General features: G+C 45.1%; 3 protein-coding genes and 1 pseudogene across 10 annotated transcripts in view; 3 read left to right on the top strand and 1 right to left on the bottom strand.

Moving 5' to 3' along the window:
• The first annotated feature begins 7,827 nt into the window (after nt 1-7,827).
• LOC135915479 (uncharacterized) lies at nt 7,828-51,396 on the top strand. 6 transcript variants are annotated; one of them, XM_070531303.1, is made up of 6 exons: nt 7,828-8,088; nt 10,593-10,877; nt 12,447-13,483; nt 19,950-20,099; nt 21,473-21,761; nt 47,297-51,396. In XM_070531303.1, the coding sequence occupies exons 1-6, from the start codon at nt 7,944-7,946 to the stop codon at nt 47,632-47,634; spliced, it is 2,244 nt and encodes a 747-aa protein (XP_070387404.1). In that variant the 5' UTR covers nt 7,828-7,943; the 3' UTR covers nt 47,635-51,396. The 6 variants fall into 6 exon arrangements, with proteins under 6 accessions (XP_070387404.1, XP_070387406.1, XP_070387407.1 ...); XM_065448573.1 differs by having other exon boundaries at nt 7,956-8,088; nt 12,467-13,483; XM_070531304.1 differs by having other exon boundaries at nt 7,956-8,128.
• Nucleotides 37,098-37,240, bottom strand: LOC135916538 (U2 spliceosomal RNA; annotated as a pseudogene).
• Nucleotides 51,397-93,537: 42,141 nt separating the features above from the next.
• Nucleotides 93,538-222,413, top strand: dsd (attractin-like protein dsd). The gene is made up of 24 exons (XM_065448562.1): nt 93,538-93,843; nt 96,955-97,155; nt 102,657-102,782; nt 103,719-103,894; nt 105,166-105,325; nt 122,899-122,992; nt 130,202-130,448; nt 136,953-137,133; nt 141,601-141,755; nt 142,650-142,737; nt 144,349-144,413; nt 144,522-144,668; nt 154,025-154,146; nt 154,374-154,533; nt 158,179-158,382; nt 160,264-160,464; nt 183,232-183,306; nt 188,588-188,747; nt 188,842-188,900; nt 190,730-190,888; nt 196,248-196,476; nt 202,599-202,677; nt 205,358-205,471; nt 214,229-222,413. Exons 1-24 carry the CDS (start codon nt 93,590-93,592, stop codon nt 214,460-214,462), a joined length of 3,690 nt encoding a protein of 1,229 aa, XP_065304634.1. The 5' UTR covers nt 93,538-93,589; the 3' UTR covers nt 214,463-222,413.
• A 15,370-nt stretch (nt 222,414-237,783) lies between these two features.
• Nucleotides 237,784-246,148, top strand: part of LOC135915454 (pseudouridylate synthase TRUB1-like) — a 25,214-nt gene continuing 16,849 nt past the window's right edge. The window contains exons 1-5 of one of the 3 annotated variants that reach the window (XM_065448536.1): nt 237,784-238,128; nt 239,414-239,494; nt 240,107-240,162; nt 245,279-245,335; nt 245,857-245,938. In XM_065448536.1, the coding sequence (XP_065304608.1) occupies nt 237,990-238,128; nt 239,414-239,494; nt 240,107-240,162; nt 245,279-245,335; nt 245,857-245,938 (415 nt within the window). In that variant the 5' untranslated portion in view covers nt 237,784-237,989. The remainder of the gene's footprint in view (nt 238,129-239,413; nt 239,495-240,106; nt 240,163-245,278; nt 245,336-245,856; nt 245,939-246,148) is intronic. The other 2 variants (XM_065448552.1, XM_065448544.1) reach the window with 2 other exon arrangements.

The following is a 246,148-nucleotide window of genomic DNA, read 5'->3' as shown; positions in this document are numbered from 1 at the left end:
TATGATGAGTCATCTATAAATAGCCAGCGCCCTTGACTAGCACGTTCCGACAACCGACGACTCGTCGCTTTCGTTGTGCTTTGTGTGTTTGATTTGCTTGAGCACAAGTTCGCTCAAATAAGGAGTTCAATTCTTAAGTAGAGTTTTGGCAGTTTTATTCTTCACCATCAAGACGACGTGACAATATCACATTGCGAGGGGACGGCAGGCGCAAATTAACCTTGAGTCAAGCTGCACAAAAGAACTAGTTCTTTTTTTTTTAAATCTGTAACACTCCTTGCAGCTTGTTTATGCTTAACAGTGGTTAGCGTGCGCGCGCGTGTTCGTGTGTGCAAGAGCGAGCGTGTGAATGTCCTTTGGCTGTATCTGTGTTCCTGTCTAATGTAGTGCTCTAAAGTAAAAAAAAAATTCAGTTTTGCGGTTCTAGTGCCAAAACCACGATGTGATTATGAGGCACGCCGTATTGTGGGGGGCTCCGGATTAATTTTGATCACCCGGGTTTTTGTCACGTGCACTCAGTGCACAGTACACGTATGTTGTTGTATCGCGCCCCCACCGGAATGCGGTCGGCACGGCCGGGATCGAAGCCGTGATTTAAGCTACTCAACAAACTAACCCGCCTCGCCGTACAGCTGAAAGATTTACACTATGACGCTTCGCCTAAGTAAGGGGCTTTATGAAGAATGACATTACGGAGGCACAAAGTGCCTCTGAATGGAGCGTACAAATATGGTTGGTATTGTTTCCAAATACAGTTACGGAAACAACTGTATACACAGATACTGAGAAGTGTACACGGAAAGTACACATAGTTGAAAGACGTCAATAGTAAGGGAACGCAGAGCTACTCGTGCTTGTTCTCGAGGTAACCTCATGAGTACTGCTACCGGACAGGAACATGCGTCTGTCGTCCGTGCATATGTTACACTGGTCATAGTGGTGCAATAGAGCAGTGAGAAAAGTACACTTCCCTATATTGAACGCCCAGGTACACCGTTCTTGGCGTACTTAACGTTGCGTCAAACCACACTTGAATTCTTCGCCGCGAAAGGTGCATTCCTACGAAAAGGTGGGTTTCGAATTGTCCGCTTGGACAAAAATTGGAGGACGCTTAAGCTTCGCCTTCAAGAGTGGAACGCGACAGCGTTCCCATCGACCCGCCAAGGGGTGTAAGACAATGCGCTACGGCGCAGGGATCACTTACGAGGTGCCCCGCATCGGACTTTGCGCCCACCTATCACACGGAGAGCGTCGAGCAACGCAGCGTTCGGCGCGGCAACGAAACGTGCGCCTGAGCAAACGGAACGAACCAAAGAACTCGGTGTCTCGGAGGGGGAAACGATCTACGCCAGCCAAACGTCGTGATCGGCACGGGCAGAGAGATAGATAGATAGTAATCTAAAGAAAGGAACGGCGCTTGATTCTGCAACCCGCGTGGGAGCACGGCGAAGCGTCGTCAGGGGAGAGGGAGTCGGGGGAGAGGGAACCGGACCGCGCACAGCCCCAATGCGCGTATGGCGCGCCACCTGTCGGGGCAGCGCCGTACATTGAGAGGAGGGGGTCTTCTGTGTTTGCCGCAAGAAGGCTCTGCGTGTGCGGTAAGCGCAGAAGAAATGTAGCGGAAACGTACTTCGCTATCGTGTAAATGCGACTTCTGTAAGTTACAGGCTCATAATTACCGATATACACCGCAGTATAACTTTCCACGGCTCGTTTCGAAGGCAACACCGCATTCACTAGAGGCGCGTTTGCACCGCTTGGAAGCATCGAACTCGTGGCTGAGTGGTAGAGTCTCCGTCTCACACTCCGGAGACCCTGGTTCGATTCCCACCCAGCCCATCTCGAAAGTTGCTTTTTATTTATGAAGTGCCTGCCGTGATTAATCGCTCACGGCCAACGCCGCGGACACCGACACTGGCTTTTCTGCGACACGAGCTCCTTAACGCTATCGCGTTAAAAGGAAAGATTTCATTATGATGGCAGCGCAAATGAGCGACGGCGACACACGGGAAACGAGGTATACGCAGGACAATGCGCTAAACTAACTACTAATTAACTGAAGCAAAAAAAAGCCCCACCTACGAGCGCAGGTGCCGGGGCTTACCCCGGAATACTGTTTCGAAAATAAAAGTTTATTCCACCTCCCACCTACGAGCGCACCCCTTACGGCGATCAATGTCGCAGGCAAGCGGTAGGATAGAAGGAACCAAAATGCATGTTATAATTTTTAGTTAAATTAAATTGTGGTGTTTAAGGTTCCGAAAGTGGGCACAGATGTTTATGACGGGCGCCGTAGGCGAGGGCTCCGAATTTTGACCTCCTGGGGTTCTTTAAGTTGTAGGGGTTGAAGGCGGACTTCGGGATGAAAACCAAACTTGGGAGGTTTTATTTTACATTATATACAGAGAGGTGAGACTCAAGTAACAGTCATTACGGGCCAGCAGCAACTCGGACGCTGCGGCCCGCGGCAAGAAGTTCGAGAGAGGTCAATCAAGGAATCAGGGAATGCTCTGGTCTCTCTGGAATGCTTCTTTTAAACCCTTCGAGGACAGGAAGTCGCGTCATGTTCGACCAATGGGAGAGTCCGCTCAGATGACGCCATTTTCAGCCAATGGTTGGCGCCCGTATCGCGTTGTCACACCCGGCGGCTCTCTGCGGTCTTGCCTCGCAGACTTGCAATGCGCTTCTTCAAAGGAGGAGAAGTGAGGGCGCTCATGCTCCATTGTCCGAGGGCCCACCTGCTCCCGGTGCTACGGCCCCGCAGCGGTAGCAAATGTCTTCTTCAAAGGCGATGAAGAGGGACGATTGGGCTCCATTGTCCGAGGGCTCCTCTAGTCCCGGGTACGGCTCCGCTGTGGTAGCAAATGCCTTCTTCAAAGGCGAAGAAGGGTGACGATTGGGCTCCATTGTCCGAGGGCCCCTTCTAATCCCGGCGGCGTACGAACTTGTTGGCACGTGAACTTGTTGGCTCGTGCGCTCCTCTGGAATGTGCTGCGATTCGATGTGGTCCTGGGGAACTCGAAGTAGGCGCAGGAAACAGCTCCATGTCTAACAAAGTGCACCTAAGCCTACGTACACGAGCGTTTTTTGCATTTCATCCCCAGCGAAAAGCGGGCGCCGTGGCTGGGAACTGAACCTGCGACCTCGTGCTCAGGAGCACAAAGCCGCGGTCGCCGATGCGGGTAAGTCCTGATTTTTTTTCTGTTGTAAATGTCCTCGATGATTTCGGGTGCCTCTTGATCCCTGTACCTGATTGAGTTTTGTTCTTTCAAAGAAAGGCTCGTAGCCACATGAACGACAGCATGCCCGAAAGATGTGTGAAGACATGCCTTTTGAATTGTTCTGGCGTGAGATCTCATTAAAGCGAACACCAGTCTCACCAATGTGCATTTTTACAAAAAAAAAGAAAAGAAAAAAAGTGAACGTTGCACACTAAGCCACTCACGTGCGGCTCTTGTTCTTGTGCGTGAAGGCACAACACCGGAAGGATATTGTCGTTGCACCCAACAACTTGGTGGATATGATCATCCTTGGATATGATCATCCTTGGATATGATCATTCTTGGATATGATCATGCTATGGATATGATGTGTGCTTCGTCGACTCGCGGGTTGTTGTTTCTGTGTCCTCAACGCATGGAACATACGAGGCTCATATAGACCAGAACACGCTAGTCTCGCACCCAGACTAACCGAACGCATACTCTCGCACCCGGGTTGCCCGGTCGACCGGCGCTATTTTGTACTGGGCTGCCAAAGTGTGTTCGCCGGCGACCAGTAGACATGGCAAGCGCCAGCTCTAGGGCTCCAAAGTGCGGAAATGTGCCCGTTCACATGGATCCAAAGTAGAAGAAGTCATCTGGGCATCATTGCGTCGTGTTTGGATGCCAAAACAACCAGCGGAAAAGGAGCAGGTTGCTTAGCGCTGTTTGCGAAGAGCACAACACACGTAGGGAATCGTGCCAGTGCGGTGTTTTCAGCCTGCGCCGATTTCCATCCGCAACGAAGAATGCCAAGCTGCGCCACCGGTGGATAGCTGCAGTGAATAGGAAGAACTACCAACCCAGTGAAAATGCACGAGTGAGTATTCGATCTGTGTATATTTTGGTGCCACGTTCAACTTTGCGCCCTACAAACGTAATACGCAGGTTTGCTCCGAGCACTTTCTGGGCAACAAGCCTACAGAGCAGAATCCCGCGCCGGTGCTTCGCCTTGGCTATAACAAAAAGGCAAGCCTTTTCGTGTTTTCATTCAGGCAGAGCTCCCGACGGTTAAGCGGAACAGTTGAATTTGCGGTTAGCGATACTTGCAGCTGGTGCACGGAATGACCATTAAGCGTGAACGACAAGTTGTAGGCGTTGCTGGTGAGCGTTATTGCTAATGAAAGTAAACCGAAGTCTGCTCGTCACGTAGCATGCGTCCACAAAAACGTAAACGACGACTACTCGTCGCCGAAGGTGTTCTTGCAGCGCACCTACCTTTACGAGCTGCTGTTGCAGGTGTCATTCGTAACGAATTCATTTGAGCTTCCTGAGCTCTAAACTGCGTGCGGGCTGTTATGCGGGGCAAAGTGCAAAATATTTCCGTTCATATGGCGAGGAAAATAAGGTGCTTAATTATTCTTGTATGTTGTAACAAAATTTTGAACGTTCTCACTAGTTTTTTTTACTGTTTTCTTTTCTAAGGGAACGCCAACAATCCGATGGCCTCGCACAAGCGAAACAGGTCCGGTACCAGGTAGCTGCAGTTGCAGGTAGCTGCAGCTTTAAGTAGGGATGGTAATTTTACGTGCCCTGTCATGGTTTGTGCAACTGTACAACACCTGCATCTGTCATGCTCGCCCTGTTATACGGGCTTTGACTGCACATGTAGTTGAACATTGTAACTACTGTAGTACCTCATTTTCCAATGAGTGCAGGTTTAGCATCATATGCTTCTTGTTCGAGTGCTGTAGGCTTTTGTTCTGAATGTTGTACTCTTAGGTGGTTGCACGATACAATTGGCCTGGTGTATTTACTATTTCATTTTGAGAGGACTTTATATCTTCGCAAAAGTGATGGCATGGGAAAGAACTACAGCCCTTCTTACTATAACATCTATTTTGTTTTCAGTGTGCAGGTGGTGAAGGGCAGGCGTCTGCTAACCAGGCAGTCAAACGACCTCGCCAGTTGGTTGCCAAGCGCGGCCAACCCTGTAGAGACCATTACAAACAAGACCAAACTGAAAGTGCAGATGACAGTGTTCTGCGTGCTTTAATAATATATGGCACCAACACAGTGCTGTAAATTCCTTCACAGGTTACGTGCCAAAAAGCTCACAGGTGTTCTAGCATATAGCGCGTGGTTTGTACAAACGTAATAGCGTACCTACCCGATGTATTCGCTTCTGCAGTCTGCACAGCACTCAGTGTGTCCATTGTGGACTTGCACGAGGTCTTGAAGTTTGATACAATCCAGACAGCGAAAATGACAGGTTAGAAAAAACGCGAAACACGCCTTCTGCCCAGCTAAAAAGCCCAAGTTTCGCTTTCGCGCCGGGTCGCATCTCCCGGCGTGGCAGCCCAGGCCTGCTACTTCGCGGCGCTTGGGATAGATGGCGCGACCGGCGCTCATCAATATGGCGGCGCCCTTTGAATTCACGGTGTTCTGGTGTATAGGTGATAAGTATGGACGGACGGACGCGCGGACGGGACACCACCTTCGCCGATCGAATAACAGACAGGTAAGTAGTCGGAGTAGAAAAACAAAATATTTACTTACACAGTAATGATAAAATGAGTTCTCATAGTGCAAAAAAAAAGAAAAAATTATCAACCCTTTCCCTAGCGGAAAGTGGGGGTAAGCGAAGCTTGTCCTGCGTGCACCTGACCTTCGTCATGGTTAAGTAACCCACAGGTAATGGCGCCAGATTGATTACGCCTCCCGTTCCCTCAGCTCAGGATCTTCTTTTCGGTGCTGTCGCATTGCCTGGGCTCGGGCGTCCTACTTAAAAGCGCGTTTATAATCTTATGTTATCGGCGCGCGGGCGCGCGTCGGAGCGCGTTGGCTGCGCCAGTGCATCGAACCATCGGTCGGACTATAGATGCTGTTGTTCTCGTCAACGTGACGTAACGTGCGCGCGCGCTCATGCTACGCCAGACTATATTTAACTCTTAACGGCTGGATCGGCGCGCTGACGGTGAGCCCTTTCACAGGCGAGTTCTCGCCGCCGCTCGTCGAAGGCTGTCAGTTCCTCGGGGGAACGCACAACGCGTGCCCGTCCCATCCGTATTCCGAGACTGAACTGAACGGAAACGAAATCGGCGCAGCGCGCGCGAAACCTTTTTCGACCCTTTCCCTCCCCGGCGGAAGCGAAACGGCTCTGATTGGTTGCGCGCGTGGCGTGAGCGCGCAACCAATCAAACCGCTGTATATTGTATGCGCTTTCCCGCAGCTGCTCCGCTCTGGGAGCAAATGTTTTTTTTTTTTTTTTGCGTGACATCGAAACTTGTGAGCCAATACGAGCTTCGCTTGAAAAGGTGCACCAGGAACCGCACTTCATTTGTGCAAAGCAGATGGGTTGATTGATGAAGGTAAACTCTGTTGTCTTGTTCGGCGTGCCAAGTGTTCTTTTTTTTCCTCTTTTGTATCAGCAGTTAGAAAACTGATCCCCCGCCTATCTTGTCAAAGAGCGAATGGTTTCTACGTGTTTATCGTTTCAATGTTCGTCACCGCTCTGCTCGACAGGGCCACATGACAAGGACGGTTGAAGCAGCTCATCCGACTAGAAATATAGCATTTGATGTTTGGAGCAGTGTGTACAAAAACTGTAAGTGAGCTGTATATAGAGAATATTAGAGACAGAAACCTATAATTTGAATGTGCATTGTATTTGAAAGTGTATTGTCTCTTTTTCTATCATACTTGTTACTCGTCAGAAGCCAACAAACGCCGACGCCAAGGACAACATAATAAAATACTAAACAACGTCTAAAATAATAAAAATCGGGCCCCTCGGTTAACACCCTTTCTTCTCGTTTATACTTATTACTAGTTGTTCTTTGTTAGTTGGTGCGCATATCGCCCCTGCAGCAAATAATATTTTTCTGGTTATTGGTACTATTTTCCGCCACTTCTGCTATCCGCAACTCTGTATTTTAGAGGTAACTTAATACGTTTTCGCATTGAGCGCCAATAGAAAGAGACATTGTGAAGGTCGCTTGATACATTATCTTTCGGGGTCCCCTATTCTTGGCTTCAGATACAAAACGTACACACTGGCATTTATATCTTTCTCCGTTACACAGCACTACTGCCGTGTTAACATTACGAAAATCTCAATTTGCTGATTCTCAGAACATCTTAATGTTCTCGAAATCGCTTTAATGCCTGTAAGTTTTCTGCGAAAACATAACTGGCTATTCATACGACTCTTATTGTAGTGTGTTTTAAAGCGAATATATATATATATATATATATATATATTTGCCGCTTTCGCCGGTTTTTGTGGTTGGTCGATGGTCGGTCTCCGCAAGGAAAACGTTCGCTCCCTCGTTCGCTCGCTCTTTCGTTCGTTTGTTCGTTCGTTCGTTCGTTTACATTGACAATCATCTTCGATGGTTTCTGCACAACTTTTAATGCGCAGCATTCTTCTTCGAGTCCAGTCACTTTTTTTGCGGGCGAGCCTATCTAGCTGTTTTCGTGAGCTCACCGTTGTCGTGGGTCAACGAGGAGTTTTATGTTTGTTTGTTAGTTATATCGTTTTTAATGTTTCGATCGCTGCTGGCGCCCGCTTCATGGTCTGCCTTGCCATAGTGGGTAACTGCCACTGTTTGGGACAAACACCAGCGTTACGAATAAGAACAAGAACAAGGAATGGGCAGGGTTTCGAGCCCTTTCTGAGCCACGGCGCTGCGTACGCCTCTGGAGCGCTCGTGGTTGGCAGAATATGCCCTGCGACCGTCCATGAACCGATGGCACAGCTGTTCCTTCCCTGGCTGGTACAACCCCAGACTGCGATCGATGTCCTCACACGCCGACAGAACCGCGACAGGGACGTCTCCGGGCCACAGACACCCACGCGGCCCGGCTGAGCGCCACCATGAGCGAGGTAGCTACTGCTCCCCGCGGCTACGCTTCGAACCTGAGCGGTATGCGAGCATCACTGATCCTGGCAGCAGCCACAGAGTTGCGCGCCTGAGGAAGAACAAAAGCAGGGGTGGTGGGTGTGAAGGCCTTAAAGCAGACTTGAGGGTAGCACTCGCTTTGCACTGAGTACGTAAGCAAGAGCCACGACAAGGGGGCGTGCCACAAGAGCAGCGCTTATCGGCCGATGAAGAGAGACCGCTGATCAAAAAAGCCCGATTTAGGGGGTATTGGGGTTTAGCATCTGGTTGGTTGCGAATATTTTTACAGCGAAGCTGTACATGGCTAGCTTATTTGCCCGTCCGAACATCTGCCGCGTGTACACCGGAAAGTCCTCCGGCACAACCCCATGTGCACGCGCGAAAAAAGAAAAAACGAGGAGATGCTGTTCTCCGTCGCAGCCGAGCGGGCGCGCAGCAGTTTCCCTCCGGCTCCGAAACGGATAGGCCACGCGTCATGTGTACTCCTGCGGAGCAGGCAGCTTTCGACCAGCAACGCCGCGAGCAAAACTGGGAACGAGCTCGTCTACGCCGTGCCGATGCTGCTGCCCGGGCACAAGAACAAGCTCGTGCAGCCGATCGCAAGCAGTAACTGCGCGTTCTGAGGATGCGGCAGCCTACCAAGCCATCGTTTAATGAGCCGTCGGGATTAACCCGCTGATAAACACCGGGACCGCACGTTTCAGCTTCGCTGGTTAACTATCTGTACGGAGTGCATCGGCAGTGATTTTTTTCTATATGTCTGGACATAACTCTACTGTCAGCAAATTTTGGAATACATTTGCAATCGCGACAGTGCATCGAAAGGTTGGGCGGTGCTCCTCCGATTAGTGATCGTTTATGCTCAATTAATCTCTCATTGATCCAACGGCCTGTCTGTCCTACATAAAACCGACGCAGCTAAAATCTATTAAACGCAGACAATTACTTGGTATTACTTGGGCAGAAGATGGAACCTGGGCTTGCGGTACACAGAAGTTGGTAAAGTAGGTAGTCGATACGGGGTCAACATGGGGGCGAAATGCGAAAACACCCGTGTGCTTAGATTTAGGTACACGTTAAAGAACCCCAGGTTGTCCAAATTTCCGGAGTCCCCCATTACGGCGTGCCCCATAATCAGACAGTGGTATACGTAAAGCCCCAGAAGTTTTTTTTCTTTAATACGCGGTCAACGTGTTTACAGCTGGCAATAAGTTTAGCAAGATATGCGCCGCCGTGCAGAATAAGAAAGGACAGACGAACGGGAAAAAAAGAGAGAAAAGAAAGGGACCGGGCAGGTGTAATGTAAAGCATACTAACAAGTTAGACGAATGCAGCATAGGCGTATATTATAATGTTGCTTTTAGCTGCGGTCGCATTTATGCAGGGCTAACAGTCTCTTGCAATAATCACAAATTAAATGAACATAAACTATTGTTTACAGGTGGAACGTCGTCTAATCCTTCGTTGTTCTGTTGTGATTTCAAAGGTACTCCAAAATTAATGGACAGTAAAGTTCCATCGAGACATAAGAACGAAGAAGTGCGCCTTATGATCGATGGAGGCGTGGCATATCATTATTAGCGCTAGCGCGTGCTTAAGTAAACGATAGATTACCTTCCATAAAGAGGAATGTTATATATCGTTACCTTTCGCAGTGGCCCTCGCGCATCCGTGACTGACGGGCTGGCACTGCCTTTTTTTGTGTATGCGCTAATAGGTTTTGTCTTTTACATCTCTTACGTTACTGTGATACCTTTCAGTTGATAATCAGCGTATGTACTGACCTTGTTCTTCTAACCGTGTTTTGCACGCCTTCCTTTTCCGTATCGTGAATCCATACCAACATGCTCAGCTTTCTGCCATTCGAAGTATAGTCTTGCTGAGATGTGTTTGCTGCATATTCACTCTTCAAGGCTTTGTGACCTGTTTGAGGTTTGTTGCAGTCTGAGCAGTTGTGCGCATCAAACTGTTCATTCCGTGGCCATTATCAAATTCACTGGCTTACGATGAGAATGTTTTTCCTAAAATCGAGAGACTCACAAAATTTGGTTTCGTGAAATCTGCTTTCAACTAAATAAATTAAATTTGGGAGGGGCTTAAGGGGGGGGGGGGTATCGAACGTTCCCAAAATACACAGTCGGTTTTGAGGGACACCGTATTGGAGTGCACCGGATTAATTTCGACCACGTGGAGTTCATTAACATGCACCCAAAGCGTGAGTGTTTTTTCTTCTCTTTTTTTTTTGCGTTGCGCCCACATCGGATTGCGACCACTGCGGCAGGGAAGTGAATCCGGTACCATGTGCTCAGCAGCGCAGCACCATAGCCACTGAGCCCCCACCGAGGCGGGTTGTCAAGTGTATTGAGCTATAGGTACTTTGGACACCATACTTACGAAAAACATGGTGCAGCACCTTGAGACATTAAGATGGTCGATACGTAGACGCAGCCCGCCGAGTGAGTGTCCCACGTGACCACCACTGTTGCAGCCTGGCGTAGGAGTGAACAGAGGCCCGAGCGACCAGACAACCGTTCGCGCGACGGCCGCGAAGCGCCACGGCGCTCTGGTGGCCGCGGTCTTGTGCGGCGTCGCCATTTTGGTGTGGTTCTGTGTGCGCCTCGCGTCCGAGGCAGATGCCGGCCGCTGCGGATCGCCCGAGTGCGACCGTTATGCGGCCATGCTGCACAACAGCTCTGCTCCAGCCGCCGATCCTTGCGAGGACTTCTACGAGTACGTGTGCGCTCGGTGGTCGGGCTCTCAAGACTCCGTTCAGGTGAGCGCGTTGCCACGCTCACGTCTCATCTCTTAACTTACAGCTCCACATGCGAAGATGAGAGGAGTGCGCTTCGGACAGTTTTGGGGCACTTCTAGATGACAGGCCCTTTACAGAGAAAATCTTGGGCCCGTGGCCTCTTGCGTCTGTCATGCAAGGCTACAAAGGCACTGCTACGTTTTCTTGAAATTCACCAGTCTGTATGACCGCCTTTGACTAATTCAGCAATGAACGCTTGCCTGTGTAACTGTGAAAAGCGTGAGCTTTTCTCTTCCTTCTGCTTCTTCAATTCCCTTTCCCCCTCCCCCGGGGCAGGGTAGCCTACCGGGCTCGGCCTGGTTAACGTCCCTGTCTTTTCTTTATGACCTCTCTCTCTCTCTCTCTCTCTCTCTCTCTCTCTGTAGTCGAGATGCATTTAACTGTGGGAAGTACAACTTCGACAGAGTTTCTCGAAGTAGCGTCGTAGACTGGCCGATAATATCGTTAAAGCCTTGAATGTTGACGAATGTAGCAACTATGCCGTCAAATTGTTTGGTACGTCCTAGCGTATACCGCAGCTGCTGCCACGGCTTATCATCGGACGCTGACACTTCGCTGAATTCTGAGCTGACTTTCAGTAGCAGCCAGGCAAGAAGACCCCTCTGGGACCCACATGCACATCATGATGGCACCATTTTAAGTTGTTTTATCTGTTGTCCAATATACTCAAGAAGAGTTGATTGATAGGCTATTATAGTTGGTTTTCCATAATTCAAGTAGTAACTTAGCGCGATAAAAATCACAGAGACAAGAAAGGTGGACAAGGATAAGTGCTAGTAGTAGGGCTTCTTTTTGTCCACCTTTCTTGTCTCTGTAATTTTTATCGTGCAAGTTACTTCTTCAATATACTCAACTTCGACTTGTTTTCAAGAGTAGCTGTGAATTGGTAACGATTCATTCCAAATGAACCGCTGTGTTCATTACTTAAATCGTCATTGCCTGTGGCGCAGTGCCAAATTACAAGTAGTAAATTTACAAGGCAGCACGGGCTGATATATGTCACGAAAATTGAAGTATGATAGCTTCTAACTTATCCGATTTTCCAGTGAACAAACTTCCACAGCCCAGATATAATCAATAAAATATCAGTGAAAAACGTTTTATTCGCCATCTGAGAAATATTTTGAAAAGACAGCACTTATTCAGGAGACTGCGGTCTCTTCTTCATATCTTTCTATTGAGGAAGGGCTACAGTTTACGTTCGGCTGACTATCGATCGCCCATAAACTAACATCGCATGCACGTCGCACTTTTTCTATATCTTATGCGATGCAGAAGTAGACCTACGTAACTGTCAAGGTTTGCTCTAACAATTGTAATATTTTACTTCGGGGTGGAGGCACGCCTCTCTTTCTGGATCATTTCAATGGAGGACACAGAACAGTAAGATTGCTCTCTATATTGCCTCCTTTCTCCCCGTAGGACCGTCGTAAGTGTTGGTCCCGAAGTATATATATATATATATATATATATATGCTTGTATCGCTTCGTGATGTCAGCATATGCAACTATATAACAGACAACGCACAGGGCTCTCCATTCCGTTGCAGCACGCCCTTCAGGCAGAAGTGGTGCGCGAATCCTTCACTCTGCTGTTGAAGCTAGACGTTCCCGCCAGCAACCAACGGGCATCGCACAAAGCTGCAAAGCTGTTGCAAACTTGCCTGGCCGTAGCTCAGACCAGCCGGAGCCCGGCCGAGCCGCTCATTCGCTTCCTGCGTCACGTCGGCCTCCTGTGGCCTCTTCCGTCGCCCGTTGTCGTGCTCGACCTGGTGGTCGAAATGTCCCTCTACTGGGGCATTCCAGTGTGGGCCGCCTTTCGCGTGGACACTTTCAACCGAGACATCCGTCACAGGCCACTCCTTGTGTTCGGCGAAGCGCGGGAGTTCGACGAGTGGCTCGAACGGAAGCGCGCCATGCTGCAAACGGCGCAGTACGAACTGTACTTGTCTTCCTACTTGCGCGCATTTGGTCTACCTGCCGACCGCGTGAACGACACCATGGTAGCTATCGCGTACGCCGACGGCGTGGTCGAACATAGCCTGGTGCCGTTTCGGGCCGGCGAAGCCGGCGACGACCTCATAATTATGGCCAGCTTGATGGGGGGCTCAAACCTGACGGACACTTTGAACCGGGTAGCCTACTGGATCAAAGAGAACTACACAGCAGACGACATTCTCCGCGTGCATAACATTCAGCTCTTATTGGCGATGTTGCGGCTCACGACGATGACACCGGCGGGCGTGCTCTCATTGAGCTTTGGATGGAGCGTGGCTCGACAGCTGGGCCAGTACGTGTCTCGCGACCTGGCCATGGTGCAGTACTTCGCATTCGAGGCGGCAGAGGAGAGCCTGCAGCAGGACTGCTTAGATTTCGTCTGGTCTTTCATGACTATCAGCGTGGGCGCACCCTACGTGGCGCGCAGTACCTCTACGGAACTCCGTCAAAGTGTGGCCTCCCTCATCGGGCAGCTTCGGGACAGCTTCGAAAGCATCGTCCGTGACAGTGCTGTGCTGACACGAGGCCACCAGCAGAATGCCAGTTTTCGGCTGCACAGCATGAAAACGGTACGACCTTCCTTTTTTCTCTTCCTGCCAGTTGTCAGAACTACAGCGTCACCACTGAATCAGTGATATGCGTGCACGTAACTAATGAAGTTATCATGTGTACGCCCAGGTAAACATTAATGTGACTAGCAGTGCAATAGTACCAGTTAACGGTTACGTAGTTGGTTACATAATCTGAAACTTACCACTTTATTAAGCGATCGTACAGTCAGTCATCTATATACAAACGTTACTCGCATGTAGGCCATTCACGTTAATGTGGATGACTGGCATTTGTAAAACTGAAATACACCTAAGGGATTGACTTCGCCTTGTGCCAGCGAGCGGAGTGCTCTGCAGCAGGCCAAAGACACCGTGACGGGCGGCGCTTATTTCGTGAATCACGCAGCGACGCTAGTGAAACAATGCAGGCGTATCTCCCGGCTTCATTGCCCCTGCGTCAGCGCTTTCGCCTACTTTCGCAGCAGCCGCCACTCACCGTCGTATCTTCACTTTTCCCACAAAGGAACGAACCCAAAAGTGCTGGCATGCTCTGCAGCCAAAGTGTACAGGGCGCTCAGCACGCACAAAGGACACGACATAGGTGCTGTTAGATGTGTGGCTTACTTTTGCGCTGTGAAAGTGCGTCGCCGTACTAACTTGTGCAACTGTAATCATGGCTTCAAAGTATACAGGTGAGGTACAACTCATCCGAGTAAGGAATTTGACCGTTAATTAGGGTGCGTCAGGATAAAAATTTCACGTTTAGGTTTTAACCGAAGAACGTTGAAACCATTCGCAGGTTAAACAGAAGAAAAAAAAAGGGGGGGGGGTGCAGTGGTGAAACTAAAACAACATCAACGCGATTCTGCTCTATAATCCTTTTGGAATTCAAATACTTCATTCTAATGACCGCATTGCAGCGTTGCCACACGACCGCTGTGTATTTCAATGCAGAAAAGCGACGAATATCTCTCCTCTCATGTTACACCTGTTTACACAGCAGGCTGCACCTGTTTCCTCTCTAATCGACACCACTTTCTTCCTGTCTCTTAACGCAACGCGTAACATTTTCTCCCCATATGCTAGTACCGGTAAAAATTCAAAGACTGCACACTTTTATTTTCACGGATTACGGTAAGAAGCCGGTCATGGCTTAAGAGTACCTGCCATATGTGCTCCGTAACCATTTTATTCTTCTAAATGTCTTCCTCATCATCCTGGTTTCCTATGACTAAGTGTTCTAAGTGAATGTACTTCTGCGCAGCTTGTGGAGGCAGACTACCAGTGATGAACCCTTGTTATACCGTCATGCTCTCGAACACTATCTTTCTGCACAATATTACTCAGCGCTAACCTTAGACTCTGCCAATTAAAACATTCAATGATTAGTTGTAAACCATCTTCAGCGTTACCCGCCGTGGTAGCTCAGTGGCTATGGTGTTGGGCTGCTGAGCACGAGGTCGCGGGATCGAATCCCGGCCACGGCGGCCGCATTTCGATGGGGGCGAAATGCGAAAACACCCGTGTGCTTAGATTTAGGTGCACGTTAAAGAACCCCAGGTGGTCGAAATTTCCGGAGTCCTCCACTACGGCGTGCCTCATAATCAGAAAATGGCTTTGGCACGTAAAACTCCATAATTTAATTTCATCTTCAGCGTTGCTGAACAGGACGAAATTATTCTGCAAATTGCACTTTGATCAATTGTTCTTCGTTGATCCTTACACACATATAGTCGTTGTTTAACTGTTTGAATATTTCTTCCAGTCATGAAGCGAATAGCGCTGGAGAGATTGTGCCTCCTTGCCTGACACCCTTCTTAGTCGGTATTTTTATGTTTTCATTGTGAAAACATTATGGTAGCTGTCGAATCTCGGTAGATATTTCCTAAGATATGTAGACGTATGCTTCCTCGATATCTTGAACATACGTAGGTTCTTTCATTTTTTAGTTTAGTTTTATTATATTATTTAGTTTTTTAGTTTAGTTTTATATTATATATTATTTTATAAATGCCGGTTTTCGCATGAGTGTTATGGAAAAACGAGGCATATACCACATTGGTATTAATGATATTAATAATATATTGACCACTTGCTCATAAAAAGTCCGCAGCATTCATTAGTTTCGTAACCCTAGCATTTATTATTATACTTTACGAAAGAGCCAACTTCGGGCAGAAATTGAGTTTAACCTGATCTTCAGAAATTTTGTTCGGGGTGCAAAAATCGGATATTGTCAGGTTTCACTCGAAAACGAAGGAACCTAAATATTTGCAATGCCTTAGTGATTGCCATTATCTGTCTTGAATCGAGGCCATTTAGTAATCTCTGTAGGCCGTATCAAGATGTTAATTATATTCCGCGGGCTTCTCAATTACCCGGTCGACGACATGAACGCGATTTATTGCAGAATATCCCTTTCTAAAGCTAACATGTTGTATGGAGTGATTGAAGTGTTGCCCTGATTCTATTCAAAGTTACCTTGGTGAATATTTTGTACATTAACGAGACAAGCTGATGGACCTGTAGTTCATTTCTTAACGTCTCCCTTATTGGGAATTAATATTTTGGCATCCTTTGAAGTCTATGGTACGCATGAAGTCGTGAAGGGCATTGTGCATAAAACGGTCGCAAGCTTTTCGAGTACAATGCCCCGCCATCTTTTATCAGATCGACTGTTATTCTATTTTTTCTTGCCACTTTTACCTTCAACATACCTTGCAATACCCTCCTAACTTCATCCCTAGTTACTTCGGAGTGTCTGTTTCTTCTTTACAGTTACGTCTAATCGTTGTCGCGTGGCTGTTTTTGGTATTGCACTGTCATAGTATGTCTCTGCTGCCCTTATTATATCACAGACATTTCTGATGGCATTGCCCCGCTCGTCTTTTGTTGAATACATCTTATTTCTTTCAATATCAAGTTTCCTTCTTGCTGATTTCATGATTCGCCCATTCTTCGGTGTTTTTTTTCCATCTTTCTAATGTTATTATTTCGAATGTTACTTGGTTTCCTTTCGCTGATATTTCAATAGTTCAACAGTTCGATCTGGCCTCTCGGGTCGGTCACTTTCATGCTCTATCATTTCCTTATAAGAGTCTGTTACTTGGCAGATGTTGCCTGTTTTATGTCTTGATGCCGCGCACCTGATTGCGATCGCAGCCTCTGCAAATTATTCTATTTCATCTCTTATTACTTCTGTGCAATACTTATCTTCATCTTCAAAAGCCTCATATTTGTTCTCCAGCACCAGCATGAATTCATCCGCCTTTGCCCTGACTGCTACAAGGTTGGCATGTATTCCTTTCTAACTTTCCCTTTTCTTTCTTCAAATGGAGGGCAATCCTGAACCTTAATAACCTGTATTCACTCTCCTTTGAAACATGTCTCAAGAAATGTACGCCTCGTGTTAATGTCATTTGAACATTTAGCAATCTTCATGAATACGATATTCTTGGACTTATCATTCTTTATTTCACTACCATCGGAATAGTGCATAAGCATGCGCGGCTTGACCAGCAGGACCCGCCATGGTAGCCCAGTGACTACGGCGATATGCTACTGAGCTCGATGTCATGGCTTCGATCCTGACCGCGGCGGCCGAATTTCGGTGGGGGCAAAATGCGAAAACGCCCGTGTTGTTAGATTTAGGAGCACGTTAAAGAGCCCCAGACGGTCAAAATTAATCCAGAGTACCCCACTACGGCGTACCTCACAATCAAACCTAGGCTTTGGCGCATAAATCCCCAGAATTAAGTTAAAAACCAAGTACACGCTCAGCTTTTGTCAAAAGAAAGAACGCATGGCCGCAGATGACTCCAGGAGGACTAGTCATCCTTTTGTCGAACCTTCTTAAAAAATGGCTGTGGCTTAGCTAAGGTTAAGCCCAGGATGCGAAGCATACTAGCCTTTATTTTAACGCGACAGCGTTAAGGAGGTCGTGTCGCAGAAAAGCCGGTGTCGTCGGGGTCGGCTCAGGCGTGCGGCGCTTGCTCAGGCGCACATTTCGTTGTCGCGCCGAACGCTGCGTTGCTCGACGCTCACCGCGTCCGGTGCGGGGCGCGTAGTCGCTGCGGCGTAGCAAAGCCACCTAGAAACAGTCTCTGTAGCACGCCGCAACCTTCGCTTCTCATTCCAACGAGCAGCTCTGTCTCCAGGAGGCATCTCACCTCGTGAGTGTCTAGCAGAGGCAAGCGCAGCTGCTTATATACCGCCGCGACGCCGCGAGCGACGGCGCGAGTTGGAGCCCCGTTTCTCCTCTGTCGTGACGTCATGGTGTCACGTGGTATTGAAGGCGACACCGCCGCGCCTGAGGAGATGGGTTAAGCTCTAGTAATATGCTTCGCATAAAAATCACCGCCCAAGCACTCCGTACAGATGGTTAACCAGTGAAGCTTAAACATGCGGCCCCGGTGTGTATCAATAAACGACGTCTTGGTAGGCTGCCGGATCCTCGGTACGCAGTTGCTGCTTGCGCTCGGCTGCATGGGCCTGTTGTTGTGCCCGGGCTGCAGCATCCGCACGGCGTAGACGAGCTCGTTCCCGGTTCTGTTCGCGACGTTGCTGATCGAAAGCTGCCTTCTCCTCAGGAGTACGTGTGACGCGTGGCGTACCATTTCGGAGCCGGAGAGAAACTGCTTCGCGCGCGCTCGGCTGCGACGGAGAGCAACGACGTCACTACTGGCGCAGCCAATCGCCCGCCCCCCTTTCTCTCTTTTTTTTTTCATGCATGCGCATGGGGTTGTGCCAGAGGAGTTTTCCGCGTGCAGTTTTCTTTTTGACAGACGGCCGGACGGACGAATCGGCTAGCCACATACAGCTTCGCTGTGAAAAGCTCTAGGGAAGCCCTTGTCCTCACCATTGAGAATCTTCTAGGGCTGGCAGTTCCGCGGTTGCACTCCGACATAGTCAACAAGACGTGAAAAATACTTATGTAGGTTAATAACTGATTTTTTTCTTTCCACAAAAATGCGAATATCAGGGCCCGTATTGACAAAACCGTTCTGTGGTCACTTGTATGTGCGTTTGCAATTAGCCACTGCCACTGTGGCATCGTTATCACGCCGGTACTTATCATGAGTGGAGGTCCCCGAACATCGTCCAATCACGAAACGTTGGTACGTAAGCCAAGTTTTCTGAGTACGGACCCAGTTTATGAACAGGACGCTGTTATCCTCTTTTGTACTTTCATCCAGCATACCGTTATTTGTGGAAGGCTCTCGTGGCCGCTAAACTACACGTGGAAGACCAGTGCGAGCAAAAACAGCATGCCCATGGTTACTTAGCCCATTAGACCATAAAAATGTTGTGTTTCTTTCAGGCAGTTAAAAACTGACTTGCCAACTCACATACTATCGGTAGACAAACTTCAGTGTTAAACATCCACTATTTCATATGATAAATGATTCACCCGATTCACATCGCTGGTTTCTTTCACACATTTATATGTCTACCTGCTCGGCACATGGACAGTCTTTGTCAAAAGTATATAGGCTACTTCGCGCCTTCACCATATGTCTTGCGGCTGTGTGATACGGTTCCAGTGGCACTCCTCGCACTCGAACTTACGGCATACCACAGGAATTCCCTTAAATAGCCCGTATAGACAACCTGGTGGTCGCCAGCAACATAGCCCGTATACTTTCGACAAAGAATGTACAGTGCTCAGCGATTGAAATGCGATTCTCGGGCAACATGACGGCCGGTGCTTTCTTGCGCCGCCGGTGGACGCTGGTGACACTGAGATGACGCATTTTTGGGCCACATGGAAGCGAGAATCTTTTTGATGCAGCGTGACTGCATTCGGCCTCCTCGGCGATCACCCAGCGATCACCGGTCCAGTGACGCAAAAAGTGCCGGCCGCCATGTTGTCTGAGAGTATGGCGTTTCAATCGCCGAGCACTGCACATGTTTCCTTACACTTATCCAATACATTTACAGTGGAGTCATCTTTCACGAAGGTGTGTTTTTCATTGTTCACACTAATCAAAAGTGCACTTCATTAATTACGCTATGCGCTAGTTGTAATGTTGCTGGTCCGTCTTATCATCAGATTCTTTTGTCGAGTTCAGGTGAAATAAAGATACAAAACCATCGTTACAGGAGACTTGAGGATTGGATGCTTTACGAGGTCTGAGCTCCCCCGCACGAGAGGCGCAGCCTGCAGCGGTAAATTGGGCGGAATATTTGTTACAGAAAATAGGGTAAAGAAGTTAAAGATACGCAGAACAGATGCTACTATATTAAAATAGTGCAAGTGCATGAGATGAGCCATAAAAAAAAAACACAACTATTGTGAAAAACAACGTTCAATTAATACTGCAGTTGCAACAAAGACACTATAACCGAAAAAAAAAGATACAGGAAATATAAAAATATCGTAAGCGTGCCTGGCAACAGCTCAGTATGCGCGTTGAGTGTGGGTAATTCAAGAAAGTCACGCGCCATTCTGGTCCTCGCTGCGCTGTTGCTTATCTGACTGCAGGTGCTCTTCTGGCCCGAAGGCGTCCGGGGCGAACGTGACGTGAACAGGCTTTTCGGAGACCTGCCCGATTTGCGGATGCCTGCGTTTCTGGACAACTGGTTCCTGGCCCGTCAAGCGATGCGGAACTTCACCTTGTCCGCCATGGCGGAGGTGTACACCTTCCCACGAAAAACTCTATGGCCGGCGCCATGTTCGCGACAGAGCTGTAGGAGCAGGTGATGGTAGAACTGAAGAGTTGAAACACGGCGAGGAGCCCACACGAGCCCGAAAACTGCGCTGACGTTTCACTTCAGCCGCTCATGCTAACGAGCATGCCACATGCATTGCGACATCTCCAGAGATTTCATATAGACGGTAGTCTGACAGCACAAACTTATTTATTCTACGTCATCAAAAGCAACTTGGACGACGGGAGTACACACGCACCGCTGTCTTCTATGCTGTTTCGTGCATGAATTTTTCACCACGCTCTATCGTTACCTACATCTGTGATTTAAGACAGAACTTTACCACAGGAGCTGCTATCTAAATACGTCTGAATGGAGAAATGGTTTTGCTTGGCATCAACTGCATCGAATTTGATTAGATATGTTGAATTTAAAAGAAAAAAATGAAATCTACTGACTGTAGGGAGTAAATTTCTAATTTAGGGCATCACTTTTAAGAACATATTCGTAAAAGAAGAATCATTCCTTCTTGAATCATTATTTCATCGTACTTTAAGAAAAACTCAAGCATCAAGTTTCCACTTCTTTAAACTTCACCTGATAATTAAAGCATGTAAAGTGCATAAAATTAATGTTTTATACACTTCGTAATATACTACTGATTGATGAGCAGGACTTTTGCAAAACCCTTGTAAACATAGTAATAACACTGAAGCGTTCAACTCTTACATCTCTTTTGTGTGGACGCTTTAACAGATGTGGTTTACAAAATTGTGATATATGTTTTTGGTACTGGGTTAAGGATTTGTAAACTTCGTGCTCCAGTTCTTAAGTTATTGTGGGCGATCTTGTGCAAATATACTGAGTCCCTAAATGGGAATTTCGCCTGCTACAGTCGACAGAATTAAGCATTTTCTCTTAGACGAAAGACATTTTATTGCAATAACTTCAGCGTTTGTCTAATGAGAGCATTTCGGCCTTCATATCTACTTGAATAGGGAAATTTATCCTGGACGTAAAACTTCATCTTAGCTTTGGTTCTACTAGTAGACGAAAAAAAAAAAGCAGGTCGGTGAGTCGATAAGCGCACATTACAACAGCTCAAAAGAAACGGATGCAACAAGGACAGGGACAAGAACGCCTTGTCTTGTGCTTGTTGCATTTGTTTCTTCCCCGAACATTCTTTGCGCAACACTTATTTTAGAACGAATAATTATGTCGCTTTTTTTCTTGTAGACGATTGTCATAGTTTCCGCGCACTCGCGGCACTCGTCGACAGGCTATGCAGCGACGCTTGTTCACACGTATCGACGGGACTGGCCGCAAGCCACAACGCGCGTACGACGACCCGCACAGGTGTACCACTTCCCGTTGCTGAGCACCGCGCCGCTCTACGACGCCGGTAACAACGTGCTCGCGGTGCCAGTGGGCGCCACCGCGTTCCCCATGTACTCGCCGGCGCTCGTGCCGGCCGCCAACTTCGGTGGCCTGGCGCGCACCCTGTCTGCCGCGCTGGCCAGTGCCCTCTTCTGGGAGCGCCACCACTGGGTGCAGGGCGCCGCGCTGTCGCTGTACCGCCGCCGGCTGGACTGCCTCGTGGCCATGTACCACACGTTCCAGGGACACGCCCCCGTGACAGCACAAGGCAAGCCGCCGAATCCTTGCCGCTTACAGCAGCGCCCATGGCCCACGCTATCGCGGCACGCTGTGTCTTGCTGCCAGGTGCGAAGTATACTGTACGCATGCAGCTAGGCGCTGTTCCAAGTACTCGTTCTTGGAGCGCTTACAAATGCTGAAAGACCTCATACGTCTTGTCAGCTGCCATTATACCCGCGTGGCATTTATCTGTTCCATTTTTTTTTTTGCACCGTTGTAGATATGTGCTCTGCCATATGACCAACTTGAACCTCCTGTCCGGTATCTCGATGAGCTCGTCGCTCATAGCCGGGAGTAAGTCGCAAAATTCGCGGACAATTTTTTCGGGCAACGAAGGGAAATCTACTGGCGCGGAACTTCTGCACGTATGCTACGGCGCCAAATGGTCCGGTGGAACGTCTGACAGCGCATTTGGTTGCTTGTCAAAGATAATGGGGGGATTAGCGTAGCTTCCAGGATTGAAGGTTTCGCATTTGCCCTACAAAGCAAAAAGAAAATAATAATAAACGTCAACTTTAACACTCAGTGGTCCACTTAGTATTTATCTGCTTATTCTAAATAAGATGCTTATGTTTTCTCTTCCCCAGCTTAAACGAACGCGAATGAGAATGTCGGACTATCTTCATGAGCGCCCTTGTGCGCGAATTCTGTAGCTTTCTCTTCATCGCGACGGAAATTTGTCCACGCGTATAGGCCTCGAGCTCTGGTTACGCGGCGCCACTGTACCGGTACATGCAGCGCCACATGCGGCCATCCTCGGAGATTTCAGGTTGGGGGCACTACTGTTTACGGCCGCGCCGCGCACTGCGCTATGGGTGGAGATGGCGTTGACGAGTGATCGGCGTGTGTTGTTTTGCGGCTTTCTAAAGATAGAAAATATCGATGGCTACTTCAAGAAGAGCTGCTTACGCATGGGTGCGAGGTTGTACTATAGCAGGCACGTTTACGCAGTAAGAGGAGAATCGGTGAACGCAAGAGGCCCGTCGGACATCGTCGGCAAATGTGTCGCCCAGATGAAAAGCGTGGACTACGATGTGCGTCTTGAGGTGAACCAATCCTTTCTTCAAAAAAATAATAATAATAAGTGCCTCAATATTGCTAACCGCTTCATTTTTTTTCTTTTTTAGTTGTCAGAAAATTGCAGAAATATTTTGCACGCAAGCTGTACATGCAAAGCTGGCTGCGGAGGCTGGTGCAAGCACGCCGCGGCCATGGCGATATTCGTAAATGAATACGAATATACATCGTGCACGGATGTTCCATGCGCATGGAAGAAACCATCATCGCGTCCCAACGTCGATGTCAAAAAATCAATCAAGGAAGTCTTTTCCCGTACGGGAAGTTCGTTTTCTACTTTTTTTTGTGTGTGATGCGACTTTGCCGCTGATTGACGCAATCAATTTTGCAAGTCGACCTTCGCGAAAACCAATTCTGCAGATGGTGAACCCTGCAGCTCTTTTCTCGCAGTTTGCAGGTGTAAATTGTGCCATTAAGGAGCTTGAGGAGCGCAGGGACATGATCGAGGTGCCGTCGACGGCACATCTAGCAGACGACAGCTTCGACAGAGAGTTGCTAAAAAAAAAAAAAAAACTAGATAAGGAGGGCAGCATACACAGTGCGCTAAGGGTCACTTCGACCTCACCTTTTATTCTGAAAAGTGAAAACATGGTCTGGGGCAAGGCGGCATCACTCTTTTTGTAGCAAGGTGGAAATATTGTTGGAATGTACGCTGGGTGCTGAGCGATGTTGCTTCTCTCGTTTCCCACGAAGTGAGAACTGAATATTCGCGTTTCATTCCTTTTCGGTTGCCACAGCTCTCCCTCTGAGCTGTTAGAAAGCAAGAAGATAACGTGTCTGAATACATAAGGCGCACAGACTGGCATTATAAAGGCAAAAGGCGCAGCTCATCAGAAACAGGTCAAAAGAACACAGACGACACACACATTTGGCGCTTTGGTGTGTGTTGTCTGTGTTCTTTTGTTCTGTTTTTGATGCGCAACTACTTTGCCTCCATCATGATATACCAAGAAGACCAATGTGCAACATTATCCTGGCATTAATCGATAGTAAGACACGTTTACCTTGCTTGGCGGACAGCTGCGATCTACCTCTGTCTTCTTTCAGTCTCATACGATTTCCAAGGAAAACGGTAGAATTTGATCGGCGGCAATTTTCCAGCAGTGTTCCTGTAGCGGTTGTGACAGCCATAAACGCAGCAATACGGCGAATTGCCTTTGCTGGACCCGGTTTTCACAACCACGCAACGAGGCGCCATGCTCCCCTACGTTGTCAACGCGTCCACTTCGCATTCACCCCCAACCTATTATCGCCGTCACCCGCGACAGAGGGCGCTACGTGCGCGGCTTGAAGCTGCAGTGCACGAGGCCTATAGTCGCTATGCCCCTGCCTTTCAATGGCAGTGTGCAGGAATTATGAGCGCGAATCTTTGGTCAATGCACATGCACCGACGTCGACATCGCCAGTGCTACACGAGCGCGCGGAATCGGTGCGATTGACCATCTAAACAACAGGGCCCGCATTCACGAGGCTTTCCTTGCGTAAGTTTGCTTTTTGCCGTTGGTCGTCTGCATTGTCGAGCATCAGGATTCTCTAAAATTTTGTCTTACGAACAATCCTAGCGTAAGAACTTTTTTTGAATACCGGCCTCTACCTAGTTGGGCGCTTCATTTCAACGCTCTCGTTAAGAAAAGAACAAATTGGGCGTCACCCATCATGCAATGCACATTTATTGCATGCTGTATACCATCAGCGTTCCCTCGAGGCATCCGCGAAGCGCAAGCGTAGCGGTTTGGGTGGGTTGATACTGCACGATTTAGTGTACCTGGCACGTGAAAAACAATGACAAAAGGGAGACACATCGTATATAGCGCTACGTGAGTCCCTCCCTCTTGTCCTTGGTTTTCGTGCTCTACCTACTCCAAACCGTCAAGCATCGACGGACGCTTTTTATGCCGCCTTTCCCGCTGTGGAAAAGAACAGCATCTCGCTGCACTGCGCAGGGCGCTCCCACGCCATCGATGGCGTGGACGAGTCGGCGGTGTTCGCCGCCGCTTGGAGCCTGGCGCCGTTGCACCGCGCGTACCGCGCTGCCGCCGCGCACTCGCCACGCAACACCCTGGGCCGAGAGCGCGACGCGGACCAGCTGTTCTTCGCGAGTTTCTGCTACTCGCAGTGCTCGCGCGATGACTCGCTCGACAGCCGGCTCCAGTGCAACGTGCCTCTGCGAAACTTCCCGGCCTTCGCCAGCGCCTTCCGCTGCTCCGCGAACTCCTACATGAATCCGCACCACCGCTGCCTCACGTGGTAGACTACGGAAGGCCGGCCCGTTGCGATTCTTCGCGACACTGTTTTCCCCCACTCTTAATGCCACGTTTAGTAGAAGCGCACATGCCTAGATATCGCAGAAAGGCGGGAAATCTCTCGCGGAATCATATATTCGCTTGCATTTATTGCCTTAATACGGTTAGACTTGGGCCATGCGTCGGGCTATGCATTGTTTTTTTAAGCAGATAAGCGGTTCTCTTTTTGTTTTAATTATAATTTGTTACAGTTTTTGAAAGCAAAACATGAATGACCAGCTTCGTTGGTGATTTCTTGATGTGACGAAGCGCACACTATCACGAGGAAAGAGTTTTATGGAAATATATTTATGCTCCTATTTCCTTCTCCTTCAGTACAATAAGGTGCTTTATTCCCGATCCTGTTGCATCACTAGTGCATTTAAATCATGGAACCACTAGATGTTTGTGCCTTCAGCATGACAGCAGCAGGGAATCAGGTGAACGCATCTGGCCCCTTGCCAATCCAGCACAGTTCCATGTGCACTGACGATGGTCCGGTTTCTGGATCGCCTCGCTTAGAGAATACAACTTGTATTTTAATATAGGAAGATTTCACTCGCCAAAATAATTATACACTGTTGGCGTCAGTCATAGTTTGGTTCCACTCACTGCCACATAACTTCACCGTTTTCACGTTTTCAAGATTTCACGTTTCGTGCTACAGTTAAGCCCCGCTAGCATCATTCGCTGGTACATTTCAGACACGTCTTGCCTACTCAAGAATGCTCACTGTCTATTCAGCGGCACATTATCTTGGGAAGAAGGTTACGGCGTTAAAGGCGAACAATTAGCCCCCTTTTCCGAGTTGCGTCTGCATGGCGATATAAATAGCGTGCGTAGGAGAAACAACTCTACGCTACACGTCTTAGCTGGCAGACCTTACAGATAAGCTTGGGGCTGGACGCGATAACCGAGCTTCGCAATTTTTATTGCTTCCTGTCCGGATGAAGGCTGAGAAGTTCGCGTGAAATGTGCATTTATCATTCCACGCTGCTTGTAAATTCCGGGTCGTCGGTCCTCATCATGAAAAATCTTTCGTTTCTCTTGCCTTAGCTGGCGTTTATCGCCGAGTCTATTTTAGTGCATATGTGAAGGCAGAAGTACGGAAAAACAGGCGGAAGCTTGACATTTCAATTTCGATTGATCGAAAAGCCTAGAGAGGGCGTACCCATGCCGATAAAACAACGGCGTCAGCTGTCGTGAATGTCCGACAGGCATGCATGGATGAAAAAGGAACAAGTGGACGGTTTTCTCGTGTATGGCCAACGGAGACACTGTATTGCAACGCTTCACTGTTCCCTGACTGTCAATCTCCTTGCATTTTATCATGACTAAACTACAGAGGAAACATAGTGTGTGGTCTTTTCATTTGAGCGTGAACGCGGTGAGTATCATGCAATCTCAGCACACAAAAGCTCTACCGTGTAAAATGAAACTCTCAGTACTGCCAACTAGGCGCTTATTTTATCACTTGAATGCCGACTTTCTCATCGGGGCTGTTTCTCCCCTTCACACTTTCCGTTGACACTCGAGCCGACCTTCTGTAAAAATTTCGGAGCTCACTCAGCGTGCCTACTCGTGGCCATGCAGTGAATTTCGGAAACAGCGCTCCAAAGCCGATGTTGGTAAGCAAATATTTCGTTCTGCAACTGTTCTGAAGTGGTACAATAGAAGATAGACTACATGAAGTGCGATTGTGACATTCTTGGTATGTAAGTTCCTGCAGTGAGAGTACTGAAATGTGTCTGCGGGCAGGCTTCTAGGTCCGCCGGCTACCGCGTTGTCATGAAAGGCAAAAGACATCGTGCAGTGTAACGGAAGAGAACACTGATTTAATAGACCGGCGTGCCGCCAATGCATTAGCGCGCGAAAGCAGTTTATGAGGAGCAAAGGACGATGAGTGGCCTTAAATGTACTTCCAACAGGGTCTGTGTGGTAGCGCATACGCAGGGACAGTTACCCCAAAGCGTTGCTGCTGCCATGCGGAACACATTAATCGCGCACGGCCAACAAGTGTGATTAGCACTCTTACAAGCTAGCAGTAAATACGAATACTAAGCAGGACACATGCACGACTCGGAAGGTAGACATGAGCGCCGGTTGGCAAATTCTTGGTCGCCATGAAAAACCATTTCTTAACGCCTTTATTTCTGCATTTAGTTGGTAAGACCTTGCGGCAGAACAGAGGTGCTCTATGGGGGTGGGGGAGGGGGATCGGTGTTCTCTTGTTCCTCGAGGTGGAGTGGTTGCGAGGTCGGCTCTGCAAAGAGGCGGCCCGGCCCTTCGTTTTCTCTGAAATAGTCCGGAAACGCACGCCAAAGCCGGAGTGAGTCCTTGGGCCCAATGTGCGATGGCGGATCGATGCACTCTTGGAGGGTGCCAGGTCTGTACCCGCCCAGGGAGTGAAGTGTCATTTCTCGGATCGTGACAAACCTTGGGCTTCCAAGCTACAACAACACGAACCAAAGAAACCTGCCCGATACCTCGTCACGTCAAGGACAGGCATCAAGTTGCCCCCATACCACGCGACATGGACCCTAACCTACACTCCGGCAAAAAGAGAGCGAGGGACCAGTATATGGAGAAAACATTCAAGTTCCTTACCACGGCCCGTTTTACGTGCGCCACCACGTACGGGACGAAGAACAAGGGTGTAGTGACTGGTCTGCTACCGCCAAGGCCACATTACCTCCAGTGCATCAACCTGCCCCTGCACGATCATGGAAGCCGATGAGCTGGCCGTCGTGTCAGCCATCCACGAAACCCAACACGCAAACAAACGACTGACGATCCTCACGGATTCCCAGCAGGCCTGTCGCAACTTCCTACAGGGAAGAATCGGAAGACCCGCTACACAAGTACTAGCCAAAATACTCAAGGAGGACACTGAGGACATCACCACCCAAACCATCATCTACATACGGGGCCACACTAGCATCACGGGTAAACTGCACGCCGACAGAGCAGCTCGAGGTTTCCTGCATAACCGAGCACTCATCACGCCGACCCTGTCGATCTCGAGTATGCAGCCATCGTGAACTACCACAGAGGGAGTCGCTGTCATAATATATCGTACGCGGGAGTGGAAGCATAAACATACGAAGACAGTGTGCCGTGCGGAGGCGAAGAGGACAGTGAATCTTGGCAAATACCCGCAAGAGAGTCATCATCATCATCGACGCCGACTTGGGAGCGTCGGCAGTGGCGCCTCAAAAAGCGTGGCGCGAGAGTGTGGCCCGTGGCCCGTGGCGTGAGCAATGCGCGAGGTTCGGCGGTCGACGGAAAGCAGCGTCCTCGCTGGGCGTCTGGCCCATAGGAGCTATCGCCGCCCGCGCCAATACGCCACCCCCGAAACAACGCTGTCGCCCGCTGGGAGGTTCCCTCGCCCCGCTCTTCCGCTGGGCACTGGTCCAGGAGGGCTGGCGGTCCGGAACCGGGGCGCTCGAGCGTTCGGGTGAGCGGCCACAGGGCTACCCCGCCAGCTGTGGACGCGACCCGGTGACTGCGACCGGCTACCTGAGCGCCGCGAGGCGGTCCGAGCCGACCGTCCGACCCAGCTGTCCGACCCGGCCGTCCAACCCGGCTGTCCGACCCAGCCTACCGTCCCGGCCGTCCGTCCCCGCTGGTCACGGCTGTCCGACCCGCCGGCCGACACTGTTGTCCGACCCCGCTGGCCGGCATCGGTTCAACGAGGTCTAAGACACGGCGACACAAGCTGCCGCCGGAACTGTAGGCCAATCGTAATCCACCGATCCATAGATATAGTGCATGTCGCCTATGAGGCATTTTGGGACATTATCACGTGTGTGTGCCGTTATCTGTGTTGTGTACCTCAATATATGTCTGATGTGTGTTTTTTGCTTTTGCGTGCTGCTTCTCCCTTTTTCTGGAGTGATCCGGCCCAATAACATCACAGTCGCTTGCGATATCCACCGCCCCATCGAAAACTAAAGACAGAGGATGGCTGACGTAGGCTCCAGACAAGCATTTACACGAATCTACACATATTACATTGCATACACCCCACAGCCGACAGGGATGAAAGCCCCTGGTGCGGGGCCACACCAACCCTATTCCACATTACGTGGAAGTGCACGCTACACAGCATAGAACACAATGACGCGAACATCACGAGGGAGCAATGGGAGGCACTGCTGTCCAACTCGGCCCTCGACGACCAGCTCAAGATGATCCAGAAAGCTGAGAAGATAGCAAGAGCCAGCGGAGCCCTGGGCTATAGGGGCCCCGACCATTAGCGCTTATTCTGAATATTCTTTCAATAAAGTTTATCAGTCCTATCAAAGGCAGATCAACTCCACAGAAGATGTTCGACCGTACCTTTGGACGAGCATGCCGGGCACTTAGGGCTCGGGTGTAAGTGCCGGTTTATGAGGTGTGGCCTTGCTGGTGGCAGAAGCTGGCCGGTCTGGGCTCGGCGAAGAAGAACCGCCTCTATCCTTCGGCGAAAAACGTTTATTCGTCGCCGCCTTAGCACGTAGTCAGATATCGAGGCAGGCACGCGGAAGTATGACGACATTCGTCGATTGTGCGCCCTGTTGGCGTTTTTTTTTAGAGCGCAGCTCTTTGGCGTCCGTTCCTGGGTTTCGCGTCGTCGTCGGCGTTGTCGTCGGCGTTGTCGGCGTTGTCGTCGGCCTCGTAACCAGCTCGCCGACGAATCTGCTGCTCCGCCGCCGCGCATGCGCGCTGTCGGCTCTCCGGGCGAGGGAGGATGATGGAAGGGAGGAGGAGAGACTGTGGAGGAGGGCTGGCTACACAAATGGCTCTTTGGCGTCCGTTCCTGGGTTTCGCGTCGTCGTCGGCCTCGTAACCAGCTCGCCGACGAATCTGCTCCGCCGCCGCGCATGCGCGCTGTCGGCTCTCCGGGCGAGGGAGGATGATGGAAGGGAGGAGGAGAGACTGTGGAGGAGGGCTGGCTACAAAAATGGCTCTTTGGCGTCCGTTCCTGGGTTTCGCGTCGGCGTTGTCGTCGGCCTCGTAACCAGCTCCGCCCCCCTTTCATCCCCCCAGCGCTAGCAGCGACCGACTGATAACGCTTTCGTGAGTCCGCTACCGCACTCACGAAAGACGTCGTGCACTTCCTGCAACTCGCATTAACCGTCCATCGATCCACACCGATGTTAGTAGTGGGGGACTTTAATGTTGACATAAAGACAAACAGCAATTTCCTAACACTTATGCGGGAGAACATCCCGTTCCTCTCGCTCGTAACGCGTCCCACGGCTGTGACAACCTCGCGAGGCACTTGTATAGATCTCGTCTTTGAGAATCAAGCATTGGTGTACCAAGTCGAACATATATCAGTCTATTTCTCCGACCACAAAGCTTCCTTCATGACTGTCAAGAACTGTTAGTGGAGTCTTTGTTAAAGGAATACGTGTGAAAAAGTAAAAAAAAATTCTGTGATAGCGCATACATGTGTTGCTCGATTTCTTTGCCTCAATCTATCGAAAAGGTGAAACAGCTTATTTGCTGCGCTCAAATTTCGCATTAGGAAGTAACGTAATCGTCGGTAATTTTTTATTCCTCAATTCCCCGTTCCGAAGGCTTAGGGGGACGGGTGTACGTAATTTTAGCCTATTCTTGCACTTTCAGCACCTTTGTTGTACAAAAGATAGGACAATAAGGAAGCGAAGAGACAGCGAGGGTTACAACACGTTTCTAAGCTATTAGCCCCGAGAAAGAGGAATGGCGCCCTCTTGCGAGTGACGTCACGGCCAGGACGCCGCTCGCTCCGGCTCGCTCGGCTGCCGCGCGCGCTCGTTCCCTTCGTGTATGCTTGGGGTATGGGTGGCTCGAGCCGTACGTATTGAAGAATAAGTCGGCTTCTTTCAGCTGCAATACCTTAACCACAGTTTCTTCTTCAAAAGCGTGTGAGTCGAGAAACTTTGCGACTTGGATATCGCAAGCTAAGTAGCGTTAAAGGGGTCTACAAGTTTTTGCAATGCATATATGCGCCGTGTCTATCGGTAAATTTTGACTAAAAAAAGAATATCTGCAAATTCAACGCGCGAAGTTGTGTATGATGCTTCGCTAAACACTTAACATTCCTTTAGTATTTAGCTATGAGAGGTATTGCATTTTACGTGGAAGAAAAATTTGGTAATTGGCGTCAACATGTTATCCGATGTTAGAAAGACACTGCCCAGCGAAGCTGTCATCATGATTCCTATTACTCTGGTGTGTTGTTCTATTCAAATATGGCTATTCATTAATGCGTAAAAGAATAGTTAGGCGCGCATTTCTTATGAAAATGTTTGCTGCTACTTTCATCCCCCTCTGAAACAGGCCTCCAAAAAACGAATTGCTCATGGCTGCTAACACGACGGTGTGTCATGTAGAGTATTTACATAGTTAATTCACAAACACCATAGTAGCAATCACCTGAGAGAAAAGTTTCGTTGTTTAGATCGACAGCCACTCAATTGAAAGTGATGAAATGTATCATAGTGGCCCTCAGTAGCCATTATCGACAATATGGCACACCCCTGATCACGTGACGGTAGCAATCGACTGTCCGTATGGCGAGGCACGCTATGTTCGCGAAACCCATCACTTCACTTCAACTTCAAATTAAAACCATAAAGCATTTTTTTTACAGTGCCAACTGGAATGGCTAAAGTATTCTCGAGCTACTACTACGCAGCTTAGATTGCCTACAAAAGGAAAATTCAAGCACCTTTTGTCTCACCATGTCTCGATCCAGCGTTATTTAATTATACAAACGGATAACTATTCGCTTCGTCGGTACTTAAAAGAGAACCTTGCAGGCTAATTTAAGTTTGCTCCAATCCAATCGCAAACATTCATAAAGAAAGCACCACAAGCCTTGCATATACTTTCACTTGATTTCTGACCCTCCACAGGGGGAATTTCGATATCTTCAATATGTCCCATACTACTAGTCATTGACGCTTCCACTGCTTTCTGGCTGCAGCTATGTGGTCCAGCAGGCATACTTCACTAAAAAAATTGGGCCGAGCAGCCTGTGTCAGTTTGCCAAACAGATTCGTCATGTATATTCCTCAAGCAACAAGCACCAGTAAATTTCTCAAGTGAGTTTGATTTGATTTGATTGATTAATTTCCATTTACACACACACATGTACAGAGGAGTGGTAAATGGAGGTGGATGAGGGAAAAAAGCCGCACAGACGCGGCTTGAGGTAATCTCACCCTCTTAGGTACAATATGGCTGCATGGGGTAACACATCAAGCGCCATATAAATTACATCTATATAGTGGCCATAAAACATTGCAGTTATACAATGTATGAAAGCACAGTGAAATATTTCCACGATAACAATGCAAAACACACTGCGGCATTGAAATAAATAAACGATATACACTTGGTAACATAGACAAAAAAAGAGGAACATAACATGCATTATTAATCATTAACAAACGCGCTCTAAAGAGGTGAGTTGAACGTATAGCACGGAAAAGGGAATATATATTGGTACATTTCTATTTGTACTCTGTAAATAGCTGTAAGCCTTCATTAACTTTACTTCAAATTTCCGCCGCTTAAAAAAAATAAACACGTGAAGAACCGCCTAATGTTGACAAGCAGTTAAAGAAGCAAGTGAGGCGTGTAGAATCTAAGCTCCAGTATTAGTTAAGTCACCGTGCTACTGCCGAGCGTTTCTGTGAGGAAATGCAAAAATTCGATATTATACCATGAACTACTCGTCGTGAACAAACCTGTTTTAGCGGAATAAAATCAACGTAACTGCAGTAGAAGTCATATATAGCCAGCTTTCTGACATACTTGTTGCACCGCGGCAGGTATGGTATCATAACTGGATTCCTATAGGCTATGCTTTGGCGAATGTCTATCCGCGTATGAAAAACCCGCAATGGGCTGGTCTGCGTCGCTTCGGCTGGCACTGTAGCGTTGCCTTCGAGAGCTGCATTGTTGTCTAAGAAATTAGCTCTTTGAATAAATGTTCGCAAAGGAAGACGTCATAAAAATATATTTGAGATGACCACCATAAGTATACAAGCAGAGAGAACCAGGGCGAACAAACGAAAACACCGCAGAAAGCGCCCGTACAACGCACGAACTGTAGCAGACGACAGGCGCGAGTCCGTGCCCTGACGTCACGCGAGCGGCGCTCGCAGCGCCGCTCGTGTTCGTTCTCGGGGCTAATAAGCCTTAGAAATGTACTGGGCCTCTCGCGCTTTTCATTCCCAGCTTGGCAGAAGTGATACTGCGGAATATATTACGAAGTGGGTTCCTCGTGTAGATTCTAGAAGAGGAAGCAGAAGCACCTCCTCCTACACTTTTTAGCTAGTGTTAACAGGGGTCCTTAAGACTGCGCTTCTTTGTTATGCAAAAAGTATGCTTGAATTATTGGTGACATAGTGTGCACGATACACCGCAAATTAACGTCGCGTCATCCTTCACTGCATTGTGCGGCTGCATGCCTTTCACAAACTCTGAGGAGTACGAGTATATACGTATGCACCATACAACGTACTTCACATGTCAGTTTGATGCTGACGTGGCGGATTACCTCGGAAAACGCGAGCGAAAGAATAAATAAATAAGGAAGTCGACAAGGCTAGCGCTCGTCCTGTCGACGTCTTCGTTGCGTCCGTGTTTTCACTGGGTAGACATTTATTATGCTGCCTATAACAAACCTAGCCAACTTTCCATGCCTGTGAAATTAAGGCATAACGACTCGAAGAATCGCCGCAAGAGTTAACAACAATCGTAACATTGTCGACAGCGTCAACGCTCGCCTCCTCGTTTCGATTGTATACGGCAACGACTCTCGAAACCTCAGTCCACCAAGCGTACATATGCAGAAAATCGACAAATGTGTCCTTTAGAGCGAATTGCCGATATGCACGTGGAAGGAGCGGTTATTTCGCGCACTGATCATTTTGCCCAGGCGCCAGGAAGTGGTCGACATTTGACGTGAGATCGCTCCGCACGTGACCACGACCGTTCCGCGCGAGAGGTTGCTGTCAATCAATTCGATTCCGATATGAGCGCAAGTGAAAACATAGACAAAACACCAGGTTGTCAGTGGGGGAGCGAGAGCGAGGCCTCTTGTTTTACGTGAGGATGCCACTCGAGCCGCGAGATAGCCCGCGTCTCGCTTATTGTTCCCTTATCGAGCCTGAAAGCGCTCGTTAAAGAAGAGACTCTATCGACGCCGGTGGGCTTGGCTTCACGCCCCGAAATAAGCCTTCATAAAGCATAATCTGGGAAGGGGTTGTCGCTCGCGGCACATCGCTCGGGCCGCGGCGCCGATGGGACGGTGCGTACTGGCCATGGAAGGATGGGGCCTCTCGACCGCCCTCGGGCAGCGCGTCCCTGCGGAGGACGTGGTCTTCTGGAGGCCCTTCGCGCCAGCCGTCGTCGACCTGCACGGCGGCGCGGATTCGCGCCTCGAGGGAAGCGCCGTCGACGAGGCGCCGCGGCCGCCTGACGCTTGCCGCCCGCCTGTGGGCCTGGCTCCGTCGCCCAATTCGGCCTTCCGTCCGGTCAGGGTCAAGCGCCTCCAGTGCTCCTACTGTGGCGTCTCCTTCCTCAGCAACGGGGAGCTCGTGGGCCACCTCCGGGTGCACACAGGTACCCGCGCAGACGGCGCTATAGCAGTGCTTACGCGCGTGCTGGACGAATGTGTCGACGATTTTGTCGCCTATACAAGTGATCCTGCGTTAGCCTCCAGCTCGCCACAGCAGCCTCATCGCGACCAAGCGTTCAGGCACGCGCTTGTGACGTGAGCACATGGTTCTTGTCGATAACGCCAAACTAGTCTCGAAACGTGTCGCTTCCCAAGCTTTGGCGGGGCGCCAGAACGTGTGCCTGCTGCGTCGGTCGCGCACGCGCTCGGCGACCATGCGCCATGCACTCGCCGGCACGACCTCCATTTCTGCACTTGCGTGCAGCGCGATCGCAGGAGTGAGGGTGAGGTGTACGTGACTTGTCCGTCGTGTAACATGAGTGTCTTAATCGTAACAGTGGAGATCACTCAAGCTTTGCACTCAAGCTCACTCAAACCGACGTTATAGTTCATTTCAAAAGCTGTCACTATAACACATAGCCATAGGGCGGTTATTTTGAGCTATACGCGAGCGTTTAGAAAAAAAAAACGGCGTTCTCGGCTAGCTTGCATTTGGTTATAGGCGTGTATATCACGCAGGATGAGAAGTGTGCACGATGTACACTGAACATCGAGTACACCTTTGTTTATATAATGTAATTTTGGTCAATGTCGCACGCTTGTCTTCTGTACGAGAGTACACCATGGTAAATCTAAGCCCATTGTTCAGGCACGAAATTCACGTTTCAATGTATTTACAAGTCATTTCTACAGTAGTCTGGATGCACAGTATTTAAAAAGTTCGCGCATGGCGTGTTCAAGCGAGTCAGAAGACATTCCCGCTTACTCTCTGCACACATAGTCAGTACAAACTGATCCGGAATGCAACACCTTAGAGAGCTGAACGGCATATCTGCGGTTATTGCCTCAAATACGACTGAGCGAAAACAATGCTTTCTTTCCCAGTTATTTTCCCATACGTCACCTTCCGGCATCTGAAGAATGTTGGTTAAAAATATGAGTGTAATGCGGTTTGAGCCGAATATAATGCACAAATATCACAATGCCCAGATAATGACGCAAACCGAACACGCAGCCATATTAGCAGAGATGGCAGAACTAAGGATTTTAACCTTGCTAGTAAACAGTTTTAATGCGCCATGTATTCTACAGGTACCTACGAACCGTGACAAGTGTCCTACTAAGTCCTTGTCATAACTGCACACAATGCAGCACATTTGAAGAAATATTTTTTTTTGAAATTGCCGTATTTGAGGGACAATAAAAAGTTGTAATTTCTGCATAAATGGTGATACGAATAAGGGAACGCCAGAGCTTAAAGATGTTCTTACAGTTAGAGCGATTCAAACCCACGCCTATAGATTGCGTGGAAACTCAATATTTTAACTACTATATATAGGCCGTCATATTGACGAGAGGCATGTGGGGGGCGGGTTAGTGTCCCAAAGCAACACACAGGCTGTGGACGACGCCGTATAGGGAGAAATGCGGCCGTGGCAGATGGGAATCGAACTCGCCACCACGCGTAGAACACCGCCGATACGCGTAGAGCACCGCCTACAGAGGTGCCACTGATAGCCACCTAGCGGCGGCCTCCAAATTTACACTCGGGACGTAGTAGGAGACAACTCTTCGCAAAAACGATGGCTAAAGTTCGCGGCTGCGATTCCCACTTTGTTCGGGTGCCAGACCGCTTCTTGAGCGGGGACAGCTGCAGGAAAGGCGCAGGCCTCTATAGGAGCAGACATATACACGATGTTACCGGAGTTTGGGACAAACCAGTCTGCATACGTGTCGGGTGCGTCCAGCAGACAGGCGCCACGAAGCCCAGTTATACGAAGCGGAGCTCGTGTTAAGTAACCACTTCGTTTTGTTGAAGAATGGGATATAGCAATCGACATTTTTATTTAAATTCTACCCTTGCTGTAGTACTGCTTCTATACCTCAATAATAGGCACACATCATTGGCACAGGCATATATGTCTCAAACGACTCCGTACGGTATGATGCCGGCACACATTGTATTTATCTTGCTGCCGATTAATACACATGACATCGCCGAATAAGTGCCGTCAAAGTCGCCTCACGAAGAGAAATTATGAATTTGTTTATGCAAACGCGTACACTAGTCAACGAAGTCGCTAAAGGCACCGGCGAATAAAAGCGCGAGCTAGCGCTGCGCCGCCGATCGGCACTTCCGCTGAGTACGTCGACGAACTGTCCTTCCCGCTGCAGTTCTCGCAATCTGAAATTCGTTTAGTGACCTGCTACTAAAGCCTTACCAACCTAATAGTATCTTACAGCGACGCTGTATATGGCTAGGGTTCCATGTATTTTTCGTGTCCGTACGTACGTCAACAATAAAAAAGCGTGGGCCGATCCCGGAGATAGTGCACTACCGGGCCGACCCGCGGCGGAGGTGAAGTAGGCTTCAAGCACTCCTCCCCCAATAATAATAATAATAATAATAATAATAATAATAATAATAATAATAATAATAATAATAATAATAATAATAATAATAATAATAATAATAATAATAATAATAATAATAATAATAATCAAGATTTCCATGTATTTTTCGTGTTTGTGTGTCAACAATAAGAAAGGTGAGCGTGGGCCGATCCCGGAGATAGTGGAAACTGGGCCGACCCGTGGTGGAGGTGAAGAAAGCTTCAAGCACTTCGCCCCCAATAATAGTAATAATAAATAATCATAAATGAACTAAATAAATCAAGATGCATTGGTTCAAGTCGATGGGCATGCTGCAGTCGTTTGTGAACAGCACATGGACTCACGAGCAGGCGGCGTTGCCATACACGCAAAGGACCTTAACGTATGTACACCCTTGACTCACAAGAGGAGGATGCCACCGACCGTGGGGCTGTCTGTACGGTACAAACGAAAGACGGCATTGAGATATCCACTGTGTATATATATCCAGGCACATCCAAGTGGGATATCGAGAAGTTCATGACTACGCACTTTGCATGGGTTATCCATGATGACACTACCCTGTGATCATCGTTGGAGACTATCATGTGGACATTTCAAAACCAGGCAAGAAATGGTTCACTCAGTTTGTGCTAGAAGAGTTTTGTTTGAAGTGCCACATGCACCAATACAAGTCACTCAACTACTCAACAACGGTCGCGTATAGATTTAACTTTGGCCAAGAATCTGTCTAATTTTGTAACCGAACCAATCAGTGTACGTCACAGTAATCATAAAGCTATCGTCACTGCCATTACTAAATGATGGAAATAAACACATGTACCCTTGTATAACCCTGTGTGGTGCGCTACAGCTTCGTTGGTCATCCACCTCCACAGAGTGGAATGGCGGCTCATATTTTTTCAATTGTTACGGAAGAAAGAAGCCACCCGACATATTTGAAGCATTTAAAGACGAAGCAGCGTGGTCACGGTAGATAGATGGGCACTATTCACAAGGCCGGGTTCAGTCCTTTGCGGCGTAGGCATTGCACTCTTACACCTCAAAAGAGGCGTACGAGTGCAAAATGCACACGCAGAAAGGCATTCTGCGTGCTAAGTCTGCTCAGACAGTGTCAAGGTGTAACGACTTCGCAAACATGGCGCAAAATTTTCAGCGAAAATCGAACAGTAATATCATATGCAGCAGCTAGCAGCAATCCTCGCTCTGAGCTACGTCTTTTCTAACACATTCTCTAAGCAAGAATATGTCCCTGGGCAAAAGAAATAAATCTGCTAAAGGAGCAGATTTAAAACACGGCGTGATTTAAGTCCCTAACAAGCGAGGAGAAGCGAAAACCTTGTATTTACACTTATCAACAACCATGTTGCATGAAGCAACAAGCAGCAGTACAACAACAATGTTGCATGAAGCAACTACCAACAGTACAACATGCGCGAAGCCACGCATAAAATAGATCCAAAAATTAAAACTGCGTGACAGGTGGTGAGACGATTTAATGGGTCGCATAAAACCAACAAAATCAATCCTTGCAGGCCTCAGCAGCTCAAACACACAACACGATGCACTTGTACAGTCGTGTGCCCTAGTAGAAGCAACACGCAAAGAAGCGGCAAACGGTAAAGGCGGCAAGCGGTATCCAGAGCATAAACGAAATGCCTTGAACCCGCATGCTGCACTGAGGACAAACCTAACCAAACATGGGTAGGCCGTGATCAACTTCATCCCACCCGTGCAAACATGATCAAGTGCAAAAAACAACGAGATGACAAAAGAAAGCGTGATAAGAAACTTCCCGCCGAACGGAGGTGATCCATTACTTCCATTGCTCCCGCTCAAGAGGCCTTGCGAGAATGACTAAGTGGTCAAGGCAGAAAGCTGGGCTAGTTGCTGTGACATCATTATTCAAAAGACTAGCGCAAATGACAGGGACACAGACGGAGGAAGCGACAGGACGTGCGCTAGTCGTCCTGTCGCTTCCTCCGTCTGTGTCCCTGTTATTTGCGCTAGTCTTTTGAATGACTAGAATCGCGTCGTTGTTCTTTTTATTGTTCCCTAGTGAAATGGTGCAACCCACTGCAGGGGGATCGGCCATGAATCGGGCGGCGAAGTTATCAGCGGTGAATTGTTATCAATTATTTTTAATAAATTAGGGTGAAATGAAATAAGTATCTTGCAGATTAGATTGCCTCAAAACATGGCTCGCACCCACAGGAGGGATTGGCCACACTGGATTACTTCAAGAGTGCACCCAACAAGATACCAAAATCGGGGAAGGCAAACATTCAAAACGAAGCATTAGGCACCTAAATGGAAACACAAATTTTAAGAGGGCCTATACATAACTTAGGAAAAAAAGATAATGTGCCCCACGGTCGGTACCCTAGCAGAGTAACTTTCCAGACGCTTCAGTGAACTTGTGTAAAGCAGTAATCATCGACCCATGACTTGTACCATGGACACCAAAGGACAAAATGTTTGGTGCTGTAAGTGCTAAACCCAGATAGTCAACTGGAAATATGAGGAACATTCTGCGGAGGGAGGAGAAGCACCGGCAAGAAAGAAAGAAATGGTCCATAGCTTCTGGTTCATTACAAAAAGAATTGCAAAAGAATCGCGTGGCCGGCAAGTTTTTTTTTGCGGGTATTTGAGCACCCCACTACGTAAACATAGTTTTTCGACATGCCTTAAAGCTTCGGCCACTAGACATACGCAACGGGTGTTGTTTATTTCGCTCCGAAAACGTGAATCAAACAGAGGTGGACGAGCAACGATGCAGAAAATTACGGCGGCTGCGTTCATTCGTACTCAAACAAAATCTATTGCCTTTGCTGTCCATTCTGTGTAAGTCAATGCACCCCCTAAAAAGTTGTCCTTTTATTGTTACCTTTTCTTTTTTTCTCTTTGCGCGAGGGTTCGTTTTATTTCCCCACAAGACTAAATATGGACGACAGAAAGCTGATCTAGTTGGTAAGGATTCATAATGGAAAAAAAAAAGAGGTAAGGCGCGCAGACACGGACACAAGAGAAGTGGACAACACTAACGCCGACTATCAACTGAAGGATGCACTGAGACGAAAAAAAGAAATAAGACACAAAATTCATCTGCGCATGCTCTGCAATGCGCAGAATATGCGCAGATGAGTTTTGTGTATTTTTCTTTCTTTTTTTCGCCTCAGTGCATCCATCAGTTGATAGTCGGCGTTCGTGTTGTCCACTTCTCTTGTGTCCGTGTCTGCGCGCCTTACCTTTTTTTTTTGCATTACTAAATATGTTCGCGAAAAAGCAAAAATGGGTGGTCACATTGTCGTGACCTAATTCGCTAATAATATCCCAGCCGACGAAAAAGACGGCGAAAAGGACGCAACGGCGAATAAATAAACAAGTGGTGGAAGACCGTACTTGTCGGACGACGGGCTCTCACTATAACGTCCTCCGTGCTTGCGGACCTAACCAGTGCGCTGGATTACACTGAGGCGATGTCGTGCGCGTGACTCGTTATACGGGCCAGCATTAGTTGGCATTTTACAAATGTTCGGTCTATTCTCGGCCGCCCCCTCTCATTACCGAAAGCAGAGCCAACGATCGCGTCACACGTTGTTATTAAGTAACATCGTCGCGGTGTTGGTGTTTTCTGCCCGTGTAATGATTCCCTTAAAACTATTCAACAATGCATGCTAGGAAACTTTATATTTCCTACAGGTAATGTTCTCCGTGGTGCCATGCTTTTCCTTGCGCTTTACCTTCTCAGTGCATGCATAATGTACGTATATCGGGTGTCCCACGTAACTTGAGCCAAATTTTAAAAACATTCACATTCCACGTAGCTGGACAGAACCAAGGTAATCTTGTTTGCCGTCGCTTGGAAATATTCAGATTATTTTTTGCACTCTGCCTAATTACATAATTATACCTAATTAATTAATAAACTTCTATAATATTATAATTAGATGAAAAGTTTCAATGAGAGAATTGTAGAGCAACATGAATAACTCCCGATACCGCTTTCTGTTACTCAGTACGTGCTACAGAAATGTGTTTTTCCGAGCATGAAAGAAGCCCGCAATTGCACGCAAAATTGCTGCGCGACTGCCCGTTCGACGCACTTTGCGTGTATTCGCGAAAATCTTCTCGTTTCTAATTTCTCGTTCTAAGTTGCCGGAAAACTTGCGGCAAGCTCCTGTGCTGACTTCATTTCATCAACAGTGTGGTAGTACGCCGACCGCTATGGACACCGGACGAAGCACTGACGTTGCCCTGGTTCCCCACGAGGGGAGACTCCCCAAAAAACTGAGTCTCACCAAAAAAAAAAAATCATTTAGAAAAAAAATCGCCTACCTCCCTTCAAAATAATTCCTATTGGTATCGGTACATATGTCCGAACTGAGAGGCTAAATACCACGTTGCCGACAAAGCAGTGGGAGCTGCCTGGTGCTCTGTCGTTGCGGAGAAACCAGCTGTGCGCACTCCACAGTCTTGCGCGTTGACCTCGCACATTTCCTCCCAGCAATATCTCAAATCAAAATTACTGATTGACAATCTGTTCAGGAGAAACACATTCCCGCTGCACAATTCCACAACCACCGATGAAAAAAAAAGAATAAGAAAAGAGAGGAATGGTGGCCATCGTTTTCAGATCAGCGCCCTTATCGCTTTTTTTTTTTTAATCTTGGTGAAGAAGGTGTTTTCAATTAGTTCGAAACCTGTTTGGTTTCAGAGTCATACTGCTAACACCAGCTTTCGTCTGTGATGATTTTAGAAAGAAGGTTTGGTATATCTTCGGATGTATTTTTTCCATATCCTGACACAAAATTAGGCAAGTGTTCCTCGTCTCTCTCTCTCTCTCTCTCTCTCTCTTCTTTTTGACTTATGTAAGCACGCAGGGAACAATGTCCGTGGCAACTCCGAGGTCAACACTCAAAATTCAAGTCATACCAGTAGCTTCTCAACTCTTGTCACTTGCGTAGCGACTACTCTCGTTGATATTTTGCCGAACATTTTCGACTGTATCGTATATGTACGACTTGTTCAAGGTCGGCCAAGATGAGCATGCACGGTCTGCCACGCTCCTTTCTCCCCAGGGAACCACTCGAGAGAGAAAGAGAAAACAAGCGGTAAAGGACAAATAAGTATAACCAGATTAACTGCCCGGTAGGCTACTCTGGACCGGGGGATGGGTTAAGGGCAGAAACGACGAGGAGAAAAGAACACTGAAATACTTGCGTGCGGCGCAGTGACTCCTCAACAAACGTCGTTCGAAGAATTTCAAGTGTTTCTGAGGTCGTTCTTTTTAAGGAGGAATCAAAATCTCAAGGAGATATGCACCGTCAGTTACGAGCAGAGGCCATGATTTCGATATATATCTTGACAGCAGCTGGAACAACGGTCACCACAGACCCTGAAGACATTTTACGGTGGCGTCAGTTTGGCTACTGACTTGTGAAGTGTCTACGCACACCCACCTAGCCAGGGAACACAGCAACACAATAATGAACTCCATGAAACCAGTCGCCGTTTTTTTTTTCTTTTTTCGGAGGGGGTATATTGTGTCAGTCGCGTTATATTGCCCCAGTGAAAGTTCTGCCAAATAGCATCGGTCTCCATGAGACGAAGCAAGTGCCCATTAATTACATCGTCGAATCTTGTCACGAACTTCTTCCTGTTATTTTGTGCTTTGTACGTGGTATTTAACACATTTTTCATGCTAGCCATTGAAATTTGCGATGTTGATTTTGTAGTTGCATGGTAACATCTTAATTTTAGTCTTTATTATTTGTTCGCTGTAATAGATTTTAACGCATTACCCACCTACGGCTTGTAACCTTGGGACCTTCTTCTGTATATTCTCGTAATTACTACAACTGCTGTATTCATAACAAGTATTGATTGATTCAAATAAATAAATTGGATTAGAAAGACCTCACTGCCCGTTTAAGACACCAAGCTCAAGCTCTTGAACGTAGCTATGAATGTATTTCAACTGTTAGCTATGGGACCCTGTTTTTCATTTATCCGTAACTGGCTCTCGTGAAATGCCTTGTTGGTCGGATTCATCGGATACGGTTTTCGTCATTGCACCAGCTCGCCTTCAATTCATTGAATATGTGCCTGTTTTGCGTGGAAACGCTCGTCACAGTGACGAGACTTCATAATTGCCCAATTCAAATTATTGACAACACACACACACGCGCACGCACGCACGCACGCACACACACACACACATACACACACGCACACACACACACGCACGCGCACACACACACAGACACGCACACACACACACACAGACACACACATACACACACGCACACACACGCACGCACATACACACACACACGCACGCACATACACACACGCACGCACGCACACACACACACACACACACACACACACACACACACAGTTTTTTTTTTAGCTGCACCAATTTTTAAAAAAATTGCCCTTGGCAGATAGCACAATTCTAACCTTTGATCTTGATCTAAATTACTCGATGGGGCGGCCATTACTTCTACGAGAAATTAAAATGCTTAAGTGAATAATTAGCACAATTACGCTAATGAAATTTTCTATTGAATATTCTACGGCACATATTTTAATCTACGAATATTGTAGGTAGTGAGTTCGCAAGGCGTATCCACTTGGAACGCATTCTCAGGACTGGAGCAGTCCGTGTACCGTGGACGTTAAGGAAGCCCAGGTGGTGGTAATGAATGAGGAGTCCCCCACCGATCTTGTAGTTTCTTTTTCATTCTTTCTTTGTTTCTTTCTTATTTTTTTCTGCCTTTTTCTTTGTGTTTGTGTGTATGTGTGTTCGACAGAGAGCAGTGAACCCTGCCAAATTTTCTTGGCTCCAAGGTTATTTGCGGGCACGAAACTGCCACGCTGGCTTTGCGAGTCCTTCGCGTTTTTGAATATCTTTCGATGTCATCGTTCCTTCTCGGCGTATCTCTTTCTGCTGGTGACGTCGCGCAGCCTGCATTCCCTCGGAAGCAGCGCGTTTGCCTTGGCGCGTGCAGACAACAGCGCCGGCTCGAATCGCCGCTCGTGTCAACGCAGCAGGGCCCACCTGTTGGCGTTGTCTGCCGCGGTTAGGCACTCGACACACGTTCTGCTACCGTATTGTGAACGCGCATCGAGGCGATCAATAAGGCCGTGGGCTCCATTTTACTCCCATGCTGATAGGCATTTGCGGGTGCACGAGGCGAGAGAGTTGGAGACCGCGCGTCGTTGTTTGCCTTGATCAGGGCTATAGCTGATATGATTTACTGATTGTCAAGGACGTAGAAAAAAAAGGGGGGGACCTTGTCTTTTAACTTCTGTCTCTTAGTTTTTTTCTTTTCTTTTTTGTCATCTCAGTGATGCTATGACGGAGGCTTTCAGCTGCAGAGGTATGAGCAGAAGGAGCCTCGAGACGATCGGTTGGAGCAGTGGCATCTTCCAATGAACGCGAAAATAAGTTCAGTGAGAAAAACACATTTTTTTTTTGCTTCTACAGTGTAATGGTCGACATTTCGCTGGACGCTTAGCAAACGTTAAAAGCTGTGCTTAAATTTACAATCCTGAAGGCATCTTTACGTATTATCATGGATGAACATGTTTAACGACCACGTTGTCACGATAAAAATGAAACACTGCTGAGATGTAGGCGCACGGCCTAAAATAGGGAGGTGCCATGCTTTGAGATACTCGGAGAAATTCAGGCCGCGACTATCAACTTCGAGCTGCGTCGCTAGGTTGCGTTTATTTGTTTTCGTGGCAGCCATGACCCAAAAACTTCTGTCCGCGGCAGGACACGGCGCCTATAGCAATTTCTGTGTCGTCGCTTTTGGATATCAGCCAGCAAGCGCGGTACTACGCGCACGATTTTTGACTATGTTGCACGGAACATCCGAAAATATTTTGCACTCTCCTGTATTTACTTTTACCGCAACTACGCTTCGTTGACACGGATTCCACCAATTATCTCCTGTCTGAACTTTCTCACCTCCGTACCCATTTCCCGACATTATCCGGCGTCTGTTATTACTTTTGCCCTGTCTTTCTAAGTGCGAACTAATTAAGCCTTGCTCTTTCGAGGATTGCGTTCTTGACCTTTTCCAACTAACTGCCTTGCTCATAATATTTTGTGTAGTGCGACCATCATGAAAGTCCCTTTTCTATTAAGGCGCACTTCAATGACTTATATTTTAGCAGTAGCGGCAACACCTCCACCAATGGTGGCTTCTGATATACTTGAATGGGCTTAGAATTACGTGACATCTCCATGTATCCGCATACGATGGGATCTGATAGCTCAGCCCGCATCGAGAAAAGCCAGAACGCAGTATGAATTGTAGGCACGAAGTATAACCTAAATGAGTATACAATGGACACCGAAAGGACGCTAACGCACTGCAGCTTGTATCTCTCGCTTTCCAACGCTCATTTACTCCTCGTCAACTCAGTGACGGTGAGCAGCTCCACATATGTTGTTAATCTAATCTCATCGATTGTTAAAACCGAAACTGGAGAGTAGCCACGGCGATGTTATCTGGGTCCGGCAATCGGCGGCGCGTTGGAGAGGAGGTGCGTACCCCGAACGTCGAGGTCGTTCGTGCAGAAATAAGAATTGAAAAAAAAAATTAAACAAGAATAAATATGTTTGGGCGAGAAGGTGCGTCTGCCATTGCTTACGCGGAAATTCAGAGCACTCTCATCGTGGTGGCGAGCGATAATATTGTGCAGCTCACTTCCTTATCAACCGCGACAAAGCGGGTGACGCGAAGCCTCTCTCGCCTTCGCTGCCGGTCTTTTTTTTATTCGAGTCCTCTTCAGCCTATCTCTGCCATCCCAACGCTTTCACTGCGGCCTTCGTGCTCAGCTGTTTGGAAGTGCTTATCGCGTGCTGTGCCGACTGTAACTGAACAGCCTCTAGGTTTTACGCGCAATTTCATCAGCGCCAAATAAAATATAAAACATCACATCGTACACTCTTCAGCAAAATTACACCCCTTTTGCCACACACTCTAAAAACAGTTTGCACCCTTTGGGGTGTATATTTGTCCCACAACAATAATCTTCATCTGCCTTGCTTGCGTTTCCTTTCTTGAAAACTCGGCGCTCGCTACTTTCCTGTCGAGAATGCTGCGTCACACTGATAACGCGCATGCCGTTCGTGACTGGGAAGTACCGGGCTCGCAGCGTTAAAGAAAGGAAACGCGGGCAAGACAGATGACGATTATTGTTGTGGGACAAATATACACCCCAAAGGGTGCAACTGTTTTTAGAGTGACACAACTGTATCTTGTTCGCATTTTCTTTCTTTAACGTGGCGATCCCGGTACTTCCAAGTCACGAACGGCATGCCAGTTATCAGCATGTACTCCTAGAAAAATTTACACCCTTCGGGGCGTATCTTGTCCCACAACAATAATCGTCATCTGTCTTGCCCGCGTTTCCATTCTTTAAGGCTGCGAGTCCGGTACTTCCCAGTCACGAACGGCATGCACGTTATCAGTGTGACGCAGCATTCTCGAAAGGAAAGTAGCCAGAGCCGAGTTTTCAAGAAAGGAAACGCAAGCAAGGCAGATGACGATTATTGTTCAGTTCTGTAACGTACAATCGAAGTGTAAACACATGGGCGTTATTGCATTGCAGCAGGTGTAACACAAAGTTGGAGGGCGATTCAACCTATAGTTCACGTCGATCAAAGACATTGTCTTCCTTAGAGACTTGTGGGTGAGAACGTTGTGGAGTAACTGCGCACATCACTCGCTCGCGGCACCCCTCATGTGATCGAGAGGCGGCAGTAGGAGGAGCGTAGGGCTGCTTAAATTTTTCGATTGCACAACATTCGGGATCGGCCCGCATTTTTAGGCTGCACTAACTCCTCGTTCTGTCCGCGAAAGAGGCTAGAAGCACAGATATCCTGTACAGAAAAGTGAGGGTTACTCGCTAAGTCTCTAAATGTTCCCGTTTGACAGGCAGTCACGCACATTCGATACGGAGTATACATCCACGAATGCTGCAATATCGCCAGACAATCCAGAACCACAATACGCCACTCCAGTCTTATAGCGCACGAGTGGTGGAAAAGAGGCTCAACGAGTGCCTCTGCCTTCTCCCCTGCAGGCGAGCGGCCGTACAAGTGCGAGGCGTGCGAGCGGGCGTTCGCGCGCAACGAGGAGCTGACTCGTCACCGGCGCATCCACAGCGGCGACAAGCCGCACGCGTGCGATGTGTGCGCCAAGCGGTTTGCGCGCAAGGACCACCTCAACAAGCATCGCAAGACGCACCTGGACGAAGCGCACAAGCGTGTGCACGTCTGCAGCCAGCCCGGCTGCGGCCACCGCTACACGCGCACCGACGCGCTCGCCCGGCATCAGTGGACTGCGCACGCCATTCGCCGTTGCAACCGCTGGCCGCCAGAGGCCGCGGGACAACCCGTGATCTCAATGCACTCTCTGTGACCTTTGGTGTACATGCCCAAATGCAAGGGGACGAAAATGCTCAAGCTTTCTTTCATGTTCCGTTGTGAGACATACCCATAAGCCAACCGGTCATGTCTGTCTGTTCTGGCACTGTTTGTCTTTTATTATTTTTAGAGCACAGCTCTTAGGCGCCCGTTCCAGCGTTTAGCGTCGGCGTCGTCCCTCGGCGTAACCGAGCGAACGAGCTCAGCGAAGGATGAAAGAGCGAACGCGGAGCGCAGCGGCGCATGAAAGTCGACGCCTGGGAAGAGAGCGCAAGGAGGAAATCGGAGAAGGAGGGTATGGCGAAAGCGTGGGAAAAAAGCGTAGTGCCGCGCAAAACGGGCTCTGCGGTGACGACCGCTAGGAGATGGCGCCAGAGTAGCGCGCCGTCACGTGCTCACTGATGGCATGCGGTGAGCGCGTCCACCGATACCACATATGGAAACAAAGCGCTATATGAGCTGAGGTCTGTCTGCGGCGGCTACTGTGAATCACGCCCGTGCGTCACCCACGCGCTGCCTCTCGCGATCCCCCGATTAGCGAGGCAGTCGCGCCGCACTTCGCTGCGTTTACAATGTGCCGCACAAGACAGATTGTCCGCGCCAGCCAATATATCGCGAAGTGAAAACATGTATAGAGCTGCGTTCACGTTTCGCATTCGGAGTATCGTAATCGTCGGTGATCTTTTTTTTTGTCTGGTGAAAAAGAATGTATGGTTTACAGTCAGAAGGAGGTAGGTTTTCCAGGTATGTTGCGTTGTACATTTCGTCTGTGTTCTCGCTGGTTTTGTTCAGCATCCTCCTTGCTGCACATAATGACACTGACCTCAGGATGTAGAAGCAGCTGAAAAACGTTACACTCTTAAAAAAGTTTACACCACTTGGGTCGTATTTTGTCCTAGAACGATAATCGTCACCTGTCTTGACCGCATTTCCTTTCTTTAACGCTGCGAGCCCGGTACTTCCAAGTCACGAACGGCTTGCGCTTTATCAGCCTGACAAAGCATTCTCGACAGGAAAGTAGCGAGCGTCGAGTTTTCAAGAAAGGAAACGCAAGCAAGGCAGATGACGATTATCGTTGTTGGACAAGATAAGCCCCTAAGAGTGTAAACTTTTTAAGAGTGTATGGTTGACGTAATCCCCAGTTTACACCGGTGACCTTAGTAAAATGAACTATTGGATGAGTTAATGCATTCCAAATTTTGATTTATTCTGTAACGGATTTACCGGCACTACGTTTCTCTATAATGGAGATTCATCCAAGAGGTCTTGCATTTTCTTCGCGTCGTATATGTACGGCGTCAACTGGAAAGACCGTTATGTGCAACAAGTGAAGCCCTCGCTGGACTGTATTCCCAGATATGAATGCTCAACCAAATAGAAAATTTCTCCCAGAAGAGCTACGTGTGTGTGTGTGTGTGTGTGCGTGCGCGTACGTGCGTGCGTGCGTGCGTGTGTGTGTGTGTGTGTGTGTGTGTGTGTGCGTGCGTGCGTGCGTGCGTGTGTGTGTGTGTGTGTGTGTGTGTGTGTGTGTGTGTGTGTGTGTGTGTGTGTGTGCACCCTCTGTGGCAGGGGGGTCGGTACTCCATAGGATGTGCGGTTTTGTTGTTTTTCCGTGTTGAATAGTGTGCCCTGTATATCTATGACTAATCGAATCCTATCTATCTTGTGCCTCCTTGTCTTTCAGACCTTTCTTTCTTTGTTCTCTTCTCATCTTTTTTCTTTTTCTTGCGCGTGCTGGTACGCTTCGTAATGTAGTACTAAACCTGTCCAATAATTACGGTCCCTGTTTGTCTTTGCGTGAGTATACCTCTGGTTTTACGAGAGGACAGTATCGAAATCTCGACGGCTTGTGGCCGAGCATGCATCACCTTGTTGCTCACACTGGGATCATCAGGCATATGGCAGAGAGGAAGATTGTTATCCTATAGCCCGTGGTTTCAAATCTGCACGGAAATGTTTTCTAGAACTACATGCTGTCTGTTCGCGCAATATTTCTTAATAAATTTATGTTACTTAATTGGTGTTAGTTACATTGTCATGGCATGTTTGCTTAGCGATCCAGAAACATTTCACCGTGGTAATTCAAGACACTTCTGCGGGTTCTGTGAGAGACAGGCCGGCAGGATCTGTACAGATCTTTGGCAGGAACTGTGAATCGTTGTTTTTAAACAAAGTTGTTATTCAGTAATGTGGGGACTGCCATTACACGATACTTTCTCGCAAAGGTACGCTAGGTTTGGTGCACTGTTATCCGATTTGTTAAAACCTAACGTAATACCTACTAATCGTAAGTAACTAACCATAAGTAATACCTACTAATCGCATTAGGTCACGTGTTATTTGATCACCGAGACTGTACATTCAGTATCCACTGTAACTACAGGTAATCACGAAATAAGGTCATATGCTGCCTAAATACTTTACAGAAGAGTTTTTAAAAATTAAAATCCCATTACACGGGTTTGAAGTAACCGTATTAATATGCGTCGAACTGGAGCGTTGCATTACATGCTGATTTCCCGTGTACAGCGAGATCAAAGAGGCACGAACGTGGTCTTGTATTTCGCCCTACCGATGTCTACTCTACATGGGTCTGATTTTTTCAAGTTTTTTCGAGTACTTATGTGAATTATACCACCGCCCCAGAACGTCTCAAACTAATTTTGGTGCAATCGGGACTGCGTCGGTAGATCTAAAGTGAAGATGGGGGCCAACAGATGGAAACACGCTGTGGTATAAAAAGTTGAATAAACGGGGGTAAAGTGCCTCAAACATGCTGGCCAACGTTTCGATAGGTGAACCTATCTTTGTCAAAGGCAGCTTTGTCATCCTTGGCGCGTTAGTTTTAACGGATTAGCTGCCGCCGATAACAGTCACGCGTGACGTCACTCTAGTAACCAGTTAAAGCTAACACCTAAAGGATCACAAGGCCATCCTTTGACATAGATAAGTCCGTTTATCGAAACGTCGGCCGGCCTGCCTGAGTCATTTGACTTCTGTTCATCCAACTTTCATCCGGCATTTGTAGAGTAACGCCGGGCCTGCGCCCAGTGCATATTCATTCGCTGTGTAAAAAGCTCTGCACTGGCTGCTTCTTGCTGTTGAAATGTCGCAAGTTATTTGTTGTGTTGTCTTTAAGAACTACCACTCTCTTCTTTATAGTGAGATATCGCATTGTATAAAATAATAAGTCTATACATATGATTTCTATATTTGAAGCAACTTGTTCTGCAAAACTAAGCCATTAGTTTTTTGTCGAGTTTGAATTATGCGGCCCCTAGTAAGCTTCTCTTTACTACCTTATTATGGCATCTGCTATTAAGCTCTACAACTTCGATGATGGTGTACAACTGTAAGACTAATAATTATTCACTTAACTATTCAGTATTTGTCTTTCCTCTTCAGAACACGAATCTGCAAATTCCTTGACTTCTTGCAGCCACTATAGTAAAAAATGTTTATGAATATTGGAAAACACGGCTATGTAGTGTGAATAGTATTTTGTGCAACAATCTTTCTCTTCGGGTAAAACAACAAAAACCTTACATAAGGCCAACATAAATAACATAAATAATTGTATTAATTTCTGCAATTTATTGAACTTTTGTGCTGCATATAATACAAGGTGTCTTCTGCCATGTATGAAAAAAAGAGAAAGTAATATTGTCTTTCATTTATGCATGTACTAGTTTTTGTTTGTATTCAATGTATGTATTCATACTAACATGATGGTAAGGTACCATATTTTTCTCAAGTGTTTCCTGTACATGCTTTAGCTCAGTGCGTAATAAAGTTCAGTTCAAAATTTAAAAAATTCCACCTGCGCCGGCACAAGCACTGAAAGATTACTTATTTGGCAGGCTATGATCACCAATTTGATCATAGCTTACGCAAATATGATCACATTGTTCATTATATGCATTGGCGATTTGCGGGCATTTTTGTTAACTTGTACTGATACAGCCCCATAGGTTCTTGTAATGATACACTGTTTTTGCTGTGCTTATCCATGATTCTGGTACATGCGGCGCTTGTTCTACGTCCGCAAAAAAGAGCATTTCCGGCGTCTAATTTTGTATTAGTTTTGATTTAGGAGTAAGTTTAGGACTCGTAAAGAAGAATCCACGCGTCCCCTTACGTTATAGTCGTATAGTCGCTTGCATTTTAATTGTTCATTGAGTACTTGACTTGCCTGCTAATGGTTTAGAGGCTACAAAATCGTGTATTCGGACTTCCGCACCGAATTACCGATTCTTGTGTGCGTGCGGGTGCGCGCGCGCGCGTGTGTGGGAGTGTGTGTGTTTAAATACCCAAGAAATACACATAAATACCAAAGAATGCGGACGTTGACACAGCTGCTGCCATAGAACAGTTGGTAGTGCATGGCGCGTGTAGTGCGAATGTTGTGGGTTCGGCTTCCGCCTGCAGCAAGTTGTGTTTTGTCCACTTTCATTTCCCTTTATCATTTCTTACACTTCAATTAATGCTACAAATGACTTCCCCTATGCTTTCCTTGGCTTCATTATCTGTTGGATTCATATGGTTGTCATAACCAAAAATCGGGTCCCTTGGTTCACCTTGTTCTCGTTCACATAGCAAGCGAGAGAGAGAAAGACGATGCAACGGAAACAGCTTTTTCCCAGCCCAAGTGGTACTATGAATCAAGGACAATTTTAGTTATAGAGGCGGCCAGCACCCAGACAAAGGGAACAGGGATCGCCCCTACTTCTTTTCAAGGACGGCGACTGCTTATTTTTTCCTTCTTTTATTTATTTCTTCCTTCTTACGGGTAGAATTCATCGTAAGAGTTAGAAAAAAAATTATATACATTACAAAAATATCAGTGATGATTCTTTATCGTAACGCCTAGACCGAAACAACGAAGTACAGGCTCCGCAAGGGCACGCATAGAGACCAGAACAGGCCGACTGTCAGGGCCACTGCCCCGAAACTTGAGCCATTGCTCCAGTGAATGAGTAGGTCCACAATACAGTCCGAATGTGTACAGCTGGGGAAGCCGAAAGGGCTAAGTAAATGACGTTTGAGGGGATCTAATTTTCCGCGTGAGTCATGCACCCGTTCGCGGGGTCGTACGAAGCCCCGGCTGTCGCCCGGTGATGTGGACGCGCGGGCAGCGTGGGCGTGGCACAGCTGTTGCCCACGGCACGCAGAGGCAGGCACCCATCAACTCAACATCGCTGCATTATGTTCGCTGCAAGCGCGGTGCCGCAGCCCTGCACCACGTGTGCGGGCACCAGGACCTCGTGCGACGACTCACACGTGCCGCAGACGTGCACTGAAAGAAAAAATACTGAGCACCTCCTGGGTCCTCTGAGTGCGTGGTTCGGCGGGGCGCCTTTTCTTTATTTACAGCAACGTGTATTTGCCCATGCTTAATCCCATACTACACATTAAGTCCAAGCGTGACGCGCGTGTAAATGAGGCGGGTATGACGTTTCAAGCACCTCGTGACAGAAAATAAGAGTGACATTCCTTCATGTAAGCATGAGGACAAGGCTACGCAGCATGGTTCGGTCTTGTGCGAGCGTGTGCGAGTCGCGTACGCGTGAGAATCGCAAATCACATGCTGTTGTAGCTGCCACTAATTGTCACCGGGATGGGGTTTCGGCGCCTTTCAACAGCGTCGGTTTGGAGCTCGAACCAGGTCGACCATCCGAGAGGGTTCGGCAGGGAAAACGAGATGATGTAAAAAAAATAACAGAATTTTAATACATCATTACGGGTGAGCAGTGCGCTCCAAGACAAAATAAATAAATACAGAAACGTTCGGCCTGCGTGCTCCTTCACGCAAGGACATGCAGAGAACATCTCTACTTGGCCTGTCGCTGGCCTTATTATACCCTACACCATCCGGGCAACCTCATTCTCTCTTGCTCCCTGGTAGATGGCCTTGTCAGCACACTGGTCAGCCCACAAAGAGGAATACGTAGAGAAACCACTCTCTCGAGTAGAGGGGGTGAACGTAGGACAGAGGAGAGTAGGATATGCACTGGTGCATAATCCCGTCGCACACACCCGACGGACAAGTCTTTTCATGTTGACGAGCGTGAGGATTAGGCACGTTGTGTTTCAAGCGTTTGGCATCCGTTCCATTCACTGCCGTACGAAGTGAATCGTAACAACGCTTAACATCCCGCGGAGTGCTCGCACGGAAAATTTCAATCACGCATACACAAATCCTAATAGGGGAGTCGTGTTATATCACGTGATCTGCGTGGAGTGCGGGCGAGGTAAAACAACGCTCTGTGCCCTCTCTTCTTCTCACCGCCATGCGGGGAATACGAAACTTTGTGGTGTTTTTCAAGACTGCTGTCCGCCATTTTTAGTGTGGATTCTCCGGCGGACCATTACGACGATCGTTCATTGCAGAACATAGCTTTCGGTCTAATTGTCGGTGTTGGTGTGTATCCCCATGTTCAATTCTACTGACATTCTTGGTGCGCAACGCGGGCTGTGCAGGCACCGCATACAGAGTGCGACTGTGCCGAGTTAATGAGGGAATATACACCACGGCCTGACGGCTCGGAATCAGCATTTCTATATGGATGATGCATATATTGCAGCAACCTACTTGACGCGTTCGTGGACGATGGAATATACAGGGTGTCCCAGCTAGCTTTAGCTGCAGTTTAAAAATATGCGAATGTCATCTAGCTGGACAGAACGAATGTAATGTTGTATATGTCTTTGTTTAATGTTTTAATGCGAAGCATTCATTGTCAAAAGCACGTGTTTGTGCCTGCTTCATGCTTTGGAGTATCTATAGCACGATTCGCCAGTCTGGTAGAAGGCGACATGTGTAGGCAATGGGAGGCGATCTTTCCAGTACATGCCACCTGGGCCTATTCTGCGTATGCTTCGCCCAGTCACGAACATGAATCACTATAACAACCAATTAAATATTTTACAAAAAAATCAACGTGGCATTGACAGAATAAATAAAAGAACGTGTCATTATTCATTGGTATGCGGTCGCTAAAGCAGCATTTACTTCCCCCTTCCCTCTCTCACCCTTCCCAACCCTACCCGCGCTGCATGCTGGGTCGCTCCGCTACCATTGGCAGGATCCCTTTGAGTCAGGCTTTTTGGTGAGGCATACGAAAAAGGAACATGTGCTGCAGAAGTCAAAGGGAAATTGATATTGATATCATATGGGCTTGCCTGTATTTATAGTCTATTTCTTTTTCTTCTCGATATCGATTATCTGGAGCTTGCCTTTCCCCATTGCGTTAGCTCACGTCACCAAACAAGTGACTCAGTTTTACATATTGATTCAAGATCACTTAACCACAAAAAAGATGATGTCGCAGTTCTTCTTGAACAATTTCAGTTAACCTTTAGCGCTATCATGTTGACGGAAACTTGGGAAGAAATGATGATCAGGCATTCAATTTGGACGGTTACAATTTCTTTTCCCTAAATCATCCAAACAAACGAGGCGGGGGAGTGGCCCTGCTCATTACAATAAAAAAGAATTGCCATATTGTCCCTCAATTTACTGTAGTAACGGATGATTATGAAATACTAACAATTCAATGTAAGCTTGAGCTGTTTTCTGTACTGTATGGACCTCCAGGTGGAAGTATTGCCAGTTTCTTGCTGTTCTTTGAAACTTTTTTGGAATATATGTTTGCAATAACAGCTTACACCTGGTTTTTGCAGGAGATTTCAATATTAATATGATGGAAGAAAGCAATGTCACCCGCGAACTAAACACCCTGTTAGATTCCATTGGATTTACTAACTTAATTACGACGCCCGCTCGTATTACATGCTCCACAGCATCGGCTTTAGATCTTATCGTGACAAATATTGACACTATTGTCTACAGCGCAGGTACTATCATATCTGATATTAGTTACCACTGTCTTGTCTTTCTAAATTACCATGACTAACCACCAGATAGAAATTTACGACAGGATCGATCAGCTCATTATTCAACAAATAACAGCTCAAAGTATTGAATTATTCAAAAACGACATAATGAATCAAAGCTGGTCCTCTGTAAACGAGAAGAAAACTGCAAATGACGCTTACGATGACTTCATTAAAATTTTTATTCGTATCTACGCGAAACATTTTCCTTTCAAAACTTTCAAACCTGTAAAAAAGTCTAAAAAACCTTGGGTCACCCGTGAGCATCTGAAAATGATAAAAAGTAAAAATGTCTGTTATCATTCAGTCTTGCGTACACGCTCTATGGAAGAATTTAAGAAACTTCGAAATCGACTAAATGCAGAGCTTAAACGTGCTAAAGAAGCCTAGACGTCGTATTTTTGAAAATGCTAGTCGACAACGATGTAACGCCACTTGGAAGCTCATCAATAATATGCTTGGGCGCGAAAATAAAAATGCCCTGCCTGAATCCTTAACACTTGGCGGCCGAGATTTAACTGGCACATCACTCGCAAATCACTTCAACGACCACTTCTTAAACGCAGTTACTCCATGTAATGAACATGTGGAATTGGTTGCAGGACGCGGTAATATGAAGCAGAGCATCTTTCTTGATCGAACAGATAAAAATGAAGTGTATCACACCTTTATGTGCTTAAATAATACTAAATCACTCGATGCCGATAATTTGCAGATCTCTCCAATAAAACATGTTATACACTTCATCACAGAAGTTCTTGCATATATCTTTAACCTAATTATTGAATCTGGATTTTTTCGAGAAGCTATGAAAAGAGCTAGAGTATCAGTCATTTTTAAAGGCGGAGATCGCAACATAGAAAGTAATTACAGACCTATTTCTGTCCTTCCTGTATTCTTTAAGTGCGTAGAAAAAATTATCTTTGTTCGAATTACGTGGTTTTTCAATAAATTTAATCTTCTAACAGACGCACAGTTTGACTTTCGAAGCGGCAGGTCTACTGAAACTGCACTGCTGACATTGAAAGACGATATAGTTAATCGCATTGAAAAAAACAAATTCACACTCGGTATTTTTTTAGATTTCAGCAAGGCCTTTGATTCCCTCGACCGCAGTATTTTTTTGCACAAACTAGAATCAAATGGCATTCGTGGTAATTTCTTATCTTTACTTGAATCATATCGTCAAAATAGATTCCATAATGTACACATCAATAAAAGTAACTCGTCGTTCTTACCTATCACTTGCGGTGTACCGGAAGGGAGTATTCTGGGTCCCCTGATGTTCAATGTTTATATAGACGATATCGTGAACATGGGCGCAACAGTTAAGTACGTATATACACACATTAACCTGCATCATTTAATATCCAGAGCTAACGACGTGCTTTCGGATATTTCCTCGTGGTCAAAAATGAATAGACTTAAGATCAATCCAAATAAAACTAAATTGTTATATTTCGTACTAAATATAAAATAGTGCCTACTCACCAGCCCTTAATTCTTCATTCACAGCGAATGGATATTGTTGATACGCATAAAATACTTGGGGTTTACGTTAACTACCTATGTAGGAAAATCTCGTCTGTAACAGGAATTGTGTCTCACTGCCGTATTCTGCTGCCGCTCAAGGCGAAGCTTTATATATACCACGCGTTGCGTTGTTTAACTCGCATTTAAATTACTGTACGTTGATATGGGGCACAATAACAAAAACAAAAATAAAATCCTTGTTCGCTACATTTTTCGCTACATAATTCGCTACATTGGAAACATTGAACGTCTAGGAACCACTTGCAAATCGTTTGAAAGGTTCAGTATAGTTCGGGTTGACAACATTTACTCATATCGTTTGTTGAACGCACTCAACTTTTCAAACAGAGAACTCTCGGACTTTATTACAGCCTTATCATGTCTAGAGCGTCGGGTTATTACAGTACCTACAAGAAACACTCATATATGGTCTGTACCTATATATTTCGTACAACTTATTTGTATCAAACTTTGGCATACAACGTCCGAACAACACTAAACACATATGAAAACACAACCAGTTGCAGTAAAAGACACTTACCTTCTTTCTTTCGTTTTATTGTTTGCTAGTAAAAGATTCAGTATCTATATGTTCGGCTGTATCTACTATTCGGCTTTACGCTGACGACTGCGTTCTCAACAATGTCATTTCTACACCTAACGATCATAACACTCTGAATCAATTTTTTATAAGTTTTTGTGAAAGTAGCGAACTCTGGCAAATGAACATTAACTTTAAAAAAACAGTCGCCATGTCCTTTCACAAGCATGCCAATTGCTCATATTTCAATTACTCCTATAAATCCACTTTTCTGCAGCGCGCATATGAAGTATTTAGGCCTCCTTTTCACTCCAAGGTTATCCTGTTCAGAACATATTCTAACAACTTGCAACAAAGCACTAAAAAAACTTGGTTACCTAACCCGAACCCTACGTGCTGCCCCCAAAGAAACTAAACTCATTGCGTACAGAACACTTGTAAGACTTATTTATTCTTGAATATGCGGCTACCATATGTAACCCTTACAAAATTTCGGACATCCACAAAATTGAATCTGCTCAGAAAAAGGCGGTTCGTTTCATATACTGCCGTTATGACAATGTTTTCACCGTCATCTCATCTGCATATGCTCGGTTTAACCCCTCTTTCCCACCGTCGTCATATTAATTCTCTGAAACTTCTACATTCTCTATTTTACTCTCTACATTATGCTTCCCCTAACACATATCTGACCCGTGCAAAGCCCCTAATCACGAGAAATAGCAATGACTTAAGCTTATCTGCCTTTTTTGGTCGCACCAACACTTTTAAATACATTTTTTTCCTAGGACATTTGAACTCTGGAATGACCTGCCTAGTTCCATCCGTTGTTTACCACATGGCGAATTTAGCGATGCTATTGAGTGCTCCCCTTAGCCATGTTACTCACATATGCTTCTTTTGTATGGTGATTTGTGTTTTCCACATTTTGTAATCATCCACTCCTGCAATAGCCCTTCTGGGCTGCAGTATTTGTAAATAAATAAATAAATAAATAAATAAAAATCTACTATATATATATATATATATATATATATATATATATATATATATATATATATATATATATATATATATATATATATATATATATATATATATATATATTGTCACAAGGTGGGGTTTCAGCCACATTTGACGTGGTTCGCTCGGCTCCCGCTTTCTGCCAACATTTTCGTATGTTTTTCAAGTGTGTACCCCTGAACTTTCTACATTTTCGGATCCGTGAAGTCAAGAGGAACACGCTGATACCCGACTTTTGTGGGTGGGTGGACTTTTGTGACATTTCTTGCCGTTTTTCTTTCGACTACGCCATGACTGTGTGCTGAGCCTAACCGTGTTAGGGTTCGCGAGGCAAGGCATCGCTAGCCCACCTCTTCTCGGCGGAGGCTTTTTCCACGGACTTTGTGATGGAGTGTGAGGTGGAAGGGGAGTTTTTATCCCCCGAGGACTTCACTAAAGACTCAGGGTGGCAGCTCGTTGCCGCCAGACGTTCTTCAAGGAGCACGAGAAACGCGGCCAATGCCAGTGCGGCCGACGTTCAGCATAACACCAGTTCCCACGCTCGGCGTAGCGCCGACCTCGCGGGCATTAAAGGCAAGATAATTCGAGGAGCCAGGATGCCTCCGATGCCCAAGGAAGAGGCAAAGATCGTCGTGCGGCCCAGGGGAGGCCTGTGTATCAGCAAGTGCGGACCTACCGCAGTCGCCGACGCCATATGGCAGGCTGTCGGGCTCGATTCGGCGTCGCGGGACACCGACACGATGTGTCCTAACTTTCAACAAAACATAATGGTGATCAGCACACCAAACAGGGACAACGCTGCACGCTACGTCGGCGTCGAGGGCATCTCCGTCGCCGGTCAACGTTTCGAGGTGAGCGCTTACGAGGCCGCCCCCCACTACACGTGCAAGGGCGTCATCCGAGGCGTCTCCCTTAGCGACGGGCCCGCGGTGATCGACAAAAAACTTGTAAACCCGAGAAATCCCACGGCGCTGGGCGCCAAAAGAATCAAGAACACCGGCACCGTGGTGGTCCTGTTCGAGGGGTACCGAGTGCCAAATTTTGTCTCCTACGGCGGCACTATTGTCAGGTGCACTTTATTTCGCAAGCAAATGGACGTGTGTTATAGCTGCGGCAGGCTCGGGCACCGCTCCGACGTCTGCCCTTCGCCGAACGACGCCATCTGCAGAGGATGCGGAGAAGCAAACCCCGACGCTCAGCATAGCTGCGATCCCAAATGCAAGCTGTGCGGTGGCGACCACCTTACCGCCGCCAAGGAGTGCAAGCGACGATTTCAGACGCCATATCTCGTCAGACGCAGACGGGGGGAACGCTCCCGCGCCCTCGACGCCGAACATTTCCCGCCCATGGAAGGCGCGAATCAAGCCCGGCAAGCATCGCGTGAACGCCAACACGGTCGCAGCCGCTCCCGGTCCAGGGGGAGATCCAGGTCTCGTGGCCGCTCCAGGGGTCACATCAGGAGCCGCTCCGCCTCCAGGGCCAGGTCGATGTCAAGATGCCGAGTCCGATCCAGATCCAGATCCGGTTCCAGGGGCGGCCCGGGTTGCAGAACCCAGCCAGCATCTGGACCTCAGCCCGCCTCCACATATTTGGGGAAGCAGCCGACCCTCCTTTGGGCCAATCTGGCACGTCCCAAGCCCGGTGCCAATGTAGAAGCTGTTCAGGCACCTCGTAACGACCAACACCCAGAGCGAGCTAGGGACGCGGAAGTCACTCGCTTACGCAAAGAGAACGACGATCTCAAGAGCACGATCAAGAGGCTAGTTAACGAAATGGCAGAGATTCGGAAACTCGTTTCGAATGTGTCGGATAACGGTGCGCCAGGCAGGGCCACAGAGACTCCAATCCCAGCCCCAGTAGACGGTACTGCGACGTCCACCAAACGCAGAGCAGTAGCAAAACAAACAGGTGAATCGGGAGCGTTGTCCGCAGAAGTCAGCGAGATTAAGCAAACTCTCATTGGGCTGGCAGATGGCCTCAGACAGGTCACTGCTAGCGTCAGTTGTCTCACCGATAACGTTCGTCAAATTCAGGTTGCACTCGGAGACCCCAACAGGGGCCTCGGAGCTCTCACTGATCGCATAGATGCCATTGAGGCGCGAATGGCTTCATCCGCCTCCGTCGTCCAACCGCTCACCGTTCCCGCCATACTAAAGGAAGCTAGACTTCAATATCCAACCAGGGCGGCGACAGGAGGCCCCAGTCTTTGCACAGCCCTAACTGCCCCATTAGGTGGTAGTCTATCCGGTCCGCCATAATGGATAGGTCCAAAGAGAGTTTTCGCATTTGGCAATGGAACTGCAGGGGGTATTCTAACAAAAAAGCCCCTCTGCAGCAGTTCTTCAGGTCTTTCGCTGTCAAACCTCAAATCATTGCTCTCCAGGAAACATTAGTCTCCGCCGCCTCGCTCCAGGGCTACAGGGCCGTGTCGGGCCTGCCCGGGGGGCGAGGGATTTGCACCTTGATTGATAAAAGGCTGACTCATCTCACCCACGACCTCAAGCTGGCAAGTGGTAGAATTGAATACGTCATGGTTGAGATCCTGCTCAACGTACCACAGCAGAATCAGCGCAGAAACAGCGTGTTCGTCCTCAATATCTACAGCAGCCCCAGGGACTCGCGCCAGCAGTTCAAGACCATCCTCAAGAAAGCGACCGACTTGGCCGGCCCTCGACCCTTAGTAGTCGTCGGTGACTTCAACGCACCGTACGGCATCTGAGGTTACGTCTATGACACTACCAAGGGGCGCAACCTGTGGCAAGACGCCAACGAGATGGACCTCACTCTGGTCACTGACAAGAATTTTCCTACGCGCATCGGCAACTCCGTCACCCGGGACTCGACACCCGACCTCTCGTTCGTCAGGAACGTTGAGGACGTGGGCTGGGAGAACACCGCCATGGAGTTCGGTAGCGACCACTACATTCTCGAGACCAACTTCAAGGTGTCTCGGAGTAGGATCAAGGAATTCACGTTCATCGATTGGGACCGCTTTCGCAAGATTCGCGAAGAACCCGGCAAAGACAGGGCACCCGCCACCCTCGAAGAATGGTGCGAAGGCGTCCGGAACGACGCTTCCGCGGCTACCAAGAAAGTAGAAACCGATCTCGACGTCGAGCGGATGGACAGCAGACTTGCCCACCTGATCGAGGCCAAAAACGCCCTGCTCCGCCGATGGAAGGGCCAAAGGCTCAATCGCAGACTCCGAAAAAAGATCTCAGAGCTCAATAAGGTCATCGATGAACACTGCAAGGCGCTATGCCAGCAGCAGTGGGACGAGCTCTGCGAATCCGTCGACGGACAGATGCGCAACGGCAAATCCTGGGGTATGCTGAAGCACCTTCTCGACGAAAGCGGTTCAAAGTCAAATCAGCGGCATACGTTGGCCCGGGCCCTTCACGAAGCCACCAGGTCTCACACGGTTGATGAGCTCGTCTCAAAACTCGTACAGAAGTACTTGCCCGTCTGTCGCGATGGAGATCCAGTGACCCAACTCCCGGACTACCGAGGCCCTCCACGCCCCGAGCTCGACGAAGACTTCTCCGTTGCTGAGGTCAGACAGACCATCTTCGCACTCAACCGCAAGTCTGCGCCTGGTCCAGACGGAGTCACCAACAGAATGTTGAGAAACCTCGAGGACACGTCGATCGTCTTCCTGACCGACAAAATCAACGAGTGCTGGAATAGCGGCGTTGTTCCTGCGGAGTGGAAGATGGCCTGTACGGTGCTCATTCCCAAGCCCGGCAAGGCCCCGAACATCGAGAACCTCAGGCCGATTTCTCTAACCTCCTGCGTCGGCAAGGTCATGGAGCGCGTCGTCCTCAACAGGGTCAACGGGTACCTCGAAGACAACGAGGTTTACACCTACAACATGATCGGCTTCCGCGCCGGACTCTCGACGCAGGATGCAATGAAGCTAATAAAGCATCAGATTGTGGATGGCCGTTCCAGAGACGTCAAGGCTTTGCTCGGTCTGGACCTCGAGAAAGCTTTCGACAACGTGCTCCACAGCTTCATCGTAAAGACCATTTCAGACCTGGGTCTCGGTTACAGATTCCATAGCTACGTCAGCTCTTTCCTAACGGACAGGAAGGCCAAGCTTCGCATTGGGGACTTCCGCTCCAACGATGTGCCCCTCGGAGGGCGGGGCACTCCTCAGGGCGCCGTCATCTCACCCACCCTGTTCAACATCTGTATGATTGGTCTTTCCGAGAGGTTGGCACGCGTAGAGGGCGTCAAGCACACCATATACGCCGACGACATCACCTTATGGTGCCCCGGCGGCTGCGAGGGCAGAGTCGAAGAATCCATGCAGGAGGCGATCGATGTGATCGAGGAGTATCTCCGCCCCACCGGACTTCGATGCTCCCCCGCCAAGTCGGAGCTTCTGCTTTACAGAAAAGAGAAGGGAGGCAGACCCAAAGATTGGAAGCCAGTTTCCGAAAGCAGCATCAGTCTTCGTACTTGTGACGGGGGGGTGATACCCAGGGTCGACGTTATTCGGGTCCTCGGCATGTTTGTCGAATTCAACGGCGGGAACGGAACGGCTCTCCGCAAGATCATCGCAAAGACGGACAACGCTTTCCGCCTCGTTCGCAGAATAGCAAACCGGCACCGAGGAATGAAGGAAAACAATCTCCTCAGGCTTATCAATGCCTTCGTGCTATGTCACTTTACGTACACAATTTCTATGCACAACTGGCTCAGAGCGGAGCGAGACAAGCTCAACGCTCTCATCCGTAAAGTGGTCAAGAGGGCTCTCGGGCTACCCATCAGGACCCATACCGAGGATCTCCTCAAGCTGGGGGTGCATAACACTGCCGAGGAGATTGCCGAGGCCCAAGAACGTGCGCAACTCACTCGCCTGAGCACCACAGCGGCAGGTAAACACATCCTCGAAGAGTTGGGTTACCACCCTGCGGGATTCCCGATGGTCAGTACCCCGATCCCTAGGTGCATTCGAGACAAGTTCGAAGTGGCCCCTGTGCCCCGAAACGTCCATCCCTTCCATAACGAGGGCAGACGCAAGGCCAGAGCAGCAGCCATCCTCAAACAGATAAAGCAACGAGACATTAGAGCAAGCTTCGTCGACGCCGCGGAGTACAGCGATGGGAAGACCTTTGCCATCGTTGTGGTCGACTCCAGCGGCAAGATTTCTAATTGCGCCTCCATTCGCACTTCAGACCCCGGAGTCGCCGAGCAAGCCGCCATCGCCCTCGCCCTGCTAGACGGTCGTGGGTCCGAGATATATAGCGATTCCAAAACGGCAGTTAGGGCTTTTCAGAAGGGTTGCATCGCCAAGCAAGCTGCTCGTCTTCTTAGCAACTCGAATTGATATGCTCTCACGCATCATTCAATCCACTGGTTTCCAGCTCACGTAGGGTCGGTCGAGGGTGCCCCCCAGAACCTGAATGAGTCTGCTCACGAGGCTGCGCGTGACCTCACCGACCGCGTTTCCTCTGCAAGAAGCACCGACTCCCCTCCTCCCTACGGCCACAGGGATGCTCCCGCTACTCATAACGAGATTATTAAATTCTTCTACATGTCTAGAAGGGTCTTTCCACCCCCTCACCCCAGGTTGAATAGGGCGCAAGCCGTTTCTCTTAGGCTTCTGCAGACTAGTACGTATCCGTGTCTGTCCGTTCTCCACGAGGCTTACCCGGATGTGTATCGCGACGACGCCTGCGCCTCATGCGGGCAGACCTCTACTCTAGCGCACATGCTGTGGGAGTGCGGGTCAACATACCCTAAGTTCATCAAGGAGGAGTGGGACTCGCTTCTGCGTAGCCCCGCTCTGGAACAGCAAATCCTGGCTGTCCGGCGTGCCCGCGACCGGGCCGGTGGGCTAGACCTGCCGGTCCCGACGTGGGACTAGCCGGGTGCGCGACGAGTTCGCGTCCTCGCCGGACCTACAATAAATGTTTCTTCACTCACTCACTCACAAGGTGTCATGAACCAGGCCTGCCACGCAGACAACCAGAGGAAAGAAAGAAGAGGACGACGTTAGCCACGCTGCCGCGAGACCGCTTTTCAACAACCGCGCCTATCAACCAGATTCATCTGGTTCTGCATTAAACACCTCGTGTGTAACAATATATATATATATATATATATATATATATATATATTGACACGTGTATTTATATTTATCGGGCGACCAGGTTTCACCGCCTAACAAATCTTATCGCGCAGCGCGGGACGCGCTTGCATGTATCCGAAGTTTCTGGAAAGTTATCGATGCTTCTATCCGCATGTCTGTTGTCGCCGAACCTTGTGTTATCAGATTTCATCGCGTGACATGAATGGTGTAGAACTTTGTGGAAGACAGAGAGAGAGAAACAACTTTATTTTGCCACTGCAGGGTAGGAAGTTAGGGCAGGTAGGCCTAGTGTGGCTCCCAGGTGGGGGCGACGTCTTGGGCCCACGAAACGAGTGCGAGTTGCGTTTTCTTGTCTTGCCTTGTCAGCAGCTGGTTCCAACCCTCTTCGGAGGGAACTGGCAGTAATGATCATGGGGGAGGGTTACCCTCGCATCCCCAGAGAATGTGTGCCCGAGTGGCGAACACTCCATGGTCGCACTTAGTGCAGACGGGGTCATAATCCCCTCCAGTGATTAAATAAAGTCTAGAATGACTGAGTATTGAATCGGTCTGCAGTCTGCGAAGCATGGTGGCTTGCGCTCGTTCGAGGTCGGGGTGGGGAGGCGGGTACACGCGTCTCGTCTCCTTATAGAAGTTTGTAATTTCAGCGTAGGATTTGGGGGCCTCTGCGAGCGCATCTGGGTTCGAGGGGCCGGCCGCCCGGTTAGTTAGGCCTCGGGCTAAACGGTCGACCCCTTCGTTCCCAGAGTTCCCAGCGTGAGCAGGTACCCACACTAAGCTTATAGTTCTGTCGAGAGTGCAACCGCGGAGGATGTGTGCGGCGGGGAGACAGAGTGAGTTTTTTGAGAAATTTTGGATGGCTTGTTTAGAGTCACTGAGAACCGTGCTTGTGCGGGGATCCGCGATGGCTAGCGCGATCGCAACCTCTTCGGCAGCGGTGGAGGAGTGTGTGCGCACTGTAGCGGCACTGATGAGAGTGGTGGTTGGCGTCGCTACGCAGGCTACGTATGTGTTACAGTCGCATTTCGCCGCGTCCACGTACATGGCATGTTCGTCGGCGGAGTAGGTGACGTCTAAGGCTTGTGCCTTCAGTTGGCGGCGCCTATCGTGACGGCCGGGTAGCATGTTCTTGGCCATGGGTCTGATGACTAGCCGACTGAAGACTCCAGTCGGGAGGGGAGCAGTGGGGTGGATGTCACCTGTAGGGTTGATATTAAGACGATTAAGAATGTAACGACCGTGTTCGGCGCGAGAAAGACGGTGTACCTGTGCAGTCTTGTGTGCCTCTATCAGCTCTGTGAGGGTGTTGTATACTCCAAGCTGAAGGAGACGCTGTGTGCTGGCGGACTGGGGCAGTCCCATTGCCGCCTTGTACGCCGAGCGGATGATGCTATTTACTGCCTCTTCGTCTTTGCGGCGGAGGTGGTAATAAGGGTATGTGTAGACAATCCTACTAATGAGGTAGGCTTGTGTGAGGCGGCAGAGGTCGGTCTCCCGCATTCCCCTGCGGCGAGTGGCAATGCGGCGGATTAGGCCGTTGATTTGGTGGGCTGTGGTTCGGAGGCGTTGGATGGCTTCCGAGTTCTGCGTGTTGTTCTGAACCAGCATGCCTAACACGCGGATGGTCTGTACGGGGTCTATGGGGTGGGTGGCAATGTGAAGCGTGATTGGCTCTTGAGGGTCGGGGACGGGTCGGCGAACACGTCTGTCTCGTATAACTAACAGTTCAGACTTCGTGGGCGAACAAACGAGACCGTTTGCCTGTACGTAAGTGTGGACGGTGTCGATTGCCTGTTGAAGTGAATCTTGTATCTCCCCGTCCGAGCCAGTGTTTGTCCAGAGGGTAATATCGTCGGCGTATATTGAGTGCTTAATGTGGGGTATGGTGTCGAGAAGTGTGGGAAGGCCCCGCATAGTAATGTTGAATAGGAACGGGGACAAAACAGCTCCCTGTGGTGTTCCCCGGGTGCCCATGGTGACTTTGTCACTGCAGAGGTCTCCAATGTGGAGTTCAGCAGTGCGGTTGTAAAGAAAGTTGGCAATGTAGTTGTAGGTGCGAGTGCCTACATTCATCTGTGAGAGGTTGGTCAGTATAGAAGCGTGCGACACGTTGTCGAACGCTTTACTGACGTCGAGGCCGAGAATGGTGCGTGTCGCCCGGATGGGACCTGGGTCGAGTATGTCGTGTTGTATCTGCCACATGATGTCTTGGGCAGAGAGTCCAGCCCGGAACCCAAACATCGTGGGGGGGAGGAGATTCTCCTTGTCTGCGTGAGTGTGGAGTCTGTTCAGAACTACGTGCTCCATAACCTTCCCCAGGCAAGACGTGAGCGAGATGGGCCGCAGGTTGCCCATATCGAGTCGTTTGCCTGGTTTGGGTATGAAGATTACCTTGGCATGCTTCCAGGAGTCTGGAAGGCGACCTTCATGCCAGTGGTGGTTGAAAAGGTCCGCAAGTGCTGCGACCGACTGGTCGTCCAGGTTGCGGAGCATTTTGTTGGTAATATGGTCATCGCCGGCGGCCGCAGTGGTCTTGATGCGGTTGAGAGCGGCGCGGACTTCCGACGCCGTGATGTCTCTGTCCATGTCTGGGTTCTGGGAGCCTTTGTAATTTAAGGGGGTGGGAATGTCGGTGGAGGTGTTTATGTATTTGTCTTTCAAGGTAGCGAGGAGTTCCTGGTTCGTGCCTGGAAACGCGTGTATGACGCGGTTGAGATTCTTTTGTGATGCTGACTTGGTGTGGGTCGGATCAAGCAAGTGCTTGAGCAGAAACCATGTGTTCTTGCATCCCAACTGCCCATCGAGTCGGTCGCAAGTCTGATACCACTGTTCCTGACTAAGTTTGGTGGATTAGGCTTCGATCTCTCGTTCTAGGCGAGCGAGGCGAAGCTTGAGAGGGCGGTTGTGTTTGCGTCGGAGCCAGCGAGCGTGGAGGCTGCGCTGGGCCTCCCACATATGCATGAGTTTAGCATCTGGGGTGGGGCCACCCTCCTCCTGCGTGACTGTGGAGGTGGCGTTGGCTGCGTCGCGGAGCAGAGTATCTGTCCATGTGTTGAGGTCGTCTATGGGGCTTTGCGGACGCTGAGTTCGTACGTACCGGAAAGCATCCCAGTTGGTGTGTCTGAATGTGCGGCGAGGGCCCTTGCTGTGTGTGGCTGTGAACGTAGTGCTGAGAACATAGTGATCGCTACCTATGTTCATACCGAGATTGTCCCAGCGCGCATCTGGGATGTTGCGGGCGAAAGTGAGGTCGGGGCAGCTGTCTTTCGTGATGCTGTTACCGCAACGGGTGGGCCGTTCGGGGTCGAGGAGGAGCGTCAGAGCCAGTGTCTGGGCAGTGTCCCAAACCTTGGCTCCTTTACGACCGCAGGCTCTGCTGGGGTAGCCCCACTCGGCGTGTGGTGCGTTAAAGTCACCCACTATAAGTAGCATCTCGTTCCGCGCGATCGCACACGCCTTGCGGAGGAGAGTGGCTACATTAGTGCTCTTGTCACTTGGGGGGCTGTACACGTTTAAGATGTTGAGTGGGGATTCGGTTCGGCTGTTTGGAAGGACCTGCACGAAAGTGTGTGGGACTTCGGGGTAGTCAAGATCGAGTTGATTGGCGGTGAGGTTGCGGTGTACAAGGATGGCGGTGCTCGGGCGGAGATCCGGCGCCACCGATTGGTTGTAAGCAGTATAGCTGGCGAGTTTTGTGTCGGTGTATGTTTCCTGAAGGGCTATAATGTGGGGTGTAAATGGCTGGGCCTGCAGGGTATACTCCAAGGCTCTCCGCTTTGCCTTGAAGCCCCTGCAGTTCCACTGCCATACTGTGATGGGCGCGCTAGCCATCGCGTTTCCTGTAGGGTTCGGGACGCTGCGGAAACGCTACGTCGGTTTTGATAATACCGCCAGCAGACGCACGCGCGGCTGCACTCTCGGTAGAGGGAAGCGCACCAGGCGACTGAGTGGGCTTTGATGTCGTGAGGGCGTCAGTTTGCGGAGGGCCCGCGAGGTGGTCGAGGCGTGCGGTTAGGGTTTGAATATTGGTTGCCATTTTAGTGCAGCCTTCAATGAGCTGGTCGATAGTGGGGGTCAGCCGTTTTAGGACGTCCTCTATTTTAGATAAGCGGGCGTCAAAAGTTTCGAATTTTGCGTCAAGGTCAGAGGTAGAGGAGGGGGGAGGTGCCTTGCGCTTATTGCACTTGGGCTGGTCGGTGTCCATGTTGGGGTCATTGGTGGAGTCGGAGGTGGGAGCGCGAGCCACCTGCTGCGGCCGCGGTTGTGGGTGCGCCTGTGCAGACTCAAGGCTATGAATTTTAGCATTTGCCTGTGCTAACTGTAGCTGTAGTTGCTTAACCATTTCTGCCAGTTCCCTTACCTGGGGGTCGGGCAGTTGGCTTGTGGCTGGTGGAGGGCTCTTCCACGCGACCTGTTTGGTGGACTTGGTATCCGGCCCGACCTGGGAGGTTGCCCGGGAGTCCCGAGAGCGCGATGGGGAGCGGCTAGGGCTGTTGTGACTGGAGCCGCTGCTTCGCAGTGGTGGGAAAGCGTCATTTCCTGGGGGTCGTTGTTGGCGGTCGCGGCTCCGAGAGCGAGACTGATGGCCACGTGACAAGGTGCCGGGGTCAGTTTCAGTGTCCGTGGAGGATTTGGAAGATTTAGCTCGGCTGGTTGGCACGAAACGGTATTTACAGCTTCTACTGCCGGTGGGATGTGGGCCTTTGCATACGATGCACGTGGCTTGACAAGTGGGTGGTTGGCCGACTGGTTGAGGTTCGTGGGCCACACCGCAGCGGCGGCAAATGGGTTGGCGCGGTTGTGGGCACACATCTGTTCTGTGACCTAGCTTGCGACAGTTGAAACAAGCCTCCGGGCGCCCCTTGTAAGGGAAGACCTCGAAAGTGAAGCCCAAATACCGCATGTATCGGGGCAGCTTGGTGTTGGCAAACGTGACGACAAAGTGTCGTGTCTGGCCCATACGCCGCGCAGCAACGATAGGGATGTCGGGATTGCGAGCCCGAAGCTCGGCGAAGATTTCGGCGTCGCTTTCATAGCTGTAAGCCCGGTACAGAATCCCTCGCACGGAGTTGTCTGGGGCTGGGGCGTAGGCGGCAACAGGGACTTCTGTGGTGTCGATGGTGATGGCGCGGACCTTGGCGTATGACACTGCACGAGCACTGTCAGGCGTGCTCACTGTCACTGTGTTGTTAGTGGAGTGCATTCTAACCTGGTCGGCAGTAACTGCCAGGCGTTGGTCGACGTTGGCTGCTGCGTAAATGGCAACAGCCAGCCGGGCGGGGCCGACGGTGTGGAGGTTGAGTGTGCCCTGCGGGCGAAGGACTATCTTGAGGTCGTCCGAGGGCAGGCGGGGAAGCGGGCGCTTTCTGGTCGGCGGTGGAGGGCGGCCGCGTTGCCGCGCATTCGGGGCAGACAGCGTCGTGGCCGGCGTCTGGGCTCCGGCAGGTTGTTGTTCAGGCGGAGATGGGCGTCGGTAGCGGCGTTGCATCTCGAACGCCGTCCATGTGCCGTCGGATAACTCCGCGGCGGTGATATCGGAGCCTTCTACGGTGTAAGGCATCTTCCATGCGGCGTTGGGCGCGGCAGGATGCGGCGTCACCACCGCAGCTTGGTATGGGAGAGTCCGCTTCAAAAAGGTGGTCGGTGGGAAACGGCGAGAAGGCCGCTTCCCATATCTTGTGGAAGACACGCGGGTCCCATCAGGTAATCTGGAACATTCGACGACTGATCTATAAAAGCCGACGCGCTTGACCCGCTGATCAGTTTTTTCCGACGATCGCCGACCGTGTTCGCCGCTATCGTTGTGCTATAAGTGTAGCCTGCTTTTGTGGGCACAGGTTCGCCCAATAAAAGTTAGTTTTCTCGTTCACAGTATTGCTACTGTGTTATAGCTTCTTTCTTCACCGTCACTACCACGTGACATCTGGTGGAGGTGCTTTTTCGTCCATGTACAGGACGCCCCCGACAAGCCGTGATCCCAGCCCAGACCGCGAACAGAACACCAACGTAATCCCGGACCACCGAGCAAGCCGCCGTCTTCAACAGCTGCCCCCGGAGCACGGACTTCTACCTGAGAAGACCAAGAAGATTGTGGCCAAGGCAACCGCAATGGCAGCCCCAGCGTCCCCCATCGTCCTGCAGCAGCCCAGGGAACCACCGACGTTCCGCGGTTCCACATTTGAGGACCCGGAAACCTGGCTGGAAACGTATGAGAGGGTCGCTACGTTTAACAACTGGGCAAGCGACGACAAGCTACGACATGTCTATTTCGCATTGGAGGACGCCGCCAAGACGTGGTTCGAGAATCGAGAAGCCACCTTGACGACGTGGGACCTCTTCCGAAGCGGCTTCCTGAAAACATTTCAAAGCGTCGTGCGAAAAGAACGAGCCCAAGCTCTACTGGAGACAAGAGCGCAGCTGCCGAATGAGACGATCGCGATTTTCACTGAGGAAATGAGCCGTCTGTTCCGCCACGCCGACCCAGAAATGTCCGAGGAGAAGAAAGTACGTCTACTGATGCGTGGCGTAAAGGAGGAACTTTTCGCCGGTATGGTAAGAAGTCCACCGAAGACCGTCGACGAGTTTCTTCGTGAGGCGACGAGCATCGAGAAGACACTGGAATTGCGGAACCGGCAATTTGACCGACGCACCAAGCCAACAAGCTACTCCGGAATTCAATCACTGGCCACGGACGATTTATGCGAGACCATCAGGGCCATCGTGCGCGAAGAACTGCGCAAGGTCTTGCCATCGTCGCAGCCTCAAGTAGCCTCGATCGCCGACGTTGTGAAAGAAGAGGTGCACCGATCGCTAGGAGTTCCTGAGGTGCAACCACAATTACCGCAGCCCCAGCCAGAAGCGATGACTTACGCCGCCGTCGCACGCCGTCAAGCTCCCCCTCCGCGACAACGCCAGGTCCCTGTAACGCCGCAATTCCGTCGTCCACCGCCGCCGCCGCCAGCACGCCCACCCGTCGCCCAGCGCACCTACGCGAGGAAGACGGACATTTGGCGCGCCCCCGACCACCGCCCGCTCTGCTACCACTGCGGCGAAGCCGGGCACGTGTACCGCCGATGCCCATACCGCGACCTGGGATTGCGAGGCTTCGCCGTGAACGCACAGCGCCCGAGGGAAGGTGAACGCCCTCGTGACATCGCCGATTACCTCGCCGCTACTCAGTGGAGCCCTCGACGACCGTCCCGTTCGCCGTCACCAGGCCGCTACCTGTCGCCGCAGCACCGACCATACACCGGCCCAGCCCGGGGCCGCTCTGCGAGCCCATATCCGGAAAACTAAAAGCAGCAACCGATGGAGGTGCGGTTGCTGTTCGTCGAATTGACGAAGATCCTCCGCCGCCGACGAAGACGACGAAGAAACCGTCTCGACGACCTAATGACGACACGCCGCCGTCCCGACGAAGTCAGGAAGCCAAGACTACACCGACGAAAGACGACTTGACGAAGCGACGTTCCAGCTTCAGTTCAACACGACGCAGCCGTGATCCGACGCCACGACCTAACTGCAACGCCAGACAAAGAACCACCGACCTTGACGTGCTTCTCGACGGCCACGCAGTCACTGCCTTAGTCGACACAGGGGCCGATTACTCCGTAATGAGTGGACGCATCGCCGCCCAGTTGAAGAAGGTTAAGACTGCATGGGAGGGCCCCCAAATTCGGACCGCTGGAGGGCACCTCATTACGCCGACTGGAATCTGCACGGCAAGAATTACCATTCATGACCGGACTTACCCTGCCACCTTCGTTATCCTGCAACAGTGTTCACGAGACGTCATTCTCGGCATGGACTTCCTGAACCAACACGGCGCCATCATCGACCTGAAGTCGCAGTCAATAACGCTGTCGGAAGATCAAGCGATACCATCGGAGCGCCCTTGTAGCCACCACGCCTTGAGTGTGCTCGAAGATCAAGTGAGCATCCCGCCTCGCTCCAGCATCGTTATTTCGGTCGGCACCGAAACACCCGCTGACGTAGAAGGCGTCATCGAAGGCGACCAACGTCTACTACTCGACCGTGAAATTTGCGTCGCAAGAGGGATCGCTCGACTGCACGGAGGAAACACGAGAGTGTTGCTGACAAACTTCAGCCAGGAGTTCAAGCACATCAACAAGGGCACGACGATCGCATTCATCGAGGAAATACAGGAAACCAGCGATGCCTTCGTCCTCTCGGATTCTGTTGCATCTACCCCGACGACCGTAGTTCCCGAGCCAGACTTCAACATAAATCCAAGTCTCCCCGTGATTAAGCAGCAACAGCTCAGAAGTCTGCTTCGACGATACAAAGACTGCTTTTCGACGTCATCAAGGATTCGACAAACACCAGTCGCAAAGCATCGCATAATCACCGAAGAGAGCGCTCGACCACTACGCCAGAGCCCTTACCGAGTTTCGACGCGAGAACGCGAAGCTATAAGACAACAAGTCGACGAAATGCTGCGCGACGACATCATCCAGCCGTCGAAAAGCCCGTGGGCGTCTCCAGTTGTTTTAGTGAAGAAAAAGGACGGAACCCTACGTTTCTGCGTCGATTATCGTCGATTGAACAAAATCACGAAGAAAGACGTATACCCCCTCCCACGGATAGACGACGCATTGGATCGGCTCTGCAATGCTAAATACTTCTCATCGATGGACCTCAAGTCTGGCTACTGGCAAATAGAAGTCGACGAAAGGGATCGCGAAAAGACCGCCTTCATCACGCCAGACGGCCTCTATGAATTCAAAGTTATGCCGTTTGGACTGTGCTCGGCGCCTGCAACGTTCCAGCGCGTGATGGACACGGTTTTAGCAGGATTGAAGTGGCAGACCTGTCTTGTTTACTTGGATGACGTCGTCGTCTTCGCCGGAAATTTCGACGATCACCTTAAGCGGCTTGCGACAGTATTAGAGGCCATCAAGTCATCAGGGCTCACCCTGAAGCCGGAAAAGTGTCACTTCGCTTACGATGAGCTTCTATTCCTAGGCCATGTCATCAGCAAATCTGGAGTACGCCCCGACCCGCAGAAGACAGCTGCCATCGCAAAGTTCCCGCAGCCAATCGACAAGAAGGCAGTGCGCAGATTCCTTGGCATGTGTGCCTACTATAGGCGCTTTGTCAAGAACTTTTCACGCATCGCTGAGCCGCTGACGCAGCTAACTAAATGCGACGTCGAGTTCAAGTGGGAAACGCCGCAGGCCGAGGCATTTCAAGAACTCAAACGACGCATGCAGTCGCCGCCCGTACTTGCGCACTTCGACGAACACGCCGATACCGAAATCCACACTGACGCCAGTAGCCTAGGCCTCGGCGCCGTCCTGGTCCAGAGAAAAGATGGACATGAACACGTGATAGCTTACGCTAGCCGGTCGTTGTCAAAAGCGGAAGGCAATTATTCTACAACCGAAAAGGAATGCCTCGCCATCGTTTGGGCTACAGCGAAATTTCGCCCTTACCTATATGGCAGGCCATTCAAAGTCGTCAGCGACCATCACGCCTTGTGTTGGCTAGCGAATTTAAAGGATCCCTCAGGACGGCTGGCACGGTGGAGCCTCAGACTACAAGAATACGACATCACCGTAACATACAAGTCCGGACGAAAACACTCAGACGCCGATTGCCTATCCCGCGCCCCCATTGACCCGCCGCCGCAAGATGACGAGGATGACGACGCCTTCCTTGGAATAATACGCGCGGAAGACTTCGCCGAACAACAACGAGCGGACCCGGAACTTAAAGACCTGGTCGATTATTTGGAAGGGCACACCGACGTTGTCCCCAGGGCGTTTAAGCGCGGATTATCTTCCTTCACGCTTCAAGACAGTCTACTCGTGAAGAAGAACTTCTCGCCAGTCCGCGCCAATTACCTTCTTGTTGTCCCGTCAGGACTTCGTCCAGAAGTATTGCATGCCCTACATGACGATCCGACCGCTGGACACCTCGGATTTTCCCGGACACTATCAAGGATACAAGAAAAGTATTATTGGCCGCGCCTGACCGCCGACGTCGCCCGTTATGTCAGAACATGCCGAGACTGTCAGCGACGCAAGACACCGCCGACAAGGCCAGCCGGATTACTACAGCCAATCGAGCCTCCTTGCCGACCATTCCAGCAGATCGGGATGGACTTGCTGGGACCCTTTCCGACGTCAATAACCGGAAATAAGTGGATCGTCGTGGCGACGGACTACCTCACCCGCTTCGCTGAAACAAAAGCACTGCCGAAAGGTAGCGCAGCCGAAGTGGCGAAATTCTTTATCGAAAACATCCTGCTGCGACATGGCGCCCCAGAAGTCCTCATCACCGACCGAGGAACGGCCTTTACAGCGGAGCTCACCCAAGCCATACTGAAATATAGTCAGACAAGGCACAGGAGGACAACGGCTTACCACCCGCAGACGAATGGTCTAATAAGACCCTCGCCGACATGCTAGCGATGTACGTCGACGTCGAACACAAGACCTGGGATGCCGTCCTGCCGTACGTAACATTCGCTTATAACACGGCGGTGCAAGAAACAACACAGATCACGCCGTTCAAGTTGGTTTACGGCAGGAACCCGACGACGACGCTCGACGCCATGCTGCCGCACGTAACGGACGAAGAGAATCTTGACGTCGCTACCTATCTCCAGCGCGCCGAAGAAGCCCGACAGCTCGCCCGCCTGCGAATCAAGAACCAGCAGAGGACCGACAGCCGACACTACAATCTCCGACGACGCTTCGTCGAGTACCAGCCCGGCGACCGTGTCTGGGTATGGACCCCTATACGCCGACGAGGACTGAGCGAGAAGCTTTTGCGTCGCTATTTTGGACCGTACAAGATCATCCGACGTATAGGTGCACTGGACTACGAGGTCGTGCCAGACGGCATTTCGCTGTCACAGCGGCGCCGCTCACGACCTGAAATTGTCCACGTTGTGCGGCTCAAGCCGTACCACCAGCGTTGACGAACTTGGGGACTTCGCGTAACTGACCTTTGGACTTTATTTCTTTTCGTTGTTTTGTTACTTATGTTTAATAAGTGTCCCTTTGTGTTTCGCTCTCTTTGTAGCATCGGGACGATGCTTTTTAAGAGGGGGGTATTGACACGTGTATTTATATTTATCGGGCGACCAGGTTTCACCGCCTAACAAATCTTATCGCGCAGCGCGGGACGCGCTTGCATGTATCCGAAGTTTCTGGAAAGTTATCGATGCTTCTATCCGCATGTCTGTTGTCGCCGAACCTTGTGTTATCAGATTTCATCGCGTGACATGAATGGTGTAGAACTTTGTGGAAGACACGCGGGTCCCATCAGGTAATCTGGAACATTCGACGACTGATCTATAAAAGCCGACGCGCTTGACCCGCTGATCAGTTTTTTCCGACGATCGCCGACCGTGTTCGCCGCTATCGTTGTGCTATAAGTGTAGCCTGCTTTTGTGGGCACAGGTTCGCCCAATAAAAGTTAGTTTTCTCGTTCACAGTATTGCTACTGTGTTATAGCTTCTTTCTTCACCGTCACTACCACGTGACAATATATACATACATACACACACTGCTTGCAAATCAGTCATTAAAAGCATTAAATTGTTTTGTAGCATTTCCAGTGTATTTGTGTGATTTATGAATATGTTATATTATGCATTGTAGTCAGCATGTTTTTCATTTTTGCCTTTGTCACGGCGTATCTTAGTTTCTGTATGTGCACCTTGTATTGCCGCTACCATGTAAAGGTCGCCTGGCCCCATCAAGCCGTTTTCACTGCTTTTGGCCCAGCGAACCTTCCAGCATACTGTCTGGTAAATAAACTTGAATTTGAATTTGAAGTTTACAGCAATGCAGCTTCTGTTATTGGAATGGCATGCCTGAGCTGAGCGATGAGAACCAAGTGTTACCACTGCACCACGACAGTCACTTTTTATTGCACTGAAATAAGTAAACCGTGATAAAACAAAAACATTAAAAGTTATGGCATAGTAATGCAGTCTGAACTTGTCTGTAATCCGTTAGCCCTCATTAAAAACGCTTTATATATCACTGAAGCTCACAATGCACTAGATCTACGTAATATATTGAATGCAAATACAATGTGTTACCAGGACAGGTTTCTGTGTGGGTAGTCTTCATGTGATTTATGATTATGTACATACGATTTTGCATAGTCCTTACTTGACGTCTTTCAAACCTAAATGAATAAATACCTGCTTTTATAAAGTAAGTGCACTGTTTCGTCGTAGAAGTACTTTGTATTTTGCCGAGAGGCTGCAATATTTGATTTATTGAACAGACACAGGCTTCACAGATCTCATTCAAAGCTTGGCTGACGAAGGACCCTCGACCAGCGGCCATGACATCGAAAGTCAACATCGCAACAGAAGTGCACATTCTAGTGATTCCCAGGGAGAAGACGCAATCACGCCCTGACATGAAAACTAACCGGTCAACCACTGAAGTTGCCTTGCATGTCATATTACACTTACTGAGCCAGTTAAAAGCACTGATGAAGGCAGCTTCTTGAAGTACTTATGCAAATGTTGTTGCTCTAGGTTCTTTTCGCTCTGTTGCAGTGAATTAAATTTATCAAGATTTTTATATTTCTTTTTAGACAGTTCCTTATTTATCATTTCTTTCAATTATAAATCAGTTATATATCCTATAGCCAGCAACAAGGAACGAAATTTGAATGAATTTCTTCGCCGCGTTGCACATTTAACAAGCGCACATAATGACTTCGCTCTCTCAGTGATTTGAAAATGTTTTATCTCTGTAAGTTTTGCTTTTAAACATCAACGTTTCATTGTATCCTATTTTCTGGGAATGAATACTATGAATAAAAGGTTTACACCACGGAAGAAATATGTTTGTCGTATTTGTTTCGCTACTTAGGACATTTGCCTATATCTTAAAAAACGAAGCCAATAAGTAATAATTTGATCAGCTTTTTTCGGCCAACAAACGAACAAAGAGTGCAGTAGCATCAGGATTTTAATGGGGGCTAATGCTGTCCTGACGTCCCTATGCTGCACACGGCACGCTACCTTAGAACGCGCGTCGACGCAGGGCACGGATGAGAGGGCATTCGTTCTGTTCCGCAAGGAGATACCGAGGTGCTTGATTACCTTTTACATTCCTTGGCGTCGTTGAAATGTGCAAGGGCTTAGCAAAGCTTCTTCTTAGTGGATTAGTTTCCGTGTCAACAGCGGGCGTGTCTTGCGCAATCTCCCTGCATCCACTGCCATAGCGTCAGCCTGCTGCCACTGCCATAGCGTCTTGGTCCGTCCTACTCTGCGCCGGCGAGGCAGAAGGTAAAGAGGACTGCAAAGACCTTGGTGAGCAAAGCTCGCTTCGGAGAAGCGAACCGAGCCGACAAGGACCAACACCCTCTAGGAGGACCGGTGGTTCACCGTTGCGTCCCTATAAGCATGCGGAGAAGGGGGGGAGGGGAAACGGCGCCCCCCCCCCCTTCGGGCGCCGTTCCTCAGGCACCGTTTCTAAGCGTGGAGAGTGGTCACGCCATAGCGTGTGAACAGGGATCACGCCTGCTATCACGCCTGCTAAGCGTGAAGACGGGTTGCTAACCACACCTCGTGGGCGAGACCAGTAAGCGTGGAGAAACATCACGGTTAGGTTAGGCGTGTAAAAAATCTGCAAACTCGTAGCAGTGCCTTCGTCGCATTCTTCTGCGATGACTTATGAGGTCGGGATTCCAAAATAGTCTGCAGAGAGAGAGATAGAGAGAGAGAGAGAAACGCATATACGACGCACATATTGGAATCTATGTGGCGAAACTTTCCGAATTGGGTAATCAAATCATGCCTATTTCATTCCCGCGTAACCTGACGTGCGCGCGCGTGATATTACGCAATGCAACACACGCGGCGATCATCTGAAAGGAGCTAGTTGGCGTGGCCAACGATACAAGTGTATACGTGTGACTGTGGCCTAATAATGGGCCAGTAAGATAGAGGAAATGGTTTTCAAGTTCAGCTTCCTCGGTATGTTGATTTGCGCTGAACAGTGCTCTGTAGTACTTCTCAAATTGTATCATTATACCGTCTGTAATCGTTACAAATGTGCCATTAGGGTATATTTCGGAATTTTTTTCGACTTTGCTTGGCAATGCTTATCTATATGAAAACCTGATGGGTTGATTTCTCTAAATTTATTGCACGACTGTTGCGCGAGCGAATGCGGGCACCCCTGTGGCGTTCTGCATCGTGTTTTTAGAGCTGACATTTAACGTTGGCCCTTTTACTCTGCAAGAGGTTGAACTTGCCATAGACAAACTGGCGTTGTAAAAAACACCAAGTCTTGAAGGATTTCAGGTGAATAGTGTAATGCATTTAAGGATCGTCTTTGCCCCTTCTAATGAGAATTTTCACCGAGGGCTTCTAGAGCGAGACATATCCACAGTATTTCACCAAAAATCAAACGATTTTGATTCCAAAAAAGTACTGATCGAGAAAAATTACGTCATGCTGAGGGCTACAAGCCCACAACGTTATGCAATGTTGAAATTTTGCCTTATGGATTACAATTTGTAATGTCAATCCTAATTGGACTTCGCCAGATATGTGGACTAAAGGGCCGTTCTGTACAAACTAACATCCATATCACTTGTACTATTCTCGATTATTGTTCAAACTCATATGTGCAACTCGCATTACTTCAAGCTGATCTCGCAAAAAAACATTTGATCTTGTTTCCCATGCACTTCTCTTTTCTCTTCTACAACAAGCTAATGTTGGTTTTACGTAGTTAAAATGGGTGCAACTTTGTCACAAACATTATTCTACCCGCTTGATTGTGAATGGTCATCTCTCAGAGCCTAAATCCATTCAATCTTCTGTCAAGCAAGCCTGTCTTATGTCGCCTCCCTTGTTTTCTCTTTACTTAGAGTCGCTGTGCTCGAGCATTCTTCAATCTGACAGCAGGAGGTTAAATTGCTAGCGTATGCAGGCGATATGGCTTTTTTCTGCAAAGACAAGTCATGCATTGAACAATTTGTAGGTACCGTGGAGCGATTCGGTATTGTTTCAGGCGCACAGATGAACTATACAAAAAGTGCGAGTCAGTAGTTTGGGTCATGGTGGTCTACACCTACTCCGTTCGCTGGAACAGAGTGGTCTGTGGTGCTCTCAAAATACCTCGGTGTCGCATTAAATGCACACAAGTTTAGTGCACACTACTGGAAATAGAGAGTATACAGCACTCGAATGTTACGGTAAATCCTTTGTACCGGACAACCTTTTAATTTTCAGTAAATCTGAGACATGCAGCATATTCTTGGCAACGAAAGGTTTCTGTGTGCTACAAGTACTATGCTGTGCTAGATCGAATAAATTGAAAGTTTTCACCACGTAATTGCGACTTTCATATGGTCTTCAGGTTATGAAGCTATGAGACGAGATCATCTTTTCAGGCCGGTTAGAGGCCTGTTAAATTTCCATTGCCAAGCCCGGCGTGACGAAAGCGGTGACGTCAAAATCACCGCGGCTTACTCGGGAGCGTCGCCATTTGATTCTATGGCAGTCGAGCAAAGTAGAATGACGTCACGGATCGAAGTGCACCTGCCTTGGGCTATCTAGAAGGCGTTGGCCGAGCGTTTTAACGCGCTCGCTTGCACGCGAGTTCATAACTCGAACGACCGCTCAGCGGCGTTCAATTGGACATTAATGCTTTCGCATTCAGAACTCATAAGAAGTGCTTAGGTGTTCTCGGATGTTTCTCTTAAAAATTACATTGAAATCTTGCCCGTCAAGACTTGGCCACGTTCAAGAGACATTTTCGTGACGTCCATTAATTGTCGCTTGTGTGACGTACCTGAAACAATTGAACTTCATTTTATATGCTGCAGGAATGGGGGGGGGGCGCTATTTAATTTTGAGATGTGCTTGAACGAACTCTTCACAAAGACTTTGATTTAAATCCTCATTCCGTGCAATAGCTGGTGCTAACTCGTTGTGACGATGTGCCCTTTGATATGTTTCTATTCGTTGGAATGCATAGCCTATGGAAAACACGCATGTTGGATCGAAATGCCGAAGCTATAATTTCATAAGCAACTCATATCATTCAAATGATCGTCCACCTGAAAGATGTACGAACAAATCTAATTTCGCGCAGATTGGTGTTCAGTATTGATAAGGTGCTTATCCATTTTAATGTTTCTTGTGAAGACTGACCGCAATCTGAGTAGCGCGTTTCAAGAATGAAGAGGAACTGGATGGTGCTCTGTGTAAGAGGCGAGCTAAGAAGAGGCTTCTTAACTCGTTTGTCTGTTTTCCACAGGAGTCATGCGTGCCCGAAATAAACACCATGAAAGAAAAGAAAAATAAATATTGTGACCTAATGGTTAGAGCACCGTGCTGCAGTGCTGGGGGACAGAGGTTCGATTCCGCCATCGGGCTCGTAATTCCCTTATTTTCAAGCCGGAGATATTTGTCACGACAGCAGCACCCAACAGGATCTGCACGGCCAGGAAAAGTCCGGGAGGATTCGCATAGACATTTTCACCTTAAATGCAGTCCAATGCTGTGGCGGGCGCTTTGCTGGTCTGAAGGCCGTTATGAACAGTTTAGAAGCCGAGATAACGTAACGATTTCATGCCATTTGGTATTCTTTTAAAGTGTAAGCTTTTCTTAGCTCGTTGCTCGGCTTTCGTCCGGTATCGCCGTCGTAGGGGTAGGCCGATTCCAGAGATAGTGCAATCTATACAGTTCCCATTGGTATGTGCCGCTGGGTATGGGCCGTCGTCGTCGTGCAGTCGTCGTCGTGCCGTGACGCAGTCGTCGTCACGCTGCCGTTATTATACTATCTTCATAATTTCAGAATCGTCATCCCATTCAGCATGCATGCCGTTCTCGTCATGGTGCCTTCGGCTGCACCAGCGTATGCTTATAGAAAGCCGGTGAATGCTGGGGCACTGGGGAGGAGCATATTAGTTTAAACGAGAACGCTATAAAACATCCTTTTGCACTGAAACGCCATAAAAGAAGTGGGCCCTTCAGACCCCGAAGTGATTCGGCGCGCTCGAGACCGGAAGCGAGAACGCCTATAGCACAACAGCTCAGCCTAACGCTCAAGCATTCGCGATACACACTCGTAACCGTCCTGCGAGTTTTGTTTCGCGCTTCGAGAAGGGTCCGAGCGGAAGTCGTACCACGTGATCACTGATCGGCTGGTCGGGAGCGGGGGAATACAAGGCATTTCTTACATTGTACCAGCCTAGAGCATCTCAGCGAGAAGGGCTCACACTTTCTTGCGCGTCGGAGGGGCTTTCAAAGGTGACAGCGTAGCGCCGCATTCACTTCATACTCCTTGCGACATGAGGGAGAAAACGAACTTTCGGTCTAAACTACCACTTTATTTATATGTAAATAAATCAATCAATAAAAAGATTTACTGCCATCCACACCGTGCAGGTTGCTGAAATTAGTTGTCCAGGTAACTTTGGTATTAGATTTAGGTTCACGTTAAAGAACCCCAGGCGGTCGAAATTTCCGGAGTCCTCCACTGCGGCGTGCCTCATAATCAGAAAGTGGTTTTGGCACGTAAAACCCCATAATAGAGATAGATAACTTTGGTATGAGTCTTGGACGAAAACACCACCTTTTCAGGGCTAAAAGTAATATCGGACATTATTGCTGGTGAACACACTATGATGGCAGAAATCTAATTTTTGCGCATGTTTTGAAGTATAAGTGCGCTCGCTGAGCAGTGGACCTTCACCGTTCGCTTTCTGGCTAAAAAATAAAATAAAATAAATCTCAGTGGAAGACAGGAGGAGAAGACGCTCGTTTCTTCACGCGAGTCCAAGTTTTTAATACACGTGTAAACTATGCATCGTAAATTGCGAATATGCTGTGAATGGCCACCCCTGTAAAACAGCTCGAGTGTTCTGATCTCGGTGAGCGATCTCGGTCGCCGAAGCAGGGCTGTTTTTCATTTCATCTGCAAAGGTTAACATTGCAATGCACTGCTTCGCAATATCTATACATGCATTACCAGGCTCGACATACGCTACGGTTTATCATGCACGCGCACGGAAGAGAAACGAGAAGTGGACGGCTAACACAGCGTATAACCTTCTGCCAAGATAAGATAGCTTTCAGCAACCTTGCTTATCGGCTTACTTACGCCACGTTTCAGTAACCCGCATCAAAAGCTGACTACTCTATTATGCATTATCAGTGACTTCCGGGAAGGGGTTCCTGGAAGGCTGAATCCGTTCAACTTCGCGACGTTGCAGTTTTCACTGTTTTAACGCTTATCGTTGTATGTTATGATGTGTCTTTCTGTCTTATTCTTTTATTTTGAGTATACATCAGTTTTGTAGATACTGGCGGATAAATGGGTGTATTTCCACCTAGATCACAGATGTGTTATTTCATAAAATATCAGTTAAGTGTTTGCTTTTTCTCTATATTTCCCCCTTTACTGAAAGATTTTGGCGTCCCAGAAGAATACCAGACCTATGAGAGACGTTCTAATGGAGGGTCCCAAATTAGTTTTCTCTGCGTATGGTCTTGTACGCCTTTATCTACTTACGTGCTGCTGATCATCGTAATGTAACCGTGTCGGACGGTATGCGAACCTGCTACTTCGTGCTCAGGGACAGAACGCCACAGGCAATGAACGCACCTAACGAGAATAACCAAATGGTACTCACGTTTTCTCTATTTGATGAGCATTGCTTTTTAGTGTTCGCAATGCATTCTGTGTCTAACACACTACAGCTTCCTGCATTCATTATATAGCGAGGCCTCGAATCCGGCAGCATTGATGCCTTAAGGTAGCATGTGTGGGTTTATTAAACAGCTGCATTCACCCAAAAAGATCACGTACACGTGACGCCTGTGGCAGAAAGGATGTTCTACATCCGCCGTGAAGGCCGTGAGTGGTGGCGCTGGCTAACACTCCCAGGTTTAGTTCTAGCAGATAAACATAAATACCTCAGAAAGTGGATGGGGAAACGGCGCCGCGGTAGCTCAATTGGTAAGAGCATAGCACGCGTAATGCGATAACGAGGGTTCGCGCCCCACCTGCGGCCAGGTTTTCCATCCGCATTAATTTCCATGAATTCATGATTTTTTTAATTCAGTTAATATAAGCAAAAGCAATTTACCCTATGCTGTCCTTGGTGTCCTTGTCGGCTTCTTATGATCTAGCTTCCTCAAGTGTAACAAAGCGTTGGCAATCAACCCGTTGTCAGAAAAGTTCCAGTACTGATTTTTGCAGCGAAGCTGTTAAGGGCTACTTTCCCCACTATTGTGTCCGCGTGTAGAAAAAAGTAGCGAAGATAGTGCAATGCCGGGCCAACTCGCAGCGGAGGTGACGCAGGCGTAAGCACTCTCCATACGTGGGCCGATCGCGAAGATAGTGAAATGCCGGGCCGACCAGCGGCGGAGGTACGGTTCGCCATTAAGGGGCCCGCATACACAGCTTCGCTGGAAATCCTTTTCACAAATGGAAGGGCACTGAGTTTATTTATTTTTCTTATCCCCCCTACAAAGGCTCATCTTGCCCCGAGCTAGATAACCCCTTCAAGGCATGCGAAGTAAGGGAAGCTCTTCAGCATCTAAATGGCAGGTCGACCCCTGGTCCTGATGGCGTCCCCGACCGGGCCCTCAGAAACCTGGACGACTGCTCTATAGAATGGTTGACACAGGAGATTAATTGAATATGGGAACGAGGGGTTGTCCCGGAGTTTTGGAAAATGGCCTCGGTCATCCTCATTCCAAAGCCTGGAAGGCCCCCGAGTCTTTCAAACCTCAGACCCATTTCCCTCACGTCCTGCGTGGGGAAAGTAGCGGAACATGTCGTACACAATCGAATTTTTAAGCACATCAAGAAAAAAGGATTGTTTCCGTACAACATGATCGGCTTTCGTCCGGCCCTGTCAACGCAAGACGAGATGAAGCTCATCAAGTGTCAAATTGTTGACAACACGACAAGAGATAAGAGGCATCCTAGGCTTAGACCTGGAGAAGGCCTTTGACAATGTATCCCTTGCTCACATTCTGAACTGAAATGAAGAAAGACAAAGAAATATAAGAGTTGCCACTCTGCGTAACATGGGAGCTGTTAGGAATGGCCGTACGGGGTGACAACGTGCCAGCTATTTCAGCCCGCTGCACGTGTTCCAATCCAACCGGGACGGGGCGCACTTCAGAGAACTGCGGATAACCGGCAGCCACGTGGCGCAGGGTCAGCTCAGGGGAGTTCCCGAGGGGAGGTTATTGGCGGAACCTCCCCATGAGCTTTTCGAGACACCAGACAATGTGCTACCCGGCCGCGCCACCCGGGACGGCTCAGAGTTCTACGAAGCCCCTCTGACGTCGGCTCCGGACCTTTACACCTGTGTGTGTGTGCGGCACGTGTATGTTAGCCCTCATCCTCCTCCAAAAGGGCGGGTCATCTTCAATGACGTCGAGCGGAGAGCTTATAAGCAGCGATTGTCGGCTGCTAGGGTGCTCGTCGTCGTGCTCGTTGTCGTGCTAGAAATGTACTCGTGAGCTGCGTGCTCGTTGTCGTGCTTGAAATGTACTCGTGAGCTGCGTGCTCGTAAGCTGTTTGCTGTATGTTTAGTCTTGCGGACTCCATTTGGGAGTCATGCTAGACTCGATGTATGTCTTGTCTATAATGTAAATAATGTAAATAAATCCTGTTCACCTAGTTCCTCCCAAGTTCATCCCTACAGCTACGACTGCCAAATCTTGCATCTGAATGGCAGCGGTTAGATCGGCCTACAGCTCGTAGATTGTCCGACAACTCTAGAACAAATGGAGGCAGCGGCGAGATCGTCCGACGACTCAGTGCGCGAAAGCACATGCGCACGCGCCAGTTTCCTTTACGCCAGAGACGCAGAAATTGAATGGGCAAATTTATACAAAAAAAGAATTAAATTATGGGGTTTAACGTGCCAAAACCACTTTCTGATTATGAGGCACGCCGTAGTGGGGGACTCCGGAAATTTCGACCACCTGGGGGTTCTTTAAAGTGCACCTAAATCTAAGTACACGGGTGTTTTCGCATTTCACCCCCATCGAAATGCGGCCGCCGCGGCCGGGATTCGATCCCGCGACCTCGTACTCAGCAGCCCAACATCACAGCCACTGAGCAACCACGGCGGGTGGCAAATTTATAGCATCTCATTAGCCGCTTCACGAAAGCATCGGTTCACATATATTCCAAAGTGTGCATTCGATCCTGCATATTTCTTTGTTTCATTTTTCTTTTTGTTTTGCTTTGACTCGGTCAGTGACAGCACTTTCTTCATCAAGCTACCTGCAGCCAGACGAATTTTCGTCGAACCCCTGACTACGTCGACTGCTTCTGTGGGTTGACCTCCAGCTCCCGGTGTCTTATGCCCGTGTCACACGAGACACTTTCAATCGTGATCGAGCCCGATCCGGATGAAATTGATCGATTGCGATTGGCTCCTTTGCACAAGTTGCGGAAAAGGGCCAATCACGGTGAAGAAAGTCGATCCTGACCAGGCTCGATTGCGATCGAAAATGCTTCTGTGGCACCCGTGTAAGTTTATAAGTTAGTATAGAACTGGTAAAATATAGTGATTATATGCTTCGTTTTGCTCCAACCCATTTTTATTCTGAGAATTTCCTTCTAGAGATTCGGGTGACCGGTCACTATTTGGCCTAAGTAAAATAACCTACATATGCCCTTTCACTACCTAAAACATCCGATTACCAATCACGAACTCATGTTACCTTTCCAGGTTGCTGGACATTTTTTTTTTTTGCATGTTAATATTCACTCTGACTCTGCCGATTGAGGTCTTAAATTAGTTGTAAGTCACACCCAGAGTTGTGGAACAAGGCTACGTCATCTGCAAGCCGCTTGTTACTGAGCTATTCCGCGTTAACTCTTACTTCTAACCTACACCTAAACTAGCAGTTTAGGCAGGTAGTTTAAATGCTTCTTGCAGCCCTGCGATTTTGCTTTCTTCACTTTCTCGTTAAGAAATGTTGTAGCTTTAATATCTCCAAGTGGGCATTTCACAGGGTATCCTCTCCCTTGCCTCATACATGGCGCTCTCGACCGCATTACTGCAGCTGGATGTTACAGAATGTAACCCCAAGATGTGATGTCAAAGCATATACAGGAAGCCATCGAATCTTGCAAAGCAAAATGACAGGATGTGACCTCTGAGAAGAAGCCCCGTGTTAGACGTCATGCGTGGGAGTGCGCGTTACATGTTCCTCCTCCGCATTCCACCCGACGCGCTTGGGACGATGACGGGCCGACGCCAGGCCGTTCCGTGCAGGTTTTCCGGAAAAGCCGCCACCTGCCGCACGCTCCGGTGACGGCAACGCGCTACTCCGTTTTCCAGCCCGACCGGGCTCTTCCCGGTGCCGCGCGCGACTGCGGTGCGCGACGTCGAGGGACCCGGTTTGCCTTTCGTTCGCGCCCTCTTTATTAGAATTACTTTTTTTTTTTTACCCTTGGCCAAGTTGTATTTTCGTGCAGGAGGAAACGGAAAGGCACGGTTACCTCCAACGAGAATGCCGTCATGCTTTTGTATATGTCTGCCGCTTGCTGATCGTTCGCTGAGCGTACCCCTCTCTGGTCTCTCCTGCGCAGCATACGCGGGGGCAGCGCACGGTGATTCGGCCTACCGGACCGTTTCCGGATATAATTCTGTTAGCAGCCTTTCGGTGGCGTGCCGCTCTTTGAAGGAATCCTCACAGTAGGCTGCTTCGACGGACGCAGTTTTGCCGATTCACCCCCTGACTCGCGCCCTTCTTCCTCCGTGCGACGCCAACGGAACGGCAGCTTCACGGAAGGATTATCAGCGCACAGTGGGCGATGCGCCTTGCAGCACGTAGTGATGCAAGGCGCATCACTACGTGCTACGGTAGTGATGCAGACTGTCCTGTCACTTTTTAAGCGGCAGCACATGTACCAAGCTAAATGAGCTTTTTTTCATACACGACACGTTTAAGAGCACTGATAAGTCACGTGCTTTTTTTAAAATCATATATCTTGCGGGCTTTCTTTACGACAAAAAAATTACATTTAATAAAACAATAGGTAGATAGACTCTACTAATGAGATGCTTGCTAGAATACTCTACACCTCTTTCATCGAAAGTTGATAGATGACAAAAAGTAGCATGCATTTGGTCGCGTGCGTACTAGCTCCTACAGTGCATCAGCATATGTTTAAACCTCCTGAAGTTAGCTGGACACGCCTTTATATGCTGCTTGGGAATTGTGCAGCAATATTCCTTATTTCTGTGAAGTCACTTTAATAATTACGCAAGATATGTACGCTTGAGCTGCGGAACTGCTATAGAGTTCAGAAGCTACACTATGCTACACTCTTTAAAGAGTTTGCAGCCTTTGGGCCTTGTCCCACAACGATAATCGTCATGTCTTGCCCGCATTTACTTTGGCGCTGCGAGCCGGGCCGTATACCTCCAAGTCACGAACGGCATGCGCGTTATCAGCGTGACGTAGCATTCTCAAAAGGAAAGTAGCTAGCGCTATTTTATCTTAAGAAAGGAAACGCAGGCAAGGCACATGACGATTAACATGGGAATTTTTTTTAGTTACACATCGTGCAGGCTTGTGTAGACGAGTGTAGTGCCGGGCATAGGCTATGACGTCGTGTGCTGCATTTGGCTGGCTGGGCTGTAGCCAATCAGAGCAGTCAGCGCGTCGTCTTTCGCATCAGCAGGCGAAAAGCGCCTGCATGACTCTGCATCTAGACAAACGGCAGCGAAATACACCGACAATGCGCAGTTCACGAAGACAACTTCTCAATGCGTATGATAAAGCGTGTAGTCTGAAACGGCCTTAACCATCGGTGAGTAAGCAAAACTTTATCTTCTTGGAAGATTAGCTAACCTTTCTCTGTGACAATGGTCACGCCAGCACTTCGCTACTGTCCATGCCGCGTTATAGTCACTATCGTCGCTTTATCAGCGCGTGAAAGGATTTTCAAGAATGGAAGCTCAAGCAAGGCAGATAACAATCATTGTTGTGGGACAAGCTCCAAAGGGTGCAACTGTTTTAAGAGTGTAAGCGACAAAGGGTGTAAAGTTTTTTAAAGAGTGTACACTCTTAAAAAGTTTACAGCCTTTGAGGCTTATCTTGTCCCACAACGATAATCGTCATCTGCCATGCTTGCGTTTCCTTTCTTGAAAACTCGACGCTCGTTACTTTCCTGTCGAGAATGCTGTGTCACACTGATAACGCGCAATTCGTTCGTGACTGGGAAGTACCGGGCTCGCAGCGTTATAGAAAGGAAACGCGGGCAAGACAAATGACGATTATCGTTGTGGGACCAGATAAGCGCCAAAGAGTGTAATTATTTTAAGAATGAAGTAGCGAGCGCTGAGTTTTCAAGAAAGGGAACGCGAGCAAAGGAGATGGCGATTATTGTTGTGAACTCTTTAAAAAATATACATCATATGGGGCTTACCTTGTCGCACAACACACTCTAAGAAAAGTTTACACCTTTTGGGTTGCATCAAAACGGCAAGTTGGGCCAGTTAGTTGGGATTCATAGTGGTTCGTTACAGCGCAATACAAGACAAGGACACAAGAAGGTATAAAAACGACGACTCGGTTGGGTTTTGGGTTGTATTTTGTCCCCAAACAAATACCGTCGTCTGTCTTGTCCGCATTTACTTTCTTTAACGGTGCGAGCCCGGTACTTCCTAGTCACGAACGGCTTGCGCGTTATCAGCTTCACACAGCATTCTCGACAGGAAAGTAGCCAGCGCAGCGTTTTCAAGAAAGAAAACGCAAGCAAGGCAGATGACGATTATCGTTGTGTGGCAGATATACACCCCAAAGGGTGCAAACGTTTTTTAGAGCGTAGTTGTGGGACAAACCCCAAATGGTGTAACATTTTCTAAGAGTGTAAACAACTTTATTGAGATACGCCTCAAAGTGTGCAAACAATTTAAGAGTGTACTCTTAAAACAGTTGCACCCTTTGAGGTTTATATTGGCCTCACAACGACACTCTTAAACAAATGTACACCCTTTGGGGTGTATTTTTTGCCGCACAACAATAATCGTAATCTGCCTTGTCCGCATTTACTTTCTTTAACGGTGCGAGCCCGGTACTTCCTAGTCACGAACGGCTTGCGCGTTGTCAGCTTGACACAGCATTCTCGACAGGAAAGTAGCGAGCGCAGCGTTTTCAAGAAAGAAAACGCAAGCAAGGCAGATGACGATTATCGTTATGTGGCAGATATACACCCCAAAGGGTGCAAATTTTTTTAAAGCGTACACTCTTAGAAACATTTACACCCTTTGGGGTTTATCTTGTCCCACAACAATAATCGTCATCTGGGGTGCGATCTTGTAGGCGTTCCAAAATAGAACGGAGGCGGTTCGTTCCAGCGAGCCAAATACGATTCGTCAATTTGAACCGTGCCGAATGCCATGACGTCAATTGTGACGTAATATCTGCTGTCAATAATTCCGTGTCATCTGCTATCGGGCGAACGGAACGGAACATACCGCCTATTTCGTGACGTAAAGAACGAACCGCCTCCGTTCTATTTTGGAACGCGTACAAGATCGCACCCCTGTTTTGCCCGCGTTTCCTTCCTTTAACGCTGCGAGCCCGGTACTTCCCAGTCACGAACGGCATGCGCGTTATCAGCGTGACGCATCATTCTCGACAGGAAAGTAGCCAGCGCCGAGTTTTCAGGAAAGAAACGCAAGCAAGCCAGATGACGATTATTGTTGTCGGACAAATGTACACCCCAAAGGGTGCAACCGTTTTAAGCGTACACTCTTCGAAAAATTTACACCCTTTGGGGCGTATCTTGTCCCACAACAATAATCGTCATCCGTGTTGCCCGCGTTTCCTTTCTTTAACGCTGCGAGCCCGGCACTTTCCAGTCACGAACGGCGTGCGCCTTATCAGTGTGACGCAGCATTCTCGACAGGAAGGTAGCGAGCGCCGAGTTTTCAGGAAAGGAAACGCAAGCAAGGCAGATGACGATTATTGTTGTGGGACAAGTATACACCCCAAAGGGTGCAACCATTTTAAGAGTGTAAACAACTTTATTGAGATACGCTCCAAAGGGTGTAAGCAATTTAAGAGCAAGCAAGGCAGATGACGATTATTGTTGTGGGACAAGTATACACCCCAAAGGGTGTAACATTTTCTAAGAGTGTAAACAACTTTATTGAGATACGCTCCAAAGGGTGTAAGCAATTTAAGAGTGCACTCTTAAAACAGTTGCACCCTTTGAGGTTTATATTGGCCTCACAACGACACTCTTAAACAAATGTACACCCTTTGGGGTGTATTTTTTGCCACACAACAATAATCGTAATCTGTCTTGCCCGCATTTCCTTTCTTTAACGCTGCGAACCCGGTACTTCATGGCATGACAGAGCATTCTCGGCAGGAAAGTAACGAGCGCAGCGTTTTCCTGAAAGGAAATGCGGGCAAGACAGATAATGGTTATTGTTGTATGGCAAATATACACCCCAAAGGGTTCAACTGTTTTTAGAGTGTAAGAGTGGATAATCATCCGTCTTGCTTGCGTTTCCTTTCTTGAAAACGCTGCGCTTGTTACTTCCCTGTAGAGAATGCTATGTCATGCTGATAACGCCCATGCCGTTCGTAACTTGGATGTACCGGGCTCGCAGCGTTAAAGAAAGGAAATGTGACCAAGACAAATGACGATTATATTGTTGTGTGACAGGATAAGCCCCCAAAAGGGTGTAATTTTTTGCAAGTGTTGCGTGGCAAATATACACCCTAAAGGGTGCTACTGTTTCTAGAGTGCACTCTAAAAAAAGTTTACACCCATTGGATTGTATTTTGTCCCTAAACAATAATCGTCATCTGTCTTGCCCGCATTTCTTTAACGCTGCGAGCCCGGTACTTTCTACACTCCTAGGCAAAGTTACACCTTTTGGAGTGCCCCTTCTGCCACACAACAATAATCGTTATCTGCCTTGATGCGTTTCCTTTCTTGAAAACGCCGCACCCGCTACTTTCCTGTCGGGAATGCTATCATGCCGATAACGCGCATGCCGTTCGTTACTGGAAAGTACCGGGCTCGCAGCGTTAAAGAAAGGAAACGCATCAAGACAGATGACGTTTATCGTTGTGTGGCAAGATACGACCCAAAGGGCGTAATCTTGTTTTAGAGTGTAGCGACCGCCGAGTTTTCAAAAGAGGAAACACAAGCAAGGCAGATGACGGTTATTAAATGGTGTAAACTTTTTTAGAGTGTGTGCGCGCAGTGCACAGAAGCGGTAGTGGGCCGGCCCCCCAATATTTTCGCCAGGCTCGCCTCCGTTCCCCCCGATTCTTCAATCACCTCCCTCACTCTAAGAACAGTTTACACCCTTTGGCTTGCCCCTTCTGCCACACAAAAATAATCGTCATCTGCCTTGATGCGTTTCCTTTCTTTATCGCTGCGAGCCCGGAACTTTCCAGTAACGAACGGCACGCGCGTTATCAGCATAGAACAGTTCACACCCTTTGGAGTGCCTCTTCTGATAACGCGCGTGCCGTTCGTCACTGGAAAGTTCCGGGCTTGCAGCGATAAAGAAAGGAAACGCATCAAGGCAGATGACGATTATTTTTGTGTGGCAGAAGGGGCAAGCCAAAGGGTGTAAACTGTTCTTAGAGTGCTCGTACCATCATGGAGTACTTATACGCACATCTCCTCTGCTTGTACCGATTGTCTATGCTGTACATCAGTAATTACTTTAAAGAAAAGAAGTAAAAGAAATAAAGTGGAATCTGCCTGTGTCTGCGCACATTCAAGAATTATGATATACTTGCCCATGCAGTGTCTCTGCAGATATTAAGTTACATTATGGAGTTTTACGTGCCAAAACCGCATCTTGATTATGAGGCACGCCGTACTGGGGGACTCCGGAAATTTCGACCAACTTGCACATAGATCTAAGTACACGGGTGTTTTTCGCCCCCATCGAAATGCGGCCGCCGTGGCCGGCGATTCGATCCCGCGACCTTTTGCTCAGCAGCCTAACACCACAGCCACTAAGCAACCATGGCGGGTCTGTAGATGTTAACATGATGGATATTTTAGTGATGCTAACTGCAATAAGCATTCTCTGAAAGATATTTGCTCCGCGGTCGTAAACGTTACTTTTTTGTAGCAAACTTGCACCATCAGCTGCAAGTGTGCAGCTGGTGATTTTTTTCTTTAAATGTTAATAATAATTGTGGGGTTTTACGTGCCAAAACCACTTTCTGATTATGAGGCACGCCGTAGTGGAGGACTCCGGAAATTTTGACCACCTGGGGTTCTTTAACGTGCACCTAAATCTAAGTACACGGGTGTTTTCGCATTTCGCCCCCATCGAAATGCGGCCGCCGTGGCCGGGATTCGATCCCGCGACCTCGTGCTCAGCAGCCCAACACCATAGCCACTGAGCAACCACGGCGGGTTTCTTCTTTAAATGTTGTTGAACACTCTTTCCCCCTCTAACTTTGTTGTTGTAATCATTTAGTTGCCTAATGCTTCGTTTTGAATGTTTGCCTTTACCAGTTTTCGTATTTTGTTGAGTGTACTTTGCAGTTGATCCAGCGTGGCCAATCCCTCTCGTGAGTACGAGCCATGTTTTGAAGCAGCAACGACCATCAGCTGCTGCTCTCTTTAAAAATGGCGCCACTCTAGAAATTATGCCATTGAATTTTGTATCAAGCAGCCATCAGCGCACACATTTAGTTCGGTATAAGTTTTATTCGTTCAATATGTAAGAACTTGCAGCTAAATGAGCGAAATCATAATTTTAAAGCCCCCCAAACTACCCCTACTGATGCAGACGACAACGGCGACCCTGGCGGTGCTTTCCGACGTCCGCCCAAATATCCGAGGACATGGCACTCCGATGATGGAATTTGTTATCTGCTTTTGTATGGTTAGAAAGAAGTCTAGAAGAAAACGGCTACATCTATTCGATCCACGATGCTGGCTGATGATACTCTTCGTGCTTTTACTGTGCGCATGGCAGCTTTCCGACGCCCAAAGGACGTTATGCGGTGATACTGAGTGCTGGCACGGGAACTGCACGGGGGACGGACGTTGTTTATGTTACCCTGGCTGGCAGGGTCCTGGGTGTCAACGGTGTGGTGGTCGAGTGAGGTAAAACGATATTTCTGCTCGTTCATTTGCGCAGTGCTGCTGTCAAGCGGTAATCCGTCACGAGGAAACCGCCGGGTGCTGTGCGAAGCGTCGTCCGTGCGCCATGCCTTCGTGGTGGTCTTGGCCGATGCCCTCTTTTCTGGTGTTTTCAAGTCGATTCCAAAGCATTGCTTTTAATGCTCGTACGCGTGGCGTTGACATAGCCAGTGCAAGTTTCGAGTTAAGTGTTAAACAAGAGCGCTCTCTCAGCCAAAACGGGGTGTGGTGGGCTGGCGAGACAGCTAGAACTTAACCTAGTACAACCGCTTCTGTTTGTTCTGACATCGCACAGTTTCGCCCGCGGCATATTGATTGTAATCCCAAATCTGCGATCTGCACTGAGTGGCTCACGTGCAGGTCGGAGCTTTGTATTCACTGACAGCCCCTATACTGCAGTGGAGACGAGTAACAGGTGGCGGTCGGATGCTGCGAGTGATGCTAACGGATCTGCGCTTGTGAGCATCCGTCATGCTAAAAGTTGAGCCCTCTAAGCAGCATGTGTAAAATTGAAATATAACCTTTGGAGTACTAATGCGATAAACAGAACACGCACTTACTGAAGTGAGAATAGATGACGTTGTTTCTGTGGTCGTAGGCCTGCAGCGATCGGGTGCGACCCGATCCCTTCCTTTGTAGGTGCCGTTTTCATTTGCAAATTAGCTCAGTACGTTTCTTGCCAATTGTGAGCCGTCGTGCACGTTTATTGCTGAGCGAAATATATTGTTGGCTTCTATGGTGGTTTCTATCGCGTTTTAGTTGATTGCATTGCTCAAACCAGTGCTGATAAAGTTTAGCTAACTAAAGACTCATTATCAGCCACAGGAATCAAAACCAGACGCAGCACAACACGTCCTCTGTTAAATGGTGCAATGCCTTTGGAAGCTTTGGGGTGTAACTTATAATTCTAGGATGTTTGTAAAGACTCGTTAACCATCAGTATTAGCCCCTTTCATGGCGTTATAACATTTTTTACTGCATGTGCAAAAAAAAAAAAATGTTCTTTAATGGTGCAAAAGTTGTGGCAATGTGATTGTTTTTGCCATTATGTAGCTACAGCTGCATCAAGAATATTTTTTTTGGTTTTTTTTTGGGGGGGGGGGGCATCTCTAGAACATGTGTGAAGTTTTGGCTTTGGATCATTCCTGATATTTTGGGGAACAGGCATTACGTGTAGTTTTTAAGGCAGGAGTGAAGAAACCAATGTTGGGCCCGTTTTAATTGTCTTGCTAACAATAATATGTTGCAGAAGAATGCACCACTTCAACATGCAAGAATAATTTGAATAGCATTTGGCTGCATTGTTATTGCTGCTTCCAGTGTTTTTTTATTTTTTAAAGATGGTAAGAGAGGTTGTTATAGGCACCCTACACTTCAACCCCTATGCTGGCAGAAGTGTCTCTAGCAGAGGTATGCCTGCCTGTCAGTCGAGTGGGAAGCCCATTACAGTGCAGGGAGAATTTGCTATGCACGAGTTGTACTTGTGTGCTCTGTTGTGCTCTCATCTTGCAAGCATTGTTTTATGCATGTTACTACTGCTTCAGTAGTCCTAGATGGGAGTGGGGGGTGTGTTATTCTGCAAGTGTTCACTTCATCTGCTGCTAAAGTGCTGGTTGGCTGGGTGCACCTGTATCCTTCTCACACGTACCCCAGCCAATTAGAACTTCAGCAACCGATGAAATGGACATGTTCATTAGGTGGACACTTACAGAATACCCCCTTTCCCCTGGTCTTGGCACAACATAATTGTGCAGTCAAAAGCAGTATGCTGTTATATTGAAAGTAAATAATACAAACCAAGCATCAACAAATTTAACAAATTGCTCTGTGATTGCCTCTTGTCTTAATTGCTTGGTCACTTTTGAGCTCCTTGGGTACTCCTTTTTCCCCCATTGTCACACAACCATTTCCCCATTGGTTGGCTTGTCATACCCGCTATCAGATTGCTGCTGGTGCACAGCTACCATTGTTTCATGTTTGCATTTAATGGCATTGCCTGATCGGAAGTCAATAGTTGCATTAACAATGCATTAAGATGGCTTGAACACAATAAAGGATATTGATTGATGTAGGTGTGCTGATTATATGTTCCTACATCAGCTTGATGGTCTTGGATGAAGGTTTTAAGCACGTCTGGGGGAAACATAGTGCAGTCACTTTGATTCCATTGTGAGACTCAGCTTCTTTTACATTGTGCACACATCCAGCTTCAAATAAACTTCCTTTTGCAATATTTGCCACTCCTGGAGTAATTTGATGCCTAGAATCCTTGGGAAATTCACTTCTAGTTCCAGGGGCACATGTGAAGACATCTCTTGAAGGGAGTGGCGATGTAACAGAATGATAAAAAGACAAAACAAGCACTCGTAAAGTGACAGTTTATTTTGCAAACAGCAAAGTGTGCCATGCGAGAGTGGAAGAAAACATGCAAAGCAGGTAGAAGTAGAGGGATAATAAAAATGTTTGTAAATTCCCGACTTTCGCATTGGCTACATGTGCCACAATCCAATGATACCCACAAAAGCAGGAAGATCACAAGAAATATCTTGCTAAGCGGTAGTGGCAGAATTGGCAAACAAATTATTTTGCAAAAGTAATACGACAGAGAGGTAGCAAGGGAAAAATGGGAAACAAAATTATAGGATTCTCAACAAACCTATACAGGAAACGGCCAGTGGAGGGCAGATATTAAGTACTGGTGTGTCTTTTAAAAAAATTGTCAAACAAGTTGATAGCAGAACACACATGGGGTGATGCTGCAACAGAAACGCACTGAAATTATGTTACACATGGCTGTTGCTTCATTGTAGAGCAAGGTGCTCGCGATGTCCTGCTGGTGCAGGAGTCATAGTTTCACCTGTTGTTTTGCACATGTGGTGTATCCTATTAATTTCTTTGCATTCTTCAGGAGTGGTTATTTTCTTAAGCATGGGTGTGTATCATACAGATCAAGACCTAATGACATATTGTTTACTATAATCTGTCTTTAGAAGTTCAGATTCAATCACGCTTTCTTATGTTGTTTTGACTGTTGAAGGAGCATAGCATTAAAATAATTCTTTCTTTGTCTTTCAGGGTGACAGAGCCAAATGGTGTAATTACCAATGGGATAGGAAACTACAGCAAGGATATGAAGTGTACATGGCTCATTGAAAGTGGCATCCATAATGCCACTATTAGGTTCGAGTTTACACATTTTGAGACTGAGTGTGGCTGGGACCATCTGTATGTGTATGATGGCGACTCCATGTTTGCTCCCATGGTGGCAGCATACAGGCAAGCAGCAATCATCACCTGTTCCGTTTTAAAATCTGGTGCATCTTCTGTATGGAGCATCAAGTTCTTGCAGTGAAGTCTCATCTCCCTGTTCATAAAAACCTCACTTACTTTCCTTGCACTGAGTGATTCCTTAATCAGTAGGGCTGTAGTTACAGCCACCCTTGTTCAGTCGTGAGAAATTGCATGAAAAAAAACAAGTACAAAAAGAGAAAAAGACATTGCAATTATTTCAAACTTTTGTGATGTGTGTTTTAGTGCAGGACTTCTAATGTGGAGCATGTAAATAGATTGTCATTTGTATTTGGGTAGATTAATAATTATGCAGTGTCTTTATGGACGCAAAATGCCGTTTACACAATGTGCACCATTTGGTGGCCATTATTGGATGTATTCTTAAAATGTGTTTGTTGTTATCATTATTTTAGATACGTTGCACTTTCATCAAATAAGGGAGAGGAACGATGCCTACTTGATTTTTAGATTAATGCTGTGCATGAATGACTTGCTAATATGTAATAAACGAGAAGAAAGGGGGATAACCGAGGGTTCCGATTTTTATTAGTCATATCATAAGAAGCCAACAAACACTGGTGTCAAACACTGGTGTCAGTGTTTGTTGGCTTCTTATGATATTGCTAATATGTAAACAGTTTAATTTGTTTGGAAACCAATCTTTGTAGCAGTTTTTTTTTAAATTCTGAGATTGGGGTAGCCGTGGACTCAGTTATGGGAGTATTGCCATGAGAATGTATGGTGTTATTAAGGTACTCTGGCTGACCAAATGCCACTTGCTAGCCATGTTTTCTGTGTTAGGTGCTCTCTGGAGCTAAGCTGGCATTGTTTCTGTAATGCTGGCGGTAAGAATCACTTAGATTTGGTACTTGCATAGTTAGCAGTGAACTTCCATAGATAGCTACCATCAATATGCAAGCAGATGGAACATTGAAAATTCGCATACAGGCAGGCTAGCTGGCTGCACACAATGAGCTACACTTGGCACAGTCTTACTAAATAGCAGTGTAATATTGCCTATAGATAGTTTTTATTGAGATTTACTTTTGCTTGCATGCAAGGTAACAGTGGCAAAATGGCCTCTAGCAACTTGTGGGGGTGGTAGTCCTTGTGGGTATCAGAAGGTGGGCATCACAAGTTATGCGGGAAAATGGGCTTTGCTGTGCTGTTTACTAGTACTTCTGGTTAATCAGGACAAGCAGTTGCCCTGGCGAATACAAGTCCCCTTATTGAAATGTTTGCTTCTGCAACATTCCTTGTTCTACCACAGTTAATCACTTCAAGCCTTCATCTTTGTGTGAACTTCTGTCTTGGTTAGTTGTGGGTTTAAAACATGGTCAGATGTAACTGTTAAATTTGTTTATTTATTTGTTTGTATTAGTTCAGCCTTAATAAGTGTCTGGTAAAGCCATATTATCTGCTCTTTTCTATTAGTCTATTGTGAGTTGAAATGATATGTGAACAACCTGGAATGACCTCTGAAATGTCTTTTATCCACTGTGGTGTTTATTATTTTTTTTGCTGTGCCTGATGTTTCTTTACGGTGAGCATCATTCACAACGTTAACAGTTTGTATTTTACATTTAAATTGACTGCACATTGAAGATCTCCAAATGGCGAAAATTAATCTGCAGTCCCCCACTGTGGTATAATCTCATCTTGGTTTTGGCACGTAAAACTCTATAATTTTTTTTTCTTACATCTAACACACTGATGAACCTGCATTTAATAAAATGCACCATGTGTAAATATTTGCTAGACATATCTAGTAGTTCAATATATTTACATTTTCATTTAATAACTTTTGGTAATTACTCATCATGCACAAATTTGTCATTGAAAAAAAAATCAAAAACAAAAAGTGACTCAATTTTTGCTCATTATAGAGAATAATTGCTAGGAGTATGACTGCTATACAAGTAAGTCATACTGTCTTGCGTTTTTAGCTGTTTCTTTATAGCCTTTGGAGGCTGCAGAACTATTGGAACAGTAGATTGAAACTTGTACCCTTTTTATTTGTTCCAGGTCATGCATATTGCCTAATTCAGAAAACAGGTTCCCTCATGTGAACACAATTGAAAATGTTCTTAGGGAATTCATTCACGAAGTTATTTTCACAAAGAGTAATCGAAGGAATTGCATTTGCCTTTTGTGTGGCATTCAACAATTTTTACCAACTAGTAAAAAATGTAGGTTCATTTGTAAAGCCTAATTTTCTTTATCCAAGCTTGTAATAATTGGCACTTTGCATGCTTCCTTCTCTGCCTTGATGGTGGCTGCTGCGATGCTCTGCACAGCTTCTGTCCTGATGACCGCCTGTGAAGTGCAGGACAATCATGCTTGTGGGCATGAAATGTTTTGTCTTTCTGACATAAGAGCATGGGAATCTCAAAGAAGTCTTTCTATTCAATGTTTTGCAACCTTTTGTACAGGGGTGTTGTCTTATTCAGTTGGAAAGCACTTTATATGTTGACCATAGTTGCTAAGTTGCAATTTTAAACCTTGTTTTGTTGCAGTGATTTGTGGTTCCTGTAACACCAGGTGGTTACAGGATTCAAAATGTGGTTAATACTCATAGCAGCATATGTCCAGTGTTACAGGAGCACTAGACATTTGCCGCTTGGTTGCAAAGTGTAAGATTCTCAACCCCTTGAAGGGGGTACTAACACAAGATTTAGGTCTTAAACTTAGATCTTAATCTTGATCTCGACAGTGCCAAGATGTCACGAGCTGCCTACTAACCACAGTAAACATGGGTTGGCCTCGCATGTTACCATGAACCACTTATACACACTCATGAGCAAGAATTTGGAGGCTGATGAAGTACATGGCAGAATGGGATGGAAAGCAGACAATGGAGCAGTTGAGCACAAGATGACTACAAAGCTGAAACATAAAAGATTTGTGCAGTGCAAGAAATAAAAGCAAGGTCACTTGTAAGAGCTCGAGCGAACAGCACTCGAGCAACCTTGATCGAATACCGCTGAACCGGGTGGGCATGACCAGGCCCACATGCAGTTCCGAACCTGCAGCTATGCGCCAAGTTCTATGGACTTTCCTGTTCTAGACTGACTGCTCGTCTACAGGGCAGCAAGTGCCTCAGAGTGTCACCAGCAGCGTAACATCAGAGCAGATGACAGCTAGTCCTCTGTTAAGCCTGTTGCTGTCTTCCAAGCCTGTTGCCATCCTTCATTCCTGCTCCAGTCTTCTGCTCCATTCCTCATCAGACATCTCCGTACCAGGCCAGTGACAGCTGTGCCCTATAGAAAACCACCAGCACAGCAAGTTCCCAGCCTGTACCCTGGCACGACCTATAAGACTACTCTGTTTTGGTTACGTTTGGAATCCTTTGCACTTATGTCCCAGTTTTTGTGTACAGGGTGTTTCAGCGAACGCTTCAAAAAATTCTTAGAGGTTGCCTGTGGCAGATAGCACAAATATACAGGTTTTCCCGCTCAGTTTAATCCAAACGCTATTGAAAATAATCCAGGTGCCAGCCAATTTAATCTGAGCGCCAGCATTCTTAATCCAAGTGCCAATAATTTAATCCAGGTGCCACCACATTTAATCCCAGCACTATCCGAATTAATCCGCATGCCAACTCATTTAATCCAAGTGCCACACATTTTAATCCCAGTGCCAGTCAATTTAATCCTGTTGGAAATTGATTGAGAAACAAATAATTTTTGCAGAAGAGGTCGTAACAGTCCTCATGAATGCCATCTATTCATTGATGTGGTCACCATATTGGCGTCAGCACTATGGGAGCAAAGTTTCCACGCTACTAGTGTCGTCATGGCTGCTTCAGAAACAGTTCCGTGTGTTATACCGCTCGCTCATTTCCTCCTTTTCGAGTCGCACTTCCGAGTGACAAGAGTGACCCACATAAGTGAGTCAGAATCGTGACGGATATTACGCTATTACGCGTAATATCCGCAAGTAACGTGATCACTAGTGACTCTCGGGACGTCACCACGCTTTCACGCATGCACTATCCTAAACTGCCGGCATGCTTTTCAAACGAAGTGCATGGTTGGGTGAGAACCATGATGACATCATGTGAGTCACTAGTGATCACCTCACTGGCTGCGTGATAGTGAGCCGGTTATTACCCTTTATAAGCCACTTCGTTTGATATACATGCCGGCAGTTTAGAATAGTGCATGCGTGAGAAGCGTGGTGACGTCACGAGAGTCATTAGTGATCACGTCACTTGAGACAATGATAGGGAGAAGGCTTTAAGCTATGAAAACGATTTCCTTTGATATGTTAGTAGGCAGGTTAGAAGGTGTGCGATGGCGGTGACGTCGAGTAGGCCACTAGTGACCTAATTATGTCACTCAATTTTTTGTGCAAGTAGTGTCCACCTCTTCAAGTATACCAGCTCATGAACTAGAATTGTGCTATCTGCCACACATTTAAAAAATGTTGAAAGTGCTCGCTGAAACAACCGGTATGTATAGTGTCCAAGTGCCTGTTCTTCATTATACTTTTTGTGTTGAAACAACACCTTGTCTATAATTCATTCTCCTCACATGCATGCCATCTACGGGCATATAGTAACCCTGACAGAGACCATTGGTGCTGAAAAAAATAAAAAATTCTTCCAACCTGTTCATGCTGACTTGCATGCTCATGCTGCAAGAACCTTAGAGCCTGTGCACTGTGTGGTAGCCTGCTTTTCATCAGATATCATAAGAAAGGAATGGATCTCGTAGATTACAGTTTCCTTTTAGAGGAAGTGTGGACATTGGTGATTTAGCATGGTGATGGATACGAGTCCTGTTAATAGCTTGTAGTACTTTGTGAATGACAGGCAGCTTTGCACTACCAGTCGTCGTTAATTGAAATGGGTTCTCTGCATGAAGAAGTCCCGAGAAAAGCCTACTTGAAATTTTGGAACAGCTGAAGCCAAGAGCAAGACTGGAAGGAGACAGCAAGGACGATATTGGTTACATTGTGTGATTCTACCCTGCGAGACTGCTTCTGGCAACCAGCCCCGCTCCCGAACCTTTCCCAAAACCTGCTTTTGAAGACAACTATTTTCTGCAAACATTTATAGAAATAAAAAGGCTCATGTTGCTGTGAATTACTTGCATTTTGCTGACAGCGGAACACGATTTCTGGAAGTGAAATATTGAGAAAATCCTTGTCTTTGCAAGATTCTTGCTTTTTTGTATCATCGTGTGAGGGAGCACCATGGTAATGAAAGAAAAATACTAGGTCCACTTTCACTGGTTTAAACTTTGAGTATAACACTGTCATTTAGAAACCAAGCTCTAGAAGAAGGGAACTTTTTCAGTGGCCTTGGTGTTTAAAATCTCTACTTTAAGCTTTTCCCTGTGGGGAAAATGATCCCAAGACTCAAGTGGCATGTGTGTGCATTTATAACACGGCGCACATTTCACATCTTTTATCAATTAGGAAGTTGGAATTTTTGTGATGGCAAATGACTTGCAATTTTTATTTTCTTTTTTTGTTTTCAGTGGCCTCCTCTTGTCAAAAGGAAGCTCTACAAAGCTTCCAGAAATCGTCACTCATTCTGGGAGTGCCTTTGTTCATTTTTACAGTGACGCTGTATATAATATGAGTGGATTTAACTTAACCTACAGGTATGTTGTGGAATTTCTTTTGCATTGTATCCATAGGTGTTGAGTGCAGAATGATTCCAGAGTTCCCAAATTTGCCACTTTGTTGTGTGTTTGATGCATAGCATTCAAATTAAAGTGTAACATGAATATGGACAGTTTACAGAACTTGACACTACTGTTAATGGTATCACTATTTCTGTGTTGCCTTAATGCCCACCGTAGTGGCTATGGTGTTGTAATGCTGCTGAGCATGAGATTGTGAGCTTAATCACTGGCTACAGTGGATGCATTCCACTTGGAAGCAGAAATACCTTTGTGCTTAAATTGAGGAGCACATTAACAATCTCCAGGTAGTCATAACTTCATCCACTATGGCATCCTTCATTGCCCATGGTATTGTCCTTCATTGTCCTGACATGAGCCCTATTAATCAGTATGTTGCCATAACATGGCTCGTGAACTCTTTGGCATGTGAATGATGTCCTTGCTTTATAAATCTCTTTATTGGCTTTTTGTTGCTTCAGTGTATTTTAATTCACTGACACTTCCTTCCAGCTTTACTATTGACTAGTAGTACTAATATTTAGAGTCCAGAGTGATTGACAAGTAATTGTGTGAATGTATGGATAGTAGCATATTCTGAAAGGAACACTGGACGCAAATGCTAGAGTGGGCTAGACTGGTAGATTGCTCTTTTGAAAGCCTATCTTCACTGGTTTGTTGTAAAAAGATGATGTAGCACAGAAGATTGTTCATGGTGCAAGCAAGTGACTGCGTTTATAGTGCAAGCCTAGCATTTATGTCCTGTCTCAAGAAAAGAGATTGGTTAGCATCAGGTATGGTATACAGCTGCTACTGCGAAAACTGCAAACTGACACACATGATACTGTTCGGGACATCGATAAGGCCTATTTCTGACTATGGTGTGTGTCTGTATGGTGCATTTTTCTTGTGCAGCGTCAATGGGTGCTCGCACAACTGTTCCTCCCATGGTGATTGTGTGGATGGTGTGTGCCAGTGCTTGCAAGGCTGGACAGGAAGTGACTGTGGCACCCAAGTGTGTCCCCAAGATTGTAACAATGGTTCCTGTGACAAGGAGGAGAAGCGTTGCATCTGTGACCCATTTTTTAAAGGTGAGTAATTGTTCCTGGTTTGTAAAAATGTCATTGTGTATCTGTCCTGTCTTAAAAGTTTGTTCTTGGCCCTCCTCTCTTCTGCATCTTCTTTTCACGTGTGCAATTTCTCTCTACCAACATTGCTATTGCTCTTCCTTTCTGTCAGTATTGACCACTTCCTGGCTTGCTTGACCAATCCATGCTGCTTTACTAGAGGCCCTACACTTAAAAAAAGGCCCCATGTTTAGGCTCCAATGAGGTTAGGGCTACTACCTGTCTGATTTTCAACTGCTGCAGCTTGTTTTTGTAGACCCCACTGGTTTCCAGTTAAACTTCTTGACTGGCAAGCATCTACTGACTGTGGTGTTGTCATTGCTTGTACACTTCAGATCCTACTTCACTAGAAAATCTGTCAGTGATTCACTGGACTTTCTGAGTTATCAACATTTATTCTACTCAATTGTATGGGCCAACCTCTGTTGTGTTTTTGTATATGTAGATATCTGTTTTCATGATACCAGTATGAATTTAATTATTGAAATGACATATAATTATCACCTAAGTTGTGCATTGTCGTTAGTGACTGTTTTTCAGAAAACATCCGTTTAAGCTTAATTCATGTAAGTTATTGAAGGCATCAAGGCTTTTATTGATGTTCTGCCATATTTTCGTGTTGGTCTCGAATGTGCTGTCTCAGTGGCCCTTGAGTGCTGTTCCAACTTTTCCTATTATGCCTACTACTGCTGAGAGGACAATGCGTTGATGTATTGTGCTGCTATTAAGGAATTGAACCAGCACTCATTACTGTTGAGCCTCTCTATATCAACCTGTCACATGGTATTTATTAATTAAATCCAATCTTTCATAATAAGTGCACTTCCTAAAGAAGGTAATAAATGGGACATATTTTTTAAATGTGAATTAGTAATATGAAAGTGTGGAAACTACTTTCTTGATTGTTTAGAGTATACAAGTTCTTCTCTGTGAAGGCTTTGCCAGTGTCACTGTGACACTGGCAGCCATATTTGTGACCATTTGTACAGACCGATTTTAGTTGACATGCTGCTAGTTGGTGGTGGCAGTCAGAATTATTGAGTTAGAGAAACAACACATCTTTTGACAAATTGGCAGTTTTTTTCATCCTTAGTGAAGTTGTTTACAATGGAAGACCTCGTTAGCACCACTTTTTGCATTTGCAATGAAATGCCTGGTGTACAGTCTGTAATGCTTGCCTTACACATTTGGTGTATGTGGGTATTTAGTGGGAAACAAATTCTTCCTTTGCACAGGTGAAGACTGCAGCATTGCTGAGGGTGCTCCACTGTATGAAGCTCAGTCTGCTACTGGTTGGGTGCGCGGCCGGGCTATGCACCAGGCACTTGTCTTAGGTGATGCCATGTGGGTCCTTGGCGGTGAAAGCCTCACAGAACTGGACCAGCAGATTGCCAAGTAGGCCCTGTGCACTTTTCTACTTGTTCAATGTTCTTTGTGATACAGTGTTACCAGGAAATCTTGACTTTGGGAGAGGGTTACAGACTTTGTGTGACTGCATGTCACCCAGAAGCAATACTTAAAAAATATATAAATTTTTTCTTTAGTGCAGCTGTTGTTGCCTAGTATATGACAGCTTCAAATGAAGCTGTGAAATACTAGGTGAGGCGTGGTCATACTTGAAGTTGTAAAATATTGAAGGAAGCCTAGTGGCTTAGTGCAACATACTTTTGGAGTAATCGCATAGGCAGTGCCTTGAGCACCGGCAAGTTAGCATGCTTTTATTTGTGTAATCACATGTCGCCCAGAAGCAAGAAAAGGTCTTGGAGAAAGTAGGAATAAAAATTTTCTTGCGATTAGCTGCTGTCACCTGCTGTCAGTTCAGGCTGTGTAAGTAACTTAGCTGCTCATTGCCGCATATTTTTTTTAGTAACCTTTTATAGGCCAAGGAAAGTTGCTATTGCCATCATGAATAAGAAGTGTCATTGTTCAACCGTTGGCTCTGACTTCTCTTGCTCAAATACTTCATGGCCTAAGCATACCACTCATTAATTGGGGGGCGCTTTCTTGACTTGTTTATGGGTCTTACAAAGTGCAGCTATGAAGTTGAGGTCGAATGGCTAGGCCACTAAAAACTTGTTTTTGGCGCAATTTCCATGTACCAGAAAGGTTTGCTTTAAGAAATTCGTATGTGCAGATCTGAACTTTAGCTAAATCATAAAATTCAATACATTGATCTTGAATTTTAGCTGCACAAATAATTTGACGTGTTTTAATATTTAGATGGCCATGGAGCCAAGTAACCATAACTGATGCAATGCTGTTAACACATAAGCATATGAGGCCTCCAGTGTCCGTACAGTGCTGAGGTACCTTTAACTTCGAAGGGCCATCACATAAGATGAAGAAAGCCATGATAACCCTTCATTACACAGTACCTTTTTTTTACTTTCGTAAGGAAAATGGCTGATGCTTCAAGCCAGCCCACATTGCTGACGTGACATGTGTGAATTAGCATGCAAAGTATGCTATGACACTGGCAATCATACTTGCAACGATTTCTCCAGAATCAAAGCAGTGAAGGCATGAACCTAACTTATGTTGCACAAACACTGCAACAAATTGTTATTCATGTCACAGTTGAATGAAGTCCTGGATTTGTAATCGTAATGCTTTAAAAGCCTGTGAAATGTGGAGGTGTGTCTTGTGTGTTTTGGGACGCCACTTGGCCAGCTTCCCCGCAGGGGTGTCTGCGTCAGCAGGTGTTTGGTGTGTTGCGGCACCACATACTCGAGCACATGAGGGTTGGATCCTCCCGTGTTTAACTGTGCATGGCTTAGCTGTGTCCTGGGAAAAGGGGATCTTTGAGGTTGAGCCGATGCTGAGTGTTAGGACCTTTAAGGCCCCTCGGTGGAGGCAACACAACCCTTTGGCCTCGGCTTCATGTAGACAGCACCCCTGGGCTGACCCACCCCGGGGGAATTTGGTAGTTGCGTTTTCCTGCCTCTCTTTCCCTGCAACCTTTGTCTTTCTCTCACTTTCCATCTGCCTGTCTTCTCTTGGCTTCCCCTTACTTCCAATTTTTCCAGGCAGCTAGGGTTAACCTTATGTGAATAGCCAATGTAGGTTATTTCCTATTTGGTTATAGTGGTAACGCACAGCTGGCATTTGAAGGACCTGTTTTTACAGGCCATGCAGTGCCTCCGTGTAGGGCTCCATGGTGGGTGGCTGGCGTTACTGCCGTAAACTACATTCATCTATGGCTAGTTCCTTCCCCCCACTCCCTCATCGCCCTCAGAAAAAAGGGCGCTCTGATGAAGTCTTCCATTTTTTTGGTTGCCAAAAAGAATCTTTCCCCCGTTTCTATGTCATTCATTCTTAAAAAGCAGACAAACCAGTGTGAACAATTTCACCATTCTTTGTTTCGAAGTCTCTTACCGAAGTTTTTGGTACAGGTTATAAAGCATTGAGGATGGTGTCACGACTCGGGCACCGAAGACGTGGGATCCACTTTTCTCGTGGAGGAGTGAGGTGAACGTGAGGCTGGGTACAATATTCAGGACGTTGTACAAACACGTATATATTTACATAAGTACAAGAAAATGCAAAGTAAAACAGAGAAATGCAAACAAGTACAGAAAAGTTGATAAAGTGGTAGTCGCCCATCACTCCCGTCATCCGTAGCTCCTTTTAAGCCGTGTGTGATCTTTTAGTCACTTCCTCCAATCTGGTGCCAGGGGGTCGATGACATCAGGGTCGATGACATTCGCTGATGCTGATCGTACACTGAGAAGGTCATACTGAGCAGGTCATACTGAGCGCATCTCTGGCTTGGACACGCCAGTTTGTGCTGCTGATAGGTGACAGCCATATCACTGCTAATCGCTGAAACCTTTCATGAACAAGACACTCCCGCACTGGCTATAACTCATCCGCGTTGAGAACCATCCTGACGAGGCCGTCCGCCGTTTCACCATAATTGTGTGAGCTGTGATTGAGGGGTGCCGCAGGGTGAATGGCCGATCACAACAGTGGCAAGCGGGGACCTCCTCTTGGAGCTCCGTGACCAAAAACAGTATGAAAAACTGCCCAATCCAGTTGTGTATGGGGATGCCCAAGTAACGGTAACCCCACACTGTACTATGAATACCACCTTAGGCATTGTCTCAGATGATGATCTGTTGGAGCTAACTGAAGCTGAACTCCTGGAGGGCTTCAGTGAGTAGAACGTCATCAGCATTAAAGGAATTAAGATGAGGTGTGACCGCAAGGAAATCCAGACCAAGCACCTGATACTTATATTCGGTTCAAGTCTTCTTCCCGAGTCTATCGAGGCCGAGTACATCAAGCTCCGTGTTAGGCCATATGTGCCAAATCTCCTCAGATGTTTTCAAATGCCAGCGTTTTGGCTGCAGTTCACAGAGCTGTCGAGGCCACCAAACTTCTGTAAAATGCAGTGCCCATGAACACACCTCTAAATCTTGTGAAAACTCTCTCCACTGTGTAAAATGTGATGGGGGGTATGCTGCATACTTGCGGTCGTGCCCATCATGGAAAAAAGAAAAGGAAATAGCAACAGTTAAAGTAAAGGAAAACATAACTTTCAAGGAGGCACGCAGGCAGCTATCCTATCTGCCCAAGAATACCTTTGCCGATGTGATGCATTAGGGGGCAGCGATACAATGGCTTCTGGTGGCTGTCCGGCCCACACACACTCAGCCGGCGGTGACACCATCCGCCCCCCCATGCGGCTACAGCCAGCGTTATTCTGCCACCCTAGCAGAAGGGCCCATTGACCTGACCTCCAGGGCAGTGGCCTCAAAGGTATCGTCCGATGTGTTGAGGCCTTCACGTCAGACGCAGCGCTCAAGAGTATGTGTCTATTGCCTCACAAGAGGCGATGGACGCAACAACCAGCCAGATGGTGCCGCCAGCGCCTAAGTAGTGGCGACACTCTCGCGATCGCTCCAAAAAAGGCAAACCTTGTGTCACGACGCCTGGAAAGAGCCCATGAGCTAAGCTTCCTCTCTTAAACACAAAGCACAAAACACATTTATCATAACGGATACACAAATACTACAATAGAATGTCGGAGGACTTCTTCGTAACCTCGATGACATTACAGAACTGCTATACAAACACAATCCAATGTTGCTGTGTGTTCAAGAGACTAATCTGAAACCTACAAACACTAATTTTCTTCGTAATTACACCATCTTCGAAAAGACCGCGACAAGGCTAACGCCTCCAGCGGTGTAGCCATAGTAGCCGACAAGTCTGTAGCTTGCTGACACGTTGCTTTCAGACGCCCCTTGAGGCAGTTTCAGTTCAGGCCATCCTTTTTAAGAAATTGGTCACTGTATGTGCCATTTATATATCCCCGAACCATCATCCCAAAAAAACAGACTTTTATAACCTCATTGATCAGCTTCTCGAGCCTTACATACTTGTGGGATATTTTAATCCTCACCACACGGTGTGGGGAGACTCACGATGTGACATGAGAGGTCAACTAATGGAAAACTTTCTTGTATCCTCTGGTGTGTGCCTTTTCAATAAAAGAGAGCCCCTGTATTACAGTGTCCAACATAATTCATACTCTTCAATAGATTTAGCAATTGGCTCTCCAGGCATCTTTCTGTATATAGAATGGAGTGTAATAAAAAATTCCTTTGGAAGGGATCACTTCTTTGTAACCCTAAACCTGATACAGCAATACGAATGCCCTCCAAATGTTCCTCAATGGAAACTATCATCTGCTGACTGAGATCAATTTAAAGAATCAACTTTTATATCAAAAGATTTTATCAGTGAATTTAGCATAGACGACGCAGTAGTGTATTTTATCATTCTTATAATAGATGCAGCAGAAAAATGCATCCCACAGACAAATGGGAACCCATGCAAGAGACGAGTCCCCTGGTGGAACGACAACTACAGGCAGGCGCAAGAGAAACAAAAAGCATGGGGCATTCTTCGTCGATATCCTAACGCGGAAAAACTCAGTGCATTCAAACAGCTTCAATCTCGGGGAAGGAGGACGCGAAGGCAAGCTTCATGCACAAGCAGTTTTTATGAGAGGTATTTTTAGATATGGAGAAGGCATACAACACAACTTGGTGTCTGGAATTCTTCGTAATCTGGCTGGTATGGGTGTAAAAGGCAACCTCTTGAATGTGATTTAAAGATACCTCTCTAATCGTACGTTCCGTGTCAGGGTTGGTAATGTGTTATCTCGTCAATTTACGCAGGAAGCAGGTGTGCTACAAGGTAGTGTGCCAAGCTGCGCCATATTCATCGTAAAAATGAATTCCCTATGTAGGGTCATACCACGAACAATGTTTTATTCAGTGTATGTGGATGACATACAGATAGGATTTAAATCATGCAATATTTCTATCTGAGTGACATGTACAGCTTGGCCTAAATAAAATGTCTAAGTGGGCTGACGAGAATGGATTTAAGTGAAACCCCCAAAAAAGCACATGCATTCTATTCTTCAAAAAAGAGAGGTATATTACCTGACCCTGCTGGACAGCGGCTATTTGTCAGCCACGAACATAAATTTTTAGGAATCATCTTAGACTCAAAACTAACATTTGTCCCTCGCCTTAGGTATCTGAGAGCGAAATGTTGGAAGACAATGAAGTTGCTGAAAATCTTGTCCCGCACAGCTTGAGGAAGTGACAGGAGGTGCCTTTTGAGCCTCTACAAAAGCCTTGTACTGTCCTGCCTCGACTATGGAGCTATGGTATATAGCTCTGCTGCGCCTAGTGCTTTGAAGATGCTAGATCTCATTCACCACTTGGGTATATGCCTGGCTACAAGCGCTTTTAGGACAAGTCCCGGAGAAAGCCTGTATGTGGAGTGTAATGAATGGTCATTACATCTCCAAAGGACATATTTAAGTTTTTCCTGTGCTCTCAAGGTTAAATCAGATGTGCAGCATCCATGTCACTCATCTACCGTGACGTGTCTACTGCCAGGCTTTTTTGTAACCGCCCAGCTATTAGGGCTCCGTTGAACCTTTGTTTGATAGCACTGGCAGATGAAACAGGTGTTTTAGTCCCAGAGAATGTCCTACTGGCACCCACTCGCCTGCCCCCACCGTGGGAATGGCAGACCATTGAATGCGACATCTTTCATAGAAATATTTAAGTGGGCGCCAGAAGCACATATACAATTCCATTTTCGTGAACTTCAGGAGAAGTACTCCTGTACAGAATACTATACAGACGCTTCCAAGTCCTCTAATAGAGTTTCCTACGCAGCTCTGGGACTTTCATTTTCAGTATCCGGGGCACTAAATCCACACACAAGTATCTTTACAGCGGAAGCCTATGCTATACTATCGGCTATTCAAAACATAAGGCTCACATACCTTGCTAGTGCTATTGTGTTTACAGATTCATTAAGTGTAGTCAGAGCCCTACTTAGTCCAAGAAAATATAAGAACTCAGTTTTTAGTGAGCTGTACAGTCTGTTGTGCTCCCTATATATGTACTACAATCAAGTGATTGTCATATGCTGGGTACCTGGTCACAAAGGTATAAAAGGGAATGAAGCTGCTGATGAAAGTGCTCTGTCAGCAACTTTTAGCGACACAGATGGAAATATTCCCATCCCTGCCACAGACCTAAAGCCTTTCTTACACCTTAACTTGAGGAATCATTTGCAAGGCGAGCGGGATACACAAGCTATGAATAAGCTTCACCAAAACCAAAACTGGGAACTGGATAAGTGGGAAAACAGCACGGTACAAGGAAGTACTTCTTTGCCAGTTAAGGATAGGCCACACATATGGCACTCACTCTTATCTCTTGACTGGGGTCGATCCTTCAACTTAATATCAAGTGCGGCAATAGTCTCGCAGTCCTCCATGTTCTTATTCAGTGCCCTGCAATAGAAACAGAGAGGAAAAAGTATTTCCCTTCTGCATGTTGCGAAAATATACCTCTTCACCCTGCATTTTTTCTTAGCGATGAACTGTTTTTTAATCTGCAAATAGTTTTATTTTTCTTAGCCGAAACCGACACCCTGAAAATCATTTGGCCAGGCAACTTTTAGCACATGACTAACAGGCCTGCATTCAAGGGCTCGCTTGGAACTCTGGTGTCACTGTTATGTTTTGTTGCATCATGTTTTTAATGAAAGCCCATTGCCATAGCCCACATCACTACCTAGTCAGCGTCATTATTTTAGCACCTATATATTCTAAGTCACTTACAACGACAGGTTTTAGGCCCTTTTACAGCCATGTCACATCTACCATGAGGAATTCATTGTGCACGTCATCCGTAATACAGCGTTAACATTACCACTTGTCATGGCGCTCTTTGGCCAAACCTGGCCCTTGTGCCATAAAACACCACACATCATCATCATCACGCAAAGGCAAGCAAAGAGGGCAAGCGGGGAGAGGTTTCTTTCCGGTATTAATTCGTACACACAGGAGGTGAAAGTATGGGACGGGCTGAGAAGACTGAAGGGGCAGCAAATCCATCCGTTTCCCTTGCTAAACGAACAAGGAAACAGTCTGAAGGACCAAGCCGAGGTTCTTGGTGAGCACTTTGAGTGCATTTCTTGTTCTAGGCACTATTCCTTGTCTTTCCTGAAATACAAAGAAATGGAGGAACGGAAGCCACTCATCCGTAAACATAGCTCAAACGAACCTTTTAACCATCCTTTCTGCATTGCTGAACTGAAAGCTTCCTTAAACGCATGTCAGAATTCTGCTCTGGGTCTCGACAGAGTTAAGTATGAGATGATTAAACACCTTCACAAAGACACAGAGATCACACTACTCATACTCTTTAATACTCTCTGGCCAGCTGGGCATCTTCCATCCTCATGAAAAGAAGCCATTGTCATTTCTGTGTTAAAACAAACAAGGATCCCACCTCAGTAACGCGCTATCGTCCGATAGTGCTAACAAGTTGCTTCGGCAAGTTGTTTGAAAAAATGTCTTATCGTCGCTTTCTCATTACCTCGGTAAGATCTTGATGAGGGCCAGTTGGTTCATATTTAGAACTGAGGTTGAACAGCACGAACAAAACAACGACACAAGGAAACAAATACCACAGACAAGCGCTGGCTGCCAACTGGAAGTTTATTTATAGGGAAAGGAAAAGGTAAAGGAAAATAGTGGTGGGAAAGGGAAATAATAGAGGCTTATTACATTAGAAAGGAAGGAGATAAACGTGTAAGTGCTCTCTCTCTTGCCTTGTTGGGAAAAGGAGGAGGAGGAGGAATAAACTTTATTTGTGCACAGCAGATTAGAGACCTAGGCCTCTACCTAAATGACGGCCTCGAGCCCTTGGGCCCTGGCGGCATCTTCGGCCTGCTGGATTGCCTTGCGTTGGTCTTCCGGTGCACAGCTGAGCAACGCGGTCTCTCACTGCTCTCTGGTTTTAATTATTTTATTCTGTATGGGTGTACGAGGACAAGTCCATACCATGTGTTGTAGGTCCGCCCTTTCTTCACAGAATCTACATCTATCCGTGTAAAGGTCCGGGTAGTAGCGGTGGTAGGCCACCGGGTTCGGATATGTATCTGTTTGTAAGAGGCGCCATGCCGTCGCTTGCCGTCTATTTAACGAGGAGTGTGCCGGGGGGAAATGGGCCCTTCCCAATTTATAGTGTTTGGTGATCTCGTTAAAGCTGGTCATCCGGTCTCTCTCCGTTCCCAGTATTTGTTGCGTGTCACCTGCTCGGCCTGTCAGTTCTCGAGCCAGGTTGTGCGCTATTTCGTTCCCGGGAAGGGAGGAGTGTGCGGGTGCCCATATAATGTGAATGTCGCGATCTTCACGAAAGTTGTTTAAAATTCTGAGTGCTTCCGGCGAGATTCTTCCTTTTGCATAGTTCTTGACTGCTGTCTTGCAGTCGCTTACTACGATGTTGGCTTCCGTGGAGGCTATTGCCAGTGCTAAGGCAGCTTCCTCCGCCACCTCTGCCTTCCATGTTTTCACCGTCCCACTAACTCTGCAGTCACCCTCTAGACTTGTAGCAACTATCGACATACTCTGTCCATTTGCGTACTCCGCCGCGTCCACATAGACCACGTCCCTGGCATAACGGAATCTTTTGTGGAGAGCTCTCGCTCGTGCGTTTCTTCGATCTTGGTGAAACTCCGGGTGCATGTTTCTGGGGAGTGGGGGTATTGATAGATGTTCCCTTATTTTCCTTGGGATGTCTCTCCGCCCTCCGTGCTGTGCTTCGTAGGTTATTCCGATGTCATCTAAGATGTGTCTCCCCGTCAAACTCTGCGTAAGCCTTTCATACTGCGCTACTCTCTGTGCCTCAATAAGTTCGTCTAATGTATTGTGCACGCCGAGCGCCAAGAATTTCTCGTTTGACGTATTTGCGAGAAGTCCCAAGGCTTGCTTTAAGGCCTTCTAATAATGCAGTCTATCTTGGCTTTCTCCGCAGCGTAGAGCTTGAGGTAAGGAACCACATATACAATACGACTGATTACGAATGTTTCTATTAATCGGATGAGATTGTGCTCTTTCATGCCATAGTGCCTGTCGGATATCCGCTTTATTAGTCTGATTGTTTGTTGAACACTATTGTCAAGTAGTCTAATGGTTTCTCCGTTATGGCCGTTTCCGGATATGCGGAGTCCCAGTATTCTCAGGCTCTCCACTATCGGTATTGTGCTGCCTTCTACTGTGACCACAATGCCCGGCCTTTCCCTAATGCTTTTTCGACCGCGGCATGTGGGCCGATAGAGCAGAAGTTCTGATTTTTGCGAGGAGCATCTCAGTCCCTTGTCTTTGATGTAGTCTTCTACCGTGTTTACTGCGGTTTGAAGGATCTCTTCCACATGCCCATCGCTTCCACCCGCCACCCAAAGGGTGATGTCGTCCGCGTAGAGGCTGTGTCCGAGTCCTTCTAACTTTTCGAGTCTCGCAGGAAGACCAATCATTGCCACGTTGAATAGAAAGGGAGACAGGACTGAACCCTGCGGGGTACCCCTATTACCTAGCTTGAGTGCGTCCGATTTGGATTCTCCAATTGAAATCTTTGCGGTACGATCTGTCAAGAAGTCTTTGATGTACGCGTATGTTTTACGTCCTACATCCAGTTTTTGGAGATTTTGTAGTATGGCCTTGTGCGTGACGGTGTCAAAGGCCTTAGTTAGATCGAGACCTAGTATGGCCTTAGTGTCTAGACTTTTCTCACCCGCATCTATGATCTGATGTTTTAGTTTGAGCATAATGTCCTGCGTCGATAACTTTGGTCGAAATCCAACCATGGTATGTGGGTAAAGTCCTCCATCATCCATGTATCTCGTGAGACGTGTGAGAACCACATGTTCCATGAGTTTACCGACGCAGGATGTCAGGGATATGGGCCTTAAGTTCGTCAGTTGTGGTTTCTTTCCAGTCTTTGGTATAAAAATAATTTGGGCTGATTTCCATTGACTTGGAATGCTGCCTTGCTCCCAGCAGTTATTCATGTAGTCCGTGAGAGCTCGGATGGATACATCGTCGAGGTTTCTAAGTGTTTTGTTACTTATCCCATCAGGTCCTGGTGCAGATTTCGAGTTGAGCCTGGTCAGTTCATATCTGACTTCTGCCTCCGTAATAGGGGTATCAAGATCTGGATTCTCGTTACCTAGGTAATCCGGAAGTACTTCTCTATCCGCATCTCCAACGTACATCTTTTGGAGCTCTCGGAAGAGCTCTTCTTTTGTGCCGTTGTAGCTGTGTATAACCTTCTGTAGATTGTGTCTTTGTATGGTTTTTGTACTTCCGGGGTCCAAGAGGCATCGGAGAATGTTCCAGGTCTTGGACATTCCTATCTGCCTTTCCATCAAGTCGCACGTGGCTTCCCACTTCTGTTGGGTTAACCTATTTGCATATATCTCGATTTCCTTGTTTAATTCCACAATTCTCTTCCTTAATTTCCGATTATGTTTTTGCTTTTTCCATCTTTTCAGCATGCTACCTTTCGCTTCCCACATGTGCAATAATCTGCTATCCATCTCCTCTATACCTGCCTCCTCTGGAACAGTTTTGGTAGCTCGTTTAATGTTTTCTTGCAGTTTCTCTGCCCATTTCTCTATGTCCGTTATAGTGTCTTCCGCATCATCTTGTCGGATTTTGCGGAAAGAGTCCCATTCTACTAGCTTCAGTTCTCTCCCCCTCTTTTTCCTTGGTCCTGCTTGTACCGTTGTGACGACGATGTAGTGGTCACTACCTAAGCTTTCCTGCATGTTTGTCCATTGAGAAATTGCTACATTCTTCGTAAATGTGAGATCTGGTGTCGTGTCGTTGGTTACGCTGTTTCCTAGCTTTTTTGGATGAAAGGTTATGATCGTGCTGATTTGCAGACGTTTTTGTGACTGTTGTACGCATGCCTATGCGGAAAAGGGTATAAAATGGGTGGAGAATTTCAAATAAACTTCCAGTTGGCAGTCAGCGCTTGTCTGTAGTATTTGTTTCCTCGTGTCCTTGTTTTGTTCCTGCTGTTCAACCTCAGTTCTACATTACCTTGAATCAAGTAAAATGCTCGATCCTTACCAGTGCTGATTCAGAGAAGGCCAGTCAATAACTGACTACCTCGTGCATGTTGAGGCCAATATTCTTGATGCTTTTGTCCATAAGCAGTTCTTCTTATCCATTTTTCTTGACATAGAAAAGGCCTACGACACCACGTGGTGCTGCGGAATCCTCCAAGACCTGTCACGAATAGGTATCAGGGGGAACATGCTGAATGTTATTGAGTGTTACCTCACGAAACGTAGTTTTGGCGTAAAAATAGGCAACACACTCTCTCATTCATTTATACCGAAAACCGGAGTACCCTAGGGAGGCTTCCTCAGCTGCATGCTTTTTATTGTGAAGATGAACGCGCTCTGTTATTCACTACCTACAGGCATTTTCTATTCTGTTTATGTAGATGATGTACAGATAGCTTTTAAATCTGGTAGCCTTGCAGTCTGCGAGAGGCAAGTCCAGCTTGGGCTAATAAAGGTATCCAAATGGGCAGTTGAAAATGGGTTTAAGATCAACCCACATAAAAGCTCCTGTATAATTTTTTCAAGAAAGAGAGGGCTGCACCCCACTATCGAACTGCAAGTTGTGGTCTTCTCCCGCGACGCTCACGGCGCGCACGCTCCGATTCCGCGCGCGCCGGACGACCACCGCGGGTTCGAGCACTCCGAACCGCCACGCGTGCAGGGCACCGCGCGCCCGCGCCTGCTCCGGCCCGCTCCGTGTGCCGACGCGCAGCTGCGCGCGTACGCACCCCGCCGGCCCCACAGCTTAAGGGAAGGCGAGACCGCGCGCGCAGCAAGGGAGACCCTAGGCAAATCTCTCGATAAGTCACAAAGAACATTTATTAAGGTTGGATTCAATACAGACACACGTGTTAACATAATACAAAACATAGCCGAATGGTCGCCGGTGGCCGCTAGAATGGCACACCGCGACAGAGAGAGAAACAAAGAACAAAGAACCCCCAGCAGTAAGAATTTGCCTATCCTTCGGTCAGCGCCTGCAATCGTGCGCCCCACAGCAGAGAAAAGGGAAATAGAGAGAAACGACAGACGAACAGACGGGGGCACGACCGGCAGACGCTGCCTCAGAACATCGAGACTACGGAAGAGTGCGAGCACGCCCGCCGAGGCCGGGACCCCGACCAGCCTGAGTAACCATCGGCCGGCGGCGGACAAAGGGGGCCACCGCCGGCAGAGAGGAACATGTACGCACCTTCCGACGCCCCGATGTGGTCTCCCCGGGCGCCCGTCTTGCGCGCGCTTACCCGGAGCGCACGCAAGCAGGGCCCGAATCCCGCCAAAATGTCGGCCAATGGGGAAAGCCTGTTGACCTTCCCGTGGGCGGGATGACAGCAGAGTGACAGTGTTTTATGACCCGCTGCCACCCCGTCCAGGCAAGGAGGAGAGGGACACGGAGCCCCCGGCAACATAACGCAATGGCTCCCATACAACCATCGCGAGAGCCTGAAAAACGCCGCGAGAGCGCCAGAAACCCCACAAAGTACAGCACATTGCTATAAACAAAGAACATAAATTCCTAGGTGTCATACTCGATGCAAAACTAAGTTTCATCCCCTACATCAGATACCTCAAGGCCAAGTGCCTGAAAACAATGAACATACTGAAAATTCTCTCTCACACTAACTGGGGCAGTGACAGAAGATGCTTATTGAATCTCTACAAGAGTCTTGTACGATCGCGTCTAGACTACGGTGCTGTGGTGTATCAATCTGGCTACACTGAGTGCCCTAAAAACGCTTGACCCTGTTCATCATATAGGAATATGCCTGGCCGCAGGCGCTTTCAGAACTAGCCCGGTACAAGATCTCTATGTAGAGTCCAGTGTCGATCTGCAGAGGTCATCCACTTTCATGTATTTCCTGAATGTACACTCTAACCCCGAACTTCCTTGTAAGGAAACCGTAAACAATACAACTTCTGCCACACTTTTCCACAATCGTCCAATGGTGAGAGAGCCTTTCTCGATGTGTGTGGGGAGCCTCAGCAAAGTAATGGCTGTCCCACTTTTTGAAAACCTGCTAATGGCGCCAGCCAAGCCATTACCACCGTGGCTGTGGCAGCTGGTAGATTGCGACACATCTTTTGAAGAAGTTACGAAGAATGCCCCCAGAAATACACATAAAAATGCACTTCCTAGAATTTCACTCAAAGTACTCGTTCCCAGAATTCTACACAGATGCTTCTAAGTCGCATGCTAGTGTTTCTTATGATGCAGTCAATCCATCCTTCTCGGAACCGGGCTGCTATACCCGGGAACGAGCATCTTTAGGGCGGAGGCCTATGCACTCTTGTCGGCAGTGCGGCACATCAAGGAAACAAAACTAGAAAAAGGAATCACAAGTACACATGCCAATATTTAGATTCATTGAGTATCATCAAAGCCTTACTTTATTTATAAAAGAACAAAAAGCCTGTCTTTACTGAACTTTAATAAATCCTCTGCGCTTTGTACGCATCTCATCAACATATATTGTGCTGGATACCTGGCCACAGAGGCATTGAAGATAATATGTTTGTCGGCTGCATAGCTACAACAGTGACCAAGCAATTCTTCCTTAGCTCTACCTGTTGTAGATTTAAGGCCCTTCATACGCAAGAAATTGAAGGGCCGTTGGCAACATACGTAGGACACTGAAATGCTTAATAAACTTTACATTACCAAGCTAAACGTAGGGAACTGGCCATCACTAACAAAGACGCGACAGACTGAGGTAATTTTCCATCGTCTTGGAATAGGTCGTACTTATGGAACTCACTCCTACCTATTAACTGCTGATGATCCTCCTGCCTGCGATAAATGTGGTGAGATGCTTACTGTCATTCATGTCTTTTTAGAGTGTCGGGAAATATAGGAGCTCAACAACAAAAGTACTTTTCCTCGGCATACAGACAACACATTCCCCTCCACCCCGCAATGTTTTTCAGCATTGAACTGCTATTTGACAAGAAGTTAGTTTTAAAGTTTTTGTGAGATGTTGGCACATTGCAAGTTATCAGACCAAGGTATATGTAGCACATCGTCTCACTAGAGGCTGCTGCTGCGATAGCATTTTTGTAAGCACATGCCTCCCAGCCCTTGTAAGGTAGAACGACAGAAAGCTGAGCTAGTTGGTAAGGATTCATTATGCAAAATAGAAGTGAGGCGTGTTGTCCACTTCTCTACTCTTGTGTTCTGTCTGCACGCCTCACTTCTATTTTGCATAATGAACCTTGTAAGGTACGACTGCTACTGTTACTCACTCATTCAATATACAATCCCTTGATAACAGAACATTTATGTTCATAGCATACACCACTAGCCATTGTCATTATTTTAATACCTGTACATTTTACGCACTTTACAGCGACTAATTTTAGGCCTCTCAACAGCCAAGTTACATGTACCATTCACATCCCGATTCACAACCCTGACATTTGCTATGTTCTACCATCAGCACTTCATTTATTATCTTTGGCTTGGTGCTCTTTGGCCATATCTGGCCCTTGCACCAAAAAATCCATGCATCATCATCATCATCACCATTGTGACTTGGCCAGCTGATCAGGAAGAGTGCTTCTTCATTTTTCCTATAGGCAAAGAACAGACACAGTGGCTTGCACAAAAGCTTCACTGAGCTGATTCCAGCATATGTGCATAACATGCCATTACATCTCATTTACTCCACTGTTGTGTGCCTTTATTTTTCGATCAAAAAGATGTAATGAAACATAACACATGTTCTTTTCTGGATTACATTTTTTTGAAATTACAGAATATTATAACCATTTACTGTTTAAATGGGATTGATTAGTTGGTATTGAAGGTAAACTATGTTGCTTGTGTACAACTATGGCAGTATGGTGCTAAACAATTAATCGAACTAGATTTCTTCTTTTTCCCTGTATGTTTATTTCCAGTTTGAGCAAAGTGGATAATGAGTGTAAAGGGGCAAACAAAAGCTTCCATCTATCTCAAAATAAAGCTTTTTAACCCTTTACTGACGAGTGTTGCCTACAGGCAACATACCAAAAAAGAATTTTTTTCTTGCCGAGGTTAAAGGGACCCTGAAACGATTTTGATGATTTTCTGCAAACATACTGAGTCGTTAGAGTAGATCCTTCTGATCATTAATTGACACATCTAGGTGCTCCACATAAAGCGTGTAATTTATTATAAGGTTTTAAAAATGCACATCGCTGCTGATCGCAGCACACTGCTCGGCGGAATTTCAATCCGCCCCTACCCATATGACGCAAATCACCCATATGACGTCAGTGGGGCGAGCTATCCGATTGGCTGACCAGTGCGCGTGATCGATAATTTTTCCAACTTTATGGTAAACAAATGATGTTCATAATAGTTCGAACGTTAGTTCATTTGTTTTTATAAAAAGAGAGTAACAAAGAGAATACACAAGAACAATTTTTCAGTACACTTAAGCACTTCGGGCACACAGCAACTGTCGTCTGCTTGTGTTACAATGTGCTCCGTCTTTGACGAGAGCTCCACCGTCAGTGTCGGTCTGTCTTTGCGCGAGCGCTATGATTCGACTTCATTGCGTTGTGGACTGCAAACGTAGCGACTGGCAATATGTAAAGCTGCGACATTGTGTCCCTCTGCAAACCAGTAGACGAGCGGACTGGCTGCAGCGCATCAGACTGCCGCTATCCGATCGGCACCAGGATTTGAGCGATTGCAACCGTCACTTTACATCGGAAGATTACTAATGCAATAGCGTTTCGCGAGTCCGGTATTATTAGGGTTAATGCAAGCGCAAGAAGACAGGGCCTGGCCATGCCCCCTTGCGTGTCGTTTCAGGGGATGAACGCAAATGTGAATGGTCTGCATGGTGCAGCCATCTGGTGGCATTGAGCTCAACCACACACAGTAGCAGTAACAAAATGTATTCTTTTTTGCTGCTGGTGTAAATTTTTCGCAGGAGTGTAAACACCCTGCTAGTAACAGCGCAAAATATAGACAAGGGACGAGACAAGAAGACACCACAGCGCTTGTGGTGTCTTCTTGTCTCGTCCCTTGTCTATATTTTGCGCTGTTACTAGCAGGATGGAAAACCAACAAGCCCAAGCTGCTATTCTAGTGTAAACACGTTGTTTTTGTAAATGTTCAACATGATTTACACTTGGTTAGAGCAATATTAGCTCTTTCTTTGGCGGGCTAAGTTCTGCGCCAACGGGTGGCTGGACCGTGGAGACCGATCAGGCAGCTCACGTACGTCTACGCTAAAGTTCCTTGATCAGCTTGAGTTTATGCCTCCACCATTCCGTCGAAACGTTCGGCTAGTGTGTGATGCGTTGCGAGAATGCTCGCAACGCACGCTGCTTCGATAGCTCTCGCTTGGGGACGGCGGCCAAGCGGATAGCGGAGAGGTTTTGCGCGGGTGGAGGCGGGCTCCAAAACAACCGGAAGTGGACGATGTGACGTCGCATCGTGACGCAGAACCAGTGAAGGCGGAGCTTAGCCCCGATCGCTCAGCGAACGAGTTGAGGAGGAAAAGCATCTCTAGGGAGGAGGGTAACTTGTAATCGCTTGTAGCTCCATTAATACGTAATGCTTCACTTAAATTGTCGTGCGAATGTTCTACTTAAGCTGTACCCTACACGTCCACAAAGTTTGTCCGAACCGTTTCAGGGGCCCTTTAAGTTTAAACTGTGCATGCATGTGCACGGTTTCCTGCCGGATGTTTTACCCCTATTGCTGAAAAGAAATACTGTACAATTCTAGTATTGAGTACGAACTAGCTAAATGTCTTCAGCCGACACTGAATGACAGGAAGCAAGCGTCATTTGTGGGTTTGGAGCGGGAACACTAGACAAGGAAAAAGAAGCTTGGCACGGGACTCACTGTCTTTTGAAAGCAAAGTCAGAGGAGACAGGCCAATTCAGCATATCCAGCTGCAGTGGTGTCACACGTGTGATGTAAAAGCAAATGAAATGTCCACCTATGGTTCACATATGATGAGAGCTGTCGGTACAAATTGAAAATGAAGCCTTAGGTGGCTTGGGGTGAAGCCCACTTCCAGTTTCCTGCTTCTGGTTTTCCCCGTTATTGCTGCAAAAATTTCTGCAAAATGTTTTTTTTCTTTTTGTTGATTATGCTTATTCTTCATGTGTTTTGCATATTTAGATAGAAAAAAAAAAAGCATATTTTCTAGATATTTATATGTCTTGTCATTAAAGTGTTAATACAATGAATGTTTGCAAAACCATGCACTTACCCATACTGACAAGCCCAGAACTTGCTTATATGAATATCGAGAGCTATCCAAAAACACTCATGTGCTTAGATTTAGGTGAATGTTGAAAAAAGACGATGGGGTCAAAATTAACCAGATGTCTTCCACTGTAGTAAGTTCCATATTCCACATGCATCCATGTGGTGGAAAACCCCATCAATCATTATTGTCTGCCTGTTGTTAGACTAAATACCATGCATGATTTGCAGGTTGCACCTTGAGCACTTGGTTGGTTGGAGAAAAAGTTGCTTATGGCCTGATGTGTCATTGCAGGTACGACTTCCTCTCGCGAAAGTGGCATACAGTGAAGCCAACCACTACCAGTGCACCAGCCAATCGCTACGGCCATTCAGTAGTAACATACAGGGTGCGTCCTTTATTCCTTTGACAAGCATCTGAAGTTTGTTGGCACAAAAAATACTTGCCGTGGTGGCTAACTGGCTATGGTGTTGCTCTGCTAAGCACAAGATCGCAGGACGAAATCTCTGCCACGGTGGTCATATTTCGAGGGAGGCGAAGTGCAAGAACGCCTGTGTCCCATGCATTGGGGGCACAATAAATATCCCCTTGTAGTCAAAATCAATCGGGAGTCCCCCACTACAGCATGCCTCATAATCAAATTGTGGTTTTGTCATGTAAGACCCCAAAATTCATTAATTCCTGGCATGAAATAGCTGCTCCATGGCTCTTTTAAACCATGCGCTGATACAGCACTTGTAACAGCACTTACTACATTAAAATCAAGTTTAGAGTAAATGTGTAGGTGTCTTGCAATTTGGAGCAATATTGACACAGGTGTGAAGAGGAAAGCGATCTTATCCACAAAGCTCCCCACAAGAACATCTAGAGGGAACTGTGGCACTTGTGTCCACGAGAGCACTTGTGTCCACGAGAGTTGCAAGCATGGCAGTTCAGCCAGTATGGAAATAATGGGGTAATACATGGATTAGTAACATCCCAGACAATGTGTTGTCTAAATAAAGCATTCATTCATTCATTCATTCATTTGCCTAAATTTTGTCTTTGTGGCTCCAAATGGCTTTGTGACTTTGCAGACTGATGGTTTTCAGCAAGATATTGCACCATAAATGCATCCATTCACAATGATTATGCATGCGCACAGAGAGTAAGTGCCTTTCTGTGTTTATAAAACTATGATTGCTTAGAAATTTACAAAGGTAAAGTATTATGAATAATGCCACAAGAACATATGATGCCACAAAGAGGAAGATGAGACAAATGTACTACCCATCATTCCCATAGTAGCTGTATGATTGCAGTGCCGGAGCTCTCTCTGGTAATTTTTGTAGGAAACTCAATGGTCTTATGTGAACAGCACGCCAACCATAATCTAGCTTTCTTTTCTTTTTCCAGTTTTCATTTTTTACTCTTTTCTGGCAAACAATGCAGTTCTGCCTTTTTATCTGAATTGCCTGGAAAAGACAGACATCATTTTCATGACAAATTCAGTGCACAATCGCCTGACTCTAAATTGCACTGTTTGCCATTATGAATATTTATCTTAAGGCGCATGCTAGGCCAGAGCTCAAGGCGTGATATATTTGCTGAGAACCCTGAGGATAGCATCACTTTTAAATTATTTCTTCTGAAACTGTGTATTCAGCACAATATCTTTTTTTCAAAAGCCTACCTTACACCCACTGCTGGACTATCAGTGCACATGGCATATTTGGGCGTGAATATCTTGGAAGTAGGGGTGGGTGAATATTCGAAGTTTAGAATATGTATAAAATATTACAAGGAAACTGTTCATATTCATATTTGAGAAAAGAACTATTCAGTATTTTTGAATAATCGAAGTAACCAACCTATTTCAATACAACTGAGTGCTAAAGTTTAGTTACTCTTCTCCATGTGCTAAGCAGTGCATAGGAAATTATCAGAAGTGAAACAGTGACAAACATTTTCAAAATAATACAGAAACAAAATGGGTTATGCAAGTTTGTTTTCAACTTTACAGTGAGAGTCTGCATGAAGACGTGATTTTTGTTTGTCTGCCACTTAATGTTATTGGCACTGTAGTCTTGTGGCAGGTTGATCTTTTATGCTGCAACCTGTGATGTTTTCTTGGCAACGGGCCCTTTTATGTGTCTCTAAGGCACGCACAGTCCTTCAGTAGCCTTTTTATTTTTATTTTTTTCCTTGTACTCTGAAAATGTTTTTTGCAGCCATTTATTTAGCATTCTTAAGCCAGTCACACAACCATTTTAAGCTAATCATACAGCAGTCATTAATTCTTGGAAAGCTTGTTAGCAATCAGGCTTGAAAGTTGTTGAGAGGCTATTCATGCAGTTCTTTTGTCATAATTAAGGATCCTTTATTTAAAACTGTTAATCTGTCCCTGAAATATGTTTATTTTTGCTCTAGTCATTGCAGGCATGGTGCCTAATTATACCAAAATAAATATTCCTGCTGCCAATATGGGGGGATCATTTTTGTTTTCCGGAATTTTTCAAAATTGCCTGTGGCAGATAGCATAGGTAATTCTTGTCCTTGAGCTGGCTTATTCAAAGAGGTGGACATTACTAGTACAAGAAATCGAAACACATATTCATCTAATTACCAAAACTGCATTAATTAACTTCCTAATTGATTACTATACAGCCCATATTGCAATTCACAATTGTAGCTGGCGATGACAGGCTTGGAGTGACGCCTGTCACCGGCAAAAGATTACGAGAGCAACTGGGGCTATACTAATCCAGGTACAACCAAATTAGGAAGGCCCACTAAGCTTCAACGAGACACTCCCTCACCAGAACAGGAATTGGCCTCCGTGGTGCAGTATTCGGTGACCCCCTCCCTCATGGCTCGCTCACTTACCCAATGGCCCTCAGTCCCCAGCAGCTGCGGAGCACCTGACCAAGGCGGCGATCAGACCTGTAATGCAGCAGAGGGTGCTAAGAAATTCTGGACCCGGACAGGCCGCCAATGGAAACTGACCCTTGCAACGTTTAACACCCAAACCTTCTCGAGTGAGGCTAGCTTAGCAGGACTCTTTGAGGAAGTATCAGAGTTTGGGATATCATCGGCCTTAGTGAGATTAGAAGAACTGGTGAGGCTTATACATTTCTTAATAACGGACATGTCCTCTGTTGTAGAGGTCTCCTAGATAAGAAGCAATACGGGGTAGGATTCCTAATCCATAAGGACATAGCGGGCAACATTGACGAATTCTACAGCATTAATGAGAGGGTAGCTGTAGTCGTAATCAAGCTTAATGAGAGGTATCAATTAAATGTAGTACAAGTCTATGCTCCAACATCCAGTCACAATGATGAGGAAGTAGATCAGTTTTATGAAGATGTTGAATTAGCGATGAGAAAAGTGCAAACTCAGTATACTATAGTAATGGGCAACTTCAATGCAAAAATGGGGGAAAAGCAGGCTGCGCAACAAGCAGTTGGCAACTACGGCGTCGATTATAGGAACGCTAGAGGAGAGATGCTGGTAGAATTCGCAGAAAGGAATAAGCTTCGAATAATGAACACTTTTTTCAGAAAGCGTAGCAATAGAAAGTGGACCTGGAGAAGCCCTAATGGTGAAACAAGAAATAAAATTGACTTCATACTTTCTGCCGATCCCAGCATAGTGCAGGATGTAGAAGTGATAGGTAGGGTAAAGTGCAGTAATCATAGGTTAGTGAGGGCTAGGATTCACCTCAATTTGAAGAGAGAAAGAGCAAAATTGGTCAAGAAGAAACGGGTAAACCTTGAGGCAGTAAGGGTAAAAGTGGACAAATTCAGGCTGTTGGAAGGCAAGGGAGAAGTGGGAGGCAAGGCACCAAGGCAACCAGTAGGCAAGCTCTCCCAAGTTACAAAGAAGCTAATAAAGAAACGACAAAAAAATAAAGTGTCCAACTCAAGAGATAAGATAGAATTCACGGAACTGTCAAAACTGATCATCAAGGCGAAAATAAGTGATATTCGAAACTATAACGTGAGAAAGACTGAAGAAGCCGTAAAGAATGGATGCAGCCTGAAATCAGAGAGAAAGAAACTTGGCATAGGACAAACCAAGATGTATGCACTAAAAGATAAGCAGGGTAATATCATCAGCAATCTCGAAGAAATGGTAAAGGCAGCAGAAGAATTCTATACTGACCTGTACAGTACCCGAGTAGTCAGGATACCTCAATTAGAAACAGTAGTAAACAGGATTCAGAAACTCCTCCTATAACTGGTGATGAGGTCAGGAGGGCCCTGCAAGACATGAAATGAGGAAGAGCTGCAGAAGAAGATGGAATAACAGTCGATTTAATCAAAGCTGGAGGAGACATAATGCTTGGAAAACTGGCGGCTCTTTGTACAAAGTGTCTATCGACTGCAAGGGTCCCAGAAAACTTGAAGAATGCAAACATTATACTAATCCACAACAAAGGAGACGTTAAAGAATTGAAAAATTATAGGCCCATTACCTTACTCCCAGTATTATATAAAACACTTGCCAAAATAATCTCCAATAGAATAAGGGCAACACTGGACTTTAGTCAACCAAGGGAGCAGGCAGGTTTCAGGAAGGGATACTCTACAATGGATTATATCCATGTCATCAATCAGGTTATCGAGAAATGTGCAGAGTACATGAAGCCTCTCTATGTAGCTTTCATAGATCATGAAAAGGCATTTGATTCAGTAGAGATACCAACAGTCATAGAGGCATTACATAATTAAGGAGTACAGACCGCTTATGTAAAAACGTAGGAAAATATCCATAGAGGTTCTACAGCTACCTTAATTCTACACAAGAAAAGCAGTAAGATACCTATAAAGAAAGGGGTCAGACAGGGAGACACAATATCTCCAATGCTATTCACTGTGTGCTTAGAAGTAGTAGTGAAGCTATTAAACTGGGATGGCTTAGGAGTATGGATCAATGGCCAATATCTCAGCGACCTTAGAATTGCAGATGACATTCTCCTGTTCAGCAACACTGGGGATAAGTTACAACAAATTATTGAGGACCTTAACAGAGAGTGTGTAAGAGTGGGGTTGAAGATTAATATGCAGAAGACAAAGATAGTGATCAATAGCTGGGCAAGGGAACAAGAGTTCAGGATCGCCAGTCACCCGCTAGAGTCTGTGAAGGAGTATGGTTACCTAGGTCAACTAATCACAGGGAACCCTGATCATGAGAAGGAAGGTCACAGAAGAATAAGAATGGGTTGGATCGCATACGGCAGACATTGCCAGCTCCTGACTGGAAGCTTACCATTATCATTAACAAGGAAGGTGTACAATCAGTGCATTTTACCAGTGCTGACATATGGGGCAGAGACTTGGAGACTGACAAAGAAGCTTGAGAACAAGTTAAGGACTGCGCAAAGGGCGACGGAATGAAGATTGCTAGGCATAATGTTAAGAGACAGGAAGCGAGCGGTTTGGATCAGAGAGCAGGTGGGTATAGACAATATTCTAATTGACATCAAGAGGAAAAAATGGAGCTGGGCAGGTCATGTAATGCGTTGGTTAGATGAGCGTTGGACCGTTAGAGTTACAGAATGGTTACCAAGAGAAGGAAAACGCAATCGAGGACGACAAAAGACTAGGTGGAGTGACGAAATGAGGAAATTCGCGGGCGCTAGTTAAATCGGTTGGCGCAGGACAGGGGTAATTGGAGATTGCAGGGGGAGGCCTTCGTCCTGCAGTGGACATAGAACAGGATGATGATGATGAGCTGGTGAGCTTGTGAGATGATTATCCCTTTGAAGTTTATTTCCAGGATGACACTGATTTTTAGATAGTATTTCCCGAAGTGTAGGGCAAAATACATGGGCATTCCAGTTACTTTTGTCCTTTTGTTTTGGTAAAGAAGTCGAACATCAATGTATTTTTGATGAGTTTGATGGCGCATATCTCGAAACTGGTCATTCTGGAAATTCATTTCAAGTTGATATGGCTTGCAAACTCACCAGCTACAATTAGTAAATTGCTATATGTGCTGTGAAGTAATTAGGAAGGCAATTTGTGAATTTTGTTGATTAATTGAATATATATTTCGATTTCTCATGCAAGTAGTGTCCACGTCCTTGTATAATCCAGCTCGAGGAATAGAATGACGTTATCTGCAACAGGTGATTTTTTTAAATTCCGTAAAACTTGAATATGATCATCCTGTATATGCGTCTGCATTTGACTGTTCGATATTCCATTTGAGATTTGATACCTGCTATATGTATTTTGATTTGTATTCGAAAAAGTTTATAACTGTCCACTTCTACTTGAAAGTAGTGCTAGTCTCATAATTTCTCCTTCAAGGGCCCTGTGGCCGCTTAAAAAGATGTTTAGAATGTGTCTGATATGCAAAAAGATTTGTTTGGTATGGTAGATGTCAGTGGAATGCTGCCACTGCAATACCTTTCTAGGTGGACAGTGAAAATATTTAATTTTATTGTCTGTAATAAGGCAGCAACCATCGAATTTGACAACCATACCTTATATAGTCGCTGGTTGCCAAATGGTAGTCAGTTGCTTAAAATTATATAGTGGGCAAGTTTTAACAGTCATGTTGATCAGCACGCATGGAAACTTGGACTAAGCTAGACATTGGTGTGGCATCTGCTGTCCATGAACTGATAGACAGCGCTTGTGATGCAAGTTGATGTGTACCTGGACACAGCATCTTCAAATGTCAAAAGCATGGTCAAAATATTGTAAATAGACTGGCCCCATTGCAACAGTGTCTTCTGAACATTTCACGGTCCAGTCGATTTCCGTTAATTTGACTCTGATGGGACTGACGAAATTGATCAATTAACCGGCGGGTCGAATTAAACAAGATGTTGAAAAAATGCCAAAACACATCGCTGATTCACTTGGTAGTATTTGCCTTATCTTAAAATGCTCCCGAATCAAACGTGCGCCCGCTTTATACGTGTCCAAAGTAGAAAAATAACGTAGGGATGACATTTAAGCTTTTAAACAAGTAGAAATCGCACCTGATTTTTTAGCAAAAAGTTGTTGTTGACCGGTTTTGTAAAGTCAACTTTGCCTTACCGTTTCTTAAAGTCAGCTCTGCCGCCTAACAATTGTGTTACGCAGTAAAGCATACAATCTTTGTGAAGGTGGTATTGGCTTTGAGCCCATTGCACTGTGCCCAATTTGGCACAGCTTTCTTAAAAAAAAAAAAGCAGAAAAAGAGGAGCCGTGCGTTAGAATCATATATGTGCCGTAATCAAACATTATGAGCTACGGTTATTGCTTGAAAATCTTCTTAGGGTGGGCTGAAAGTAGGCATTCTGACGAGAGATGATTTGTGTTCAATGCATTCGCTGTCCCCTGAGCTCTGCCGGGACAGACGCTGCTACTAAAAGGGTCACTATTGGGGTCAATATAGAAGTCAGGTTCCTGGGCACTGACTGCTGAAATTCAAATTATCCAGCAAAGGTCAATTTTAGGATCTAAATAACAAAAGCTTGGGCCCATAGAAATTGTGGGCACTGGCCGCAACCTTCGGTCAGGATCGAATGAACGTTAGTCTACTGTAGTGTGTTTTTGCCTGCTTATGACATCGTTTGCGCCTGCTTATGACATCATTTGCAATGTCTCCTTTGCAGGGTAAATTATATTTGTTTGGTGGCACATTGCGTGATGGCCGCACATCAAATGACCTATGGCGCTGGGATCCTGAGGAACTGCGATGGGCACAGCTTTCACCACATCAGCCCGAGTGCCAGAATGAACTTTGCCCACCACTGACAGCATCAGGTCATACTGCTGCCATTGTGGACAACACAATGGTGGTCATCTTTGGACATAACCCCGACTATGGATACCTCAACGTTGTGCAGGAGTATACCTTTGGTGAGCTTGAGCTTCATCTTATTTATAATGTGCCCGTATCTGAAGTCACCGTAATAAAGCCAGGACATGTTGAAGTCAAGGTAGCTTTATGTGTTTGACAGATAGCATGGTTGAGGACACACAGTATCATGTTATACCCCATAATCTGATATACAGTCGACGACTGATTTTTCGGACACGCTTGATTTTTCGGGCGTTTTCCTGGCCCGAGGACATACCTCACAAAGTCAATGTATTACGTGGCTCAAAATTTCGGACACTCTAGGGAGGGCTGTTCAATTTTTCGGACTTTCCAAGCGTCAGCCGGGCCAACTCCCGCGCATTTTGAGTCTCGCCGCCATTTTGTTTGTTTACATTTTCCTCCTGTAGCCTCCAAACCGGTGCCGGTCTTGCATGACGGTTCCTCAGCTACTCGGACGCTGGATTGAGGCTATATGCTAGCAGCTTTCGCTTCCGCAACAGCGTCACTGCCGTAACGCAATGCTTTTTTTTTTCCTTTCTTCCTTCGACTGACTGTTTGTGTTTGCTGTGCGTTGACGAGCTTAGCAAGTAGGCCTAGTCGTGGTCGTGCTGCGGAGACGCAAAAACCACATTCTGTTGCTACTGTGGCTCGCATTTAATTGAATTGGCTTTAATGCTTCAAGACGCTGTTTCCGGAACTTTTATTTTTGCGTGCAACGTGGCAGTGAGGAGACACTCAACGAAGTCGATGTGACAATTTCCTGACGACTGCGCTGTGTGTGCTGCTTAGCCAAGCGTGCCGATTGAAAATGGAGAAGAAATCTATGTTGTCATCGGCCTCGTGCTTTAAAGGCGTAAAGTCCCTGCCTGTCTTGTACGAGGTGAACAAGAAGGCATGGATAACACAGCAGTTTTTTTAAAGCTATGTGAGAAAACTAGATCGTAAATTTGATCTAGAAGGCCGCAAAGTTTTGTTGTTCATCGACAACTGTGCTGCACACGGGCACATAAACAACTTGAAGTCTGTGCGAGTCAAGTTCTTGCCACCAAACACAACAAGTATCCTACAGCCGATGGACCAAGGCGTGATACGCAACCTGAAGGTGAACTATCGGTCACGCTTGCTTTCGTGTTTGGTGTTGTGCCTTGACAGTGGAAAAGCCTACTCTGTCGATTTGCTTGGAGCACTTAGCATGCTCTCTGATGGGTGGAAGTCGGTAGCACCCACAACACTGCGCAACTGCTTCCGCCACGCGGGATTTGTGTTGAATGGCCACTCGGCTGTCTTGGACGAGGATAGTGTCGTCGAGCAGCTGTCTGGCAGTGAGCGCCTCATCGTCAACCTTCGCACTGCAGGCGTTGAAATTCCCTCAACCGTCTCGTTTTCGGAGTTCACGGACGTGGACAGCGAGTTGGAACTTTGCGCCGGGATCAAGGATGAAGAAATCATTCGCCAAGTGCTTGCAGAGTCCGAGAGCGACGACAACGACGACTCGCCTGCAGCAGCTCAGCCAACGCAAGCTGAGCTGATGCAAGCGGTCGGAACGCTTTAGTCGGCTTACAGCGACATGACGACTCTCGCTGAAATTCAGGCGGACCTGCTTACATGCAAGCGAAGCATGGTTCAGAAGACCATTAATCACTTTTTTCAGCCTCTAACTCAATAGTAAGCAATAGAGTTTTTTGGGGGCACAGTTGTTTTTTCGGACTGCCTGATTTTTCGGACATTTTTGCAGTTGCTTGAGGGTCCGAAAAATCGGTCGTCGACTGTAGTCTGAACTCTGTCAGCCAGAGGGCATTTTGTGCTGGTGCACGGCTTTGCTGCCTGTCACTTTTTTCGCAGTAATATGGACTGAGCAGTTGTTAAGCAGTGCTCGTATGTTTTGAGCCAAGGACTAGTAATTTCAAATATCAAACAAGTGTACCTGGGGATGATTCTAATTTCTATTAGTATTTTATAAGTGGTGGCCCAATCATCACCTTAACAGATCTGCGCCAACTTTTGTACATTAAGATTTTTAGTACAAAGGGCTGTAAATCACCTGAAGATGGATGCCAGCATTCATGCACATTGCAGTTTTGTACAAATTTGATGTTGCATATCTTAAATATATTTTTACAATGTGTTTGATAATTTTACTGGAACACTTTTGCATGGAGTGCAACATTCCATATAATTTTTGCTACTTTGTAGTGTCTGCATTCTTTGTTAAAGAAACAAACATTGAAATTATGTTCTTGTACCTTAGAATTGAAAAGCTAGACTACAAGACTTTCCTTCTAGTTTCTTCATTTGAAGCTTAATGGAATAATCATGTACAGGAGAAAAAAAAATGATCCAAATGCATAACTTGGAATCCATGTGAAGTGAAGCTTTCGTGAAGCAGTTAATCAAATGCTATAAATTTGCCCCTTTCATTCCTGCATCTTTGGCAAAAAGAAAAGTGATGTAAGTGCGTGTGCTCTCGCACACCTATGCTACGCAAAATGACACTGTGTCACGTGATGATCATCTGAAAGAGCTAATCAGCATTGGCACGATAGAAGTATGCGTGCGATTGTGGCATGCGAGAGTTTTAGATTAGGATGCCCAAGCGTTGAGGGAACACAAACCACTGGATGTACAAAAGAATGCAAAGGGCTTGCAATGGAGTTTGCATGCCCCTTTGCTTGGATGTGGCTTGGGTACCCTATTTTAAAACTCTCTAATGTTTAGAAGGTGGGCTGACATGCTGGGGGACAGAGGCTCAATCTCACCATTAAGCATGCAGTCTGACCTCTGTCTCCTTTTTTTTACAGTGAAGCTGTTAAGGGCTACTTTCCCCGCTATCGTGTCTGCATGTAGAAAAAAAATCCTGAAGATAGTGCAACGCCGGGCCAACCCGCGGCAGAGGTGAAGCAGGCGTTAAGCACTCCCCATACGTGGGCTGATCCCGAAGATAGTGCAATACCGGGCCGACCCCCGGCGGAGGTAAAGCAGGCATTAAGCACTCCCCATACGTGGGCTGATCTGGAAGATAGTACAATGCGCTCCTGACAGTGGAGTTTCCCGGCAACGGCTGCACCACCTGTAGCTTCAAAAGCACAACTCTGGCACTTATCCAACTTCAGTCGACGGCGTAGAATCCAGCTGGCGCATGCATTGTTATGACCGCGTGTGATTAGAAATTTCTGAACCATGTGCGCCACCGTCCTGCAGATAAACATTCTCATACCACTGTTTTACGATCGCAAATGTGCAAGACAACGAAAACTGCCCAGGAAAAAAAGCGTGGGGACGGCCGTACTGCTTCGTCAGGCTAACGGCTGCGCAGGACTGCCTGCTCTCCGACTCTACAGATTTCCTGACCGGCCGTGGTTTTGTGCTCGCGCTTCCTTTTTGGAGGATCGCACTAGAAAGTATTGTAGTCAGTAGACTGACGTTTTTGGTCGAAAAAGGGTCTTGCTGGGAAGCCGACTTACATATTTTTGTAAATTCTGCATATCCTTTAAAGCTATTTCTTTTGCTGTACAAAGCGTACTGCGAGGTGGCTGCAGGTGTTCTGGCTTGCGTGAGTCGCTGAGCACTTCATGCTGTGCGGCTCTGCTTGAGTTCAGGTTGCCGGATACGGTCACCCAAGTCTTGGCAGCCGGAGTGGCCCAAGGTCATGCCGGTTCCTCGGCAGTTGTAAACTAAATACTGCGGTTGCTTGGCAGAACATATCAGTGTACAGTGAAACCTCGTTAAACCGTAGTTGGCCGGAGCTCGGAAAAAGTATGTGCTAAACGGTAGTACTGTTTAACTGAAATAGCATGAGATCGACCACTTACCTGTCAAAAACGGAACTCAGAGAGGGTGCGATGAAAGGGGAAAAAAGCATGCAGTATTTATTCACTTCGTGCAACAAGCGTTATTTTTGTTTGATGCCGCGGCAGCCTAGCAGCGACAGTGGCCTCAAACTTACTGAAGCTGTTAGGCAGCTTTTCAGCCGGCCCCCTATTCTCGGCAAATACTCTCATGGCAGATTCCGCGTTGGCGTTACGTATTCTCTGTGCACGTGCGCTGTAGCACTGGAGAAGTCGCGGGGCGCCTTTTTCATTGCAGGGTGCTGTTCTCGTCGCGACGATTGCATTCATGAGGCTGACGTAACGCGCAGCTTCTGCCACTGTCCGGCCTGAATCGCCCGTGCTGTCGCTTTCTGTGTCGTCCTCATCACTGTTGCTAGCCAACACTTCGGCAAGAACAGAGGCAACAATGGCAAAAAGCCGAACCTCGCAGCCGACATCTCTTCGCAGTCCCAGCAGTACTGCTGCGCAACTTCTTCGCTTTCCAAATGCCACACACCGTACTCAACAGCAGATCCCTCTCGCGTGCCAGCGCCGACTTCTTCGTGTCACATTCGATAGCCCGAACGATGTCTAATTTTTCTTCTATGCTGAGCGTCCGGCGTCTTTTTTATCTGAGCTTTGGCATGACGCGAGTCCTCGCTTGCGTGACGCCACAATGCTCTCTGGCACGGCGCCGAAATGATGTTGATGTGGCTTCACGTGCAAACCTTGGAGGCCATTGTTCCGATCTCTGAGGCTAGTTGTTCTGCCGGGCCGCCCGATGGAGACGATGCACCGCCATGTTTGCGTGACGAAAAGCGGAAACACTACGTGCTAACCGATACATATGCAAGAAGCTGGTAATGTTTATGTGGATACAAAACACATTGTTCAATTGCCGCTGAGTCAGTTGGGGATTTGACTTTACTACTTTTAAAGCGGAACTACTGTTTAAGTGGCTACGGTTTAACGTGGTTTTACTGTAATACAATTTTTTGTACAAGTTGTTTAAAACAGCCTTTTAATAATTTGAAAAGTTTTGGTGCCTCTCATTTGTGGCCAATGAGGCTTTGCAAGCATATCAAAACAGCACCTCGAAAGAACATGTTTTGTCTACGGTAACTCAAATGGCTGGCCAAGAACACCTACGCGTAACGCTTAATATGCGCAGCCATGCCTGCACACTCTATTGAGCTGCTTGATCAAAGCATAATATGATAGTTGAGTGTACTCACGCCCAGAGATACGCTGTAGTTGTGTTTGCCTTGCTGGGACTTCACCAGCACTTCACCACTTCACCAGCATAGTCACACGGGCGACTTCTTCCACGCTGTGAACGTGCCCGGCAGCGTAGAGCTTTTCCCCTTTATGACGAATGGCAGGGCGTATCTATCTAATTTTACAATTGGTTTGGAACCACACAGCAAAACTTGCGCCATTTGTTCAAAACAAGCATGAACATGCGATCACGTTGGTAGATCCGCGTGGGCAGCCTGAGTAGCGCAGTCCGTCAGTGTCAGTTTTGACGGAAGGTGCCGCAAAAGGCGCTGACGATCGCTGCTCGAACACGCTGCCTGGGCAGTGTCAGGAGTGTATACCAGGCCAACCCGCAGCGGAGGTGAAGCAGGCGTTAAGCACTCCCCATATGTAGGCCAATCCTGAAGATAGTGAAATGCGGGGCCGACCCGCGGCGGAGGTGCAGTTCTTCATTAAGGGGCCCACATACACAGCTTCGCTGGCCATCCTTCTTCACAGAGTGGAGGCACTGAGTGGGGCACTGAGTGGGGCACTGAGTGGGGCACTGAGTGGGGCACTGAGTGGGGCACTGAGTGGGGCACTGAGTTTTTTTAGCTATTCAGCAAGACAGCAGCACCCAGCAGCCACAGTCAGGGAAGTCCAGAAGAATTTGCAGAGAAAGCTTTGCTTTAAAAAGACTAGAGAAAGCAGACAGAGAGGACAAAGTAGAAGATGGGTTTACTTCTAAAGAGATATCTAAAAGGAATGGGTACCTCTGTGTAGACACATTACATTGGCACAGCTGGCAAAGTGGTTTAAGTTGTATTCATAAAAGAATAGGTAGGCAGGCAACCATTGAAGTCATACAAGGTTGATGGCAAAGGGTTGCACACTATATAAGGCGATATAGAGTAGCCGATGGAATGTACAGGCTCGGCAGGGATTGCCTGAAGTACCGAATAATCGGAAGCCCCCCACTCCCTCCCCCTAGGAGACAACAAAGCTGCATTGGTGAGCACATTTTCTTGAGATGTGGCCTTACAGCAGTGCGAGCCATACTGCCATGAAGCCACACCATAAGGTGAAATTTGCACTTCCATGAAGTCTCACCTCAAAGCGAAATTCTTGTTGTGGGTTATACGTGCAAAAATATGGTACTGCTCATCCTGCCAAAGTTAATTAGTACCTACAGTTTGCGCTGCTGTCTAAAATCTGGATTGCTGAAAATGTGGCGGGGTGCTGCTTGCGCCACATTGAAACAGTAGCTAAATCTATAGAAGAGGGTCCCCATGGGTAAGGATACTGGGAAAAAATAAACCTTATATTCAAATAAATACAGTAACTGTAGTTCATTAGTATCACCATCACGACTGGCTTATGGTAGTTTGACATGCCGTGTCTGTGTCCTTAGATGAGAGTATTTCTGCAACTTGAACATGTCGCATGCTTAGCCTTGAGTGATTACACATGTTGATTACTTCCATGTCATTGTTTGTGTAGGTACCAACAAATGGGAGATTGTGCAAGTGAAGGGAGCCATTGTGAAAGGTGGCTATGGTCACTCAAGTGTTTATGATCCTGGCAGACGCCAGATCTTGGTGTTTGGAGGTTACCACTCACAGACAACCACAGGTGTTGTTGTGGATTACCTCTACTCCTACCAGCCCCATGACCGTACCTGGTGAGTGCAGGCACTACATTGAGTCCTGCTTAGTCCCTGCATTAATGAGTGCACTCAATCAAAAACCTTAAAGGTTCACTAATAATCACAAATAACATGCTATTTTTATGTAGGTTGGCAACATTGTTTGGCATGGCCACAGGAGTAATGTACAGTCAGCCAAATAATAATAATAATAATAATAATAATAATAATAATAATAATAATAATAATAATAATAATGTTACAATACAATAACAGTATGCTACAAAAATGGGCCTGCCAAACGAGGGCTTGAGGGGCAGTGCCTGGCAGCTGAAAACATGAGAACATAGTCAATAAAAATTCGTAAATAACAGATTTGAATGCACTAAACTTGAAAAGTTGTTCCTTCACAGCTTTGCAGCCATTCATGGAGAACATCTCTGCAGGAAAATTATTGAAAAGGAGTGAGATGTAATATTCACGACTACACTTCTTGTACCTACTGCATACACGATGAACATCAAAGTGCTGTTATGGCCGGAGCTTTCAGTCAGGCCTGTAAGCAAGGGAAAAAACTCTTTTGTGTGCGCTTTTACTGTAATACAGTTGTTTCTTTAAACAATAAATCAAAATTAGACGTCTTCAGGTATGAAAATACTCTGGTCATAGTTCTTGTGCAGACAACACATAACATATTTTAACATACTTTTTAGAAGAGTCTCAACCTTATTTTGCCAAGTATTGAAACAAAAATAAAAGCAAGAGATAGCAAACTGCAGATAGCATGCTAAAGAGTATGCTATCTGCCTTCATATTTCTAGCCAATGTAGTGACTTGATGGAGTACAAAATACAATCACTTTTCCGAATTTCAGAGCAAACATGTTTCATATGAGTGCTCCAGGACATAATCAGCGAAAAAAACAACAACAACAAAGTACTTCATGGAAAAATACAGTTTGAATAGGTAGACAGGCACAGTTACCACAACTAGGCATGTGTAGAATAAATGAAACTTTGGTATAGATCTGTTTAAAATGGTTCTGAAGACATGCCAGCTTAGTCTTACTACTGTTTCCATTGATTAGGGAATTGTGAACCATGTTGAAGGTTAACCATAGCTTCTTCATAATTAAAATGCCTAGAAGTATGCAGAATGAGAAGAAAGGGGGTTAACCAAGGGGCCCGATTTTGAGAAGCCAACATGAGAGGCCACGATCTTCTTCGTTGTCTCGGGTAGAAGTCCGTGTTTCGGGTGCAGGTGTTTTAGCCTGTGCTTGCCTGATGGTCTGTGATGACGTTGGTGTTTTCTTCGTGGTCCGGGCTTTGATCACGGCTAGTTCGGGCATCTGGTACATGAACGCAAAGCACCTCCTCCAAACGTCATGTAGTATTGATTGTGAAGAAAGCAGCAAAAATGTGAGTGACAAAAGTAGCGTTTTATTGGGAGAACTTGTGTCCTGAAAAACGGGCTACACTAAAAAAATAATGAAAGTGGTGAACACAGTTGGCGATCATTGAAATCTAACTTGCAGGGCATGCGTGTCGGCTTTTATACGTGAGTCATCAAAGGTTCCAGAATAATTGCTAGTGCATGCGCGTCTTCCAGAAAGTTATACACAATTCGCATCTGCATACAAGCAATCAGATTGCTTAAGGTCCAGTGACAACAGACAACGGATAGAACCATCTACAACATCCAAAAAACTTCCGATAGATGCAGGCACGTCCTGCACTGAGTGATAACGTTTCTTGGACGGTGAGAAGCAGTCACTGGTAAAAGATAAACAAGTACACATGTCAGTATGTCATTTTATTCTGTGCGCACATTGACATGATCTAGACAAGATGGTACTTAAGAAGCAATAAGAAATTCCACATATGTAGGAGAGATTGTAGTTGCAGACATGCCAAAATCGGCAAGAACATTCAAGTAGTCTACAACGTTAGTCTTCTGTTTTTTCCAACAAGTCTATATTCATATCGCCAATAATACAGAATTGTCCTGAAGGAAGCGACATATAGCTTAGTTAATCAGTAAACATGCGTACGTTTTGATTTGGAGGTCTATGAAGAGCAATTGGAGAAACGGAAAAAAATTAAAAAAACTCGAAATGTTTAAAGACAGTGATTTGGCATAGGAAAATTGCATGCGTGTACTAGCAGTCCAACAATTTTTTTATAAACTTAAGTAATTAGCAATTCTTACAGGTGAAAAAGTGGCTTGCATTGCCATCAAGTTGAAAAATGATGTGTTAGATCTTCAATTATGTTCATGTTGGTGAGAGCAAAAACATTTTGCAAGGCGATGGAGCCCTGGACTGAGGGCCTCACTCATTGAGGAAGAACTCCTTTCTAGTTTTGCAGTAAATGTTTATAGCTGATCAGTAAAAGAAATTCGTCCCAGTGCTAGCCTATGCTTCTAATGTTGACTTGAATGGCAGTAAAACTGCCAGTTTTGAAAGAAGAGACCGTTTGCTGGACATCAAGGTTTGTGAAAGAAATGCATACCCGTGAAGCCAAGCCTAGGCACATAGCCTCAAGTTCAAAGTTTCAATCTGTAGTATCTTTTGCAACCTGAACAGTGATCCAGTGGATAAGTGCCATGCAGTAACAGACCAGAAAATGACATTTGTTGTGAAGCTCATAGCTTGTAACTTTTGTGGCCAACTGGACAGTTGGTAGCACCAAACTGTAGTGATAAATGACGGTGCAGCAGTTGTGCAAAAGGGATGGCTCTCGACGCCTTGCACCTGATGGGACCAGCTTCCTGGTTCAGCTTAAATTTTTGACCAGTGAAGGGGCCAAGCCTGCTAAAGTTCAGTTAATAATGAATATAGGAGTGGGAATAGCTGGAGTAGGAAATTTGCAGAATGGCATTACCCCTGCAATGGACTTGCCTTTAGCAGCCTAGATGGCTGACATAGTTGCATTATTCAGTCTTGGTGAAGAAAAAATTTGTTGGTAATGATAAGTGAAACAGTTGGTATGGGCTAGTGTGGGACACAAACAGTATTTTTGTGTATACTTGTTTTCTCAAGAATATTAGCTGAGTAAAAGTGCCATGATCTGCTTAGAAAAGGTGCTCTGTTGTAATAACATAATGCTTGACCCATACTGCTTGGTCCACAGTAGCAACCATCCAGTTTTCTTCTGTTTAGTTTTAGTATCTTGCCTGCCCTCTTTATTTGCTAGATGTTTCCCTTCTTGATCTCGATATGTCTGGAGCACTCAAGCCAGAGAGCCTCTGTCAGGAGGCAAACTTTCCAAGTGTTTCGAGAAGGGGCTGCAGGTGGCATGTGTGTCTGCATTCTGGGGCAAAATACTTTTTCTTTTGATATCAACATGCTTTCAGAGAACTGGGCCACTTGTGTTGAATGGAAGGGGGACTGCATAACAGTCAGATGCTTTTATAATAAAAAATAAAAAAGGTTTTCATTTGAAGAGAGGATGGTAGTGTTAATGGTGCGATGATGATCATGATGCATATTCAGACCTTTTGAACTAAAAGAAACTGACAGCATAAGAACTTTTATAAAGGCAATACACAGCATCAAATAACAGACCGCGCAACCCATGTATCTAAATAGATGATTTCAAGTGCAGCCTGATGGTGAGAGTGTCAGCTTAAGGTTATAGACTTTGATCTGTATCATGCTAACTAGGCAGCTGTTTGTTGTAGGCCAACATTTCAGCCATGGATACAAGTTGGATATTACAGTACACTTGTAGTGGTTCCAGTGTGCTGAAAAACTTTAATGCTCTGGTGTTATTTAACCAGTTCATCCTGCATTTATCAAAGCTGTACTCGGCAGCCAAAAGCTCCATCAATTTAATGTTTTCATTAAATTGTGGCCTTTGTATTTTATCAGACGAAATAATCTTTGGCAGAAGAATTGTGCCTCGAACAATTGCCAGGTATTTCTCCCGATTTCTGAGTTAAGCTTCTTTGAGACGAGAATGCTTGTGAAGTATTTACTTGCTTGGAGAGGCTAGTGAGTCTCATAATTCCTGAATGCCTTAGGTGCCTCTTATAATCTTTAATCCCAGAGGCCATCCTTCTATATTGGAGAAACCATGTTGACACCCTGACCATGTAAAACCCTAGCCACTGCTTGTTTCTAGGCATTATTGCATAGCATGGCAAGAGGACATTTCGTGTAAATACATTAATTCAGTCTGATTTTGAATGTTCCAACAAGACCAACAAGACCAAGACTGATTAGTTAGTCTGCGGGAAGGAACCATATTCATTTGTTGTATTCATCATCATTGCACCATTTTGATGGCACTTGAAGTATGCTTGTAAGCATTTTGCAGAACTTTTTGCTGGGCGAGTTGGTGTAACAACAGCAGGAGCTGTAAGCATTTAATGACCAATTTGACGTTATCGTTTACAGCATCAATCTGTGGCGTACGTAAGGATTAATTTTTTGTCATCTTGTTCAAGATGAACAGTGAACACTTTTTTTGAACCCTGTGTTGCATGCTGCTCTCATTTCAGGACACTCTTGGCCCCTAGTGCCTCTCATCGCTACCTGCACAGTGCAGTACTACTGCATCGAATGATGCTCGTATTTGGTGGCAACACCCACAATGACACAGCCTTTAGCACGGGTGACAAGTGCTTCTCCGCCGACCTTCTTGCCTATGACATAGGTCAGTTGCAGCACTATTTGTGCATGGTGCTGACCCAGGGAAGTCCTGCACACTCGCATTATTGTCTATGCAAATTGATATGCCATTTGTAAGTGCTTAGAAGGATCAGAGTGGCCCATAAATTTGTGCGGTAACTGTGTCAAAAAAAGTTCTTTAGATTCATGATTTTACCTGAGTAAAATGGAGCACTACAAACTTGTGCTTTTTATGGAAAGTTAGTGTGACTGTACTACAAATTCTTATTGTTCTGGGCCAGTTCTGAAATGCTAAAGCTGTTCAGGTGTATCAAGCATTTCACGAGAGTGTTAAGTCTGTGTCATAGCACTTGACACTTGAAAAGCTACAACAGGGCCATTGCCTGTGATTGTGAAGAGAAAGGCACATGTGGGCAGCTTTTTTTGCATATACGGGGAAGTTGGTGAGAGGAAGTGTTATATACACAGTGGAAAGCCAGCCACAATCTTTGGCATTGTTTCAAATTTCAAAATGTTCTACCCCACGCACTGCCAGGCGTCTCCGCAGAATCTATGTAGTTGCTTTCTCACATTTCACATGTTTTCCCCTCTTTTACCCGCTGTGGGGACCCAGTGACTGTGGCATGCTGCTACTGAGCGTGAGGTCGCAGGTTCAATTCCCAGCCATATTTCAATGGGGCAAAATCCACACGTTTGTGTACTTGGATTTAGGTGTACATTAAAGAACCCCAAGTGGTCATAATTAATGTGGAGCCCTCCACTGTGGCATCTCTCATAGCACCCAGTTTTGCTCTAGGACATTAAACCTCATAATTAAATTTCTTCTCCGTTTTTTTATTTTTTGTTTATTCTTGAGCAGCCTTGGTTTGTTTGCTTGGCTCATTTTGACATTTAGGTTTTCCTCTCCTTTTCCATGTAGAGTGTGACTCATGGCATACACTGTCTGTGCCTTCGTCATCCTACCTCCAGCTAGAGCGTTTTGGACATTCTGCGGTGGTCTACAACGAGTGAGTGGCAAGCTATTTCTGAGATCTAAAAGATTGCTCTTGCAGATTTTTCTCTTGGATACACCTGGCTTGTTTCAAGTCCGTGCCTGCTTGCAAGTTCTTTTAAAAAACTGTGGGGCTTCCTTGCGCTATCGTGTGGCAGAATTGCATGTAACAGTATGGGAAACATTGAAATTGTGCTGTATTTCTCTTGCTTTGCGTTTTTTTTTCTCCAAACTATGGTCACCCTTCATCACCAGCCACAGACGTTGCTTTCTCTACACACTACAATGTGGTGCCAAACATTCATGTGTCTCAGTGGCATGCTGCCTGTTAAGTGCCTCGCCACCATCTTTCATATATGGCTCCTCCTCTTGGTATGCTTATTGGTGTCTCACATGGGTCTCCTGGCTCCATGCACACAAAAGTAAACATTTGTGAAGGTGGCCTGCTGCGTTTTGTCCTCTTCCTCTCCTAATTTGGTTCCATGCACTCTGTCCACCCTTAGTAACCATGGGTGCACAAAGCCCCACCACATATGTACAGCTATACATCCTTTCTCACCCTTGCACTCACCATGGGTACACAGTGGCAATGGCATTCTGCTGCTGAGATATCATAGATGAGATTCCCAGCCAGTGCAACCACAAGCAAATAAACAAATGTATGTAGAATTAGGTGTTCGCTTAGAAACTCAGGTGGTCAAAATTAATCCAGAGCCTTCCACTACAATGTCTCTCATAGCTAAGGTGTTCCATTTGAACATAAAATATAATCAATCAATCTTCTCTCCTTAACTTTGTATTCCTTCCTGTGCCACATGGCCAGCATCTCTTGCACAATACAGAAGTGTCACTGTCACTCTTGGCTAATGTATACATTGTATACTGTGTATACATTGTCTGTGGTGTAGAGTAGTAAACAAGATGCTATTCTGGTTAACATCCTGCCCTTCTCACTTTTTCCCTGTCTCTCACTCTTGCCACATGTTGTTCTGCCTATTGCCAATGACCCCTCCACTGAACTGTCACAGGTATCTGGTTATCACTCTATAACATGAAATGTTTCCTATTTCTGAAACTTCACGAACATTAGTCACACTCTAGCCTATGAAAAAGAAGGACCTGAATCCTTAATGCCTTTATGTTTACTTATTTTGTGTCATGCAAAAAATTCCTTGCTTTATCTTGTTTTGTGGCTGTGTACTTGTTTGTTGTTTAGAACAAGACGTGTCAGCTAGGAATCTTTTACTCTCTCAGGTCTGATCTTAGTACTGAATGAAGGGGCTTTATATGGCCATAACATTATGTTAACTTTCAAAAATTGAGAATATTTTTTACCAATAACTTCAATTTAAATAGGCTTGGTTTGCCCATGCCAAACCATCCCCAAAATGGTTATGCCTGTTTGAGCTCACTAGTTTGATGCTTACATTTGGCAAAAAATTTCTCAGTGTAGTGAAACAGTTGAGGGGTTAAACAAGCATGCCACCATGCTTCATATTTATAAATTTTAAATACAAGTTCACTTCGACAAGAAATTATGTCATTTGATCATATGCTCATGGTTCTGAAGCTGTATTGAAGTATTTGCAGCAAAGGCTAATTACTGTCCTGTACTGTTTCTATGCAGGTCAATGTATATTTTCGGTGGTTTTAATGGCCAGATGCTGACAAGTATTGTAAAGTATACACCAGGTATGTTTGTTGGGGTTGCTGTGATGTTCTTGCATGATGGTGACATCTTGCAACTAGTCCACTACTAAAGAGCACCTCCTCAGAGCCAGTGTCATTTGACTCTTACAGGGTCATGTCGAAGCTTCTCTACCCCCGAAAAGTGCATTACATCAGCAACTGGCATCAAGTGTGCTTGGAATCCAGACAAAAAGGCCTGCCAGGCATTTCATCTCTTCAATGCGACCAAGGGAATCCACACATGTCCCCGAAAGTCAGGTAGAGATTTTTTTTTCATCAATTCAGCCCAACTTAACTACTGACCTTTTTACATAGCCTGCTCTCTCTTCTTTATGGCTAAAGCTGGGCTGTACATGGGGCCAAAGTCTGCTTAAAGGGGCGCTTAAGAGCTACACTAAATCAATTTAGACTAGATCGTTTTTCAAGGTTCTATTTGCATTAACTTGGCAGACAAAAAAAAGGTTAGTTGCAAGCTTAGAAAATGAACAACCAGAACTTCTCTTTTTGATTTTTCACACCCAAGCAGTAGTGCCAATGCATCAGTGTGATGTCACAGATTTCAAAGTAGTTTTGAATGCTTGAGCTGTCCTTGCGAAAAAAAAAGAATAAAAAGTAATTGTAAGGAAAAAGACCTTGGCACTCTCTGCAGAGTCTTTGGTTTCTTTGAAAAAGCAACATAACCCATGTTCGTTGATAAACTAATAACTAAATAACTAGTCTCAAAAAGACTGTCAGAATACATAAAATCTTGTTAATTCACAACTCGTTAATTCGAAATTTCGGATAATTCGAAGTAGCTGCCACGGTCTGTCCAGCAATGTATTAAAAGCAATATGTAACACATCCCGCTAATTCACACTGAAATCCGCACCGCCACCGATAATTCGAACTCTCTGCCATCGTAGATGGGGAGAGTGCTAGTGTGCAGGAGCACGTTGGTGACGCTGGCATTGCTGTGCGGGCCGTGCAGCGTTGCTTTTTCCATCTGAGGCCCTTTGTCTAGGCTTCACTGGAAAGATACGTTTGCGCCTGGCCAACGCCTCTGTTGCAGGTTGCTTCTCTCCCAAGAGGTTCTGTATAAAGCTCAATGGCGATAAAATCGTCGCTATTCGCCATATGCTGTATGTGCAAGAGAAAGCGTGCGAGGTTGAGCCGGCGAATGCGGCTCAATCTCGCGTGCTTGAGCGAGGAAAGTGAGGCGGATGCAAGCCCTCTCCTAGCTGTCACGCGCGCGAGGCACGGGGGTGAGGCGTAGGGAGGGAGCGGGGGATGTTTTTCTCCTGTGACTGCTGCGTACGACGTGAACGGCGCGGCCATGCGGGCGCCGTATCTTGAAAGCGATCTGCGATGTTTGCAGAGTGCGTGTAGTGCTGGTAGCTTCGTATGCTATGTGCTTTCTACTTTCGTTCGCATTAAGCGAGAGCTGTACGAAAGTCAATTCGCTTGCTGCTACTACCGCGATTCCCCACTCCAGCGTTTTTCAACGAGTATCTGCCGTCATCGAGCGAGATGTGTTCACGTTTACCTGTGCGCACGTGACACCGTACTTGTTCATTTAGTTAGTAAACGAATGTTTACAACTTTATAAAGCTGATAAAACTACTATCCTTACTTCGTATAGCTCTCTACTAATTCGCTGTCGCAATCTATGCTTTGCTTTTTGGGCAAAACTGAAACATTTTTTTTTCTTCGCGCCAGTTGGCGCGACGATTGCGCAGATGGTGCAAGAGCCATCTCGATATCGGGCATGTCAGACCGCATTGGCCGCATCCGGTTACACCGGCTGCGTCAGTGCTTCGAAGTATAGACGTTGTTCACGCCAACGTGACGTAGCGTCTGTGCGTGCATGCTCACGCCTCGCCGGTCTATATGTTTGCCTTAACCGAGCTATATTTTCTGACTTTCGTTAGTTCGGATTTTGCATAATTCGAATTTTCATAACATCCTCACGGAATTCAAATGAACGAGCTTTTACTGTACGCGACATCACATACAGCTGGTGCAGGAACTTCAAGGCGGAGTTCTATTTTTGAACCTCTTCTGTTCAAGCATCTTCTCACAATTAGACTGACCTTCTCAATGTCCCAGAAGTTCCGTATACAAACGTTTAAGCTCGACTTAACTCTTTTGTTACCATGCCTATTAAAATTGATCACTGGCAATTGATTTCAATCGCCTTTTGTAGCACATTCGAACTATTTATCAGATACGTAATGCTATCCAGTGGGTAGTAGGGCAGCAATTGGTGCCAATTGGCTGATCTCACTTTGTATAGTGTGTGTTCTGTCTTAGGTTGCCAACTGTCCCGTATTTAGTGGGACAGTCCTGACTTGACCTAGTTGGGATGGCCACATGTCCCAACTTTTCCTTTTTATTGTGATAGCAATTATATGGACACTCCAGGTGAATTTCCTCCGTCGTCGTGATGTTCCACATGAAGTCCAAGTGCGACAAGATCATGACCGCGCTGTTTGCTGTGGGTGCGAGGGAAAGCTTGCGAGGTTGAGCTGAGAAGGATGGTGGCTTGATGTGGGGATGTCTTCTCGGACGCACAAGGGATAAGTTGGGGAAGGTGTGTGCAGTCCTCTCACGAGCGCAAGAAGAGAGATGTGCGTTCACTAGGAGGGGGGGGAGGGGGCTGAGTGCAGCGGTGCACACCCTGTCTTTGAGGTAATCTGTGGTGGGTTTGAAGGCTAGGCTACCTGAGGTAGCTAATGGCTTCACGTGTACTGTGTTCTCACGCACCTAACTTGCATTGAAGTGAGAGGTAGCACGAAGGGGAATTCGCTAACCACTGCTGCTGCTCTTCTTCACGCCAGCGTTCTGACAGCAAGTGTCCACGGTCATTGAGCAAGATGTGTTTGTGTTTGCCTGTGCATGTGACAATGTGCTTGTTAATTTAGTTAGTAAGTGAATCTTTACAGCAGTTTATGCAGCTGAAAAAACTACTAAGCTTGCTTAGTATGGCTGTCTAATAATTTGCTATTGTAATCAATGCTTTGTATTTTGGGCAAAAGTGCCATTTTTTTCCTGCTGAATAACAATCAGTAAACCAGATTTTCTTTTTGTAAAGCCTGACAGCTTGGTTGCTCATTTTTCTTTTTTGTCTTCTGTTGTACTGTCATTACCATAATGGCGGTATTGTATTGGTTATGGTTCTAGTTCTTTTTTTGACCCTAACCACATTCATACTGTACCTCTGTCTGTATTGGTAGCCGTATTAACCAGCAACTGCTGCACCTTTCTTGTAAATTGCAACATGGTAGGGCTAAAAAATTTAATTGTTGCACATACAGACTGGTGGCTCCTGGCACTGACAGGATTAATCGTCGCCAGCTGACTCTTACCCCACTCCTGTCCCGAATTCGTCCATCCGAGAGTTGGCAACCCTAGTTCCGTCCAGCTTCAAAGTTGGCCCTGTGCAAAAGAGTGTGTTTATTCAAAACCTGTAGGCAACCCAGGAAGAGGGCATTCAAAATCAGTTTCAGTTTTATTTCTGTGGCAAGACTGATTTCTGATATTTGGTGAACTGAGGCATGCACGTTGTGGAGGGAATTCGTGTGAGCTTTGCCCTGCGCCAGTTCTATAAAAAAAAAAAAAGCATGCAACTCATGATTACAGTGCATCAACATCAGATTCACGTAGTCAGAGCACCAGCACGAAGAAGATGACATTACAGTGTTATAATTATGTTCTTACAGTGCGTAACAGTGATAATTGGAAGTCAGCAGCTGTCAGCCAGTAAGTTTAAGTTTTTACTCTGAGTGGTTTAATTCTTCTCGAGCGCACTTCAAAAGGTTTGCTGCATGTTGATCATGCAAAAGTGGATATTTTCATGATGTATAGAACAGTCCTAGTTTCACAGAAGTGCCAACATTGGCCAGTTCAGAATTGAGCTTGTCCAGCAGTCGCTAGGGCTCGACAGTAAGTATCGCAATGCTCCTGGAAAATTGGTACAACTTCAACACCAGCGCAGGAAGATGTAGAAGAGGCGAAACTGCGAGCTGTGCTGTTTGGAATGCAAAGTTGAACAAAAAATGATAGTTTGCTACCAGAAATGCACAGTCTGCTTTTGCCTCACAAAGTCAAGGAACTGCTAGCTGCATGGCATGGTCACCAGAAAGGCTAAAATTTTTGTGTTTTGTATCAAAAGAGCAGTTGTTGGCCGATTATTTTCTTTAGGGAGGTGTTCTTGGAACATTTATCTGTGAAACATATATATCCTGAATTTGTTTCAAAATGTATTCTCGGAGATACTATACTATTTAATCGTCTACAAGTAACATCGGGCATTCCTCAGGGAACTGTCCTTGGCCCCCTCCTATTCTCAATTTATATTAATGATCTACCACAAAATTTATCATGTCATGTCCGTCTGTTTGCCGACGATTGCGTTATTTATGCCCCAGTTACTGTAATACCGCTGATCAAGAATCTCCTCTGGACAATCTTAACCGCATTCAATCATGGTGCAATCACTGGTTGATGGCGCTTAATCCCAATAAGTGCAAACTCATGTCTTTTCATCGTCGCCACAACCCGCATTTATTTACTTACAAGATTTCCGATTCTCCTGTCGAACTCGTTCCGTCCTATACTTACCTCGGTATCACTATCAGCAATGACTTATCATGGCACGAGCCCGTAACAAGGCTAATATCATCTGCGAATAAAAAACTAGGCTTTCTTAAACGTCATCTTCACGACGCCCCTTAATATGTAAAGCTACTTGCTTATAAATCATTAATCAGGCCAAAACTTGAGTATGCATTCGCCATCTGGAATCCACAGCAAGCTTACCTCATCGACTCATTAGAAGCTGTGCAAAACAGAACTGCCCGTTTCATTCACCGCTCATACTCATCCTATATTAGTGTTTAATCTCTCAAGCTACAGTCCCAATTATGCAGTCTTTCGCTCCGTCGCCGTATTTCTAGCCTGTGTCTATTTCACAAATTTTATTATTCCCAGCTCAAACAGCAGCCATACATTGCGCACCGCCATCACACACGTCTCGCCGAATTGGTCATCTGCTGAAAGTCTCATGCCAACGTGCCCGTACGACTACATTTTCCAAGTCATTCTTCCTCCGAACAGCAAGCGACTAGAACGACCTTCCCCATGAAATTGCAGCCATCACCTGTCCATTAACCTTCCTAGAAAAAGTTACATCCCACCTGTCATCATGAAAAAAAGAATGTTTAACTTTCTCACGTTAACGCCACCCCTTATGTAAAACCTCCTGCAAGGGGGTCTTTAAGGAAATAAAAATGAAAAATGAAATGAAACATCACCCGCCACGGTGGCATAGCGGCTGTGGTGTTTCGCTGCTAAGCACGAAGTTGCAGGATTAAATCCCAGCCGCGGCAGCCATATCTCGATGGGAGCAAAATGCAAAAATGCCTATGTCCCGTACATTGGGGGAACATCAGATATCCCCTGGTAGTCCAAATTAATTCGGAGAACACCTACAGAGAACGAATATCCACCACAGGCTTCTAGGTGGAACATTGACACAGCTGACTGGGAGAAATTCCGAACCCTAACTAGTACATCATGGGATAATATGTCCTCGCTAGGAATCGACGCTGCTGTTGAGTATTTTACAGCCTTTATAATAGATGCAGCATCAAAATGTATATCAGAAGTAAATGGACTGGCATGCAAACGGCGTGTCCTGTGGTGGAATGACGATTGTAGGATCGCTCGTAAAAAACAGAACAAAGCGTGGGGGTTGCTATGCGCGACTCCCACTGCGGAGAATCTTATTAACTTTAAGAAAATAAAGTCCCAGGGCAGGAGAACCCGCCGACAGGCTAGAAGAGAAAGTTGGGAGAAGTTTTTATCGAGTATAAATTCCTATACAGATGAGGCCAAAGTCTGGAACAAGGTTAATAGGATAAGAGGGCGACAAACATATTCACTACCTCTGGTAAACACACAAGGCGATACACTAAAAGACCAGGCAGACTCACTTGGGGAGCACTTTGAGCAAGTGTCGAGCTCAACGCACTATTCCCAATTCTTTCTTAAACATAAAGAAATAGTAGAGCGTAAGCCAATCATACGAAAGTCTAGGCAGAATGAACCGTATAATCGGCCTTTCTGTATTGCCGAGTTGAGAGCTGCCTTGAACACATGTAAAAGCACTGCACCGGGACCAGACAGAGTCATGTATGACATGATCAGACACCTACATACTGACGCACAAGTTACACTTCTTACACTATACAATACTATTTGGGCTTCGAGACACCTCCCATCCACATGGAAAGAAGCGATTGTGGTTCCTGTCCTAAAGCAGGGAAAAGACCCTTCCTTGGCGGCAAGTTACCGTCCGATAGCTCTAACTAATTGTCTGTGTAAGCTTTTTGAAAAAATGATAAATCGCAGACTTATACATTTCCTTGAGCTCGACAATATACTCGATCCTTATCAGTGTGGATTCCGAGAAGGGCGGTCCACAACCGATCATCTTGTGCGCATGAAAGGAAATATCCGTGATGCCTTTATACATAAACAGTTTTTTCTATCGATATTCCTCGATATGGAGAAGGCATATGACACGGCATGGCGTTACGGGATCTTGCAAGACCTGTCGGAAATTGGCATCCGTGGAAATATGCTGAACACAATTGAAAGCTATTTGTCAAATCGTACCTTCCGAGTAAAAGTCGGCAATGAACTCTCACGTCCCTTTACGCAGGAAACTGGTGTACCCCAGGGAGGCGTGCTCAGCTGCACTCTCTTTATCGTCAAGATGAACACGCTACGTGCTTCACTACCACCTGCCATTTTTCATTCCGTATACGTAGACGATATACAAATAGGCTTCAAATCCTGTAACCTCACAGTATGCGAAAGACAGGTACAGCAGGGCTTGAACAAGGTTTCCAAGTGGGCATACGAAAACGGATTTAAGGTCCACCCCCACAAAAGTTCTTGTGTTCTCTTCACAAGAAAGAGAGGCCTGGTCCCAGATCCCTTGTGTAGAACTGGCGGACACCAAATTCCTGTTAGCAAAGGACACAAATTCCTTGGTGTTATTCTTGACTCTAGGCTCACTTTCATTCCTCACATAAAACAGCTTAAAGAAAGATGTCTAAAAACAATGAACCTACTTAAAATCCTATCCCACACAACATGGGGTAGCGACAGGAAGTGCCTGTTGAATCTTTACAGGAGCCTAGTTCGGTCACGAATAGACTATGGAGCCGCAGTATATCACTCTGCCGCCCCGAACGCGCTAAAGATGTTAGACCCCGTACACCATCTGGGAATCCGTCTGGCCACTGGCGCATTTAGAACAAGCCCTGTTGAAAGTTTGTATGTTGAGTCCGATGAGTGGTCACTCCATTTTCGGAGAACTTACATCAGCTTCAACTATTTTCTGAAAGTGCACTCTAATAAGGAACATCCGTGTTTCACAACCGTTAACGACTTGACATGTGAAACACTTTTTCATAACAGACCCTCTATGAGACTTCCTTTCTCACTGCGTGCAAGAGAACTTAGCACGGAAATGGATGTCCCAGTTCTCGAACAATGCCTAATGCCTCCAGCTAAGCTAGTACCGCCCTGGGAGTGGCAGCGTATAGAGTGTGACACATCCTTTGTACAGGTCACTAAACATGCGCCAGAGACACATATCAAAATGCACTTCTTGGAGCTCCAGTACAAGTACTCGTGCACAGAGTTTTATACAGACGCTTCGAAGTCGCATGCCGGGGTGTCCTACGCAGCCATTGGCCCATCCTTCTCGGAATCCGGTGTACTGCACCCTGAAACAAGCATATTTACGGCTGAGGCCCATGCACTATTGTCGGCTGTGAAACATATCAGAAAATCAAATATTCAAAAAACAATTTTATTTACAGACTCCTTAAGCGTCGTAAAAGCCTTGAAGTCACACTGTAAACACAGAAACCCCGTAATTACTGAGCTCTATTCTGTCCTCTGTAGAGCGTATATGTCTAACCAGCATGTCATTATATGCTGGGTGCCTGGACATAGGGGCATCAAGGGTAACATTCTAGCAGACCAGATGGCCACATCAATTTCATTGCATACAGTCAATCCTACTGCTTCGGTCCCTGTCACGGACCTGAAGCCTTTTTTAAGAAGGAAACTGCGAAACCACTGGCTACGTAAGTGGGACACAGAAGTACCCTAAATAACAAACTGCACGTGATAAAGCCACAGTTAGGTTCTTGGCCCTCCGTAACAAAATCACGGTGAACAGATGTCCTATTCTGTCGCCTCAGAATAGGACACACATTTGGCGCACACAACTTCTTACTCTCTGAAAATGATCCTCCAACCTGCGGTAGATGCGGGGAGAGGCTGACCGTCCTCCACGTCCTCCTGGAGTGTCGGGCAGCCGAATCTGAGAGAAAGAAGCATTTTCCCCTAGCATACCGGCAGCAGATCCCCCTTCATCCCGCAATGCTACTCGGCCCAGAACCTTTATTTGACACCAACGCAGTCCTAAGTTTCCTGAAAGATGTTGTCCTCCGTGTTTTTAGGCCTACATGTTCGTAGCGGGTCCTCTCTTCAGAGGATGCCGCTGTGATAGCTCTTTCGTATAGCACGCGCCTCTAGGCCCTTGTGTTTCAAGGGCTCTGGCGAGGCAGCAGTGCTCCGAGTAATTTTACCATCTTACATATTTTATATTTCGCATCATTCTTCTACGATGCATTTTAATGTTCATAGTATTCGCCATTAGTCATCGCCATAATTTTATAGCAAGTAGATTTTACGCACTTTACAGCGACTATTTTAGGCCACTTTACAGCCAAGCCACATCTTCCATAATTCATCAACATTGCCACGTGTCATGGCGCTCTTTGGCCAAACCTGGCCCTTGCGCCATGAAACACCACACATCATCATCCCCCACTACAGCGTGCCTCATAATCAAATCCTGGTTTTTGCATGTGAAACCCCAGAACACATTAATTCATTTGAAATATTATATCAACTTATTGTAGTTTTCTCAAGTTGCCTTAGAAATGTAGGCTTCACAAATTATTGGTTATTATTTGGAAAGTTTTTTTTGTCCAACGAATGTATTGAAAATGCGAATATTTTTTTTTTACAGTTTATAGTGCTGCATTTATGTGCTAAAGTGTCGTCTGTGGTGACAAAAAACTTTTTTTTTAGACAGCTGAAAAATTGGTCATATTCCCGTTGTAGCAAGAGTTAAAATTCTTTTTTTCTTTTTTGTGCCCCTTCGACATTCTTCAGCCAAAAATTATCTGTAAATTTTTCGTAACTACCTTCTTTTTGTGCTCTATATCGTCATTATATTTATTTGTGTCCAGCTGCTGTCTTTCATGATCTTGATGTGTTATATTTTCAACTGCAACTGGCTTTGTTGCTGCCTATCACATCGTGCTTGCGCCACACCATACTTGCATCACACAACACCTGCACTGAACAGTCAGAAACGCAGGCTGTACAGCTTGTGCGGCAACTTAGTAGACTAGGTGGCTTTACATCTCTTTTGTTACAGCAGTTGTTTCTGTTTCAGCCCGATGTAACTTTTGTAGCCCACTCTGTTGCTCTTGGCCTTTGGTAAAACTACTTGGAAATTTATTTCTTTTCTATCCTAGCGGCCAACCTGACTGTGCTTTGCGAAAAGCAGACTTCATGTCCAAGCTGTCTGCAGAATAACTATGGCTGTGTGTGGTGTGGCACCATATGTGCTCACAAGCGCTGCCCTAAAGGATCTAAGGTTGGTGGAGACTTCTTCCGTGCTATTCTGGTGGTATGTTAATGTAATGAACAGATTTTTAATGAAGCTTATTGTCAGTACTAGCTGCGAAGAGCCTTCAAATAATGGAGGAACAGAAAAAAATGATTGTTGCATTCTTCCTTCACCTGTTTGTATGGCTGTTAAATGCGGTATGTGGGATGTTGAATATGTGCAAGGCCTTCCACTGACAAAAATGTTGTTTTCAGGGCTTGGCCGATGCAAGAGAGAACCAGACTGATGTTGAACAATGCCAGCAGTCGGAAAGCAGCAATTGCGACAAGCTTCATAATTGCCATGCTTGCCACACAGAATTTCACTGTGGCTGGCAGAATGATCATCGTTGCTACACGTTTGTTCGCGACTCTGGTATGGCTGTCTTGTAATGTGTTGCCTTGCTATGAAAACTGATTCGAGTAATGTTTCCTAGATTTTTGCTAATAGGGAAATGCAAAGCACTGGAAGTCTGCATTTCTACACCATTAGGTTGCACTACACAAGGTGGCTGACCTTCTGCTCATGACACTGTTAAGCTGGTAGACTCTCAGGCAGGAAGGTTGTACTAATAAGCAAGATTGTACTATTAAGGAAGAGATGGTGGCAGGGATAGTGCTCTCCAGGCCAGTTGTGCACTCCAGCTCATGCACTCCTGGCCCTAGGGCATTACAGCTCAGACTGCTTATAACATAACTACTTATAGTGCAGAAACGGATATAATGTAGTCTTTTCTGACTCTCATTTATCTTCCGAAAGAACTCAATGTATACTCGTACCGTAATAGTGGAGCTGCGTGGAATGAAATACCGGTTAACTGGTTATGATGCGATTGTTGGAAGATCCCACAGATGAGAAAGGCAGGGAGCGTGCTTCTCAGTGAAGTGTGCCGTCTGAGGGTAGAGCAACGAGGACAAAGCGGAGGAGGTGCAGAGCAAGTGAAGAAATAAGGAATGAAGGGGAGGAAAAATAATGCAGCGACAGCATGCTGGCTCAGTAGGCACCCGACGTTTGCCTAGGCGACGGAGAAACCTTTTGCAAGGGCCACTTATCACCGGCGCATAATCTGTATTGAATGCATGCGCACTGTCACTTTTTGGCTCTTCAGTTTGTGTGCGGAAAGTAAATACTGTCGCTGCCTCATACTTTCAAACACAGCCGGGGCGTCAAAAATGTTTGTATATCAGTCAGGCTGGAAAAATTAATTTCGATGGTAAAATGATTTTTTTACAACTCCAGCTCTGTAAAAAAGAAAAAATTGGTCGAGGCGGCAAGTGCGTTTTGCATTCGCCGGTCACGATGTGCTTCTTCGTGAAGTGCAGATATTGTGCATGCAACCTTGACTCTGCGACGCTGCCAGTTTAAATTTTGTCCTGCAAGTTTGTTAGTTACAAATGTTGTCCATGCATGAGCTTTCGCCATACGTACCAGTACACGCACATAAAAACTTGCTGTATGCATTCGTGGTAGTTGCCATCTGATCACCCACGAACCCTCTTCATGCACACTGCCGGCAGTTCAGCCTGTGCATGTGATCCTGTGCCATATGTTTGTGTATTTATCTATGGGCATGAACATATATCAAGGTGAGCTTTTTGCGACAGCGTGGCACCTGACACCCCCGCCGACTAGGCCTAACCAGTGGAGTCTTGTCGGCAACTTACGTTACTAGTGGTGTGTGCTGTACATCACACATCATCATCATCATTATTATATTTTTAATTATTGTTATTATTAACTGGCCTTGGTTAGACGTTGCCTTAACCCCATTGCCGCATGGTGTATTATATGATACATATAGCACAGCCTCTTCAAACCTAATTGAGTCAAAAAGAAAATCATGAGTGAAAATCTTGAAAATCAGCTCTGTGCCACTGGTGGCACAGAGCTGAACTAGACAAACATAGGGCTAAGTTGGCAGTCATGAAGTTTATTTACTTTGCTGCTGGTGTAAATTTTTGGCAGGAGCGTAATTAGGAGCACATTGCCTTTTTTAGTGGTTAAAATGCTTTACATTTGGTTACAGCAATGGTAGCTCTGAATTTGGCTAGTTAAGCTCTGTGCGACTGAGTGGCTGCATCGTGCAGGCCACTCAGGCCACTCACGTTTATGCTAAAGCTCCTTCATCACAGTGGTAGTAGTATGGAGGGGCTTAAGATTATGCCTCCGCCCATCTGTCGAAACAGCCAGCTTGCCTGTGATTGCCAGAATACTGGACGTGCTCGGCACTGTGACAGAATGCTCGCAACACACGCTGCTTGAATAGCTTTCACCGGGGATCGACAGCCAGGTGGCTAGCGGAGAGGTTGGAGTGGCTTTGCACGCTGGCCCCAAGATAACTGGAAGTAGACGACACGACGTTGCATCATGACGCAGAGCTAGTGGAAGGCTGAGCTTAGCCTGATTACTTGGCGAATGAGTCGAGGAGAAAGGCATGGCTAGGGAGGAGGGTAACTTGTAATTGTTCATAGCTCTCTTAATGTGAGACGCTTCACTTAAATTTATGCACTAACGTTTATTGTAGCTGTACCACACACCTGTACCAAATTTGTCCTAACCCTGGGGTGACACGGCCTGTGAAAGTGAACTTTTGTACAACTAACTTGATTTTGACAAAAATTGAAGGATGTGTTCAGGACAATATTATAAGGCCAGGTGCCAGATTTTATTATTCTAGAAGAATTTTTGAAAGAGTTACTAATTTTCAAATGTTGAAGCAACTATGGTTAGTCGCAAGAGCTATTGTTCCAAAATGACAAAAAATTTTGGAAATCTTGTGAAAAAACACAAACTGAGAAAAATGATTCCAAAAGTTCTGAAGTGTGTCATCTTATTCAAGTTGCATCTATCGTAACTAAAATTATCCTGCAGCATACGCTGGACCTTCTTCAATTTGGCTTTGTTCTATGGCAATAGTTGCAAGCTTTCTTTTTTTCCAAGCCACTTTTGAGCTGTCAAGTGCCCTAGCTTTTGCCCATGACAAGCACTGCCTGACAAAAATTGTGTAGTGATCATATAACCAGTGCATATGAAAGTCAAACAAGGTCTCCAAAAACAGAGCTTCGGTTTGATTGAAATGAGTGGCAGGAGAAATGGCGTGAAATGGGCGCTGGGCAAAGTTGTGTAAAAAAGTTGCGATAGCTATAAAAAAAATGGAAAACGACCATCGCTCCATTCTTTTCACATTGTGTGCGATTCTTATCACTGCGAGTATCAGTCGGCGCACGCTATTCCTCCTTGCCTCCTGCAGCTGCATACGAGTGAACCGCGGTGAGTCCGCGAGCATGGCAAAATTGCAAGAAATGAGGACATTCATGTTTGCTCAGAGTCACCAGTTTGTGAAAAAACACTATTTTGTGCATTTCTACTGTGCTGATGTGGATAACATCTTTAGGCACATTCTTAATAAAGGAACCTGAAACTGCTGTAATCTGGAAACATAATTTTTGCTAGAAATGGCAATTATTTGCCACATGTCCGTCCTTATCCTTTTGTGAATATCCTTTTGATTTAATGAATTGAGCAACTGGGTTAGGTAATGTGGTGCCTTTGTCAACTGGTACAAAACACTCAAATAATGTCAGGGGAGATGTAATAGGTAGGTAGTAGATCAGACGCACAAATCTCACTTTTATTAACTGCCAGTTTTCCGGTATGCACAATTAACATCCATTGCAACTAGCAGCATTGCTATTTCCTTCATAGTTGCTGTTTGCAAGGCCACGGGCATTATGATGGGGGCAGAATGCAAACATGCTTGTGTACTGTGCTTTAGTGTCACATTCAAGAACCCCAGATGGCCAAATTAATTAGGACCCCTCCACTATGGCATACCTCATAGCCCACCCTCAAGCTTCAGAAGGTTCAACCTTGCAATATTGTTCTGGATGCAGCCAGCCTTACCGTACATGCCAGCACGAGCTTTGGGAGCCAGCTGCTGAAGCACTTGCGCTGTCTCATTTATCTTTATGCCTGTTTTGCTAGCATCTGACATCAAGCATGCATGCCTTTTGTGCCCAGGTAACAAGACGGAGAAGGCAGTGCTGTCGGACAACTATAGAGTCAAGTGTGACAACTCGTGCAGTTCACGTACAACATGCAAGGCTTGCCTGTTGGGCAGTTGTATGTGGTGCATCAGCCAGCAGCGATGCCTTGAGACAAATGCATATGCTGCCACCTTTCCTCTGGCCCAGTGCACTGAGTGGACCACTACCAAATGCTCAGGTCAGCCTTCTAGAGCCAGTTAGTGTGCAGCAGCCTAATAGGGCTCTGTGTGAAGCTATCACAAAACAGGACCTGCATTGGATGCCTCCACATGCTCATATTTTTCTTGTGCTAGTTTCAAGAAAATAATTTACAGGTGCAATAATTACAATAGTGCAATATTTGCGATGCAGTATAGTACTGAAGAGGTACCCAAAACAATTCTGCTGTGATAACTGACACACAGTGCCAGCTTAGCTTTTTTTTCTTCCTTTTGCACTATTACTGCATGAAGTGTGATGTCAGGTATTTTCATTTCATTTTCTTTTTCATTTCATCATTCATCAGCCCCATTGAAGGCAATGGGGATATTAACAGTGAAAGGTCACCATATTGAATGGCAGCATGTTTAAACCAAGGCATGGAGTGCTTTGCTGTTTGTACATTATAAAGGGACTGACAACTGGCCAGAATGTGTCGTAAGACGTTGATGGAAATGAATTTACCATGATTTATGGTGTTAGAATCCAGCATGTTGTTTGCAATTTAAGTAGAAATTATAATTTTAAATTTGCAGAATCTCAAAAATCAGTAAATGGCACAAACTGGCAGTGAAGCCTTGATACTTCAGATGTAGTATACAAAATCGCTGTAAATAAGTTGGGTGTTATTAAGTACCGCTTACTCATTGCTTAATGTTGCAGTTCATGCATGATTAAGCTTTTGTGCTTTATTTAACCATATTACAAAGTAAAAAATGTCTATGTAAACGAGCGGTGCTCGCATCTCTCAATGCATGGTGCCACACATGATTGCTGTTGTGCGTGAAATTCCGAGCCCGCATGTGAGCTAGGATCCTTTCTTCCCGCTCGCTCAGGTCTTCGAGTGAGAGACGACATGCTCCGGAAATAAAAAGCGGACGCATCGCTACAACACGCTTAACTGTGTATCACGTGTAAAAGCTTCGTTTCACTCTAGAGAACTTCACTTGTCTTGGCTAAAAAACACCCTTGACTTGTTAATGACAAAACCTGTTGGACAGGAAACCACGAAAGCACGTAGCTATTATTGTAAAAATAATTTAACACTTCAGAAAACATGAATCGCAGGGACATTGGCTTGATAAACAAAATATTTGTCTTACAGCTATGACCACACTTGTCATCTGCATTCCATCAATGCCGGCATATAATCACTATCGCGCACACCCATCACTGTTTCCCGCATGCTTCCAGTGAACGCTTACATCTTCAGTACAGACTGAAAATTCTTATAATGAAAATTCTTATAAAGAGCATTTTTTGTATTACCGCTCCGTGATTCAACACTCTGACTGGCAAGCCTTTCATTGCACTAAAAGTATGGGTACCATAAAAATTGGTTGTCAGTCCCTTTAAGAATTGTGGCAACTTGGATGAGTGGGATGGAGTGGTTTTTTATGGACTGCAATGTATTGCAAGAAACCATAAATTGTCTGAGTAGAGTCAGCTGCCATTGCACTTTGAATAGTCCTGTTTAAAACGCACTCTCCAAATGAGAACAGTGGAACCTAAATAAAGGGATCATATTAATATCGGGGCCTTACTTAATGGAGGTTTAGTGTATGTATTTAAATTATGATTTTTTGTTTCCCACTAGTCATTGCTTAATGCACCTTTCTTTTGTTCATGAAATTCGTAAGACCACCAGTCAATGGCATGCAAAGCTTTGTGGTTACACTTTAGGCCGCATAAAGTGCAATATTTTGCCCATGACTTCAGCATAAGTGTGCCATGAAATGGCTTGAAGTAATTGAAAATCTTATCCATGGCTACTTCTATGGAGCCTATTGTGTTGCTAATACAAGCCTGCAGTAGAGACATTGCGTGGTAACACCTTACGTATTGTTTGTTTGCCACACAGCCTTGTCATGTGAGGACTTCCAGACATGTAGTGCCTGTCAGGAGCATGAGCGGTGTGGCTGGTGTGACGATGGCAGCAATACAGGCAAGGGCCAGTGCCTGGAGGGTTCAGCCTCAGGACCTTTGTCCCCTATGGGTTCGGTGTACCGACTCAATAGCAGCCTCTGCCCGGCCCCAAATTGGTACTTCACTGACTGCCCCAGTAAGTATCCCACACTGGTCTGTTCCAGAAACAATTTTTGTAGCCGTATCTAAGAGAATCATTTAGACATAGAGAGTATCCCTTGCAGATTCTTTCTCACAAAAATTAACGAGCATTCTGTATATAAAAGCTGCAAGGCATTAGAAATTACCTTGTTCTCAAGTCACAGCACTTTGCTTCAACTCGTGTTCTGTGCAGCTATGGCTGTCTTTTACCTCCTTGGGTATAGTGTGACATGACTGTTGTCCACTTCCAGTTAATTTGAACTGGGTGTGTCACCACGGTGGCCTTAAAGGGCCCCTCACCAGGTCTGGCCATTTTGAGCTGACAAGCACAGAACATACAATGCGCACTAACGATCACATTTGCAAAGAATTACCTTGCTAAATGCCCCAGAAAGCTAAGAAATTTCAGTCCGAACGCCATTTTCTCTTTCATGCGTGGTGACTGTGCTCCAAGGTGGACGGTGGCGTAGTCGCGTCCCTACGCTTACGTAGTCGTGTCCACAGTGTGACATCGCTCGTGGTGACACGTTACTTCGAGAATTATTCAAGGCAACATCTGTTATTTGTGTGATCTGTTGCTTGAATTGATGAATTGAAGTTTAAAGAAATAAGAAAACACGCAGAGGGAATGTCTGCATGTTTTTTGTTTTACTTCACGCCAAAGCAAGAGATGCACTTCCACTTTGTCTGCTTGTTCGCACAGTTGTACAGTCACATGCCATTTACCAACTTACTAATTTACCATTTACTAACTGGTAAAACGTGTGATCTGAAGTCGCTAAAAATTTACAGGCTCAACTGTAGTGGACATCAGCGTATTGCGAAGTGTTGCACAAATCGTTGCAGCACATGATGTCGACGCGCCGATCTTGTGGCGCCCGAGCGGCTTGAGACGCTTGTGCGTGGTTGTTCTTGCGGCTTTGGCAAGCTTACGTTTGCACTCCTCGAATATGGCCTGGTCAGCAGCTTCTTCGAGCGGGGCATTTTGGCAGGAAATATTGAGGTGCATACTCGATGCAAATCGTTGCACCATTAGATGCCGACATGCATTCAGCTGGTAGGGCTTGAGCAACTCGAGACATTGTTTTCCTATTGCATAATGTTTTAAGATGGTGATGGGAAACCAAAGTGAAAGTGAGCTGGTGATCCAGAATATATTGCCTATGAAGCTGCTAGAGTGAAACATGATGCTCATTTTGTGCTGTGTGCAGCAGGGAACGGCGGCGCGTTTGGGTTATCGCCTATTAAAAGGATGCAGTGCACTTGCGCGACGGCGTTGCGCCATGTGGCTACTGTTCTCCGTTGTGATCGCCTTGCACCTTTTCTTGTTCACATGGAATCTAGTTGTAGCAGGAGAATGTATTATAAAATCTACTGAATGTTGGTGCCAAAATATTGTGTTTTTCGGGAACTTATAAACCTGTAAAAAAGTAGTGTAATTGTGTTGTCATCTCTTGTTTTCCTGATCATGAACATTGGTGCCAGGAAATGTACAGTGCTCACGGAATGAAACGCGTCAATTTAGGGCTATGTAATGCGCATACTTTCGTTTCAACCAGCTGCACTTCGTGTCACATCGACGTAATTGTGGCGCGTACACTTACATCGGAGTCCTCTTCACCTTTGGTGACCAAATTCCTAGCGACATGACATGGTGCTCTCGCGTACTTTGCACATATGTAGGGTTCTACTAAACGCTCCATGTCCTATTTCATTCCGTGAGCACTGTACAATATGAAATCATATCAATGAGGTTCTACTGTATTGATCATATCTCAACATCCTCCACAACCTTTACATTGATGCCTTATCGATTAGGCAAGTTCATTAAATGGTAGCTAAATAAACCTAAGTACTGTATTTACTCACATAATGATCACACTTTTTTGTCAAAAAAATTGACACAAATTGAGGGGTGGGATCATTACGCGGGTTAAATTTTCCGCGAAAAGAAAAAAAAAATATTTTTTTTATCCGACATTTACTGCGGCATGACAACAGGTAAAAAAACAGGCAGCTGCCACTGTAACGGTGCGGGACACCAAAACACAAAATTGCGGCTGGCGGAGCAAGCTAAATGTGCCGAACACGTTTCTTTTTCTTCTCAAGAGTACGTTACGTGCATTGAAACAGTTTCTTCCATATCAGTAATGAATAATATCATTAATGACGGCAAGTTTGCGGCAATAACGTAGCCATGTCCACTTTGAGGGGACAGAAACAGAGATGGGCGCGCTTAGCTGCCAGTGATATAGAAACACATGGCAGGCATGCTGCGCAAACTGTGGCATTTATCTTCACTGCTATCCTAATACGGCACGTTTCCACTAAGGGTGGGTGAATATCTTAGCTGTGTTACAAGTGTCGGCATATGAATAGGCTACACTTTTAATGTATCAGTGTAAATGTGGCTACTATTGTTGCCGCTCACAATTTGTTGCGTGCCCACGAGTGCAGACGAGAGGAATCAAAGGGCACCTTTTTTTTTGTTGTTGTTGACCACAACCATTATAAAGAATACAAATAATAAAGCCAAGGCAAGTTTGTTTGTAGCTTTCTTTTTTCATGGAAATGTGGAAAGTGATGAAAGGAATGAAATGGGGCATCTGCTTAAGAATCTGTTTGGTGCATGCAGACCACTTGGTATGTCTTGAAAAGTCCTTTGCATAGCATTCGACAGCATTCGACAGATGGTAAGCGCAATCATCATTAGCTAGACTTGGCACACAACACATCGCTGCTGCAAGTTCGGGGTGTGATCATTATGCGGGAAAGAAAAAAGACCGAATTTTGACAACAAAATTCAGGGATGTAATTATTACGCGAGTGCGATCATTATGCAAGTAAATATGGTAAATCAATATTTTTGAAAAATTAAAAATATGCTCATGACTAGCATGAACACCAACATACTGTGTGTAAAGGCCTCATTATTTTTTTATTCTTGGCAACATTAATTTGCGACAGCAAGTGCGAAGGATCATGCGGCCTTCATTCTTTGGAAACATGATTGAAAGCACTGCAGATTTGACACACAAGCGTATAGTGACAAACTTTCTTTTACATAACTTGTGGGCTTCCTTCAGAAAAAAAAAAGAAAACTGCTAAAGATGTTGTCATGGAAACGATTTCATTAGGTATTACTAAGCACACATTGCAGCTTTTGGATCACTGTTATGCTCCAAACCAAATATTTAAACATTTATATGACTGAACTTAATTAGTAAACGAAGTCAATGTCCGATTTTTTGGAATTCCTAGAGACTGCGAAAATCTCAGAAAAATCGGGCAGTCCGAAAAAAGCCATGAGCCATTCCACTCCGTGAAGGCGGATGAGCAGCGAAGCTGTTTCGCACACGACACATAGGTGACATAGAATTTTTAACAAATGTATGAACGTACTTATTGTCCTCATCGGTGGTCATCCTGACGATAGGTATGCGCACACATTCTCGTATCATCTTTGTTATTAAATGCATCTGGCAGGTAAGACAGTAAATGGCTCATACCCTCTTAAGCAATGGCTCATACCACCGTAAATAACTAAAATTTCAATGCGACCTCCTGAGAAACTTCAATCAGGAAGACGGAACCAAAATCACACTTGTCTGTATCCCCGCTCACTCGGGAAATCCTGGCAACGAGGAAGCGCATAAAGTGACCCGAGGGTTAACAAACCAGGTCGCGCTCTCCTTGGAACTGGACCCCCCCAGTAGGAGAGGTAGTGACTTCTTACAATTAACTTACTAACATACATAAAGAGGACAGGAGAGTATACCCTATACCACATAGCAACCTCACGAGAGTGCAGGCCACTGTCCTCCACCGAATTGAAACTAACACCCTTACCACTCCTCATCGCATAGCGATCTTCACAAATGGAGAGGTTGACCCAATGTGCAAAAACTGCGATACGAACGTCGTAGCAAACCAAAGCCGCATCCTCTAGGAATGCAAGGGCCTTCCCCCACCCAGAGAGCTTCTGCCATCTCCCTCAGAAATGACATGGGAGACCCTAATATGGTTCCCTGAAGAAAAATTACAAAAACCAATCATTGCCTTGTCGGAAGAGGTCACCGCTAACAAGCAGCCATCTACAGGGCCCTGAAATTTCTCTTGAATAAAGTTGTTTCCTCCTCCCCCCATTAGGACGACAGAAGAGGAATGAAATTCTATGCTGGAATGATGAGCGGCAACGGAGCCAGTTGTGGAAAAAGAGGATGATGGCGAACGCATTAGCATAGGCACGAGCACGTTTGAGCAGTTGTGCCAAGGGGCTCCAACGAGCTAGTTCGCAGGTTGTTCGCGGACGATGGAAATGCCCTAGCCATATACAGCTTCGCTGTAAAAACGAATGCATGCCTTTTACTGCCCTCCAGGGCTGAAATCGCCACAGCCCTGTCATAAATAGCCCTGAAGGGCTGCTAGTACTGTAAAGCAGTGATTTGGGCTTGTTGGTAAGACATCGTGAGGCTTATAGCGCTTTAAAAAGACAAGGACGAAGGTGAGACGTGACACACACAGGCGCTAACTTGCAACAATCTTTATTTCGAGCAAGGGACCCATACATATATACAACTTTTTCGCGTACATCATACATGCGCTGTTTACAAAATACCTTTACACACTATTGCGCAGGTACGATAACTCTTTGTGGGAAAGGGCAATGGATGGTTTGGACACACAGTTATCGCCAAGCCTATCAAGAGGGGAATATTAGTTGGTTAAGAGGGGAATAGCAAAGACATGCTTGTCAAACGCATTGTGTAAGTCATGCCCGGTGCTGATGACCGAAAGCATCAAGGATCAGATCCTCCGTCTTCAATTGGCAGGTTTCCCTACACACGTACTTATTAGCGTTGCTGAGGGTCTGCTGAAGTCGAAGCTATCAAATAATTCCGCTAGCGTGCCTTGTGTAGATAAGAGGAGCATTGCTGTCATCCCATATATCCACGGCTTATCGCATCGTTTAAAGAAAATAGGCCAACGTGCGAATGTCAAGGTTGTGTTTTCAGCTGCTACAAAATTGCAATGCCTGTGCAGATTGACCAGACCAGGCCTCTCTGATAAGCGCACGTGCAAAAAGAAACACCAGGAACCATTTTTTGAATGTGTAGAAGATGTTGTTTATAACCTTCCTTTAAAGTGTGGGAAAAACTACGTCGGGCAAAGCGGAAGGTGCCTCAACGAACCTTTAAAGGAACACCGGTACAATGTAGCAGAAAAGCGGGGCGTGTTTCTTGACGCCCACTGCAGGCATTGCAGCTACACTGTTGCCGGGGTGGATGATGGCGACCATTCGACGTGTGCTCCAGCATACAAAGACTGCTCCATTGTGGGAAAAGCCCGAGGTAGGATTACTCGCGAAATTATAGAAGCAGAAATGATTGATAGGCTTGGCGATAACTGTGTGTCCAAACCATCCATTGCCCTTTCCCACAAAGAGTTATCGTACCTGCGCAATAGTGTGTAAAGGTATTTTGTAAACAGCGCATGTATGATGTACGCGAAAAAGTTGTATATATGTATGGGTCCCTTGCTCGAAATAAAGATTGTTGCAAGTTAGCGCCTGTGTGTGTCACGTCTCACCTTCGTCCTTGTCTTTTTAACGCGCTATAAGCCTCACGCTGCTAGTACACTGTTTAGGGGTCTTGGTGCTTCTACTATGACAGAAGGTGGCAGGTGCACGCGCATGTAATTAAGGAATGTGTACTACTACATATGTCCCGTGACAGTGGCCCCTTTTCACTCTTGGTATGCCTCACTGCAATACGTTGCATATGCTTAACCGCGTGACCATACTGTCTTGCGGTGAAGCTGACTTGAAACCAGCATTATACAATGTTTTTTAGACCCTTGCCATGCTTTCCGTGCTTCGAATCCATTGGCGAGGATAATGAAGTGGGCACCATTGCCGACAGTCATGAATTCTTTCACTGAAAAACCCCGGCACCAGTGAGCACCACAACAGCTAGGCCTAGTGCTGCAAAGTACACAAGAGCACAACGGCTACACGACCATGCGCCAAATGCCATGTTGCCAAACACAAATGGTTATGGCAACTGCAGTGGCTACAGCTGGCTATGGCTGCCAGCGAATTGGCAGCAAGAGCGCTGGTTCGAGGTCGCGAGATAATCAAAATGGCAGCGGTGATGGTTTTGATTAATGCCATTTTGGACCTGCGGTCACATTAGAAAGTCTGAAAAATCGAACGGTGAATAGTTCCAGCGTCCGAAATCTCGGACGTCCTTATACATTGGCTCTATGGGGCACGTAGCAGTGCCGCAAAAGTGTCCGAATGATCAAGCATCTCAAAAAAATTGGTCATTAATTGTAACCACACTCTCAAAAATATTCTTAGTAACTCAGGATGACTACGAACTACATGTCATTGATCTTAATCGCCTAAGCCCAGGGTTTACCACTTTTTTTTTTTAAGCTTGGTTGAAGTTGCATGAAACGGCGGGAATATAGGTGTGTGCGTGTGTCACGCCAGGGCGGAGAATGGTGAGGGTGGTGGTGTGTGTTAGAATAGGTGAACCAGTAATGCTTCATCATTCGGAAGACATTTCCAAAAGCAGCTATTTTAACTCTTTCGTTACCGCATTTATAGAAATCAATCAATCTGATCGACATTTTCACTATGCGTCATTAAGCATTTTCGTTGTAATTATTCTACTAGCAACATCATGCATTGTCTGAAATGATCACTGAACTTTAACTATTTGCCAGATTTTACAATTTTTGGCAGATTGGGGAGTCTGCAGAAATAAAACTTTGACTCGAATTATCGTTGAAACTAGCCTCCAGTGCTCCTAGCATTTCTTCAATAAGAAGATGCAAAATCTGCGCTTTGCTCAAATCTGCAGCATAATTTTTAAATGACATCAGTAGTGAAAAGACAGAAGCTTCTCTTGGGTTGTCCATTTTTCAATCTGATGTATAGTCTGTTTTAGAGATGTCTCAAACAACGGTAGATGCTCATGAGTGCGTAATTTTTTTTAATACAGTCGAAACGCCGCGATAATGAAATCCCGCAACAACGAAATTCTCGTGACAACGAAACATTTTCGTATCCCTGGTGAATGCTCATAGGATCCAGTGCATTTCGTACGTCTCAGCAGCGAAATGTTGCTGTACTGCAATCCCACATTAACGAAACTTGCCGGAACGTAACTTCGCATATTACCTACTTGCGTAAGGCTAGTAGGCTCGAAAATTTGCTAATGCGATTGTTTTGCACTAAGATTGCGTAAAATACCACCACATTACACTTGTGTGGGCGCCGACATTTTTGTTCACAAAAACAAACAACCGCCGGAAGTGGTCAGCGTGCTGGAAACACGTCAGGGCCGCCACCTTGTTTGTTGACCACCCATTTGAAGCGGCATGCATGTTTCTACCAACATGTGACGACGGTTTTTTCACGCTTAGTATAGGCGAGATCGTAGATCATTGTTTGAAATGCGCATTTAGTTTGCGCTCCCCGCGGCTGACAATTCTGCGAGGACTAGGCCAATCAGGTGAGGCGAAACTGAACGCAAACTGAATGTGCGTTCAAAGAACAATTGCTGATTGCGGCAGTGCACTGCGTAATGTGTGCCTTGGAGACAAAAATGCAGCAAAAACAAGGAAATCCGCGTCCCACCAACATGGAATTGTTTATGGTGCCTGAGATGGCGGTCGCAGCATATGGAGTGTCACGCATCGAGCAATGATTGAGCGATCGTCCGGGAATACTCATCCCTTGCTTCAAGAACACTGGTTTTGGTGCCACCCGACAGGCATCATTTGCGGATTCCACGGCGGCCGTAGATTTGTGCGAAAAGGCCGTTATCTGGATCATTTGCCTTCGGGTACACGAGATACGATCACTTTTGTGCTCGGCACCGGATGCGTCGGCGCCTTTGCGCAACAGTGTGCGCTGGAGAAATGCTGCTGCATGTGCTGTTGCTCTGCATCTAGTGCCGAGTTACGCAAAATCTCACAAAAGTGATCGCATTTTCGAAAGCAATTGACCGAGAATACTGCGCTCCGGCAGTGCTGCCACTACTGGTCGATGCAAGCGGCGCACTTTGTACTGTTGGCAATGTGGTTCTGTATCCTCGAACAAAGCTTGCAAAGTAGGATAACGGAATTTTGACATTAAAGTTTTGTTCTGCAATGCATTACCTATCTGTGCTGTCTCTTTTCGCAACAACGAAATTCTCACGAAAGCGAATTTTTTCGCATTCCCCACTGATTTCGTTATTGCGAGCTTCAACTGTAATTGTGTTATACTACTAATATCTTTATTTTTCCCTGCCTTGAGTTGCCTTTATTCTTCAGCACTTCGACAGCATAAGTACAAATTATTATGATAAATCCTTCCCATCGTGTGGGGTTTCACTCACACAAGACTATGCAGTCTTTTTCAGACCGACTTTCTGCCAAAGCTTGTCTAGCCTTCTAATCTTTCACATTTTGAACACCACCTGTGCAAGTGCCCTTATTCATCACTGTACAATATTGCTCAACACTCCACATTACTCTACAGCACTGTACAGGAACTGAACAAAACATGTGGAGGCTCCAGCACCAGTTGAACGCCCACTAGACCACCTTCCTTGCACAGAAAAACTGATCGAAAGAATCAAGTATGAGGAGGCTTCTATATTCTCCCTGACCCAACAGCCATTGCTTTACAAGCAAGATGAACTAAAAAAGAAACCAGGTGCCTGCTGCGATGAGTAAAAACAAATGTTCCCTGTGCCATAGGGACTTACCCGTTTTCATATTTGTGAAGCTACTGCTTTCCCACATAGCATGGGCATCACTATGGCTAGTATTGATGCCAAGAAATCTTCATTATAATTTTTTTGTGTCATCTGACTTGTCCCATTCTTTGTAAATTTTTTCCCAGTGTAAAACTCGATGCAATGTAATCACGAACGTGCACCAGCTAGCCCCTTTCATTGCTTGACTTTCATTCGTGTTCCTTGACCTCACAGGGCAATCTGCGTGAGCAGGCATAATATGCGTTGCGACGTCACGTACCTGAGCACATGAGGGTTGGACGCTCTTGGATGTATCCATGCGCGGCTTAACCATGTTTAGGGAAAGGCAGGTTCTGGGGATTGAGCAGATGCCGGGTGTTCGGACCTTTAAGGTACCCCCCCGGCGGAGGCAACACATCTCTTCGGTCTTTGCTTGACATAGACAGCACCAGATTCACCCAGCTGGAGGAATCCGGCAGTCGCCTTTTTTGTCCTCTTCTTCACTCTTTTCCTTTCTCTCTCGCTGTTTCTTCTTTCCTGTCTTCTTTTCGTTTCATCTCACTTACGAATTTCAGGGCTGCAAGGGTTAACCTGGTGTTGTTATGCAACCTTGGATATTTTATATTAGGTTATAGTGGCGATGCATGATTGGCGTCTGCAGGTGTTCTTGCAACCTTGTAGCATCCCCTTGTTGGGCTCGGTGGCCGGTGGCTACCATCGCCACCGAATTTTTCAATATTTATATGGCAAACGATGTTCCCCCACTCCTGTTTGCTTCCTGAAAAGGGGGGCGCATCTATGAAATGTTAACTTCTTCCTGAAATCAAAAGAAACATTTCCCAAGTACCACATAATACATAGTGAATATGAAACCAAGACAGTCCATATTATATCCCCATTTGTTGTTGCAAAATGTCTGACAGAGGCAATCGGTTCAGGTTACAAAGTAATTAAGGTGGGAAGCGGCGACCTTCTTCTGGCAGTGTGTGACTCGCTTCAATACAACAAACTCTCAGAACTTGTTTCATTTAGTGACATTCCTGTCTCGGTGAAATGAACACTGTGCGCGATGTCATCTCCTATGACGACCTCCTTGAACTAAGTGAAAGTTAACTGTTAAATGGATGGCAAGAGCAGAACGTGGTAAAGGTGTAAAGAACTAAGTTAAGGCGCTACGACAGAGAAATTGGAACCAAGTACGTTATCATTGCATTTGGAACAAGTAACCTCACTGATTCAATCAATATCGGGTACTGTAAGCTTTGTCTATGATCGTACACTCCCAATTCGCACCGATGCTTCAAGTGTCAGCGTTTTGGGCATGGGTCTCAAAGCTTCCGAGGATGCAATACTTGTGCAAAATTCTCATCTAAAGACCATTCCTCAGACATCTGCACTTCCGCAACCCTCTGTGCTGTGACGGAGACCACTCCGCCTACTCATGATTGTGCCCATCATGGAAGAAAGAAAAAGAATTAAACGAACTCCAGGTCAAGCTAAACATTTCCTTTCCAAAAGCACGCAAGCGTTTTTCAGTCCATAATCTGTACAATCCGTCCTACACTGATGGGACGCACTGGGGGGCAGTGCCACGTCTTTCGGGAGCTGCCCGAGTCGCAGGGAGTGTGATGGTGGTTACACCACCAGCCCCCTGGCAGGAGCAGCCAGTACTATTCTGCCTCGTGCCACGAAGGGCCAGCAGACCTCCAGGCCTGCTGGTCCCAGGGCCACTGCTCGTGCAGACAGGCCCGAAAAATCCCAGTGTGCCCGCTGAGCAGGCATCATCCAGCACCTGTGAAGAGGTGATGGATGCAAGCAGCACTACTCTGGCGTCTCAGGCACGAAAGGAATGGTGTAGCTCTGTGGAGTGCACCAGGAAAAAAAAATCCCATGTCACAGTGCCTGGAAAGGTCTCATGAACTAACCTATCTCATTTCTCTTGACACACCATACAAACCACTTCCAATATGGCTACACAAATAATGCATTGGAATGTGTGAGGTCTAATACTCAATCTTGATGACATTAAGGGACTCCTACACAAGTTTAATTTAAGGGTGCCCTGTGTGCATGAGACATGCCTCAATACTACACACACAAACTTTCTGCAGCAATATGCCATTTACTGCAAAGACCAAAACTACGCTTTCGCCTCATCGGGCGGTGTCGCCATAATAGTTGATAAGAGCGTCGCCTGCCAGCACTTGCAGCTGCAAATGCCCCTTGAGGCAGTTGCAGTCAGAGCAGTGCTTTTTGGTAAGCTGTTAACAATTCTTTATACATCCTGCCCAGCTACCACCTCTCCAGAACAGAATTTGAAAGCTTTATTGCACAACTGCTGGAGCCATACATTGTTGTTGGAGGCCTAAGTGGACATAATACCTTGTGGGGCAACTCTCGATGTGATGCCAGAGGGCAGCACCTGATAGAAAATTTCCTCTTATGTACAGGTGCATGTTTGCTAAATAAGAACAGTCTTTTTACCGTGTCGCAAACAAAACCTTTTCGTACACAAAGTTAATCATTGCATCAAGTACAGTCGTACCATACTTGGAATAGAAGGTGGTTAAGAACCCATGTGGGAGTGACCATTTTCCAATTATGTTAAAATTGACAAAATTGGATGAATGCTTTCCACATGTGCCTCAGTGGAACGTCAACTCAGCGGTCTGGCGGCTATACAGAGAGCTAACATATTTGACCTGGGATGTCATTTGCATGCTTAGTATTGACAATGCAGTTGCATATTTAAGAGCATTCATTGTTGATGCAGCGTCGATATGTATCAGGCAAACAAATGGATTGCCTTCTAAACGACATGTTCCCTGGTGGAACGATGAATGTAGAAAAGCATGAAAGAAAGAAAATATGGCTTGGAATCACCTCCCTATCCCTCCAACTACAGAAAGCCTTATCAGCTTCAGGAAAACAGTCAGAAGGTAGAAGAACGTGCCACCCTGCCAAAAGGGAAAGCTGGCAGAGGTAAATCTCCGGCATTAATTCTTATACAGATGGAAGAAAAGCCTGGAACAGGGTAAATATAATAAAAGGCCAAGAAACTCATCCTCTACCACTAGTAAACACACATTGAGACACTCTTCAGGACCAGGCTGGTTGTCTAGGAGTACATTTTGAGCACATCCCATTCCACAGATACATTTCTAAGATACCAGCGACGGGCAGAGCGACAACCTGTGAGTCGCGAAGGCACAGCCAATGAAGCATACAATTGCTCATTTAGCAAGGGGGAGTTTCAGGCTTCACTGAATTGTTGTAACAAATCCACTGCAGGAAGTAACAGAATAATTTATGAAATGATCAAACACTTACACCCTGAAACCCACTGAACACTACTGTCACTCCTTAGCTCCATGTTCTCTGCCGGCTACATTCCGTCCGGCTGGAAAGAGGCAATCATAATTAATATATTCAAAAAGGGCAAGGACCCGTCCTCACCCAGTAGTTATAGGCCTATGGGGAACCAGCGCTGGAGTTTTCACGACACCTACAGCGCCGCCCTGGCGGTCAGAACGTTCACAACTCAGCCGCTCCCGCGGACGAAAATTGCTACTGGTAGTGGCGTTGCGTGCGCTGAAAGTCGAAGGAAAACAAAAGGACGCCGATGGTACTGTTGCGTATACAAGTGCCACAACTACGTCGGGATGAGGGAGGATGTATCCTTCTGCGTCTTTCCATCTAAACCCTACGAACAAGAACGGAGGCGGCGTTGGATACAAGCAGTCAGGCGAGCGGAGTAAGTTCCTGTCTTGTCGCCCTGTCAAGCGGTGTCGGGCTGGTTTCTAAACCGAATTTCGCGTGTGTGCTTGGTTTATTCGATAGTGAAGACGGTCAGCCGTGGTAGCCAGTACCAAACAGCAGAATGTGCAGCCGGCATTTCGTCGGAAACAAAATGAGCAATAGCATGCACCATCCGGCATATGCACCAACCAGTTTTCCTTCGCAATACCACCGCCAAGCCCCTTCCAATGCCACTGCACGAAGCGAACGATACGAAAAGTAAATATTATCCATTCATTGCCAAGAATAATGTGGGAGGGAAGCTGCCTTGTAATACGAGTTGCGTGCGCATACTGCCGGCGCACGCGCGACTAAGCCGCCTATGTGGTTTTTAAAATGCGCATGCGGATGAGGACTCGGCGCTGAGATGCATCCGGCAAATTTATGTAATTAGTGCTATATGTAGCCAGCGTTGTTACGGATCCAGCAGCGGAGCACTCAAACCCTTGCTTGCGCGAGTCAGCTGATGCGATAAAGCTTTCTTTTCGATTGACTGCTGTGGCGAAGTAAGATCAGAATTTTTTATGTCTAGCCAGAGAAATATGGAAAGTCTCCAGGCCAACTAATACTTCCGAAACCATAGCGCAGCACGACCGGAGCCATAGCTGCTAGATTTGCGAGGCAGGCTGCTCCGCACGCATGGCAACGGCACACGCGCAACCATTAAAGAAACACACGTGCTCGCTGCAACACACTGTGAAAAATATATAAAGCTCAAAAAGCTTCTTTCGTCATTTCTTCACTTGATGGCGCTAGCTTCTTTACGAAAACTGCCCACTTGAAGCGGCGCGAAAACGGAAACGTACGAACTATAATACGGCCGCGCACGTGTGTGTCGTCTGGTCGAGCGGCTGGGATATGCCGCGTTTCGTCGCCAGGGCAGCGTGCAACGCACTCTTTTCGACGCGCCGCCTATCCAGCGCTGGTTCCCCATAGCTCTGACAAGTTGTCTATGCAAACTCTGAGAAAATGATTAACTGGCACCTCATCCATTTTCTTGAAAGCAACAAAATACTCGATCCCTTACAGTGCAGTTTGAAGTAAAGTAGACCTACAACAGATCACCTTGTCCGCATTGAGACAAATATCCATAATGCTTTTGTGCACAAACAGTTTTTCTTGTCGGTATTTTTAGATATAGGGAAGGCGTACAACACAACTTGGCGCTTTACCCATCGTGGTTGCTCAGTGGCTATAATGTTAGCCTGCTGAGCACGAGGTCGCGGGATCGAATCCCGGCCTCGGCGGCCGCATTCCAATGGGGGCGAAATGCAAAAACACCCGTGTACTTCGATGTAGGTGCACGTTAAAGAACCCCAGGTGGTCGAAATTTCCGGAGTCCTCCACTACGGCGTGCCTCATAATCAGAAAGTGGTTTTGGCACGTAAAACCCCATAATTAAAATTATTATTTAACTTGGCGCTTTGGAATCCACCTTCTTTCCATAGCTCCAGCGAGCTATGGAAAGAAGAATGATAGGTGTAACGTTAAGGGATAAGAAAAGAGCAGATTGGGTGAGGGAACAAACGCAAGTTAATGACATCTTAGTTGAAATAAAAAAAAAAGAAATGGGCATGGGCAGGACATGTAATGAAAAGGGAAGATAACCGATGGTCATTAAGGGTTACGGACTGGATCCCAGGGAAGGGAAGCGTAGCAGGGGGCGGCAGAAAGTTAGGTGGGCAGATGAGATTAAGAAGTTTGCAGGCACAGCATGGCCACAATTAGTACATGACCGGGGTTGTTGGAGAAGTATGGGAGAGACCTTTGCCCTGCAGTGGGCGTAACCAGGCTGATGATGATGATTATTATTGTGATCTGTCTGGAATGGGAGTCCGAGGCAACTTACTGAATGTGATTCAGAGTTACCTCTCCCATCGCACATTCTATGATAGAGCTGGTAACGTTCTGTCTCATCCTTTTATGCAAGAGGCTGGTGTTTATCAAGGTGGTGTGCTAAGCTGCACTCTTTTTATTGTCAATGAACTCGCTCCACACTGTCATACTATGTACAATCTTTTATTCTGTATACAGTCGCGGACCGTTTATTCGGACCTCACGGGGACTGCGGAAATGTCCGAATGAACAGGTGTCCGAAAAAGCAGATGAACAAAAAATTAGAAATCCTTTATTTCCATGCACTTATTCGGGCTCGACAGTAGGCTTGAAGAAATCGTGAATGCACCGTTGCACGCTGTTCCGTTTACGCGCAATCAGATAAGCCTGAATCTCTGAGGGGGCCGTACGGTCGCTACAGGCGGCTGAAAGCGCAATTACTGCTTGTACACGCTCCACATGCGACAGCAGCGTAGCAAATGGTGCATCATCTTCCGACTCGGAGTTGTTGTCTGGCGCTGCAGCAGAAACCTGACGAATGATCTCGCCGTTGTCGAGTTCTGCGCATATCAGTACAGCAGTGTCAGCACCTGTGAAACTGTCAAATGAGACGGTGTTCGGAATCGCAATGCAACCACTGCGCAGGTCTCGGCAGAACATTTTCGGCGTCGGTAGGGAGCACATCGGAAGGCGATAAATCCTAGGCCTCCCGGCACCCACTTGCCGGCATTCCCCAGCGCAATCTGCATGGGCACTGTCGGCGCCATTAGACACTTGACGCGATGTTTCCGTATGCTGCATTGTATCACCGCAACCTCGACACAGCACACAACACAGACATCACCGTGCCGTCACTCTGACACCAGTCACACAAACGAAAAACGTGGCCTACTCGCAGCGTCGTGTACGAAGAAAGAAACAAATCAGCTGCTGGATTGTTTTGACATGGCTTACTAAGCTGAGACCGGGACTGCTGTAGCCGCGGACTAGGCAGAAACGATGATGATGAGCGGGGATTTTCAGTAGCGCCACTTCGTGGGGCAGCAAGAAGGCTCCGTTCAAAACAAAAATGGCATTCCGCAAGTCGAACCATGCACCGATCAGAGTCGGTGCATGGTGCTCTTGATCGAGTTGGCTCAAGGAGCGTCCAAAAAAATCAAACGAGAGGTTGCAAGGTGTTCGAACTTTCGGCAGTTGTTATACATTATGGTCTATGGGGAGAATGGCGGTGCTACGAAGCAGACCGAATAATCGAGCATGTCCGAAAAATCAGTCGGCGACTGTATGTGGATGAAATCCAGACAGGTTACAAATCATGTACTGGTAAGTATCTGTGAGCGACAAGTACAGCTTGGCGTAAATAACTTGTCTGAGTGGGCGGACGAGAACGGTTTCAAACTAAACCCTCAAAAAAGTATGTGCGTCCTCTTCTCCAAAAGGAGAGGTGTTCTACCAAACCCCGTTATAAACCTTAATGGAGAATGACTACCTGTGAGCTCCGAACATATATTCTTAGGTATTGTCTTGGACAGGAAACTGACATTTATCTCCAATCTGAAGTATCTTAAAGTGAAGTGCCTGAAGACTATGAACCTGTTCAAGCTCCTGTCACGCATATCCTGGGGAAGTGACAGGAGATGCCTCATAAACTTGTATGGAAGTCTATTATTATCACGCCTTGACTATAGACCCATAGTCTATAAATCAGCTATGCCTGGTGCTTTGAAAATGTTAGATCCTACCCACCAGTTAGGCATCCGCCATGCTACAGGCGCCTTCAGGACTAGCCCTGTGCAAAGCCTCTACATTGAATCTAACGAATGGTCTCTGTACTTCCAAAGGACATATTTAAGCTTTTCCTACCCCTTGAAGGTAAAATCAGCTGTAGATCATCCATGTCATTCTCTTATTTACGACTTGTCCATGGCCAGGCTGTTTGGTAACCACCCCAGCCACTAGGGCTCCTCTGTCCCTCCGATTGGAAGCTCTCTCAGATGAAACAGGCATCCCCCTACTAAAGAATGTCCTAATGGCTCCTACTAGGCTTCCACCTCCCTGGGAATGGCAGACCATCCAGTGTGACGTCTCTTTCGTCGAAATATCAAAGCGGGCACCTAAAGCACATATTACATTCACATTTTCTTGAACTTCAGGATGAGTATTCCCGTGCTGGATTTTATACAGACACTTCAAAGTCTCCTGCTGGTGTTACTTAAGCAGCTCTAGGACCATTGTTTTTAATATACGGTACATTGAATCCATATATAAGTATTTTTACGGCAGAAGTATATGCGATCCTTTCTGCGGTTAAACACACAAAGCAAACAAATCTCATAGGGCTATTGTGTTCAAGGACTCGCTAAGTGTAGTTCGAGCTGCAAGTTTCTTACTTCTTATTTATTTCTTATTTCTTTTCTTAAAGTGCCCAAGAACAGCTTTACGCCTTAACCCTTTGAGGGTCGATTTTTTTCCCCATCTGCCAATGCCCAGGGTTGACTTTTTTATTGCAGATTCCAATTATTCTTAGGGACTTACTTCGAAAAAAAAATTTACCGTAATTTTTCTAGGGTGACCGTAAAATAAAAAAAAAAATTTGCGTTTGTATATATGTACTTTTCATTCATTAATAACAACAATAAAAAAGTAAATAAACTTATAAGAATGAAAAATCTGATGCATTGTTATAGTTCAAGGCTTTGAAAATGCGCACACGAGAATATTTCGCAAGACTCAAATGTTCCTGCTCTTACACTAATATGTACATCCATAGCGTAATCGAACTGTGTAGGTGTGCGCACTCAAGAAAACTGTGGTTGTGTGCCCGTCAAAAAACCAAAACGTGTGACAAACTTCTGCTAATCTTCATCTTACCGCCAACCAGACGCAATTAGTTTTTGTGAGTCCCCCCCCCCCCAAAAAAAATGCAATGGTAAGACATGCACCGCGGCATCCTTCCTATGCGCACCCCTGTGAGCACTAAACGAGCGAGAAACAAGCGATCGCCCTTTGAGCAATTAGTAACAAGATAGCCATCAGTTTTGCAAGCGGAAGAAGCCGAAACCGCCCTCGGAACAGAACCCAAACCGCCATGTGCCCGCGTGCGCGCCAATGCACGAGCGATGGTATATAGACATGTGGGAGCGAACTAGCGCTAAAACAAACCATGCAACGAAAACTGAGAGAGGGAAGCGCACGAGAAAAATTCTCTGTATTCCCACATAGTGGCAGCACATGACAAAAAAGAAGTTAGGAAATTGGCGCGCTTTCTAAACGTACCGACGGCGCCGTAAATATACAGCATTGACCATTTTGGACTTGTTCACGGCACCGTATATTTACGTCATTGACCCTCAAAAGGTTAATATTGGTGCACTTGTGTTACACTAAGAACATAAAACCGAAAAACAAAACAATATCTCAAACAACAGTGGTACAAAGTGCGACTAAAAATTGAATTATTCAGAGACAGAAGTCAGATTGTGAGCAAGTAGTAGAACTAAATATATCAAGATCATCACACAAGTTATTTTGTTGTGTTGCAAGAAGACGTGTTATAGTGTTAAAGGTCAAGAGGAATTCATGTAGAAATTGCTAGGATTGTGCAGGTTAAGGCGAGGCACGCAGAATGTTACAGCTGAGAGTAACCGCGGACAGAAGTAGTTGTGAATTAGTTTATGCAAAAATAAGTAGTCATGGTATTTCCGCTTATTTCTAGGGGTCTAATATTAAACATGCGCAGTACACACTCACAGGCAGAAAATACACGGCGTCCGAGAAATCTATCGTACAGGATAAGAATGAAACGTCGCTGAACACATTAAATTTTTGCAACATTGGTCAAATGAATACAGTTCCATACAACAGAACTAAACTCTAACTTCGAGCACACAAAAGAAGAATACAAGAGAATAACGCAGTTCACATTTGTTAACTTTGTAGTCATCCTTGATATGAGGCCTAACTTTCTGTAGGATACATTAACGATGCTTGAAACATGTTCTTTGAAAGCTAGCCGGGACTGAACCAATATTCCTAAGTCGCACGTACAACTCGCTCTTTTGAAAGGAATGTTGTCAAGTGAGTATTCATATAGTAAAAGGCACATTTTGCGATTAAAGGAGACAACAAGTGTCTTAGCTGAATTAATGCACAAAAAGTTGGAAGCACACCACTCTGCAACAGAATTAACATCTTCCTTTAATACTTCACAATCCTGCTCTGATTCTATTTCATGGTAAAGTTTAATATCGTCAGCGTATAAAAGGAGACACAAATAATGCAAACATTCTTAGTAATCAGTTTACAAAAACATAAAAACACTATATTTAACGAACTACAGTTAAACCTGCCTATAACGAACCTCTATACAATGAATTCCTCGATATCCTGAAGTTTTGCTATTCCCCGCTGTTGCTATATAGAAGCACATGTGTGACCTCTATGTTACAAAGTGGCAGTCGGAGACACCCTGTAAATAACGAATTCCTCCCTTCGACCACCTAGTGATATTGCCCCGAATTTTGTTACTTTAGCGAGAGCAGCAGCTGCATGCATCTCCTGCTGTTGCCCCACTGCCGATTGAGCGCGAAGCAGTGTCATCGGTGTCATTGCACTTGGCGCGCACATAGCCCAAGCAACAACGAGGCTTCTGCAGAGTGCCGCGCTGCCAGCGCAGGGAGGGACAACACGGATGATTCTGGTCTGCGGGTGTCTACGCACCCATGCCCTTTCCTCTTCCCTTCAAGCCTCAAGTATCTGCACTTCGCTTCATTAACTTGACACCAGGTGGCACCACTGAAAGAAAAGGAACTGTAGCTTTCCATGTCTCGTGGGTAGTTTTGTCTCTCTGTCTCTTCTCTTCGTCATCATGTCATTTGCTCCTTATTTTTGACGCTGTACGTGCGTGCGAGTTGACTTTCCACGCGAACAGTCACTTCATCCAGTTGCATTCTTTAGCCGGCGTGATCTTGCTGAAGCTTGGGTTTCACTGCGTGCGAATGGAGCAGCCTCAGATGACATGTAGCTTTGTGATTTTTTGTATACGGACGACTACGCCGTCACTGCTGAAGAGATGTCGGATGAGGCGCCGATGGAAAGCGTCCGGTATCGCAGTGATGACAACGGATCTTCGGAGGCCGATTCATCACATGTTTTGCCTTTTGCGAAGGAAGTGCTAGATGCCATTGCCATATTACGCTGCGTCGCAGGCTTGCTAGATGATGATGGAGTAGTGTTGTGTTCCTTGATGTCTTACGAGCGTTGCCGTCTCGCATGAACAAGCAACAGAGCAAAATAAGTTTTTGTTGCTAAATAAATGTGTTTTGAGTGGTCTACCTCGAGTTCCCCTTTTGTTTAATTTGTGCATTTATTTTTCTGATTTTCGTGCCGAAACTGCATATAACAAAAACGTCTGTGTAACAAAAGTTTTTGAGCATTTGTCAATTTCATTATATCCAGGTTTAACTGTATATGCACCACTATCTTCAGCTTATATGGCAAACAAGTTATCATCCTATGCTGGTTTCGTGGCCTCAGTGGCATAAAAGGCAATGAAGCTGCTGACGAGAACACTACCTCAGTAGTTTTTAGTGGCACCGACATAAAGACACCCATTACAGCCACAGACTATAAACCATACTTATGGCGTAAGTTGAAGAAGCACTGGCAGAAAGAGTGGATACTCAGGCATCCAGTAGGTTACATCTGTTCAAGCCAAATTAGGCTACTGGATATCGGAGAAAACAGCACGATGCAAGGTAGTGCTCCTCTGTCGATTAAGAACAGGTCATACCTTTGGTGCCATACCTGGTGCTACTGACTGGAAGTGATCATTCGTCATGTCCAAGGTGTAGTGACAGCCTTACACTTCTCCATGTCCTCATCCAGTGCAGGGAAATAGAAACTGAGCAGGAAAAGTGCTTTCATTGTGCAAATCTTCAGCTTATTCCACTCCATCCAGCATTCTTTCTTAGTAACGAACCACTTTTTAACCTGAAAACAGTTTTTAGCTTTTTAGATGAAGTTAACATGTTCGCAATAATTTGTCCAGGTCATGTGTAGCACAGCCTCGGCTTCGAGGCTGCTGCCGCAGTGACAAATTTTTAAAGCATGCGCCTCTCGGCCCTTAACTTCAAGAGCCCTGTGCAGGCAGTAGTGCTCGTTTGCATTCTATTATATCACTTCCTCGTAGTGAAACTTTTATGCTCATAGCTCACATCATGAGTAATTGAGATTAGTTTGATGCTTATATATTTTATGCATTTCACGGTAATCTGTTTCTAGGCCTCTTTACAGCCACATTACAACTACCATTTCCAACTCACCTCATCATTTGATACAGGAAACAAAGACAATTTATTACCATATGCCATGGCGCTCTTTGGCCATAGCTGGCCCTTGTGCCATTAAACACTACACATCATATCCGTGTTCCTTGGGATGCTTCTTTAAAGTTTCACATAAGAATTATTGAAAATTCTCTCACCAATTACTGCTATACATCCTTATAATTTTATGTATCACAGTTTATGTTGTGACTACTACATCTTGAAATAAAATGTTAAAACATAAATGCATCCATAAATGAGCGCATTTCTAGTAGTAACAAAAGAATTTAGTTGTATCACACTGCAAGAGAAGCTTGTTCTCGGCTGTGCTGCATGCAGGTGGATGCAGCACCAATCCCATTTTAGAAGTGGAAGTCTTGGATTACTCATTTAATTATTGTGTAAATAAATGCAACAGTGTGAAAGGTATTATTACAGAATACTGCATCTCAATTTTTAAAATATGGGAGGACGCTTAAGCTTCGCCTTCAAGAGTGGAACGCGATAGCGTTATTGCATCCCGTTCGCACCGCCTACTCAAACGCGCTACGCCAGCCAAACGTCGCGATCAGCAGAGATAGCCAGGCCCCGACGTGCCATAAAGGCGGACGCGGTCATGGGGCGAGTGGTGCGCCATGTGTCGGGGCAGCGCTGTACATTGCGAGGAGGGGGTCTTCTGTGTTTGCCGCAAGATGGCTCTGCGTGTGTGAGAGCGCAGAAGAAATTTAGCGGAAACGTACTTCGCTACTCGTGAAACTGCGACTGCTGTAAGTTACATGGTCATAATTACCGATATACACCGCAGTATAACTTTCTACGGCACGTTTCTAAGGCAACACCGCATTCACTAAAGGCGATTTTGTCCCGTTTAGAAGGAATGAACTCGTGGCTGAGTGGTAGCGTCTCCGTCTCGCACTCCGGAGACCCTGGTTCGATTCGCACCAGCCCACTTTCTTGCAAGATGTTTTTTATTTATGAAGTGCCTTCTTGGATTTATCGCTCACGGCCAACGACACCGACGCCGACGACACGGCTTTTCTGCGGCATGAGCTCCGTAACGCTGTCGCGTTAAAAAGGCTGATTTTGTAATCAAGTGGGGAAACAAGTCTCCTTACTATTACTGTCACAACATTGTGACACGCACTGCTTGATGCCCTTGCCTGCACCATTAGGTGTGCTTAACCCTTTCTGCAAAATATGAGGCTCCAGTAAATTCCCAGATTACCAAGCTATTGAGTTGTGTTAGTTCTTCGTTTGTTTGTTTGTACTACAGGCCATGTGTGGCCCAAGCAGGTTTGCATTACAAAAGTTGACAGATACTAACACCGAAAAAAATGCTATACCATGTAAAATCCTTCTGCATGGCAGTGAACTCTGCAGTCATTCACTTGAAGCTCCCTGGGTCGCTGCTGTTTTAACTAAATTCATGTTGATGTGCTGTACTAAGTATCTCATTGACGATGTTCCTTGCAAAATTTACATTGTGTGTGTTAAAAGTAACACTCAAATCTCACCTCTCATGTCACCCAACTTCAAGCTGTTGAAGTGCAGTGAGTTCATTGTACTTGACAACATGAACTTTTGTGTTTGCAGAATATTTGAACAGCAACTTGTGGGCTGTGTTCACTAGAAGTTTAAATGTGGATACGCAATATGTTAGAAAGCTTTTGAACATGCTGATTAAGTCTGTTCTTGACATAAACAGATATATATGTAGACATTCTTTGGATGTCACTTTTATTGAATTTTGGATCACTTGTAATGATCCATGATTGTATTGCTCATAGTATTACACTGACAAACATAAGGAACAACGGAACCCAACCCAACATTAGGAACCAAACCTGTGGCTGCTTGGGACCACTGCTGATCTTACGTATTCTTAGAGATTTTCTGCCTTCTTCCTTTTTTCTCTCTTTTTCACTTGTCACACACTTTACACGGTTTGTTATAGTGGCATTCTGGTGTCCTTTAGAAATATGTTAAAAATTTGTAACAGAGACTTGAGTGTTATAACCATTCTCTGTACTAATTCTTGCTTTGCAGAATGCCAGTGCAATGGACACAGCACTTGCAATGGCTCATCTGAGTGCCTTCAGTCCTGTCAGCACCGCACTGAAGGTAGGTTCTCACTAAAGAAATGCTATTTCTAGCTGGGGTGTAATACATAAGGTTGAAATGCACGGTAACTGTTGTATTTCAAGCTTCTGCTAGGGGTGTACGAAAATGTAATCAAGTTTTTACCCTCATCAATTCAGCTGTCCATGCTTATGAACTGCACTCGAACCTTGTTATAACGAAGTCTAAGGGGAAGCCAAAATTAGTTTATTATATCCATTATTGCCCATTACTGCAGTGTATGCCTAATGGCGTGTTCAACATGTAACCCGCCGTGGTTTCTCACTGGTTATGGGGTTGGGCTGCTGAGCACGAGGTCTCGGGATCGAATCCTGGCCACGGCGGCCGCATTTCAATGGGGCGAAATGTGGAAACACCCGTGTGCTTAGATTTAGGTGCACGTTTTTAAAGAACCCCAGGTGGTCGAAATTTCCGGAGTCCTCCACTACGGCGTGCCTCATAATCAGAAAGTGGTTTTGGCACGTAAAACCCCATAATTAAATTTTTTTTCAACATGTAAAGAAGACTACAGCACCACAGCCTGTTAAACTGCTATGTGGCCGCGTATGCAAATAAATTTGAATAAAAGATCAGCAAAAGACCCTCCAGCATGTGAAAAATGCAACTTTTTAGCACCTGATGCAACAGCCTTTACAATAGCCTCCTTCTGTTCCAATGTGTTTATCTTTCGCTTATGCTTTCGTCTTTGCTTGATCATATTGTCGAGAATCTGGCATAACAGTGATGCAGTTGAAGGGAACAGCTAGCCAAGTGTGATGCAAACTGTGTTCTAGCAGCACATGGCGCACAACACGGTGGGCAAACTATGCATCCGGAAGGGTATTCTTGGGCGACCTCCTTGACTTTTGGAGATAGGTTCACTTTAGCGAGATTCTGTGAATCCGCCAAAGTATACGTTTGGCAGAGCTTGGCGCAGCACAGTAAATACTGTTGGCTGATATGTGGACGCGTCTAGCCAGTGAATGCGAGACAATCTGTTGCTCTCTTGCGGCCCCGTGGCTGCTGCAGCCCCGCTGTATGACTGCGTCGACTTGGCTTGGCTGGCTTGTGGCTTCCGAAATCGCACCGAAACAATCTCGCAAGCAAGCAACCTAGCTGTGCCAATCAGCATGGTGTGCCGCAGTGAGAAAGAAGTGGAGGCACTGTTCCTTTTAGCATGCCATGTGCAAGCATCAATATCAATATATGGCACGGCGCAGCTAGGGATGGCCGAGATTGCGATCTCGGAGGGCGCGCCTACGCCTAGCTTCGCCAGCTACGCACTGCAGCTAGATAGAGGTACGATAACATAAGAGAGGTGTGCTGCTTATGCGTGGTTACTGGGCACAGGGCTACACATGGGGGTGAGAATGACCAGTGTTGTTTGACAGAGTAGTCGATGTGGGAATTTTGAGCTGGCTGTGTCGAACAAGTGCCAAATTTGGTGGAAAACGATATGCTCAGTGCACAACGGTCGGCGTTTTGGAGACAAATCTAGCTCGTATCTATCGGCAGAACAATCTTACTTTGTTAAAGCAAGGTTTTAAATACATGGATCTCTATGGGAACTTAAAGAGGAATTGCATGTACAGTCACGGACAGATTAAAATGGACCACGGCTTATGCGGCCCGAGTGGCTGTGGGGCCGCACCATGGCGTTGCTATCGCGCTACACGCGCTCACGACGAGAGTACTCTTTGTGGCCTCTAAACTTCGCCTCCGCACCCTCACTCTCGCGCTGGTGCTTGTCATGCTTGATAAATTTACTGTGGTGTTCGGCTGCTCTGCTGCTGACTGTCAGGAAGAAGGGGCGTGTGAATCGCCAGTAGTTGAGCACTTTGCACTGTTGCGCAGTAGCGAATGGCCGCAGGCCATCAAACTGCTGCTCTGTGAAGAAACAGAACCCCCCCCCCCCCCCCCCCCTTATTTTTTTGTCGGTGATTCGCAGTTGTGGACAAATAAAATGAAGCATAACTTCGGTTAAAAAATGCGGACCGTGCCAACTAGTGAAAAATGCGCTTGGTGTCGAGACGTCTGCTCTCGCATGCGCGTCCCTTTTAGCTCGCAGCCTCTCCCAACCTTCAGCATCGGCTTAGTGCTCTTTAATTGTAGGGAGCAGCGTAAGATGATGCCACTGTAGCCCCAACGTCTGATGCGCTGCCGGAATAGGTTGTCACGGGCGCTGTTGTCCACCGCGTCCAGCTCGCGCTGCAGCTGACGGTTGCCACCTTAAAGTCGCCGGCCCTATACATTTTTTTTTTTCTGTCGCGTGACCACGATACCACAGAGGCGAAGGATCGCTGCGGCGTTTTGTCTCCCAGGCTCGGAATTATCCGTGTGCAACAGGTCGCTGGAATGATGGCGCGGGACGCACTCTTTATATTTGCCCATGCTTTCTTGCACTGCTGGGTTTATTCGCAGTAGATGAAGTGGCTTCGGTAGGCTTTCTCCTATGAGAACTGCTATCGTCGAATCTCAGCTTCTTTTTTTCTTTTTGCTGGAACGTGAAGAGCTTGACGCCGTGCAAACCGTGCGTCTTGATGCTCTACCACCGCGGCTCGGTATTAGCAGACTGCTTGGCCGGTGTTGTGAGCTTGCTGGTGGGCAGTTTTAACGCGAAAGCGTTAAGAAACTTGTGTTGCAGGAAAGCCGGTGTCGTTGGCGTCGGCGGCGTTGGCCGTGAGAGAAAAAATGGCGGAAGGCAAATCATAAATAAAAACAACTTGCAAGATGGGCTGGGTGGGAAATGAACCAGGGTCTCAGGAGTGTGAGACGGAGACGCTATCACTCAGCCATGAGTTCGATGCTTCAAAGCGGGATAAAAGTGCCTCTAGTGAATGCGGTGTTGCCTTAGAAACGTGCCGTAGAAAGTTATACTGCGGTGTATATTGGTAATTATGAGCATTTAAATTTCAGAAGTCGCAGTTAAACGTGTAGTGAAGTACATTCTTGCTAAATTTTTTCTGCGCTCGGCGCGCACGCAGAGCCATCTTGCAGCAAACACAGAAGACTCCCTACTCGCAATGTACGGCGCTGCCCCGACAGGTGGTGGGCCACTCGCCCGTGCGACGTGACTCCTCTTTTCACTCACAGGGCGATTCCTAGGTGCAGCATCCGATGTGGAATGCCTCTGACGTGATCGCTGCGCCGTAGCTCGCCTGGTGGGAAAGCGTCCCCTGCGATGTGTGCCGGGCTGCTGGCGAGGAGTCGTGTCTGCGTGGTGCTCCCAAGCGAGATAGAGGACGATCCCATCGAGGCATCAGCCCCATGATCGCGTCCGCTTTCGTGGCGCGTCGAGGCCCGGCTGTCCGTGCCGATCACGACATTTGGCTTGCGTAGATCGTTTCTCCCTCCGAGACGCTCAGTTCTTTGGTTCGTTCCACTTGCTAAGGTACACGGTTCGTCTTTGTGTGACTCAAGAGCATGCCGAGTGAATGAGTGGGCGGTGCGAACGGTGTGCGATAACGCTATCGCATTCCACTCTTGAAGGCGAAGCTTAAGCATCCTCCTATTTTTTACTCCTGCATATTCCAGGCGACACTTGCACTGAAGAGTTCTTGTTAGGGTGGCCGACCATGTTGAATGGAGTTACCTCTATTTCTGGCGCATGATATTAAAATCTGTTCATCCAGGATTCGACGATAGCAGTTCTCATAAGAGAAAGCCTACAAAAGCCACTTCAACTACTACGAATAAACCCAGCAGTGCGAGATATCATGGACAAATATAAAGAGTGGGACACGTGCCATCATTCCAGCGACCTGTTGGACACGGATAATTCATAGTCTAGAAGACGAGACGCCGCAGCGATCCTTTGCCTACGTGGTATCGTAGTCACGCAACAGAAAAAATAAAAAATGTGTAGGGCCTGCAGCTTTAAGGTGGCAGCCGTCAGCTGCAGCTCGAGCTGGGCGCGGAGAACAATCATGCTTGCAACAACCCATTCTGGCAGCGCATCAGACGTTGTGGCTACAGTGGCATCATCTCGCGCTGCTCCCTACGATTAAGGAGTGCTAAGCCAATGCTAAAAGCTGGAATAGGCTGTGAGCTAAAAAGGACGAACATGCAAGAGCAGACGTCTCGACACCAGGTGTCTTTTTCACTAGATGGCACTGGTCCCCGTTTTTTTAACCGAAGCCATGCATCATTTTATTGTGCCCGCAACTGCAAATCGCCCCACAAGAGAGAGAGAGAGAGAGAACTGGTTCTGATTTCTTCACAGAGCAGCGGTTTGATGGCCTGCAGCCGGCCAACCGCTACTGCGTGACAGCGCAAAGTGCTAAACTTCTGGTGATTCACGCACCCCTTCGTCCTGACCGTCAGCAGCAGAGCAGCCGAACGCTGCACTAGAAATTTATCAAGCATGACAAGCACCAGCGCGAGAGCGAGGGTGCAGAGAAGTTTGATGTCACTTGGGATACTCTCGTCACGAGTGTGCGAAGCACAATAGCTGCACCATGGTGCGGCCTGCCACCTTAGCCGTGGTCCATTTTAATGTGTCCGTTACTGTACTTCGTTGCATGCCATCTCGTTATAACAAGGTTGAAGTGTAGTTGGACATGGCCTACAGTGAATGTCAGCAGAGAAGATGCACACGGCCTCTTTTGCTTCAGAAGATATTCACAAGTTCTTTGAAGTGGTCATGAAACTTCTGTGCAAAATAAAGGCGCTCCCCTAAAGCAAGATTTTGTTTAGATACTTGCAAATGAAAACGTAGCAGGAGGCTAAAGGGGCACTGCAACAACTTTTGAACAACTTGAGCAAATGTTCATCTGTATGCAATGCTGCCATAGCCATGCAAGCCAAATATTATTCCACTGCATGCAGCAGGAAGCCCACATTCTTGCATAAAAAATTGCTCTCTCTCTCTCTCTCTTTCTCTCTCTCTCCTGTGGCTATCAAGGCACTGTCTAATATGCATTGTTTATGATGCCGTAGGCATGGAAAAAAGAAAAAGTGAAAACAGAGCTATAGGGAGAGCATTGCTATTGGCACCATCCCAGCTGAGAGGGAACATTGTGTTGAGGAATAGGGAAAATAAGAATTGTGCTATATACATCTCTCTTATTTTGAGGTCTTTTTTAAAAAGTGTCTGTTCTCACTTTTGAAGAAAAAAATGCAAGCTGACTCCTTGACATCAAGGACCACATTTTTTAGTGTTGATGATGTTGTAGTGTTGTTGATGTCTAACACATGTGTGTGCATGCATTACATACACGTGTGTTCCAAAGTAATTTGGACTACCTTGTTTACACTGCCCTTGTTTATTTTCTCTCCTCTGAAGGACCACACTGTGAGCACTGCATTGCTGGCTACCATGGCAATCCTGCCAATGGTGGTAACTGCACTCCATGTTTCTGCAACAACCATGGTACTTTTTGCCATCGAGAGACAGGCAAATGCAACTGCACCACCAAGGGTATCATTGGTCCTAACTGTGATAGGCAAGTTATAGTCTTTGCACTGCACACATAGTGTGCTTGGCACATTCATCATGTGTTGTCGTCCCCTTTTTTTTTTCCTGATCTTCTTCTCCAGATGCGATGAGCAAAATCATTACGTGGGCAGCCCCCAGGAGGAAGGTGGCACTTGTTTTTGTGAGTGCAACCTTGCTTGCTTATGTGTCGGTGTCTTTGGTATTAAGTTGCATTTTTAATCTCGAATTTAAATGGAAGTGGGTCTAAAAGAATTTAATTGGCTTCAGAATCTCTGGTGTTAGAATTGAAACATAGTGAAGTGCTCAGGGAATGTGCTCACATTTACCACTGACAAAAGTTTTGCCGCCAAGTCCACCTAACATCCTTACTCTGGGCACTGGTGTGTTAAGATATTTGTTCAGTGAAGCCTGCAATACTCATCATAAAATAATTGAGCATATGCCCTGTTGTTCCTTTATGACATTAGCTAAAATCTCAAAACTTCGCTTGTATGTTTTTATGAATGTCTGTCAAGTGTCTGAGGGCAGATATTGCAACCATAAGGGAAAAATGTGATATCTACAGCATATATAACATTTTCTACCTTGTCTTAAATGAGAAAAATCTCCTCCTGCATGTGTGTTACTACACCTTTTATAACTTATGAAAGTTATTTCCAAACTATTGCCATATTCTGTGTCACACACCCACTGTGCCCTAAAAAAAGTATATGACATCTGGCTTAATAACTTAGAAAACATAACGCCATATTTTATTTAAGGGCGTTTGTACAAGACCAAATTAGCTTGAGTCAGCATTTAGGGTTAAGGATTGTTGGCGTTTTGGGTAATGTGCCTGGTACTGGCTAGCTAAAATCAAAGTGAGACACGAAGCTCATCCCCACTTTGCAATGCACATAATAGGTGCATGTCGGGGCAGGTTCATTGGCTCACTAGCAAGGTGTAGAGACGACTCCAGCAGTGAATGTACAGTGCTCGGCAATTGAAACACGATACTCAGATCGCACGGCATCCGTCGCTCTGAACCACTGGTGAGCGCTGGTTGATCGCTGTAGTGCCAAATGCAGTCACAATGTGTCACAAAGGCCCTTGTTTTTGTCGTATAACAATACATCAGCTTGATATCCCCAACGCCCACCAGTGGCACAAGAAACAGCAACAGCCATGCGCTCTGAGTATCATGTTTCAATCACTGAGCACTGTACAAGAGGCAGCTACAATCAAGAATGATGCCACTGGGTGGCTGTCATGACCTATGGATGAAAACTCCCAGAAAGTCCACTCAGCCACCGAGGCTATGGCAATCTAGATATGCTGCAAGAGGCGACTGCCTTGCTCAGGGCGGCATGGTACCACTTGGGTCCCAACATCCAATAGCCAAGAGTGCCAAAGGTGGATCTGCCAAGTGAAAGCACCCATACACCTTGGTTGCCGCAGGAGAGACACCAAGGCGATGTTCTGAGAGGCTTGCTTGTTCAGCACTGAGCATACACGTGGCGCACATTGTAACATGATCTACGGTGCGCAGGCCGCAGGATCTGCATTGTAAAGGCATTATACAAGGCCAGAGAGGTGTTTCTCCAGTGATTGCTCCGGGCTAATGGCCCAAATCACTCATGAATCAAAGGATCCCCGCAGGACATTTTGCTCCGGCCTAATAGCCCAAAGCACTCATGAGTCAAGGGGCCCCACAGGAGATTGAACTGAAAGTTATTTTCATGTACGAGGTAGTTAATTCACTACACTATATATAGTATGTTAGATTTATTTCATTTACAGCATTTACAGTCTTATACTATCATGTGCATGGCTAAATTTACATAAATTCATCATATGTTCAGTACAGATTTATTCATACAATCCTTGTAGCAAGGCAGAGCTTAGGTACCTGTTGCATTCTTTGGTTGGGATTACAGTTATGAGTGTAGCCATACATACAACTTACGTTAATTGGCTGTATTGTTGACCTTGCACTTTGTTTTATTTCAGATAATCTCAGTATTGATTTTCAGTACACATTCAACCTGTCCTCTGAGGACTACTATCGCAACATCAATTTTATGAATGTGCCAATAAAGGTCGGCAACGATGTAGAATTCACCATCTCTTGCTCTGGAAAGGCTTATGTCAACATCTCCATTGGATCAGGTGAGAAGTATATTCTCTGTAGATAACAGTTCAAGATAATTAAGTGACAAACAGCATGGGATCAAATCGCAGCCATGGCAGCCACATTTCGGTGAGGACAAAATGCAAAATTGCCCATTGTCCCGTGCATTGGGTGCACGTTAATGAAACCCAAGTGGTCAGGATTAATCCGGGGTCCCCCACTATGGCATGCCTCATAATTATGTTATGATTTTGGCACATTAAACCCCAGAATTTATTTTTTAAAGATAATTAAGGGACAAACAGAAAACAGCTGCCACAATCTTCACCTGTTTATTTTTACTTAAGTAGTTTATGTTAGCATGGTACACAAACGCTTACTATAAAGTTTGTAGCATGTTCACAGTAACTTAGATTTATGAAACCTCATGAGCTCAAGCGTCAGTTTCACTACTTTTCATTTTCTAACAAAGAAGTCTCAAACGATCTGTCGGGAATATAAGCTACACACTTATAGTTGTAAAGTGCTGTCCATAAAGATTGTACCTCAAGAATTTTTAAGAGATGCTTTAGTAATACCGCATGTAGGAACAAAGGAAATGTGAGGTGATAGTGCTAGGATGCAGGCTACCCTCTCTGCAGTGGAGGATCTATCCATTGCCTTGACCGGCACACACAAGCGGCATTCCTGCCCTGCCTTCTCCCATATTGGAGCTAAGGGCCAACGTGTCATTTACATTATGATCCCTACACTTCCTCTCTCTCTCTCTTCTTGCTGTGCAACACATTTCTAGTGACAGTTTTGCACACACTACAATTCACAGTAATTCTCAAGTTTGTGTTGCTGCTGGCTGTTTGTGCACTGTAGGCGATGTGTGTGATGTCATCACTGCTGGCGGGTAGACTGCCTCCTTTGAAAAGGACATGCAGGCTTTTATTTGAATTTTCATCTGTTTCCATGGTGTACATTGGCTTAATAATTTGCTTACACAATTGTTGCGGCATTTGTCAGTTTGTAATGCTGAAACCTGGTGAAGGGCCCTTTAAATTAAAACATGGTGCTGAGCATCTGTAAAAAGTAAGATAACAAAGTTAAGTCTGAGACCATCCAGTAGTTTACACCTGTTAATTATGTTGTTTTGTCTCAGTAAAGGGTTGTGCTATTTTATTGCTAGATATTTGACTATTAACTGTAGTACTCTTGACAATTGAGTAGTGGTGTGCGAATATTTGAAATTTCGTATGCAAATTGTATGGTCCCTTTTATTGGATTTGTATTCAATTTGAGAATTTACTATTTGATGTTGCTGAATATTTGTTTCTGTTTTTGATATATAAGAGATAAAAACACTTATTACTCTTTTGAGGGAGACAGAATGATTGATGTGAGGGCTGTTCCAAATGATTCTGCTGCAAGATATTTGCTGTTAGTGCCTTAGTGAGATTAGAAGAACTGGTGAGGCTTATACATTGCTGATTAATGGATATGTCCGCTGCTATACAGGTCTCCTAGATAAGAAGTAATACAGGGTAGGATTCCGAATCCATGAGTGCATAGTGGGCAACATTTATGAATTCTACAGCATTAATGAGAGGGTAGCTGTAGTCATAATCAAGCTTAATAAGAGGTATCGATTAAAGATAGTACAAGCCTATGCTCCAACATCCAGTCACGATGATGAGGAAGTAGATGAGTTTTATGAAGATGTTGAATTAGCGATGAGAAAAGTGCAAACTCAGTATACTGTAGTAATTGGTGACCTCAATGCAAAAGTGGGGAAAAAGCAGGCTCATGAACAAGCAATTGGCAACTACAGCATCGATTCTAGGAATACTAGAGGAGAGATGCTGGTAGAATTCGCAGAAAGGAATAAGCTTCGAATAATGAACACCTTTTTCAGGAAGTGTAGCAAGAGAAAGTGGACCTGGGAAAGCCCTAATGATGAAACAAGAAATGAAATTGACTTCATACTTTCTGCCCATCCCAGCATAGTGCAGGATGTAGAAGTGATAGGTAGGGTAAAGTGCAGTGGTCATAGGTTAGTGAGGGCTAGAATTCACCTCAATTTGAAGGGAGAAAGAGCAAAATTGGTCAAGAAGAAACAGGTCAACCTAGAGGCAGTAAGAGTAAAAACAGACAAATTCAGGCTGGTACTTGCAAACAAATATGCAGCCTTAGAACAGAGAGATGATGATGACATAGAGCTAATGAATTAAACCGTAACTAGGTTGGCTTCAGAAGCAGCAATTGAAGTAGGAGGTAAGGCACAAAGGCAACCAGTAGGTAAGCTCTGCCAAGTAACGAAAGGCCTCAAAGAAATGACAAAGAATGAAAGTGTCCAACTCAAGAGATAAGATAGAATTCGTGGAACTGTCAAAACTGATCAACTAGGCGAAAATAAGTGACATTCAAAATTATAACGCAAGAAAGACTGAAGAAGCCGTAATAAATGGACGCAGCTTGAAATCAGTGAGAAGGAAACTTTGCATAGGACAAACCAAGATGTATGCACTGAAGAATAAGCAGGGTAATATCATCAGCAATCTCGAAGGTATAATAAAAGCAGCAGAAGAATTCTATACTGACCTGTACAGTACCCAGAGGACTCAGGAGTACTCCATTTGAAACAATAATGAACAGGATACAGAAACACCTCTTATAACTAGAGATGAGGTCAGAAGGGCTTTTACAAGACATGAAATGGGGAAAAGCGCTAGAAGATTCGTGTAGATTCGGTAGGAGAAGCAGGTCATGTAATGCGCAGGTTAGATAACCATTGGACCATTAGGGGACAGCATGGTTACCAAAAGAAGGGAAACGCAAATGAAGAGGACAGAAGGCTAGGTTAAGCGATGAAATTAGAAAATTCGCGGGTGCTAGTTGGAATCAGTTGGCGCATGACGGGTAATTGGAGATCGCAGGGAGAAGCCTTCGTCCTGCAGTGTACATAAAACTGGCTGTTGATGATGATGTAAAGGCACAAGTTTGTGAGCAAACACACAGGGCAGATAACTTGTGCCATTCAATAAGAATGCTAGCTTTTAGGCAGCCTATATAGGAATTTGTTCTGATTTATTCTTTGGCCAGTCTTAATATGTTTGACCCCTTCAAACAATCTGCATTGCTATAGTATCACGCTTCTCTCCCTCAGCCAATTCAACACTGTTACATGCATATGGTAACATACTGTTCCTTTGCTTCGTTACTGTCATTGCCATAGTGTCCCAGATGACCTAAACCAGTTTATCATTTTAAAGCTCCTCAGTTGCCTGAACATCTACTTGTGAGTGGTATTACATGCGTGTGTCAATGTATGTAAACCTGATTTCTTCTTATATCAAACAGACTCCATGCAAGCTTTGTATTTGATGTTACTTGAGAAATTAGAAAATATCCTATGTTCAATTCAATATTTTAGGGTCGTTTCTCGCTATATTCATATTAGATTCAATTAAAAAGTTTCACTATTCAAATACTCGTACAATTGAGAGATGTGCCTTGTGTATGTTTGACATCACAATGAGTTCAATTTTCTGAGTTACAGTAAAACCTCATTAATTTGATGCTCATTGATTTGGAAAATCGGATAATTCGGACTCGTCCTGTGGTCCCGGCAGGCGTATGCACTATTTAATGCAATGAAACTAATGCAATAATGCAATGAAATTCAGATTAATTCGGCCACACATCAGTTAATTTGGACAATTCTCAGAGCTCTGCAGGCACGGTGCGCCGCAAACGTGCGATACAAAAGAGCAAAAATGGCGTTAGTGTCCACCAAAACAAAGCGACAGAGTTTACATCGCCATAGTCATTAGTAGAAATCATACGTGAATCACAGCAACACCAGAACGTGTCGTGCCTATTTGTGCCTTTAAAGCCTTTCTTGCGTTTATTGCTCCGCATAGCACTACATTGGCCATGTGCCTTCACGACTGCATAGTTGCCATAGATGATCGCGTTGACAACGGTCGCAGTTTCGTCCGCGGCGGTCGCGGCAAACAGTAGTTTCGTTTTTACTGCTGTCGAGAATACATTTTACTGCGGTCGAGAATCTACATTGCGACGGGCAGCGACTTGGCGACCCTGGTGAAAAAATAATTGGAATGTATGCATGGTAGTGAAAAGCGTCTCAAATGAAGACGCACGCTGCGGCCGCGCTGTAAAGGAAGTCGCAAGGCATTCGCTGCTGCGAGCGCTAATCAGTCACGAGATGAAAATTGCAGCTTCCGCACTGCTTTTGTGCAAAATCGAAACAGGATTTGCTGATTCATTCAGTAAATAAAAGCATGTTGATGTAGTATGCATTTGCTTACTGTTTTCTAGATGCCTTCAATAATTCAACATTCAGTTAATTCAGACATTTTTTTTCGGTCCTGTGAAATTTGAATTAACGAGGTTTTGCTGTATTGGAATAAAATAGGGAAGTGCTAGCCATGCTAAACCTTTACAGTGATCTTTTATCTTGTGAGAACCACTGCAGTTTAGAACCACTGGCATTAGAGCAGATTTTAAAGCATGAAGCATAATTATATGAAATTAGCTGTATGGCTTTATTATAATTAACAAGAAGACCCATCAGTAGGAAGTGTATGCATAAACATAAGCATGGGTTCAAAAAAACACTTTCGTTATAGGAAGTTGGCAGACACGTCCAGACATGTTTAACATTGCTTATAGAGGATGTTGGTCATTTTTTCTTTAAAGCTTTAACACTCTTATCAAATTGGTCGTGTGACATATTGGGACCATTAGATGGATGGTGCTAAACCTCCTGACCCATTACGTGTTAATGCATCTTGCATAGATGTCGAAGCATGAGGATGAGAATGGTTATACAGCACTTTTACACGATATAAAAGAAACTGGGCCAACAAACTCAGTGGCTCTGTGCAGCTTCTCCAGGGTGTCCTTGTAAGGATGAATGTGGGTGTTAACCACTCTGCTGTTAAAAAAGTAAATCACAGCTTGCTGTTGTACCTTTTACGGATTGCCAATCTTTGTGAATGACTTCAATTGCATCCAGTACAAGTTAGATGTTAGATCTTGCACTATAGTCAAAGCATGGTTCTGAGTATAACATTGGATGCTTTCTGAGACGCATATACACACACAGTCTCACTACATGTAATTATGGGTGCTTGTAGAAACTTCCGAGTATGATATTGGATGCTATCTGACGCACATGCACACAGTCTCACTAGATATACTCATGCAAATAAGGTATTTATCGGTGCTTGTGAAAACTTTACTAGTCTGAACTGTAGTAGTTGCAGAGTGACAGTGTGGAACATCATTAATTACAAGAACTTGTTGTGCATGCTGCATTTTCTTAGTCACAGTCAGGAAAAAGCATTTCGGTGTGCTCAGTGATTGACTTTTTCTCGCCGAGTGCAGGAGGCCAGCCACCATCACGTGCTGATGGTGATGCAGAGCCTGCCCTGTTGGATAGCCGCAAGTGTGACAACATCAAGCTACCATTCTACGATGAGAAGCACAACTTTGGCTCGCAAAACACCACTTTTTTTGTATATGTGTTCAACTTCACCACTCCATTTGTGCTCCAAATCTCTTTCTCTCAGCACCGGGCACTCGACCTGCTCCAGTTCTTCATCACGTTTTCAAGGTGCTTTTTTTTCTTTATACTTGACAGTGTCTAGAAGCATACTTTGAGTGGTTTTGCAGAATAGTGAGCCCTTTTGCATAAGGTTTCATTTCTCTCCCTCAGAGCCCTTTTGGATGAACTCTCTTCATCTCTGATAAACTAAACACTGTGGCGATCCTTGCTTATTTTATTACAGGCTTTGTGTAGGCCTGTTATGTTGAGCTCATGGACAGAGTTCCAAGGTCCCTTTGTGTCAATCTTATGCTGAATTCTAATGGCAGATACAGAGCAGTCCACAGGCTCTGCAACAAAGCGCCAATCTCCAGTAGAAAATACTCTTCCAATCTGTATTTGGAACACTGCCACCATATTGAGAGCAAGCAGATGTTCACAACTGCATACAAAAGTTTCAGAATCTTGAACACCAAAATAGTGCTTGACAGATTTTTTTAAACAACGGTTTCAAATTCGCCGTAAACCTGTTAATCGGATAGTCTGTCGCACATGTGCCTGACTGCCCTCATGGCGTGATGAATTGTTTGCTGAAGTTGTTATTCCTGGGCATATATATACTCTAATTCAGCCTCTGAGGAAGTCTAATCTAATCTGTCTTGACTGCTCCATGGAGCAGTCTCACCTTAAAGGGACACTAAAGTGAAAAATGATTTCTTCTGCATCAGTAAATTGCCATCCTACAACACCAAAAAACACCACTCTTACAATGATAAGACGTTTGTTAAGCCAGAAAAAGCGCAAGAACGAAATATGGGTGGCAACGCCTACTTTAGTTCCCGTACCTGGGGGCTGTGACGTCATGGATTTTGATGGCATCTTCTAGGGCCTGCTAATTATATACAGCAGTACAGATTGACTACATTGTATTCAAATGGAACCAAATATTAAGCATGGCAAGTTTCGGGAACCTTTATTCAGCCAACGCGGCCCAAATGCAAAAACATACTTTGGAATCCCTGACGCCACGCAGACTTACCAGCACTAAGGTTTCGGCACGAAATTCAAATACTGATACTTGGACCTTCATTTCCTCATCTAATAATCAAACTATTTTTTTGAAGTGACTGCCTGCAGGGTTCTCAAACAATGCTTCATTAGTCTAAACTGATTTATTGTTTCGCTTTAGTGTCTCTTTAAGATCCACTCTTGATCTGTCATGGGAACATGCAGCCATGATCTTGATCTGCCATTGCAACAGGCCTGCTTGAAAAAGAGTAGAAAAGCTTGCTGTCAAAGTGCTCTGAATCTGCTGTTGGAATTCACTGTTAGAGGGAATCTTGTATATGTGGTGTCCAGCGTTTTTTGAAAGCTTACTGTACTTTTTTTTGTCCAGCAGGTATTATTCATTTGAATGTCTTCTCTTGGTAACTATTGACACAAAAGTAGAGGCATTCAGTATTAAAATTTAAGTGAATGAACTGTCGTATTGAAAAAAAAAAAAAAAGGACTTCAAATATTATTTTTTCATGCGACGAAAAAATGATAGACGAGGCAGAAGAAAAACAAACCAACTTATTAATTTGCTTTAAAGTTTACGATTCAAGTGAACGGAAGTCACTGTCAAATCGACTGCACAGCTTGTGAATGAGTACTAGGTTTAAAGTTACCTCATTTGAAATTGCACCCATCGTAGTTGCTTAGTGGCTTCAGCATTATGCTGCTAAACACGAGGTTGTGGGATGAAGTCACAGCCGCAGTGGTTGCATTTCGCAAAATGCCCATCTACCGTGCATTAGGTGCTCATTAAAGAGCCTCAGGGGGTCAAAATTAATCTGGAGTTCCCCACCACAGTGTTCCTCATAATCAGGTCGTGGTTTTCGTACGTAAAACCCCAGAGTTTAATTTAACTTTTCACCTGTCACTTTTGCAGTAAGCTGTATATGCATTTATGCTTTCCTTGCCTTTTGCAGGTTTTAGTAATACTTTTCAAAAATAGCCATTATGAGGTTCCTAAATCTTATATGAATCGAATATCAAGGACTTTTCTATTGATATTGAAAATTCGGGATACTTTCACACCCCTTTTAAAAGCCTATGGGTGGCTGGTATATTTTGTTTTACTAGTTTAACCTTTCTTCTGCAGTATATTTGCTTGGTCAACATATGTTAGCACAGTTTCACAGCTATGTTATATCTCCTGTTTGCTTCCTCGTCCTAGTGAACTACACACAAACTTATCGTGGTTGCATTACACATTTAACTGCCCTGGCACTGTCATGCCACCGCACCATTCTGCACTGCATTTAAGCTGTACTTAGGCTCAAAGCAATCTTCAGCAGAACACAAAAGCCAGTGTGTTGGTTTTGCAAACTAATTGTTAGGTAGTGTGGATGGCAGAAGGAATTTGGTATAGTGAAATATCCTAAAACATTTTTACCATTTTACAAGCTTCTTGTTGTCACATTCCTGCCCATTCATGACCAGCGCGAAGCCAGTATGCCAGGGTTTAAAAAAAAGTAGCCCTAGCTACTTTCAGTCCACTAAAGACTACCACTGCTAGGATTATTTGCAGCAGTGGTTGTATAGTGAACCATGCTGTAAGATGGGTCTATTGCTGCAGGTGCAGACAACATTATGACAGTAAGGATGAGTCTTTGCTGTCATGAGATATATGCAATCATACCATGCATTGACATTATGTGTGCATCAAGTAGACACAAACAATTTTTTTCCACCCTCCAGTGTCTCAATAATTTTCCTAACTGCAGTTGACCCTGATGGGACCAAAGAAAGTAATCAAATTAATCTAGTGGGTCAAACTAAACAAGATGCAGAAAAAACTCTAAACCCCCTGCTGATTCATTCGGCAGGTTTTCCATATTCTGACAGGCTCCCAAATCAAACGAGTCCACTTTCTATGGGTCTAAAGTAGAAAAAAAAAACGTAGAGGTAACATTAAGGCAGCTCAACAAAGTAGAAATATAATGTGCACCTGATATTTAGCAATAAATATTGGCAGGTGTCTAATATGTGATACTCAGTGGCAGTTGATTTATTGAAGTCAGCTTTGCTGTACAGTTTTGTAAAGTGAGCTTCGCCGCAATACAGCTGTATTATGCGGGAAAGCGCATACTAATGTCGCGAATGCGGTTTATGAGCCAATATTCCTTAAAAAAGAACACAAAAGTACGTGTTATAATTGGATAATTACTGTTATTGCTTGAAAATCTTCATCGGGCAGGATGAAAATGCATCTTTTCGACGAAAGATGATGTGTGTTCAACACATTCACTGTTCCCTAAGCTCTGCTGAGACAGATGCTGCAGCAAAGGGGTCATTATTGGGGTCATCATGGGGTCCAGGTGCATGCATGCTGACTGGTCAAGGTCAAGGTCAAAATATCCGGTGAAGGACAATTTTCAGGATCGTAACAACGAAAGTTTGGACCCATAGAAATGCATGGGCACCAGCTAGGATTTTCTGTCAGGATTGGATTAACTGAAAAATCAGATTAACCGAAGTCGAATTAACAGAAGTCTACTGTACTGTGAAAGGCAATTATGAACTCCTGGCTATACTTTTAGAGAATTACATGTGATTTTGAAAAGAACTCCCACTATTCCTAAAAACATTAGATGTCCACTGCCTCCACAAAAACTCCTTGAGAAGACATACACAGTTAGCGAGCCTTCTGTGAGGTGGCCTTTACTTGTACCATTCCTAGAGGGAATTTAAATCAAACCAAGAGAGATATAATTTATTAGAAAGGCCAGGAGGTCAGCCTGAGCGGGCATGCCCTGGTCTGCTACTCTGGACAGGGGAAAAAGGAAAGGGGACAAAAAAGAGTGATGAAAGATGATGATAACAGGAGAAATCAAACCAAATCACATATCTTGATCAATGCATTGCACCTGGCTATGCCCAGCTAGGCGCTGTGGTGCAGTACACAAGATAAGCCAGCTGTAAGTACTGTGGTGCAGTACACAAGATAAGCCAGCTGTAAGTACTTGTTAGCGAGAAATATAGTTATTATTTCTCCTGCAAAGTGGCCATGGTGTATTGGCCTGACTGCTTGGCTTGAAAATACAGTTATTGATTCAATCCAAGGTCAGATATGATTTTTATCTCACATTTTGTTGTGCCTCAGCCAAAATGAGATGAACAAGCGCGATCAACCCATGACCTAGCTCATAACTGCTGTTCGCAGCAAAATACAGTGGCGGGCATTGCCAAACAGTGGCAAGTTAACCGTACTAAGGGGTGCAGGGGGCAAGTACAGATTGTTGGGCAGCTACTTGGCATAACTGTCTTCATAATTCTTTTTCCATGTCATACTACTTAGAACATGGACTTGTTTCTGTTAAAGTTGAATTTCTAGATATAAGTTAAACAAATAAAGTTAACATGTTTGGTGCTTTTCAGTTCTAACCAAGAACACAGAACCATAGTATAGAATGCCAGTTCCTATATAACCTGCCATCTTCTTTATGATATGACAGCATTCACGGGTTTGTTTTCTATGAGCTGTGAATCTGCAAGTACTGCTATCTGTGCAGTGAAAAGTCTTAATGTGATTTTTGTCAGTAACTATTTTTTCTATGTAAGATTGTTGTGCAAATAATGCATTTGTATAATATGCATTTTTTTTTTGCTTCTCCTGATCTAAGCTTTAAATCAGCTTCGAAAAGTTTTGGTTATGTGAGAGCTTGTTCACCCTGCTGTAGGTCTTATCTTTACCAAAATTTTTGGGGTACTCTCAGTGTAATGTAATGATAGGTAAAGCTTTAAATATAAGCTTGTTTCTTTCAAAACTGATTAATTTCATATTAATTGCACCACCATGCTTTGCTTCAGAGAAATCTGAGGCATAAAGCACTTCGCATTCAGCAGAGTTTTGCTACAATGCTAGAGTGATGCTGAAGTAAAGCCAAACCTCATTTTAATGAAACGGGCTATATAACGAAATAATGTATATGACGAAGTAAGTGAAATTTCCCATTAAAGTTCCCATAGCAATACATGTATCAAAACCTAGTTTTAATCAAGTAAAATTGTCCTGCCAATGTATATAACGGGATATATTTGTCTGCAAAACCTAAAAATTATGCAACCCTTGCATGGTATATCTATTCTTTTCCCCGGGGTTTGGCATACATTCAGTGCCAGAGTTTTTGTGTTGAGTACGCTGTCAACATTGGTCTTTCTCGCCACTGTGAGCAGCTGTGCGTAAGCAGCAGCTCATTATTGCCATCTCACTTCTTTTTCTCACTGCGGGACTGCACAGGTTGGTGTAGCTAGGTGTGGCCTCCACGATACCACTAGTGCAATCTCGGGCCACGCCTAGCTGCACACAGCCTGTACTAGCCTGCATAACGCATTGTATTGAGAAAGAGAAGTACAGTGGCAATTGTGAGCCGCTCCTGCATGCGGCGTACTGCACAGCCGGGTGCAAGTAGGCGTGGCCTCCAAGATTACATCAGTGCGGTGCTATCTCGGAGGCCTCAAGTTGGCTAAGCCAATGTGAAGCCCTGGGAGAGTGGCAGGTCAGCCTGGATCAGCTGCGTGGTTGGCGCACCATGGTGTGTGCCACGTGCTGCTCGACCTCAGCTCGCATCGCAGCGTGCTAGCTGTTTTCTTCAGCCGCGTTGCCATTTCACTGGTTTCAGAGACGAGACAAGTGGAAGGTAGAAATGAAAGAACATCACGTTGAAACAGAAGGCAGCTATCGTAAAGGCAGTCACGTCCGGTGCTAAGAAGTTGTGTGTTGCACATGCTGCAGATTCTTTTTTTGTTTTAATTAAAATTTAATCTTCTATGTGGCCATGTAGAAGTTTCGCGGGCCATAGTGACGTCGTCTTCTATGCATGTTTGAAGTTGTGCACCCTATTGGGCATATATTACAGTAAATTGGATGTGACTGAGTAATGGATGTAATGAAGTAACTCTGCTCCCTCTCCAACTTCATTGTAATGTGGTTTTAGTGTTTTATTTAAGTAGTAATAGCTATTTGAGGCATTCAAAGATAAGTGACTCAATTAATTAACTTTATTAAGGCTCCCACTTTTACTTTGTCCTTACTTTGCTCATCGTCTTGAATTTCCATCTCCTGCCTTCGCCGTGTTTTCCCTCAATTAAGTGAATTGCAGCGGTTTCTCACATGACATAATATTTGCCTCTTTCTGCCCCAGCTGTTTTCTCTCGCTGCTAATTATAGCAGCCATCCTGTGGAAGATCAAGCAGAAGTACGACCTTTACAGAAGGCGACAGGTATTAACAGTCTCTTTATCTGTGTTTATCAGGTTGTGCCATGGCGTTTCGTTAACATTGGTTGTAAAAACTACTATAAACAAAAATCAAGATGTTCCAAACTGGCAGAGTATTTTTCAAGGACAACAGATATATGCTCTTGCCATTGACAGAGCTGCAGTTAATGGGAAAATAATGTAAATATCAAGGAAGCCTGTTGGTACACAACCCATTTTCAGCTCTATGGACAGTGATGCAGAAGTAGGAATCAAGTGCATTTGTTGGACGACGTGCATTTCAAACAATAAAATGCATAGCATTCGATAACAAGAATTCTGTCAACTGCAGAATTTTCAAAAAAATGCAACTCAGAAGTGCATAAGAAGTAAAAAAAGCGAAATAGTCTATAAACAATCACTGCAGGTGGCTTATGTGGCTTTGGTTTCAGTCTTGTGGTTTCACTGATACTCAAGTCTCCAGGTTGCGATAGCGTTTCCTTTATTTGTTTGGACATCAAAGGACATGCTGCAGAAGAATTGCCTTACTGGTGTCACACATGCACTTTCAAAGACCATTGAAATCCGGAAGTCCCATTTGCTCCCTTCCTCAAGCTCGCACAAAGAAACCATGACATAAAGCTTGTGGATTTCAGGGGTCTCTGGTTTCTTTGGTCTTTGCAAATAACTGTATGTCAGGGGTATGTGATAGTGTTAGTAAATTAGTGAGAGAGTCGCTAAATTTGGATAGTTTTTTAGATAGTGACTTTTAAGTGATTCTTTTAGGCGTGTAAATAACCAGTAAATTGTTCTGGTAAAAGTCCTCAAAGTACTTTGGCTAAGTTGAATGCTTTGCCCCCATTTTATCCTAGGGGAAATATATGCACCTCGATTGGTCACTACTTCTAAAAATTTACCATAGAGCTTATTAGTGAGCCATCTGGGTGCATGAAATTTGCTTTTCTAGGCAAAGAAAAATCTTGATATCTGATATTGCTTTAGAAAGTTGGTGGTTGTTTTTCCTTTCTACATTGCAATGACTCACCACTGTACTAGTTAATTTAAAGCTATAGTTTAAAAATAACAAGGAAGACCTCCCGGAATAATTAAAACATAAAAAACGAAATTTCAAACAAGTCATCGCCTTCACTTAACATTTTGCTAAAAATGGAGTGTTTCAAGCCACATGGAGACCTGGGCAGGGATAATATGAAATTATACCAATCTATTTTTATTGCAAATATGCCATTAGCCTTCCTTGATACATCAAAATGGCTTGGGCTTCGTCCAAATAGGTGCAGAGGCTGCTGATACAGGCTGGGCCCGAGCCATTTTGATCTATCGTGGAAGGCTAATGGCATATTTGGAATAAAAACACATTGGAATAGTTTTACATTATTCCAGCCCTGGACCGAGGACTCCACTCACATCCAGGTCTCGCCGAAGGACCCTGTGGTTTTTTTTTTCTCTATTTCAGTGTAACTTTTTCACTCTGTCTTGAGCCACAACCTCACAATTTAAAAGTATGTTACCAACCCTGATGTGAGTTAACTCTTCGTGAAACAAAGGTCATAGACAAGACAACCTGCCTGGCATGCCTTAGGATATGGCTGTGGCCTGCACACCAAGGAAACAAAGCACTGCCACCGTAGCAAGGCTGACACTACTTGCTTTCACAGTATCTGTTGGATAAGAGGTTTTTAAGGCACCTTTAACCTCAAGAGACATGAAGGTAGCTACGGGCCCATTTGTTCTTATTACTGAGAGGTTTGAACGTGAAAACTCAGTTTTCACCGGTTAGATGCCAAAGCTGCTTTTGTTGACGTGAACTCGGAGATGAAGTTGTAGCGCTGTGTTGCAGGTTGGCATGTTGGTGCTGCATCCTGAGTTTTCATCTCAAGCAAATGGTATTCATAGCGCACCTCACAGTTGGTTTTCATCATCTTTACACAGTGGTCTAGATTGAATCAGTGTCAGTTTTCTCAAAAGCTGATGCTAAGAATATGATTAAGCCACTTTCATACAGTTCTGCAGGGGTCCTATCTTATATAAGGAATGAATATTTTGTGTAAATTCTACTGAAATAAGTTTGAAGTGGATTGAAGAGGAATGTGCAATACAATGTGAAAGGGCTCTTAAGGTTTAGCACATCTAGTAGTGAAAAAAAAAATAAAAGAAAGAAAAAAACTTTCTGTTGACGATAAATGTCATAATCCACGCATGTTGAGGAAGTGGAGACTCTATCTGTGAGCTAAATCGCCACACACACACTGGTGAATCCAGAGGGTGCCCTGGGGGCTCAAGTCCCCCGAGACATGCTGGCTGACAGTATTGAGCATACAGTGAGCCCCCCCCCGCCTTAGTTCTATGTATGCTTTGATGAGAGCTCCCTCCAGGAAGCTACCCTGGATCTGCCCCAGCACGCACGTCTGCTTACTGATATGCAAGGTATCTCTTTCTTGGAACAAGTTTTCTTTTTTAAAATTTTCGTTGAATATAAACGACATGTATATCTACATATAATGAAAAGAATATTGCATGAGAAAATTTGCAAATCTAGAAAAACTTAAGAAGTTCCATTCAGTTTATGTGGAAATAACTGGAAGTTTAAGGGGTTCAAAAATCTGTTCAAGAGAGAAAACTAAAAATAGATGGTATTCAAGTTTGTACCATGTGACAAGGCTATTATGCCTTATTGCATGCAGCAACTGTTTGTGGAAATGGAACAAATGGCGAGTCGTCCTTTTGCTGGGGTCACGCTCGAGTTGGACGGTGAGCCGGATGGGTCGAGCAAGCAGTTTCAAGACGGTATGAAGCAGGTGAGCCTCCATAATTGCAGGTTACCACGGCAACCATTTACTTTTTATGTTGCGAAGGCAGTGTTTTGCTGTTTGGACACTGTTCCAAGGTTCTCACGTCTGCCATTGGTTGAGCTCTGCCCTCATTCTGAATTGCAAATAACCTTGGAGTTAAGGCTATGACCAGAAAAGTAACTAATGTATAGCTGCGCTCACAAGTTTCAAGACCATAAGAGTACATGGCAAATTGCATGTGCGTGCCATCTGGCAGTGTAATGCCTACTGTTGAGAGCATTGCAGTGTGCATGCAACACTTGGCAGATACGCGCATGCCATTTACCATGTTGGTGACTGATGGTGACCGCCGTCACCACCACTGTCAGCACTACATGTGCTGATGGTGAAGCAGCGGCACGGCAGTCGCAATTCCTGATGCTCGAGCTCGGCACTGTTTCCAAATTATGGAAGTGCGTGCTCAAACTGCTGGTGCTGCTGCCATGGATTTTTTAGTAATAAACACCTCAAGCTTTCTGCAATGTGGTACGCTCCCGGCACAAACCACTGTCATTTGTAAAATATACATATATATATATATATATATATATATATATATATATATATATATATATATACTTGTAGAAACCAGGCAAAGTAAATTAGGGGTTTTTTTGTATTTTAGTCCGAATAACGAAGTCATTCTTTCTTTCAGTTATCAAGTGTGCAACCTGTTATTTGGATTTTGTGCCATGCATGCAGTGATAGAGTGGCAGTGTTTGTTGATCGTGACATTCAGCCAGCAGTGGTGGTTTGTGCGGGGAAGCAACCCGCCCCGCAGGAAGTGTGAGTGGTGTTTATCGCACAGACAGTCACAGCAGAAACAAAAGTGAAAGAGTTCTCCATTATGAAGAACATTCAAATGGTCGCTGCACGGCAGCCACCAGCACTGGCTGTGCGAGCAGGCACTTCTGTAAGTTGGAAACGGCGCTGAGGTCAGCCTGGGAATCGTAGCTGCCGAGCCGTCGCATCATTGTCAGCACTGTAGCTTGCGGAAGCTGCAAATTACGATGAACAGCATGCACGGCGGTGTGGACCGAGTGAACAAGCTGGCCAGCGAGTAAGGATATGTATGTATACGTCATGTGTACGTCATGCATGTATATGTCAACACACTCATCAATCAGCAGGCACAACACCGTCAGACAGCATGCACATGTAATTTACCACGTGCTCTTATAGCCACTAAACTTGTGAGCGCGACTCTACAACCCTCGAAAAGCCATCGCATGCAGCCATTTCAGGCTGTTATTGGCACGATTGTAGACACAGCTGCTGGTGGAAGAGTTGTCAATGCTTGAATTAACTATGGCAGACAGCGTGGCTACTCATGGCCTAGATCTTGTGCTGTTTTGAACACATTACAAATTAAAAGCTACACTTTTAATAGTAATTTCAGCAGTTTTTTTTATCATGTCAGGGAAGCTGTTTTATGTTTCACTGCACCTTCTGTCAGTTATGTGTAAGATAGCTTTAGAATTCAGCATGAATAATCTACAAAAGCTGTGCCGTGCTGCACTGAGATGCAGATGTGCATGCGGCTGGCATGTTTGCATAGTGAGGCTGTGTGGACAGGCATCACTGTAGTGAATCACCCCATTGGACCTGTACATCTTAGGCATTCTTATTGCAGTGTAACTCCTTTGTGTAATGGTCATCGTTTCGTTGTTGAACTAAGTTACACACCCTTGCTGTTCAGAGACCTGTGCCACTTGTCACCAAAAAGCTGGCTTTCCTGCAAAGCAGTCGTGCAATGGCTGAGTTCACCCTATGTGCTAAATTCGTGCCCTTATTTGCAAGTTTTATAGGAACAATAGAGAGTTTTAGTATAGCGTAAAACCCTTGCGTTAGCGTTAGTGTGCGACGCAACGTTAACGCAAAGAAAGACTGCACTGCGCGGCACAAGGTAGTGTTTTAGAATAGCGGAACGTAGAAAAGCGTTAACGTTAACGCAAACAAATACAGCGCCATCTAAATGTAAAGACACAAAGTACTGGAAAGCCAAATCCACACGAAATGTCGAGCTTATCCAATGCCGAATCCGCAAGTGTGTCCCTAAGTTATAGTGTACTAGATTAGATTAATCTAGTACACTATACCCTAAGTCAAGCTTATCGAAAGCCACAGTCGCTGCGTTAATTACGCACGTAGGTGTTTGGTTTGAGCGTTGTTCTGTCGAAAGTCGCGAAACATACCGATTAATCTTGGCATGCTGCGATTGAGTGTTCTGTGGGACCCATATTACGTGTCCTTTTTAAGTTGGGATGACATAGACACCCTCATGCTTCGGGAATGAGAGCGACCGCGCAGGTTCTACGTGTCCTCAAGATCCACTCAACGTCGAAGCTATACCGGAGGGGACGTTTCGCCGGCAATTTCTCTTCCAGAAAGCGGATTTCCCACTTCTTTCCAATTTTTTGCAAAGGACACCCACCTTGACGTCCATCCGAATGGGTTCAAGGCGAAAACCTCCTTCACGAGGTTCATATCGTCGTCGTTGGTAAAACGCACACGCATTGTGACCACAGCACCGACCACACTACTGTGTTTTGCCGTGGAAAACATGACATGCATCGGTTCCACATGCGGCTTTACACCAAGCGAACGAGCGAAATACACTTGGGCGCCATCTCGAGGCGGATACAGCAAACACATTTAGCAAACCCATAGAGTTGCTCTACTAACTCTATGAGCAAACCCTCTCGTTAAGCCTACTGCGCCGCTAACCGAGAACGTATATCGTAAACAACGCCCATTTGTCACCTGTGCACCGCTGCCGAAGCATCATCACACCAATCTAAGGCGAACACGAGCATTAGTGGGGAAGGATAGAGCCTAGCAGTGCAGGCAGACGGCTCGATAGATCCGAAGCAGGCTGCTCTCACTTCGACTGGCGCCGCCATCTTGCCGAACGTAAGGCTCCCCTTGCGTGCGTTAGCGTTCAACGCTAAATCCTGAAAATAGCGTACGTACGTAAGAGCTCCAGCAGCGTTTACGTATAGCGCATGCGCAGTGTGGTGCACGCAACGCTAACTCTTTGCGTTTGCTGCTTTACGCTATACTAAAACTCTCTAATAACACTTAATCTTGTTAGCCCCTGCATGACGAACAGTATCTTCGATTCATTTAGAAGGTTCGTATCATATCAAATAATTGAAAAACTTTGAATGCTTTGTTGTCTAATCAAATACAAATATTTATTCAAAAATTTCTAATATTTGCACACCTCTAAAAATAAGTTTTAAATTACGCAAAAACTGAATTGGGCAGCATGTAGAGGTGCTTCATTTGATGTCAGATTCATATTCAATTTTATTTTTTCAATAGTGGTACATATATATACGAGATGTTATGCAGAATCAGGTCCCACAGTTGGAAACTGTGTTGTAGTAGAACATATATGCACTGAAAATAGAAGCATTGTTTGCAACATCTTGTAGCAATGTTTAAATTGTGTAATGGTAAACTCCGGTTTGGTACTCCTGTGCCAATTGTGCCATTTTGATTTTTAAAAAAATTATTTTGCCATACTGCACCAAACACAGTAAATTGACCGATTGTACCGTGTCGCACCAGAACAGCTTCAGCATGTGCGCTCCAGTAATGACCGCATATAGCGAGTGGATTCGTTCTCCGAAATGAGTGCAGCCGTTCACATTCTGCACACTGCGTGACGATGCCTCCCGCACAGTTTCTCATAATTTTATGTTTATAACACTGGACTTTTCTTGGTGCTTCCAGCAAGTGGCTGGCACGTGCCAGGCCACTCCCCGCTGTCGCTGTCACTGCTGTCAGGATTGCCAGGGTGACTGTATTTAGAGTGTATTAGAATACGGTTGAACAGACTGAGTGGTGCAGTGCTCCTTAGCTGAAGCGCAAAGCAATGAAAAGTAGGGTGAGAGTATTGCGAACGAACTAGATATTAGGGAGGTGCGCACTGCAGCGGGTCCAGCAGGCGGGTGTCTCTCCCCAGGGCTGGTATAACATAATACTATTCCAATCTGTTTTTATGCCTGCATGGGTGAGGCATGAGTCATTTTGACCGATCACGAAGGGCTAGTGGTGGATTTGGAATAAAAACAGATTGGAATAGCTTTGTTATACCAGAAGGGTAAGCATTAGATGCTTTGGAATTGCCCTGTTCTATTATGTAAAAATGGCTTTCAAAAAAAGTCATAGTTTCAACCGAAAAGTGAAGGATCGATTGCGATCGCAATTTAGCAGGCAGCTATGCGAAGTAAGGATAGTAGTTTTATCAGACCTATAATCTTGCAATTATTCGCCTACTAAATTAACAGGCGTGGTGTCACGTGTGCACAAGCAAACAAGAATGCATATCACTCAATCACCACACGCACTATCTGTCAAAACACTGGAGTGTGAGCAAGCGTGGCAGCAGCAACAGGAGCATTGACTTTCGTGCTACCTCTTGCTTCAACGCAAACGAAGTGGTGAAAACACAGCGCACATGAAGCTGTCAGCACTTGGCACATGCACTCTGTCCCCATCGCAGATCACTTTCAAGACGGGGCTTTCACAGGCGCACCATACACAGCAGCTGCTGGAGTAGACCCTCCTCCTCCGCACCCCTCCCCATGCCTTGTGCGCAATAAAACAGAGCGCGCTTTTTCCGCGCTTTTGTCCCTCGCACACGCGAGATTGAGCCGCCATCGTTGGCTCACCCTCACACTCTTTCACTCGCACGTGCAGCATACACTGTGCTGGGACGTCAGTTTTTATCACACCTGCACTTTATACGCAACATCACGGTGGTGCCGACAATGCCAGCATAAGTGCGCCTGGAAGGTTCATATAATTGCTATCACAGTAATAAAGCACAGTAGTTCATAACTTCGACTTCTCTGTACACTGTGTTGGTGAAATTCATTTCCAGGCACTTCACTCAGACTGTGGGACATTAAAGAAAAATGTATTTATAAAAAAATCCCTTGGAACTACTTTTTGAAATTTCAGACTCACTATTGCGGAATGCATGTTTTTGTGATTTCTATCACTAAATTAAAAGCTACAGGCAATATGACCAAAATTTGCATCCACTGGACGGTTTCAGTATCAAAGTAATCTGCTTCAAAATTCAGCTTAAGTTGTTGCTTAAGACAGTTGCAGTACAGCACTTTTGTTGGTTTATTCCGTTTCATCGTGGTTTCGAAGTGCGCTGCCATATTCCATTATTCCACCAAAATTCAGATTGGCCTGCTCGAAAGTGCTTCAAAATGAAATTTTATGTGCTCCAAGCTCCTCGAAAATGCAATTTTGTCTGCTCCAAAGTGCTCCAAAAGGCAATTTTACTTGCTCCAAAAGTTGCTCCAAAATTACTTTGTACAGTCCCACCCCTGTAAACTGTGTAACTCTACAAGTGTAAACACAGTACATACACAATACATAATGCTTAACGCAATGCATTGTCTCTCATAGCTGTGTTGTGCTTTTTGACGTTTAAGTCTATCAAGTACCCAGGAATTTTGTTAAATGGAAACTTTAGCTGGCATAGGAGTTGATGCGATATTAAATTTTCCAGAGCACAGTCACTATAAGTTGTGTGTCTGTGAAAACAAGAGCTGAACTTGCTGGCAATGGTGTACGTTTTCTATGTATGACAGCCATTGCCAAGGCCACTGATGTTTGCTCTAACCAGCTTTCTCAGTGTGACCTTTTATGTCAAATTTTCCCCCTTACAAGCCTTGGTGATACTAATTTTTACTATGTACCATATTTATTAGCATAAAGAACGCACTTTTCTTTTTCCCGGAAAACATGCGCAAAGTTGGGGGGTGCATTCCTTATGCGGAGTAAAATTTTTCGTGATTTTTTTTCCCGTGGCCACCTCTAAAAAAGTCGCAGTTTCGCACAAAATACAAACCATTAATTGCAATGGTAAATGTGTACACTGCTATACGAAGTAAGGACAGTAGTTTTATCGACCGTGTAAACTTGCAACATTTACTTAACTAGGTAAATTAATAAGCATGGTGTCAGCGCGCACAGGCAAACATGAACGCGTTGCATTCAATGACCATGGCCACTCTTTCCAAACGCTGACGTGAGGTAGCGCGGCAGCAGCAGCGTGCGAAGTGACCTGTGTGCTGTGTATTGCTTCAACACAAACTGAGCGGCGCGAATGCAGCACGCACACAGGTATGAGCTGCCGTCGTACCTAGACTCAGCCCCCGTTGCCGATCACTTTCAAGATAGGGTGCGCCGTAGCTGCGCAATGCGCAGTTGCTGCTGGAGTAAAACGATGCTACACCCCCTCTCCCCCCTATCTGCTTTCCTCGGCGCCATGCGCACGACAGAAGATGGTGAGTTTCTTTCCCAATTTGCTCCCATGCACACAGGAGATTGAGCCGTGATCGTCGGCTTCGTTCGTGCACCTTCACTCACACCTACAGCATGCAGTGTGCGGCGACGGCGGCAGCAAAAATGCGACTGGAGGGTCCATATAACTGCTATCACAATAAAAGTAGGAGACACATGGTACGATTCGGCGTCTGATATGGTGTCCGACATGATCGTACCCGCCAGACGCCATATCAGATGCCAAATCGTATTGTGTGTCCTACTTCACCGCAGCAAGTTCAGAGTGCAATCATTACGGGCAAAAAAAAAAAAAAGACTTTAGTGGGAAAATGGGGGCTGCGTTCATTGCGCGAGTAAATATGGTATATAAACAATGCTTTACTGTATGTAGAGTTAATACAAGGAATTCTGCTGTGTTACTTTGTTTTTCTAGCGTTGCCTATACTTCCCCTTTACGGCAGTGGCTGCGCTCCAATACTCACCGTAGACGGCAAAGTAAACGGTTAAGAGGAAGCTTTTGGTTGAGGCCAAACTCCAATGCTGCCTATTCAGATAGATGTAAAATGCAGAAATGCTTTTCTGAGATAACCACTGGGTCGATTTTAGTGAAATTTGTTGCACTTAGGAGAGAAAGTTAAATTCTAGTGACCGTTGAAAGCGGAATTTTGATTTAAGGCCTAAATTTATTAAAAGGCACTTTTAAAAATTGGCAAGCTTAATAGTATAGAAGCAAAAAGTTTATGAATGTAGCTCTGAACCAAGAGTAGGTGGCGCAGTTCTGTAAGCTGCATCGATTAGAGCATTCAAAGCAGACAAATTTGATGTATGAATTTGTGTCTCATGTGAATTTGTTACATTGTTTACAAGGGTCTTGCATAAGTCCTACTAAAACATTAGTGGTCTGTTTAAGAGCCATGTATAACATTTCAAGTTTGTCCGCTTTAGATGTACTATTAGATGCAATTTACAAAATTGCAATAACATTTTTCATTGCCGAGTTACAGAGTTGTGAACTTGATAGTTTCATTTTTTGAGAACCTGCGATTTTCAACAATTCTTATTAAAATATTGACGGGCTAATTCGAAAATTTGCCGTCAATCGTCACTTGATTTTAACGTTTTCTTTTAAATGCAACAAACCTCATCAGATTCGGTTTAGTGGTTGCCGAGAAAAAACAATCTCCTTTCCCATGTGTTTAGATAGGAGCTCCCGAGCTAAAGCTTCCTCTTAAGTCTCATTCAAATTTTGACAAAGCCGTCTAAGACAGCTTTGCAAAAGCAGCATCAAAGACAATGCAGGCTACTTTGCTGTCCAAATAATATGTGCAGGAAGCTTGGAAACTCTACGGGAAAGTCAACTGCGAACAAGAAAACAGCCACGCTTTTCTAAGTGCCTTCCTATGCTCTTAATGTATAGTACATTGTGTTTTTCATAGGTTCTCACACATAAAGAGTTAAAATGCAGAGATAATATGTGCTTTTCATAGCTTTTTCTTGTTGCTGTGAAGTGGCATTACATCACAGAGATGTCTTCAAGACGTTTCCAGACGAATTTCATTACTTGGGCTCGAAGCTGCCTTCCTAGCTGACTGTGTAGAAAGTCTCCGATGCTGGACAGAAGTGGAACACACCAAATATATTTCATGTGCACGACCACCACAGTCTCGTAGTAGCTACGATATTCTGCTGCTCGGCTCAGGTAATGGGTTTAATGTCCAGCTATAGTGGGTTTAGTGTCCAGCTATAGTGGCTGCATTCCAATCGGGGCGGAATGCAGAAACGCTTGTCTACCAAGCATAGGGTGCATGTTAAAAAAAAAAAGATGGCCAAAATTGATGCAGAGCCCACCACTATGGTGCCTCATAGACTCTGTGTTGCTTTGAGAAGCTAACCTTATCTGGTTCGAATTTTTTCAATGAAGTGAAAATTTTATATTACATGCATATGAATGACAAAGATGGGGGAAAAAATAAAGAAAGAAATTCCCAATGCAGATTTTGGCAATGAATCAAAGGTTTTTCTTGTGATCTTCCAAGAAATGAAGGTGTTGCGAGCGGCATGTTCTTCAGATTTTTTAATTCACAATCATAATGGTGCAAAATATAGCTGCAGATTATTTGAAGATGGCTGCTATGTCACCGAAGGCATTTAGTATGCATTCAGGCTCCAAAGTACTACAGCACAAGGACCTAACATCTGTGTAAAGCGACAAATGGACATTTGTGAAATATATTATAGAAAGCCATATTTAATTGTGGCACCATGCCAACAAATTTTGTAATTAGCATTGCTCAGACCCACGTCTGAGAATAGTTTTCTTGTTTGTGCTTCCCAATCTCGGATATGTCCAGGAAAACATTGAACCCTACAGGACTCAATGGATCGATGAATCTCTCCTCCGTGCAGGGACACCCCACGCCTGTGGCGCTCGAGCCATGTGCCAGTGGCAAGGCAGCTGTGCTGACGCTAATTGTGCGCATGCCAACGGGGGGTCAGGAGCACACAGCCACAGGCCAGTCAGGCCTGGCCATTGCCAGTGCCTTGGTCTCACTGGGGACCCTCTGCAAGAGCGACACCATCAAAGAGGATGGCAAATCGGACTGCTGGAAGCCCTCATCCCACCCAGGGACCTGCATATAAGTTGTCGGCCACTGTGATAATTGCTCAGTGTGTCACCTTTCGGTGGGTGGCACCACCTTTATACGGGGCACCAGCCAAGCTCCTTTGCCACTGCACGCTCTCGACATTTCGCCAGCAGCGGCTGCAAGACATGCTGCTGTGAATTGTGATTGACCCTGCGCTTTATTGAACTGGCCTCCATGCTTTTCTCTTCCTTGAGCAGTGGCTACTACTATGCCCAGCATGCACATATCGAGGCTGTTTGTTTTGGCTTGCAGCAACTATATAATAGTTGGGGCTGCAGCTGCAGGGAAAAAGCTTTGGATTTGAAACTGGTTTAGGAAAGGATAATTACTTTTTAATCTAACATGGAGAGGTGAGGTGATCGTTGAGAAATATGCAAAATAAAATCATTCCTTGTTTACGCAGCAATTGACAGTGCAACATTCTTGTTGTGAAGGTGCACAGAGAATCAAGTGATTATCACTGGCCCAGATACACTGCATTCCTTTTGTGTATGTGTTTGTATGCCTATTTTAAGGGCCTCTAAACATAATTTCAATAAGTGCAGTGGGTATGTAATAGTCAACTTGGCCAGATATGTTACTATCGCAAGAAGTGCATATATGAATGTGAAGTACAGTGGAACGTAGATAATGTGTCGCCTATTTATGTGATGGCCCGCATTTCATATGAACCAGCTAGGGCCCATTAGCAGCACGTGCATCAAAGGTCTGTTTTGCATGACACCAGGTCATACGTGAAATGCCTCCTGTGAAGGCTTGTGTGGTAATTACTGCAAAACTAAAGTTGCTTGGCAGGCATATGGGTCAGGCTACAGAGGTCTCCACAAACACCCTGAGGACAGCGTTCTGAAGGGAATGACTAACAAAAGGCGCACGTTGAGCAGCGTTGTGTGACAATCGTGAAGCATAGACACACACCTGACAGGGCCCCTGTGGAAAAACATGCCGAGATGTGTGCCCATTTTAAAGCTCACTTTTCCTCAGTACTTCTGCCTTTCGTAAGGAGACTTGTTTGTGAGGTACGGTATTCTTTGGCTGGCGTATGCTGGAATTTAGGCCTAATGTTATAACAAGTAATAGAACATCGCTGCAGCATGAGTGTGATTATTTCATTTTTGTGCGCACGTTGTTGCCTTGACACCTATGAAACTCGTTTTTATCAGATGCCAGCTTTGTTGAGTAGTTATAAGAGATAGCAATATGGGCACACGTTTCAGTAGCCATAGACGTGTCATGCTTCTATATGGGGAAACATACTCAGTGTATTCTTTGTGGATTGTGTAAAGAAAGTTGTTTGTGCAATGCATATTTTGGGCACCATGTAGCTGCACTTTTGTGTGGCCCACATGGCCAATAAATTTGGGAATCATGAGTAGTACATAGATTTTTCGGTAATTTGGGAAGGATATTGAGAAGCACATTGCTGCAGCTTCTTTGTTTTTCTTTGTGGTTCAACTGTGTTGCATGCTAGCCTCACATTTTTTTTTAAAGAAGTTACATGGGGACATGAGTCTTGGAAACAAAAAAAATTACGATATTTATTTTTTGCTTCTTATTCTATTTTATACATATCATAGCGCACCTGCTGGCAAAAAACTAGCTTGAAACAACATGTCGAGTGAGAAAACGCTGTATTTATACCTCAAAATTCTCGGTTTCACCCATGAAAGTGCTCAAATGACCCATTTTGTGCTGTTTGTCATTCCAAAACCATTTATCGGAGTCTGGCCCTCTTGGTTTCGTTTGAAAGAGCATCTTTCCAGCTTGCTTTCTTGTCAAAAATTATTCTTCAGTGCTGCATCAGAAGAAAGCTACCTGGTTTTGAAGCTTAATATTTATATTTTTACACTCTATTAAATAGGTTTTTCTTTTGCATTTTTCTTAAAAGTTATTTCCGAGTCATAAATTTTGGCAGTAGCACTGTCGCTCTGCTGCTCATTTAGTTCTCCTCTTCCTTTTCCTTTTGACCTCCTTGAAAGCTTGAGAGTCTTAAGTGCAGAACCACTCTGATCTAGTGTTTTAGGACATGGTAACATTTTAAAATCTTGTAGAAATCACCAACAAAAATTCACACCTGTGATGTCGCGACTTTAGAATTTCATAACTTTGTCTAAAATATAGATATGAGCTTTGAAATGCCAAGTTGCACATCTTGCTGCACTTTAGCTCTCTTGCTGCTGGACATTTTTTTGCAACTGACCTCCCGTATCTAACTCAAAATTTTTTTCAACATTTTATAAGATTTACTTAGAAAAAATGTAATAGCATACTTGCTGTCAGCACACAAGATTTGAATATTTGCTAAAAATTTCAGGTGTCTACAGTAAATAAGATACTTTTTCCAGAATCCATGTCCCCCCTTAAGTGTTTATTACATTCACAATTTGTTCATTTCATTAATGAATTACAGTGCATAAATGTCACCACATCTACAAGTGTGCATATCACTAGATTCAAATGGCATTTGGTGGCTTCAACATTCCCCATATGTAACTACAGTTAAGCCTCGATATAACGAAGTTGTTAAAAGCGGGAATTCGCTTCGTTATATCGAAATTTTGTTGTATTGAAATTCGGCCTTTTATGGAATTAAGTACAGTCACCCGCCGTGGTTGCTCAGTGGCTGTGGTGTTGGGCTGCTGAGCACGAGGCCGTGGGATCGAGTCCCGGCCATGGCGGCTGCATTTCGATAGGGGCGAAATGCAAAAACGCCCATGTACTTAGATTTAAGTGCACGTTAAAGAACGTCAGGTGGTCGAAATTTCCGGAGTCCTCCACTATGGCATGCCTCATAATGAGAAAGTGGTTTTGGCACGTGAAACCCCATAATTAATTGAACTAAGTACAGTCGCCGATAAATTGTTCTTACACGGAAAGGGGCCGCAGAATTTTTTGAATTATCGGGCAATTGAAACAGGCAAATTTTAATTCAGAAAACAATTCATTTTGATAAATTTGGAAGCCGGTGACGATTGATACTGTATCATGCCATGTATGTCGACGATATCTTTAGATCGGCGGTACAAATTAAGTGAAACCAGCCACACTTTCGCGTGCATTCCACCCCCGTGGCTCATAGCACCGCCAGCAGGGAGCGAATGCTTTGCCTGCCTCTTGCTTTAACGGGTCACCGAAACTCAAGAGTACGCAATCTCCGATACTAAACATGTGGGAAGACAGCTTATAAGGTGCCACGACCTCTCGGCAGGCCCACTCATTGCACATGTGGCAGATTACCTCTAATAAAGCAGAGTGTGTGGCTGCGTATGCGCTCAGCCGCACTTACAGCCTTGCACTTCCACGGCCGAGACGCATGCCAACTCACCCACCCACTCCGCCCCTTCGCACGAGCTTGATCGCATTACCACAAGCTCGCTCACCGACCCCTCCTTCTCTTTGCTCGCGCGGGAAGGTGGCACTTGTGAAGCCACCGTCTTGTCTCACTTTCACACACTTTCACTCACACCTAAAGCACACAGTGCGCAGGGTGGGATAGGATCTTATCGCACTTGGACATGATGCGGCTTCACTTCCGCGGTTGCTCTTGTCACGCAGCGTGCAATTTAACAGGTGTGTTTGCAGGCAGTCTTTTGTAATTCAAGCATTTGACCATCTGCATCCACGGAAGTTTCTATTTATTGTCTCGGCATTCCCTTGCGGCGGCAGTGAAATTTCCTTATATTAAAATCGCATACAAACACTTCGTTATATTGAGGCTCTAAGTACATGGTGTTCTATGGACGGGAGGTTATGAAAAGTTAACTGTTTCGTTATATCGAGAGCTTGTTATATTGAAGTTCGTTATATCGAGGTTTAACTGTATCCCTTTCGGCGCAACTGTTTCTGTCTCGCCACATTCCTTTTGACATTCCTTTTGTCAGCAAGGAATGTGATGACTGCACCAAGAGAGCGTTTGCCATTTTCCGTTTCATTTTAGAGTGCAACTCTTAACAGCCAGTTTCTGTGGTAAGGGTCGCTGTAACCGAGTTAAAGATGAAAGCAAACGTGGAGTGCAATGCAGGGGCGGGCGTGCTAAAGGAGGCAAGCGGAGAAGAGGGTGCAGTGCAATCAGGAGGCGGAAAGCCGAGGAGCGTATGACAGAAGGTGAGGTGGAAAGCGGAGTGCCAGCACGACCAAGCATGCGGCCAGTGTGGAAACAAAGTGCTGGCATGAGCTTCAGACCCACTGCAATGCACTACTTTGCCTGCGGCGCTGCTGCCACTAGAGAATTCGCTCTGTGTATGCCACGCGTTCCCGTATTCATGCTTTCTTTCTGAACAATGAGCGACACAACCAGTGGAAATGCTTCGTCTGCTGCTGCTGCTTCTGCTGCTAAATGAGCTGCTCGAGCAGAGGCTCCGCGCCGCCACCGAGAGAACCTTGTCCTTCAGAATCAAATTCTTTGCCTTAAGATACCACGAATTCAAAACACCTAAACAGCTGCGCTCAAAATTCGCATTAGGTAATATTACAATCTTAGGTGAAATTTTTTTAGCTTCTGCACAACCAAAAATGAACCGTTGTGTTCGTTTTATGATATCCGAGAAAAAAAACTTTCGCTGGGGTTGCACCACGTCCAAAAAAACCCAACACTGAAAGCGTTATTAGGCACAATCAAACTGTGACATTTTCTAATCAAATTGAGTGAGACTACTTGAGAAAAATGACCTTTGAATATACAATATTTTCACTTTATAGGGGAAGTAAAATGTAAAGAAGCATGGAGTTTGTTTGGAAGGCTTATTTTACATTGTTTGATACACGTAATGGTGTTAACAACTAAATTCCAGGTGAACTAAGAAGCTTGTAAATAAGGGAGAACTGAAAACTGATTGTGTCTGACTCACCGTCACAATGACAGTTATGAAACAAATTAAGAACACTGCACTTTAACATGCTCATTGAAGGAGCTGAATGCTCCACCACCACACATTGTTTTGAAAGACTCCAAACTTGGTATCGGCCAAATAATAAATTGCTCTGTCTAAATTGAGACAGATTTGCAGGCTGCTTATGCATGCGACGCGTGGAGAAGCTATCTCCTCTGTGCGTGTTCTCAAGAACTGGCATATCTGAGCAACAACTGCAGTTTTCCTGCGCCAAAATTATTAAGAAAGGTCTAAAGCTGCATTGGCCTTTCTCGCTATAGACTTCAACTGTTGTCCTTTAAGTGTTTGACTACAGATGACTATTCAACAACTTCGAAAAGGAAATTCTCGAATGGAATACAAATGAAATAGCAAAAGCTGTTCGATTCATATTTGCAGCTTAGAATATTTGTAAACCTCTAGCAATTATTTCTTATATTCTAAATAATTGTTTTTGGCTACAACGTGCTGAAGACCATCGAACGGTAAAACTTATATACTAAATGAGACTAGTTATTGGTGTGCACTATACAACGTATTTGTGAAAAAAAGATGTTTGTGCTTTAAGAAGGTTGATGATCCACAATGTTGTTAAAACTTTGAAAGGTGAAATTTACTTTCACATCATTCTCTTGCTGGTTGGAGGCCATCGTGATGTTTTTGTACTTGCTGCCTGCAGTAAAAAGAAAAAAAAATATTCTTGACATGCATTGTGCTTTGAAAATTTCACTCCAATAGCCCATTTCTCTCTCTCTTTTAATCACTAGGCTTAAACATTGTAACACTACATCCTATTTTTTCCATTGCCCATGTTGCTGATGGGCTTAAGAGTAGGATGCTAAAGAATGTGTTCTATGTGGACATTATCCCAGGACAACGGATTAACCAGTGCTATGTTTCGCTTGATAGCTGCTTTCCTACAACTGCAGGCATAGTTTTTATCTGGAAAGATACATGAAAATAATGACGTCTGTCTCAGTTACTCTCCCTTTCTTTGCTTTAAGCATGATCCCTGGTTCATGTGCAATGCAAAATGCTCAAAGACTTTGTTAAATGAAAAATACTGTTAAAATCAATTAATTTACTTAATTGCAGTAAAGTATATTTAATCATTAATGTAGCTAAAATTGATATTTTTTAATTGGTTAAGTTGCTAATCGTGTTTGTCTAAGCAAGGTTTAACTTTATAATTTAACCTCATAGCATTGAACCTTAAATTTTATAGTATAATTGAAGGTTCCACTGTATCACGTATGCTTCTTACGATAGCACCCATCTGTCTTGTCAACCATTGGCCAAGTGGCTAAAATTGCCCAATATAGCAGTGTTTTCAGTGAGCACAATAATGTAGGGTAATAGTGCCATAGTATTTTTATGGCACTAAGTACTGTGAAGTTTTGATAACGCATGGCAAAAGCATTTATGGGCCTTTTAATATTTAGGGGTCATGAATTTGTGCAGAGAACTTGCACAAATTGACTCTTTCACAAAAGCATTTTACTGCCACCATCTTGAGCTGTTTATGTTGCCATTTTCTATATGTAATAAACAAACAATTTGCATAAAAATTTTTTGTGCACATATTTGGTGTTTCATGACCATGTTAAGTTGATGTCACTGTACAGAAAACTGAAAGATTGTTTGTGTAACAGCCCAAGATGGTGGCACCCTTGTCTGTATCTCTTCAGTGCCTTCATATGTGAAAGTTTTGTTTGTCAAAAACTGCTGACTTAATGACTTAAGCACACAAAAAATCACCTTGTATTCCACGTCATTGTGTATTTCATATCAAATCACACAGTTGGTCTTTGTCATTGATTTCAGTGTTTGGGTCTGGGGCCATTGATTAATATATGTGCACATTTTCCATGCTACATTATTTCAAATTTTAATCCAGCGACGCTAAACATCAGCAAACCATTGTTTGGAACAGTTTCTGCAGCCATAACAAACAGCCCAATATTTTGCAAATGCCTGCACATATTGAGAGTTTGTGCATGTGGTAGCTAGTTTGGCCACTGTAGTGCAGGACACATCACCTTGCTGGGCAGGAGGGCAGCCAGAACAAGCACCCCCTGCTTCCTGCCCAGTGTGTTAGGAAAGTGTTTGAGTATATGTTCTGGCAGGGTGGAGAGATGGACACAGAATGGATCTCTAGGTGCTACTTGCTTTCTAGCCCGGTTTTACTTTTCGGTTTTCGCCTCCCAGTCTTATTGATTGGCCCTGTCCGCACAATGATTTATTGCAGGGGACATATCAGTGCAACTGTGTCGTCAGGCTAAGGGTTTGTAGCAACATGCAATTGTGTGCCACAAGATTTTGATGCTGTAGCTTTGTTCTTGTGAATGTGTCATCTTAAAGGAGTTGTGTATTTATTTTGGAGTTTACTTTGCAATATACTAAGAGCCTGCTGTTTATATTTTCTACCTTTACACTCTGTTTTTGATTAGCTTTTTTATTGTCTTGATTTATGTTTTTCCTAATGGTGTTCGCATGCAGAAGGGAGCCTTTTTTGGCACTTTCACCAGCGTCCCCAAAAACGTTGCACTCATCTGACTTTCCCTTATAACCCACTCCCTTTGCTCTTTCTTTTCTTCTTCTTTTCAGAACAAACTGCCCTCTTTTTAAAAGGGCCTATTTATTTGTATATCTTGCACAGTGCTTCTGCGTAATATTGTTGCCTGATGGTGTGCTTGCGCCTCTTCCGCCTACATCTGGGTTTAGCTTGGAGATGGGGGATGTCAGCATTTGTTAGACAAGTGGTGTGAGCTATTTGGTGGGTGAATTGTTGCTGTAGTTGGCCGCAACAGCCTTTGTAATGGTTGAGAACTGGCTGAAGAAATCATTACATGCGAAAAACAGTGTCTTGGAAATAGAATTTGGGATCTCATATATGCAAAATGATCACTTTGCAGTGCTCTTATTTCAGGTGCATGCTTGAAAAATCTTTCATTTCCTGCACTGACACCATCATAATGTCGTCTTCCTCATCAACTAGACTCTTGTACTATGTACGCAGGCGTTATTGTACTTATGTTCAAAGGAGCATGGTAATATTAAAAATAGCACTTTTATTTCCATGTGTCTCTGTGTTTTTCTGGTTTTTCAACCCATTACTTCAGCTTGGGTTGCTATTGCCAAGAGCCTTGTGAATAATATGTTAATAACTAACCCATGTTTACAATTTGTAGTTAATACTATTGCTTAACTAGAATCACAGGTTTCATGCAGATGCTGTAATCAGTAATCTCTATAGTGAACAATATGCTAATAAATAACCCATGTTTACAATTTGTAGTTAATACTATTGCTTAACTAAAATCACAGGTTTCATGCAGATACTGTAGTACTACATTTGTTAAGGGGACACTCGAGATAAACGTGTCAGTTTAGACAACTGTTTCAAAACACAATTATTATGTTTCTATTAAAATATGCGCCCTCAATATAGTAATTAAGAAGTGTGTAACTAATCTCTAATTACCGATAGTACGAATATGCAAAAAAAATCCTGGTGGGGTACATCACTGCTAACAGAATACCATTGGTTGCCTAACAGAATACCATTGGTTGCGTCCTTGTATAGCTTATATTTTATTTTTAAGAGCTTGACTAACATAAGCTGGGGCATCCTGTATGTAGACACACCCTACAAAAAATGCTAAAATTAACACTGAAGCTAGTGCTGGAAGTTATGATTCAACTCTACTTTGGTCCGAAAATAAATGTTCAGTATATTTAGTTGTGTTTCTGGCACTTTCCCTCGCCTAGCTTCAAATTTCCATGAAAAATGTTGATCTAAAGACTGTAATGTGGCATCGTAGCTTCCGGAATGACACCCGGTTCCAATCACTTGTCATCTTGAAACTACAAGCAGTCAGTGAGACGAGTGGATTCTGTGTGGGCAAGTGAAGTGGAACCAAAGAAAACGGAAACTGATGCAACATGCTGTCATTTTGCAAAGGTCTTGCCGTCACAGCTGTGCATCAGCCACATGAGGCCGAGTGTGCCGAGAGCCACAGTTATGTTTTCTATGGCATTTCAGCCGAAAAAGTATGAAGTTCAAAAGGTAGAATGTCATTATGAACTGGTATCGCCATCAACGTAAACAAAGCATTGAAGAGATCTTCCGATAACAACGTAACTGACGACCACTCCCAACTGAAGAAATGTCTTGAAAGCAAGTAAACTTTCTCACTGCTTGCAAAATGCGCACGTGGCACTTGTTCGCTCATTCCGAAGGTCATATCTTCTTTGCTGTTGGACTGGAGCAGCCCATGCACTGCCATGTGCAGCTCAGTCACTCTTCTGTGCTTGGGAACTTCACATGCGACCTGCTTAGGAACTTCAAATGTGACATGTGAACACTGCAGCGCTTTAATAATGTTAGTTATATCTGCTTGCAGTTATATTAAGCATAATCAGAAAATCATAAATGCACTGAAATGTTATTATAACCAATAATTCGCTATATCTGGGATTGATGTAAGTGGGTTCAACTATGTCTAATTTTGTTTCCTTGAGAGAAGATTGTAAAGTATGTTTTAAGTAACCAAGCTTTTTTTTAGGCTTTGTTTAGGTTCCTTTAAGAACAAAGCATTTCATGAAAATTCACTGGAAACTAAGCCCGGCAACGTACAAGACACGCATACTCTAAAGTGAAGCTAGCTTCGCTGGATTCTTTGAGGAACTATCAGGCATTACGTGGGATATTATTGGCCTTAGTGAGGTTAGAAGAACTGGTGAGGCTTATACAGTGCCGACTAACGGCTACGTCCTCTGTTATAGAGGTCTCCCAGATAAGAAGCAACACGGGGTAGGATTCCTAATCAACAAGGATATAGCAGGCAACACTGACGACTTCTACAGCAATAATGAGAGGGTAGCAGTAGTTGTAATAAAACTAAACAGGAACTATGGTATAAAGGTAGTACAAGCCCACGCTTCAACCTCCAGTCATGATGATGATGAAATAGAACAGTTTTATGAAGATGTTGAATTAGCGATGAGAAAAGTGGAAACTCAGTATACTGTAGTAATGGACAACTTCAATGCAAAAGTGGAAGAAAAGCAGTGAACAAGCAGAAGGCAACTATGGCATCAATTCTAGGAACACTAGAGGAGAGATGATGGTTTAATTCACATAAAGGAATTAGCTTCGAATAATGCACACCTTTTTCAAGAAGTATAGCAACGGAAAACGGACCTGGAAATGCCCTAATTGTGAAACAAGCAATGAAATTGATTTCATACTTTCTGCCGACCCCAGCATAGTGCAGGATGTAGAAGTGTTAAAGTGTTAGAACGGTAAAGTGCAGTGATCATAGGTTAGTGAGGGCTAGGATTCACCTCAATTTGAAGAGAGAAAGAGTAAAATTGGTCAAGAAGAAACAGGCCAACCTAGACGCAGTAAGGGTAAAAGCAGACCAATTCAGTCTGTTGCTTGCAAACAAATATTCAGCCTTAGAACTGAGGGATGAAGATGACATAGAGGTAATGAACGCAACCATAACTAGGCTGGCTTCAGAAGCAGCAATTGAAGTAGGAGGTAAGGCACAAAGGCAACCAGTAGGTAAGCTCTGCCAAGTAACAAAAGGCTTCAAAGAAATGACAAAGAATGAAAGTGTCCAACTCAAGAGATAAGATAGAATTCGCGGAACTGTCAAAACTGATCAACAAGGAGAAAGTAAAGCATATTCGAAATTATAATGTGAGAAAGACTGCGGAATCAGTAAAAAATGGACACAACATGAAATCATTCAGAAGAAAACTTGGCATAGGACAAGCCAAGATGTATGCACTGAAGGACAAGCAGGGTAATATCGGTAATTTCGAAGATATAGTAAACGCGCAGGAAGAATTCTATACTGACCTGTACAGAACCCAGAGGAGCCACGATACCTCCATTCGAATAGTAATGAGGAGGTTGCAGAGACTCCTTCTGTAGCTAGCAACAAGGTTGGAAGGGCCTTGCAAGACATGAAACGTAGAAAAGCGGCAGGAGAAGATAGAATAACAGTTGATTTAATCAAAGATGGAGGAGATGTCGTGCTTGAAAAGCTTGCCGCCCTTTATACAAAATGTCTCATGACTTTATGCGTTCCAGAGAACTGTAAGAATGCGAACATTATACTAATCCACAAAAAGGGAGACGTTAAAGAATTGAAAAATTACAGACCCATTAGCCTACTTGCAGTACTGTATAAAATATTCACCAAGATAATTTCCTATAGAATAAGGGCGACACTTCAGTCAACCAAGGAGCAGGCTGGCTTCAGGAAGGGATACTCTGCAATAGATCACATCCATGTCATCAATCAGATAATTGAGAAATATGCAGAGTACAATAAGCCTCTCTATATGGCTTCCATAGATTACGAAAAGGCATTTGATTCAGTAGAAATAACAGCTGTCACAGAGGCATTGGGTAACGAAGGAGTACAGGAGGCTTACGTAACCTTTAAATAAAGGGGTTAGGCAAAGACACAATCTCTCCACTGCTATTCACTGCATGCTTGGAAGAAGTATTCAAGCTATTAAACTGGGAAGGCTTAGGAGTGAGGATCAGCAACCTTCGGTTTGCAGATCACGTCCTGTTCAGCAACACTGAGGACGAGTTACAACAAATGATTGAGGACCTTAATAGCGAGAGCGTAACAGTAGGGTTGAAGATCAATATGCAGAAGACAAAGATAATGATCAATAGCCTGGCTAAGGAACAAGAGTTCAGAATCACCAGTCAGCCTCTAGAGTTTGTAAAGGAATATGTTTACCTAGGTCAATTACTCACACGGAACCCTGATCATGAGAAGGAAATTTACAGAAGAATAAAAATGGGTTGGAGTGCATATGGCAGACACTGTCAGATCCTGACGGGAAGCTTACCGCTATCATTGAGAAGAAATGTGTACATTCAGTGCATTCTACCGGTGCTAATATATGGGCAGAAACTTGTAGCTTGACAAAGAAGCTCAAGAACAAGTTAAGGACCGCGCAAAGAGCGATGGAACTAAGAATGATAGGCATAATGTTAAGAGACAGGATGAGAGCAGTGTGGATCAGAGAGCATACAGGGATAGCCAATATTCTAATTAACATTAAGAGAAAACAATGGAGCTGGTCAGGCCATGTAATGCATAGATTAGATAACCGGTGGACCATTAGGGTTACAGAATAGATGCCAAGAGAAGGGAAGCACAGTCAAGGGCGATGGAAGACTAGGTTGGGTGATGAAATGAGGAAATACGCAGCTGCAAGTTGGAATCAGTTGGCGCAGGACAGAGGTAATAGGAGATTGCTGGGAGAGCCCTTCGTCCTGCAGTTGACATAAAATATGCTGATGATGATCATGAAAAGTTTTGATGGTCCTTTGATGTCTGAAATAATACCCATCAGTTGTTTCAGAGATGGAGAACAAAGGCATGCAAGAAATTGGCCAATTGTTGGTGTCTCCAACAGGCATATGCCATTCACTTTGTGACTGTTGCCAAGCAGCTGGGCAGAGATGAAGACTAAATTGTAAACAAATTTATTCAGTAAATTTGGGTCTTCTTAAAATAAGGTACAACTCAGTGGCAGTGATAGCAACTAGCACAGTCAGTGGTCGTCAAACCAAATGATGATGCTTGCATCGAACTGCTTTATATATTGCTTTATATTTATGAAGCGGCCACGTAAATAATAGAAGATACGACAAACATCAGTCTGTGTGTCAAAAGTTGAGCGTGGCTGGCCGGTCTTTCTAGATAAGACAACATTCCAAATGTGTAAGCTCATAATATCAGAAGTGCAACTTGCTTCACAGCAGAATTTCGATAGTAGCCTTTAGATGAAACAGGAAAGAAAAAGCATGCGGCAATGCAAAATCCATCAACAGTGTGCATCCGTTAGTAAAAGCGTAAAAGTAATTGTGTATAAGAAATGGACTCTCATCTTTATCATCTTGCAACGGGCAACTGTGTTTATTCAATCAATCGATCATTCTTTATACAGAAAATCTGAATGGTCTTAGGGCTAAAAGCTGCTCTAGGCAGCTTGACTGCGTTCCTGAAGACCCTTACATTGGCAGCATGCAATGTTTATTGTACAATTATACAGCCTAAAAATGAAAGCAAAGATGTCGTAATTCAAATGGATGTTGGTACTTACTAAAACAATAGACTTACAATATGAAGCACACCATATGTTTGACGCAATATAAATAAATTGTTCATTTTGGTATACACATTCTAAATGTACAGAGTCTCTATAACTGAAAATAAGCAGGTAATTTAAGTTAGGTAAATTAACTATGAAGAATACAATAGAAATTCAAGAGACGTATTGCGAAATAGTTGACAAGACAGACAAATACTAAAACAAACAAGGTAAGAAGAGTATGTTAATCAGGCATAAATGTGTCATTCCAATAATTGCAATGTGAAAGGTATTGTTGATGACTGATACAAACTGTCGGTGCAGCTGTCCGTGTATAGCAGTTGTTATTTCTTGAAATTCATTCAAAATGGATGGTAAGTTGAAATGAAGTGCTTGTAAATGGTAGTTAGTTGAGAAACGAAGTACAAATTAAATTATGGGGTTTAACGTGCCAAAACCACTTTCTGATAATGAGGCACGCCGTAGTGGAGGACTCCGGAAATTTCTACCACCTGGGGTTCTTTAACGTGCACCTAAATCTAAGTACACAGGTGTTCTCACATTTCGCCCCCATCGAAATGCGGCCGCCGCGGCCGGTATTCGATCCTGTGGCCTCGTGTTCAGCAGCCCAGCACCATAGCTACTGAGCAACCACGGCGGGCTAGAAACGAGGTACGAATCATAAGGCAGTTTGTCACGTAATCATATTAGTGTTATTAGGTTTTAGACATGCCATCGTAGTAAGGAATTCTTTGTCTTAAAGGTAAAATGCTCCTACATGAAAATAGGTAGGGGATTTCCGGCTGGAAACCGAGTTTTCCAGCCACATTTCCAGCTGGGAATACCATTTCCAGCTCAAAACCAGGTTTTCCAGCCAGAAACAAAACCAGATCTGGCTGGAAACTAAGTTTTCCAGCCAGCTTTCCAGCTGGAAATAGCATTCCTAGCCGGAACCTTTCCATGGACAACTAGAAATCACATTTTCCAGCTGGAAATTGACTTTACTCCTGCTGGAAACGTGTGTTTCTGGGTGGTAATAGCTCTTTCTTTACTGGGCCTCCCCACGACTGGCTGGAAATTATTTTCTAGCTGGAAACAGAATCTACTACAGCTGTGTGACCAGACATTCCAAGCTGAAAATGCCAGGAATGACTGGAAGGCTTCCAAACTAAATGGGGAACATATGAAAGCCAATTGGGAGAAGCTGTTTCCATTTACAAGAACTGATACAGCAGCTTGGAAATGTCCCATCACATTGGATGCTAGCTTTAGCATGGGATGCTCAAAATACAGAAGCACACATCAGTAAAATAATTTTTATGTAGTGTGTAAAATCATAAATGCAGAAAGTATGACCACTGATAATACAACTCATGCTCATAGTGATATAGGAAAAAATGATCTAGCCTTAAATAGCAAGGTAGCTGCTGCTTGGTGCGCTGCATGTGCAGGGTGGTATAAAATGTATAGAACATGCATACCACATACACAATGCAGTTTGCACAAAGCAACACAGTGAACTGTAGTACAGTATGACTACACAAAAACGACATTTATTACAGTTCTGGCAGAAACAATTGGTGACTTTAGCAAGGTGAGATACAAAAGGTATAGCTCTGCAGAAGTTGACAGAAAGACAGAGAACTGCAAAATGCACAGCAACATGTCTGGCAACAATACAAGAAAAAGAAGACAAGTGGCAAGTTAACCAAATGCAAGGCAATGTCATGCAACACTAAGGCATCAAACAAACATGCTTGTGGACTCTTTTCAGTGGCATCTTTATATGCACACCTTTATTTAAATAATGTACGAGTAGAATTGAATAATTTTTATAATATAATAGTAATAGTAATTTTCCACGACTGCATTTTTTGCTGTTTCTCTCTTTGCAGCATGAATTTAAATTCGCTTGTGGAAAGTTCAAATAACCTTTGCTCAGGCAAGATATTTAAACAAACCTCACAAAAGGACTGTTTACAGATTTATGAGCCCAAATTCTCACCTATACTATACACTATGCAGTGACAGGCCCATTTTATGACCATGAAAAGACATTCAAATTGCAGAAGGCTTGTAAAAATAACAGTACCATTGGAAGCAACTTGACACATCGCTTTCAGAAATGTGGCGCATTTCTTTTCAACAGCTCAATCTCGTACAAGTTTCATTCAAATTTGAAATCATCCTTTACTGAGGTATTGAGGGCTTCAATACCTATACCCCGGATTATTTATAGATCTTGGTTTAAAATTGGTCTTCAGAAAGTTGATGCAAAAAAAAAGAAAAGAAAGAAGAACTTGCCAAGTGGCTGCTCTTGGAATGTGGCAAGCTCCACACTATCGTCATTGTAAACTTGGGCAGTGCACATAAAAAATCTAAACACGAGAAAGGAAACAGGACAACTTTAAAGACAGAATTCAAAACAAACAAATTTTCTCGCATCTCATTTTCTCTGTGCGCTGCTTAAGAACGAATACTGTAGGTTGCAACTCACCTGCTTTTCAATTCTTCTGCAGCTCATTGTAAACACTGCTGGTACTGTTTATTTTCTATCTTTTCCGCTTCAGTAATGGTGCTAAGAAAGCCTATAGCTTGTCCAAACATTATATTTCGCCACCAAATTTGCTATTTTGTGAGAAAACAAATCTTTACACTTTTCAACAAAGCAATGACTTCATGCTGAAACACATATAATAAAGCAATTTATGCCTCACAGAACCAAATTATATGTATTTCAACTAAAACATCTCAGTTGTCTAAAAAATGCCTTCATACTTTTTTGTGAGCTCATTTAGAGAGTCTAAATTGTGGAACTAAGCGGTTTGTTAACTTTTTCCACATTGTACGCATGATGAGCTTGGTGCTATAAGTTGTCAAAAATAATTTCCAGTGCTAAAGTTGCTCAGTATTTCACTGCTAGAGAGGACATAGACTTAAGATAAACATGTAGGATTTCCATTCTATTTATGCAAGAAGTTGTTCTACGTGCATCATACATGATACACCATGCAGTAAGATGTTAAGCTGATAAGCTCAACTGAAGAAACAATTGATACAGAGTCATGGCAAACACTAGAAAATATCTTTCTCAGCATGATGTTTCAGAGATACCGAGATATCAACCTCACAACTGCTTAGCACGTAAAAAACATTAGCTCTCTAATACTCTGTCATAGCATTCCAGTAGAAGATGCATGTCCCTCCATTTTATGACCATGCATAACTGTTTACAAGGTCACAAAAAAAATTCCTGCCCATATAATGAGAAATATATGCAAGGACAAGCCCGTACATCAATCTTCCGCAGCCTCTCCTATTCTTGTCGCCTTGCTCTCATCATATGTGCACTTCTCACTGTGCTGCTAGTAACATACACATGTGATAAGAGGAAAAATTCCTCCTCTCCAGCTAGCCCATTACACAGAATTATTCTTTGTTTTCTTGTAGGTGCCACCTGGAAGCACTACTGCAGTACAGTGAATTTTGGTATGCCTAGTTTATTCTACGAGGCAATTACAGCCTCCCAGACCTTCAGTCTTTTGTACTCTACTACAGCGTCGCTACATTGCAGGTATATTGAGGAAAAAGACTGATCAATAATTTCCGGTTTCCCCAAGGGAACAATGTTTTCACTTGCTTCAGAAACCTTCTGAGCTGAGTGACAGTGCATAGCTGCTTGCAAGTGCCTTCAAATAAATTAGACTACTGTGCAAGAGTAGTCGTGTGGCAATCAGAATGGGTACACCATTTGATGATGTGACCAGCCTTAACAGCTTGCCAATGCTATTCCCAAAAACAAAGCATGAATGTGTCATGTGTCCACAGAGGCTCGAACAGAAGTACAGATCTTGGTATGTGCAGAAGTTGATGAACATTGTAAGTCATGGTGCTTTTACTATACAGAAATTGCACATTCACAACAAATTCTGTGAGCAGACAAGTGCTGTGGTCAACATCTGCCCTTGTAACAGAGCCTTTCAGTAGGAGAAAGACTCCTGCAACCAAGAGGCTCCAATGGTGTAGATATCTGCCTTCAAGCACATCTGCTAGGCATGGCATGCCGGAATACAGGAGCCAACACTGCCACTCAAAAGCTTTCCAATACTCCCGAGCCAGCAGCACCCTTGGCCGCCGGTTAATACGCTCAGGCAACCTTAAAGAAAAATCCGTGATTGCCATTTTAGATGCCTTGCCACAGTAGTAGTCAGTGCCTGTTGCTGTAAACCATAGATATATTATCTGTTGCGCAACACCCAGCAAAACACTGCATATAGCCTGGGCACCAGGACCAAATGGGGCTAAAGCCTGGCAAATTAATTAATGGTGATGGCCTCTTGACCCCATGTACAGTGGCACCAGTGTTGCAGGCGTCTGTCATGTCTTTAAGTGCCTCTTCATCTGTTTGGTCTGGAAAGGGCGTGGTGATGCAGTATTTCACAGTACCTAGAAGAATGAAGAACACAAGGCATTAGATGGCCCCTCAAAATATGCAGTTAAACAGCTAAATTAGGCCCGTAGGGGCTTGCCTAAAGATAATTGCTTAGGAGGCTGCTTGTGTGTGCTGCACATAAAAAGACTAGTTGGAGACAGAACAGTTCCACAGAAAACTTGTGGCAATATTTTGCAGCATTGTGCCAAAAGTATTATGTACAGCAGTTGTGACAAGCTTTATCTATTGCACACAATGCATAAGTGCTAACTGCTGCTGCTGCTGACATTGAACACGAATAGCTGGTGAAAGGTTAATTATTACAGTGACATGCCAAACATGCCCTCAAAATGTGTGTACCCCTAGGATTAGCTCTTTTCTAGAATTTTTCCTACAGTATCTTCTGTAGCTAATTTGTATTTTAGGGAAATGTATATACAGTACGACATGACAGATTATTTCTGCAGAAGCCCATAAGGTGGAGGAAGCTTCATGAAAGGGAAAAATTGTCATCCACCTAGTTTGCAGCAAGAAGAGACAAAGGAAATCTACATGGGTTTCGGAAATATGGGAGATATGTAGTTAACAGCCACAAGGCCTGAAGCTTTCTTTCCAAACTATGGGACAATATGGTGCGCAAAATTTGCTGGCATGTGTGTCAATGGCTACATGCACACCATAAAACTCAGAATACAAAAGCGACTTCGTTGCTCCTTCCACTGTGCTTATTGATACACGTTGCCACTATTTTAAGTCACTTACCATCAACATTTACCCTTGGGTGGTAGCACCAGCCACATCCATAGTAGCCATTAAACTGTACCCTGTGTTGGATTGCAGCCCTGGCTGAGTAATCGGCATAATAACAGGTGCAGAACACCTGCAAGATAGAAAGTGAAATACCAGTAGTAAATGCATTGACACATACATCACCCAGATATTTAATGAGTAGGCATTTACCTTTGATTTTACCAAGTTGTTGGCAAATGTCCATCTTAATCCAGTTTCATTCAGCTCTAGGAGTTGCCTCACGAAGGCTTGGAGTAAAAGAGTCATGTCTGGGTGCTCTTTGCTATACCACAGTACTGGTGTCATAATGTTGTTCCAGTGCAATCATGGCGGCAGCTCATTCATAACAAGCTGAACAGGTCATATACTGTAACTAGAGGAGTTGAAGACAGGGCTTCCATTAGAATTTATGGTCAGTGTCATGTCAGTCTTGTCAATTTTCTGCCGCATCTCCTGGTAATGTACACCACCTGTGATGTCACTCATCGTGCTTTCATGGCAGTGCTTTTGAGTGAGCGAGCTTTACCATTACCTTACGCTGTACCATTACGCAATGTACTGTTCAATTACCGAGTTACTGAATTTTGCCTATAATTGATACTTCTCCTCGTTGTTAGCTTCACATGCCATTTATCCTCGTTTGAATTTTTGCAAGTTATTTTTAAGCAAAAGAGTACACATTTGGGCTGGTTGGTTCATGATTACGAGCAATAAAAACAGCGCTAAACGACGGGACGAGTGAAGGGGCACAGACAACAGCGCTGACTAACAACCAAAGTGTGTTTATTCCGTCAGTCAGCATATATATGCTCCGCCGCTATCTGAAACCACGGAATCTACAGAATAGGGCATGCGCAGGGCGGATTGCAATTAATGTGATAAGAAGGCAATCTAGCTCCTTCGGAAGGAGAGAAATTCATGTTAGTGGCGAAGCATGTGTAAGCCTTCCGTCCATTTCTCTCCTTCCGAAGGAGATTGCCTTCTTATCACATTAATTGCAATCCGCCCTGCGCATGCCCTATTCTGTAGATTCCGTGGTTTCAGATAGCGGCGGAGCATATATATGCTGACTGACGGAATAAACACACTTTGGTTGTTAGTCAGCGCTGTTGTCTGTGCCCCTTCACTCGTCCCGTCGTTTAGCGCCGTTTTTATTGCTCGTAGTTATTTTTAAGATTTCTTCAATTATTTTTCTTTTTAACTGTGTGAATATACTTGTGATATTTTTAGATTTTTTTTTCTCTTACCGTTTATTTCCAATGATGATGTAGAAATTGTATAATATATGACATGACTCACTGTTTGCCACGATCCTACTATCCCCTTTTCATGTCTTGTTAGGAGGTCCCCCCAACAGTTGTTACTTCGGGACCTCCGAATGTACACTTATACCCATCTTGTATTTGATTTCGTCAAAATAAAATATTACAGCAGAGCCAACTGTCCTGCTTGATAGGATGGAGGCAGACTGAAAAAAAAGCTACCATACCGCACAAGGCCACTACCAGAGTATTGCGTAAGGCAAGTATAGCACACAATTTGGAGGCATTTTTTCTCGTCCAGAGTACCTTTTGCGTCAGCAAGGTGCAACCTGCAGTGTGAACAGTAAAAATTAAATACAGTGTCTATGTCCACACTACAAACTTTTTTGAACAGGCACCTGCTTTCAGGAAATGCTTTTTTTTTTTAAATGAGGTTGTTGAATAAGTAAGCCACCCGCCTTCAATGAATGGAAGCGTTAGATTTTCAACATTAGAAGAGTCACTTGGAAAGTCATATACTCACCGCTTGAAACCTCGTCTTCCTGGGCGGAAAACGATGTGCCACATGGGGATGACACGTGTTCACTATCTTTTCTTTTTACTTATTTACGGTACCCTTAAAGACCCCGCAGGGGTATTACATAAGAGGGGGAAACATTGCACTCACAGATAACATAAAAACAAGAAAAAGCACAGGCTTACACTGAAGATACAGCGGCACAAAATGCGTCAGAATTTTTTATAGACGCAACGTCTTTGAGATGTTAATTGCCAAGTTTAATAGCTAAAACCAACGGAGAAAACTTGAACAAGTTAGTCCTGCAATGGGGTAGGTATACTTTGAATGGATGATCAGTGCGTTGTGAGATGTATGAAGCAGGGCGAATATGTTCTAGTTGGAAAGTACAAGTGCTGTGGTAGAGTTTGAAGAATTAATGAAGTAAAGAAATGCCATTTTTGTTGCTGAAGTGTTTGAAGATTCAAGGTGTTTTGAAGGTAATACTGTTGTATGTGTAGTTGCGTGTTATAAAACGAATTGCACGATTCTGTGATGATCCCAGTGACTGCGTTAAGTATCCCTGATGCGAATTCCAAATAAGAGGCATATCCCAGCTGCAGTCTGACTAGTACTGTACACCAGAAGCTTTGTGTCAGGCATAGCGATGTAGTGTTTTACGTATTAGTTCTAGTGTTTTACTGTTTAGTTGACATGATAACGCTGATGTATTTGAACTGGTTTACCGGCTCAATTGCAGCGTTGTTGATATTATAAGAAAATCACAATTTCGAGCGACATGTAGTGAATGTCATTGCCTTGGTTTTGTTAACATTAATCTGCATTAGCCACATATCACACCATGATGATAATGTAGTCAAATCAGCCTCGAGTCGCTGAAATTATCACAATTCTTTATTCTATGTCATCCCTTTCATTTGTGACCTCCAAGTCATCATAACTTGCTTCAGTAGGCTGCTGTGAACTCCAGCTTTCATTCAGCGTTGCTGCACAGCGGCTGCGGTGAATGCGTGAAGGCAGGCCTTTGATTGGTTTGAATTGCTGCCCGACGCGATGCTTGCGACCTACCGCCAGCAGAACTTCAAAGATGCCACTTTGTGGCCTGCGGTGAGGGGGCAGTGGACCCAGGATTGAGGTAGGCTTTCCGCCTTTTCTACGGCACAAGAATGATGTGTGATGTACTCGAGTGCTCCACTGTCCCTCGTCAATACACTCACCACATCGAAATTGCCCCACTCATGTGTAGGCCACCCATAGAATAGGCGATGGCACTGGGGTGGACAAAGGAGCAGGCGGGGAGGTTGAAACAACGAAGCATATTAACTCTTTCCTTACCACGGGGAAATTGGCTGTTTTTTGGATGGTTTAGTTAGGATTTTTTTTTTGTGTGCAACAGCTACTAAGTTTACAGTGCCATGCAGTACATAAAAGTGAAGGTAAATGAACGTGCTTTCAAATAGCATTTATTTTTAAAAAATACAAAAGAATTTATTTACATAAAAAAATTATTGAACAAAAAAAATGAGTAAAGAGCAATATCTCTTGCAAAAAAAAATTTAACGAAATTCCAAAATATAAAAATTGTGGGTATATCACTAGGCAACATTTCTTTAGAAAATTATACCCATACATTCAGTACACTTTGAGTTACAAAAAATTACAAGACGCATAGTGAAATATTCAAGTTCTTGATTGTTCCTACTTGCGCTTTTTTTTTTTTCAAGGAAAAGATTAACTTATAGCACAATATTGTATACCAAAACACGTGTACAAAATGCACATTGCAAAAGCACATTTCGACAAAAAACACTGATAACAAAATGCGTAATAAAAATTTGCAAACACAAATAATGAATGAAATTCACTGCAAACTTTCTTAATGATTAACTTATATTTTCAGAGCAAAACATTCTACAAAGCTTGACAGATACAAAATAGTTAATACTCCATAGCAGAATATCACAGCACAATAACTTTTCGAGCCATAAATGTTTCATTCAGCCAGATTGGTGTGCCAGTCGCTGAAACAGTTTCCTGTTATGAAGCACAAATGCACATTGCATGTGCGACAGAACACATTTGTCTTGTGTTCAACTTTCTTTTCCTCATAGCACTTCCTACCGTTCCGGCGGACGTCCTCTCTTTCAGGCTTGTGATGATTTATCGACTCCAAGCATTCCAGCGTTATATTCGTCAATGAGCTGTGGCTTTTTTATGGCGATTTGTTGCCACTTACCGCCCTTCTTTTCTCGTCGTTTGGCAAGCACGTGCGAGTTAGCTGTGTGTGCAGTGCTAACCATATGCACAACACGTCGATGCACAACACGTGACGGCTCAGCATCTTGACTTGGCAAGGGAGAATTAGGGCGCTGTGCCTTTCGGCGCAGCCCCGGGTTTGTCCAAAGGGCGTTCGCAAGATCGATTCGGCATCTTGTAGATTCGGAATCCGGGCTGGTGGTAATGGCACAACAGCGATGAACTTCATCATTTCCACGAACCATCCTTCTCGCTGTAGATCGGTTTCTCGAGGACGCGCATCCATGCATACTTGTTGGTATTTGCACAACTAGCGTGAATGACCTCCGCCGTAAAGAAAAGGCGAAAAAAAAATCGAGCGCTCACGATAGCCGCTTCGGACGGCTACGGAGCGTCATCACGAGGTCAATGCCCGGATCTCTCTGGGGTCGAAACTCCGCGCTTCTTTGAGCTGGTGGAAGCACGTCTTGCCCAAATGAAGTGGACACTCTAGAAATAAGGAAAATAATAGTTTGGACACCAACAGGGCAATTGAACCGGCTTACATAAACAAAGCGGACGACGAATCCGATACTCACCTGCGGGTAACAGCCGATGTTCCCGGCTGATAGGCTACATCTTCCTCATCTGAGCTAAACTCCGACGACGCAGCATCGACGTACGAGTCATCTGTGCTCGACGAGTCCAAAATATCACTTGCCGGATCGTCGGGATCGAGCGAAACTGCGCTCTTTCGAGCGCGCGCGGTTCCAGATGTCGACGCCATCACGCCGCTCAAGCATGCTCAAGTGCGCGTCAACCTTTGCTTTGAGCTCGCGCGCCCTTTAAAAATCGCCGCCGCGCGGTGAAAAATGTGAACCTAGTGCCGTGGTAAGGAAAGAGTTAACTCTATGCAATCGCGGTCCAGAATTCCGATACAGATGGGGCTCAATCGCGATCTAAAAAGTGTGTTTTTTTTTGTGTGTGGAGAACTTCGACTTTTTTTACTTCTTCTTTCTTATCGTGTGATCGCCCCTTTCTAAGGGCAACGGTTACTATCATCATCATGAAATATGGATATGGATGCAATTTTAAGCCAGAGATATGCCAGCTGCAGGTTAATCCTAGGGGTGTGATAGGGGCAATAGGGGTTAATGCTCGTAAAATGCTCGTTCTGTGGCACTACCACGCATGTTGTGTGTAATGGTTGGTTGTTGTAGTGGTTCTTTATTCTATGGTAGTGTCGTGTGTCGTGCTCCACCTGTTGCCTAGGTAGTTTTAAAATGAGCTCGACGTCGCTTAGTAAACGTCTGATAGTGAAAGACTCTAGAAAGATTTTGCGTGCGATATTTCCTGTGCTTAAGGAGAAGACTGAAGATATCAAAGACATTACTGAGAAGCTGAAGCTGGTATTCAACCATGGTACTGAACATAAATGACTTGTGTGAGGAACTGCGTAGTTGAAAACTGTTGTGTGAAAAGCCACGGCGACAAATTAACGCAAATGTTAGTGTGTGGTAGTTTTACTGAATAGTGGTTAATGAGTAGCTAGTTATTAAATAAAGCAAAGATACTGTTATTAAAACCGAGGAAAGTGCTAAGAAAATATGACTTTTTTGTTATATGCAGCATATGAAAGTAATGAATAATACAAAAGAAGTTGGCGGTTAAAACCGAGCATATTTGCATCTCTCTTTTGGGAAGTTTAAAAACACCAAGAACACTCCTCTGTGAAAGACTGTCAACCTTTGCTTTCCGTTACTCTGTTTACTGTCGACCTTTTATTAATGTGCTGTTTTACGCCTGTTGGGAAGGTGTGGAATTTGGTGTTTCTGTACTTATTGCATACATTAAGCAATTTACCCTCTTGCAAGCATAAATCAGATTAAGGGTGGTGGGTATAGTTGTTGAGCTCAGAATGCCACAGTTGTAAGGAAGACTTGAGCTGTTTACCCAATTAATGAGGAAAAGGTTAAAATTAGAAAAGTTTCACTTCCTGCTGGCTTTGGTTTTGGTCAAATTTTACATCAGGATCACACTTTTTTTAATTCATATTGTTCAATAAAGCACTATAGTTTTGCTTGCTCGGTTTTCCTTGGGGGAAAAAAGAAAATTCCACCTTTGTATGCACACCTCGCATTCTGAGGAGCAAGCTACTGGAGAGAAATGGATTGGTCTTGCTGCCTGCAGACAGCAGTCTGGACAAACTAGGGAAACTGCCCCAAGTGCTTTAACAATGCAGCCCCCCCCCCCCCCCAATTTTTTTTTTCTAAAATTTGACCTAGGACAAGTCAGTTGCAAGTGCAATATCGGCTGTGAAATGTGATGGAAAAGGAATGCAGGCTGTACACTGGTTGGTGCACAAAGCATTAATTTGTGGGGTTATGTTTGTCTCCCTTGTTGTCTCATCTTGATAGCACTTTATTGCACGTTTAGTAGTTCTTGGTACATAGTGCACTTTCTAAAAGGTGTAAGCTTATTGTAGGAAGTGCTGGGCACGAGCACAGTGGTGGCAGAGAACTGGTATGATATTAATTTATTTAGTTTATTAGTTTATGTCGTGTAGGATTAATCAAATGTACATGTTATTTCAGTGACTGCCAACGTTAGTTGAAATACCTGCAGTCATGTTAGTTTGGTGTTTAAAGCAGTGTCTTGTTAATGATCATGCATTAGGAGCTCAAGCATAAGTTCCTTTTCCTTTTAGAATTGGACATTCGACTTCAGGCCTATGGTATTAATGTTGCTGCGATTGGGCATTTGGAGGCTTCTGCAAGAGGTGTGATTGGTGAGTGTCTTTAACCACAGTAATCACAATAACCACAGTAATACTATCCAAATATGAATAGGGCCACTCGTTCAGAGAAACCTCTGGTTTTCAGTACCTTGTGTCAAAATCGGTTACAAATTCCTTTTTACTCAGTACCATTGCATTGATACACTGCACATATTTCATAACTGCATTATCTGCTTTTGCTGATATGCACTCTGACCACATTTTGCTGGTGATCTACCCATTGCTTTGGTGCTCTACGGCCATCATAGAGGACTATTCGGCACCATAAGTGCCATTTGCCATTATCATATGCACATTCATGCCCCTGAAGATTTTCGTAGTGCCAATTGATATTTTTGTGTGTGGGTGGTGCACAATAATACAATAACGGTATTCTCCAGGCAAGGTTGTAAACTTCACTGTGGAGTATGTTGATTGTAGTTGAAACACCATGATGGATAACAGACACAACTAAGTGCTCATTTATTGGTCCATGTTTGTGTTTGAGTTGGTTAGTCTGTACTTGGCATACTTAATTATAAAGCTCACCACCTAACCTGACATCATGTCACACAGACTTAAAATTTTATGAAGCAAAATAAAGTTGGGTACGTCTGATTCTAGGTTACTCTGTGGGAGCAAGCAAAACTGCATTACGGTGGCTGAGACTTTCCAACAGGGTGAGTGTATTGTGCTCAGCAGTGAATGTAAATTGTAAGTGAATTGCCATCTTTGTATTCCAATAAATGATTGTACAGTTGTCAATTTTTCTTTTCCTGCTCTCGCATGCCATAATATGCTTTATTCGGTGCTTTATGTTCTCCTTTGTAGTATGTTATGTAATTAGTATTTGCTTCTCTTTTGAGGATACATGCTGTAGCAGCTTCGTATCCTTGCATTGCAAAACTTAAAGGCCAACTACAACAGAATTTGTTTTGCTGAATCAATTGGTCATAAATGAATATTATATACTATTGAAGCAACCTTGTCAAAAATGTAGGGCTGGTAATAGTTTAATTTTCTTATTAACAGGCTTTAACTAGCACTGAGTAGATGGTGCATCTGGTGGTTAGTGGACAAGACAAATCCCAGCACATAACTTTCGAGATTTACAGCTTGCCACAGATGCCACATAATCATGGACTCCATGCAGAGGAGCTGAACTGGTTCTCAACATTTTAGATTCTGAGTCATTTTCGGTGTGCAGTAATGGTGTCATTCTTTACATTTTCACTCTCAAAAGCATGTATCTTTGGAAACTTTTCGTGACTCATCCATTCATATTTCAAACATGGAGGCTGGTTTATACACTATCTGAAACAGCTTTTTATGTAGTCTAGAATTTTATTCCATTTGGCCTTTAAAAAGAACTTGACACTGGAAAGAGGGAATGGTAACTTGGCTAAGACAAGCTGTAAGTAGAAGAAATTTTTAACAAAACTAAGATCTCATTCAGTATCGCGCATAGGCAGGACAACACTAAAGAAATTACCTTGATATATTTTGCCTGGTTTATTCTGTGGAAAACAACATTTTGGCATTTTTATTGTAGTCCTGCATGAATGTTCTATCTGCAAATAAAATCATTTAGAAGTCAGCACTGTCTGTATCCATATACACAGCGCTGGCTCATATTGCTAAGCATTGCTTTGTGAGTTCCTCAGGAGAAGTAGATTTCCATCTGTGTCACATAGAGATAGCATTTGTCATTTGAAGTTTTTGACCAGCTGTATAATTGTGTGTATAACGCTGGTACTTCATATGCTGTTGCTTATTTCATTGAATACAAAAATGGTACTCCATGCACATAATGGCACTCATCTTAAATAGTATCATGAAATATATTTATTTTCTCCTGGCCCAGTTGTTTAGCTCTTTGATGGAAGAAGAAGAATTTATTTATTCACTCACGAAAATAAAAGCACAGTAACAAGATATACAGAAGGAGGTCCCAAAGCTCAAGGCTGTAGGGGAACCTCCTGTTCTAATTGGAAAGATCAAAACAAGTTAGGTTAGAGCAAATGCAGCAAAATTGTAAAGTTGTCTACAAATAATTACATATGACAGCAAAAGAACTGAAACATTATATAATAGTACACAGAATTGCATTTTGAACAAATAAAAGTAACAAAACAATTCAGTTTAATGCAAATACAGCAAAGAGGTAGACTTGTTTAATGTGTTAATGCAAGAAAACAAGTAAACTTGAAACATGGCATAATGCTGTACAGAATTACATCTTGTACTGAATTAAAAACAAAACAAATCAGGGGAAGTGAAATGTAGCCAAGAGGCAGTGTTCTAACAAGTACTGACACAAGGAAGTGGAGTGAGATGTGGTGAAATGTTAGAGATATAATGGTTTACACATAAGGAAGCAAACAGAACATGTTAAATTACATCACAGCATTCACAAGTTAAGTAAATATGAGAATAAAAGCTTTTTAAAGCTGCCTATACTAGGAGACAGCTTTATGTCCGTTGGAATACAGTTCCAGTAAAACATCTATATGACTGAGAAGTGAACTTACCAAAATTATTTCTGATTTTAGGTAATAAGTTGTTAGCTAATGCAAATCGAGTATTATTATGATTAGCAAATTGTTCAGTGTTAAAGATTATTTGGGGAATGTTTGAGTGAAGGCAATTATAGACAAGGATTGCCATGTTTAATTGAAATAGTTTATGAATTGTGAGAATGCAATGCTCTTGCAAAAGAGCAGATACACTACATTGGGGTGACTGGAAAGTAATAATGCGGATGGCCTGATTCTGGACGTATTGTAAAGGAACAAGATGAGAGCTATATGTGTTGCCCCAGGTCGCAGTGCAGTAGGTGAAGTGACTGTGAATGAATGCATGATAAAGAGAAAGCAAGATTGGTAGACTAAAGTATGGATGTGCTTTTATAAGAATCCGGGTACCATATCCAATTTTTTGCTTTAGATGTGCAATATGGGTAATGTACTTTAAGTTGGAATTGAGGACAACCCCCAAAAAACGACAATGACTTGAAGGTTTGATGGGATAACTATCGATAGCTATGGTCGGAATATTTATTACTTTCTTTTGAGTGGGGTGAAGTAGCACGAAGACTGTTTTACTAGGGTTAATTTCTAAAGAGTTACGACGAAACCAGCGAATAATGTTTTCCAAATCGGTATTGAGCTTAGAAGTTAGGCTATTAATATAGATGTCAGCAGTTAGAATCTTAGTGTTGTCCGCATAGAGATAAGATTCACGTAGTAGTTCTGCGGTAACCTGCAAGGTGGAGAGAAGTAATTAATAAAGGGAAATCATACATCCACCCGTTCGTAGCAATTGCTACAAAGGAAACCAATACGGGTTCCTCGAAAGAAAAACCTCAGAGTTGAAGAAAAATTCGTCCTGGTCCGGGACTCGAACCCGGGACCACCGCCTTTCCGGGGCAGCCGCTCTAGCATCTGAGCTAACCAGGCGGCTAGCAGATGGCAGGGCGAAGTCGAATTTGTCGACAACACACGAAGCAAAGGCAAGTGTTTGACGTAGTAGTTCTGTGGTAACCCGCAAGGTGGATGTCTGATTTCCCTTTATTAATTACTTCTCTCCTCCTTGCGGGTTACCGCAGAACTACTACATCAAACACTTGACTTTGCTTCGGGTGTTGTCGACAAATTCGACTTCGCCCTGCCATCTGCTAGCTGCCTGATTAGCTCAGATGGTAGAGCGGCTGCCCCGGAAAGGCGGTGGTCCCGGGTTCGAGTCCCGGACCAGGACAAATTTTTCTTCAACTCTGAGGCTTTTCTTTCGAGGAACCCGTATGGGTTTCCTTTGTAACAATTGCTACGAACACGTGGATGTCTGATTTCCCTTTATTAATTAATAGAGATAAGATTCACAATGCGAAAGATGGGCAGTTAAGTAATTAATGTAGATAGTGAAGAGTAATGAGCCTAATATAGACCCCTGAGGAACTCCCCTATCAATTAATTTGAAGTTAATAAGGTGATTAGAAATGCTAACAGCCTGTTGTCTGTTAGTTAAATAATTGGGAACAAAAGCCAGCGCCGGTCCTACTACACCAATTGCATCTAATTTAGTAATTAAAATATTATGAAGAATTCAATCAAACGCTTTGGTCAGGCCAATAAACACTGCTCCAGCGTATTTACCTTCGTCAATGTGGTGCTTTATTCGACTTTTACAATTATAGGTTGATGTTGTGCTACAAAGATTTCGTAAAATTTGGCATTGATGATACAATTCATCTGGCAAAACTTCGAGAAAATACAAATATTCGACAGACCCGACATAAAGAAATGTGGTTCGTACCTACCCCAAGAACCTCCTATGATGAGCAATCTTTATCTCATACATTACCTTCGCTTTTAAACCTATTAGACCGACAAAATTTTGATCCCTCCAGAAACCAAAACTCTCGCATTAAACGTTTTTGTCAACTTATTTATTTGCAAGACTAGACCATGCCTTCTTATTCTCCTAATTTTGTCCCCCACTGTTATTTATGAGTGTTGATTATTTCTTGCCGTCTTGTTTCACTCTGTATTACCCGTTACATTGTGATGCTTTTTTTTTTCATTTGTTGTGTATGACTGGCTGTCATCTTGCTGTTATGCCAACTTACAAGGGGTCGGGACCTCGTCAAGCTGTCCAAGCTTTTAGTCCTGTACTCCTCCTTCTTTAAGGAAATAAAATGATTGATTGATTGATTGATTGATTGATTGATTGATTGATTGATTGATTGATCACTGAATAAAAAAAGTGCAAGATTAGTAGAGTAACCTGCATGAAAGCCAAACTGCATGGTGCAAAGAATGTCAAATTTTGTTAGATACTTATTTAGATGCTTTTCAAAACATTTCTCTATAATTTTGCTGAACACGAATAATATAACAATAGGGCGATAGTTAGAAATCAACCCCCTATCACCTTTTTTTACATACAGGGACTATTTTGGCTTTAAGTTTAGATGGAAATACACTGCATTTAAATAAAAGGTTAATTATATAAGAAAATGGGTCTGGTGGGTCATATTGGTCCCATTTTTCAGAGCAACTTCACTGTGCTGTAGCAATGAAATATAACAACTACGACTGAATGTTTTTGTGTGGCTACATTTCTGTACTTCTCTTAGTTATATTTTATATTCACCAAAAAGGCAGAGCACTTGCACAGACTGTTTTCTTCTTTTTCCATGGTGTTTTGTTATTTCAAGTCGCTACAAAAATAAGTGAAGTCTTCCTTGAGCAATATTTCTTTCTTGCACGGGAGTAATGATAGAAAGTTGAAGCCTATCTTTTCCTAAATCTGTTAATTGAAATTATTTGGGCATTCATGACAGCTGTGTACTTTCTTGATTTTTATGGCCTTAGGCATCACACTTTGCCATAACTGTTCCTAGCAATAGCATATTAACCATTCATTAGCCTCGCCCACACATCACAGTGCTGTGAGAAATGCATTAGCCTTTAAAGCTTTTGAAGAAGTGTCTGTTTTTTTTTTGGGGGGGGGGGGGGGTAATTTTAATGATAATGAGTAGCCCTGAACGATGATGTTGGTATACAGGGTGCTCAACAAAGTCAATAGAAGCATTTGAAAAATGCATTTATTGCTTGTATAATGTACTACTCCCACTGGCAGATCCAGTGGTGCCCCCGCCCTCTTCGTGCTACTCTTTCTGCCCCTGACTAGTGTACGCAGGCTATTTCTGATTTTAGACGCTGCCACGATGAGCTAGAAGTGGGCAACAATGAAAAACTTGTCCCACTTTTTTCTCCTATGCAATATGTCCCTCAGCAGCAAACGGCATCAGCGAACATGAGGGACAAGAAAGGAGACCGAGACTATCACAAGGTAGCACTAGAATTATTATAGAATGCTTGCCATTCAATGACTTTCACTTTAACCATTGTTTAAGCATTTTAACTACTGCTTAACCACTGTGTAACTGGTAAGGTGTTTACTTCAAAGGACTTTAGTTCACCTGTGTATCAGGGGTATTATTTAAATTTTGTGTGCTGATCTGTCAGCTCCCTTCAGCTTGTGATAACACAGCTTCCCGCATTCTCTTGCAGTGTGTTGGGGTGAGGTGTTTTTTATGTACAGTCATATGCAACAAGAAAGTGTCATCTGTATTATTTTTTTGCAAACATATCGCTTGTGCCCTACACGAGATACTTGCATACTTCCTGCCACCCAGCAGGAATACTGGCGTGACCCATCACTGACCTAGAATGCAGCGAACATGTTAACAGAGGAACTTGTCTAGACATGTGACTGTATATGTCTCTCTTGAATTGCGCCTTTAGTGGCGTGCCGTATACCATTGTAGCCAAAGTCAGCTTTTGGCTTATGTTCATTGTTGAAATTTTCAGAAGTTTGTTGTCAAGGGATGCTTTGGTATTGAAACGAGCACTTATAATTCTCTGGGAGAAGTTGTTGGGATAGCTCCATATGGTAAGAAATATTTTGGTATTGTTTCTCATGTAGAGCAAATTGTCATGATGAATATAATGTGTATAAAATGGAACACAATACTGAAACATTTTCAACAACCAAGCTGATGAGCCTTACACTTTGGGCTTTCTATTTCTATAGAGATGGTATATCCTCCTCAGACCCCCTAAAACCCGGTGATACAATATTGTTATGGTCAGTTCTTATTGT

The sequence above is a fragment of the Dermacentor albipictus genome, chromosome 1, assembly GCF_038994185.2.
Source record: "Dermacentor albipictus isolate Rhodes 1998 colony chromosome 1, USDA_Dalb.pri_finalv2, whole genome shotgun sequence".
Lineage (NCBI taxonomy): Eukaryota > Metazoa > Arthropoda > Arachnida > Ixodida > Ixodidae > Dermacentor > Dermacentor albipictus.
The sequence above is the reverse complement of the archived record's forward strand: the minus strand, read 5'-3'. Positions and strand labels throughout refer to the sequence as shown.

Coding starts and splice junctions, on each gene's coding strand:
- LOC135915479 (XM_070531303.1), top strand. CDS start 7,944: ATGAACCGATGGCACAGCTGTTCCTTCCCTGGCTGGTACAACCCCAGA. Junction 10,878..12,446: donor GCTCTCAAGACTCCGTTCAG/GTGAGCGCGTTG, acceptor GACAACGCACAG/GGCTCTCCATTCCGTTGCAG. Junction 13,484..19,949: donor GGCTGCACAGCATGAAAACG/GTACGACCTTCC, acceptor ATCTGACTGCAG/GTGCTCTTCTGGCCCGAAGG.
- dsd (XM_065448562.1), top strand. CDS start 93,590: ATGATGGAATTTGTTATCTGCTTTTGTATGGTTAGAAAGAAGTCTAGA. Junction 105,326..122,898: donor CTGGACCAGCAGATTGCCAA/GTAGGCCCTGTG, acceptor GTGTCATTGCAG/GTACGACTTCCTCTCGCGAA. Junction 130,449..136,952: donor TGTGCAGGAGTATACCTTTG/GTGAGCTTGAGC, acceptor TTGTTTGTGTAG/GTACCAACAAATGGGAGATT.